At 45.1% G+C, this 288,358-nt stretch overlaps 3 protein-coding genes across 4 annotated transcripts in view; all 3 read right to left on the bottom strand.

Annotated features, from left to right (window-relative positions):
- Positions 1-17,832, bottom strand: part of PLEKHF1 (pleckstrin homology and FYVE domain containing 1) — a 21,342-nt gene extending 3,510 nt beyond the window's left edge. The window contains exons 1-2 of the mRNA XM_089663025.1: positions 17,693-17,832; positions 1-2,918 (exon numbers count right to left, since the gene is read on the bottom strand). The exon at positions 1-2,918 is cut by the window's left edge and continues 3,510 nt beyond it. Coding sequence (XP_089519151.1) covers positions 2,092-2,904 — 813 coding nt within the window. The 5' untranslated portion in view covers positions 2,905-2,918; positions 17,693-17,832 and the 3' untranslated portion in view covers positions 1-2,091. The remainder of the gene's footprint in view (positions 2,919-17,692) is intronic.
- Positions 17,833-42,003: 24,171 nt separating this feature from the next.
- POP4 (POP4 ribonuclease P/MRP subunit) lies at positions 42,004-71,466 on the bottom strand. Its single transcript, XM_089663024.1, has 7 exons — positions 71,309-71,466; positions 61,922-61,971; positions 58,724-58,944; positions 55,522-55,599; positions 51,876-51,937; positions 50,490-50,591; positions 42,004-45,471 (listed from the first exon to the last, which is right to left on the bottom strand). Exons 1-7 carry the CDS (start codon positions 71,313-71,315, stop codon positions 45,335-45,337), a joined length of 657 nt encoding a protein of 218 aa, XP_089519150.1. The 5' UTR covers positions 71,316-71,466; the 3' UTR covers positions 42,004-45,334.
- Positions 71,467-116,174: 44,708 nt separating this feature from the next.
- VSTM2B (V-set and transmembrane domain containing 2B) lies at positions 116,175-222,454 on the bottom strand. 2 transcript variants are annotated; one of them, XM_089663022.1, is made up of 6 exons: positions 221,940-222,454; positions 220,038-220,703; positions 218,967-219,151; positions 207,173-207,205; positions 191,378-191,753; positions 116,175-117,069 (listed from the first exon to the last, which is right to left on the bottom strand). In XM_089663022.1, the coding sequence occupies exons 2-6, from the start codon at positions 220,117-220,119 to the stop codon at positions 116,981-116,983; spliced, it is 765 nt and encodes a 254-aa protein (XP_089519148.1). In that variant the 5' UTR covers positions 220,120-220,703; positions 221,940-222,454; the 3' UTR covers positions 116,175-116,980. The 2 variants fall into 2 exon arrangements, with proteins under 2 accessions (XP_089519148.1, XP_089519149.1); XM_089663023.1 differs by lacking the exon at positions 221,940-222,454 and adding an exon at positions 221,676-221,873.
- Between the last annotated feature and the right edge of the window lie 65,904 nt (positions 222,455-288,358).

Here is a 288,358-nt window from a genome sequence, read left to right as displayed (position 1 = left end):
TGGGGCCGAGTGGGCTGAAGAGGGCATAGATGACAGCAGCATTAATTTTATTCCAACAGCTTACACTTAGATGGTGGGGCCCTCTCTAGTTTATTCATCCATGTTAGGTCTCAGCACTGTGCTTTCCTCCTATTCCTGTGCACCCTCTGTGTTTTTACATTACACATACCGCCCAACTTTTTGGAGATGGGAACAAGGGACGCCTATTAGCAAAAAGTATATTAGGCATAGGACACACCCCCTGCCACGCCCCCTTAACCACTTCAAGACCAGGCACTGTCACCCCCTTCCAGTCCAGGCCTCAGCTTTCAGCGCTATCACACTTTGAATGACAATTGCACGGTCATGCAACACCGTTTTTTTTAATTTTTAAGCATTTTTTTTGAGAGATAAAACATTATTTTGGTGGTATTTATTCACCACTGGGAGATCTATATCTATATCTAATGAAAGGCCAAAAAAAAAAAAAAAAAAAAAATTTGCAAATAAATAATCTTTCTTCATAAGTCTCGGCCAAAATGTATTCATCTTTTTAGTAAAAAAAAATAAAATTGTTTGTAACCAAAAATTATAATTTTTCATATTTTTTTTTTTATAGTATGATTTTTTTTTTTCTAACATTCTGTCACCCTAGCAGTACAGTGTTTTCTCCTCTCTGGCTGCATTCCTGCAGCTGTTGAAAAATACTGTGAGAGCTGTGATTGGTCACAGCTTGTTCCATGGTACAAGGCTGTTGTGAATGGCCCTGTACTATGCGACCTCTGAGGATTCACAGATTTCACACATAGTAAGCAATGATGTCAGGAAGTAATATCTTGCTTACTACTATTCATGTGATCACTGATTGCCCAATCACTGATCACATGACTTGTGTGAGGTCCCGTACAGTGATCTGTTCTCCGGACACAGCAGGCACTGATTGTGGTGCCATGCACTCCCAGGGAGCATGCACAGGCAATGGATGCTTTGGGGGGGGGGGGGGGGGGGGGGATGTCCACCCGCATCGGCAGCACTCCAGTCTGGTATGATTATTGACATGGGCAGAGTTTAAAGAATTATACCCCAAAAAAGTGATTAGTTAGACCCACAAGTGCATTTTTGTAACCACTACTTTTGCTTTATACTGGCTTTTTACATTTACAAATGCAGCAATTTAGTAACTGGATGAAAGGTTCAGCACTGGGAAACACTTTTTGAAAGAGAAAAAGTGCAGAGCAGAGCAAAATGAAGGACAAATGAGGAGGAAAGAGGGCCTTTGTTCCAAATCAGGGACAGTCCCTCAAAATCAGGGACAGTCCCTCAAAATCAGGGACAGTCCCTCAAAATCAGGGACAGTCCCTCAAAATCAGGGACAGTCCCTCAAAATCAGGGACAGTCCCTCAAAATCAGGGACAGTCCCTCAAAATCAGGGACAGTCCCTCAAAATCAGGGACAGTCCCTCAAAATCAGGGACAGTCCCTCAAAATCAGGGACAGTCCCTCAAAATCAGGGACAGTCCCTCAAAATCAGGGACAGTCCCTCAAAATCAGGGACAGTCCCTCAAAATCAGGGACAGTCCCTCAAAATCAGGGACAGTCCCTCAAAATCAGGGACAGTCCCTCAAAATCAGGGACAGTCCCTCAAAATCAGGGACAGTCCCTCAAAATCAGGGACAGTCCCTCAAAATCAGGGACAGTCGGAAGCTATGCATTAAAGATTAGAAGCCTGGCAGGCTACAAAATCGAGTCCCTGCAGGGAGGGAGCTGAATGACCTGAGCTGCAGAAATGAAGTTAAAAGTACATATGATGTAAACTTTGAGGATACAATTATACACGGTGCCTGCAGCTATAGAGATCAGTGAGGGCTTGTTTTAAAAGGTGATTGCTATAATAAAGAATATGCAAATATTTGAATGTCCACAACTCTACTTTATGAACAACCCAAGGAGATAGATATCTAAGGTCACCAGCTGAAGAGGTACTGGTCAAGTCTCACAGTCCAAGTTGTTCTCAAGGGAGTTAGGCAACACACTCCTAGTCTTTTTTGCTTAGGCCGTGGGTTTTTAGGTTTTAGTAATGCTGCACGTCCTTAATAAATATTATAAATCCCAATCAGGCATGAAAGGCCGACCACGATGAAGAGTAAAAGTCCTCATTTGAAAGAAAGTCACTGGTCTTTTCTTCATCGTTCTCACTGTCATCTTCACTCGAAGGATCAAACTCAGGGATCTCTCGGTCCAACTCAAGTGCCCTTCTTTTTTGTTCTTCTTCTTCAGCCAACTTTTCAGACATTAGTTTTCTGTGGCAGAGGTTACAAACTCTTAAAGGCTTGGAGGACAACTCTGGTATGACAAACCTATTTCTTGAGCAATCCTGACAAACAACAAAGCCACAATTGCGACAGTGATGCCTACGAGTTATAGTGGTGAACTTGGTGTGAGTACAACGCATACAGATGTCAGTGGCTCTGTCTGGTATCCACGGAGCTGCATGCTTTAAGGATGGTCGTCTCCCAGTCTTCTCCATCAACCGGCTGGAACACTCTTTGATGTGGCTGATCCACTCTTGTCTTTCAGTGAAGGAGGCTGCGCAAACCACAAAAGACTTTTTAGATGTTTTTAGCATCCACCGGTTCCTCATATCTTCGTTGTCAGGAAGTAACTCGGTGGTCACATCTTCTAGAGGGATTATGTGTTGGCAGCTGTACTTGACTTTGTTTATGACGATGGTTCCGTACACCAGAATGTCGTTAAAGAGGAAGAAGATCCTTGGCTTGGGTTTTTTCCGGCATTCTTTAGTCAGTATTCCTTCACCCACAAGGACTCTTCCTGGGAGGGCAAGAGGTTGGCCAGCTGAACCAAAACATGCCTCTACAGCCCCTATTCGCTGAGTGTTGATCTCTGTGTAGGCAAGGTGGTCCACCATGGCTCAGCAGCTACCTAGAAAACAGTGAAAGGAGCTTAGCAATTAATGAAATAAAATAAAGAACCATAACAGTAGAGTTCTAACCATTTATGGTGCAAGAGACACATGAAAAAGGAGTAACTTTGCATTCATTTGTGGGTGGTAAAAATAAATACTCTATCTAAAACAGCCTACGTTCGGTAGCTAGGAAGCGAGATGGCCCAGGTTAGGGAAGGAGCGGTTTTGTGCTCCTTTCTTTTTTTGGAACCAGACTACCCATTCCGTGAGATATATACACACACACACACACACACACACACACACACACACACACACACGGAGAAAGTCATGATGTTGTGATCCCATGGAGCTACAGAGAGGGACTTCTGTGAGCTGCAGTCCACCCAAAGCTAGCTGATACAGGAGAACGTTACATTATGGACAATGCCAGAGATGTACTAACATCTTGTTGAGGTATGCCTGGGCCAACTAGTTAGGGAATTCTCGCTCATGTTGGACTGTGTTGCATATCATTAAGTAAACGTTGCATCAACTGTTCCAAGCCTGGTCTGAAGTTACTCTAAAGGAGTGCATGATGGTTCCTGGCATATAAAAGAACTTGGATCAATAAAGTGCACTTGGGCTTTGAAGCAAGTCTTTTAAAAAAGGACAGTTAACTCAGCATCAGGAGTGGAAGTAGTAAGCAGTTGCCATGGGTAACAAAGGACTGGAGTAAAGTGCTTAGCAGCCTGTCATGAAGCATGGTATCTGGCAGAGGTGAAGGGTCCTCTGGTAGCGAGGGGGGTTGGTGTTCCAACTCCCTCGCCAGCAGTCGGTTCCCCAAAAGTATCGGGACCCAACCCACATTACGGAGACCCCTGGCCTAGCCGCATGGTACGGGAGAGTATAAAGAGTTACTGAAAGCATGCATGAGGTCCCTTCAGGTGCTCTGCAGAACCCCATTCTCTCACTGGAAGTGAGGTCAAGAGGGCATAGGCTCAGTGGTGTCCCTCCTAAAATCTACAGCAAGGTGTGTAGGGACAAGGGACAGCACACTCAGGAGGGTCTCTGTAGGTCACACAGCTACACACATTGTATGGTTCTTCTCCAGGTTGGAGTGCCATAATAAGGTCAATTTCACCTGAATGCGGCCCCGTCTGGTCCCGGGCATTGATGAGTGAGCTCACAAGTCAATAGTACTCCATGATCATGAGCCCACAACCAGGCGAGACCACCTCCTCACACCATCACATAGTTGGGGCAATTCAACCAGCTCGGAAGCCTCCAGTACAACAGCTACAATATGTAATCAGTTATCATAATTGCAAAAAATCCATACTTGTTTCAAAACCAACTACAATAGACTCACAGAGACAGGCAACCATAGGTAAAATCCTTATCTTCAAAATGCAAAAAGTGCTCTGGTCATTAAAGGGTCAGTCCACCCAAAACGCATATACAGTATTACTTATTGGATTGAAACCTTAAATAAGTTTGGTTGTTTTGGTCAATGGGTCCAATTTTTTTTTTTTTTTTTTTTTTTTTTTTAAAGTGTTCCAGTTATCCTTAGTTATCCCTCAAAAGTAAGCAAAAAAGAGCTCCAACTATAATATAGGGGTTATGGGGCCAACTAGTACTGTAGAGAGACCTCACACCGGGAGAACGGGGAGGGGGTCCAAGTCCTGGAAGAAAATTATTTTCCTTAAATAAATTATATAGAAAAATGGAAAGGCAGATGTACCATGATGTAATTATGTGGGGAGCCAAAAGAAGTTTCCTTCTTAATGGAATTATTTTTAGCCATTATGCAGAATAGAATAACAGACAGTCAAACTGTTGCCTCAAGTTTGGAGCTTTTAATGTCCATATAGACCAGGGTTTCTCCAGAGGTTGCCAGGGGTTCCTTAGGCAAAATTGCTCCTTTAGGCAAGTTCCCGCTGACACCAATGATCTTTTTATCAATCTGTAAGGGGAGAATTCTTCCCAATGACCTCAAGCGTAAGGAACAATCTTCCCACTGACCATCACACCAATATATCGTGAGTAGTAGATATAGTAATTTTTAGCAAGGGTTCCCTGCGACTGGAAAGATATTTCTAGGATTCCTCTGTGCTGAAGGTTGAGAAAATATTAAAGGGTCTACATCAGACTAACTGCCACTTCTCAGCAGTGGACAGATGTAACGAGGCTTGTAATGGAGTGTATTATACAAGATTTATATATCGCCAACAGTTTGCTCAGCGCTTTACAATATAATGGGAGCCAATACAGCAACAATACAAGAGGGATTTGAGGGCCCTGATCCTTGGAGCTTACAATCTAGGAGGGAGGGGCTAGTGGTACAAAAGGTAGTAACTGTGGGGGATGGAGTGGTTGGAAGAGTAGAAGATTCCAGTATTAGCTGAGGGCAGGATAGGCTTCCCTGAAGAGATAGGTTTTCAGAGATCGCCTAAAAGTGAGCAGAGCAGGCGATAGTCTGAGAAAATTGGGGTAGAGAGTTCCAGAGGATGGGGGAGGCTCTGGAGAAGTCCTGGAGATGAGCATGGGAGGAGACAAGGGAGCTAGAGAGTAGGAGGTCTTGCGAGGAGCGGAGAATACAGTTTGGGTGATCTTTAGAGACAAGATTGGTGATGTAATTTAGGCTGTGGAGTGTAGGCTTTTCAGGTCCCATGGACATCAGTGGGGTTTGAAAAACCGTTCGCAAATTTTTTTTTTTTTTTTAATAGTTCGGTGAGCGTTCCGCAAGTTAGTAACATGACTACCTAAAAAGTTCTAACCCTACTAACTACTCTAACTGGTACTAAAAGCAAAGGATTGGACTGGAGATACATAAAACTGCCACATGGTTAAAACAACAATGGAAACATGTCCAGATGTCAGCGATGGGAAAATCCCTTCTGCTGTCATTATGAGGTTTATGTGCAAGACACAGAACTCTGCAGAGGAGTTAAGATCTGGTAATTATATATCTGCAGACTAGTAAAAGATATGCTTTAGGGTAAAAGGAAGGATAAACTGTAAAAAAAGGAGTGAAAGGGGGGGTGGGGCACTAATAGAAGCAAGGACTGGCTGTCAAGACAGACTTTATATGGTAGGACTTCATTAAGAGAAATTTGTTTCCAGTTCAGTAAAAGTAGACCCACATTTGTTAAGAGGAGTTGAGCTGGCCATACTCCAGTAGAATTTCGTTTGAAGGTTTGCATAGACATTCGGAAAAATCGTTCAGAGCATTGGAGAGTATCATCATGGTCTCAGCACATTTCGTAAGAAAACACTCAACATTTTTGTTCAGTTGCCAAGCCAAGGTTTCAAATTCAAAGTTCCAATTTGAGAGAAACATGTGCATTTTAAAATAGTACTGTCTTCCCAAATGAAAACCACATTCGCAGTTTGAATTTTATTTGTTCAAGAACATTTTTCAATCCTTCTCCTTCGATTTCAATACAGTTGAAAATCACCGTCGATTTGACCCCATTAACTGTTAGAAAATAAGAAAATAGATCAAATGTCTCAAAAATTAAATTCTGCTGGTGCATGGCCAGCTGTGGAACCTCTTTTGGGAGTTTATGGCTGTCTGGGCCTCTGTTATGATGATTCAGTTTCACCATTTGCAATGTTGGCTTTTGTCAGTGAACAGATACAGTATCAAGGGAAATTTGTAAATTTGTGATTGGAGCAGGATTTGGTCCATCCTTCAATGGTCACACCTTCAACTAGGGTTCCTCCAAAGGAAGCTCCAGAGCCATCTGTTTAGGGAGAATTCCTCCTACTGACCCCCAACGCAAGGAGCATTCTTCCCCGCCGACCCCAACGCAAGGAGCATTCTTCCCCGCCGACCCCCAATCTAAAGAGCATTCTTCCCCGCCGACCCCCAACGCAAGGAGCATTCTTCCCCGCCGACCCCAACGCAAGGAGCATTCTTCCCCGCCGACCCCAACGCAAGGAGCATTCTTCCCCGCCGACCCCCAATCTAAAGAGCATTCTTCCCCGCCGACCCCCAATCTAAGGAGCATTCTTCCCCGCCGACCCCCAATCTAAGGAGCATTCTTCCCCGCCGACCCCCAATCTAAGGAGCATTCTTCCCCGCCGACCCCCAATCTAAGGAGCATTCTTCCCCGCCGACCCCCAATCTAAGGAGCATTCTTCCCCGCCGACCCCCAATCTAAGGAGCATTCTTCCCCGCCGACCCCCAATCTAAGGAGCATTCTTCCCCGCCGACCCCCAATCTAAGGAGCATTCTTCCCCGCCGACCCCCAATCTAAGGAGCATTCTTCCCCGCCGACCCCCAATCTAAGGAGCATTCTTCCCCGCCGACCCCCAATCTAAGGAGCATTCTTCCCCGCCGACCCCCAATCTAAGGAGCATTCTTCCCCGCCGACCCCCAATCTAAGGAGCATTCTTCCCCGCCGACCCCCAATCTAAGGAGCATGCTTGCCGCCGACCCCCAATCTAAGGAGCATGCTTGCCGCCGACCCCCAATCTAAGGAGCATGCTTGCCGCCGACCCCCAATCTAAGGAGCATGCTTGCCGCCGACCCCCAATCTAAGGAGCATGCTTGCCGCCGACCCCCAATCTAAGGAGCATGCTTGCCGCCGACCCCCAATCTAAGGAGCATGCTTGCCGCCGACCCCCAATCTAAGGAGCATGCTTGCCGCCGACCCCCAATCTAAGGAGCATGCTTGCCGCCGACCCCCAATCTAAGGAGCATGCTTGCCGCCGACCCCCAATCTAAGGAGCATGCTTGCCGCCGACCCCCAATCTAAGGAGCATGCTTGCCGCCGACCCCCAATCTAAGGAGCATGCTTGCCGCCGACCCCCAATCTAAGGAGCATGCTTGCCGCCGACCACCAATCTAAGGAGCATGCTTGCCGCCGACCCCCAATCTAAGGAGCATGCTTGCCGCCGACCCCCAATCTAAGGAGCATGCTTGCCGCCGACCCCCAATCTAAGGAGCATGCTTGCCGCCGACCCCCAATCTAAGGAGCATGCTTGCCGCCGACCCCCAATCTAAGGAGCATGCTTGCCGCCGACCCCCAATCTAAGGAGCATGCTTCCCGCCGACCCCCAATCTAAGGAGCATGCTCCCCACCGACCCTCAATCTAAGGAGCATGCTCCTCACCGACCCCCAATCGAAGGAACATTCTTCCTAAATTTAATAAGCATTAACTATTACTTGTTCTTAGCAGTTCAGGGCGGTTTTGATGCAGAATGTTATCGCTGGGTGTTGAATGGAAAGAATTACAGCAAAGTCCAAAGTTTAAAGGTGGGAATAAAACAACAAAGGAGAGTTTATACAACCAGCAGATTACATCAGACTATCACATGTGCTGAGTTTGTTGCAGGGCTTTCCTCTCACATGCCTCCAATAAACCTCAGTTGGTTACCTATCAATCTAATCCACCTTCACACCCCTTCTTCCTATCACAGCTTCTGGTTCCTTCGGAGAAACTCATTGATTCCTAGAAAAGTATCCTATTCCTTTATCAACCCTACACTATCTTTCCAACCCCTCCCCCAGTCAAAGCTTTCTCTATCTTCCCACCTGATTGAAGGATGGTGCCACACCATTGCTTTTGGAGTCTTAAAAAGTATTTTTACAAATACATGGAGATGACCTGGAACAAGACACCAATGTGTTTCAGGGGTTAAGAACAACCCTGATGAAGGAATAGAGTTTTGACCCCCGAAATGTGTTAGATTTCTTGTATAGTCTTCTATCGCATCCTATATTGGAATAAATTTGTATACAGCCTGTTCATTCATGGAGGTGGTGCTTCAATATTAGAACCATTTATCTGCATTACAAACCAAGGAAACTGTGGAAATGCTTTGGCGTGTAAAAGCCATCGAGAAAGAAGACACCATGTACACAGGCCACCGAGAAAAAGGACACCGTTCAAGGACCATCAAGAAAAAAAAAAAAAGGACACTGTATTTACAGACCACCAAGAAAAAAAAAAAAAAAAAAAAAAAAAAAAAAAAGGAAACCATGTTCACAAGCCACCGAGAAAAAAGACACAGTTTAAAGTGCCACCAAGAAAGAGAACACCGTATTCAAGGGCCACAGCGAAAGAGGACATAGGAGTTCAAGAGGACACCATGTTCACAGACCAACGAGATAGAGGACACCATATTCACAGACCAACGAGATAGAGGACACCATGTTCAATAGTACACCAAGTTCATAGACCACCCAGAAAGAGGACACCATATTCAAAAGCCACCGAGAAAGAGGACACTGCGTTCAAGAGGACACCAAGTTCATAGACCACTCAGAAAAAGGACACCGTATTCAAAGGCCGCCGAGAAAAAGGACACAGTGTTCACAAGCCACCGAGAAAAAAAAAGGGACACTGTTTAAGGACCACCCAAAAAGAGTACACCGTATTCAAAAGCCACCGAGAAAGAAGACACCGTGTTCAAGAGGACACCACGTTCATAGACCACCCAGAAAGAGGACACCGTATTCAAAAGCCACCGAGAAAGAGGACACCATGTTCATAGACCACCCAGAAAGAGGACACCGTATACAAAAGCCACCGAGAAAGAGGACACCGTGTTCAAGAGGACACCATGTTCATAGACCACTCAGACAGAGGACACCGTATTCAAAAGCCACCGAGAAAGAGGACACCATGTTCATAGACCACCCAGAAAGAGGACACCGTATTCAAAAGCCACCGAGAAAGAGGACACCGTATTCAAAAGCCACCGAGAAAGAGGACACCGTATTCAAAAGCCACCGAGAAAGAGGACACCGTGTTCAAGAGGACACCATGTTCATAGACCACTCAGACAGAGGACACCGTATTCAAAGGCCACCGAGAAAAAAAAAAAAAAAAAAAGACACCGTTTTAAGGACCACCCAGAAAGAGGACATCGTAGTCAAAGGACACCGAGAAAGAGGACACCATGTTCATAGACCAACAATAGAGGACACTGTTTAAGGACCACGCAACACCATTGGATAGTAAGACCAATTGGATGATTCCAGGGTTCCATCACTACCAGGGGCAGACTGACAACTCATGGGGCCCCCGGGCAATAGAGGATCATGGGGCCCCTGTATCCTTGCCCAAACTCAAAAAAGCCTATGAAAAAGGTACCAGGGACATCTCATGGGGCCCCCTACTGACCCCGGGCCCTCGGGCAGTGCCCAAGTTTCCAAATGGTCAGTCCGCCCCTGATCACTACCAATCCATTCCCTCAGATCTTCACATCCCATGTCAGTCTACTTCCTTCTCCTACCTCCATCCTCTTCCATCTACACATCTAGATGTATTATATCTACTAAACACTTTGAAGATGTTTTCCATGAACCACAAACAAGCCAAGCGTTCTTCAGTGGGACCACCTATGGTTTTGAACCGTGTAGATATGCTATACCGGTCATGAAAAGTGAAACAAAGTCTGGAAGAGACAGAATCACACCATATTATTCAAGCAGAAACTGGAGAAACTGGTATACCAGAGAATAAAGCTTGAAGGTTCTTCCTCTTCTATGTTCTGTAATATCTTAACTTTGTATCAGATCTATTTCTGAAGGTTAACTGCGTGTAGGCCAAGTAATGTGTACTTGTAGCAGTTTCATGTGATTTTTGCTTTTCTCTCCAGAAGGACGGCACCATCTTGATTCACCCTCCACTTACTGGAGTGAGATGCTGGTTGAAAGATAGCACAGTCAGGTAAATCCTGGTGCCTGTGTCATGTTCTTGAATGTGTTCACAAATGTTGAACACAGATCAGCCCTTATTACAGCCTCTTAACATCTGCCCGCAGTACGCGAATGATATCATAGTCCAGGCCTGGAGCTCAATGCTGGCTTTCTAATGGGGAGCTGGACTTAGCACTTCCAGCACTGTTTTGAGGTCCCTCTGTGGACTACAAAATACTCGCTCCCCTCCATTCTATGGAGAATTGAAGGAGGTGTTCTGTAGTCCTAAAACTAATTTCTTTTCTTCACTTTTTATTTTAAAACCCCATGTTTGAGCTGCGCTTTTTCCACCCCCTACCCCTTTAGCTGCAGAGGCAGCATCTGGGAGTGTACATATGCTGCAGTGTTAACTTTGCAGCAGGAATTCTACTGCCTCCCCCTCCTCGTTTCTTTCACCCACCGAATGTGACCCATTCAAGTGGATGAGGCCGCTTCCTGACCAGGCCATTTATGTCCTTTTTTCGCACAAATAGAGCTTTCTTTCAGTGGTATTTGATCGCCTGTACGGGTTTTATTTTTTTTGCGCTATAAACAAAAAACGACCGACAATTTTGAGAAAAAAAAAAATGTTTTGGACTTTTTGCTATTAAAAAGGTCCAGTAAAAAAAACAAGTTTCATCATAAATTTAGGCCAAAATGTATTCTGCTCCGTGTCTTCGCTAAAAAAAATCAAAAAAAAAAAAAATCCCAATATGTGTAAATTAATTGGTTTACGTGAAAGTTATAGCGTTTACAAATGGCCTGGTCAGGAAGAGGGGGAATCCTCTGGAAGGCAAGTGGTTAGAAAATGCTGTATTTATAAACAAAGTCCAGAGGGCAGCCTAGGCTTTGTTTACATACATGGCAGGCCAGTGCACTGCGGGTGTCACCTGACCTCATTCCATCCATGTCACTCATTCCAGAAAGGGGTCATCCCGGCTCCGTCAGGCCAATCCAGGCTCGCCGCCGCTACTCTAAACCTGCCACATCAGCGAGCTGCGTCCAGCTGCGTCTCGCTCCACGCCGCGCTCTCCATCCACCTACGACGTCATCGCATTCTTAGCGGAAATCTGGGAGCCTTGCCCGACCGCGAAACAAAACAAGAGAGTCCGCCTCTCCTCCAGACGGACGAACATCATTCCCCGTCTTCACAGAGATCGATCCTGAGCAGACAACTATTTATGGGCAACGCATGAAATAGAAAGAAGACGAATCCCAGAGCCGGCCAACAAATCCCCCCCCACCTAAAAAAAAAAAAAGAATATCCCCCCCCCATGAGAACCCCGTCAGACCAGTGGGCTCTGGATGTACTTAGAGAGGTCAGGTTATATCGGCGTATAAATCTGCTCCGGGCGCGTTGCCACCATTGTGATTAAAGGGAAACTCCGCAAATGCTGTAGCTAAACTCTACTTCTGGAAATGCCAGTTGCCTGGCTGTCCTGCCAATTTCATTGGCCACCTTCACTTTTCGGGGTGCATTCATTAACTGTGTTCCTGCCGCCCTATAGCAGATCTAATGCAGAGGTGCGCAAAATCATAATATATATAAAAAAATTAAAATTTTAATGAAAAAAAAATTATAATACAGGATTTATATAGCGCCAACAGTAATATATATATATATATATATATATATATATATATATATATATATATATATATATATATATACACACACACATACACACACACACACACACACACACACTTACTTATATTTCTGGGTGGGGGGGGCGCGCAAGGCACGCATGCGCCCTACCCAGGAGCGTACTGAGAACTCATGGGGCCCCCGGGCAATAGGGGATCATGGGGCCCATGTCCTCGCCCACACTCACAAAAGCCTATGAAAAAGGTACCATGGGTATCACATGGGGCCCCCCTACTGACCCCGTGCCCTCGAGCAGTGCCAGAGTTTCCAAATGGTCAGTCCGACCCTGGCCCTACCTGCGCCTCTATTTGCGGCTCCGGCTATCAACCATCAGGTCCCGGCCAGTGATTACTCGCCGGCACCCAGTGATAGAGGAGCTTTACCATCAGAGGGAGAAAACTGTATGTAAGCAATACAGATCTCTCCCCTGTCTGCTCCTGCACACTGCTTTGCATGGCTCTGCATAGCAGCATGTATACAGTGAAACACAGCACACAGTTAACCCTTTGATCTCCCCAGATGTTAACCCCATCTTGCCCAATGCCATTAGTACAGTGTCAGAGCTTTTTATTAGCACTGATCACTGTATTGGTTTCACTGCGGATGTCAGTGACACCAAGTCAGTCCCCCCCCAGTGTCAGAATGTCCTCCGCGGTCCTGCTATAAGCCGCTGATCGCTGCCATTACTAGTAAAAAAAAATTCCAGTATCTTTCCCGCCATTTGTAGATGCTATAACTTTCATGTAAACCAATTAATTTACACGTCTTGGGATTTTTCTTTAGCAAAGACACGGAGCAGAATACATTTTGGCCGAAATTTATGGCGAAATTTGATTTTTTACTGGACATGTTTAATAGCAAAAAGTCAAAAATATTGTTTTTCTCAAAATTGTCGGTCTTTTTTCAGTCACAGCGCAAAAAATAAAATAAAAAACAAACGCAGAGGCGATCAAATACCATTGAAAGAAAGCTCAATTCATGGGGAAAAAAAAAAAAAAAAAAAGGACATAAATTTAATTTGGGTGCAGTGCTGCATGACTGCGCAATTGTCAGTTAAAGTAACTCAGCGATGTAACGCAAAAAATGGCCTGGTCATGAAGGGGGGGGGGGGGGGGGTAAATCCTCTGGAGGGCAGAAAAACAAAAAAAAAAAATTTTTTTTGTAATAAAAAGGAAGAGCACACTCCTCACCCATTCGTACTCTAATGCAAACACACAACATAGGGTGTAAACACATGTAAACTGTATTTGCCGCACATGTGAAGTATCGCCATAAACACGCGAGCACAATCATTTTAGTCACACTTAACTCCACACTGATCACCTACAAGTGCCACCTACTGACACACTTTAGGTAATGCAGTTAGCGATCCCCAGGCATGTGCAGCTTTAAATCTTGACATGTTTGGTATCCATCTACTCGATGCAACCCCATCTTTTATATTTTAACAAAAAACAAAGAACAACTCCACACTTTTTTGGAAATTACCTTAAAAATCCCCTCAGCAATGAGATGTTTTCTGCAGGCAGTGGCCTGGAGACTAAAACGGCAGCTGTGACCATTTTTTTTTTTTTTTTTTTTTTTACTCAAACACACATTTGCAGGAAAAAAAACAGAACAAAACAAAACAAAAAAAAACACTAAGATGGATTTTAGTTCAAACAAACACAACACACTTTTTTTTTCTTTTGTTTTTGTTTGAACTAAAATCCATTTTAGTGTTTTTTTTTTCCTGCAAATGTGTGTTTGGGTAAAAAAAAAAAAAAAAAAAAAAAAAAAAAAAAAAAAAAAAAAAAAAAAAGCGTGACGGCCGCTGTTTTATTCTCCAGGGCCTCTGCCTGCAGAAAATGTCTCATTGCTGAGGGGATTTTTAGGTAATTTCCAGCAAAAAAAACAAAAAACACAAAAAGCGGATTTGCAACATGAATGTGAAAAATGAAAACAATGTCCCCAGGAGAGAAGCGGTTAAAGAGGCGTGGTCACTGTACTCCAGCCCTGATTGGGAAAAGTGACAGCGCAGGGAGCAGCAAGAAAACCCGCCGATTCAAATTCAGAATCCTGCCCTGTAATCCTCAAGGCAGAATAAAGAGGTGATCCTCAAAACAATTTTTTTTTTTTTTTTTTTTATGTGGTTTGTACCCGGTCATACCTGTGCAGGGGCGGACTGACAACTCATGGGGCCCCCGGGCAATAGGGGATCATGGGGCCCGTGTCCTTGCCCAAACTCAAAAAAGCCTATGAAAAAGGTACCAGGGGCATCTCATGGGGCCCCCTACTGACCCCGGGCCCTCGGGCAGTGCCCAGGTTTCCATGGTCAGTCGGCCCCTGGTCCTGTGCCATTTGCACATCAAATTCCCAACTAACGAATAAGAGTCACCGGTCACACTGCTGTGATTTAAAATCGTGCAATTCCTGAAGACTTCATTGCAACTTGTGACGATTTTCAACAATTTCTTGCGATTTCTATTATATTCTCTATATGTGAAATTGCAATAAACTGCAGAAAAAAGTCATGCGGCCTTAGAAATCGGACACGTTAAGACCTCGGTCACACCGGGCGCGACTTGCAAAATCGCACAGCAAGTTGCAGCCCATTGTCTGCAATGACAGCGGTCATATCCATGCGGTTCCAACTTGGTCAGAGTCGCACCGATTTCAAAGTAGCGCATGCACCACTTCAGGTGCGACTGGCATAGATGCCGCGTCTTGCAAGTCGCACCTCAAGTCGGAATATACCATCCGACTATGAAAACGTGACTTCACTGGAAGTTGCACGATTTCAAAGTTGGATTGGTGTGACCGGGGTGTAACATCAAGCCGCCTTTGAAATCATGCGACTTATGCCGGCCATAGACAGGTCGAAAATCGGCCGTTTTTTTTGAAAATAAAAAAAAAATAAAAAATGGGCCGATTTTTGCACAGTTAGTAATTTCGAGCAAGAAAAAAAAAAAAAAAAAAGAAAACACCCTAAAAAAAACCCAAAAAGCGGATTAGTGGGTTAATTGGTCGTCTGCTTTTCAGGGTTTTTGCACATTTTTTTTTTCTTTTTAATTGGGCATGTTTAATTTTGACGATCGGCCAATTTTTCCCAGCAATGATGGGCAAATTGGCCAATCGTTTTACCGAAAAAAAAAAAAAAAAAAAAAAAAAAAAAAAAAAAAAGAAAGAGAGGAGGAAAGAGAGAGAGGAGGAAAGAGAGAGAGGAGGAAAGAGAGAGAGGAGGAAAGAGAGAGAGGAGGAAAGAGAGAGAGGAGGAAAGAGAGAGAGGAGGAAAGAGAGAGAGGAGGAAAGAGAGAGAGGAGGAAAGAGAGAGAGGAGGAAAGAGAGAGAGGAGGAAAGAGAGAGAGGAGGAAAGAGAGAGAGGAGGAAAGAGAGGAGGAAAGAGAGGAGGAAAAGTCCAGTCCGCTATTGTGTTTTATATGAAAAGTCTTGCGGTTGCAACAAATGTATCCAAATAAAACCATCTGTATCCGAAATGGATACAAAATGGATACATTTGTTGCAACCGCAAGACTTTTCATATAGAATATAATAGCGGACTGGAATTCTTAGGGACAGAAGTAATTATGGGGTTAATGCCGGCCGTAGACGGGACGAAAATCGGCCGGTTTTTTTTACCGTTGGTGGTAACGTCGGCCAATCGAACAACCATTTTTTTTTTTAACCCGTCTATGGCCTGCTTTACAGTGAAGTTGATCAATTTCAAAGTAGAGGGACACGCTGATTTCAGGTGCAATTTGTAAGACACCCGACACAGATGTCTATAAAAAAAAGAAATTGGTGCAACTCAGACCAAGTCAGAACCGCACCGATATGACCGCTCTAATTGTGGACAATAGGGTGCGACTTGACATGCGATTTGCAAGTCGCAGAACAGGCAAATTGCAGGCGAATTTTCACCCAGTATGACCGGGGATTGGGGGGGGGGGGTGAAGACAGACTGGCGTTCACAATTAGATGCGATCTCAATTCGCACTGCCAGGACTGGGCACTGACTGTCGGTGTCTTAACACGTGTGATTTGCTGCGGCGCGATATCCAATTCTATTCCTTTCGTGACTTTCTGCCGTTTATTGCGATTTCACACACATAGAATAGAGCGGGAATCGCAAAGCAAAAAATCATTGAAAATCTTCTCAAGTCTTGAGAAATCGCACGATTTTACATCTCAGCGCTGTGACCGGTGACTTCATAACGTCAGAATCTGATCTCCTCATTTGTGGTTGTCAGTTGCAGAGAAATCGCACCGGACTGTCCGCACAGCACATGTTCCCAGGCAGTTGTGGGTCCAGATTCCCTCCAGGGACCGTCTACAGACACATTCTTCGCTCTTCCTGCCTTTGTACCGATTGCTTCGCTTTCCTCCCACCATTCACAGCGCACAGAAGACGGCTGATTGGCTGCCACCCAAAACCGAGCTCCAGCCGGGCCGGGGGGGGGGGGGGGGGGGGGGAAATCAGGAGCCGGGACAATTATTACCTGCAGCTCTACACAGCCTGGTAGACTCTGCTACTACAGAGCTGGAGATCTAAGGACAGCCATATACACAATACAATCAGATTGTACAATCTATGTCATATGAGGACACGCCCACACAACCCATTCCATGTATCCAATCACACAAGCTCTTATATTACATACATTTTGGTAGATCTAAGGGGATTGTATGCTTATATTGTACAGTGTATGGTCATAGGACATCATACCATCAGATTGTACAGTGTATGGTCATAGGACATCATACCATCAGATTGTACAGTGTATGGTCATAGGACATCATACCATCAGATTGTACAGTGTATGGTCATAGGACATCATACCATCAGATTGTACAGTGTATGGTCATAGGACATCATACCATCAGATTGTACAGTGTATGGTCATAGGACATCATACCATCAGATTGTACAATGTATGGTCATAGGACAGGAGTCTGCAAACTGCGGCCCTTTTCTTGCTTTTATCCGGCCCTCGGGGCATTATTTCATCCTCTGACACCAACAATGGGGTAAGACTCTCCACACAGAAACCAACCATGGGGCCCAATTCCTCCCAACCATGGGGCCCAATTCCTCCACTGACACCAAAGACCTTTTCTACTCCCACTGGCCACAGTCCGGCCTCCCTAAAGCCTGAAGGACAGGAGGCTGGCCCATTGTTTAGACGCTTGGGGCCCCTTACATAAGAGAGCATACAACCAGATTGTACAGTGTATGATCATAGGGATCAGACTGTACAGTGTACGGTCACAGGGGATCGTACAATCAGATTGTACAGTGTACGGTCACAGGGGATCGTACAATCAGATTGTACAGTGTACGGTCACAGGGGATCGTACAATCAGACTGTACAGTGTATGGTCACCTCCTCCAGATGATAGCAGAAAGGACACAATGACAACTTTCACTCTGTGAGCGGCGCTCCCGACGGTCGGTGAGCCGGAGGAAGGAGAGAGAAGGACGACTTACAGACGGTGGAAGGATCTCCTGTCGGTGACACGATGCCTGGATTCCCCGCGGATCCCACACAGACGATCGGAGGGGATCCGTGTCCGGGCGATGAGACGGCGATGATGGAGCACCCGGCCAGCACTGCCCTCCCCTTTGTACTGGAGGACCCATCACCTCCCCCCACCCCCCTACTGAAACTTCTCTCCTCCCCGCCCACTGCACTGATCTCCGCCCAACCTCCTGAAAACTTCTCTCCTCCCCGCCCACTGTCAAGAAACGGCCCCGCCCATCCTCCTGAAAACTTCTCTCCTCCCTGCCCACCGCAACGACCTCCCCCCACCCTCCTCCTGAAAACTTCTCTTCCACGCCCACTGTCAAGAGACGACCCCGCCCACCGCATAGACCTCCGCCCACCCTCCTCCTGAACACTTCTCTCGTCCACGCCCACTGTCAAGAGACGGCCCCGCCCACCGCACCGACCTCCGCCCACCCTCCTCCTGAAATCTTCTCTCTTCACCGCCTACTGTCAAAGACGGTCCCGCCCACACACCTAAAGACTTCTCTCCTCCCTGCCCCCTGTCAGGAGACGGTCCCGCCCACACTCCTAAAAACTTTTCTCCTTCCCGCCCACTGTCTGAGACGGCCCCGCCTACACTCCTCTCCTTCCCGCCCACTGTCAAGAAACGGCCCCGCCCATACCCCTACACACATCTCTCCTCTCCGCCCACTGTCAGGAGACGGCCCCGCCCACCGCACTGACCTCCACCCACACTCTTAAAAACTTCTCTCTTCCCCGCCTACTGTCAGGAGAAGGGCCCGCCCACACTCCCGGCTGGAAGAGATTTCAGCAAATCACGGAAGCCGGCGCGGAGCAGAATGGCCCGTCAGCGATCCCGTCTAGCGCTGGAGCCCGGATACATTTTTGATGCGTTTTACCGCGTTCCAGTGCAGTTCTGTGCAGGACAAATGCCGCCTGTGCGACTTTATTTTTTTCTGCATCCGGAACTGCGAGCGCTAATGTGAACTATGAGACTGACAACCATATCACCGACTTTCTGTGCGTTTTGGATGCAGGAAAACAGCAACTGAAACGCATGTCGTGTGAACTGGCCCTTAATTGCACCAAAAACGCACCGGAATAGACATGCCCTTAGTAAACTGAAGAAAAAAAGGGGGGGAATGAACTGGAATGCATAAAAAACGAACACATCAAAAACGCACCGTAATCCTTCAAAAACACGCAGAGCCAGTTCACACCATAGAAACACGGTTCTGGATGTGTAAATGCACAAGCAGAAAAGGCTCCAAAAGGCACAACAAGCAAAACAGGCTCCAAAACGCACAACGAGCAGAAAAGGCTCCAAAACGCGCAACGAGCATAAAAGGCTCCAAAACGCGCAACGAGCAAAAAAGGCTCCAAAACGCACAACGAGCAGAAAAGGCTCCAAAACACACAATGAGAAGAAATGGCTCTAAAATGCACAACGAGCAGAGCAGGCTCCAAAACACATGAGAAAACAGGCTCCAAAATGCACGAGCAAAACAGGCTCCAAAATGCACAACGAGCAGAAAATGACATGAACGGGTCTTATGGCGGGTGTGCAAATGTGCTGAAGGGCTCTGGTTGGCTGTCAGCCTTCCCATTCCCACACATGAGCAAAGACAGCATCTTTTTGTAACTTCCGCAATAGCCATCGTTGCCCATGCGCTGGGAAACGCATATGCATAGGGCAGGGGGGGGGATGCGAAGCCCCGCAGCACATCTGCGCACATGCAGAACCTAGGGGGCGGGATCATCAAGGGGGGCAAAAAAAATCTCTTCGATACAAAAAAAAAAGAATACAGGTGTATATCCGGCGGAGAGAGTGAGGGGGGGAGGGCAATATGAGACACACAGAGCGCGGCACGGGCTAACCCCCGCTCTCTTCTCATTGGCTGCTCCATCCTAGGACCCAGCAAACCACCCACAAGTCCAATACAAACCCTCAGGGGCATAGAGTGAGTGACAGCATGAAAACCTAAATCTTGCAGGAATGTCGATCTTTATTTGCAGCTGGTTGGAGGTCGAGGAAAGGACTGTCAGTGTGAACTCCCGAGTTGTTGTGCAACTGGAGGAGCTTATGGTGCAACTTTCAGATCCCTGCAGATAAGGCCGGGGAGGAATGGCGGTCACATGTCTGCTCTGTAGGGCTCCGCAGATTATGTAACAAATAGGACATGAGTACAGCACAGGCTCCGTGTCAGCACTGCGCAGCTTGTGGACGCAGAACCATCGGCGGTTCATCGCCTTTCCAACACGTCAGACCCGCCCCCAGCCAGTTCCGTCACTCGGCCATCTATCTTTCCATGAAACAAAGATTTCAAAAGTACACAGTACATTGGATACAAAGTGTCAGTGTAAGGCTGGCCATACACTATACAATTTTCTGTCCAATTTCTGCCCAATTTCCTTTAGCTTTACCTTCAACTATGTAGTGCAAGAGCCGGCCTGATTGGATACAATTGAAAGTGTTGTTTAGGTTTGACTGCCTATTATCTGGTTTTTGGTAAATCTAAACCAAAAATCTCAAGAAAGTTGGATAATCTATGGCCAACCTTATGCCGGCCATAGACGGGTCAAAAATCGGAAGATTTTTCTGCCGGAAAAAAAATTGGCCGATTTTCGCTCCGTTAGGTTAATTGGTCGGTCGTTTTTCTGGCTTTTTGCACATTTTTTTTATCAGGAATGTTGGAAAATTTGTGGCCGATTTTGACGATTGCCCGATTTTCCCGCCAATGATGGGCAAATCGGCTGATTGTTTTACCGATAAAAAATCTGTGCATGAGCCGTGACCTGCAAGAAGAAGAAGAAGAATTCCAGTCCGCTATTATATTTTATATGAAAAGTCTTGCGGTTGCAACAATATATCTATTTGTATCCGAATAAAAACATCTGTATCTGAAATGGATACAAATGGATACAAATAGATACAAATGGATACAATGTTGCAACCGCAAGACTTTTCCTGTCAAATATAATAGCGGAGCTCTCTGCAAGGGACAGAAGTAATTATGGGGTTAAATGCCGGCCGTAGATGGGACGAAAATCGGACGATTTTTTACCATTGGTGGTAACCAATCGAACGACCGATTTTTCGTTTTTTTTTTAAGAAAACGTCCGGTTTTCGACCCGTCTATGGCCTGCTTAACACACGACTCCAGAAAATGCTTTGCTCTCCATAAGGACGGCGCCATCTTTCCTCCGGCATCATCCAGGGCAGGGGCGGACTGACCATTTGGAAACTCGGGCACTGCCCGAGGGCCCGGGGTCAGTAGGGGGCCCCATGAGATGCCCCTGGTACATTTTTCATAGGCTTTTTTGAGTTTGGGCAAGGACACAGGGGCCCCATGATCCCCTATTGCCCGGGGGCCCCATGAGTTGTCAGTCCGCCCCTGATCCAGGGTTACCATTTACTTCCTGGACTGACATACAGTCCTGTGCGCACTTGTGTCTCCTTAACAATTCATTCATTTTTTTCTTTTATTGGGAATGATTTCCTATGGAGCTTTCAGTAATTTTTTTTATTTATTTTGAATTATTTATGGACTTATTTGCCATTTTTTTTCTCTCCCGTGTTGTATTTATGTTGAGGGAAGCCTCAGATGTGTTTTCTATGTATTATAAGTAATGCTGGTCCTTGTGGTCCCACTGAGCTATCTACAGCACCATTAGGCAGCCCTACACAGGCTTGAGAAAGGAGCTGGGCAGCACTGAAACATGTAGCCACGCCCCCTGATGTCCCCTCAGTTGTATTTATGCTGCAGGATACCCTAGATTTGTTTTTAATACATTATAAGTAATGCTGGTCCTAGTAGTCCCACTGCACTATATATAAAGTGCCATTAAGCAGTCTTAGACAGGTTTGAGAAAGGCGCAGGGCAGCACTGAAACGTAGCCACGCCTCCTGGATATCTCCCCCATTGTATTTATGTTGCGGGACACCCCAGATGTGTTTTTAAAACATTATAAGTAATGCTGGTCCTTGTAGTCCCGCTGCACTATGTACAGCACCATTAATCAGTCTTACACAGGCTTGAGAAAGACGCGGGGCAGCACTGAAACATGTAGCCACGCCCCCTGGATGGCATTTTCTGGTTCTCATCGTTTGTATAGATTTAGGATCATCTCATCCAGCTCATCCAGCCTCCACCCACAACGGGATTCATCGGAGAACTACAGATGCCGAGTGGGGACCCAAATGCTGCAGGATACCCTAGATTTGTTTTTAATACATTATAAGTAATGCTGGTCCTAGTAGTCCCACTGCACTATATATAAAGTGCCATTAAGCAGTCTTACACAGGTTTGAGAAAGGCGCAGGGCAGCACTGAAACGTAGCCACGCCCCCTGGATATCTCCCCCATTGTATATTTTTTGCGGGACACCCCAGATGTGTTTTTTATGCATTGTAAGTAATGCTGGTCCTTGTAGTCCCGCTGCACTATATATAAAGTGCCATTAATCAGTCTTACACAGGCTTGAGAAAGGAGCTGGGCAGCACTGAAACATGTAGCCACGCCCCCTGGATGGCATTTTCTGGTTCTCATCGTTTGTATAGATTTAGGATCATCTCATCCAGCTCATCCAGCCTGCACCCACAACGGGGCTCATCAGAGAACTACAGATGCCGAGTGGGGACCCAAAGCTTTAGCTAGGTTCACAATGATACAGGAGATGGTTATAGATTGCAGACAGGATACAAGAGATGGTCAGAGACTGCGAATATAACACAAGAGATGGTCAGAGACTGCGAATGTAACACAAGAGATGGTCAGAGACTGCGAATGTAACACAAGAGATGGTCAGAGACTGTGAATGTAACACAAGAGATGGTCAGAGACTGCGAATGTAACACAAGAGATGGTCAGAGACTGTGAATGTAACACAAGAGATGGTCAGAGACTGCGAATATAACATAAGAGATGGTCAGAGACTGCAGACGTGATACAAGAGATGGTCAGAGACTGTGAATGTAACACAAGAGATGGTCAGAGACTGCGAATGTAACACAAGAGATGGTCAGAGACTGCGAATATAACACAAGAGATGGTCAGAGACTGCAGACGTGATACAAGAGATGGTCAGAGACTGCAGACGTGATACAAGAGATGGTCAGAGACTGCGGACATGATACAGGAGATGGTTAGAGATTACAGACAGGATACAAGAGATGGTCAGAGACTGAAGACATGATACAAGAGATGGTCAGAGACTGCGGACATGATACAGGAGATGGTCAGAGAGTGCTGACATGATACAAGAGATGATCAGAGAGTTTTGACATGATATAAGACATGGTTAAAGACTGCGGACATGATACAAGAGATGGTCAGAGACTGCGGACATGATACAGGAGATGGTCAGAGATTGCCGACATGATACAAGAAATGGTCAGAGAATGCTGACATGATACAAGAGATGGTCAAAGAGTTTGGACATGATACAAGAGATGGTCAGAGACTGCGGACATGATACAAGAGATGGTCAGAGACTGCGGACATGATACAGGAGATGGTCAGAGACTGAAGACATGATACAAGAGATGGTCAGAGACTGCGGACATGATACAGGAGAAGGTCAGAGACTGCGGACATGATACAGGAGATGGTCAGAGAGTGCTGACATGATAGAAGAGATGGTCAGAGAGATTTGACATGATACAAGAGATGGTCAGAGACTGCGGACATAATACAAGAGATGGTCAGAGATTGCCGACATGATACAAGAAATGGTCAGAGAGTGCTGACATGATACAAGAGATGGTCAGAGAGTTTTGACATAAGACATGGTTAGAGACTGCAGACATGATACAAGAGATGGTCAGAGACTGCGGACATGATACAAGAGATGGTCAGAGACTGCGGACATGATACAGGAGATGGTCAGAGACTGAAGACATGATACAAGAGATGGTCGGAGACTGCGGACATGATACAGGAGATGGTCAGAGACTGCGGACATGATACAGGAAATGGTCAGAGAGCTGACATGATATAAGACATGGTTAGAGACTGCGGACATGATACAAGAGATGGATAGAGACTGCGGACATGATACAAGAGATGGTCAGAGACTGCAGACATGATACAGGAGATGGTCAGAGACTGCAGACATGATACAAGAGTTGGTCAGAGAGTACGGATATGATACAAGAGATGGTCAGAGACTGCGGACACGATACAGGAGATGGTCAGAGACTGCAGGTGGGATCCAAGAGATGGTCAGAGACAGCATACCTGATACAAGAAATGGTCAGAGACTGTGGACATGCTATTGGAGTTGTTGGAGACTGCGAATATACTTCAGGAGACAGTCATTGATTGGAGACATATTACATGAGTGCTATAAATCACTACTATTAAAGGGCAATGAAGAAACACAGATTAATGTCTGCAGGACAAAAAGTGCCAATGGCCCACAGGTTGGGCACCAGGTAGCTTAGCCACAGGGCTCTGAAAATCCCTTGACCTGGCTGGTAGCATGACAGCCAGGCATCTGGCATGATCATAAAGAGAGGTCAGCAGGGTTGGTCCACGGAGCTTGAACCCTGGGGTGAAGAACATGAAGCTACTACGTCTTCCTAGATAACCCATAGTGTTCTGGGAATCCTTTGTCCTTTATTAAATGTTCATTTATAAGATAAAAAGAAAACAGAAAATTGTAAAAGGAAATAAAAGTATACAAAGCAATCAGCATGAAAACATGAAAACATGAAATAAAATCAATCCAAAGCCACTATACTGCCTTCCTTCTGTAATTTACAAGAACAGAGATAAAAATAAATAAATGCGGGCCGAGCATTACCAAGGAACTGAACTGCCAAAGACAAAAGTGAACGGCTGTCCGGTTCATACCAACTACTGTAAAATCCCCTTTGAACTTCCTTTCACTTTTCTCTTTGATAATTCAATTCCTTGGTAATGCTCGGCGTGTTTTCATGCGAGTCGCCATATGAGGAAATGGTTGGCTTCCATGCAGATCAGAGGAAGGTGTTTCTCAAACATGCAGGTGATGAAATATTCCCCAATGTACTGTATGCAGGAAATTCTGAGAAGACACAAGGGTGTCATAGAAAAAAACCATGACAAGGAGTGGAAGATGAAATTCGAAGGAAAAGAAACGCTTACTCAGCCATTCACTGGAAGAAGATATTATTATTATTATTATTATTATTATAATACAGGATTTATATATTATTATTATTATTATACAGGATTTATATATTATTATTATTATTATTATTATACAGGATTTATATATTATTATTATTATACAGGATTTATATATTATTATTATTATTATCATACAGGATTTATATATTATTATTATTATTATACAGGATTTATATATTATTATTATTATTATCATACAGGATTTATATATTATTATTATTATTATTATTATACAGGATTTATATATTATTATTATTATTATACAGGATTTATATATTATTATTATTATTATTATCATAAAGGATTTATATATTATTATTATACAGGATTTATATATTATTATTATTATACAGGATTTATATATTATTATTATTATTATACAGGATTTATATATTATTATTATTATTATTATTATCATAAAGGATTTATATATTATTATTATTATTATTATTATACAGGATTTATATATTATTATTATTATCATACAGGATTTATATATTATTATTATTATTATTATTATACAGGATTTATATATTATTATTATTATTATTATACAGGATTTATATATTATTATTATTATTATACAGGATTTATATATTATTATTATTATTATTATCATAAAGGATTTATATATTATTATTATTATTATTATACAGGATTTATATATTATTATTATACAGGATTTATATATTATTATTATTATACAGGATTTATATATTATTATTATTATTATTATTATTATCATAAAGGATTTATATATTATTATTATTATTATTATTATACAGGATTTATATATTATTATTATTATTATACAGGATTTATATATTATTATTATTATTATTATTATACAGGATTTATATATTATTATTATACAGGATTTATATATTATTATTATTATTATTATTATACAGGATTTATATATTATTATTATTATTATTATACAGGATTTATATATTATTATTATTATACAGGATTTATATATTATTATTATTATTATACAGGATTTATAGCACCAACAGTTTGCTCAGCGCTTTACAAAATGAAGACAGACATGACAGTTACAATACAATTTGGTACAAGAGGAAACAGAGGGTCCTGGTCCTTAGAGCTTACAATCTAGGAAGGGTTGAGAGATACAAAAGGTGATAGCTGTGGGGGGGGGGGAGGAGGAGCTGATGGAGGAAAAAAAATTCAGTTTACAAGTTAGAAGCAGGATAGGCTTCTTTAAATAAAAAGGTCTTCAGGGATCGTCTAAAGGTAGATAGATTAGGAGACAGTCGGACAGATTGGGGTAGGAAGTTCCATAGGATGGAAGAAGCTCGGGAGAAGTCCTGGAAGCAAGCATTGGAGGAGGTGACACGGGACCTCGAGAGGAGAAGGTCTTGGAAGGATCGAAGAGAGCGATTTGGTTATTATTATTATACAGGATTCACAGTGAAGGAAATGCGTATTTGATCCCCTGCTGATTTTGAATGTTTGCCCCTCACAAAGAAATGAAAAAAAAAGCCACTAGAATTATTTCTACAGAAAAGAACATCGCCAGCTGCAAAGCTTGATACCAGGATGATGCGTGTAGCTGCAGCCCTCCAAACTTGGTGTGGCCTTCAGATGAGCACAACAACAGTGCGTAGAAAGCTTCATGGAATGGGTTTCCATGGCTGAGCAGCTGCATCCAAGCCTTACATCACCAAGTGCAATGCAAAGCATCGGATACCCTGGTGTAAAGCACGCCGCCACTGGACTCTAGAGCAATGGAGACGTGTTATCTGGAGTGACCAATTACACTTCTGTGTGGCAATCCGATGGACGTGTCTAGGTTGGCAGTTGCCAGGAGAACGGTACTTGTCTGACTGCATTGTGCCAAGTGTAAAGTTTGGTGGAGGGGGGATTATGGTGTGGGGATTGTTTTTCAAGGGTTGGACTTGGCCCCCTAGTTCCAGTGAAGGGAACTCTTAAGGTGACATTTTGGACAATTTCATGCTCCCAACTTTGTGGGAAGAGTTTGGGGATGGCCCCTTCCTGTTCCAACATGACTGCACACCAGTGCACAAAGCAAGGTCCATAAAGACATGGAGGAGCCAGTTTGGGGTGGAGGAACTTGACTGTCCTGCACAGAGTCCTGACCTCAACCCCATAGAACACCTTTGGGATGAATTAGAGCGGAGACTGCGAGCCAGGCCCCCTCCCCCGACATCAGTGCCTGACCTGACAAATGTGCTTCTGGAAGAATGGTCCAACCTTCCCATAGACACCCTCCTAAACCTTGTGGACGGCCTTCCCAGAAGAGTTGAAGCTGTTATAGCTGCAAAGGGCGGGGCCAACTCAATATTGAACCCTACGGCCTAAGACTGGGATGCCATTAAAGGTCATGTGTGTGGGAAGGGCGGGGCCAACTTAATATTGAACCCTACGGACTAAGACTGGGAGGCCATTAAAGGTCATGTGTGTGGGAAGGGCGGGGCCAACTTAATATTGAACCCTACGGACTAAGACTGGGAGGCCATTAAAGGTCATGTGTGTGGGAAGGGCGGGGCCAACTTAATATTGAACCCTACGGACTAAGACTGGGAGACCATTAGGGAGACCATTAAAGTTCATGTGTGTGGAAAGGGCGGGGCCAACTCAATATTGAACCCTACGGACTAAGACTGGGGGGCCATTAAAGGTCATGTGCGTGGAAAGGGTGGGGCCAACTCAATATTGAACCCTACAGACTAAGACTGGGAGGCCATTAAAGGTCATTTGTGAGGAAAGGCCGGCGGCCCAATACTTTTGGAAATATAGTGTATGTCTGATTAAGGTCACATAACACAGGGTGATTGCAGTCATTGGTGTATTTCAGAGGCGCGACACATAATTTATATTTCAGTGAAAAATAAATACCCGGGTGGTAGGATGTGGATTTTCAGGCCTGCCCTGAAGTCTCAGGGGGACCTTAGGTTCCTTTTTTCCCTGTCTGGAGGTCTTTCTTCCAGAGAGCCCTTAACCTTGTACCCGGTGGTCAGCTTCGGCTGACAAATTTGCTCTGATTCTAGGAGCCAGCGAAAAAAGTTAGGAGCCAGTTTTTTTTTTTGCTCAGTGTGGGTGGTCAGGAAACGTTTGGGTGACAAGCATTACGTGATACAATTTTCCGCACAGCAGTCACAGCAAAACCGCCCCATGTTTTAGGTGTAAATAATGGCACCTGAACCTGCGTTTTTGCGATCACAGCGATTGTGCTGCGATCCCAGAACGCCCAGGTGAGAAGTGAGCCGCCCTGGTTCACAAATATGCGATTCTGGATGCATTTTCGAACTCACAGTTTCGCATGACAGTCTAGATCAGTCTTTTTCAACCAGGGTGCCCAGGCACCTGGGGTGCTTTCAGGCTTCTTCAGGGGTGCCTTCAGGCTTCTTCAGGGGTGCCTTGCAAAAATGCCTAAAAATTGTCCAAAAACTGTGTACAAGCCAGCAGGTGGACCAATCCTGCTTTTAGTTACACAAAGCTGCAGGTTTTCATTATGAACTTTTATGACCTTCTAGCTGCTGGCATCCTGACAACCAATGACATCATCAGTTGATAAGGAGGAAGTCTGGTGCATGCGCATCAACCTTGTTTGCCCCTCCCCTGACCTCCACTGTCAGCACTGGGGTCATATTAGAAGAGTGAGGGAGAGACACACTGCAATACTAATCAATATGAGTGCAAAGGTGTATTTGCTTTGGAAGAATAAATCACCTCTAACGTTGGGTGTCCTACGTGTGTGGATGGGTGTAGAATAGTTTACATTTTAGAATGGGGTGCCTTGAGATTGGGGTGCCTTGAGATTGGGATGCCTTGAGATTATCCATCATTTTTAAAGGATGCCTTCACAGGAAAAAGGTTGGGAAATGCTTGTCTAGATAATATGTATTCCAATTGAGGTGCCTTACACAGATGGGATCCACATGCATTGCGTTTTGAGTGCCTTTATAAAAAGGGTCCTGTGTGAGTTTATAGCGGTCGGTTGCAAGTGATAGAGTATAGTGGCATGCGGAGACAAGTGTTCACATAGGCTTGCCATTGACAGGAGTTTTTACATTGAAGTCTATGGGAGGCGACCTTGCTTTGAAGTATATGGAAGGTGTTTTTGCATTGAAGTCTATGGGAGGCGAACTTGCTTTGCAGTCTATAGGAGGCAACCTTGCATTGAAGTCTATGGGAGGCGACCTTGCTTTGAAGTCTGTGGGAGGCAACCTTGCATTGAAGTCTATGGGAGGCGACCTTGCTTTGAAGTCTGTGGGAGGCAACCTTTCATTGAAGTCTATGGGAGGCGACCTTGCTTTGAAGTCTGTGGGAGGAGACTTTGCATTAAGGTCTGTGGCAGGTAACTTTGCATTGAGGCCTATGGGAGGCGACTTTGCATTGAGGTCTATGGAACGTGACATTGCATTATAGTCTATGGGAGGCAACCTTGCATTAAAATCTATGGGAGGCGACCTTGCATTGAAGTCTATGGGAGGTGACCTTGCTTTGAAGTCTGTGGGAGGAGACTTTGCATTAAGGTCTGTGGCAGGTAACTTTGCATTGAGGCCTATGGGAGGCGACTTTGCATTGAGGTCTATGGAACGTGACATTGCATTATAGTCTATGGGAGGCAACCTTGCATTAAAATCTATGGGAGGCGACCTTGCATTGAAGTCTATGGGAGGCGACCTTGCTTTGAAGTCTGTGGGAGGAGACTTTGCATTAATGTCTGTGGGAGGCGACTTTGCATTGAAGTCTGTGGGAGGCGACTTTGCATTAACGTCTGTGGGAGGCGACTTTGCATTGAGGTCTATGGGAGGCGACTTTGCATTAACGTCTGCGGGAGGCGACTTTGCATTGAGGTCTATGGGAGGCAACTTTGCACTGAAGTCTATGGGAAGAAGTGTGTAAACCCAGGGTGCAATTTCTAGTCACCATGACGACCTCTGTTTTGTCAAGCCCTGCTTTATAAGTAGCTGTAATAAATAAATAAATAAATACATGTTTTTCTGGCATGCCACCCCTGGGAGGAACCGGAGCTCCTTCTACTCCTTAGCCCCAGGCTAGACAAGGGCTGATTCTCATATCCATGTCTTGCATGTAGGAGAATGCAAGATAATTTATTAAAAAATGGTAGTTGCTTATAATACACAGTGCTTTAGCAAACTAATGTCATCCAGTTAGGATTTACATTTACTTTAAGGCAGCATTGAAACCCAAAAGTAAACATTTATTATATTCCAGCTTACCAATTCTTACATGTGATGGCTGCCTTTTTTTATTTTTGTATAATTCTATTTTCATCTGGTGATCCGGCCAGTAAGTCTGTTGTTTGTCAAAAGAACAAGCTCTCTTCCAGATATATTGTAAAGTGCTGAGCAAACTGTTGGCACTATATAAATCCTGTATAATAATAATATAGCAGTTTAAAGGGATGAGCCGAACCATTTACCACCTACAGGGGTGATTAAAATGATCAGAATTTGTTTAGTTATATAAACATTTGCACCGCCCCACAAACAAAAAACAGTTTGCTGTAACTGATTATAAAGTGTTAGTTGGAGTTTGGCTTCAATTCGTTAGTGTATCTAAATGTGCAAGTAGACATACCCCCCCCCCCCGAATGACAATGCTGCTGTCCAAAGGTGCCCCCTGTACTCCTTACTCCAGTGTGGGGGCGCTCTAATACAGGTGGTGTGTTACTGGCCCAGATCACCAGGTGAAAACAGAGAAAAGAAAGTCTGGAAAATGAAAACGAATGCATCTAATGATTGGTAAGCTGCAACATATCACAAATTTGGTTTTGGGTTGAATATCGCTTTTATTTTGATTTTTTTTTACACTAAAACAAAAATAGACTCTCTTCTCGTGTCAACATGTAAGCAGATCTCTGCAAAATGACTAAAATGAATGACAAACAAAAAAAAAACACAGAAAACTGAAAGGTTACAATGTTACCTACAAGTCATCCAGAATGGAATGCAGGCAGAATTGCAGCAACGCTGCCCTCTAATGGCCACAAACGCCTATGACGGCTACTTCTCAGGCTGTTAAAGTGGGGGGATCCGGAAATGCGTTTGGTGCAGAAACAGGTTACAACTACTGCAAGGGCACTAGTCAGCATTAAAGTGGATGCAAAGCTATTAATGAATTACATTTGATTTATGTATTATATCATGCCTTATATCATGCCTTTATTTTTTTTTTAAGCAAATAAACCCAAAACCAAACATTTGTTACGCGTTCCAATTCTTAGATGTGTTGACTGCATTAGTTTTCTTTCTCAGGCCTTCTTTCTTCTCTTTGTATCTGGTGATTCAGCCAGTAAGTCTGTTATTTTTAAAAAGAACAAGCTCTCCTGCAGATGTATCAGTTACAGAGATGAGAAAAACCATTTACCACTGGCAAGGGTGATCACAATGATCAACATTTGTGTAAAACCTTTATCCCAAAAGGAACAAAACTGTTGGCTGTAACTGATCATAAAGCATTAGATGGAGTTTGGCTTCGGTTTGTTAGTATATTTAAATCTGCTAGTCCATCTAACAACCTCCCCTACAAAGACTGACAATGCTGCTGTTCAAAAAGGTGCCCCCTGTGCTCCTTCCTCCAGAGTCGGGGCGCTCTAATACAGGAGGTGTGTTACTGGCATGATCACAAAGTGAAAACAGAAGGAACAAAACCAAAAAACGAATACTAATGCAGCCGCCACATCTAATGATTGGTAACCTGCAATGTATAAAATTTTTGGTTTTGAGTTTAAATATTCAAAATGGGATCCAAGTATATAGTAGTGATATAAAAAAACAAATGTTTTCAACACCTTATATAAATCCAAAAGATTTATATTGATTAACCTCCCTAGCGGTCTGATTATGTCAGTATTTCTGTGCTCAAAGTGGTACTTTTTTGCATGGAAATATGTATTTTTTTTATTGTAGGCCTGTAATTTTTAGGAATAACTCCCTGAAATCTGTCCGAACAAGAGTCTAGTAAACATCCCGGGTATGAAAAAATTTAAAACACGAAATCATAAATTATAATTTAATAATCATAAAAAATAATAATATAATAATAATAAATGTAATTCAATAATATAATCAAACCAAAAACACTGAAATGTGAAATATAGCGCCAAGTTCGCACATCGCTGAGCAAAGTCGCAGAATCGTTTTCAGTGTCTGATGAGGAATTTCCCCCACGAATCATTATCACTCAATTCTGCAAGTGGTTCTGATTTACTATCGCTGTTCTCTAGCCGGTCTAAAACCGCGTCTGACCTAAAGGGACGCTTTTTGGACGCCATGGACGTTTCTCAGTTTCCAGGCAGAAAGAACAGTAAAAATGCAGGCAGGGCGCCGGACAAAGCACTCGGGACAAAATGTATGTGAAATGGTTTGATACAGGAATGTTATACTGTGTGATTTTAGTGATTTTAGTGAATGTCACTTTTACAACTTTCAAATTTCCCGCCAGTTCTGTCCCCCGTACGTCCCGACGTCGCAGGGAACGGAACCCAGAAGACAGATGCCGGCATCGGCTGGAAGACATTGCCGGGGACACTGCAGGGGGGACATCGCGGGAGCGCAGGACAAGGTAAGTGAAGAAGAGATCCCGGAGCAACGCTGCAGTGTATTCCTGAGTGTAGCTCGGGGGGGTTACCGCTTGTGGTACTGAAACTTTACCCCGAGCTACACCCGGGAATACCGCCAGGGAGGTTAATAAAGTCAACGTTGTCATCAGAAACACATGTGACAGGTCCTCTTTATTGATGATGTTACCTTCAATTGGTAATAAGAAAAGGTAAAGCTATAGAATGGCGTCTGTGTACACTGCTCAATAAAATGAAAGGAATACTTTTTAATCAGAGTCTAGCATTAGGTCAATGACACTCCTGGGATATTGATCTGGTCAGGTAAGTAGCAGAGGGGGTTGTTATTCAGTTTCAGCTACTTTGGAGTTATTGAAATTAACAACAGGTGCACTAGATGGGCAACAATGAGACAACCCCCAAAACAGGAATGGTTTTGCAGGTGGAGGTCACTGACATTTTTTCCCTACTCATCTTTTCTGACTGTTTTTCACTTGTTTTGCATTTGGCTAGGGTCAGTGTCACTACTGGTAGCATGAGGCCATACCTGGACCCTACAGAGGTTGCACAGGCAGTCCAGCTCCTCCAGGATGGCACATCAATACGTACCATTGCCAGAAGGTTTGCTGTGTCTCCCAGCACAGTCTCAGGAACATGGAGGAGATTCCAGGAGACGGGCAGTTACTCTAGGAGGGCTGGACAGGGCCGTAGAAGTTCCTTAACCCATCAGCAGGACCAATATCTGCTCCTTTGTGCAAGGAGGAACAGGATGAGCCCTGCCAGAGCCCTACAAAATGACCTCCAGCAGGCCACTGGTGTGAATGTCTCTGACCAAACAATCAGAAACAGACTTCATGAGGGTGGCCTGAGGGCCCGACGTCCTCTAGTGGGCGCTGTGCTCACTGCTCGGCACCATAGAGCTGGATTGGCATTGGCCATTGAACACCAGAATTGGCAGGTCCACCACTGGCACCCTGTGCTTTTCACAGATGAGAGCAGGTTCACCCTGAGCACATGTGACAGACGTGAAAGGGTCTGGAGAAGCCGTGGAGAACGTTCTGCTGCCTGTAACATTGTTCACCATGACCGCTTTGGTGGTGGGTCAGTGATGGTCTGGGGAGGCATATCCATGGAGGGACACACAGACCTCTACAGGGTAGACAATGGCACCCTGACCGCCATTAGGTATCGGGATGAAATCCTTGGACCCATTGTAAGACCCTACGCTGGTGCAGTGGGTCCTGGGTTCCTCCTGGTGCAGTGGGTCCTAGGTTCCTCCTGGTGCACGACAATGCCCGGCCTCATGTGGGGGGAGTATGCAGGCAGTTCCTGAAGGATAAAGGAATTGATACCATTGAATGGGCAGCACAGCGGCTAAATGGTTATCACTTCTTCCAGGCAGCACCAGGGTCGTTGGCTCAAATCCCAGCCATGGCACCAACTGCCTGGAGTTTGCATGCTCTCCCTGTGCCTGCGTGGGTTTCCTCCAGGCACTCCAGTTTCCTCCCACACTCCAAGACATACTGGTAGGTTAACTGGTTCCTGTCTAAATTGTACCTAGTATGTGTATGTATGAATGTGAGTTAGGGATCTTGGATTGTACGCCCCTTGAGGGTTAGGGACTGATGTGAATGTACAATATATAAGTAAAGCGCTGTGTAAATTGACAGCACTATACAAGTACCTGAAAAAAATAAATGGCCCCCACACTCGCCTGACTTAAATCCAATAGAACCCCTCTGGGATGTCATGTTTTGATCCATCTGACACCGTCAGGTTGCAGCTCAGACTGTCCAGGAGCTCAGTGACACCCTGGTCCAGATCTGGGAGGAAATCCCCCAGGACACCATCTGTGGTCTCATTAGGACCCTCCCCCGACGTTGTCAGGCATGCATACAAGCACGTGGGGGCCATACAAACTGCTGAGGACCATTCTGATTTTCTGCAATTACATTTCAGCCTGCTGCATAATTTTTTCACTTTTCGGGGAATCTTTGAATTCAGTCCTCTGTAGATCGATCATTTTCATGGTCCTTACGTTCCTAACACATTACCCCGTCTTCCTTTCATTTTCCAGTGAGTTGTTTGGAGATGAGACTCTCACCCGGAACATGTTGTAATACAGAGCTGATGACACCGGCTGACTCCTTTCCCCACATCCTTACCAAAGAATCACAGAAATGTGTTTATGTTTACCTGGGTGACATGTGATTACAACACGGCCGCCTGTTGTACGTGCCTTCCCCCAGCTCCGACTATAGCATGACAACTGTCTTCCCTTAAAAGGAATAGAATGGCCTCTGGCCAATTATTTGGTGTTGAAGTGAAATTCCTCTCTAATCATACTTCTACCTAAAAATGTCCCCTCCCCCCTCCTTTCCACTTGCTTTGATTTTAACACACATTAAAGTGCCTCCTGCTTCAACATGCATTTTTGATGCTTCTGTGATGCTTTTAGAAGCTGTATAAGTGCCTGGTAGGCAAGTGGTTAATGAAGCTCGACAAATGCCCTGTGTGTATTGATATTCTATTTGTTTTAAAGGGGCCCCGAAGAACACTAGCTCATTGGTACTCCCAGGTCTGTAATACACCCAGCTCAGCAGATCACCAGCTAATTAAGAACCCTCATCCAGCCGATGCCCCACTCAGTAGTACCCCCAGCTCTGCTGATCCCCAATTCAGTAGTAACCCCCAGCTCTGCCGATCTCCCACTCAGTAGTAGCCTCCAACTCTGCTGATCTCCCACTCAGTAGTAACCCCCATCTCTGCCGATCTCCCACTTAGCAGAACCCCAAGCTCTGCTGAACACCCACTCAGTAGTAACCCCAACTTTGCGCTCAGCTCTGCAGAGCTACCGCTTGGTAGTAAACCCTAGCTCTGCTGATCCTCCACTCAGTAGCAACCCTCAACTCTGCTGATCCCCCGCTCAGTTGTTCCCCCAGCTCTGCTGATCTCCCTATCAGTAGAACTCCAATTTCTGTCGATTTCCCACTCAGTAGTAACCCCAAGCTCTGCTGATCTCCCACTTAGTAGAACACCCAGCTCTGCTGATCTCCCACTCAGTAGTAAGCCCCAGCTCTGCTGATCTCCCACTCAATAGTAACCCCCAGCTCTGCCGATCTCCCACTTAGCAGAACCCCAAGCTCTGCTGATCACCCACTCAGTAGTAACCCCAACTTTGCCCTCAGCTCTGCAGACCCACCGCTCAGTAGTAAACCCTAGCTATGCTGATCCTCCACTCAGTAGCAACCCTCAACTCTGCTGATCCCCCGCTCAGTTGTTCCCCCAGCTCTGCTGATCTCCCTCTCAGTAGAACCCCAATTTCTGCCGATTTCCCACTCAGTAGTAACCCCCAGCTCTGCTGATCTCCTACTTAGTAGAACACCCAGCTCTGCTGATCCCCCACTCAGTAGTAACCCCAACTTTGATGATCCCCCACTCAGTAACCCTCAGCTCTGCAGACCCACCGCTTGGTAGTAAACCCTAGCTCTGCTGATCCCCCACTCAGTAGCAACCCTCAGCTCTGCTGATCCCCCGCTCAGTAGTTCCCCCCAGCTCTGCTGATGTCCCTCTCAGTAGAACCCCAAGCTCTGTAAACCCTCAGTTCAATGCAATGGATTTTGGGTATATTTTTACATGCGTGGTCATTAAAGCCTAATAACCCCCCCTTCATTGCAATGTTATAGGGAACATCTAGAAATGTACTCTGTGTTCTAGCAGTACAAGAATTCCTAAGCAGTTGCAGGAACCTAGCCTCATAGCTGTATATCTGCAGTGTGAGATATAAGGCACTGCTAGTCTCAGATTTGGAGCAAGCTTTGGAGATGACAATACTGCACTGCTCACTGTTCTTGCCAGAGAGGAAGCTGCACCTGGGGACCAGCAGTGCAAAGATCTCCCCTGCTTCTGCTTCATTTATTCTATGGATCAGCTTCCTTCACCTCCCCTGCTGCTTTCTTAATACTGCTTTACCAGTTATCAGATCACTAGTCATTAAGAGGAAGCGCAGACATGAGGAAGGAAAGCCCTGCTCCTCTACCTCCCCAAGTGCCTTAAACTCTACAACTATATATCTTCACTGTCTTCAGAGATCTTCTAAAGCACTGCTGCCTCTGACTGCTAGTCTTACCAGATTTGGAGTCAGTACTATGCCGCTTGCTGTTCCCCTTGTTGGAGAGGAAGCTGTACCTGAGGACCTGCAGTGCAAGAATCTCCCTGCTTCTGCTTCATTCATTCTGTGGATTGGTGCTTTTGAATATTATTGGTTATTAGGGGGAAACTTTGACATGAGGGTGCAAAGCCTTGCTTATCTACAAGACAGCCACCTTGAGGCAGAGACGCAGAATAAGGCATGATACGTCAGTAATGGGGAAAGGATCAGCTGCAGGGAGACCGCACGCAACACTGCTGGCCAGTTCTTTGTATTCTGCATGTCTTTTTATGTTTGCACAGCTCCCATCATCCTCTTTAGGGGCCAAGAGATCTTTTTATGAGAGCCAATCAACTTGACAGAAGGAGTTTGGCAGTGTTATCTGAGGTTTTCCTCTTAGAACAGGTTCCCTTTATTTCCACCAGTACCGAAGGTTAATGATACTTAAAACATCAATTAAAGGTCTGCGGTGTTAATTAAACCCATTATTCTAATAGGAGGGTGATTAGAGGCGCTGCACTGGGATCATAGATCAGCGAAAGTTGTTTTAATTAGATGATGGCGCTACATGAGCATTACATTAGAAGCTGGCCCGGGATCTTACCACCTGACCTGGGTCTTAATTGAAAGATCGTTAATAAACATCAGGGAATCCCCATAAATACCGACACATAAATACCAATGGCATTTCCAGAAGTACAGCAAGTATAAAATCAATACGGTCTATATAGGCAATATTATGTAGCTGAAAGACCCTGACGCCAAATCATTACATGTGAACAACAGTCTTCCCATAGGATATACAGTATGTGCATTTACTGTATTTTATGCATGTTATTTACCTGTAAAAGCTTCCCTTGTGTAGACATCCAAAGCGCTGAGACTGGCTGCTGGGTGCCGCCATTTTGGAACTAATGACAGCAACACCAGCCCTTTGACATTTTTTGTGTGGCCCTAGTGGCCCCTGAAGACACTAATCTGTGTTTCCCTATTGCCCTGTTTTTGCATTGATTTCTAGCAGTCTAATTTAATGTGTCTCCAGGCTCTGACAGTCTCCTGAAGCATGTCCACAGTCTCCGACCATCTCTTGCATCATGTCTGCAGTCTCTGACCACATCCTGTATCAGGTCCACAGTCTCTGACCACATTCTGTATCATGTCCGCACTCTCTGACCATCTCTTGTATCACGTCCACAGTCTCTGACCCGGTCCTGAAGCATGTCCACAGTCTCTGACCATCTCTTGTATCATGTCTGCAGTCTCTGACCACATCCTGTATCAGGTCCACAGTCTCTGACCACATTCTGTATCATGTCCGCACTCTCTGACCATCTCTTGTATCACGTCCACAGTCTCTGACCCGGTCCTGAAGCATGTCCACAGTCTCTGACCATCTCTTGTATCATGTCTGCAGTCTCTGACCACGTCCTGTATCAGGTCCACAGTCTCTGACCACATTCTGTATCATGTCCGCACTCTCTGACCATCTCTTGTATCACGTCCACAGTCTCTGACCCGGTCCTGAAGCATGTCCACAGTCTCTGACCATCTCTTGTATCATGTTTGCAGTCTCTGACCAAGTCTTGTATCATGTCCGCAGTCTCTGACCACATTCTGTATCATGTCCGCAGTCTCTGACCATCTCTTGCATCACATCCACAGTATCTGATCCGGTGCTATAGCATGTCCACAGTCTCTGAACATCTCTTGTATCATGTCTGCAGTCTCTGACCACGTCCTGTATCAGGTCCACAGTCTCTGACCACATTCTGTATCATGTCCGCACTCTCTGACCATCTCTTGTATCACGTCCACAGTCTCTGACCCGGTCCTGAAGCATGTCCACAGTCTCTGACCATCTCTTGTATCATGTCTGCAGTCTCTGACCACGTCCTGTATCAGGTCCACAGTCTCTGACCACATTCTGTATCATGTCCGCACTCTCTGACCATCTCTTGTATCACGTCCACAGTCTCTGACCCGGTCCTGAAGCATGTCCACAGTCTCTGACCATCTCTTGTATCATGTCTGCAGTCTCTGACCAAGTCTTGTATCATGTCCGCAGTCTCTGACCACATTCTGTATCATGTCCGCAGTCTCTGACCATCTCTTGCATCACATCCACAGTATCTGATCCGGTGCTATAGCATGTCCACAGTCTCTGAACATCTCTTGTATCATGTCTGCAGTCTCTGACCACGTCCTGTATCAGGTCCACAGTCTCTGACCACATTCTGTATCATGTCCGCACTCTCTGACCATCTCTTGCATCACGTCCACAGTCTCTGACCCGGTCCTGAAGCATGTCCACAGTCTCTGACCATCTCTTGTATCATGTCTGCAGTCTCTGACCACGTCTTGTATCATGTCCACAGTCTCTGACCACATTCTTTACCATGTCCGCAGTCTCTGACCATCTCTTGTATCACGTCCACAGTCTCTGAACATCTCTTGTATCATGTCTGCAGTCCCTGACCACAACCTGTATCATGTCTGCAGTCTCTGACCATCTTATCATGTATGCAATCTCTGACCATCCTTTGTATCATTCCCATAGTCTTTGACTATATCTTATTGTGTGTCTGCTGTTTGACACTAAATATTCAAGAATTTTACTTGTGGCCCTTTGGTGATGTCAAGGGCTGCACTTGTGGCCCCCCCATAGCAAGAATGTTGACCACCACTGCTCTATAGTATTCCCTTTTGCTGTTTCCCTGGAAGTTGCATAAAAGTTTATGTAGGAAGGCAAGGGGAGGGGTGGAGGAACTGGACCAGCTCAGAGAGTAGTTAATCCCAGAAGAGGAGAGAGCCATGACATACAAGGAGGGAGGAGGTTGTGTTGGGGAAGTTACTCTTCCTGGAATCAAACAGGACATTTTTAATTTTATTTATTTCAGGTACTTATATAGCGCCAACAATTTACGCAGCGCTTTACAATTATATTGTACATTCACATCTGTCCCTCTCCTCAAGGGGCGTACAATCTAAGGTCCCTAACTCACATTCATACATACACATACTAGGGACAATTTAAACAGGAGCCAATTAACCTACCTTTGGAGTGTCGGAGGAAACCGGAGTAACTGGAGAAAACCCACACAGGCATAGTTAGAACATGCAAACTCCAGGCAGGTAGTGCCAATAACCCTGGTGCTGCCAGGTGGAGTTGCCAACTACATAGCCACTGTGCTGCCCATCACAAAATTACGTTTTTCTTTTAATCATTGAAATACTCCATATTCATGCCTCTGTTAAAGTTACTTTGTGGGTTCTTCTGGAACTTCCTAATTGCACCCCCATTACCATGCCAACCCTCCTTTGGCTCCCTTATAATCCCCGCCCAATGGCCCCGAGTCCGCTTGTGCATCATGGTCTACAAGTATGAGATTCCATGTGGTACTCTGCCTGTCTCATGTCACCCTTCCTGCCCTTGCTCCCAATCACCAATAACCATCTCTTTTTGCCAGGCCTAGACCAACCGCAGGTGTTTTCCTGGTGGGTCACTAATGGCTTTTCCTACGTCCACAAATTTCTAGCCTCCAGGTCCTTTCTCACATGGGCCCCGCTTAGGGAGACCCATGACATCCCTCAGTCGGAGTTCTTCCATTATCTTCAACTCCAGCATTGGCTCGCCTCATTACACAGAACTTCTGCATATCCATTCCAGAAAACAGCCTTTGCGCATACCTGCCAACACTACCCTGGGTCTCCAGGTCTTATTTCAGCCCTCTATGCTTCTCTGAATGGCGGCTCTTCTCATACTTCTCTCTTACATCACCCAATGGGAATGGGACTTGGCATTTCAGATAGACCTGAAGGACTAGATGAAAGTTTGGTCTTCTCTGGATAAATGCTCATTTAACACAGCTGCCTTGGAGGCGGCATACAAAGTGCTTTTCTGTTGGTACTGGGTCTCAGCTTGTACTGCCCATGCAAATCTACAGTGACTGCTGTTTTCAGGGTATTGGCCATCGAGGTGATGTTTTGCACACATGGTAGACATGCCCTAAATTGACCGGATTTTGGTCCTGTGTATTTGGCCTCCTCTTTATTCCACTTACCTAAACGTAGAGAGGCCAAGTTTGCCTTATTACATGGCCCCATATTGGGTTTGTTTGCTCATCAGCAGAAGCTGCTTCCTACCTATTTTTGTCAGCTACCAGAACGAATGCCCAAGCCTTAAAAAAAACATCGGTCCCCTTTCAGGGGGTGAGTGACCATATAACTGCACTGATGCTCAACGAACAGATGTCCAGCATACACAACGACTCCAAGGGTAAGTTTCTTAAAACCTGGGAACCATGGCTGACGTATGTCTTTCCTACTCTTCCTCAAGCCAGCTTGGGCCTACTCTGACAGGCAGTCCCGATGTTTCCGAGTCCTTGTCACCCAACTCCCCTCTGGTCTCTGGTCACCCTTCTTTCTCTCTCTGCCCTTCCTTTTACTATCTGCTTTATGGGAGGGCAATTCTTCCTCCCAGTCGCACCACCTTCTAGCTTAGTCCTTCTTATGCTATTGCTCAACTCTCTTACTCCCATGAATCTACATGACCTGTGGACAGTGTATTTGCATGGGTACTATGGAACCAGGGGATGCCCCGCTGTCGTGGTGGGGCTCTCCTGGCCCTCTGACCTTTGAGGTTCACAAGCTGTTTTGAGCGGTTGCTGCTGTGTGTGATGGGAGTCACTTTGGGTGGGGGGCCCATGGAACATAGCTCACTTTGGAGAGGTGGGAGAGCCCTGTCTCAGCTACCCATATCCCTCTTATGTGTAAGTCACCCTGTGCATGTTAGGGGTGCAGGGGGAAATGTCCTGATATTGTGTAGACATGTATCGGTGGGGGTTGTTCATTGTTTAATGCCATGTGGTTGTATCCCATTGCTCTATTATGTGTCTTGCTTGGGAGCAAACTATTATGGGATGTATGTGTTTGTGTATTGGCTTGGTGGCAGCCCTTCCCCCTGATGGGCCTGCCTGCTGATGTGTTTCTTGTTACTGGGTGTGTATCGCCCCGCCCTGTGTATATATCTTGTATCTGTGTTAAAATAAAGTAGTCTATTTCCTGATTTATTTCAAGACTGGTCTCGTCTAGTCTTGTATGGTCAGCGGTGGTGTCCGTGGATGGTGTTCGGACAGGGAAGCGGGAGTTTAACGGAAATACTCAAGTGCAGTCGGGATCCGGTTCAGTTACACTGTGTTATTCCTCGATTGACCTCCGCTGCCTCTTTCTCCATCTTTTCTCCTATGTAAACGAACTTCTATTGCAAATACCAATGCCAGCCCCTGCGTTGGCAGAACTGTTGCTTGTTTATTCTTTGTTAATATAGAACAAACATTATTAATAGAAATATTTCATATTAATATCCTGTAAATTCATAACACATTACTCGGGTTAAATACATGCTTTTGTTTCTTTTTATTTACATTTCTGGTGACAAAGTTACAAAATAAATTAAATGTTTCCATTTATAATACAGTTGCAAAAATGGTCACAATTTATTTTACAATTTCTATCTCCGCTTTAGGTTGGCGGATCTACCTACAATAATATAATACGCTACCCAGGGTTTCAATATTCCTAGTTGCTACCCGTGACCTCAGGAAACGGTGACCTTTCTCGGTCCATCTTTGACACCATGGCCATAAAGTGGACTGTCCGTACAAATATTTTATAGCTCTGCCAGCAGTGGAAGGGAGATTTCCCCACTGGAGTCAAGGAGAGCAATGAAGTTGTTGCAAGGAGTAAAAAGAAAAATGGGTTACCACATCAGGCATCTGCAGCCTTGGTACTCAACCAGGTCTGCTCTGTTTCAAGTCTTTCACAGAGCAAGTGTGTGGGTCAGATCTGACCCAGCTAAAAAAACAAAAAAACAAAACAAGTTTTCTAGGAGATCAACTATGAGCGATTCAGCCACCCTCAAGAGCATAGGGGCTAAACCAAAGATATAAGCAATGACAGGAGGGCACATCTTGAAATCCAATCAAAATTTTTTTAAGTTGTTCCAATAATAACAACTGTACACAGTAATATACTGTAGTGTCCCCTTGATCTCCCTTCCCTCCGTTTAACTATATCAAATTAGTGACAAAGGCAAAGTTACCCTTTAGAGCACGTGTTAAACACAAGGCCTGTGTGCCAATTCTGGCACTCACACCTCTCCTGCAGCTGCGGCACCCTCCTCGTCTCCTCCCTCACTCTAAGCAGTCATCAGCAGAGGAGGGCAGAACACCTCCTCCAGATCCTGTGCTTTTCCCTGCAGCTGCAGAGAGGCTCGTCTCTGCTCCCACCCCCCCCCCTATCAAATTAGTGACAAAGGCAAAGTTACCCTTTAGAGCACGTGTTAAACACAAGGCCTGTGCACCAAATCTGGCCCACTAAGCCATTTCATGCGGCCCTCACACTTCTCCTGCAGCTGCGGAACGCTCCTCGTCTCCTCCCTCACTCTCAGTAGTCATCAGCAGAGAGGAGGACAGAACACCTCCTCCAGATCCTGTGCTTTTCCCTTCAGCAGCAGAGAGGCTCGTCTCTGCTCCCCCCCCCCCCCCATCAAGTTATTGCAAAGGCAAAGTTACCCTTTAGAGCACGTATTAAACACAAGGCCTGCGTGCCAAATCTGGCCCACCAAGCTATTTCATGTGGTCCTCACACCTCTCCTGCACCACGCTCCTCATCCCCTCCCTCAGAGAGGAAGACAGAACACCTCCTCCAGATCCTGTGCTTTTCCCTGCAGCAGCAGAGAGGCTCGTCTCTGCTCCTCCCCTCCTATCAAATTGGTGACAAAGGCAAAGTTACCCTTTGGAACACGTATTAAACACAAGGCCTGCGTGCCAAATCTGGTCCACCAAGCCATTTCATGTGGCCCCCACGCCTTTCCTGCAGCATGCTCCCCATCCCCTCGCTCAGAGAGGAAGACAGAACACCTCCTCCAGGTCTTTTCCCTGCAGCTGCAGAGAGGCTCGTCTCACCCCCCCCCCTCCCTGTCTCAGCAGTAGAAAGAAGGACAGAACTCCTCTAGATCCTGCGCTTTTCAGTGCAGTCACAGCACCCCATCTCAGCCTCCCTTGTTCTCAGCATACTTCATACTCTGGCAGCTGACTCCAGTCCTCCTCTAGTCCTCCTCCAGACCCTGAACTTTTGGCTTCCCAGCTCTGCCCCCAGCTTTTTCCCAGCAACAGCATAAGGTAAGCAGGGTGCACTGTAATGAAAGGTAGGGTGGAGACTCTTGACTTCTGATGGTGGGGGAGCACTTGACATCTGATGTAAGGGGGGGTGGTGTGCTCTGGGCATCTAGACTTACAAATAAAACCGGCCCTTTTGAGGGCAACCAGAATGCTGATGCGGCCCACGATGAAACGGAGCTTGACATCCCTGATTTAGAGAGAACATCACTTTGCCTATTTATTGACAGTCTTTTGAAATCCCCCACACTTATACCCCCCTTCTCTGTACTCCCCCATAACGCCTTTGCCTTGGAGCCCTTGGGGAATACCTGTGGCTTCCAATATAAGGAAGCATGTGACCTCCTCTTCTTTCTCCCAGCAGGCAATGTTCTGGCTCCAGTGGCCAATCACCAGGTCCAAAAACTCCCATGGGGGGGATGCTGAAGTCGCCAACCCCCTGTAAGCGCAGACACCATCTTGCTTATACAAGCCTTGACTGCCAGGTCCAATGAGAGAACAAAGAGGTTGGAGAGTGCAGCAAAGATGAACATAAGTCGGTCTGTATTACCAGTTATATTATGGGTTAAACCATTCCGCGATTTCTCCTAGAGCACCGCCCCCATTGTCTGAAAATCATACAATATCCATCCTCCAACCCCATAAACACTGGAGACGGAAGAGGCGAATTAGAGACTTTAAATGTGCCAAAAAGAGGACGTGCATCTTAAAAAAAAAAAAAAAAAAATCAGTAAAAAAACTCCAACAACTTTATTATACAATTATTATAAAACATCATTAAAAGTAAAAAAAAATGAAAAGCGTTGATCCATCACGCATATACGGCAACTATTTTTTGTGATTTTAATGATGTTTTAATTGTACAATAAAAGTGGTTGGATTTTTTTTTACTGATTTTCTGGATACATGTCCTCTTTGTGGCACATATAAAGTCCCTAATTTACTTTTTCTTTCTCCAGCGTTTATGGGGTTGGAGCACATTTACTGTATAAGTGGGTGTCACTTTAGGAAGTAAACTCCATGCACATAAAAAAAAAATCCTATTTGAATAATTTCCATCCAGGAGTTAACTTCAAATTGCCCTGATTAAACCCCCTCCCCCTCCCGCAGTCAATTATGCCCCCCAGACCCTGGTGCGGCCTCCACATTACTTTTATGAAGTGTGCGCAGCCCTTTAAAATTTCCCCTCTTTGCAATCTCATTAGAAAACTGAAAATTCGAGCATTTCAAACATTTTAGGACATCGTAAAGCATGGCGGCGGTTTAATGGCACAGGATATTATGTGTCAGCTCCATGATATAAAAATGTTTTACTTTTTTGAGGTTGGGGGGGGGGGGGGGTTATTAGAGGACAGTTTCATCATCACTCAATCCCAGCAGCCCTTGAAGTTGTTGTAGCGGCAGCAATATACGTTATTACTTTCCCGTGACTTTCTGGTTTCCATCTAAGCCTTCCATGTTTCTCCATAAAAAAAAATAAATAAAATAGAATAAAAAAAAAAAAGTCCAGAATATCCGAATTTGATCTCGACTCCATAACCCGGTTACAGGTCTATGCTTCCTTTGGCTTTAAATTTTTTGGCCGACCTCTCGCTGGCTCTCATCTGAAGCTTACTCCCGTAGATGTACGTGATAAATCCGTCAATTTCCACACTGAAGACGCAGTTCAGCTTTGGAACAACTGTGTGGGGGGGAGGAAAAGGAAAAAAAAAAAAAAAGATAAAGTCGGAAGAGGTGTGTAAATTACAGGGAAGGAGACCCGAGTTAAACTGTCTTTGGAGAAATTGACTCGATCGTTCCGTGAAACGTCTCAGTTATGATTGTACTCAGGGTAACATTATGATGGCCTCCTGCTTTAGCGGTTTATAACGTTGATTTATTAGACGTGCGAATGTCAGTGACGGGGCTTTGCTGAAAATCTATCAGGAAAGAAGCTGGACCAAACTACCCAAATGTAAAGGTAAATGCAAAGTAGATTAAAGGGTCAGTCCAACAAAAAACAGACATTGAACTTTTTGGTAGGTGATCGATAATTTAAAAGGTTTAAAAGCGGATCTCTGCCTTTTGATATAATTTACATAGTTCGTGCCAGATTGGCCATGTCCCTCACTAACCTGTGAGGCCGCTGGATGTGCGACATAAACTGTATGTAGCTGAGGCTACGTGCAGCATAACGGAGCGTACTCCTGAAGACGCGCATGTGCACGAAACGCGTCGGGGGGCGCACTTGCTGACGTCATGCCGACGTTGTCGAAGGTCGGAACAGCGGCCATCTCGGTACTCCATTTTACCTTCATTCTTGGTACTCCATTTTACCTTCAGTGAATGAAAGGGTCAGTCCCACAAAAAACAGACATTGAACTTTTTGGTAGGTGATCGATAATTTAAAAGGTTTAAAAGTGGATCTCCGCCTTTTGATATAATTTACATAGTTCATTTGTGCCAGATTGGCCATGTCCCTCACTAACCTGTGAGGCCGCTGGATGTGCGACATAAACTGTATGTAGCTGCGGCTACGTACAGCATACCGGAGCGTACTCCTGAAGACGCGCATGTGCACGAAACGCGTCGGGGGGAGTCGCACTTGCTGACGTCATGCCGCCGTTGCCGAAGGTCGGAACAGCGGCCATCTCGGTACTCCATTTTACCTTAATTCTTGGTACTCTATTTTACCTTCAGTGAATGAAAGGGTCAGTCCAACAAAAAACAGACAGTGAACTTTTTGGTAGGTGATCGATAATTTAAAAGGTTTAAAAGTGGATCTCCGCCTTTTGATATACTTTACATAGTTTGTTTGTGCCAGACTGGCCATGTCCCTCACTAACCTGTGAGGCCGCTGGATGTGCGACATAAACTGTATGTAGCTGCGGCTACATGCAGCATAACGGAGCGTACTCCTAAAGATGCGCATGTGCACGAAACGCGTCGGGGGGAGCCACACTTGCCGACGTCATGTCGCCGTTGCCGAAGGCCGGAACGGCGGCCATCTCGGTACTCCATTTTACCTTCAGTGAATTAAAGGGTCAGTCCAACAAAAAAACAGACATTGGACTTTTTGGTAAGTGATCGATAATTTAAAAGGTTTAAAAAGTGGATCTCCGCCTTTTGATATACTTTACATAGTTTGTTTGTGCCAGACTGGCCATGTCCCTCACTAACCTGTGAGGCCGCTGGATGTGCGACATAAACTGTATGTAGCTGCGGCTACGTACAGCATACCGGAGCGTACTCCTGAAGACGCGCATGTGCACGAAACGCGTCGGGGGGAGTCGCACTTGCTGACGTCATGCCGCCGTTGCCGAAGGTCAGACAGCGGCCATCTTGGTACTCCTTTTTACCGTCATAGTTACTGGTTTCCACGTGGATTGTCTTTTATTCATTATTTAATAAAATACTACACTATACTACTTTTGGCTCCTGTGGTGGGCTATTCCACATAGGAGAGGGTCCTCCTGCATTTTTTGCCCTTGGCTGAGCATCCCTTGCAGAGGCTTCATTGCTGTTACCTGTACCCAGATGACATGTGCTAACATGCTGTTTACCAGTAGATGTCTAGTGAGTGTACATCTGACAGAGGTGGTGGATTCCCTATTGGATCACTTCACAATATTTCACCGTGATTGCCGTACTTATATCCTTACGGACAATTTATAGCACTTACTTCACTGATATTTTATGGACTTTGTATATTCTCACTTTTATGCTGCACTTTACTGTTTCACATTTATTGAACATTTTTTATATGCTGCACTTGACTGTTCCGCTGATCAATTGTTTTTTTTTCTTCGCTATATGTCAGATTTCTTTTCACTATATCATTCACTTATTTTAGCGCTGCACGTTCCATATATTTATCCATAAGGAGTTGTTACCTATACCTTGGTGCTAGCTGCTTTTATAGTTCCAGCGCTCGCCTACGCTTGTTATTTATACGTACAGCATACCGCACTGTGTTTCGGGAGAGAGCCAACACTTCCAGTCTCATTCCCGAAACACGGCAGAGTCCATCACAGTGGCGCTCAGCCATTCAGGAGTAGGCAATGTATTCTATTAATGAATACTAAGTTTTCTCTGATTGGCTGAGTCAAAGGATGTGACATCCTCAGCCTGCCTCTCTAATTCAGCCAATCAGAGGAAGCTCTGTATTCACTGATAGAATACATCGCTTACTCTGAATGGCTGATAGCCCAAGCCCACAACTGCATTTTTTACTGCTCAATCAGTCTAGTCCTAGGAAGATTGGACTTTGATATTTGGACAAAAGGTCTCCTAGCCATCTACTAAGATTTGAAACCTAGATAGTCCTCTTTTAACCCCTTGCCTACCGGGCACTTATACCCTCTTATTTACCAGGCCAATTTTCAGCTTTCAGCGCTGCCGCACTTTGATTGACAATTGCGCGGTCATGCAACATTGTACCCATATGAAATTTTGATCATTTTTTTCTCACAAATAGAGCTTTCTTTTGGTGGTATTTAATCGCCACTGGGCGCTTTACTTTTTGCGCTATAAATAAAAAAAACTGCAAAAAATTTGAAAAAAAAAAAAGTTTCTTTGTTTCTTTTATAAAATTTTTCAAACAGGTATTTTTTCTCCTTCACTGATGTGCGTTGATGAGGCAGCACTGATGGGCACTGATAGGCGGCACTGATAGGCGGCACTAAAGGGCACTGATAGGCAGTACTAATGAGGTGACACGGATAGGCGGCACTGATAGACAGCACTAATGAGGTGTCACGGATAGGCGGCACTAATATGCAGCACCGATAGGCGGCACTGATGGGTGACACTGATTATGGGTACTGATAGACGGCACTGACTGGCATCACTGCTGGGCACTGACTGGCGGCACTGACTGGCACAACCCCTGGGCACTGACTGGTGGCACTGACTGGCAGCACTGCTGGGCTGCACTGGTGGGTGGCACTGGTGGGCAGCACTGGTGGGCACAGGTGGGTGGCACTGGTGGGCACAGGTGGGTGGCACTGGTGGGCACAGGTGGGTGGCACTGCAGAGTGGCACAGGTGGGTGCACTGCTGGGCACGGGTGGGTGCACGGCTGGGCACACTGCTTGGCGGAACTTGCGGGTGGCACTGCTGGGCACCGATCATCAGTGCCCTGATGATCGGTGCCGATCCCCGCTCTGACAACTGCCGGTTCTCGGCAGTACTTTCCTCACGATCTGACAGCGTGAGGAAAGTGAAGCCGAGAACCGGCACTTGCATTTCCCTCTGATCAGCGTGTCATTGGACACCGCTGATCACGTGGTAAAAGGCCGCTGTGATTGGCCTTTTACCACATCACGTGATCAGCTGTGTCCGTAGGACACAGCGATCATGGAGATCGCAGGAGAGCGCGTTCTGGGAGGACGTCATATGACGTCCACTCAGAACTGGCCGGCCGCAGTGAAGCCGTCATTCGGCTATCTGCGGTCGGCAGCCAGTTAAAGACCCATGAGACTTAGGTTCGTACAACAAAAGAGCAATCCCCCTGAAGACGTCTACTAAAACGAAAATGCGTAGGGAAGGGCTATCGGATGTGACATCATCACGCACATACGTTCTTGCCAGAAGTTGGACTTGACAAGACTCTTTGCCGATCAGATGTTTGCTTTTTATTGCTGCCTATGCTGTTTCTTAACATGTGAATGCAAAATTTGTTTCAATAAACTGCTTGGTTTTAACTATATTACCCTATACCAGCTGTTTTTTTCTCTTCTTACTGCTGGGATTCCTATGATTTTATATGGAAACATGAGCTTTGGTGTGGGTGAAACCTGAGATTTGTACCCCTTTATGTGTTGTCAGAGCATTTATAACAAAATGGTCACTTATTTCTGGTACGAGTCTTGTGCATGTATAGTGTTGATCACTGATCGCTGGGTGTTTTCTGGATCAAGAGTCTCTATGAAAAATTCATGACGACGAAACGCGTCGGGTGGAGCTTCGGCGTGAGTCATCACGTTTTTGGAGGGATGGCGGCCATTTTCCTGGTTGGAAACTTGATTCAAATGCTGGTAACCATCCAAAACAATGTACGAGCAACTTGTAATTAAACAGGGTGATTTTATTACTTAAATACTACACTATGAGCGGCCTTTTTCTTTTATTCCTTATCTAAATATTGGATGGGAGTCTTCTTTTAGGACCATTTTCAGATCTTTAAAGGGAGGATTGATATCCATCTGGATGAGGATTGCTGGTTCCATGATCTACACATATTCATCTCCCATTTGAGTTGCCTATATTGACCGGTGTGTTTCGGTCAAAATTTCTGGTAAGAGGCTGAACCATTCGGGTGTCCTGGCGATGGTGGATCGCGAGAATTACATTTGGGACTTTTTAACTGGAACTTTTTCTGATTTATTGGAATTTATGTTTTTTTAATTAGTGTTTCAATTTTATTTATTTACCAATCTGTAGGATTAATTGGACCCTTTACTGGAAACATCCAAGCTCAATCAATTATCAGGATGTCCAGATATGTTTGGCCATACAGGCAGGTGTGATGATCAGGTGTCCACACACGTCAGGCCATATAATGTACATATAACAAAGGCCCAAAGTGATAGGAAAAGGACCTGGCTGTGTGCTCAGCTGACTGGAAGCAACTCTTCTCCCTGCCAGCAGCTAAAAAAATAAAAAAAAGCAACAAATCCTCCCTCTTGGCCTTCAGAAAGTGAATAAATACGATCCTCACCTTTCAGTTTATCTTCTTTTGTGATTATTTTGAACACATGTTTCGTCTCCTGTAAAATGATGCCTGTGAGGCCGACATAGGATGGACACTTTGATTTTGATACTAAAAAAAGAAAAGAAAAAGGAAACAAAAGTCTGAGATGATGCTATGGAAAAAACTTCCACAAAATGTAACATTTTCTAACAAACAATTGCACCCGCCATCAGGCACAGTTCACCCGGAACTGATATTTTAGTATTTGGTGGATGCTCGAGAGTTAAATCCGAAGTCCAGGTTTCCTGCCACTTGAAACTTTTTATTTTGGGCCAAGCTGGCCGAAATGAAGTATTTCCATAACTTAAGTGTTTCCAAAGCCTAAACATTTTTTACCTTAGCGACTTGCTAAACTAAAACAGGGCGGAGCTCTGTGCAAAATCACATATGTATACGCGATTTTGCATTTCTGGGTAGGGGGCGCGCGCCATCCTACCTTCGCTGTAATTGGCTCCTGTACGTGTCAATCACTGAGTCCCAGCCAGCAATTCATGGTGATTGGGTTAAGTAGAAGAAGGGGAGAATCAAAGAAGACAGGATCAAACATCCTTTTTTTACACAGAGGATTAACCCCTTAGGTTCCACAGTGAGTATAACCAGCATGCTTTGCTGCATCTACAGACTGATTGTACTGTTGGGGGTTTAGTAACACTTTAACAGATCTGCCTAATGCAAGACATAGACGGGTCAAAAACCAGCTGTTTAAAAAAAACAAAAAACGGTCGTTCAATTGGCTGACGTTACCACCAACGGTAAAAAAAACAAAACAAAACAACGGCCGATTTTCGTCCCGCCTACGGCCGGCATTTTTACTTCTGTCCCTTGCAGAGAGCTCCGCTATTATATTTTATACGAAAAGTCTTGCGGTTGCACCAATGTATCCATTTGTATCCATTTCGGATACAGATGTTTTTATTCGGATACAAATAGATACATTGTTGGAACCGCAAGACTTTTCATATAAAATATAATAGCGGACTGGAATTCTTCTTCTTCTTCTTGCAGGTCACGGCGCAGATTTTTCATCGGTAAAACAATCGGCTGGTTTGCCCATCATTGGCGGGAAAATTGGCCGATCATCATAATCGGCAGCGAATTTTCCAACTTAACCGATAAAAAAAAGTGCCAAAACCCGAAAAACGGCCAACCAATTAACCCACTAACGGTGCGAAAATCGGCCGATTTATTTTTCGGCTGATTTTCGACCCGTCTATGGCCTGCATTAGCTCCAGTGACTATGAAGGTGGCTAACATACAAATCAGATCATCTGCTAAGCCAGGAGGTTTAGGTAATGTACTTTGCACATATCTGTCTTTCTGTAATCACTGATAATTCCAGCACATTAGACGTACCCACAACCAGCGCTCCATGCATATCGGCCTTTAGAAGCCTATTCTGGATCATCTGTGGTTGCCTACACAAGAAAAGAAGTATAAACAGTGAGCTGGGATTAGAACTGTAACATAGTAAACACAAAGAATGAAGGCACAGAGACAGGAAGTAAATTCCTGCGGTCATATCTCCAGGAGGAGACTAAACATCATACTAGACAGCTTGCACCAGTTTTTACAAACGAGTCAAACTATCAAGAAAAATTTGTCCAACAGCACATACAATCTAAAGGCACCTACCTTCGCCCTCCCCGTCCATTTCACATCATTGCGCTCCTGCACAATTGGTCAATTATTTATTTTTTTTATAAATCAAAAAAATGCAGCGCAGTACTATAAACTCAAATACGGTGCTGAGTAAATCCAACGTGCATATGTGAATAGTGTGATCACACTACTGCATACACATATATGATGCTCCTGTGTCACCCCCTGTGTCTCCACCTCTGACACACAATTGCGCTCACCTTCAGGTTTGACCTGAATACTCAGGTCAAACTACGCCTTTCCCTTTACTCCTGATGAAGTCACGTGACGTAACGCGTAGGGTACGCCGATGACGTCAAGCCGTAAACCGGCAGTGCACATGCCGCCATTTTGGATAAGGGATCCATGCATTTTTATTCAACAAATATACTGTATAGTGAATCTCAGACCTGTAGGGGTTTATTTACTAAAGCTGGAGAGTCCAAAATCAGACTCCCTTCTGCATAGAAACCAATCAGCTTCCAGGTTTCATTGCCAAAGCTTCATTGAACAAGCTGAGGTTAGAAGCTGATTGGTTTCTATGCAGAAGGGAGTCTGATTTTGGACTCTCCAGCTTTAGTAAATAAACCCCGTAGTGTCCCAGGTGGATACTTTTAAATGTGAGTGTATTTTGATCAGTATTTTAATAAAGTTGGTTACATTTGGCTTTACTTCACTATATAGAGCATTTTTTTCATATGTCTGTGGAGCTGTTTGGAGATTTTAAGTGCTGACGGTGGTGAAGATCTCTGTACCAGCATACCCTCCCGGGTTAAAGGGAAAGGCGTAGTTTGAACTGTCTCTTCTTGGTTCTTGCAGCCGGCCCCCTGATGACATACGAAGGCACATTCATGTCATCAGAGGGTTGGCTGCAGGCAGCCCAGACAGCCAGTGGATCCACGGCAAAATGGCGTCTCGACGAGCGCGCATGCGCAGTTGCCTGTTCTTCGTGAAAATGACGGCGACTCAGTGCGCATGCGCGACTCGGGTTTCTCTATTTAGACAACTGGCGTCCGTCACACCGCTGTTAGCCTCCCCTCTGACGATGTTCCTTATCACGAAAGGCCTTAGGAGGAGCTGACAGCGTGTGATGCCTTCTGCCGTCGGGACCACGAGGAGGTCCGGCGGCCATTTTACTTGAGGTCTGTACAGCACGTTTTACTATTGAGTTTCTGGCTCTAGCCAGTATATTACCGACCTGCAAATTTACTTCATTAATACTGCAATAAAGTTTGGGAATACTACACTATTGGTACTTCCTCTCTTTGGCCCCAATTTGAGGGGCTACTAGATCAACATACACAGCCTTCACTGCATCCAGCATCCAGAGGAGGGAGCCCTTATCCAGACGGTTCATCCTGATCTTAAGGAAGTCCTCTGAGCCCAGCTGACCATTGCCTGATGACACCTTTCCTTGAGGGAAACTGCACCCGCTGTTATTGATCTACTAATGCGCATTTCCTATGCGCGGTCGGTGAGTGCGCATTTCTGTCATTCCCCTTTCACTAGCTTTTATGGAATATCTACAGCTGTGTCAGTACTCGGTTGGTACCACATAAGAATTGACATACCGCACAAACTTTTTTGAACAAACTTTTAGTTTGATGATTTAGCGCTGCACTTTATATATTTACAATTTGAAGGACGTGAGGTGGTTGTGATTTCCTCTAGTGCTTTAGCTGCTTGTCTACTTTATTTCTAATCATTTGAGGAGCGCTCGCTTCAATTTATTTATTTTTAAGCCAGTCTACGTAAAAAAGCTGCAGCGTACAACCAGGTGTGAGGTGGAGGATTGCAGCGAGGCAATGCTGGATTCACGGGACGTGCGAGTTTGTATTTTGAGGATAACCCAATAAACCAGGTAAAGGGGCAGATGATGGAGCAGGGGAGTGAGGTTCCTTTCTAGGCCCTGGTTAACAATATAAATCGTCGATGAATCACACCGCATTCCTAAGGGCTCAGTGCGGTGCAGTTTGAGCCCATTCCTTTTGAATGGGCTCAAATCGCAACACATCGTACCAAAGTAGTGCACCAATTTTAGAAACGCACTGCGACCATATCACATGAGCATTCTGTACCATGTGATCTGGTGTGGGAAAACATTAACATTGCACTGACACCCACTGCAGATCGCAAGGGCAGTGCGATTTGAATGTGGTGCGGGAAACACGCACAGATAGCGGGTTTCCTGCCCAGCATTAATGTGAATCGGGGCTAAAAGGGATCTATCTATCCATTCAGTTGTATCTGACCCTTGGCGATTGCATGGACCGTCACTCGCAAGCGACTTCTTCCATGAATTCTTTTAGCAATTATTTCACAAGGTAGGTTGCCAGGTCTTTCCCCAACCCCTACCATGCAGGAGATCCCGCATGGCCAGGGATGAAACTAGGACAATTATAGACAGAAGCCAATTAACCTACCAGCAAGTCTTTGGAGTGTGGGAGGAAACAGGAGTAGCCGGAGGAAACCCACGCGAACACAAGGAGAACATGCAAACTCCATGCAGGAGGCACCATGGTTGGGAATTGAACCCATGACCCAATTACTGTAAGGCAGAAGTGCTAACCACTAAGCCACTGTGCCACCCCGGCTAAAAGGGGACTGGACTAGTCACCAGTATTAGCTGGGGGTCTCAGTGCAGCTGATCTTTTTCCCCATTACTTAAAGTGGAACTGCACTGCATCTTGCTACTCCAAGAACCAGTTTATTCATTTTTAATATTCAAAACAAACTCCCCCATCCATCCAGGTCTCCATGCTTTATTTTGCTGAGAAATCATTTTGAAAAACACCCCGTGCCATTTCTGGCAGTGGCCATCTTGACTAAGGGCAGATGATTCATGTCTGATTTACTTCCTGGAATCCATCTGCCCTTAGCTCAGGCATAGGCTGAGCTGTGAACTCTCCCTCCCTTCCTGAAGAGTTTAACCTTAGAGGTGAACCTTCCTGAAGACTGCTGGGATGTATGGTGTCATTTGCCTAGGCATGGAAACCAGGAAGTAATTGAGAAATGTAAAAAAGTGATATACTTTCCTATCTATTTACTAATGCTAGCAGCATAAGGATTCAAATAGTCCATGTTGATTGAGAGAGTGAAGTTCTGCTTTAATTAAAACTCTTTATTCTGCATGATGTCCCTGTTTGGAGCCGGCCATCTTGGTAGAAGCAGGGCTTTGCTTCCTCATGTCAGAGAACAGCGAGCAGCACAGTAGTGACATCATCAAATCTCACTCCCACTCTGGTGACTAGCAGTCAAGAGGCAACAGGGTCTTAGACCTCACACAGCAGATGTACAGCTATGAGGCTACTCTCTCTCAGTCTGATACCTGCCGCGTAGGGAGAGAACCGTAGATACTCACGCGTCTGGCCTCAACCCGTTACACAAGTCTCGGATGTACTGTTTCCAAAGATCATGAAGAGGAAGAAACATGTCGTATCTGAAAATGAGGACAACAGCAGAAACAGCGACAGTCAGACATTCGGACTAGCAAAGCACACTTCATCATGATTTAACTTTTACTGTTCTGACCTTCATAAAGTAAAATCCGATTGGCTGCCGTGCGTTACCAGATATCACCGTTCCTCTCAGCATTCCTCTACGGGAATGTCAAAATGACTGAAGCGTGATCAACATGGGTGTGACGGGAGTCACTTTGGGTGGGGGGCCCATGGAACACAGCTCACTTTGGAGGGGTGGGGAGACCCCTGTCTCAGCTCCCCATACCCTATTATGTGTAAGTCACCCTGTGCCTGTTAGGGGTACAGGGTGATCTGTCCTAATATTGGGGTGGGGGGTTGTGGATTGTTTAATGCCATGTGGTTGCATCCCATTGTTCTATTGTGTGTCTTGCTTGGGAGCAAACTATTATGGGATGTGTTTATGTGTATTGGCTTGGGGGGTCTCCAGCAGCCTCCCCCTGATGGGACTGTCTGCTGGTGTGTCTTTTGTTACTAAAGGTAGATTGCCCCGCCCTGTGTCATTATGCAGGGAGGGGGGGATTGTTTCCTTGAATGTATATATCTTGTATCTGTGTCAAAATAAAGTAGTCTATTTCCTGGTTTACTTCAAGACTGGCGGCGTCTAGTCTTGTATGGTCTGCTGTGCTGTCTGTGGTCGGTGTTCGGACGGGGAAGCGGTCTTATAACGGAAGTACCCAAGTGCAGTCTGGAGTCGGTTCCCTTACAACGGGTTTCTGTGTTCCTCAACCAGTAGAGCCAGCATTCCTCGAATAATTTTAGCATGAACTTCCAAGAATGCCTTCCAGGTTTTTACTACTTTTTGGCCACCATTAGGGAAATTTCCCCTTATTTCCTGTTCTGGTGACAACGGTTTTACCAAACAGGAAGTGAGACAAAATCTGCAACGGGGACACAGACAGATAAAAACAAAATCGGAGTTCTAGCGTTCTTCTACTGATAAGAAAACCCCTCTCTCTGTGTTACTGTTGGAGATTTTCCTTTACTTCCTGTTTGTTGAAAACCATAGTCACTGAGGCAGTAACGCAGGCCATACATGGTTCGAATTCCTAACGATTTTCGTATGAAAATCAGACCTAAGAATAATCGGCCGATTTTCTCTGTTAGTGGGGCAATGGCATCGCCCGATTTTCGTGGTTCCTCCCCATTTTGTTTATCGGGCATGCTGGAAAATTCATGAAAAACAACCGATTTTCAAAATCATTGGTGGCACCACTGGATTACAGAACTAACAACGTTTCAATTTTCGGATGAAAAATCGTTCGGAATTCGAACCATGTATGGCCTGCATAAGTGAAGCAAAATTTCTCAAATAAAGGCCCTGATAGCAGCTAAAAAAAAAAAAACTGACACGATTTTAACCCTTATCCACCTTATACAAAAATAAAAGTTTTGGCTGGACATGCACTTTAAGGCTCGGTTCACATTGTTGTGACTTGAAAGTTGTGCGACTTACAGTGCAACTTTGCAGTGCGACTTGTTTGCAACTTTGATGTGATGCAACTTTGGCTTTGGTCAAAAACCCCCTGAAGTCAGATACCGTCAATCCTTGTGACTTTTGTCATTGCGTGTCTACGGCATTGCCTGTCTACGGCATTGCCTGTCTACGGCATTGCCTGTCTACGGCATTGCCTGTCTACGGCATTGCCTGTCTACGGCATTGCCTGTCTACGGCATTGCCTGTCTATGGCACTAAAGTTGCACCAAAGACTCAGAAAAGTACTGCAGGATCTTTTTTTTGAGCTGCATTGATTAAAAGAGAAGTGTGGGTTTGTTTTTTTCCCCAAATTATACTTACCTAGGTGGTTACCGATGCTGCATCTGTCCCCTGCCGGCTCGAAGTGTGAGAACTAAGTGATCACATGACCGCTGATCGCCGCATTCTCACCACCACCGCTCTGAGCAGAGAACGGCGACGGTCAGTCACCGCTGTCTGCTCTGCCCTCCCCTTGCACACTGGAGCGCTGGGCTGTGGAAGGGGGAAGGAGTGGCTGGCTCAGGCTCTCAGTGGCTTGCTGATAGGCTGAGCCACGTGCCGAGATCTGCTTTAGACTCTGGGGTGGATCCTGACTTAAAGTCGGGATCTTTCCCCAGCCTGGGCCGGCTGAGTGACGTCAGCCGACAGTGGGCTTCAGCCAGCTATCAGCTGAAAACGGGTCACAGGAGGCCAGAACGAACTTCACTCCTGTGATCCACAGAAGACGTAAAGCCAAAAGACCTGGAATGTATTTAGCTGATTAAACCGCTTTCCACCCACATACTGCATATGTGCGGAGACGAAGAAGGTGGGCTTTAAAGTGGTTGTAAACCTCAGACGTGAAATATGAACAAAGCATATCCTTCTATAGCAGGGGTCTCCAAACTATGGCCCTCCAGCTTCCCCCTCCCTCCCTCCTCAAAAGGTGCCAATTTTTAATGGGGAACGGGGGACAAAGGATTAAAGTGGAACTTCCCCTTGTGGGTGGAGCTCCGCTTTAAAAGGACACTGGGCCTGGGTGGGAAGGGATCGACTCATCTATAAATAGAAAATGGATTTCCCCAGTGCAGTGTAGTGAGTTTGGCACAGTGAAAGAACATGACCTCTCTCTAGTACAGTAATTCTCAACTAAGGTTCCATGAAACCCTAGGGTTCCTCCAGAGGCTGCTAGGGGTTCCTCCAGAGGCTGCTAGGGGTTCCTCCAGAGGCTGCTAGGGGTTCCTCCAGAGGCTGCTAGGGGTTCCTCCAGAGGCTTCTAGGGGTTCCTCCAGAGGCTGCTAGGGGTTCCTCCAGAGGCTGCTGCCTGACTCCTATCTGATGGTGCCTGCCTAGATCAAGGTCCATTTCCACTTGACAGAGCCAGTAGCATGACACCAATGGTCTTCAAAGCTGTGTGTAGTGGTGGCATTCTGACTACCACTGTTAGGGGGGAGCATTCTTCCTACTGGCCACCAATGTAAGAGGCATCTTCCCAATGACCCCCAATAGACTAATCTTAGCAGGGGTTCCCAGGGATTATTTTAAGGGTTTCTTTGGGTAAAACGCTTGAGAAAGTCTGCTTTAGTGCCCGTCACGGTGCTTGGGAACAGAGAGGGCAGCAGTCTCACCTCTGTTGGTCAGCTTTGATCTCGAACAGCCTCATTTCTCGGCGCTCCTTGGCGGTCAGTCCTTTGGCCTTGTTGTGTTTCCTCTTCTTCTTCTTGTGGACATGCTCCAGGATTACGGCCTTCCTCTGCAGCCACTCCTCCACCGACACCTTTTTCAGCTTCGGTATACAACGCTTTAGAAAGGCATTGACAAACGCAGCTGCTTTCCTTGAAGGCTGAATCTAGAAACAAACCAACAACAATTCTTCAAAAAAGTCTACAAACCAACCAAAACCAAATTTGTTTTGTACTTGTAGCATCTTTAAAGTCGTCGCAAACCTTCCCACCTGCATAGCACTGGAGGTTGTATGACCTGGAATAGGAAGTTGTCTTGTCCCTTTGGCGAATAGGGACAAGCTAGGTGAATGAATACATAGAGAAAACGATCACACATAGCATTACAAACTTCAGCCATGTGTGAGCTCATCATTACAATGTCATAGGGTCTTCTTATCACATCTCATAATGAGTCCAATTATAGCCACAGCTTTAGGCAAGTTCTGCCCTCCTCACATTTGACTTTTTTTTTTTTTTTAAGATTTTTTTATGAGAGTACTGGTCCACCCTCACAGGGCCCCACTCACACCTGAATGTAGCAGAAAAGTGTGTTCCCGCGTAGGGTTTTGTTTTTTTGGACCTGCATTGATCATGTCGTTTCATGGTGTCATTTCCTGCACTGTACACACAGCCTATAGTAGAGTATATCTTCCCATTCCTTTGGCAGGAATTTCTGTTTGTGTTCAAACATATGGTACAGCACTGCACAAGTTAATGCATGACCTCTTTCTGTAGTCTGAGAACTGACACTTCCTGTGACAAAACCAATACCCCACAATCCCAGGGTCTCTCAGACTAGTGCTGGTGCAGTTACAGTAATTAGATATGACAGCCAAAAAGCAGGCAGAGCGTTCACAGAGAGCTCACTGATGCAGCATTTGTGCTGTAACACAGAGCAGATGGCGACACATGCACTGGAAGTTGTATGACCTGGAACAGGAAGTTGTCTTGTCCCTTTGGCGAACAGGGACAAGCTAGGTGAATGAATACAAAGAACAAAGGTATACCGCTCAGGCAAGAAACCAGATCAATCTACAATAGGTGCAGGCTCTGGCTCGCCACCACACACGATGCAATAGGAAGAAGGGTCAGCCGCACACCGGAGGATAGATGAATGTAGTGTGTATTTATTGATCCATAGGACACACAAAACACCAGGACATGAATACAGGACCTGTTAACGCTTTTCACACGATCTCGTGCTTATTCATAAGGCATCATTTAAGCACGAGATCATGTGAAACGCGTTAACAGGTCCTGTATTCATGTCCTGGTGTTTTGTGTGTCCTATGGATGAATAAATACACACTATATTCATCTATCCTCCGGTGTGCGGCTGACCCTTCTTCCTATTGTAGGTGAATGAATACATAGACGAAATCAGACAATCGGCCATGGGACTACAAACTGCAGCCACATGTGAACTCATCATTACAAGGCAATAGGGTCTCGCAATCACCTTTCACCACGAGTCCAATCATATCCAAAACTTTAGGTAAGTCCCGCCCTCCTCACCTTTCACTTTTTTAAATGTTTTTCCTTTTAGATTTTTTTTATGAGGGTATTGGTCCACCCTAAGGCCCCATTCACTCCTTAGTGTAGCAGAAGTGCACGTTCCCGCTGGTGGGTTTTTTTTTTGCACGTTTTTAATGTGTTATGTACATTTTGCCTAGGGTTGCCCATTCACTTGAATGGGTGACAAACGTCCTAAAATAGCTCCCAAACCTTTTCCGTTGTAGAGCGTTGGGTGTTTTACAGTGAGCGTTTTGGCGCATTTGATCTCATGGCAAAATACACAACTGCTACCGTCGCTTGGGGTGCCATTAACAATTATTGGTACTGCAAACGCCATCCACAATTGCAGCACGTTTCCGAAATGTATGGTAAAAATGCACATTTTTGTGCATTTTGTCAAACATTTAGGAAATGTGCAGGTGTGAATGCAGTCATTATCACGTTGAAACTGATATGTCCTAAATAATATATACTTCATTAGCTTATCTACTACTATTTTATATGTTTACTACTTAAAAGAGATTTTTTTATATTTTTTTTTTTTTAAATCATACTCGCCTAGGTGGACGCAGCATTGACCCGATTCTGCATCTGTCTCCGACCAGCTCTAAGGGTGGGAACTGAGGGATCAAACACCGCTGATTGCTTAGTTCTCCCTGCTGATATGAGCAGAGAGCAGTGACTGTCAGCGCAGCCAACCCGTTCAGTGTGCTAACAGTGAAGCACACACTCCCCGCCACCTAGTAAAACACTCCCTACGTATAGTTAACCCTTTGATCACCTCTCATGTTAACCCCTTCCTGCCCAGTGTCATTAGTACAGTGTCAGTGCTTTTTTTGTTTAGCACTAATCACTGTATTGGCGTCACGGGGGATGTCAGTGACACCAGGTGAGTTCCCCCCCAGTGTCAAAATGTCCGTCGCAGTCCTGCTAAAAGTCTCTGATTGCCACCATTACTAGTAGAAAAAAAAAATCCCTGTATTTATACCGTCATTTGTAAATGCTATAACTTTCATGTAAACCAATTAATTTACATGTATTGGGATTTTTTTTGGCAAATACATGTCGCAGAATACATTTTGCCTAAATTTATGATTAAATTGATTTTTACATTTTTTACTGGACATGTTTAATAGTAAAAAAGTCCAAAATATTGTTTTTTTTCTCAAAATTGTCGGACTTTTTTTTCTTTTCTAGCGCGAAAAAAAAAAATGCACAGGAGATCAAATAACACCAAAAGAAAGCTCAATTAATGTGAAAAAAAGGACGTAAATGTAATCTGGGTGCAGCGTTGCATGACCGCACAATTGTCAGTTAAAGTAAAGCAGCACCGTAATGTAAAACAATTGCCTGGTCAGGAAGGGGGGGGAAATCCTCTGGAGGGTAAGTGGTTAAAGGGATAAAACATGGGAACATGTGTATGTATGCCAGAGCTATACTAAATGTTTTTTGCCCTTATAGACGTTTTAAATAAATGAATCTGCTCTTACAATATGCATACCGTAGCCCCACAATACACAAAATATAAACAAACTAGTTAAGAAAAAAAGGACAGTTCGGTTCTACAGAATATTACATAGGAATTACCTCCAAGCCAAGTTCTTTCGCCTCCTCGAAGGGTAATGTTTTGTAGACATCTGGGAGAGAGAAAGGGGAGAGGGAGAGAAGGAGGAGGGGGAGGGGGAGAAGGAGGGAGGGGGAGAAGGAGGGAGGGGGAGAAGGAGGGGGGGAGGGAGGGGGAGGGAGAGGGAGGGGGAGAAGGAGGGAGGGGGAGGGAGAGAAGGAGGGAGGGGGAGGGGAGAAGGAGGGAGGGGGAGGGAGAGAAGGAGGGAGGGGGAGGGGGAGAAGGAGGGAGGGAAAGGGAGAGAAGGAGGGAGAGAAGGAGGGAGGGGGAGGGAGAGAAGGAGGGAGGGGGAGGGGGAGAAGGAGGGAGGGGGAGGGGGAGAAGGAGGGAGGGGGGAGAAGGAGGGAGGGAGGGGGGAGAAGGAGGGAGGGAGAGGGAGAGAAGGAGGGAGGGAGAGGGAGAGAAGGAGGGAGGGAGAGGGAGAGAAGGAGGGAGGGAGAGGGAGAGAAGGAGGGAGGGAGAGGGAGAGAAGGAGGGAGGGAGAGAAGGAGGGAGGAGAGAAGGAGGGAGGGAGAGAAGGAGGGAGGAAGAAGGAGGGGGGAGAGGGAGAGAAGGAGGGAGGGAGAGGGAGAGAAGGAGGGAGGGAGAGGGAGAGAAGGAGGGAGAGAAGGAGGGAGGGAGAGGGAGAGAAGGAGGGAGGGAGAGAAGGAGAGGGAGAGAAGGAGGGAGGGAGAGAAGGAGAGGGAGAGAAGGAAGGAGGGAGAGAAGGAAGGAGGGAGAGGGGGAGAAGGAGGGAGGGGGAGGGGGAGAAGGAGGGAGGGGGAGAAGGAGGGAGAGGGAGAAGGAGGAGAGGGAGGGGGGAGAAGAGGGAGGGGGGAGAAGGAGGGAGGGGGGAGAAGGAGGGAGGGGGAGAAGGAGGAGGGGGGAGAAGGAGGGAGGGGGGAGAAGGAGGGGGAGGGGGAGAAGGAGGGAGGGGGAGGGGGAGAAGGAGGGAGGGGAGGGGGAGAAGGAGGGAGGGGAGGGGAGAAGGAGGGAGGGGGAGGGGAGGGGGAGAAGGAGGAGGGGAGAAGGAGGGAGGAGAGAAGGAGGGAGGGGAGAGGAGGGAGGAGAGAGAGGAGGGGAGGAGGAGGGAGGAGAGGGGGGGAGGTTGGTGGGTGGGAGGTTTGGTGGTGGTTGTGGGTAGGGGGGTGTGTTGGTGGTGGGTTGGAAGGAGGGAGGGAGAGGGAGAGAAGGAGAGAGAGGGAGAAGGTGTGGTGTGTTGGAGGTGGTGGAGTTGGAGGTGGAGGGTGGAGGGGGGGGGAGGGGGGGGGGTGTGGGGGGGGGGGGGGGGGAGTGGGGGTGGAGGGGTGTTGGATGTGGAGGATTGGGGATGGGGAATAATTTCAATGTCAGTTAAGGCTTTATAACATTTCAAAACTGTTTGAGTAAGTAATAGAAGATTTTAAAAACCTGTTTAAAATGGTGCTGGTACAGAGGGAGTGAGATTTTTTAGAACACAACTAACTTCTAATTCATGGAGTTCAAAGAAAACCTTTCCCCCCCATTACATAGCTTATATTATACCATATATAAAATAAAAAATATCACCGGGCCTTTGTGCTTCCCTATGCAATGCAGGCAGATCATGGCTAGTGGGAGGGGCTGGCAGGTTGCTGTACACAGCTTTCTGAAAACATCACACCACCCTTCCTCAGTACTCCTCTCAAGAGCCCTAATTCAAGTAGTGGGTTGGCTCTTGGGAGAAGTTCTGCAAATATTAAATAGGATACGTGGGTGTCAGTCACAAAACTCCCAGGTGGAGACAGAGATTATGGCAGGGAGACCTCACTGTTGGAGTGTCATATATATATGCTGCCAGGGCTGACCCAGACCAGCAAGCTTCACTTATAACTAAAATATTACTTTTGGGAGGACATAACCTTTAATATTTGTTTTTCTTTTCCCTACAACGTGACACGTCGGCGTTGTTATGGTGCTCGCAGAACCCCTGCCAGGAATTCCAATGGTGGTCGCAGAACACTGCCGGACTTCCAGAGTTCCCTGAAACAACGCTGTGCACATTCTATTACCAAAAAGGGTAGTTAAGTGCCTTGGAGGTGACTGGTCCTGTGCCTAATGCCAGCTATCCTTTGGTAAAACAGTTATTATACTTCCAGAATGCCTTCATGTTGCTCACCTAGACTAACCCAACTACTCTTTTGCCTTCTGCCTGCCCAAGACCTCCAGCCTGGACCAAACTACCATTTACCTGTCCATGACATTTGCCCCGGCTTGACTACTCGTTTGCTTATCGTGTGCCCATGACTTCAGTTGGGCCAGACTATTTTTTTGCCTGTTGCCTGACCAGGACGTCTGCCTGGCCTGACTACTCTCTTGCTTATCCCTTGACCTCTGTTTGGACTCAACTATTCTCTTGTCTGCCGTCTGCCCATGACCTTTGCTGGGCCTGACTACTCTCTTGCCTGCTGCATTCCCATGACTTCTGCCTGGCGTGACTACTCTCTTGCCTGTTCAAGACTTCAGCTGGCCTGACTACTCTCTTGCCTGTTGCCTGTCCAAGACTTCTGCCCGGCCTGACTACTCTCTTGCCTGTCCAAGACTTCTGCCCGGCCTGACTACTCTCTTGCCTGTTGCCTGTCCAAGACTTCTGCTGGCCTGACTACTCTCTTGCCTGTTGCCTGTCCAAGACTTCTGCTGGCCTGACTACTCTCTTGCCTGTTGCCTGTCCAAGACTTTGGCTGGCCTGACTACTCTCTTGCCTGTCCAAGACTTCTGCTGGCCTGACTACTCTCTTGCCTGTTGCCTGTCCAAGACTTCTGCCCGACCTGATTACTCTCTTGCCTATTTCCTGTCCAAGACTTCTGCCCGGCCTGATTACTCTCTTGCTTGCTGCATTCCTATGACTTCTGCCTGGCCTGTCTACTCTTTTGCCTGTTGCCTGCCCAAGACCTCTGCCTGGAACCAACCACTCTCTTGCCTGCCATCTACCCATGACCTCCGCCTGGACCCAACCACCCTTTTGAATGCCGCATGCCCATGACCTCAGCCCAGGCCTGACTACTGGCTTGCTTACCGCCTGCCCATGCCATGACCTCTGTTTGGACTCAACTACTCTCTTGCCTGCCCCCAGCTCATGACCTCTGCCTGGACCCAATTACTCATTCGTCTGTCACCTGCCCATGACCTCCGCCGGGCCTGACTACTCTCTTGCCTTTTGCCTGCCCTGACCTCTGTCTGGACCTGAATACCGTTTTGCCTGCTGCTTGCATACAACCTCCACCTGGACCCAACTACTTTCTATCTTGCCCATGACCTCTGCCTGGACCAGACTACTCTTCTACCCATTATTTCCTGTACAGTCCTCCACACCATACCCATTCTGTTCCAGCTACCCGCTTGCTGAGGCATTCCAAGACCACGAACATTTCCAACCCATCGTCACCATCAGGATCTCTGGTGAAGACCAGCTGAGCGGTCATTTAGACTCTGTATCAGCTGCCAGGGGGCGCCATGACAGGAGGCACTCCAAACCATGAGAGTGAAGCCAGTTTGAGAAGGTTCCTGGTTCTGATTTGTATATCCAACCCACCATTGCATATAAAGAATATATTATATTCCCCCAGTTTTCTTTTTTTTTTAACAATTTCTTACTTTTTTCTTTAAATCAGAGCTGTTCCATGTTTGCGCCTCCTAGACGGGATTCTGCAACCTTCCCTGCCACAGACTGAAGATTTAATGAAATGATGGGGTTTATGTATCAATCTACGGCACGCTACAAAGCTGCATATGCCCAGATTCCAGGGGGAGGATTTACGGCCCCACAAAAGCCGTTTATTGCGGTTTATTTTTACTGGGACTCGGGAAATTTATCAGCGACATTACAATTTGCTTTTTATTGCGCTCTTCAATAAAACAAGCAGTTTTTTTTTTCTTCTCTGTAACAAGTCTCTAAGCCGAGGACAATCGTTCTCTGCTCATTGTGGAGGGCGCTTTGCGTCACGTCTCTCTCCTTGGTTTTCCCTCGGCGTTTGACATAATTGTTTACTGCTCTGGCAGCTGGTACGTGCCGTCTGCCTCCATTTTCTCTTTTTAATCTGCTTTTCCTGTTTGAGGAAGCAGTAGAGAAAAGCCATCTCTGGGGTGGTAAAATAAAAGCTCCGGCCTTCCCTTCAGTGTCGCACAGTTGTACCGGCTCCTCTCCTGGACTTACTTTCACCGCACACTGTGAGCTTCTCACATTAGAAACTGCCCCATTTCCTGCCTGGGCGGGGATATCCAGCATCATCTAGCCCTTTCCTCCCAACCTGACTGTCCCTGGTCCACTCCTTATACAGTGGGGATCGAAAGTTTGGGCACCCCAGCTAAAAATTTGTATTAATGTGCATAAAGAAGCCAAGGAAAGATGGAAAAATCTCCAAAAGGCATCAAATTACAGATTAGACATTCTTATAATATGTCAACAAAAGTTAGATTTTATTTCCATCATTTACACTTTCAAAATAACAGAAAACAAAAAAATGGCGTCTGCAAAAGTTTGGGCCCCCTGCAGAGTTAATATCTTGTACTGCCCCCTTTGCCAAGCTGAGACCTGCCAGTGTCATGGATTGTTCTCAATCATCGTCTGGGAAGACCAAGTGATGTCAATCTCAAAGGTTTTAACCACTTCCTGACCGGCCGTTGTATATAAACGGCCGGACGGTGGCACTGCAGGGTCGAGTGGCCATCTATAAACGGCCTCCCCGCACCCTGCTTGTGCGCTCCCTCGGAGTGCGCAGCACCGCGATCCGGTGCCCGCTGTGTCCTCCGGACACAGTTAAACACCAATCATCAGACGGGACCTCTGTACGAGGTCCCGATCATCTGATCACTGATTGGCCAATCAGTGATCACATGCAAAGTAGTAAGCAAGATGTCACTTCTGACATCATTGCTTACTATGTGTGAAATCTGTGAATGATCACAGAGGTCACATGGTACAGGGCTATTCACAAAAGCCTTGTACCATGTGACAAACTGTGACCAATCACAGCTCACTCAGTTCTTCTCAATGAGTGCAAGAATGCACACAGAGAGAAAGAGAAATGATTGCTTTTACATCCTATATGGGTGTAAAAGCAATCAGTGTAAAAAAAAAAAAAAAAATCTTCATCACCCCTCACAAGCAGTACAGTGTCACCATGGTGACACTGTACTGCTAGGGTGACAGTATGTAAAAAAAAAATATAAAAATAAAAATATAAAAAAATAAAATAAAAATGTAAAAAAAAATGTTTAAAAATTATAATTTTTGCTTATAAACTAATTTGGATTTTTTTTTTTTTACTAAAAAGATAACGGAATAAATTTTGGCTAAGATTTATGATGAAATATTATTTATTTGCAAAATTTTATTAAAAAAACACTTTTTTTCAAAATTTTTGGACATTTCATTTACATAGCAAAAAAAATACAAATCCCAGTGGTGAATAAATACCACCAAAATAAAGCTTTATCTATCTCAAAAAAATGGTAAAAAATTCATTTGGGTACAGTGTTGCATGACCGCGCAATTGTCATTCAAAGTGTGATAGCGCTAAAAGCTGAAAATTGCCCTGGTCAGGAAGGAGGTAAAAGTGTCCGGACAGGAAGTGGTTAAATGCCCAGACTCATCTGACCTTGCCCCAACAATCAGCACCATGGGTTCTTCTAAGCAGTTGTCTAGAAAACTGAAACTGAAAATAGTTGATGCTCACAAAGCTGGAGAAGGCTATAAGAAGATAGCAAAGCGTTTTCAGATGTCAATATCCTCTGTTCGGAATGTAATTAAGAAATGGCAGTCATCAGGAACAGTGGAAGTTAAAGCAAGATCTGGAAGACCAAGAAAAATATCAGACAGAACAGCTCGCAGGATTGTGAGAAAAACAATTCAAAACCCACGTTTGACTGCACGATCCCTCCAGAAAGATCTGGCAGACACTGGAGTTGTGGTACACTATTCCACTATAAAGAGATACTTGTACAAATATGGTCTTCATGGAAGAGTCATCAGAAGAAAACCTCTTCTACGTCCTCACCACAAAAATCATCGTTTGAACTTTGCAAATGAACATATAGACAAGCCTGATGCATTTTGGAAACAAGTTCTGTGGACCGATGAGGTTAAAATTGAACTTTTTGGCCGGAATGAGCAAAGGTACGTTTGGAGAAGAAGGGGCACAGAATTTAATGAAAAGAACCTCTGTCCAACTGTTAAGCATGGGGTTGGATCAATCATGCTTTGGTGTTGTGTTGCAGCCAGTGGCACAGGGAACATCTCACGAGTAGAAGGAAAAATGGATTCAATAAAATTTCAGCAAATTTTGGATGGTAACTTGATGCCATCTGTGAAAAAGCTGAAGTTAAAGAGAGGATGGCTTCTACAAATGGATAATTATCCTAAACACACCTTGAAATCCACAGGGGATTACATCAAGAGGCGGAAACTGAAGGTTTTGCCATGGCCTTCACAATCTCCTGACCTCAACATAATTGAAAATCTTTGGATAGACCTTAGAAGAGCAGTGCGTGACAGACAGCCAAGAAATCTCAAAGAACTGGAAGACTTTTGTAAGGAAGAATGGGCAAAGATACCTCAAACAAGAATTGAAAGACTCTTGGCTGGCTACAAAAAGTGTTTACAAGCTGTGATACTTGCCAAAGGGGGCAGTACAAGATATTAACTCTGCAGGGTGCCCAAACTTTTGCAGACGCCATTTTTTTGTTTTCTGTTATTTTGAAAGTGTAAATGATGGAAATAAAATCTAACTTTTGTTGACATATTATAAGAATGTCTAATCTGTAATTTGATGCCTTTTGGAGATTTTTCCATCTTTCCTTGGCTTCTTTATGCACATTAATACAAATTTTTAGCTGGGGTGCCCAAACTTTCGATCTGTATCTACGGTTTTCATTTCTTTCAATTATGGAGGATCAGCATCACATGGGGGGGGGGACTTACCTAGGGTGGTCTGCATGCGAATACAGCCTGCCTAGGAATGCCCTTATATCAGTCTATGAAGGAATTTTTCATAACTGCATAACTCCTTGCTATGTACTACTCCCTGCTGACCCCGCTCTCCATGATCTGCCTGCATTGCCTAAAGAAGCACAGGGACCCAGTGATGTCTGGGTGTAAAATAAGATATGTAATTGAAAAGGTTTTATTCAAAGCTGAATTCCATGAATTCAGCAACTTTGCAAAAGACGAGTGTACGTGTCCAAGTAGATGCATGTCATCTCCAGGATTGATCCCTATTATTTCTATGTGACAGGTTTACAGGATACACTCTGGCTGTGAGAGGAGAGAGGCACACAGAGCAGCTATGCCCGCCACTCCCTTCTGCTGCCCATTCACAGAAGCCTTTGTATTTTGTGAATGAGTTTGCATAATACAAAGGCTTCTGAGAATGGGCAGAAAGAGGGGAAATACAGGCATAGCAGTTCCAGCAACTCTTCTCTTGAAGGAACTTAGCCCACAGTGAGCAGCATTGGAGCTCCGGATGTTATCTTCCTGGATCACAATAAACCTGACAGATGTGAATAATAGAGAGAAGTCTACAAGACGGCAGGCGCCTCGTTAGACTGAGCTCATGGCACGCCCGCACCTTTTACTAATATTTAAATAGGCTGTAAAGGGGATTAAAAAAGCCCTCGCTGACCTCTATAGATGCAGGCACTGAAGAGCCATTCATTCACAGTGGAAGCAGTGAAGCCATCCAGTTTGTTCCCTCAGCCACTCAGCACCCCCTGCTCCTCCTCCCAGCAATTTATCTCAGCACCCTCTGCTCCCCCTCCCAGCAACAGGAGCTCAGATACCTCCTCCCTGAAATAATTCAGTTCAACTCCATCCTCCTAGTGATGTCATACAAGAGGAGTCCCTGAAGTGCCCCTATTTGTCCCCCAATATAAGATGTGACTCCGGGGTTCCCCACTATACAAGATGTGTCCCTTGAATTGTGTCCCCTGGGGTCCCCCTTCCCATACAAATGTGTCCCTGGAAATGTGTCCCCCCCATACAAGATGTGTCCCTGGAAATGTGTCCCCCAAGGTCCCCCCCATACAAGATATGTCCCTGGAAATGTGTCCCCAGGGTTCCCCCCATACAAGATGTGTCCCTGGTAATGTGTCCCCCAGGGTTCCCCCCATACAAGATGTACCCCCCCATACAAAATGTGTCCCTGGAAATGTGTCCCCCCCCATACAAGATGTGTCCCTGGAGATGTATCCCCCCCCCCCCCCATACAAAATGTGTTCTTGGAAATGTGTCCCCTGGGCTCTCCCTCCCCATACAAGATGTGTCCCTGGAATGTGTTCCCCGGGGTCTCCCTCTCCATACAAGATGTGTCCCTGGAACGTGTTCCCCGGGGTCTCCCTCCCCATACAAGATGTGTCCATGGAATGTGTTCCCCGGGGTCTCCCTCCCCATACAAGATGTGTCCCTGGAATTGTGTCCCCCGGGGTCTCCCTCCCCATGCAAGATGTGTCCCTGGAATTGTGTCCCCCGGGGTCTCCCTCCCCATACAAGATGTGTCCCTGGAATTGTGTCCCCCGGGGTCTCCCTCCCCATACAAGATGTGTCCCTGGAAATGTGCTCCCCGGGGTCTCCCTCCCCATACAAGATGTGTCCCTGGAAATGTGCTCCCCGGAATCTCCCTCCCCATACAAGGCGTGTCCCTGGAAATGTGTTCCCCGGGGTCTCCCTCCCCATACAAGGCGTGTCCCTGGAAATGTGTTCCCCGGGGTCTCCCTCCCCATACAAGATGTGTCCCTGGAATTGTGTCCCCCGGGGTCTCCCTCCCCATACAAGATGTGTCCCTGGAAATGTGTTCCCCGGGGTCTCCCTCCCCATACAAGATGTGTCCCTGGAATTGTGTCCCCCGGGGTCTCCCTCCCCATGCAAGATGTGTCCCTGGAAATGTGTCCCCCGGGGTCTCCCTCCCCATACAAGATGTGTCCCTGGAAATGTGCTCCCCGGAATCTCCCTCCCCATACAAGGCGTGTCCCTGGAAATGTGTTCCCCGGGGTCCCCCCATACAAGATGTGTCCCTGGAAATGTGTTCCCCGGGGTCCCCCCATACAAGATGTGTCCCCGGAAATGACAGAACACCTTTAGTAAATAATTCCAGATATCTCTAAACTTCCATCTTGGTCAAAAGAAAAAAAAACAGTCTTCTGCAGCCATTTCTCCCAGCATTCCCCAGACCCCAGTGCATGCTGGGAGGAGTGACCCCAGGGAGTATTTTTGTGATATAGTTTCATTATTGATGGCGGACTCCCCCCTTCCTAAGGGTTGGAAGGTGTAATTCAGAGCAGCCTATTTCCTCTGATAGCTCTCAGCTTCCCCCTCCCCCCGTCTTCCCGGGGCTCTGTGGCATGCAGGTGACAACACTCACGCTCCATCTCTGCTCACGTGTGCCGACTGTCGCCACTTCCGGGTTCTTCCTGATGGCGTCACGCGTTGGGACGGTCCTTACCGGCTTCGGTGCCTCTAGCCGGAGTTGCCACGGAGACAGAAGTCCCTGAGAGGTTGCCAGGCAGGCGGAACATTCGTCACGTAACAGAGCTCTGAGCCGGCAGATCATGTGACAGCTGAGTTTCAAAGAGAACCTGTCACCAACCAATGAAACGTTTTTGTTTTAAATCAATAAATGAATATGTTTGTCATTTGCAACGTATTGTATTTGGTTCTGTTTTGGTTTATTTGTTTTATACTTTTTTAAAGGTAGGAGCAGATAAAGTGACCCTCCAGACCGTTCATTTCAAGGGGGAGGGGGATCTGTACTGGGTTAGGGGCTCTAAGGTGAGCCTTGTACTGGGGGGTATGAGCTTGGAGGGAGGGGCTATTTGTACTGGGAGGAGGGGGTAATGTTTGGTTGTAATCTCTACATTGTGCATTACATACTCCTGACCCCTGCGCTCTGTGCATTACGTACTCCTGACCCCTGTGTTCTGTGCATTACATACTCCTGACCCCTGCACTGTGTGCATTACATACTCCTGACCCCTGTGCATTACATACTCCTGACCCCTGCGCTCTGTGCATTACATACTCCTGACCCCTGCACTATGTGCTGTATGCACTCCTGACGCCTGTGCTCTGTGCATTACATACTCCTGACCCCTGCACTATGTGCTGTATGCACTCCTGATGCCTGTGCTCTGTGCATTACATACTCCTGACCCCTGTGCTCTGTGCATTACATACTCCTGACTCCTGCGCTCTGTGTATTACATACTCCTGACCCCTGCGCTCTGTGCATTAAATACTCCTGACCCCTGTGCTCTGTGTATTACATACTCCTGACCCCTGTGCTCTGTGCATTATGCACTCCTGACCGATGCACTCTGTGCATTACATACTCCTGACCCCTGTGCTCTGTGCATTATGCACTCCTGACCCCTGCGCTCTGTGTATTACATACTAATGACCCCTGTCCACTGTGTATTACATACTCCTGACCCCTGTGCTCTGTGTATTACATACTCCTGACCCCTGCGCTCTGTGCATTACATACTCCTGACCCCTGCGCTCTGTGCGTTACATACTCCTGACCCCTGCGCTCTGTGCATTAAGCACTCCTGACCCCTGTGCTCTGTGCATTACATACTCCTGACCCCTGAGCTCTGTGTATTACATACTCCTGACCCCTGCGCTCTGTGCATTACATACTCCTGATCCCTGCGCTCTGTGCATTACATACTCCTGATCCCTGCGCTCTGTGCATTACATACTCCTGTGCTATGTGCATTACATACTCCTGGCCCCTGCGTTCTGTGCACTATACACTCCTGAACCCTGAGCTCTCTGCATTAAGCACTCCTGACCCCTGAGCTATGTGCATTACATACTCCTGACCACTGCGCTCTGTGCATTACATACTCCTGACCCCTGCGCTCTGTGCATTACATACTCCTGTGCTATGTGCATTACATACTCCTGGCCCCTGCGTTCTGTGCACTATACACTCCTGAACCCTGAGCTCTGTGCATTAAGCACTCCTGACCCCTGTGCTCTGTGCATTACATACTCATGATCCTTCCGCTCTGTGCATTACATACTCCTGACCCCTGCGCTCTGTGCATTACATACTCCTGACCCCTGCAATGTGCTGTATGCACACCTGACCCCTGTCCTCTGTGCATTACATACTCCTGACCCCTGCACTATGTGCTGTATGCACTCCTGACCCCTGTTCTCTGTGCATTACATACTCCTGACCCCTGCACTCTGTGCATTATGCACTCCTGAACCTTGTGCTCTATGCATTGCATACTCCTCACCCCTGCGCTCTGTGCATTACATACTCCTGAATATCCCCTGTAGTCCCCCATGCAGCTGCTGAATATCCCCTGTAGTTCCCCCCTGTAGCAGCTAAATATCCCCTGTAGTCCCCCCCCCCCCTGTAGCAGCTAAATATCCCCTGTAGTCCCCCCCCCCCTGTAGCAGCTGAATATCCCCTGTAGTTCCCCTCTGTAGCATCTGAATATCCCCTATAGTTCTCCCCCTGAAGCAGCTGAATATCCCCTGTAGTTCCCCCTGCAGCAGCTGAATATCCCCTGTAGTTCCCCCCTGCAGCAGCTGAATATCCCCTGTAGTTCTCACCCCTGCAGCAGCTAAATATCCCCTGTAGTTCCCCCCTGCAGCAGCTAAATATCCCCTGTAGTTCCCCCCTGCAGCAGCTGAATATCCCCTGCAGTTCCCCCCTGCAGCAGCTGAAAGCTGGTGGAAGGGAAAGGCGATGAAGCCACATTTCAGCTGTTGCAGGGAGAGCCATATAGGGGATGGGTTCCTGTAATTTCCCCCCACGCCATGTTCACCCCCTCCTGTTGATCAGATTCCTCCTGCTGCCCGGGCTCCCCTGCTGAACTGATGGGGCCTGGGCCCAGCACATGAGGACTGGTGGTACCCCCTTTATCAGCTGCCATGAGTATATTGTACAACACCACCGCAGACGCTGCCGCTACCCATCCAGCCCGGGGGACCCGGCAGCAGCCATAGTTCCACTGGTGCGCATGTATAATTTATTTAGCAATTTCCTGATATCTTGGCCACGTACCCTCCCCCCACGAAGCACTTGACAAAAAAAAAAAAATGAAAAAAGCAATTTGACTCTTTCAGATAAAAATGGAGAAAAATCCTCTTTATTTATTTATTTTTGTCCTTGCTGGCGAGCGATTCCCCCAATGATAATGCCGTCACCGGATATTTCGGTCTTGGCTCGGCTTCCATACAGGAAAACAATAGAGACAATTTACTGCAGCTGAATCGTCTCCCGGGCCTTGGACCCGCCAGTGCTTTCCCCGTCCAGCTCTGCAATTACTTCCATCACCTTCCTTCGCGGCAGCGATATTCTGTTCTGACAAGGTGGGAGAGCCGGACGCCGATTTTCCGTGGAAATGAGGACCGTGGCAGTCCAGGGTGAACCGTGTGCGGAGGGGGAAACCTGCAAGAAACACTGAACATGGGAAGAAGAACTCAGCCTTTGCTGGACACTAATAATAGAAATGGGAACCTAAATGGCTCCTATATGGAGATGATGTGGAGACACTTATAACTGCAATCCAAAAATGTCAGTGCAGCTCCTCAGCAGAGAGGAGGAACATCTGTAATACTGTATAGAGGGCGCATCTAAGTGCAGCAAAATAACAAACTTACCTTAGTATGTGAAAAGATTGGCGCTTTAATTTTTTATTTATTTTTATTTATATTTTAATTTTTTTTGGGGGGGGGGGATTTTTGTTGACGCACAATGCTTAAACATTTGGGGGGTGGGAACGCTGTTTGGCATCTTTGCCCCAGGTACTAGAAGACCTTGTCCCTGCACTGCCTGTGTTCCGCGGTGTGATTAGTTTATATCCAATTACATTAGTGGGTTATTTTATTTCTTTTAATAAATTCATACATTTCCTGCACTTAGATGCGCCCTCTTATTTTAACTGTAATCCAAAAATTTGAGTGCCGATCCTCAGCAGAGAGAAGGAACATCTGTAATACTGTATAGAGGGCGCATCTAAGTGCAGCAAATTAACTAACTTACCTTAGGGGTATGTGAATAGATTGGTGCTTGAATTTTTATTTTTGTTTTTTTTTGGGGGGGGGGTTTTGTTGACGCACAATTCTTATACATTTGGGGGGTGAGAGCGCCGTTTGGCATCTTTGCCCCAGGTACTAGAAGACCTTGTCCCTGCACTGCCTGTGTTCCGCGGTGTGATTAGTTTATATCCAATTACATTAGTGGGTTATTTTATTTCTTTTAATAAATTCATACATTTCCTGCACTTAGATGCGCCCTCTTATTTTAACTGTAATCCAAAAATTTGAGTGCCGATCCTCAGCAGAGAGAAGGAACATCTGTAATACTGTATAGAGGGCGCATCTAAGTGCAGCAAATTAACTAACTTACCTTAGGGGTATGTGAATAGATTGGTGCTTGAATTTTTATTTTTGTTTTTTTTTGGGGGGGGGGGTTTTGTTGACGCACAATTCTTATACATTTGGGGGGTGAGAGCGCCGTTTGGCATCTTTGCCCCAGGTACTAGAAGACCTTGTCCCTGCACTGCCTGTGTTCCGCGGTGTGATTAGTTTATATCCAATTACATTAGTGGGTTATTTTATTTCTTTTAATAAATTCATACATTTCCTGCACTTAGATGCGCCCTCTTATTTTAACTGAAATCCAAAACTGATGCACAATTCTTATACATTTGGGCGGTGAGAGCGCCATTTGGCATCTTTACCCACGTTGCTAAAAGACCTTGTCCCTGCACTGCCTGTACTGCCTGGGTACTGTGGTGTGAAATAGTTTATATCCAATTACATTAGTGGGTTATTTTATTTCTTTTAATAAATGCATACATTTACTGCACTTAGATGTGCCCTCTTATTTAACTGAAATCCAAAATGTTAGTGCAGCTCCTCAGCAGATAGAAGGAACATCTGTAATACTGTATAGAGGGCACATCTAAGTGCAGCAAATTAACTAACTTACCTTAGGGGGTATGTGAAAAGATTGGTGCTTGAATTTATTTTTTGTTTTTGGGGGGGGGGGTGGGATTTTTGTTGATGCACAATTCTTATACATTTGGGGGTGGGAGCGCCGTTTGGCATCTTTGCCTCGGATGCTAGAATACCTTGTCCCTGCACTGCCTGGGTTCCGCGGTGTGATTAGTTTATATCCAATTATATGTACGTGGGTCATTTTCTTTATTTGAATAAATTCATACATTTGCTGCACTTAGATGCGCCCTCTTATTTTAACTGTAAACAAAAACTGTTATAGCACAACCCAGCCAGTAACCTCAAGAGTGGTGAGAGTGGTGAGAGCCTAGCTGTACAGTTCTCCTAATGTTCACAGACAGCTGGCTTCAACAGTCATTAATGCAGCTCGTCAGCAGATAGAAGGAATCTCTGTAATACCATATAGAGGGCGCATCTAAGTGCAGCAAATTAATTACATTGCATTAGGGGGCATTAAGGCATTGTTGCTGGGGTGTCCTGTTGTTCCTAGGTAAATCTATTGTTGCTGGGGGTCTCCTGTTGCTGGCAGGGGTTCTATTTTACTGATTTTCTTGATATCATTAACAAACTCCATACAAATTACTTATCAGCACAAAATAATCCATGGCTCTGTATGGGTGGAGAAGGGTAGGTGGGCGGAACCAAGGGACGGTGCTCACAGGTGGGTTGGGGGTGGAACTTAAGGATAGTGCTCAGAGGAGGGTAGGGGGGTGGAACCGAGGGATGGTGCTCAGATGTGGGTAGGGGGAGTAAGATACAAGGGACAGTGATCAGAGGCGGATGGAGGGTGGAACCAAGGGACAGTGCTTGCAGGTGGGTAGGGGGGTGCAACCAAGGGATGGTGCCCAGAGGTGAGTAGGGGGGGTGGAACCAAGGAACAGTGCTCAGAGGAGGGTAGGGGGGGTGGAACCAAGGGACGGTGCTCAGAGGTGGGTAGGGGGTGGAACCGAGGGATGGTGCTCAGAAGTGGGTAGGGGGTGGAACCAAGGGACGGTGCTCGGAGGTGGGTAGGGGGGTGGAACCAAGGGACGGTGCTCAGAGGTGGGTAGGGGATGGAACCAAGGAACAGTGCTCAGAGGTGGGTAGGGGGTGGAACCAAGGGATGGTGCTCAGAGGTGGGTAGGAGATGGAACCAAAGGACGATGCTCAGAGGTGGGTAGAGGGGTGGAACCAAGGGACAGTGCTCAGAGGTGGATAGAGGGGTGGAACCAAGGGACGGTGCTCAGAAATGGGTAGAGGGGTGGAACCAGGGGATGGTGCTCGGATGTGGGTAGGGGGAGTAAGATACAAGGGACAGTGATCAGAGGTGGATGGAGGGTGGAACCAAGGGACAGTGCTTGCAGGTGGGTAGGGGGGTGCAACCAAGGGATGGTGCCCAGAGGTGAGTAGGGGGGGTGGAACCAAGGAACAGTGCTCAGAGGAGGGTAGGGGGGTGGAACCAAGGGACGGTGCCCAGAGGTGAGTAGGGGGGGGGTGGAACCAAGGGATGGTGCTCAGAAGTGGGTAGGGGGTGGAACCAAGGGATGGTGCTCGGAGGTGGGTAGGGGGGTGGAACCAAGGGACGGTGCTCAGAGGTGGGTAGGGGCTGGAACCAAGGGATGGTGCTCAGTGGTGGGTAGGGGATGGAACCAAGGGATGGTGCTCAGAGGACGATAGGGGGTGTGGAACCAAGGGACGGTGCTCAGAGGTGGATAGAGGGGTGGAACCAAAGGACGGTGCTCGGAGGTGGGTAGGAGGGTAGGATACAAGGGGTGACTTGGAAGGGGGGAGTACCTGCACCTATTTTCTGTGCTATGCCTGCTGAAATCAACAGGGTGTATAATGCCGACCACACAGCAAAACACCATGGCATGTGTACACCCCCTGCTTCTGCAGCTAAAGAGGGAGCGGTTGAAGGGCGGTAAAAACACAGCTGAACTATAGGATTTTACCGTCCCTTAGCCACGAGTGTGAAGAAGCCCTAAACAATGTGAAAAGCCTCCCCAAATGTTCCAAACTCTTCTTCCGATCGTATTCTGTATCCCGGGACGCAGTGCGATGATTAGGTGGAATTTTCCGAGTTGGAGATCTCAGGGAGAGATCGTTGAGTTAACCTGTCGTGGATTTCATTAGGAGGTGACGGCGAGTGACACGGGACAATAAGTATGATGGATGGGACGGAATTCTTTTTTTTTTTGCATCTTGCCGGAAATAATGCGCTGACTGAATCGCTAGTGAATTAATTTTGTTATCTTTGGGTTTCGCAGAACAATTATGAAGATACCTCATTTATCACGGCAGCCAGATAAAAGCGTTGCAGGGAAAAGCTCATTTGCGGACGGCGGGGAGAGGTCAAACGTATTTAAGACTTTTTATTTTCCAATGTGTGAGTGCTAACCCGGGGAGAAGGGGGGGCGGCTGAGCTTTATGGGCTGAGACTGTGAGAAGAAACTGGAGGGGCGTTCACGTTCAGGCAGATTAACATTCTGAGGATTCGTCCCCAGAAAATTCGCTGATCTCAAGTGGACAGCTCAGGAACTTCTCAAGTGCCCCATAAGGACAAAGTGAAAACAGAATTCCAGAAATGTTAATTTATTAAAAATAAAAGACTGAAATATCACATGGGCAGAAGTATTCCGACCTTTTCCATCAACACTTGGAATTCAGCTCAGGTGCCTCTCATTTCTCTTGATCGTTGCTGAGATGTTTCTTCACCTTGATTGGAGACCACCTGTGGTACACTCAGTTGATTGGACATGATATGGAAAGGCCTGACAACTGACAATGCATACTGTATCAGAACAACAGCTATGAGGTTAAAGGAGCTGCCCTCAGAGCTCTGAGACAGGATTATGGCAAGGCGCAGATCTGATGCCTCTTCAGTATATAGCATCCTATCCTGGGGCTGATTATCCCTCGCAATGAGGGTACCTTGAAGATAGGAGGTAAAGGGCAGGTGGGAGCAGGGGTGGACTGACAACTCATGGGGCCCCTGGGCAATAGGGGATCATGGGGCCCCTGTGTCCTTGCCCAAACTCATAAAAGCCTATGAAAAAGGTACCAGGGGCATCTCATGGGGCCCCCTACTGACCCCAGGCTCTCGGGCAGTGCCGGAGTTTCCAAATGGTCAGTCTGCCCCTGGGTGGGAGTGATTCCTTCAACCACAATGTTTTGCAGATTTGATATATTTATGTCTGACTTATGTTTTTAGATACATCCATAATTATATGGGATATAGCCTTCAGGTTGGTTAATATCTATGACTACCAGGGGTGGACTGACAACTCATGGGGCCCCCGGGCAATAGGGGATCATGGGGCCCCTGTGTCCTTGCCCAAACTCAAAAAAGCCTATGAAAAAGGTACCAGAGGCATCTCATGGGGATCCTCGGGCAGTGCCCGAGTTTCCAAATGGTCAGTCCTCCCCTGATGACTACTGTATATTTTTGCCAACACACTTTGGTCCACCGCATGATCCTCACTGGTATTTAGTTATCCATCTGAGGTGCCGGGACCTCCCAGCGGTGGTTGTCACCTTGGATGACCACGTTGTCTCTGTCCTTCTTTTACCCTTCTGTTGGTGGTGTCAGTTATAATTTTGTGACCTTTATTACTATGATTTTTCTGCAATAAACTTTTGATTTTTTTTTTTTCTAGAAGCCGTGGATTGTCCTCATTGGAACCCCTTGACCAGAGGGATACCTTTCCCCTGTTTTCCTCCCCTTTTCTTATATCTGAGAAGGCTACAAAAAACTTTCTGCTGCACTGAAGGTCCCCCAGAGCCCAGTGGCCCCCATAATTCAAAATGGAAGATGTTTGGCACAACCAGGACTCTTCCAAGAGCTGGTAGCCGGCCAACCTGAGAAATGGGGGGAGAAGGACCTTAGTAAGAGAGGTGGCCAAGAACCTGATGGGCTCTCTGTCTGAGCTCCAGAGATCCTGTGTGGAGATGGGACAAAGTTCCAGAAGGACCACCATTACTGCAGCCCTCCACCGAGCTGGGCTTTATGGCAGAGTGGCTGGAAGGAAGCTTTTGCAAACTCCAAGCGGAGTGTTTTGCAATTGTGTCTAGCCACCCCGCCATAAAGCCCAGATCGGAGGAGGGCTGCAGTGATGGTGGCCCTTCTGGAACTTTGTCCCATCTCCACATAGGACCTCTGGAGCCCATCTCCTCTATCTCCCCTGGGTTCTTTTGGGGAGATCTCTGTGCTGAGTTCCCAGGTCTGTACACCTGCTGTGTCCATTATGAGGAGTTCCCACCATCCCTGTCCTGAGTTCCTGGGTCTGTACACCTCCTGTGCCCATTATGAGGGGTTCCCATCATCCCTGTGCTGAATTCCTGGGTCTGTACACCTGCTGTGCCCATTAGGAGGGCGTCCCACCATCTCTGTGCTGAAGTCCAGGGTCTGTACACCTGCTGTACCCATTATGAGGGCTTCCCACTATCCATGTGCTGAGTTTCCAGGTCTGCACACCTTCTATGCCCATTATGAGGGGTTCCCGCCATCCCTGTGCTGAGTTCCCGGGTCTTTATGCCTGCTGTGCCATTATGAGGGGTTCCCGCCATCCCTGTGCTGAGTTCCTGGGTCTTTATGCCTGCTGTGCCATTATGAGGGGTTCCCGCCATCCCTGTGCTGAGTTCCCGGGTCGGTACACCTACTGTGCCCACTATGAGGAGTTCCCACCATCCCTGTGCTGAGTTTTCAGGTCTGTACACCCGCTGTGCCCATAATGAGGAGTCCCCCCCCCCCCCCCCCCCATCCCTGTTCTGAGTTCCCGGGCCTGTACACCTTCCGTGCCCATTATGAGGGGTTCCCACCATCCCCGTGTTGAGTTCACAGGTCTGTACACCTGCTGTGCCCACTGAGGGGTTCCCACCATCCCTGTGCTGAGTTCCCAGCTCTGCACACCTGCTGTGCCCATTATGAGGGGTTCCCACCATCCCTGTGCTGAGTTCCCAGCTCTGTACACCTGCTGTTCCCATTATGAGGGTTCCCACCATCCCTGTGCTGAGTTCCTGGGTCTGTACACCTGCTGTCTCCATTATGAGGGGTTCCCACCATCCATGTGCTGAGTTCCTGGGTCTGTACACCTGCTGTGCCCATTATGAGGGGTTCCCACCATCCCTGTGCTGAGTTCCCGGGTCTGTACACCCGCTGTGCCCATTATGAGGGGTTCCCACCATCCCTGATGAATTCCTATTTGTTTTATATCACAGAGAATGTAATCAGAGAGGCTGGATCACGCCAAGGTGGGAGTCAGGAATCATGGCAGGAAGATCTCACGGCTGGAGGATCCAAGGCATTAAAGACGCCGGGCGCTGACTCAGCTCTCCGGGTGGATTGGCCCTTTAATCCGAGTCCATGTTATCTACAGCTGTTGCTTGCTGATTTCGGCATCGAAGATATTTATAGCTGTAAATCGCAGAGCCAGATGTCAATGTTCGTTCTCGCGGCCCATCACCAATGCAGACATATTATGACTAACACCTGTCAGATCCGCAGCCCGGGGCCAAATCTAGTGCAAGCCGATTAACCTGCCACCGGACTGGGGGAGGAAACTGGAGCATCTGGATAACCGACACAAACCCAGCGAGCACAGACCAATCCCATGACCTTGGTGAGAAGTGACGCCGGGACCCCTGCGCTGCAAGGTCACAATGCTAAACAGTGAAGCTGTGTGCCATAAAGTACCGCTCCCATGGAGTCCATACCAGGATGAGAAAACAATTGTATTGTCCTTCGTCCAGCAAATCTACATCGACCTTCATTCCGTGTATGGGCAAAAAACGAATGTTCTTTAAAGTGTTATTAAACCCCCAACAGTACAATCAGTCTGTAGATGCAGCAAAGCATGCTGGTTATACTCACTGTGGAACCTAAGGGGTTAATCCTCTGCATTGTGTAAAAACACTTTTGGATCCTGACTTCTCTGATCCCCCCCCTTCTTCCAGTGCCCCCCTCTTATCTCCTGATAAGACGTTTCATGTGGAGTCACTCTGCACATTCTCAGTTTGGTGTGTATTGCTAGAGAGGTTTTTTTTTTTTTTTGGGAGAGTGCATGTGATCAGCACAGGGCCAATCAGCACTGTCCAGAGAGAGGGTCAGGGGTTCTGCATCCTCCTACAGCAGAAGGAAAACTCCTCCTACAAGCTGTAAGCAGTGCTCAGCTGGACACTGATAGAAGTCACAAGACTGCTATATACTGCTGATGGGAAAAGGGATTTAGTAGTTTATATTTAGTAAAATAATTGCATTTCCATGTTGTGTGTACTGTGGAGGAGCGGATATAGTGAATGCGGGCTTCGGGGAGACCAGATATAGTAAATGAAGGGTCCGGGGAGAGCGGATATAGTGATTGCAGGGTCCGGGGAGAGCAGATTTAGTGAATGCAGGGTCCGGGGAGAGCGGATATAGTGAATGCAGGGTCCGGGGAGAGCGGATATAGTGAATGCAGGGTCCGGGGAGAGCAGCCATAGTGCATGCAGGGTCCGGGGAGAGCGGATATAGTGAATGCGGGGTCCGGGGAGAGCGGATCTAGTGAATGCAGGGAGAGGGGAGAGCGGATATAGTGAATGCGGGGTCCGGGTAGAGCAGATAAAGTGAATGCAGGGCCCGGGGAGAGCGGATATAGTGAATGCGGGGTCCGGGGAGAGCGGATATAGTGAATGCGGGGTCCGGGGAGAGCGGATATAGTGAATGCAGGGTCCGGGGAGAGCGGATATAGTGAATGCGGGGTCTGGGGAGAGCGGATATAGTGAATGCCGGGAGAGGGGAGAGTGGATATAGTGAATGCAGGGTCCGGGGAGAGCAGATAAAGTGAATGCCGGGTACGGGGAGAGCGGATATAGTGAATGCAGGGCCCGGGGAGAGCGGATATAGTGAATGCGGGGTCCGGGGAGAGCAGATATAGTGAATGCAGGGTCCGGGAGAATGGATATAGTGAATGCGGGGTCAGGGAAGACCGGATATAGTGAATGCAGGGTCCGGGGAGAGAGGATATAGTGAATGCGGGGTCCGGGGAGAGAGGATATAGTGAATGCGGGGTCCGGGGAGAGCGGATATAGTGAATGCGGGGTCCGGGGAGAGAGGATATAGTGAATGCGGGGTCCGGGGAGAGCGGATATAGTGAATGCGGGGTCCGGGGAGAGAGGATATAGTGAATGCGGGGTCCGGGGAGAGCGGATATAGTGAATGCGGGGTCCGGGGAGAGCGGATATAGTGAATGCGGGGTCCGGGGAGAGCGGATATAGTGAATGCGGGGTCCGGGGAGAGCGGATATAGTGAATGCGGGGTCCGGGGAGAGCGGATATAGTGAATGCGGGGTCCGGGGAGAGAGGATATAGTGAATGCGGGGTCCGGGGAGAGAGGATATAGTGAATGCGGGGTCCGGGGAGAGAGGATATAGTGAATGCGGGGTCCGGGGAGAGCGGATATAGTGAATGCGGGGTCCGGGGAGAGCGGATATAGTGAATGCGGGGTCCGGGGAGAGCGGATATAGTGAATGCAGGGTTCGGGGAGAGCGGATATAGTGAATGCAGGATCCGGGGAGAGCGGATATAGTGAATGCAGGGTCCGGGAAGAGCGGATATAGTGAATGTACATGAATGAAGTGAATGAATGTCCATAAAGCTGTTCATGTTGGATTGCAGTGGAGTGCAGCCAGAGCTTCTTTGGATATTACTTGGCATGCTGCACTTGACATAAATATGATATTTTCTGTGCTGACTCCTCCTTAGGCTGTACACCGTATATGGTGTACTGTAGTATACGCAGGCGAGGTCCTATATACAGTCGGTGTTGTTATGAGAACATCACACCAATACAAATCCAAGGAGAAGTTTCTGCATGCGTGTATGGACCTGATTTCCAGCAGAGGGCAGTCTAATACCAGCAGACATCTTGGCAGCGGAGGTGGGAGGAACATTGCACATCCTGCTCCTCGCAATGATTTTCTTTTATTTAAAATGATAAAAGCGAATAATCCTTGATGATAATTCGAATGTCTAATATCAGCTGCTTGTTGTGCAAGGCTGGCAGCATACTCCTTACTGCTCATTGGCTGTCAAGCGTTCCCTTTTACTTTTGTCACTTACCCAGACGGATAGCCTGAGATGGGGAGGACAACCTCTCCTACTTCTCCAGTCCAAGCACCCCTGGGTAAGAAGACAGGGAGCACAGGAATCCTCAGGTCCATCTAATATTACTATTTTATGAAGATTATTAATTCATAAAAACAATACTACATTTTGGCCACTAGAGGGAGCTGAGGACCACAGGAAAGCCCTGCGACCCTTAGCTCCACCTAGTGGCCTGTATCATTTTCTGAACCTCATTCATTCATAAAAAAAAATTGGTGTTTCTGGAAATGACTGCATTATGTCCACTAGATGGAGCTGAGGATCATAGAAAATAAACACTTAGTTCCCTATGATCATCAGCTGCATCTAGTGGCCGTAATGTGGTATTTCCCCAAACCACTCTAATTTTTTTATGAATGATTAACCTTTGAACTGTAGAGGAATAGCTGAGCTTCATAAGAAATGAGTATTTAGTTCTTTGGGATAATCAGCTCCATCTAGTGACTGTTACTATTTTATTAATATGTTAATAATTCTTTAAAAAAGTACAGCATTTTGGCCACTAGATGGAGCTGAGGATCATAAGAAAGCCCTAAAACCCTCAGCTCCATCTAGTGGGCTGTATCAGTTTATGAACCTCATTCATTCATAAAGAAAATGGGTGTTTCTGGCAATTACTGCAGTTTGGCCACTAGAGGGAGCTGAGGACCATAGGAAAGCCCCATGACCCTCAGCTCCATCTAGTGGCTTGTATCATTTTCTGAACCTCATTCATTCATAAAAAAAAATGGGTCTTTTTGGAAATGACTGCATTATGTCCACTAGATGAAGCTGAGGACCATAGGAAAGCCCCGTGACCCTCAGCTCCATCTAGTGGCTTGTATCATTTCATGAACCTCATTCATTCATAAAAAAATGGGTGTTTCTGGCAATTACTGCATTATGTCCACTAGATGGAAATTACCACATTTTGGCCACTAGATGTAGCTGGGCTTCATAGGAAATGAGTACTTTCCTGAACCACTCCAATTTTCTTATGACTTAATAACATTCAAAGAATAAGTATTTCTTTTTTAAAATCATAAGAACAATCTAGTGACCATTACTATATTATAAATATGGTATTAATTCATAAAAAGTACAACATTTTGGCCACTAGATGGCGCTGTAGATCATAGGAAAGCCTGGGACCCTCAGCTTCATTTAGTGGGCTGTATCAATTTATGAACCTTCTTCATTCCTAAAAAAAAAGTGGTTCGGGAAATTACCGCATTATGACCACTAGATGGAGCTGAGGATCATAGAATATAAATACCACTTTATTTTTTTATGAATGAATAAGGTTCGACCTGTAGAGGAAATAGAAGGAGAACATTCGATTTTGCCCCATTTGCACTGAGTGAATGTACCAGCAGTCCTTTAGATGTCCACTAGATGGAGCTGAGGATCATAGGAAATAAACACTTAGTTCCCTATGATCATCAGCTCCATCTAGTGGCCGTAATGTGGCATTTCCCCAAAACACTCTAATTTAAAAAAAAAATGAATACCATTCGACCTGTAGAGGAAATAGGAGGACATTCATTTTTGCCCCATTTGCACTGAGTGAATTTACCAGCAGTCCTTTACATGTCCACTAGATGGAGCTGAGGATCATAGGAAAGCCCCGTGACCCTCAGCTCCATCTAGTAGCTTGTATCATTTTATGAACCTCATTCATTCATAACAAAATGGGTGTTTCTGGCAATTTCTGCATTTTGGCCACTAGATGGAGCTGAGGATCATAGGAAAGCCCTGCGACCCTCAGCTCCATCTAGTGGGCTGTATCATTTTATGAACCTCATTTCTTCATAAAAAATGGGTGCTTCTGGAAATGTCCACTAGATGGAGCTGAGGATCATAGAAAATAAACACTTAGTTCCCTATGATCATCAGCTCCATCTAGTGGCCATAATGTGGCATTTCCCCAAACCACTATAAGTTTTAAAAAAATGAATAAAGTTCGACCTGTAGAGGAAATAGGAGAACATTAGATTTTGCCTCATTTGCACTGAGTGAATGTACCAGCAGTCCTTTACATGTCCAGTAGATGGCGCTGAGGATTATAGAAAATAAACACTTCCCTATGATCATCAGCTCCATCTAGTGGCCGTAATGTGGCATATCCCGAAACCACTCTAATTTAAAAAAAAAAATAATAACGTTCGACCTGTAGAGGAAATAGAAGGAGGACATTCATTTTTGCCCCATTTGCACTAAGTGAATTTACCAGCAGTCCTTTACATGTCCACTAGATGGAGCTGAGGATCATAGGAAAGCCCGGTGACCCTCAGCTCCATCTAGTGGGCTGTATCATTTTATGAACCTCATTCCTTCATAAAAAATGGGTGCTTCTGAAAATGTCCACTAGATGGAGCTGAGGATCATAGAAAATAAACACTTAGTTCCCTATGATCATCAGCTCCATCTAGTGGCCATAATGTGGCATTTCCCCAAACCACTATAAGTTTTAAAAAAATGAATAAAGTTCGACCTGTAGAGGAAATAATGGAACATTAGATTTTGCCTCATTTGCACTGAGTGAATGTACCAGCAGTCCTTTACATGTCCAGTAGATGGAGCTGAGGATCATAGGAAATAAACACTAAGTTCCCTATGATCATCAGCTCCATCTAGTGGCCGTAATGTAGCATTTCCACAAACCACTCTAATTTTTAAAAAAATGAATAACATTCGACCTGTAGAGGAAATCGAAGAACATTCGATTTTGCTCTTTTTGCACAAAGAATGAATTTCTATGCAAATTTTTCATAACTAGACCCCTTAGTTGTTGTCCGTGAGGACCGAGCATGTACCTATGTAATACAATGATGGAAATATGGAACAGCAGACGTGCAATAATGGGAGTGTGGCATCGAACAGCGAATGGACAGTGGCTACGTGCTGTGTATTCATATGTGGCTTGGCTTGTAGCGGGATGTGGGGCCGGGTACGGATCTTTGTGTGAGATTGTAGCGGGCTCTGCCATTACCAAGCTGTAGAAGGTTACTGGCGGCTGACGACGCGGCGGAGATGAAAGTATCGCTGTTTCACAATGCGGCATCAGAAACCCCGCGACACGGAAGGTGACGGGGGGTGGGGGTGGGGGAGAGGCAGCCGGCACAGACATTGTCTTGATGTCTTTCCAGTGTCAGGCTCTGGAGCTCTCGCTTTCATTTACACCGAGGCCTTTAGCACTGCGCCGGCACTTTGATGTTTTTTTGATGCGCTTTCTGGTATTTACAGAAAATATCACATTATAAGGAAAAAAAAGAAAAAAACCATCAGACGTGTAATACATGAAAATCAAACCCACAGCTGTGTGAGCGGGGAAGCATACATAGAGATCACAGAAGGGGTGAAACGCGTACCGGTGCTGGAGGCAGGGATGGGACAAGGGGTGGGCAGGAGGGGCGGCTGCCCTGGGGCACTGTGGTGTCATGTGGAGTGGGGGCAGGGACGAAGAGGAATTTGGAGGGCGGCAGGGGGTAAGATATGTAAGGAGTGGTGATTTAGGAGCAGGGGCTCCTAAACCACCACTCCTGACCATTTGGAAACTCCGGCACTGCCCGAGGGTCGGGGTCAGTAGGTGGCCCCATGAGATGCCCCTGGTACCTTTTTTATAGGCTTTTTTGAGTTTGGGCAAAGACACAGGGGCCCCATGATCCCCTATTGCCCCGTGGGCCCCATAAGTTGTCAGTCTGCCCCTGTTTAGGAGGATTTGTGTTAGGAAGGGGGATGGGGGAAGAGGATTTGTGCTAGGAGGGGGGGATTTGGGCTAGAAGATTTGATACGGTAGAGGGGAGAGGGGAAATGTACTAGGAGGGGAAATGTTTGTTTGGGGGGGATCTGTGCTAGCAGAGTTGATTGAGGGGTATTTTTGGTAGGAGGGGAAATTTGAGTGGGGATTTGGGGGGGGGATTTGTGCTGGTTGGGGGGATCAGAGTGGGGGGGGGGGAGCGGATGTGTACTCAGAGGGGAAATTTGAGGGGTACAGAAGATGTGCTAGGAGGGGTGATTTTTTTTTTTGTGAGGGCATCATTTGCGCTCGGAGGATTTTGGGGGATAGGGGGCAAAGATTTGGGCTGGAAGGGGGATTTGGAGCGTGGTGGGGATGTGTATTCAGAGGGGAAATTTGAGGGGTAGAGAAGTTGTGCTAGGAGGGGAGATTTTTTTTGCGGGGGTGTCATATGTGCTCGGGGGATTTGGGGGAGTGGGGGTAAAAATTTGTGTTGTAAGGCGAGATTTCATCAGCGGGGTGAATTTGTACTGGGAGGAGGGGGGATTTATACTTTAGGGGGTAAGCATGCAGATTACTGCTCAATTTTTTTTTTTTGGGGGGTGGGGGACTTTTGCTGACACAAGAAGCTCATACATGGGGGGAGGAAATTTGTGCAGGGAGGGGAGATTTGGAGTGGGGGTGGGGGCGGATGTGTACTCAGAGAGGAAATTTGAAGGGTAGAGGAGTTGTGCTAGGAGGGGTGATTTCTTTTTTTTGGTGGGGGTGTGATTTGTGCTGGGTTGGATTTATGGCATAGGGGCCAAATATTTGTACTGTAAGGGGGGATTTCAGCAGGGGGGTGAATTTTTACTGGGAGGAGGGGGGATTTATACTTAGGGGGTAAGCATGCAGATTACTGCTCAGGGGGGACTTTTTTCTTGGGGGGGTTTGTGGTGGGGCATATGAGGAGAGAGAGGATTTGAGCTGGGGATATGGGGGGGGGGCAAAGGCTTGTGCTGGGAGGAGGGAATTCAGTAGGGGGACATATTTCTACTAGGAGGAGGGGGAATGTATGCTTAGGAGGCAAGCATGCAGGCTAGTGATCGATTTTTTTTTTTTTTTTTTGGGGGGGATTTTTATTGACACATAATGCTTATATATCTGGGGGGGGGGTGCAATTTGGGAAGTTCACGCTGGGCTCTAGATAACCTTGTCCCAACACTGGTAGGGGGCGCCATTAGATTTCAACTGTTGCTTTGCCCTGCATAGGCAAAGTTCAGGTTTGCTTTAAGGGCTTGTTTTTCACAAACGGTTGAGCCACACCCCCCCCCCCCCAACCGCTCAACCTTTAGGCAGCGACCAAATTATACCCCCTGTTTCTTTTGGTGGGTGTAGTGCCCACTGAACGCAACCTATTCAAGTGAATAGGGCCACTAAGCAAGCAGCCCACAGTGTGGGGTTCAAGCAGGCGGTAAAGGGGCGATACAAGACCTTCTCACTGCCTGTCAAATGCTCTCCGAAGATCGCTTGTCAGAGACCAAAGCAAGTGTGAATGAGCCCTAAATACAGAAATTAAAAGAATTTATTTAAACCCAGTGTCGTCCCAAGGCAGTTGCGGGGTGCGGCCCGCACTGGGTGACACCGACCGCACGGGGTGACACTGGACCCGCTCCACAAAAAGGTACGTTGTAAAGGAAGCCGACGATCCCCGCAGGATGGATCGGATCTGCGGATTGAGCATAATGGATCGGAGTCCGATCCATTATGCTCAATCCGCAGATCTGATCCATCCTGCGGGGATCGTCGGAGGGGGTGTCACCAAGTGTTATTGCACCGAGTGACACCAGCCCTAGGGACGCCTCTGTTTAAACCCGTTATGCACACTGAGGAGAAATGCGTTGGAGTCAGCGCAGGAGGTGACATTAGGGGGGTTTATGGTGGTTTTTAGGGGGCAATGGGCTTTAAATGGCTGCTGAGGGACTTGTTCTGACGCCACAAACAGCTCCTTTTTTTCACAATTTATTAAAAAAGACAAACGGAGAAAAAACTCGACACAGAAAAAGTACAATACAATGTTTTCAAGTGTAGGAAGCCTGCCTTAATGTGACACTAAACAGTGAAGAGTTCATTGTTCAGATTCATTCACGTAAATTATAAATATCATGGAATTGTATTTTTTTTTTCCTCGGACCCTGCAATCATCATATCCACTCTCCCCAGACCCTGCATTCACTATATCCGCTCTCCCCAGACCCTGCATTCACTATATCCGCTCTCCCCAGACCCTGCATTCACTATATCCGCTCTCCCTGTACCCTGCATTCACTATATCTGGTCTCCCCGGACCCCGCATTCACTATATCCGCTCTCCCTGTACCCTGCATTCACTATATCCGGTCTCCCCAGACCCCGCATTCACTATATCCGCTCTCCCCGGATCCTGCATTCACTATATCCGCTCTCCCCGGACCCTGCATTCACTATATCCGCTCTCCCTGGACCCTGCATTCACTATATCCGCTCTCCCCGGACCCTGCATTCACTATATCCGGTCTCCCCGGACCCTGCATTCACTATATCCGCTCTCCCTGGACCCTGCATTCACTATATCCGCTCTCCCCGGACCCCGCATTCACTATATCCGGTCTCCCCGGACCCTGCATTCACTATATCTGGTCTCCCCGGACCCCGCATTCACTATATCCGCTCTCCCCGGACCCTGCATTCACTATATCCGCTCTCCCCGGACCCCGCATTCACTATATCCGGTCTCCCAGGACCCCGCATTCACTATATCCGCTCTCCCCGGACCCTGCATTCACTATATCCGCTCTCCCCGGACCCCGCATTCACTATATCCGCTCTCCCCGGACCCTGCATTCACTACATCCGCTCTCCCTGTACCCTGCATTCACTATATCCGCTCTCCCCGGACCCCGTATTCACTATATCCGCTCTCCCCGGACCCTGCATTCACTATATCCACTCTCCCCGGACCCCACATTCACTATATCCGCTCTCCCCGGACCCCGCATTCACTATATCCGGTCTCCCCGGACCCTGCATTCACTATATCCGCTCTCCCCGGACCCTGCATTCACTATATCCGGTCTCCCCAGACCCCGCATTCACTATATCCGGTCTCCCCGGACCCCGCATTCACTATATCCGCTCTCCCTGGACCCTGCATTCACTATATCCGCTCTCCCCGGACCCTGCATTCACTATATCCGGTCTCCCCGGACCCCGCATTCACTATATCCGGTCTCCCCGGACCCTGCATTCACTATATCCGCTCTCCCCGGACCCTGCATTCACTATATCCTCTCTCCCCAGACCCTGCATTCACTATATCCGCTCTCCCTGGACCCTGCATTCACTATATCCGCTCTCCCTGGACCCTGCATTTACTATATCTGGTCTCCTACAGACAGTACAATGCAATGCAATTATTTTAGTAAATATAAACTGCTAAATCCCTTTTCTCATCAGCAGTATATAGCAGTCTTGTGACTTCTATCGGTGTCCGGATGAGCACTGCTTACAGCTTGTAGAAGGAGTTTTCATTCTGCTCTAGGAGGATGCAGAACCCCTGACCTCTGTCTGGACAGTGCTGATTGGCCCTGTGCTGATCACATGCACTCTCCCAAGAAAAAAAAAAATCTAACAATACACTCCAAAATACCATATCAGATATATGGTCTCCACACCATATATCTTATCAGGAGATAAGAGGGGGACAGTAGAAGAAGGGGAGGATCAGAGAAGACAGGATCAAACATCCTTTTTACACAATGCAGAGGATTAACCCCTTAGGTTCCCCAGTGAGTATAACAAGCATGCTTTCCTGCATCTACAGACTGATTTTACTGCTGTGGGTTTAGTAACACTATAAGTCGAAAAAAGTCGATCTTGCATAAGCCACATTTTTGCATCAGTGACATTTTTAAAATTTTTCCAGTGGCAAAATCAGTCAGGTTCACAATCCATTTTGCCAATGCTTAATCCACTCATCCCTAATCCTGATTGGCTCTCAGTTAAACACTGGTAGGATTACACTTCGCCCCGCCAGCACAGCAGCCACAAGCATCATTACCCTAGGTCAGGGGCGGACTGACCATTTGGATACTTGGGCACTGCCCGAGGGCCCGGGGTCTGTAGGGGGCCCCATGAAATGCCCCTGGTACCTTTTTTATAGGTTTTTTTGAGTGTGGGCAAGGACACAGGGGCCCCATGAGTAGTCATTCCGCCCCTGCCCAAGGTACACCTATGCAGTTTGTGTTTGATGCGTTTCCGCTTTCCGTTTTTGCACATGCATTTTTACCTAGTTTTTTAGCCTTTTTTTGTCTACTTTATTTTTTTTTCTTGTTGCTAGGCAGATTTAAAACGCAAAACGCACTACATGCTTTTCTGCAGCGCTTCCATTGAAGTCTATTGAACCAAAAACACAACTTTTTGCTTTAAAAAAAAGTCCCCGACCCTTTTCCAAAAAACGCAGCGGGTGAAAACGCAAAGAGGTGAACGAGCCCCATAGGAAATCATTTTAAATGGACTGTAGTGCGTTTCTGCAAAGCGCTGCGGAAAACGCTTAGGTGTGAACTTGGGGTTAATGAGGTTTGAGTCCAGCGTCTAGAATTCCTCAGCGCCCGGCGGATGGAGTTGACATTTCAAATATGTTGCTAATAATAAAAAATGTCGCCCTCTCCTAAGCGTCTCCTCGGAGAAGTTCCCGTGCCTACGCACGCCGCGGAAGAAGCGGTCTGTTGTGTCACTTCATTTGCATATCACGAAGCCGGGGCTCCCTGATGAACCAATCAAGGTGATCTCATTAAGGAACGCCACCGCGAGAGGGACGAGGACGGGCCGCAGCACGCTCTAAATGGCTTATTGTTTAAGGCTGCGCTAATGTCTGCGTGAGGCCTGCTGTGCGCAGTGTGACGCGCTGGATGGAATCAACACTTCATACGGGATAATGGCGCTAAGAGGGGAACCTCCTACTTTTACTGCACTCTGGGGACGAATCCCAACTTTTTATTTCCTTTTTTTTTTTCTTTTTAGCAATCTCCGTCTCTGTTTCATCGTCTCGCTTTGAAGAGAACGCCACAGATTTGCTGGAAGTGGTGCGACAGTTAAAAAAAAGAACGACAAAAAGCGCGATGTGCATCTATGAAGCACCTGAACTGAACAGCTTGTAATAAACAACTTTCCGCGAGCAAAAAAATGTAAAAAATATATTAAAGGGTTTAGTCCCTGGAATTTGTTGGCACATATACAAGGATTCGTATATTAGGTCCCGGATTTTCCAGGCTGGATCTGTATCTTGGGCCACTTTTCTGAATTTACAGAGCCAGTCCAACATTTTGGACCACTGTTCTGAATTTACTGGGACAGAACCGCATCTGGGCCCACTGTTCCCAATTTACAGGGACAGTCCCACATCTTGGCCTACTGTTCTGGTTTTACAGGGACAGTCCCTCATCTTGGACCTTTGCTCTGAATTTTGTGGGACAGTCCAGCATCTTGGCCCGCTGTTCCCCAATTTACAGGGACAGTCCCACATCTTGGACCTTTGTTCCCAATTTACAGGAACAGTCCACATCTTGGCCCACTGTTCTCAATTTACAGGGACAGTCCCTCATCTTGGCCCACTGTTCCCAATTTACAGGGACAGTCCCACATCTTGGCCCACTGTTCTCAATTTACAGGGACAGTCCCTCATCCTGGACCTTTGTTCTGAATTTTGTGGGGCAGTCCGGCATCTTGGCCCGCTGTTCCCCAATTTACAGGGACAGTCCCACATCTTGGACCGTTGTTCTCAATTTACAGGGAAGTCCGGCATCTTGGCCCACTGTTCTCAATTTACAGGGACAGTCCCTCATCTTGGCCCACTGTTCCCAATTTACAGGGACAGTCCCACATCTTGGCCCACTGTTCTCATTTACAGGGACAGTCCCTCATCTTGGACCTTTGTTCTGAATTTTGTGGGGCAGTCCGGCATCTTGGCCCGCTGTTCCCCAATTTACAGGGACAGTCCCACATCTTGGACCTTTGTTCTCAATTTACAGGGAAAGTCCGGCATCTTGGCCCACTGTTCTCAATTTACAGGGACAGTCCCCTCATCTTGGCCCACTGTTCCCAATTTACAGGGACAGTCCACATCTTGGCCCACTGTTCTCAATTTACAGGGACAGTCCCCCATCTTGGACCTTTGTTCTGAATTTTGTGGGGCAGTCCGGCATCTTGGCCCGCTGTTCCCCAATTTACAGGGACAGTCCCACATCTTGGACCTCTGTTATCAATTTACAGGGAAAGTCCGGCATCTTGGCCCACTGTTCTCAATTTACAGGGACAGTCCGGCATCTTGGACCACTGTTCTCAATTTACAGGGACAGTCCCACATCTTGGACCATTGTTCTGAATTTTGTGGGACAGTACTGCATCTCGGCCCACTGTTCTCAGATTTACTGGGACAGCCCAACATCTTGGCCCACTGTTCTCAGATTTGCAGGGACAGTCTGGAATGTTGGTCCACTGTTCTGGTTTTACAGGGACAGTCCCGCATCTTGAACCATTGTTCCAAATTTTGTGGGACAGTCCTGCATCTTGGCCCACTGTTCTCAGATTTACCAGAACAGTCCGACATCTTGGCCCACTGTCTCAGATTTACAGGGACAGTCCCATATCTTGGCCCACTGTTCTGAATTTACAGGGGCAGTCCAGCATCTTGTCCCACTGTTCTTAATTTACAGGGACGGTCCCACATCTTGGCCCATTGTTCTCAATTTATCAAGACAATCTGACATCCTGGCCCACTATTCTGAATTTACAGGGACAGTCCCTCACTTTAGACCATTGTTACGAATTTTGTGGGACAGCCTCATAATTACCCCCCCCCCCCACCACCACCACCTTGGACAACTGAGCCAATAAAATAGTAAAACAGAAGATTGACGGCTTGGATGTCTGTCTGTCTGCCACCATCGGTGGATTGGTGATTGGATCCAGCTACAAGGCAGATCACCAGCAGGATGTCCAGGAGGGCCCATGAGACCCAGCAGCTCCTGGAAGCCCTTCTTCCTTTGAGGTTCCCCTTGACATTAGGCACACCAGGAGCTGGTGCCCCATAGGCACCAGACAGAATATTCCCAGAATACAGCCTGGTCCTCCAACCTCGGAGGAGAGGGGGAGTCCCCAGACCGGGCCAGCATTACATGTGTTAACAACCATTACAGTTTGTTTGGGTTTTTTTTAGCATTGATTTGTGAAGTGGAAAGTCGGCTCTTTCTGTAGCCTGGCCTCGCTTATTGGTTACAGTAAAATAGGACAGGAAGATTTATCGTCTCCAGAGGTAAATATTGAGCCACAAGGAGGACCTGCCAATATTTTCATTGCAACAATACAATTTGTGCTCTGCTGATCCATCATTAACTCTCCCCAGAGTGGATTTCCTGAATGCCAAGACGGCGGCGTTAACCGATTCACGGCAAAAGGGGGGCGGCGAGATGCCTGGCTGGCTCGGGGACGATGACACATTTCACCACCATGCGGGGATATGGACGGTCCTACCAGAATACCAAGGAGTGAAAACTATGGAAAGGTTGTCCTAAGGTTCTCTGTGATGGAACAGACCAACCATAAATTGCAACAAATACAAAATAAATGATAACATGTATTGGGTATATTATTTGTTATATTTATTACTATGTATACATTTGTAATAAATACTGTATATATTTTATAAACAGTGTGTGTATATATATCTATCTGTCCATTCAGTTGTATCTGACCCTTGGCGATTGCATGGACCGTCACTCGTAAGTGACTTCTTTCATGAATAATCTTAGCAATTATTTTACAGGGTAGGTTGCCAGGTCTTTCCCCAACCCCCACCATGCAGGAGATCCCGCATGGCCAGGGATGAAACTAGGACAATTTAGACAGGAGCCAATTAACCTTCCAGCATGTCTTTGGAGTGTGGGAGGAAACTGGAGTACCCTGAGGAAACCCAAACGAACACAGGGAGAACATGCAAACTCCACGCAGGAGGCACCATGGGTGGGAACTGAACCCATGACCCAATTACTGCAAGGCAGAAGTGCTAACCACTAAGCTACTTTGAGATATATATCTATATATATACATATATCCAAAACCGAGTTTCTTGTCTTCCCCCCAGCCTGCACACCACCCCCCATTGACTTCTCCATCATGTCCAACAACGCCACCATCAAACCCACCCTGCAGGACAGAGTACTTGGTGTCATTCTGGACTCCAACCTATCTTTTCAGCCCCAAGTCCAATCTTTAACAAACTCGTGCAGACTCCACCTCCGCAACATCACCAAAATCCGCACGTTCCTAACCCCAGAAACCACTAAACAGCTCATCCACTCCCTCATCATATCACGACTCGACTACTGCAACTCCCTCCTCACTGGCCTGCCTCGCTGCTGGCTATCCCCGCTTCAGTCCATCCTGAATACGGCTGCCAGACTCATTCACCTTTCCAATCGCTCCATCTCCGCCACCCCCCTCTGCCAATCCCTCCACTGGCTTCCGATTGCGCAACGGATCAAATTCAAAATCCTAATGTTGACATACAAAGCCGTCCACCATACTGCCCCGAACTACATCACTGACCTAATATCCAAGTACCGCCCAACACGCACACCACGCTCCTCACAAGACCTCCTTCTCTCTAGTTCCCTGGTCTCCTCCTCCTATGCCCGCCTCCAGGACTTCTCCAGGGTGTCACCCATCCTCTGGAACTCCCTGCCCCAATCCATCAGATTATCACCTACTCTCCTCTCCTTTAGGCGCACCCTGAAAACCCATCTCTTCAGGGAAGCCTACCCCACCCCCTGCTAACTTGCCGACCTCCTCCACTCTTCCTACCACTCCATCCCCCACAGCTATCTCCTCCTGTGCCACCATCCCCTCCCTCCTAGATTGTAAGCTCCAAAGAGCAGGGCCCTCGATCCCCTCATGTATCACATTGTTGTTGTTCTGTCACATGTTCTGTCCCCCTTTGTAATGTACAGCGCTGAGCGAACTATTGGCGCTTCATAAATACTGTATAATAATAATAATAATATATATATATCTCAAAGTGGCTTAGTGGTTAGCACTTCTTCCTTGCAGTATATGGGTCATGGGTTCAGTTCCCAACCATGGCGCTTACAATCTAGGAGAACAAATATATATATATTTGTTCTCCTAGATTGTAAGCTCCCAGGATCAGGGCCCTCCTATCCCTCTTGTATTGAACTGTATTGTTGCTGTATTGTCTCCCGTTATATTGTAAAGCGCTGAGCAAACTGTTGGCGCCATAAATCCTGTATAATAATAATAATAATATATATAAAATATAAAAAATGCAGAGGTGATCAAATACCACCGAAAGAAAGCTCTATATGTGGGAAAAAAGGGCATAAATTTAATTTGGATGCAGCGTTGCATGACCGCACAATTTTCAGTTAAAGTAACGCTGTGCCGTATCGCAACAAATGGCCCGGTCAGGAAGGGGGGTAAATCCTCTGGAGGGCGAGTGAATAATAATTTGTATAAAATCCACGGTGTTTAGCTAACAAAATCTAATTGAGTTAGGACTTCCATCTGCTTTCAACCACGGCACGCAGCGGAATCTGCGAAAGGGGGCGGGGCCTGGGGCACCCAGCTAAGTCGAGACTCATGGAAAGGGATGAAGAGAGAGGCGATTAAATATAAATAGGAATGGAGAATTCATTGTAGGAATGTTAGAAATGCGGGAAAGGTGAGCTGGAGCTTTGATTACGAGGGACTATCAGAGCGAGCCAAGAGGCGTCTTTTTTCCATTTTTAAAGCGCTCCGCTCCCATACACGGGGCCCCGGATAATGCTGTGGTTGTGTGTACTCAGCATTGCTAATTGATGAGAAGATAGAAGACATAATGATCGCCGATTGCAGCTTTGTAGCCCCCGGCCAGGATTAACCTTTCAGGAGTCCTCCTTCACCGGAGCGCCAGCCGTTCCCCGCTCATTAACTATTGATCAAAGCAAACTTTTATACCATATTATTATTCATTTGCCGAGCTCATCAACCTGCGCTAAAAGACGCACGCCGCCCTCTACTTGCTGCGCCTCGCGGTTGGGTTTCCAGCAGCCTGTGTGAAACATCTTTATGTAAAACCGATTTTTGCAAATGTGCTTTGCAGGTACTGAGCGAGTCCTCCTTAAAGCTGAACTCCACCTTTAATATCTCTTTAACCCCTTCAATCCCGGGCACGTTCACCCCCTGCCTGCCCAGGTAAATTTCCAGCGTTTGGCGCTGTCACACTTTGAATGACTATTGTGCTGTACCCATATGAGGCAGCACACGGGCTAAATGGTTAGCACTTCTGCCTGGCAGTACTGGTGTCGCTGGTTCGAATCCCAGCACCACCTGCCTGGCGTTTGCATGTTCTCCCTGTGACTGTGTGGGTGTTCCCTGGTTTCCTCCCACACTCCAAAGCCATGCCGGTAGGTTAATTGGCTCTTGTCTAAATTGTCCCCCCTACTATGTATGAGTTAGGGACCTTAGATTGTATGCCCCTTGAGGGTTAGGGACCTTAGATTGTACGCCCCTTGAGGGTTAGGGACCTTAGATTGTACGCCCCTTGAGGGTTAGGGACCTTAGATTGTACGCCCCTTGAGGGTTAGGGACTGATGTGAATGTACAATATATATGTAAAGTGCTGCGTATATTGACAGCGCTATAGAAGTACCTGAAATAAATATGACATTTTTATCACTTTTTTGAGACATAAAGAGCTTTCTTTTGGGGGTATTTGTTCAACACTGGGTTTTTTTTCTTTTTTGGCGTAACAAATTTAGCACTACCCCCTTAGGAGTTGCTGAGTATTTGGGTCCCCCTAGAGTCCTACTATAGTCCACAGCCAGGCAACACACATTTTTCACAGACTTGCATCCTGGAGTCAGTAACCAGTCCTTATACTTTGGATTTTATTAGGGGAATTTCAGCTTTGATTTGGTAAGGGGTGTATGCAGGGGCTGACTGACCATTTGGAAACTCGGGAACTGCCCGAGAGCCCATGAGATGCCCCTGGTACCTTTTTCATAGGCTTTTTTTGAGTTTGGGCAAGGACACAGGGGCCCCATGATCCCCTATTGCCCAGGAGCCCCATGAGTTGTTAGTCTGCCCCTGGGTGTATGGGATGCCCAATGGAACCGAGAAACCAAGGACAACTTCCTGGAACTATACTCTACAGAAAAACAATCTTTTTTGGAGAGCTAGCCAGCGTCTCCTGTAGTACCACCCCAGACCCCAGATAAATCCTCTTCTTTACTCAGCTGTGAGAAGGAATCCCTTTCCAGGGGAGTCATTGCCTGTCACTTTAAGAAATAAGCCAGTCCCAGGAGGTGGCTAATCTGGTTTCCCACTAGAGTGCCTCCTTTCCCTATCTGGCCCAGGGGGTGCAGGCTTACTCACTCAGTCCTTCTCCTGTGCGGATGGTGGCCGCTACCAGGCCTTCTAGCTGGGCCGCTTCTTCCTGCTACATAGGTGGTCCTCGCTCTAGGGGCCAGTGAAATTCTGAGCTTTCTTCCTTCCAAGCTCCACTACCCATGGGTGAACCCCACTGCATTTGGACCCCCTCCCAGGCTCCGGCATTCAGCCTCACACTTCTCTGTCTTCCACCCAAACTCACCTGCTGCTGAGCAGGCTCTCTCACTTTTAAGGGTTGTCCTGGCCCCTTGCCAAGCCACTGTTGGGGATTGGTCAGAATCCCTGAAAAGTGCAGATCAGCCACTCCTCAGATCCACCCACTTCTCCTAGACCTTTCTCTGAAGTTCTAGAGCAGGGGGAAATTCCAGAGGGCCGGTCTGCAGAGCCTCTCAGCTTTGACCATAGTTTGACCTCTGCTAGCTATCGCACCCAGGCTGCTGCTCAGCCCTCCTCACTAATAATTGGAGTCTAGCTCCCCCTAGCTGACTAGGAGGGTGCTACACAAACAAAAACACACCACTTTTTTTTAAAGTTTTTCTTAGTTTATATTATAACATTTTGCAAATAAGTAATTTTTCTCTTTTAGTGATGTGCGCTCATGAGGCTGCACTGATGGGCACTGATGAGGCGACACTGATGGACACTGATAGGCTGCACTGATTAGGTGGCAATGATGGGCACTGATGAAACTGCACTGATGAGCACCAAGAAGGCAGCACTGACGAGGCGGCACTGATGGGCACTGATGAAACTGCACTGATGAGCACCAAGGAGGCAGCACTTATAATCAGCGCTGATGGGCACTGATAGGTGGCACAGGTGGGCACTGATAACCAACATTGATGGGCACTGATAGCCAGCACTGATAGCCAGCACTGATGGGCACTGGTAGAAAGCACTGATGGGAACTGATCGGCAGCACTGATGGGGCTGCACTGATCATCAGGGCACTGATGATCAGTGCCCTGATTATCAGCGTAAATGTCCCGTGTGAATTGCAGGTCACCAGCTCTCCTCTCCTCACCGTGTGACAGCACGTGAGGAAAGGAATGCCGATAACCAGCACGTCTGTTTACAACATGATCAGCTGTGATTGTACACAGCTGATCACATGGTGAAGGGCCACTCTGATTGGCCCTTTACCATGATCTGTGATCAGCTGTGTCTGAAGGACACAACAATCACAGATCGCGCCAGGTAGAAATTCTGCATAAAGCCCTACAGATCAGGCTGTGCACAGTCCACATGTGCTTTTCTGCTTCACTGCAACAAGGAAACAGGAATCTTTACTCACTGAAAAAGACATAGAGTATACCATTGATGCAGCTACAAACATATATACACTGCCATCTACTGGTTGATGAATATATCTCTACTGAATACTGATGTAGTTGTTGCACAAAATACATGAACATTGCATTAAAACAAGTATACAGTGCTGTGTTCAGGCAGTGGGATGGGGACTTTCCACCTCAGGTCCGGAACAAAAATTGTGTCGTGCTGAGAGCCACTCATTAATTCACGGAAAGCTTTGTATTCCATGAACGAATGCAAAATCCCTCTGATTGGCTAGAGCGGAGAGCGAATGACAGTACAAACTCCACCTCAGCTTTCATTCAGCTATTTATTTATAGAATACAAAGCTTCCTGTGAATGGATAAGCGGCGCCCAACTCTACTTGATTCTGTTCTGAGAGTGTGACCAGGAGTACCTGTCCCACCGCCGGAACACAGCGCTGTATACTGTATGTAGTTGAGATTACATACAGTTAATCATAGACGGGGTGTACTGGGTGCGCCTGGGCACACCTTCATCTGGGGGAACCAATCTGTATTTTCCTCCTGCAGCAGCTGAATGCCAGCTTCTCCTCCTCTCCATCTGGATGGCATTGAACTGTCACAGAAGGAAAATCCAGGGGATAGGAGAAGTATTCATACCCCCTGAAATTTTCCACATTTTGTCATGTTACAACCAAAAACTTAAATGTATTTTTTGGGGGATTTGATGTGATAGAGCGACACAAAGTGGCACATGATTGTGAACTGGAAGGAAAATGATAAATAGTTTTACATTTTTTTTTACAAATAAATCTGTAAAAAGTGTGGAGTATATTTGTATTCAGCCCCCCCCCCCCCCCCGGAGTCAGTACTTTGCAGGGCCAATGTTCACTGCAATTCCAGCTGCAAGCCTTTATGGGGATGTCTCTACCAGCTTTGCACATCTAGAGAGTAACCCCCCCCCCTCCTCTCCTGTCCCGCTGGCTGCTGATCATTTCAGGATGGAGAGTGGGGAAGGGGCTGGTACATATGTCATTTACTAGCCCCTTCCTTTTCTGCATGAACACAGTGAGTGATGGTTACTGATCACTCACTGTGCTAATTCATAACGGAAGCATAGTAAACTGTGTTTATTATGCATCAGTTTGTGACCGAACAGGAGACTGCTTAGCACAGAGCACCATTCATTCACTTTCCAGTGCAGCTGAGGCTGCAGGGAAAAGGACTGGGGAAGCTCTGTCCTTGATCTCTTTCTCTGTCTCAAAAGTGAGACATTAGATGTCTGTTTGGACCCCTGATATTTCACAAAAGCTCCCCATCAGGGCTTCTAAAAAAACTGTAAAAATATAATATTGTAACAAATAATTTGAAAAAATGGAAAAAATAATAAAGAATAAAAAATAATGAAAAAAACTGCTGACACGGTCCTCTGCCCTACTAACATGTCCACTGCTCTGCTGACTGACACCATCCATTGTGCTACTGACACCATCTACTGTGCTACTGACACCATCTACTGCTCTACTGACTGACACCATCCACTGTCCTACTGACACCATCTACTGCTCTACTGACTGACACCATTCACTGTCCTACTGACACCATCTACTGTGCTACTGACACCATCTACTGTGCTACTGACACCATCTACTGCTCTACTGACTGACACCATCCACTGTCCTACTGACACCATCTACTGCTCTACTGACTGACACCATCCACTGTCCTACTGACACCATCTACTGCTCTACTGACTGACACCATTCACTGTCCTACTGACACCATCTACTGTGCTACTGACACCATCTACTGCTCTACTGACTGACACCATCCACTGTCCTACTGACACCATCTACTGCTCTACTGACTGACACCATCCACTGTCCTACTGACACCATCTACTGTGCTACTGACACCATCTACTGCTCTACTCACTGACATCATCCACTGTCCTACTGACACCATCTACTGCTCTACTGACTGACACCATCCACTGTCCTACTGACACCATCTACTGCTCTACTGACTGACACCATTCACTGTCCTACTGACACCATCTACTGTGCTACTGACACCATCTACTGCTCTACTGACTGACACCATTCACTGTCCTACTGACACCATCTACTGTGCTACTGACACCATCTACTGTGCTACTGACTGACACCATCCACTGTGCTACTGACACCATCTACTGTGCTACTGACACCATCTGACACCATCTACTGCTCTACTCACTGACATCATCCACTGTGCTACTGAGACCATCCATGTTTTAATACATTTTAATATGTTTGTTTACATTTATTTCTAAGAGTGTGTGTGTTTATATATATCTACACTATATTGCCAAAGGTATTGGTCGGCTGGCCTTTCCACACACATGACCTTTAATGGCCCCCCAGTCTTAGTCCGTAGGGGTCAATATTGAGTTGGCCCCGCCCCTTTGCAGCTATAACAGCTTCAACTCTTCTGGGAAGGCCGTCCACAAGGTTTAGGAGGGTGTCTATGGGAAGGTTGGACCATTCTTCCAGAAGCACATTTGTCAGGTCAGGCACTGATGTCGGGGGAGGGGGCCTGGCTCACAGTCTCCGCTCTAATTCATCCCAAAGGTGTTCTATGGGGTTGAGGTCAGGACTCTGTGCAGGACAGTCAAGTTCCTCCACCCCAAACTGGCTCCTCCATGTCTTTATGGACCTTGCTTTGTGCACTGGTGTGCAGTCATGTTGGACCAGGAAGGGACCATCCCCAAACTCCTCCCACAAAGTTGGGAGCATGATATGGTCCAAAATGTCACCTTAAGGGTTCCCTTCACTGGAACTAGGGGGCCAAGCCCAACCCCTGAAAAACAACCCCACACCATAATCCCCCCTCCACCAAACTTTATACTTGGCACAATGCAGTCAGGCAAGTACTGTTCTCCTGGCCACCGCCAAACCCAGACACGTCCATTGGATTGCCAGACAGAAGAGCGTGATTGGTCACTCCAGAGAACACGCCTCTTCTGCTCTAGAGTCCAGTGGCGGCGTGCTTTACACCACAGCATCCGACGCTTGGTGATGTAAGGCTTGGATGCAGCTGCTCGGCCATGGAAACCCACATCCAGGTAACAACTAATAGAAATAATGAAGGTAATTAATATGATCTGGTGTAGGCAGGTGCAGTTAGCCTTCCCATCTGTAGATGGCCTTGTGCCATTATGGCATTGATGGGAAGTCTTATTGGTCCTTCAGAGCTTCCATAGAGTGTCTTCAGAGAGGAGAGCAGCCTGATTGGACACTGAACTCTCGTGAGACTTGGACACAGTGAGGGAACTTTCGAAATAGGGTCCCCACATCATCTTGGTATGCCTCTGGTGAGTATGTAGTAGGGAAAGGAACATAGGGACAGGCTTCAGATGAGGAAAGTGTCCATGTCACTAGACAGGAGCGTGGGCACCCAGAAAAGGACACATTCATGTAAATCTGGTGCCTGTGGTTGTGTTCACAAAGGTCTGACACAGATCAGCCCCTGCTGTGGACTTTCACTATGTGACTTGTTACAAAGTTACAGTGTTGCAGTGATCACTGGGGGGAGAGGTGACTGAGGAAATGCTCCCTCCAGCCTGCAGCAGACTGATGACATCATCTCAGCCTAGGCACTGGAGCCTGGGGACGGCTATAAAAGGTGGGGCTCTATTCACGCAAATTTTGTAACAGGTCCACTTTCATCAGACCGCAGATTCTGATCTGACTGATCTCCAATGAAACACGTTCAGACACCTCCACTTGTCTCCATGATGATCCGGTTCTTCAAAACTGTGACTTAAGTAAAAAAACGATTATGTATATTTTCACTTTAATATTACCGAATGACGAGAAGAAGACAAAGAGAGCCGCCGCGCCGCTGATAAACCGCCGCGCTTCTAATGAAAACAAATCATCGAGCTGCAGGCCGGGGAGTCGCTGCTGACTAATTTTATCCCTGCCATTCAGAGATATTACAGAGTGAGTGACATGGTGGGTGCCCGCCGCAGCCTGCTATAAATACGCCGGGAACGCGCCGAGGTGCTGATGCTGACACCTATTACAAATCTGCTTCACTCCTAATTGGTCTATTTTTCCCCAGAGCCCATACAAGCTGCCATTGTTATAGATTGTATCATCCCGCTCCTAATGATGACGGGAAAAGCTCCGAACGCAATTATTACATTCCTCGCTCGCTGGATTAGGTAGGCTGGAAGGGCAACTTCAAGAGCACCTGTCACTTCAGCAGGGGACACCGCGCAAAACGCTCACTGAGGTTGGCGAGAAAAACCTGCGAGTCATGCGGATTTTTCCCAGCGTACAATTTTCTCCTGTTTTGGGTGTTTGTATATTTTGTTACATTAGAATTCTGTGGCGTATGTTCCACCTTTGCATGTCCGTAGTCTTTTGTGTGTATGTATGTGTGTGTGTATATATATATATGTATATATAAATACTATGTCTATATGTATGTGTGTGTATATATATATATATATATATATTATAAATAAATAATATTTTTTCAATTATTTACTTATTTATATAATTATACAGTGTGTGTGTGTGTGTATATATATATATATATATATATATATATATATATATATATATATATATACACTGTGTATAAATATTAAAAAATTATATATATATACACACACACAGTTGCAAGAAAAAGTATGTGAACCCCTTGGGATTACGTGGAGTTTTGCATGAATTGGGCATCAAATCTGCTCTGAACGTCATCTAAGTCACAACAATAGAAGAACACAGTCTGCTGAACATAATACTACACAAACATTAGATGTTGCCATGGTTTAATTGCACATAACATGTAAACATTCACAGTGCAGGGAGGAAAAAGTATGTGAACCTTTGGACTTAATAACTGGTTGACCCTCCTTTGGCAGCAATAACCTCAACCAAACGTTTCCTGTAGTTGCAGATCAGACCTGCACAATGATCTGGAGTCATTTTGGACCACTCCTCTTCACAAAACTGTTTCAGTGTAGCAATATTCTTGGGATGTCTGGTGTGAATCGCTCTCTTAAGGTCATGCCACAGCATTTCAATCGGATTGAGGTCAGGACTCTGACTGGGCCACTCCAGAAGGCGTATTCTGTGCTGTTGCAGCTATTGTTTTGTAGCAGTGACATCATCGCTATGCTGTATATAGCCTGTGCAGAGAGCCGAGCTGTGGGAGGGACCCAGCAGGCTCCACCCACTACAGAAAACTACAGGAGGGGGCAGAGACAAGACCAGCCACCCTGCACAAGAAAAGTGAGCAGAGTTGTGGGAGTGGGCCAACAGGCTCCACCCACCACAGAAAGCTACAGGAGGGGGTGGAGACAAGACCAGCCACCCTGCACAAGAAAAGTGAGCAGAGCTGTGGGAGTGGCCCAGCAAGCTTCACCCACTACAGAAAACTACAGAAGGAGGTGGAGACAAGACCAGCCACCCTGCACAAGGAAAGTGAGCAGAGCTGTGGGAGTGGCCGAGCAAGCTCCACCCACTACAGAAAACTACAGAAGGAGGTGGAGACAAGACCAGCCACCCTGCACAAGGAAAGTGAGCAGAGCTGTGGGAGTGGCCGAGCAAGCTCCACCCACTACAGAAAACTACAGAAGGAGGTGGAGACAAGACCAGCCACCCTGCACAAGAAAAGTGAGCAGAGTTGTGGGAGTTGGCCAGCAGGCTCCACCCACCACAGAAAACTACAGGAGGGAGCGGAGAGAAGACCAGTCACCCTGCACAAGGAAAGTGAGCAGAGCTGTGGGAGGGACACAGCAGGCTCCACCCACTACATAAAAAAACTACAGGAGGGGGCGAAGACAAGACCGGTCACTCTGCACAAGGAAAGTGAGCAGAGCTGTGGGAGGGATCCAGCAGGCTCCACCCACTACAGAAAACTACAGGAGGGGGCAGAGACAAGACCGGTCACCTGCACAAGAAAAGTGAGCAGAGCTGTGGGTGTGGCCCAGCAGACTCCACCCACTACAGGAGGGGGTGGAGACCAGACCAGGCTCCCTGCACAACAAGAGAAAGCAGCAGTGAGTGGTCTTTATTCCAGCAAGTCTCACATGGGATGATTGCACAGATCTGGAAATACACAAAGCTCACCGAGATTGAAAACACACATGATGGATGGAATGAGACAATATTTGCTGATCCTGGCGCTGAGATGCTGCAAAGTGGATAAGCCTCCTACCTGAAAAAAACGAACATCCACCATAATATTAAATCCTCACAGCTCCTCCAGTTGAGCCGCGCTTTGTTATGCTTTTATTTAAATGGAAAATTGGATTGTTCTCGGCGCGGCGTACACAAACATGCCGGGGATTTTAATTATTGCCTAGAAACAAGACCCGAGTTTTGAAAGCAGAGTTGCCCGGAGAGAACTCTTATTATCCACTTCTTTGAAAGTAATATAATTACGTTGTCAGGACCGAGCAATTCTTCACAATAGATTGAGTCGGCGAGCGGCTCGGCGAGGCTTATGAAATGCCGCGTCATGCTCTCAGCCTGCCTTCGCCGTCTTCCCTTCTCCATTGAAATCATTACCATCCACCTGTATCTGCAGAAATTTCATTTGGCTTTGTGGTTTCCTCACAAGCCGAACTGATTTATGGCCGAACCTCAGGCATATGTAAAAAAAAGAACGCCGTTTAATGCCGTGATTAAAAAGCCGTACATTTTATTTTATAAGCAACTAATGTAAGTAGCTGAATTGGTCTTAATGCACGACTCTTGTATTCCGCGGCACAGCGGCACTCAGACGGGGAGCAGGAGGGGCTGTACTTTGAGCCAATTAGGCTCTGCCAGCTGCACAAGGAAGAAGATATCAGGAGAGGAAGGATGACCTCATCAGCCTGTAGGGAGGGGCAGTTAGCTGCTTTGTCACTAGGTGGCTCTGTACCAGAATAGTGTCTGGTAGGCAGGTTCAGTTAGCTGCTTTGCCACTAGGGGGCTCTGTACCAGAATAGTGTCTGGTAGGGAGGTGCAGTTAGCTGCTTTGCCACTAGGGGGCTCTGTACCAGAATAGTGTCTGGTAGGCAGGTGCAGTTAGCCGCTTTGTCACTAGGTGGCTCTGTACCAGAATAGTGTCTGGTAGGCAGGTGCAGTTAGCTGCTTTGTCACTAGGTGGCTCTGTACCAGAATAGTGTCTGGTAGGCAGGTGCAGTTAGCTGCTTTGCCACTAGGGGGCTCTGTACCAGAATAGTGTCTGGTAGGCAGGTGCAGTTAGCCGCTTTGTCACTAGGTGGCTCTGTACCAGAATAGTGTCTGGTAGGCAGGTGCAGTTAGCCGCTTTGTCACTAGGAGGCTGTGTACCAGAATAGTGTCTGGTAGGCAGGTGCAGTTAGCCGCTTTGTCACTAGGTGGCTCTGTACCAGAATAGTGTCTGGTAGGCAGGTGCAGTTAGCCGCTTTGTCACTAGGAGGCTGTGTACCAGAATAGTGTCTGGTAGGCAGGTGCAGTTAGCTGCTTTGCCACTAGGGGGCTCTGTACCAGAATAGTGTCTGGTAGGCAGGTGCAGTTAGCCGCTTTGCCACTAGGTGGCTGTGTACCAGAATAGTGTCTGGTAGGCAGGTGCAGTTAGCCGCTTTGTCACTAGGTGGCTCTGTACCAGAATAGTGTCTGGTAGGCAGGTGCAGTTAGCCGCTTTGTCACTAGGTGGCTCTGTACCAGAATAGTGTCTGGTAGGCAGGTGCAGTTAGCCGCTTTGTCACTAGGTGGCTCTGTACCAGAATAGTGTCTGGTAGGCAGGTGCAGTTAGCTAGTTTGTCACTAAGTGACACTGTAGCAGAATAATGATTGGTACAGCAGGTAGTGACACCAGGTGTTAGGCCCCTTTTAGATAGCGCCCTCACACAGTGATGTCAGGGGTGAAGCAGCACCCACATGCAGCCTAGGTAGGGAGGAGCACACACACACGTAGGGTACAGTAGCTTAACACCCCACACCTATGAGGATGTATCCAGCACATGTAGGCCCTAGACAGGGTAGAAGGCCAGGTGGGGTGGACCTGTACACAGGTAGAGCTGGCTGTAGTCTTTCTGTCCCTTATGGAGGTGGGGGCTTAGGGCGGATTGCACAAGACATTTTAGGCCAGGCTGGAGATCCCTGTGTGAGGCTTCTTCCCTGGAGGGATGCCAGGAGAGATGTTTCTATGGAGGAGGTGACTCCAGAGAGCACAGTCCTGTGAGTACCTATGACCCTCGGCAGAGGAGAGCCTGTAGGGAGTTGGCATATGAAGTGCTACGTGTGCTTTCACCTGTGACTACTGCGGACCGTCCACTAAATGTGATCGACTGTGTAATGTCAAGTGACTCCAGAATGCACTCGTGATGTGACTGCAATGCCATTTCCTGAATACGACCAGTAAAGTGCAGCAAAGTTTCTTTACATGTGCACATTCCTTTCGTGGGTCTATGACCGGGATTGCTGTATGGAGGCTTTTGGCAAGCAGCATGGCACAAGATGGCGAAGGGCCCCACCTCAGCATGAGAGACAGTGTTCTAGTAGGGCTGGAATGGGGGTAGGGACTTGTGCTTTGTTGCCAAAACCAGCCAACCACAGATCCCCTCTAACAATGCTACTGCTGCTCCTGTATTGTCCAATCACAGACTTGGCACGGGGAGGTGACCATGCTGTAAGAAAAGAAAATGTAAGTGATCCTTGTAAGGAGTCCAACCCTTTTCCTATTTAAAAAAGGAAAAAAAAATGACGGGTGTTGGAATACAACGCTCATGTATTATGTGCAACATCTACTGTACATCAGTATTCAGGAGAGATATATTCTTCAGCCAGTAGATGGCAGTGTTTATAAGTTTGTAGCTGCATTTATGACCATACTTTGTCTTCTTCCTGCATAAAGTTCCTGTTTCCTGTTAGCAGAGAAGCAGCAGATAAACACATGTGGACTGTGCACTGTCTGTTCGGTAGGGGTATAGACAGAATCACTCACAACAGTGCATTCTATCCTTTAGGGCTCATATAAACTTGCTCTGTTCTTTCTGCCACCAAGTGAGCCACCACGGATGAGGCACTTGACACTCCCCTTGGATCCAACATGTTTCCTCCTGGACACCAGTTTTAACACTTGAAAGACTTCAACACCATGCTGCAACCTCAGCCACTTAAATGGGTTGCATTTGGTGGTTGTACTGCTGCGTAGCACTGTAGTAGCAACTTTGGGAATACCAGGAAAGCTCCGGACATGGATTTGAGGAGACCTCATAAAACAGGGGTCTCCAAACTTCTCAAACAAAGGGCCAGTATACGGTCCTTTAGACTTTAGGAGAGCTGGATTAGGGCCAGGATAGAAAATGTCCTTGCACCAGCATCAGTGAGAACAAACATGGCCTCAGGGTTGATGGTCAGTAGGAGCCCCTTTATTGGTGTCAGTGGGAAGAATACACCATCCTTGGTTTTAATGGAAGAAGTGCTGCCCCATTGTTGGTCTCAGTGGGAGGAATAGTGCCCTAACCCACATGGAAGAAAAATATATTTGAAATATATTTAAAAAAATACTCTTCCCAAATATATTGCCATATATTTGAAATGCTACAATTTTGGCTACATTCCATATATTTAAAAAAATAAATAAAAAAAAATATATATATATTGAAATGTGTTTTTATTACAAAATATATGAAAAATATTTAAAAAAATACATTTCAAAAATACATTTCAAATATACTGTATGTCTTTAAAACTACACACACAGTATATATACACACACACACATATATATATATATATACACACACACACACACACACACACATATATATATATATACACACACTGCATGTTGGAATGCGTTTTTATTACAAAATATATGAAAAACATTGTAAAAAATAATTGAAAATATACTGTATGTCTTTAAAACTACAAATCTACATTTTTGGAATGCATTTACAAATATATGTAAAAATATGTGTTAAAATGACTTTTTTATAAGTTAAAAAAAAAAAAATCTGAAGAATATATTTAAAAAAATATTTTTAGAAATGTATTTTTTTTAAATATATTCTTCAGATTTTTTTTAACATATAAAAAAGTCATTTTAACACATATTTTTACATATATTTGTAAATGCATTCCAAAAATGTAGATTTGCAGTTTTAAAGACATACAGTATACTTGAAATGTATTTTTTACAATGTTTTTCATATATTTTGTAATAAAAACATATTCCAACATGCAGTGTGTATATATATATATATATATATATGTGTGTGTGTGTGTATATATATATATGTGTGTGTATATATATATATGTGTGTGTGTGTACTGTGTGTGTGTATGTGTAAATATATATGTGTGTATACTGTGTGTGTGTATGTGTATATATATATGCGTGTGTGTATACTGTGTGTGTGTGTATGTATGTATGTATAGGTGTGTATATATATATATATATAAATATTGAATACGGCCAAAATTGTAGCATTTCAAATATATGGCAATATATTTGGGAAGATTATTTTTAAAATGTATTTCAAATATATTTTTCTTCCATATGGGAAGGGCCGGATAAAGGGTAGCAAAGGGCCATATCTGCGCAGTTTGGAGACCCCTGTCATAGAACATTACTTTAGAAAAAATGGATGAAATAAATGAAAGTTTGGAATTCTTTGCCATCTGTAGGTAACAGTGAATCCGCGACCTGGATAACCTTCTTGTTTTCACATCAGAACTTCGCGCTCTTGTTTCAGATACTGTTAAATGTCTCCTCAATTACATCGGCACACTTTCTTCTTCTCTCTTGCCACTAATTTTTGCCGCCTGCTGTGTTCCTCCTGGTGGATTGTAATTCACTTACACTGAACGGAGTGTCTGTGTTTTCTAAATTCTCAGGTATTGCTGTCTAAAAATACTCACTGTCGAACCTGCTGTGCTTTGCTGTGCCGGGTCTCTTAGAGCCGAGCCGTACGCTGTGCGAGATGATTGGCTGCCATATTGAAAGGCTTGCGTATGGGACTCACGCTGATTCTACTTTTATAAACGTAAAGTCATCTAAAGCTAAAACTTTTTGCTCTTAGATGGAACCAGGGCCAGGCCAATGGGTAGGTAGAAGGGAAAATCTTGTAAACTCTATTGCTAAAGTAGCTTGGAGTTCAGGTGAGGATGGGGGTATGGGGCGCATTTTGGCATTGGGTGCAAAAGAACCTTGTCCCCACTCATGTAGGAAGGGAGGGGGGCGCACTTAGGCCTTGGGTGTTGAAGGACCTTGCCCCCGCTCATGTAGGGAGAGATGGGGGCGCACTTAGGCCCTGGGTGTTGAAGGACCTTTCCCCACTCGTTTAGGAGGGGGGCACACTTAGGCCATGGAAGTTGAAGGACCTTTCCCCCACTCATGCAGGGAGAGAGGGGGGCGCACTTAGGCCATGGGTGTTGAAGGACCTTTCCCCACTCGTTTAGGAGGGGAGGGGGGCGCACTTAGGCCATGAACATTGAAAGACCTTGCCCCCGCACATGTAGGGAGAGAGGGGGGTGCACTTAGGCCATGGGTGTTGAAGGACCTTTCCCCACTCATTTAGGAGGGGGGCGCACTTAGGCCATGAAAGTTGAAGGACCTTTCCCCCACTCATGTAGGGAGAGAGTGGGGCGCACTTAGGCCTTGGGTGTTGAAGGACCTTTCCCCACTTGTTTAGGAGGTGAGGGGGGTGTACTTAGGCCTTGGGTGTTGAAGGACCTTGCCCACACTCATGTAGGAAGGGAGGGGGGCGCACTTAGGCCATGGGAGTTGAAGGACCTTTCCCCACTCGCTTAGGAGGGGGGCGCACTTAGGCCATGGAAGTTGAAGGACCTTGCCCCCGCACATGTAGGGAGAGAGGGGGGCGCACTTAGGCCGTGGGTGTTGAAGGACCTTTCCCCACTCGTTTAGGAGGGGGGTGCACTTAGGCCATGGAAGTTGAAGGACCTTGCCCCCACTCATGTAGGGAGAGAGTGGGGCACACTTAGGCCTTGGGTGTTGAAGGACCTTTCCCCACTTGTTTAGGAGGTGAGGGGGGTGCACTTAGGCCTTGGGTGTTGAAGGACCTTGCCCCCACTCATGTAGGAAGGGAGGGGGGCGCACTTAAGCCTTGGGTGTTGAAGGACCTTGTCCCACTCGTTTAAGAGGGGAGGGGGGTGCACTTAGGCCATGGAAGTTGAAGGAGCTTGTCCCCACTCATGTAGGAGGGGAAGGGGGTGCATTTTGGCTATGGGTGCTAAAGAACCTTGACCTCACTCCTGCAGGATGAGGAGGGGGCGCACTTTGGCCTTGGGTGCTGAAGGAACTTGTCTGTGTTCATGGAGGTTGGGAGGGGGTGCATTTTGGCCTCGGGTGTTAAAGGACCTTGTCTCTGTACATGTAGGGGAAAGAATGGGGCACACTTTGGCTTTGTGTGCTAAAAGACTTTGTCCCTGGCCAAATAGGAGGTGAGGAGGGAGCACTTTGGCTTTGGGTGCTAAAGGACCTTGTCCCTGCTCATGTAGGATTGGGAGGGGGTACAAAACAACCTTGTTCCTGCTCATGTATGAAGGGGACAGGGCACACTTTGGCCTTAGTTGCTAAATGACCTTGTACCACTCATGTAGGAACAGAGGAGGGTCCACTTTTTTGCCCTGGGTGCTAGGGCACCTTGTCTCCACTCATGTAGGAGAGAAGGGGGCACACTTTGGCCTTGGGTGCTATAGGACATTGTCCTCACCTGTGTAGTACAGGAGGGGAGGTGCACTCTAGCCTTGGGTGCTAAAGGACCTTGTCCCTGCTCATGTAGGAGGGGTGGGAGTGCACATTGGTCTTGGGCGCTAAAGAACCTTTTCCTCACCAATTTAGTAGAGGAGGGGGCACACTCTGCTCTTGGGTGGTAAAGGACCTTGTCCCTGCTCACGAAGTAGAGGCAGGGGGCACACTTTCATCTTGGGTGCTAATGGACCTTGTCCCTTCTTATGTAGCACATATGAACAGGTCCCATAGAATAATGGCATTCATCTTGTCATGCATTGTCATGTGAAAGCCAGATGTGAAAACCAAAGTGAAAGCCAGATGTGAACGGAGGACAGCATAAATCTCATTAATCTTGTTTTTCTGATAGTATTACCACTGTGATAAAGTATGCATAGAATTAGATAAGGGTACGCAACTAATTATTCATTTTCCATGTGAAACAAATACAATGTTATGGCATGATAAATATACACAAATGTACTACAGAAATGGTCAGTGCCAGTTCATGTCCCACTGTGTATACCTCTGAAATTTGTTACACTAAAGGCTTTTGGTTCCAGATTTTCAAGCTAAGCCTTGGTTGAATGTTACCCTCCTGTCTAGTAAGAGCACCTCAGTTCTCACTGGGGGTGTTGATCCTCTGGTCCCTTGCTGCACTCAGGGGTCCCTACCTCCAACTCATCACCACAGTAGTGACATAAAGATAGAAGGGATGCCCTAGTCACATGTTACACCTCTAGCTAACGAGAGGGTGTCAATTGCCAGTAAGGGTTCTCATATTGGGCAAGGGTTGGGAAGTGAATTGGTCTTCGTCATGACATTGGTGTGGTCAATGCACCAATCTTCTAAATGTCTTCTTCAAAGGCCTCAGTGTCCACTAAGGTCTTTCTCAATGGATAAGGGTATGGTGAGTGGATGGGTCTTTGTCATGAAGTTTGTGTGGTCAATCCACCAATCTGCTAAAAGTCTTCTTCAAAAGCCTCAATGGCTATTAAGGTCTCTCTCATTGGATAAGGGTATCATGAGTGGATGGGTCTTCCTCATGAAGTTGGTGATGTCAATCTGCTAAAGTCTTCTTCAAAGGCCTCGGTGGCCAGTAAGGTCTCTCTCATTGGACAAGGGTATGATGAGTGGATAGGTCTTTGTTAAAAGGTTGGTGTAGCCAATCTACCAAACTGCTAAAGTCTTTGTCAAAGGCCTCAGTGGCCAGTAAGGTCTCTCTCTTTGGATAAAGGTATGGTGAGTGGATGGGTCTTCGTCATGAAGTTTGTGTGGTCAATCCAACAATCTACTGAAAGTCTTCTTTAAAAGCCTCAATGACTAGTAAGGTCTCTCTCATTGGACAAGGGTATGGTGAGTGGATGGGTCTTCATCATGACGTTTGTGTTGTCAATCCAATAATCTGCTAAAAGTCTTCTTCAAAAGCCTCAATGGCTAGTAAGGTCTGTCTCACTGGACAAGGGTATGATGAGTGGATAGGTGTTTGTTAAAAGGTTGCTGTAGTCAATCCACCAATCTGCTAAAGTCTTTCTCAAAGGCCTCAGTGGCTAGTAAGGTCTCTCTCATTGGACAAGGGTATGATGAGTGGATGGGTCTTCATCATGAAGTTTGTGTTGTCAATCCAATAATTTGCTAAAAGTCTTCTTCAAAAGCTTCAATGGCTAGTAAGGTCTCTCTCATTGGACAGGGGTATGATAAGTGGATAGGTAATATAGGGTTGGTGTGGTCAATCCTCCAATCTGCTAAAGTCTTCAACAAAGGCCCTGATCCTCATCTGCTCTGGTCCCTTGCTGGTGCACCTGGCTCCTCTCTCCTGCCTTGTGCTCCCACAGCAGGCCACTTGCTCTCACTAGATCGAGGTTGGACTCAGGTAAGTATTAGGGGGGCTGCACAAGAAGGTTTTTCACGTTCAATCATAAAATGCATGAAGGTAAAAAACCTTCAACCTTTAGAACCACTTTAATTTTTGCTGCAGCCACAAAGCATAGCATCACAACAGCAGCATGTGCACAACCCTGTGACCCTAGATTATTGGTTGGGGATCCCTGTTCAGGCTGTTGTTGTCCAGTAGGATGGATGCCATTGAAATAGTGAGAGTGCAGGCTTAGGTTGGGTTCGTCCAGACTCACTGCCTGCAAGCAAGATGAGAGGAGGTTTCCCAACTGCCTCTCACCTCACCTGGGTGTAGACAGGTAAAAGCAGCTCAGTCCATCAAGGCCACACCCACAATGAATTTCACCTCACCCCCGAGGCTTAATCATGGAGGTCATGACCAAGCCCTGGAGCAGGGGGAAACGCGTTGGAGGCATGGCCTTGATGGACTGAGCTGAGGCTGGTTTTACCTGTCTACAAGACCGGGTGTGGTGTGCGGTAGTCAGGAAACCTCTTCACATCTTGCTTGCTTGTGCACAACAATGTCCAGCTCAGGGGCGGACTGACCATTTGGAAACTCAGGCACTGCCCAAGGGCCCGGGGTTATTAGAAGACCCCATGAGATGCCCCTGATACCTTTTTCATAGGCTTTTTTGAGTTTGGGCAAGGACACAGGGGCCCCATGATCCCCTATTGCCTGGGGGCCCCATGAGTTGGTCCAGCTGTTGTTGCAACTTAAGGGGGGTGGTCGTGGGTGGCTGCAAAACAATGGCTCATCCGCCTATTTTTACTGCTGCCCATGTGAACGAGCCCTTTCACAATTACAAATGTGTTTTCTGTTTCATTTTATCCTGTTGTAAGCGAATATTAATACAATTTTGGACTTTTAGACCTTTTGTTTGGCGCTTTCATTAGACTGTTTATATGTGAATTTCATTTCTCCCAACTTTAATCACAGCTCCGAAATATTATCTTACCACTCCAGCTGACGCCGAACTTTTTGCGCTCATCAAATATACGCAAGCAACGTTTATCAGGATCATCTGGAAAATAAAATCTCGCTAATCTTATTTCAAAACTCTTTTATTCAACTGTTATTCAGCATTATACAATACAGGTTTTTGTTTTGTTATAAACAAGTTTGTCTTACCTTGATTCCAACCTTTATTTAAAAATAAATATTATCGACGGTGAGCAATGATGAGTCTGATCTGCCTTCGAAGGAGAAAAAAAAAGAAAAAACAAAAAAAAAAAAAAAAGAGAAAACCAAAATGTACGGACATGAAATAATTTAATACAAAAAAAAAAAGAAAAAAGAAAGAAACAAAATGAACCCAAACACATACCCTACTTAAAAATATTTCTTTTTTTTTCATGAGAAGGTTTCTAAACGCAATAAATTTACAGATTGTCATAAAAATAATTGCTCAAAAGTTCGTGCAAAAAGAACAACGATCGCCATCTTGGGAAGGAAATGCCTGATGATTACTGTTTTTTTTTTTTTTTTTTTTTCCGTTGATAAATGCGCGCAGCAAGGCGTCAACCAGACTTTTTTGTGTATGATTTTTAAATTCCTCTTTTTTTTTTTTTTAACTAGATGCATTACTCGGGTGGTTTCCTTTTTTCACTTTCGTGTAAGTACTCCAAAAATACATGTTTTTTTTTATTTTTTGTAAATTTTTATTTTTTTGTATTTAATATTCGTCGTGAAGAGTTTGCCATGCTTCTTTCAGTCTTTTTTTTTTTTTTTCCTGTCCTTTCGTAAATTTGCAGCTTTCGTAAAGAAGAAAGGGGGAGGGAGAAAGGGGAGGTTTTGGATAAGTTCCTGTGGGCTGTTTGGTTGGTTGAGAGGAATGACTCACAAAATGGTCCATCAGTGGTTGAACAGCAAAAACAAAAGCTGATGAAATATCAACAGCAGCATGTAAAGCATGGGATCGCTGGCCACGCTGGGTCCTGTGCCTGCAAGAGAACAGAAACATGGCATTATAAAAGACACACAGTAACCCCTTCATGGCCACGGCCAAAACAAATCTGATGTGTTAGTAAACCTCAAAGAATAGGTGCAGGAACTCCTTGTCTCCGCCTCTACCAACCTCTGAGCGCCATTTCTTGGTTCCCCCCCTACCCACCTTCCAGTATTGTCCCTTTAAAAGAATACAGAACTAAGTATCAATTTGTGGTGCTGAGTAAAATCACATTGAATTTGTTAATGAAAACAAGAAAAACAGTAAATAGATCCCCTGCAGCAACAATAGACCCCACCAGCAGCAACAATAGATCACGTGCAGCAACAATAGACCCCACCAGCAGAAACAATAGATACCTGTCAGCAACAATGAACCGCCCACAAAAAACACCCCCTCCTTCAGCAACAACAGGACCCTGACAGCAACAATCGATCTCCCCGCATCAATGGACCTTCCAGCAGCAATCAACAATAGGCCCCTCCATCAACAGTAGATCCCTCCCAGCAAGAATTGAACCCCCAGGCCCACCCTAGCCTCTACGAATCTCTGAGCACCATTCCTTGGTTCCAGGCCCTACCCACCTTCCAGTATTGTCCCTTTGAAAGAATACAGAACTAAGTATCAATTTGTGGTGCTGAGTAAAATTACATTGAATTTGTTAATGAAAACAAGAAAAGCAGTAAAATAGATCCCCTGGAGCAACAATAGACCCCCATGCAGCAACAATAGATCCCCATCAGCAACAATGGACCACCCACAAAAACACCCCATCCTCCAGCAACAACAGACCCCCCAACAGCAACAATAGATCTCCCTGCAGCACAAGTATCAATGGACCTTCCAGCAGCAATCAACAGTAGATCCCTCCTAGCAAGAATTGAACCCCCAGGCCCACCCCCAGCCTCTACCAACCTCTGAGCACCATTCCCTTGGTTCCATCACCTACCCACCTTCCAGTATTGTCCGTTTGAAAGAATACAGGACAAAATATAATTTTATGGTGCTGATTAAAATGATATTAAATTTGTTAATGAAAACAAGAAAATCAGTAAAATAGATCCCCTGCAGCAACAATAGACCAACTGCAGTTAAAATAGATCCTCGTCAGCAACAATGGACCACCCAAAAAAATCACCCCCTCCTCCAGCACCAACAGACCCCCGACAGCAACAATGGATCTCCCAGCAGAACAAGCATCAATGGACCTTCCAGCAGCGATCAACCATAGACCCCTCCATCAACAGTAGATCCCTCCCAGCAACAATTGAACCCCCAGGCCCACCCCCGGCAATAATAGATTCCACAGCAGAAACAACAGACCTCCCCAAAAGCAATAGACACCCAGCAGAAATAGATCCCATCCAGCAGCAATAGATCCTCCTGCAGCCAGAATCAATAGACCCTGCAGCACACTCCAGCACCCCTTGCCGCTACATACAGTTGGTGTTGGAGGTGCTGGAACTGCGTTCCCCCGCGTTGTGTATTCAGGTGAATTTTATCTTGTTTTTTCCATGACAAGTTGGGCTTTGGTGGTAAATGGTGATGGATATCTCCTAAATTTTTTTTATTATCAAAGGAAAACTGGCCCAAAGTGGTAAAAAAATACTGTCCCCAGCATAGTACACCGCCATCATATGACTGCTGTGACGGTGATCAGAGATACAGACTGGTGACAGTATTTTTTTACTACTTTGGGACAGTTTTCCTTTGATAAAAAAATGTAGGAGTATGTATAAAAAATGTATTTAATTTCTTAATTTTCCCAAAAATTGGGACAAAAAAATGACAACTTAAAAAAACTCTCCATGCCTCTTACTAAATTCCTGTCTACATTCCAAAAAAAGGGGACATTTGGGGGGTATTTGTAGTGTCCTGGCATTTTATGAGCCCCAAGAAACGGTCCTCAGTACATCAGGACTGATCAATTTTCAAATACTGAATATCGCTGATCATCACCATTAGAAGTATAAAAAAATTCATATATATATATCATAGTTTGTAGACGTTAGAACTTTCACATAAAACAATTACACTTGGAATTTTTTTTTTTTAGCAAAGACATGTAGCAGAATACATTTTGGCCAAAATTTATGAAGAAATTAGATTTGATTAGCAATGTTATTTCTAACAGAAAGGAATATGAATATATATACTGTATATATATATATGTGTGTGTATGTATATAATTTATTTTATGTACTTATATAGCGCCGTCAATTTACGCAGCGCTTTACATATATATTGTACATTCACATCAGTCCCTAACCCTCAAGGGGTGTACAATCTAAGGTCCCTAACCCTCAAGGGGAGTACAATCTAAGGTCCCTAACTCACATTCATACATACACAATAGGGACAATTTAGACAGGAGCCAATTATCCTACCAGCATGTCTTTGGAGCGTGGGAGGATACTGGAATACTTGAAGAAGACCCACGCAGGCACAGGGAGAACATGCAAACTCCGGGTAGGTGGTGCTGTGGTTGGGATTTGAACCAACGACCCTAGTACTGCCAGGAGGAAGTGCTAACCATTTAGGTGTCCGTTTGTGAACCAGCGGTAATAGATCGCTGCTCAGTTCTCCGGCATTCTCGGAGAACACAGTTCTCCTGTGAATGCAGTTTATGAAGCAGTTCTCCGAACGAAGGGAGAACGGTCTCCAAACGCTGGAGAACGGTCTGCAAACTCTGAAAAACGGCTCATTTTACTATAATCTCACGAGATTACAGTAAAAGATCAGTTTACTAAGCAGAGGTAAACTATCTCTGCTTAGTTTTCGGTCCCTCTGATTCTCCAGCTCTGGGCTGGAGAATCTGGAGGGAGAACACAGATCTCCAGAGAAGGGCTGACATGATCTCCTGAGTGTCATAAACTGTGAATGACCAGAGAATAGCTGAGATCTGTTGAATCTGTTAAACCTTAGCCACTGTGCTGCCACCAGTGGTGATCAAATACCACCAAAAGAAAGCTCTATTTGTGTGAAAAAAGTGATATACATTTAATTTGGGTACAGTGTTGCATGACCGCGCAAATGCCAGTTAAAGTAGCGCAGTGCTGAATAGCAAAAAATGGCCTGGTCATTGAGGAGGTAAAACCTTCTGGAGATCAAGTGGTTAAAATCCTACCTGACCTTGATCAAACCTTGATCTCATTCTTTTTTTTCCTTTATTTTTGTATTATTAATATTTTATTTTGCTCACACTTTTGTTTGCATACATTGTTCTCCCCTGACAAGGAGAGAAAGATACAATGTATTGTTTAATGTATCCTGTATGTATATGATGTATTTTACAATGTATCCTGTATGTGTATAACGTATCCTGTATGTCTACAATGTATTATATAATGGATCATGTATGTAAACAATGTATTATGTAATGTATCCTGTGTGTAAACAATATATTATATAATGTATCCTGTATGTAAACAATGTTTTATGTAATGTATCCTGTGTGTAAACAATATATTATATAATGTATCCTGTATGTAAACAATGTTTTATGTAATGTATCCTGTGTGTAAACAATATATTATATAATGTATCCTATATATATATATATATATATATATATATATATATATATAAAATGTATTCTGTATGTATATAAGGTACCCTGTATGTCTGCAATATATTTTGTAATGTATCCTGTATGTATACAATGTATTATATAATGTATCCTGAATGTAAACAATGTATTATTATATAATATACCCTGTATGTATACAATGTATTATATAATGTACCCTGTATGTATACAATGTATTATATAATGTATCCTGTATGTATACAATGTATTATATAATGTATCCTGTATGTATACAATGTATTATATAATGTACCCTGTATGTATACAATGTATTATATAATGTACCCTGTATGTATTCAATGTATTATGTAATGTAGCCTGTATGTGTACAATGTATTATATAATGGATCCTGTATGTAAATAATGTATTATATAATGTATCCTGTATGTATACAATGTATTATATAATGTACCCTGTATGTATTCAATGTATTATGTAATGTATCCTGTATGTGTACAATGTGTTATATAATGTACCCTGTATGTGTTCAATGTATTATATAATGGATCCTGTATGTATACAATGTATTATATAATGTACCCTGTATGTATACAATGTATTATATAATGTGTCCTGTATGTATACAATGTATTATATAATGTATCCTGTATGTATACAATGTATTATGTAATGTATCCTGTATGTATACAATGTATTATATAATGTACCCTGTATGTATACAATGTATTATGTAATGTATCCTGTATGTATACAATGTATTATATAATGGATCCTGTATGTATACAATGTATTATATAATGTACCCTGTATGTATACAATGTATTATATAATGTACCCTGTATGTATTCAATGTATTATGTAATGTAGCCTGTATGTGTACAATGTGTTATATGATGGATCACCTACAATGTACCATCACAGCGAGTGCTGGTGGGGGGACGCATGTGTCCACCCGAAACCCCGGAAGTAGGCAGTAACATACCCATACCCTACCTTTCCTACAGTGGCCGCCTGTCCGCAGTACATTGCAGACATGCAGTCACAAAGAAGTTAATAATAAAAGATGGAAAAATGATTAAAAATCATGAAAAAATTACATTTACAAATTTCTAAAAAATGAAAACCTAATGATACTGTTTCTGTATATTGTGACATATCAGAACTTGATGTAGGCCTGTAAAGTTACTGATGAAAGGTCCACTATAAATTTAGCTTTGTCATTTTATGAAAGGCAGGTTAGTATTCCACCTAGTGGCTAGAAATGGTAAATATGAAACCTTCACCTGCATATTCGCCTGAACAAAAATAAAACAAATTTGCAGCGTTTGTTGGCTTTGAACACAATAACTACAGTATATACAAAACCTTACACATTCCTAAAGACATGTTGTTATTTTATGCATCATGGAGAGCACATTCCTGTATTCTACTGAACTTTATAAATCAGCAAAACATACGTTTCGATTCCCGCAACTCCAGGATCCAATTTTTCTGCAGAATAAAGGTAAATAACGGGGCTGTGAGCACATAACTGATACCTGTGGCAGCATTTGGCTTCCTATACATTAGTCATAGCAGTTCCAACATATTGTGTGTGCAGATGTAATTTCAATTTGTGCACTCAGGCAGGTCATGTGTACTGGCTTGCAGCCGCACATTACATTCAATTACTCTTTTGCACATGTTCCCTTATAGAAAGCTGCACACACGGCACGGCGAAATTACCGAGCTGAGCCTCGTAATGAGAAGTAAACATGTCACCATTCCCATCGCTATTTGCTTAGCTGTAGAATTGCAAATAAGGTCTGATCAGACGCCTGCGAGCGCGGGCCCTGGGAGGGAGGCTGGGAAATAGGTAGAAGGGGAAGAGGCCCTGCCACTGGTAGCTGCAAGATGATGATGGGAGCTAATGAATACCCGCCTGCCAGTCTTCTGATATACTCACAGAGATCCGTCAACCATCACCCACCTCATTATCTGGAGGGATGAGAATTGGAGGCACTCGTGGCAAAAATGATAATGTAAACTGTATCGAAAGTCAAAATCTATTTTTTTTTTTTTTAGTATGGCAGGCATTATTCCTCACTGTATAGAGTTCTTTAAGTGGTTGTAAACTTCAGACATGAAGTATGAACAATGCATATCCCTCTATAGTGTGTACTTGTCTCAGTCCAGAGCACTAGGCATAATTTCTGTATGCTGCATCCTTCCTCTGCTGTCAGCATGAGTCACTTCTGAGACGTTTTCCTGACACCAAGAGAAAAAAGGTGACAGGGGAGGGAGCTGTCAATCACAGCAAGAGAGCCAATGAAAAGAAAGAGAGGGTGGGACCGCAGCTCCATGTGTGAATGGACACACAAAGCAGCGGGTGCCCCCACAGCAAGCAGCTTGAGTTCTTATAGAGTTCTTTAAGTGGTTGTAAACTTCAGACATGAAGTATGAACAATGCATATCCCTCTATAGTGTGTACTTGTCTCAGTCCAGAGCACTAGGCATAATTTCTGTATGCTGCATCCTTCCTCTGCTGTCAGCATGAGTCACTTCTGAGATGTTTTCCTGACACCAAGAGAAAAAAGGTGACAGGGGAGGGAGCTGTCAATCACAGCAAGAGAGCCAATGAAAAGAAAGAGAGGGTGGGGCCGCAGCTCCATGTGTGAATGGACACACAAAGCAGCGGGTGCCCCCATAGCAAGCTGCTTGCTGTGGGGGCACCCGACAGGAGGGAGGGGCCAGGAGAGCCTTCGGGGGGCCCTGAAAACAGAATCCAGGCTGCTCTGTGCAAACCCACTGGACACATTAGGTAAGTGAAGACATTATGCCTTTAAAATCACTTTAATGGTGCGTTTAATGGGCTTTAAATGCCATGAGGATTACAGAAGCTCTTTTTAATGACCCCAGACCTGTTCTTGTACTAAACACGCCCTCTAAATAAGCAAAAAATGTAGGGGCCATAGAGGCAGTTTTTTTTCCCCCCAGCATCGCATTGGGCAAAATTGAACTTCTGCTTTGGAAAAATGTTGCTGACAGCAAAATCAGTAAATTGGCAAAATCAGTTTGGTGGAAATCCCTCTGCTCTTTGTTTTCTATATGTCTCAATCAGCAAACAGACCAATAAACAGCGAAAGCTAATAAATGTAACAAGGTAAAGAATTAAAAAAAAACAAAAAACAAATCCCTTAGGGGTCCTCCAGATGGCGCTCTTGCTCCCTCTATAAAGCTGCAATAAAGTGAATTACTGCGGCTGTCACGCATGATTGGACAGATCCTTATATGTGGAAATAGACATCTGCTATACAGAGGCTTCCATTCCTCTATTACAATGTACACAGTTATTATACATGAAATAAATAGATATATGTATCTTCTGTACAATCCACAGGCTGGAAAGGCCTCATTACAATGTATGAGAAGGAGAATACCAAAAGTCAGATTTGTTGTTATTCTTTATAAAGAGAATTATTAAAAGATTATTATATTGTAAAGCGCTGAGCAAACTGTTGGCACTATATAAATCCTGTATTATAATAATAAAAATAATAATTGGAGGGACACAGCGCTTTTTTTCAGTGGGAATGTGGGGGAACGCAGTTCCAGCACCTCCAGAAATGAATGTATGTAATAGCAAGGGGGATCTGTTGTTTCTGGAGGAGATCTATTTTTGTGGGGGTGTCTATTGCTGCTGGGGAGGTCTGTTGTTGCTACTGTGGGATCCATCATTGCTGGGGTGGGCCTTTTTTTTCTGGGGGGGGTCAATTGTTGCTGGGAGGGATCTACTGTTGAGGGAGGGGTCTATTGTTGTTCACTGCTGGAGGGTCCATTGATGTTGGCTGCGGGGAGATCTGTTTTTGCTGTTGAGGTCTGTTGTTGCTGGAGTGTGTGTGTGTGTGTGGGGGGGTGTATTTTGTTGTGGGTGGTCCATTGTTGCCGTGGGATCTATTGTTGCTTTAGGATGGGGCGTATATTATTGTGGGTGGTCCATTGTTGCTGTGGGGATCTATTGTTGCTGGAGGAGTGAGGTAGTTTGTTGTGGGTGGTCCATTGTTGCTGTGGGGATCTATTATTGCTGGAGGAGGGAGGTATTTTGTTGTGGGTGGTCCATTGTTACTGGGGGGATCTATTGTGCCTGCAGGAGGGGGTATATTATTGTGGGTGGTCCATTGTTGCTGTGCGGATCTATTGTTGCTGGATGAGTGAGGTATTTTGTTGTGGGTGGTCCATTGTTGCTGTGGGGATCTATTATTGCTGGAGGAGGAAGGTATTTTGTTGTGGGTGGTCCGTTGTTGCTGGGGGGATCTATTGTGCCTGCAGGGGGGGTATATTATTGTGGGTGGTCCATTGTTGCTGTGGGGATCTATTGTTGCTGGATGAGTGAGGTATTTTGTTGTGGGTGGTCCATTGTTGCTGTGGGGATCTATTATTGCTGGAGGAGGAAGGTATTTTGTTATGGGTGGTCCGTTGTTGCTGGGGGGATCTATTGTGCCTGCAGGAGGGGTATATTATTGTGGGTGGTCCATTGTTGCTGTGGGGATCTATTGTTGCTGGATGAGTGAGGTATTTTGTTGTGGGTGGTCCATTGTTACTGGGGGGATCTATTGTGCCTGCAGGAGGGGCTATATTATTGTGGGTGGTCCATTGTTGCTGCGGGGATCTATTGTTGCTGGATGAGTGAGGTATTTTGTTGTGGGTGGTCCATTGTTGCTGTGGGGATCTATTATTGCTGGAGGAGGAAGGTATTTTGTTGTGGGTGGTCCGTTGTTGCTGGGGGGATCTATTGTTGCTGGAGGAGGGAGGTATTTTGTTGTGGGCGGTCCGTTGTTGCTGGGGGGGATCTATTGTTGCTGGGAGGCTCCATTTCACTGCTTTTCTTGTTATCATTAACAAATTCAATATAACTTTACTTAGCACCACAAAATGATACTTGGTTCTGTATTCTTTTAAAGGAACAGTACGGGGGGATGGGTAGGGTGGTGGAACGAAGGAATGGTGCTCAGAGGTGCCCATCCAACCCCGCATGCACGCACGCGCCCTTCAGCCATGCCCATCTGTGGTCCTAGGGCCGACATGGTGGGTTCCGGCAGGAGAGGAGAGTGGACACACATCTGCTCTTCTCCCCTTCTTGCTGTGGCCTGGAAACTGAGACGTCATGATGTCACTTTTGGTTCACCGCTGTCACTGTCAACATTGCAATACATCCAGTGGAGCCCAGCGGAGACATGCAGGGTCTAATCCAGCCTTTCTCAACCAGGGTGCCCTGGCTCCCTGGGGTGCCTTGGCAAAATGTTCAAAAATTGCCCAAAACTTGCATACAAGCCAGCGGGTGGACAAGCCTGCCTTTTAGTTACACAAAGTCACAGGTTTTCATTGTGCACCATTACGACCTTTTAGCCGCCGGCGTCCTGACAACCAATGACATCATCAGTTGATAAGGAGGTTGTCAGCTGCCTGCACAGCATCCTAGTCGGACCCTTCCCCGCCCCTCTCCATCAGTGCTGGGGTCACATTAGCTCAGTGATGGAGAAAAACTGAGGGAGAAGAGAAACATGGGAATACTAGCCGGTACCAGTGTGCAGAAGTGTATTTGCTTTGGAAGAATAAATCCCCTCTAATGTTGGGTGTCCTACATGTGTGGATGTTGCTGCGTTATATAAAAGTATTAGAATAGTTTTTCACATTTTACAATGGGGTGCCTCAGGACTGTCCATAACTTTAAAAGGGTCAAAAATATATATATTTTTTATATATATATTTTTTTTCAAAATTGTCGTTATTTTTTTGTTTATAGCACAAAAAATAAAACATGCAGAAGTGATCAAATATGACCACACAATTGTCAGTCAATGTAACACAGCGCCGTGCCGCAAAAAATGGCCTGGTCAGGAAGGGGGGGGGGGGGGGGATCCTCTGGGGGGGGCGAGGAGTTATGGAATATATTTAAAGCTGTAATAAACCCAAAAACAAACAAGTATTACATTGCAGCTTACCAATTCTTAGTTGTGATGGCTGCATTCGTTTTCTTTTTTTAAAGCTTTTTTTTAGGCTTTCTTTTATTTTCACTTGGTGATCCAGCCAATAAGTCTGTTGTTTTTCAACAGAACAAGCTCTCCTGCAAATGTAGCAGTTAGAGGGTTCAGGCATACCATTTACCACTGACAGGGGTGCTTTCAATTATCTGATTTTATTTTTTCATGTAAAACCTTTATCCCAAAAAGGAAAGACTGTTACTGCAACTGCGTAAAAGTGTGAGCTGGAGTTGGGCTTCACTTTGTTAGTGCATTTAAATCTGGCAAGTCAATCCAACACTCCCCCCCCCTCCCCCCCAAGACTGACAATGCTGCTGTCCAAAGGTGCCCCCTGTGCTCCTTCATGCAGAGTGAAGGTGCTCTAATACAGGAGGTGTGTTACTGGCCGGATCTCCAGGTGAAAACAGAGACTGAAAAGCCTAGAAAAAGGAAAACAAATGCAGCCACCATATCTAATGACTGATAAGCTGCGATCTATCATGCTTTTGGTTTTAATACCGCCTTCAGTATTTCATCTCTTTCTTTTCTTTTAGGTACTTATATAGCGCCATCAATGTATGCAGTGCTTTACATATATATTGTACATCCACATCAGTCCCTAACCCTCAAGGGGCGTACAATCTAAGGTCCCTAACCCTCAAGGGGCGTACAATCTAAGGTCCCTAACCCTCAAGGGGCGTACAATCTAAGGTCCCTAACCCTCAAGGGGCGTACAATCTAAGGTCCCTAACCCTCAAGGGGCGTACAATCTAAGGTCCCTAACCCTCAAGGGGCGTACAATCTAAGGTCCCTAACTCACATTCATACATACACATACTAGGGACAATTTAGACAGGAGCCAATTATCCTACCAGCATGTCTTTGGAGTGCAGGAGGAAACCGGAGTACCCAGAGGAAACCCACGCAGGAACAGAGAGAACATGCAAACTCCAGGCAGGTGGTGCCGTGGTTGAGATTCGAACCAACGACCTGAGTTCTGCCTGGCAGAATTGTTAACCATTTAGCCACTGTGCTGCCCACAATCTCTGCTCTTCCTTGTGTCTTCTGTTTTCTCATTGGTCAATGAATGAGTTTTCATGAAAGAGTGAGCTGGGGTCAGACCTGTGCTTCCCTCCCTTCTTCTCTTTGGTATCAAAATAGCTCCCAGTACCTGAAACATGTCACCTTGGTAGCATTGTACAATGGAGCGGAGCCTTTTACTTCTCAGTGCATAACCTCCCACATCATTGCATGGGAAGATGATATGAAGAGAGGCCACACACAGCTACTCTAGCCGTTTTTGATCAATTTTAGGATTTTTAAGGGATAAATAAACAGAAAGGAGTATTTTTTTTAATTGAAATACTGGACCCAGCATTGCGGATCGTCTATGGGCCAGGGGCGGACTGACAACTCATGGGGCCCCCGGGCAATAAGAGATCATGGGGCCCCTGTGTCCTTGCCCAAACTCAAAAAAGCCTATGAAAAAGGTACCAGGGGCATCTCATGGGGCCCCCTACTGACCCGGGCCCTCGGGCAGTGCCCAAGTTTCCAAATGGTCAGTCCGCCCCTGCTATGGACACATCGAAGATAAGTAATAGTGGGGTCAGCCAAGGAGTAGACAAAAGAGGAGGCCATTACTTCGGCAAGAGTGGTAGGACCTCCAACCTATGCTGCCAAGGTAGTTCACAGCTCACGGGGGAAATTGGGCTTCACTTTGTTAGGCTGGCCATACATTATACAATTTTCTTGAGAATTTTGCTTTAGATTTATCAAAAATCATATAATAGGAGGTCAAACCTAACAACACTTTCAATTCTATCCAATTAGGCAGGCCCTTGTACTACATCTATCTATCCAGTTGTATCCGACCCTTGGCGATTGCATGGACCGGCACTTGTAAGCAACTTTTTCCATAAATTCTCTTAGCAATTATTTTAGAGTGCAGGTTGCCAGGTCTTTCCCCAACCCCCACCATGCAGGAGATCCCACATGGCCAGGGATGAAACTAGGACAATTTTTTTTTAGACAGGAGCCAATTAACCTACCAGCATGTCTTTGGAGTGTGGGGGGAAACTGGTGTACCCAGAGGAAACCCATGCAAGCACAGGTAGAACATGCAAACTCCATGCAGGAGGCACCATGATTGGCAATTGAACCCATCACCCATTTACTGCAAGGCAGATGTGCTAACCACTAAGCCACAGTGCCATCCTTGTACTATATAGTCGAAGGTAAATCTAAAGGAAATTGGACAGAAAATTGTATGGTGCATGGCCAGCCTTATGTAGGCCATAGACGGTTTTAAAAAAAAAATGAAAAATCGGTCGTTCAATAGGCCGGTGTTACCACCAATGGTAAAAAAAAATCGGCCGATTTTCGTCCCGTCTACAGCCGGCATTTAATTACTTCTGTCCCTGCAGAGAGCTCCGCTATTATATTTGACATGAAAAAGTATTGCGGTTGCAACAAAGTATCCATTTGTATCCATTTGTATCCATTTGTATCCATTTGTATCCATTTCGGATACAGATGTTTTTATTCGGATACAAATAGATACATTGTTGCAACCGCAAGACTTTTTCATGTCAAATATAATAGCGGAGCTCTCTGCAGGGACAGAAGTAATTAAATGCCGGCTGTAGACGGGACGAAAATCGGACGATTTTTTTTTACCATTGGTGGTAACACCGGCCTATTGAACGACCGATTTTTCATTTTTTTTTAAAACCGTTTTTATTCGGATACAAATAGATACATTGTTGCAACCGCAATACTTTTCATGTCAAATATAATAGCGGACTGGAATTCTTCTTCTTTTTCTTCTTCTTCTTCTTTCTCTTCTCCTCCTTTTCTTCTTCTTTTTCTTCTTCTTTTTCTTCACCTTCTCCTTCTTCTTTTTCTTCTCCTTCTTTTTCTTCTTCTTTTTTCTTCTTCTTCTTTTCTTCTCCTTTTCTTTTTCTTCTTCTCCTTCTTTTTCTTCTCCTTCTTTTTCTTCTCCTTCTTTTCTTCTTCTTACTCTTCTTCTTTTTCTTCTTCTTCTTCTTTTTTTTGCAGGTCATGGCTCATGCACAGATTTTTTATCGGTAAAAAGATCAGCCAATTTGCCAATCATTGCCGTGAAAATCGGCCGACCGGCAAAATCGGACAATTTTTTCCAACTTTACCAATAAAAAAAATGTACCAAAATCCAGAAAAATGGCCAACCAATTAACCCATTAACAGTGCGAAAATCGGCCAATTTTTTTTTCGGCCGAAAAATCGGACGATTTTCAACCCATCTATGGCCTGCCTTAGTGTATTTAAATCCGGCAAAACCTAAGATCCGTTTTTTTTCAATAAAAGTGGAGTTGTCCTTTAAGTTAAAATTTGGGCGATCCTCACCCGCCCTATCCCCCGTCTGGTGACAGCGCGTTCGATGCCTTTGTTCTTTGTTCTGATCTTGAGAGACGACATTTTTAATTCCTCCTTCTCGAGAGCATTTATAAAACTATTATCATCAGACGGAAAAGTTTAACTTTTTTTTCCTCCTGGAAGAGAAGGAGAGCCGATAAATTATTTTCAAAGGCTTGACAATATATTCGTTATCAGCCGGGGCCCCGAGAAGCCACCTGACTGTCAGCGGCTTGATGTATCGTTTCGGCAGAAATGTCATCACTCGTCCAAAACTCGGCGCTCGGAGCAGAAGGGACACTTGAGCAGAAGGGCAGCCGTGACACTGACGAATACGGGAGACTCTTATATCCGAGCCAGCCTTGATTAGCTCTGTATTGTAAGGGAGGTTGTCGTGGGGGAATACAATCGCAGCTTGGGTTTGAAATATGTTTTTGACAGCTCGGTTTGATAATTCTCCAGACTAGCGGCAGTATATTAAAGAGAATGTTTACCCTTTCTATTTCATTCTTAGCTATATACGTAAAAGGATCAGCCTAAAGCAGTCAAAAATAATAATAATTTAAAAAAAAAAGAATAGCACAAAAAGATCAAATAAAAAAAGGGTTTTTTTTTGCAGCTGTTCCAAGCAGTATTGCTTTTCCACCGCTAGATGTCCTCAGTCTTGACAGCCTGCAATATTCATCCCTCTTACTCTGAGCCCAGAAGGTCTTGGATCTGCAGTCAGCGGTACTTTTTTTTCCCACCACTAGATGTCTTCATTCTTGACAGCCTGTATTGTTTAACCCACTTCCCCTTTGTCAAGGCAGTCTTGGACGTGCCCCTAGCTGTACTTCGTTTCCTCCACTAGATGTCCTCAGTATTGACAACCTGTATTATTCAACCTGCTTCCTCTGTGCCCAGGAGGTCTTGGACCTGCCCCCAGAAGTACTCTGTTTCTGCTAATAGATGTTCTTGCTCTTGGCAGCCAGCATTATTCAACCCTCTTCCCCTTAGCCAAGGCAGTCTTGGACCTTCCCCTAGCAGTATCTCTTTTCTTCAACTAGATGTCCTCAGTCTTGGCAGCATGCATTATTCAACCCACTTCTTCTGAGCCCAGGAGGTCTTGGACCTGCCCCCAGAAGTACTCTGTTTCTGCTAATAGATGTTCTTGCTCTTGGCAGCCAGCATTATTCAACCCACTTCCCCTTAGCCAAGGCAGTCTTGGACTTGCCCCTAGCTGTACTTCTCCACTAGATGTCCTCAGTCTTGACAACCTGTGTTATTCAACCCGCTTCCTCTGAGCCCAGGAGGTCTTGGACCTGCCCCCAGAAGTACTTAGTTTCTGCTACTAGATGTTCTTGCTCTTGGCAGCCTGCATTATTCAACCCACTTCCCCTTTGCCAAGGCTATCTTGGACTTGCCCCTAGCTGTACTTCTTTTCCTCCACTAGATGTCCTCAGTCTTGACAACCTCCATTATTCAACCCACTTCCTCTGAGCCCAGGAGGTCTTGGACCTGCCCCCAGAAGTACTCCATTTCTGCTACTAGATGTTCTTGCTCTTGACAGCCAGCATTATTCAACTCACTTCCCCTTAGCCAAGGCAGTCTTGGACCTGCCCCTAGCTGTACTTCTCCTCCACTAGATGTCCTCAGTCTTGACAACGTGTGTTATTCAAGCCGCTTCCTCTGAGCCCAGGAGGTCTTGGACCTGCCCCCAGAAGTACTCTGTTTCTGCTACTAGATGTTCTTGCTCTTGGCAGCCAGCATTATTCAACCCACTTCCCCTTAGCCAAGGCAGTCTTGGACCTGCCCCTAGCTGTACTTCTTTTCCTCCACTAGATGTCCTCAGTCTTGACAACCTCCATTATTCAACCCACTTCCTCTGAGCCCAGGAGGTCTTGGACCTGCCCCCAGAAGTACTCCATTTCTGCTACTAGATGTTCTTGCTCTTGACAGCCAGCATTATTCAACTCACTTCCCCTTATCCAAGGCAGTCTTGGACCTGCCCCTAGCTGTACTTCTCCTCCACTAGATGTCCTTAGTCTTGACAACCTGCATTATTCAACCCACTTCCTCTGAGCCCCGGTGGCTTTGGACCTGTGCCCAGAAGTACTTCTTTTCTGCCACTAGATGTCCTCACTCTTGACAGCCTGCATTGTTCCACCCACTAACTTTGACCCAAGTGGTCTTGGACCCCCCCTCCCCCCACAGTAATTCTTTCCACCACTAGATGTCCTCTAAATAAATAATTTGTGCTAGTAAATGTGTGTAAAAAGAAATCATCAAATCATAAGTCCAGAAAAAAATATATATATGCCAATACCACAAAAAAATAAAAAAACTTTTAAGTGCAAAAAACTTTTGTGCAAAAAAAGTGTCTAAATATGAAAAATTTTCACCAAAAAACCTTGATAATATAATGGCAGATCATCCATAAATATATCTCGAGTGCTTGGCATTTCCCCCCATGGATACGTTTGAAGGTGGTCCTTTATCTATTGGAGAAGTGGATTTTCGATTAACTACAAAGTTTTTCATCCTGTTATTTCGATCGATGAGGATCGGTGTGTTGCAGAGTTTCCGTTTCTGAAGATATATTTATGGATGATCTGCCATTATATTATCAAGGTTTTTTGGTGAAAATTTTTCATATTTAGACACTTTTTTTGCACAAAAGTTTTTTGCACTTAAAAGTTTTTTTATTTTTTTTGTGGTATTGGCATATATATATTTTTTTCTGGACTTATGATTTGATGATTTCTTTTTATACACATTTACTAGCGCAAATTATTTATTTATTGGTACACTTTATATATGGTGATTTTTTGCAGCTGGTACACTATTAGTAAGTTATATAATTTTGACCATAGGCGCTATTATTAATTTTTCTTATTACTAGATGTCCTCTGTCTTCCTCTGAGCCCAGGAGGACGACCGCACGGGGTGACACCGGACCCGCTCCAAGAAAAGGTAAGTTGTAAAGCAAGCCGACGATCCCCACAGAATGGATCTGATCCATCCTGCTGGGATTGTTCGGCTTTCTTTACAACTTACCTTTTCTTGGAGCGGGTTCGGGTGTAGCGGCAAGATGTGTCTCCCATGTAGATATGTCCCCCCTGAAGCAACTGCGCATATCCCGGTTTCAGGCACGATCAATCGATGATAGCAGTAGTTCTATCATCGACTGATCGTGCCTGAAACCGGGACATGCGCAGTTGCTTCAGGGGGGACATCTACATGGGAGACACATCTTGCCACTACACCGGTGTCACCCCGTATAGGTTGCATGCAACCTATACAGGGTGACACTGGACCCGCTCCAAGAAAAGGTAAGTTGTAAAGAAAGCCAATGATCCCCGCAGGATGGATCAGATTCAACCTGTGGGGATCGTCAGCTTGCTTTACAACTTACCTTTTTGTGGAGCAGGTCCGGTGTCAGGGCCGCACCCACCGCACCTGCCTCTGGATGCCCCTGTTCAGGCCTTAGTGGACAAGCTTTTAGGTGCAGTGTTTGGGCCTTAGTGTCCAAACTTCTGGGCATAGAGCTGAGGCCATAGTGACCAACCTCCTAGGATGCAGTCCTCAGGCCTTAGTGGCCAACCTCCTAGGATGCAGTCCTCAGGCCTTAGTGGCCAACCTCCTAGGATGCAGTCCTCAGGCCTTAGTGGCCAACCTCCTAGGATGCAGTCCTCAGGCCTTAGTGGCCAAACATCTAGGATGCAGTCCTCAGGCCTTAGTGGCCAAACATCTAGGATGCAGTCCTCAGGCCTTAGTGGCCAACCTCCTAGGATGCAGTCCTCAGGCCTTAGTGGCCAAACATCTAGCTGCAGTACTTGGCCCACTTGTCATATGAAGGAGGGGAGAAGGTCATTAACCATACTTGAGCTTCAACATAGGAATTAGACTCTGTCCTCCTGTGTGTGGCAAAGGTGAAAGAAAGCTAATATAAAGACAGATTTAGCTAGTTATGCTAGCTGCGTGTAAAAAAACCCAAACAAAACAAAACTGCTTTTACGTGGTGTGAAATTTACACCTGTCTGGAGTTCCCCTTTAATTGATGATGGGTTAATAATACTTCACAAATTCTATGCTACTGTCATTCTAGCCATTGTTCTGGTTAGCACAATTGAAGCCATTGGTGTAACATATATAAATTCCCTAGCAGATGGATCCAGAACTGAACAACAGACTCTTCCCACTTACACTTGTTCCCATTGCACAATAGGCTTTTGTGTCTAGCCTTTGGCTCCCTTACCTACCATTTGTTACTTGCTGACTGTAAAGGGCAAGCTTGTCATGATGCTACATAATTAGGGTAGGGAATGTGTTCTTCAGAATATCACAGACTTGTGCATTTCAGAATAGTGACTCAATGGTGTAAGACAGTGGTCTCTAAACTGTGGACCAACAATGGGGCATTTCTCCCACTGAGAGTAAAGATGAAACACTTCCTCCTATTGACACCAAAGATGGGGCACTATCCCTCCTGCTGATACCAATGATAGGGCACTATTCCTCCCAATGACACCAATGATGGGGCACTTTTCCTCTGACTGATACCAACGATGGGGCACTATTTCTCCCATTGACACCAATGATGGGGCACTATTCCTCCCACTGATACCAATGATAGGGCACTATTCCTCCCAATGACACCAATGATGGGGCACTTTTCCTCTGACTGATACCAATGATGGGGCACTATTTCTCCCATTGACACCAATGATGGGGCACTATTCCTCCCACTGATACCAATTATGGGACACTGTTCCTCTCAATGACACCTAATGATGGGACACTATTCCTCCCACTGATACCAATGATGGGGCACTATTCCTCCCTCTGATACCAGTTATGGTACACTATTCCTCTCAATGACACCAACGATGGGGCACTATTCCTCCCTCTGATACCAGTTATGGTACACTATTCCTCTCAATGACACCAACGATGGGGCACTATTCCTCCCACTGACACCCAATGATGGGGCACTATTCCTCCCACTGACATCAATAATGGGGCACTATTCCTCCCACTGATCCCAATGATGGGGCACAATTTCTCCTTCTACTGACCACAGGTGCTATGTAATTTTTTTATTTCCACTGACCACCAAGTCTGAGACATTGTTTACTCCCACTGATGCTAGGACATTTTCTATTCCCACTAGCTACGATCCAGCCCTCCAAAAGTCTGGAGGACAGTAAACTGGCCCTTTGTTTAGAAACTTTAAAGACCCCTGGAATAGGAATAAAGGCTCAAGCAGTTAAAGTAAAGTTATGTCAAGGAAACCCCAAGTGTGATAGGGTATGGAGCATGGTGTTGCGCTTTGGTAACCAGAATGTGGGTTGTGAGTCTACAGCAGTCTGTAGACTTTGAATACTTCTATTGGCAGATAGTGATGTGCAGGGGCTGACTGACAACTCATGGGGCCCCCGGGCAATAGGGGATCATGGGGCCCCTGTGTCCTTGCCCAAACTCAAAAAAGCCTATGAAAAAGGTACCAGGGGCATCTAATGGGGCCCCCCACTGACCCCGGGCCCTCGGGCAGTGCCCGAGTTTCCAAATGGTCAGTCCGCCCATGGTGATGTAATAATGAATGGAGAGCCTTCTGGGAAAACATGGACTGGAGGGGTGGTGGCTAAAGATCCTCTACAGCAACAGTTCCCAACCTCAGTTCTCAAGTACCTCCAACAGATCATGATTTCAGAATTTTCTTCAACCTGAACAGGTGCTTTCAATCAATTGTTACCTAGTTAGGTTTGATGCTTTCTTTTTTTAGATAGAGGCCTGATCCTTCCTTTTTTTGGTAGATTAGAGGCAGAGTAGCAACCTGGGATGAGTCAGCCTGGGAGTGAGAAAGGAGTTCACCTCAGGACAGGCTGGGAGGTTCTACAGGTCAGGGCTTCTGGATCCCTTCAACCTTTCCAGAGAACTTTTTGATAAGGGAAGGAAGCCCAGATTTGCATGTTTGAGGGACCTTGGCCATTCCCCTGGCAGAAGGTTGGGCATGGTGACCTGGGCAATTGTCAAATATCACAGAGCCTGGGGAGGAGAAAGGGAATTGAGTGGAAGATGGATTGAGAGAAGGCTGGAGTGTGGAGCCTGGTTGCTGGATGCGATCTCCACTGCCTTAAAATTAGAAATTCTGAAGGACCCTCTGCACACTGGCATATACCCTTTCAAGCAGACTATGCAATAATATATTATTTAGTTCACACATATTGCAATACATGCTTAAGCTGGCCAACTGCGTCAAAGTAATCCCTCTATGGCCAGACCTACTCTGCTCTGCCTTTGCAAATGCTACTGTGGACACAATGCTAACATAGGGGAAACGACACAATGGGGGAAAGCTACAAGGTTCAGGTCTGGCTACTGACCCAACAATACAATAAACAACAGATTCCTGTGCTCAAATCCCAACAGCTAGTGCATGCATTTATCCACTGCCTTACTTTTCCTAGGGAAGACATCCTGAAAAGCAGAGTAGGAACCAGCCCAGCAGAAGGTCTGAAAGCAGCTACCAACCCATCTTGCTGACAGGACATTGTGAGTACTCATAGAACTCTAGGGCCGGATAACCCTTTAGGGTTAGAGGGTGGTCAACCCTTAGAGGGTGGTCAGGGTCAATACCCAACTAGACTTCACCTGCGACTTCTTAACTACAAGCTCTTGGGACCCCCTTGCTCAGGGATACCCTCAGCACAGCTGGGTGAAGAGGAGGATTCATCCGGGGTCTAAGGAGGTACACCAGAAAAGGACAGTGCTTTACTTTTTTTGCAAGTTCACCCTTCTTATACATTGTTGCTAAGAAGTTCACCCTTCAGTTCTACAGTTCCTTGGGTATCGCATATACCCCTAGTCCCCATTCAAGTTGTTAACCCCTTAAAAAAAACAGCTAAAAACTTGCTCAAGGACTGTTTTACTGACTCTGGAAATACAAATGTGGAAAATGCCTGTTGCCTGGCCATGCACAGATTAGGGGGGCCCAAACTAAATCCACATATGGTTCAGAGATCTGAGAAATTGTCAGATGGTTAAATCTTAAAAAAAAAAATCTGAAATCTCCAGCTTGACTAGTTTTTACTTCCCTCGAAACAGCTATGTTTGTTTATTACATACACATGCTGAGCTATCATATCTGAGCAGACTGACCCTTTAAGTAGTGTTGTTGTTGGGTATAGAAGTAAGATTTGGATTATGCTGAGCAGTTAATTCCCTTCAAGATGTGGCCAAACATGATCCTCATCCACGGGGAGAGCCGCGTGCTTCTCATATAATGTCTAATCAACGATATTTTGATCCGCTGATTGGCCTGTATCTCAGGAATTCTCAGTTCAATGCAATCAGGGCTGCAGTGTGCGTGTATGGAGGGTGCAAATTATCTGGTGCATTGGTGGCCTTGCTGCAATCAAATGACTTGGGGCAGCTGCACAAACAATGCTAATCAGACCTGACTAAAGCAGAATCTAATCAAATATGCTATCAGTCCGAAAAAGAAAGCATGCTGGGAATGGATATGTTTAAGTTGACCACCATAAGTCCCCCCATGTCCCCATTATTTTTTTAAATATTCATCCTAAGCAATGCACGGCAGCGGAAAATGATCTTTTGATTCATCCATGCAAAAACTTTTCTACAGTTCCTAAAAGCAGATCTCTTTAGGTCTCTAAATATAACCAATTACCAAGTTTCTGTAGCTGGGAGGGCTAATTAACTATGTGACCTCCTAAATCAGCAGCTCAGAATAATTGGTTGAAGTGCCCACCCTTCCTTAAACTGTATTCCCGGGAAAAAAAACTGCTTACTTCTCTGCAATATAAACACATACACTATATTGCCAAAATTATTGGGCCGGCCCTCCATATCATGTGATTCAGGTGTTCCAATCCCCTCCATGGACACAGGTGTATACAATCAAGCCCTTAGGCATGCAGACTGCTTCTACAAACATTGGTGAAAGAATGGGTCGCTCTCAGGAGCTCAGTGACTCCAAGCGTGGTCCCGTGATAAGTGGCCACCTGTGCAATAAGTCCATCCGTGACATTTCCTGGCTACTAAATATTCCACGCTCAACTGTTAGTGGGATTATAACAAAGTGGAAGCAACTGGGAACAACAGCAACTCAGCCACCAAGTGGTAGGCCACGTCACATGACAGGGCGGGGTCAGCGCATGCTGAAGCGCACAGTGCGCAGAAGTCGCCAACTGTCTGCAGAGTCAATAGCTAAAGACCTCCAAACTTGGTGTGGCCTTCAGATGAGCCCAACAACAGTGCGTAGAGAGCTTCATGGAATGAGTTTTCATGGCCGAGCAACTGCATCCAAGCCCACCATCACCAAGTGCAATGCAAAGCGTCAGATGCAGTGGTGAAAAGCACTCTAGAGCAGTGGAGGCATGTTCTCTGGAGTGACTAATCATGCTTCTCTGTCTGGCAATCCGATGGCCGTGTCTGGGTTTGGCGGTTGCCAGGAGAATAGTACTTGCCTGACTGCATTGTGACAAGTGTAGAGTTTGGTGGGGGGGGGGATTATGGTGTGGGGTTGTTTTTCAGGGGTTGGGCTTGGCCCCCTAGTTCCAGTGAAGGGAACTCTTAAAAGGCATCAGCATACCAAGACATTTTGGACAATTTCATGCTCCCAACTTTGTGGGAAGAGTTTGGGGATGGCCCCTCCCTGTTCCAACATGACTGCGCACCAGTGCACAAAGCAAAGTCCATAAAGACATGGAGGAGCCAGTTTGGGGTGGAGGAACTTGACTGGCCTGCACAGAGTCCTGACCTCAACCCCATAGAACACCTTTGGGATGAATTAGAGCGGAGACTGTGTGCCAGGCCTCCTCCCCCGACATCAGTGCCTGACCTGACAAATGTGCTTCTGGAAGAATGGACCAGCCTTCCCATAGACACCCTCCTAAACCTTGTGGACGGCCTTCCCAGAAGAGTTGAAGCTGTTATAGCTGAAAAGGGCGGGGCCAACTCAATATTGAACCCTACGGACTAAGACTGGGAGGCCATTAAAGTTCATGTGTGTGGAAAGGCTGGCCGACCAATACTTTTGGCAATATAGTGTATACTCATGTTTTGATTCTATTAAATTCCTTGCCACCGCCTCCCGCTGGCCTTTTTAGAAGATCTGTACTTTGGTACTCTGGTAGGCAGTCCTCTGATCAATCACTGTGATTGACTGTCACAGTGGTCTCATGATCGGGAGCCCGTCCTCAGGATAGTACACTAACTCACGTTAAACTACATTGATCTACGTATATCACAGTGTTCAGTCAATGACAAACAGAAAACCTCTTACACTTAGGGGTGGGCTCAAAGGTAACAATTGGCTACATTCCCATCCTGCCTTTTTTGGATAACTTTCACCTTGCTACCCTCAAAGGACTAGGGAAGTTTGAGAACACTGTAACCATAAAGCAAAACAGAGGGCGCCCTGGCCTAGTGCATTGTCCTTATACCTGATTTTATTTGTGTAAAATTGGTATTATACTCACAAAAGACGAAGATATCAAAAGCTCATCATATAAAAACAGCACCATCCAGTCCACAGCTCATCACATCCCATAGCAGGATCAATGGACATTCAACAGGCTAACGCGTTTCGAGGACTTTCCTCTTCCTCAGAGCTAACACAAATGTTTCCTGTACCCTCTCTCAAATATTGTGGTGTCATGTCTGCATGTCACATGAGGGTCGTCTGTAACCCGCCCTATAGATGGGAACTAGCCACTTATGTCTCACAATAAACAAACTCATTTACTATGTATACTATGAATAGTACTGCTTGTGCTCAGCTAAAATACATAAAACATACAACCTCTTAAAGCGTGTCCCAAGTTCCACATGTACAGGTCCCACACACCCTCCAAGAAAGGGGAGTATTTAATATTAGGTCTTTGTGAATGGTTATTGTTATAAATGTTCATCTCCATAAATCAGAATATCATCAAAAAGTCAATTTATTTCAGTAATTCCATTCAAAAAGTGAAACTCATATACAGTTGTGACCAAAATTATTCAACCCCCAATGCTGTAAAGGGGTTTAGGGACTATAGTGTACATTTGGAATTGTATTCAGAATCAAATCCTACAAGGACGTTGTAACTACCCAAATGCAACTAAAATGACATCAATTGTTTATGTAATACAGTAGTAAATGGTTCTTATGTGGTTTCTTCATTGCCACAATTATTCAACCCCTTAAAGACTACCACTCTGAAGAACAGAGGTTCATACAGGTGCTTTCCATCAGGTATTGAAAACACCTGTGGATGTCACCGAGCAGCAATCAAGCATAATAAGCACCAATTAGGCAGCTTTAAAATGACTGTGATACTCAGCTCCTTCTAGACATTTACTGGTGTGGTTACAAACATGGTGAAGGCAAGAGAATGGTCCAGGAAGACAAGAGAAGAGGTGATTTCTCTTCACAGGAAGGGCAATGGCTATAAGAAGATTGCAAAGATGTTAAACATACCAAGAGACACCTTAGGAAGCATCATTCGCAAATTCAAGGCAAAGGGCACTGTTGAAACGCTACCTGGTCGTGGCAGAAAGAAGATGCTGACTTCGACTGCTGTGCGCTACCTGAAGCGTAGAGTGGAGAGAAGTCCCCGTGTGACTGCTGAGGAACTGAGAAAAGATTTGTCAGATGTGGGTACAGAAGTTTCAGCCCAGACAATAAGACGCACACTGCGTAATGAAGGCCTCCGTGCCAGAACTCCCAGGCGTACCCCCTTGCTGTCTCCAAAGAATAAGAAGAGTCGACTGCAGTATGCCAAAAGCCATGTGGACAAACCACAAAAGTTGTGGGATAGTGTTCTGTGGACTGATGAAACAAAATTAGAACTGTTTGGGCCCATGGATCAACGCTATGTTTGGAGGAGGAAGAACAAGGCCTATGATGAAAAGAACACCTTGCCTACTGTGAAGCATGGTGGAGGGTCAATCATGCTTTGGGGCTGTTTTGCTTCTGCAGGTACAGGGAAGCTTCAGCGTGTGCAAGGTACCATGAATTCTCTTCAGTACCAGGAGATATTGGATGGAAACGTGATGCAGTCCGTCACACACCTGAGGCTTGGGAGACGTTGGACCTTTCAACAGGACAATGATCCCAAGCATACCTCCAAGTCCACTAGAGCATGGTTGCAGAGGAAAGGCTGGAACATTTTGGAGTGGCCATCGCAGTCACCAGACTTAAATCCGATTGAGAACCTCTGGTGGGACTTAAAGAAAGCAGTTGCAGTGCGCAAGCCTAAGAATGTGACTGAACTGGAGGCCTTTGCCCATGAAGAATGGGCGAAGATACCCGTAGATCGCTGCAAGACACTTGTGTCAAGCTATGCTTCACGTTTAAAAGCTGTTATAACTGTAAAAGGATGCTGTACTAAGTACTAAGATTGAATGTCACTTGGGGGTTGAATAAAACTGATAATGCTGTGAGCACAGAAAAGACATTTGTGGTTATTTCATTATAACTGTTATGTTATATTTGTCTGACCTACAAGTGCCTCTTTAATGTAAATGTAAGCAAGATGACTGAATGATCAAAAGCAATGTCAAACTGGCCAAAACACTCAATTTCAGTGGGGGTTGAATAATTTTGGTCACAACTGTATTATATAGATTTATGACACACACAGCGATATATTTTAAGCATTTCTTTCTTTTAATTTGGATGATTATGGCTTACAGCTAGTGAAAACCCCAAATTCAGTATCTCAGAAAATCAGAATACTGTGAAAAAGTTCAATATTGTTGACCAGGGGTGGACTGACAACTCATGGGGCCCCCAGGCAATAATGGGCACCTGTGTCCTTGCCCACACTCAAACCACACCCAAAAAAAGCCTATGAAAGGTACCAGGGACATCTCATGGGGCCCCCTACTGACCCCAGGCCCTCGGTCAGTGCCCGAGTGACCAAATGGTCAGTTCGCCCCTGTTGTAGACTCCTGGTGTTACACTCTAATTAGCTAATTAACTCCAAACACCTGTAAAGGTTTCCTGAGCCTTTAAATGGTCTCTCAGTCTGGTTCAGTAGGTTACCCAATCATGGTGGAGACTGACTTGACAGTTGTCCAGAAGACAGTCCATGACACCCTGCACAAGGAGGGTAAGTCACAAAAGGTCATTGCTAAAGAATCTGGCTGTCCACAGAGTGCTGTACCCACGTATATTCATGGACAGTTAAGTGGAAGGAGAAAGTGTGGCAGAAAAAGGTGCACAATCAAGAGGGATAACTGCAGCCTTGAGAGGACTGTGAAGCAAAGGCCATTCCAGAATTTCGTGGACATTCACATGGAGTGGACTATGGCTGGTGTCAGTGCTTCAAGAGTCACCACACACAGACGTCTCCAGGACATGGGCTACAACTGTTGCATTCGTTGTGTCAAGCCGCTCATGAACCAGAGGCAACGTCAGAAGCATCTTACCTGGGCTAAAGAGAAAAAGGACTGGACTGTTGCTCAGTGGTCCAGAGTAAATTTTACATTTCATTTGGAAGTTAAGGTCCCAGAATCTGGAGGAAGAGTGGAGAGGCACAGAATCCAAGTTGCATGAGGTCCAGTGAGAAGTTTCCACAGTCTGTGTTGGTTTGGGGAGCCATGTCATCTGCTGGTGTTGGTCCACTGTGTTTTATCAAGTCCAAAGTCAGCGCAGCTCTCTACCAGGAGATTTTGGAGCACTTCATGCTTCCCTCTGCTGACCAGCTTTATGGGAATGCTGACTTCATTTTCCAGCAGGACTTGGCACCTCCCACACTGCCAGAAGTAGCAATCCCTGGTTTAATGATCATGGCATCACTGTGCTTGATTGGCCAGCAAACTTGCTTGACCTAAACCCTATAGAGAATCTGTGGGGTATTGTCAAGAGGAAGATGAGAGACACCAGACCCAACAATGCAGATGAGCTGAAGGCTTCTATCACAGCAACCTGGGCTTCCATAACACCACAGTAGTGCCACAGGCTGATTGCCTTCATGCCACGCCGCATGCAGTATGCATGTAATTCATGCAAAAGGAGCCCCCGACCAAGTATTTAGTGCATTCTATACCGTACACAGGGGCAGACTGAGCATTCGAGCACTCGGCCACTGCTTGAGGGCCCTCAAGCTCAATAAAGTACACGGCCCCATAGTAAAATACAATACTGTACTATAAAATACAGTATCCCACAATAAAGTACAATACCCTGAAATAAAGAACAGCATCCAATAGTAAGGTACAATACCCTACAGTAAATTACAGTACCCCATAGCAATGTACAATAATCTATAAAAAAGTACAGTATCCTAAATTAAAGTGCAGTGCCTTACAATAAAGAAAATACCCTATAATAAATACCCTATAGTAAAGTACAATATTCCTCAATAAAGTACACTGCCCTATAGTAAAATACAATACTGTAGTATAAAATACAGTATCCCACAATAAAGTACAATACCCTGAAAGAAAGAACAGCATCCAATAGTAAGATACAACATCCTACAATTAAGAGCAGTACCCCATAGCAATGTACAAAAATCTATAAAAAAAGTACAGTATCCTAACTTAAATTGCAGTGCCTTACAATAAAGAAAAGTACCTTATAGTAAAGTACAATCCTCTATAGTAAAATACAGTATCCAATGTCAAAGTGCAACATCCTATAATAAAGTGCAATACCCCATAGTAAAATACAATTCCATACAATAAAAACAGTACCCCAGAGTAAGGTATAATAATCTCTAATAAAGTAAAGTACAATGTTCAAAACACAAAGCATAAAGAGGAAGCAAGGAATTTTTAAGGCGTTCAAAAATCCCAGGAACAACATGAATAAAATATTTTTATTGCATACAAAGGGTAAAATCCAATCTGATAAAAACAAGTATCATGGTGTATGTCACTAATACTGTACCTCCTAGACAACATCCATTGTTACCCTCTACTAACAGAGCAGGCCTCCTATTACACTGTTCAACAGGTAAAAAGTTTTGGGCATAAAATTAGCTAATCTTACATAATTTTGGGGTGCTGAAAACGAAAATGACCCTAAAAAATGTTGATTGGCTCTAGTTTCCATGATATATTCACCCATCTAATGATGTAAGCCATTCAAAATTATGATGCAACTTCAGCCGCATATTGCGCAATTGATACTGGTGACCAATAGAAAATTGCATGTATACTGAGATGATGCAATATTAGCCTTTAATTGCATCACTTCACTGCATAAAAGCTGCAGTATCTGTAGCTGATTGTAGTTGGACAGCGTCTTTACATTTCGTTTTATGCTTATATAGGCTACTCAGTAATGCCTCGAACTTGTGTGAATGAAGCAGATAATTTCTGCTATATCTGCGGTGAAATAACTTTTATCTCACAAAAAAGGAGGATAACAGGAATGATTAAGAAAGCCTACAACTTGTATTTTGGCTGCAAGATAGGAGACCAGGACAAGAGCTGGGCACCACATATATGCTGCAATTCTTGTGGGACGGCACTGGAGCAATGGTTGAATGGAAAAAAGGCATCTATGCCTTTCGCTGTGCCAATGATTTGGAGAGTCTCTAAAAATGTCTCTAAAAATTCTCTAAAAACATGTCTCTAAAAATTCATTTTCTACATTCGCATCTGGATTTTTTCCCACCAAACTGTGGAGCAGTGAGTGATGAACACGGAGAGCGCTTCCATCAAGACATTGCAGCTATGGAAAGAAGATATCAAGGTAAATGGAGCCCATCAATGCTTGCTGACTATTGCTGGACAGTTGTAAGAGATAGCCCTTTCCTCGAATACAAGAGAAAAGCCAAGAGAAGCAAAACCGACACAAACTGAAGACAAAACTAATGAGAATCCTAAGTATTAAAATGATTCAACTTAGCTTATGGCTATAATTTTTCTTGGTAACCCTATGCAATATATTATGACATTTAGGCTTTGTTATGTAGTCAATATCACTTGCTTTATATTTGTGGAAAGACATCTATCTATATAATTATTGTGCATTATGTAGTCATTATGCCTATAGTAGAAAACTTTCCGTTTACAGAAAAACTAGAGCCAATTGACAAATTTCATTGTTATATTTGAACTCAGAATGTGAAATTCATTAAGAAATGGATCCTTTTGTTTCCAAAACTGGCAAAAAATAAAAATTTGTTGAACAGTGTTATAGGTATAAACCAGTATCTATATATGTGAGATCATACACAAGTTGTAAAAATTCCGAAATCAAAACAGTCTTCCTTCATAGAAGGTTCTGAAACTTTGTAATATGCAGAGGAATATCCAGAGGTCCCAATGCGTTTCACAGTCTGCTGCTTCCTCAGGAAACCCTGGGATACTAAGGGGTATGTACAGTAATTATTAGTATACAATAATATAAGTGAAAGATCCATAAAGACCATGAGATCAAATAGTTCCATACATAGTGAAGTATTTCTAAAAACTGTGCTACTCTGTAACCAGAAATGGCCAATAACCTCCCACAAAACTGCAGTATAATGTATGGAAAATGGAGCAAAAAAAAAAAACACCCCAACTTGTTAAAAACAAAAAACAAATTCAATGCCCCTAAAAAGTACAATACTCTATACCAGGGTTTTCAAACTTTCTAAACAAAGGGGCAGTTTACTGTGTTTCAGACTTTAGAGAGGCTGGAATGTGCTCAATGGGGGTAAACAATACCCCATCTTTGGTATTAGGAAGAATAGTGCCCCATCGTTGGTGTCAGTGTGAGGACTTATGCTCCATCGTTGCTGTCAGTTTGAGGAATTATGCCCCAACATTGGTGTCAGTGGGAGGAATCATACCCCATCGTTGGTGTTAGTGTGAGGACTTATGCTCCATCGTTGCTGCCAGTTTGAGGCATTATGCCCCAACATTGGTGTCAGTGGGAGGAATCATACCCCATTGTTGGTGTTAATAGCAGGATTTATGCCCCATTGTTGGTATCGGTAGCAAGAATAAAACCTCAAGGGCTGGATAAAGGTAAGCCAAGGGCCGCAGTTTGGAGACCACTGCTCTAGAAATAAAGAACAGTATCCAACATCAAAGTACAATACTCTATAATAAAGAACAGTATCCAACAGCAAGGTACTATACTCTATGATAAAGAACAGTATCCAACAGCAAGGTACTATATAATAAAGAACAGTATCCAACAGCAAGGTACAATACTCTATAATAAAGAACAGTATCCAACAGCAAGGTACTATACTCTATAATAAAGAACAGTATCCAACAGCAAGGTACTATACTCTATAATAAAGAACAGTATCCAACAGTAAGGTACTATACTCTATAATAAAGAACAGTATCCAACAGTAAGGTACAATACTCTATAATAAAGAACAGTATCCAACAGTAAGGTACTATACTCTATAATAAAGAACAGTATCCAACAGCAAGGTACTATACTCTATAATAAAGAACAGTATCCAACAGCAAGGTACTATACTCTATAATAAAGAACAGTATCCAACAGCAAGGTACAATACTCTATAATAAAGAACAGTATCCAACAGCAATGTACTATACTCTATGATAAAGAACAGTATCCAACAGCAAGGTACTATACTCTATAGTAAAGAACAGTATCCAACAGTAAGGTACAATACTCTATAATAAAGAACAGTATCCAACAGCAAGGTACAATACTCTATAATAAAGAACAGTATCCAACAGCAAGGTACTATACTCTATGATAAAGAACAGTATCCAACAGCAAGGTACTATACTCTATAGTAAAGAACAGTATCCAACAGCAAGGTACAATACTCTATAATAAAGAACAGTATCCAACAGAAAGGTACTATACTCTATAATAAAGAACAGTATCCAACAGCAAGGTACAATACTCTATAATAAAGAACAGTATCCAACAGCAAGGTACTATACTCTATAACAAAGTTGAGTACCCCATAGTAAAATATGATATTCTGCAATAAGGAACAGTACCCCATAGTAAAGTGCAATACTCCATAATAACGTACAGTGTCCAATAGTAAACTACAATAACCTATAATAAATAATAATATCCAGTAGTAAAGTACAATGCCCCCTAGTAAATTAGAGTACAGAATAGTAGGGTTGTCCATAAACTGGAGACTTTCTTCCAATTTTGAGCACTTTCTTGACTATGAGCTCTTTACTGGTGTGATAGGCAGAGATCCTGATAGGATTCTACAATGTCTTGAGCAATCTCCCTATCTCTTCTATGGACTAAAGTACTTCATGTGCACCTCTGTCAGCACCAAATGAGTATTGTGGCAGGTCCAAAGGCAGTAGCAAGTCATTGAAAGATAGACTGATGCCTTCTTGATCTTCCTTCTCAGGGATACATCTGTCCATGACCAGCTTCAGCCAAACAACCAATCGGAATGGCCATCGTATTGGGTAATCCTGTATACCTGGATGAGTATTAGCAGATGACTGGCAAATGTAGAAGACAAGTAATTCTAATAGCTTAGCCATTAATAATGTATATCTATTTTACGTTATTTCTCAGCAGAATGACTTCATGGATTCCAAGTTTGCCAGGAGCGTCTGGGAGCCAAGCTGATGTAGTCATCGGCCAATTCAGAGTCTTCCTACTCCCAACAGAACATTTGGCACCGCAGAACTCTAGCTAACACACTGCTGCCTCGCTCCCGGACAAACAGAGGAGTGTGCTGACAAATAAACTTACTCTGTTGGCAAAGCTTTTATATGACGTCAACTTCTGGCCACCAATCTGCATTCCTGCCAAAGGCCTTTGTGAAAAACAAAGATAAACATATTACTGTATGCAACTGAGGCAGAGAGAACGAGTCTGGAAGACTAACTCCACTGAAAACAGAAATGTCCCTTTCCATGGGTCGAACCACCTGTTGACTTCAGTGGTCAGTAGTTTTTGCCTTTCCCCTTCTCAAAAGCCATAACAAAGATGTCACTATCCCGCAGGTGACCTCCAGAATAATTTGTGTATCCCATCTCTAAGTCCATGATGAGAGTAATGACACCGTAATTTCTCTTTTTTGCCATGACAGCTGGGCGGAACTGGGAACTTGTCCAGTGAAATCCATGAGAGGTTTTGGTTTAATCTAGTGACCTGGACAGCCATTTCCATTATAGCCTCACAACTGGATTTGTAACTTGGAAACACTAAGAAATGTTCTAAAAAAACAAGTTCCCAGATGGACAAGAACTGAGTGAAGAACTATGGTTTATCATCAAGATGTACAGCATATAAAAGGCAAGGGTTACTTGTCCCAAAAGGTTCAGATTCTAGCTAAAATATACTTTTGTGCAGAGGCCAAATTGTCCAGGTTAGGTGGACAGTCCTGGGTGGGATCAACTAATAAACTGGATGTAATTTGGGCATGCCCACCAGAGTCTGGGCAGTACCAACCTATAAAGTGGGCATTGTTTGGTTGTGCTCACCCAGAAAGTAGGCAGGTGAAATGCATTCCGTGGGCTGGTTAACAATGTCCAGGTATTCAGAACCATCATTGTTGTAAGTGTGCTTTTGACTGGACTGACCCATTAAAGTAGACCTCACCACAACTGTTCTGGTTCAAGTACCGCTTTATACATTGACATAACTCCTTTAGACCTCGGTCCATCTGGCCAGTATGGTCACCTGTTGAATAAGTTCCCTCCACAGACAGTTCAGCTCTCCAATAGGACATGGCAGTTTAATCCACGTTTTACTTGACAACATAGAATACATGGATGTTCACCGGTAAAATTAAAGTATAAATGGACAATGATCTTCTACACCTTGTGCCAACTATGAAGGCTGGAAACTAACTAAGGGAACATGAAGAAGAAGAGAAGGGTCTACCCTACAGGTCCAACTAATCCAAACATGTAGGCAAACTGGATAGTACCAGTTCAGAATAAAGTAATAAATTGTAGATATACTGGATTACCATTTGATGTTAGTACAAAGATATTTATATATTACACAATGAATTCAATGCAAAGGTGATGAATACATGGTAAGTGATAACTGTATCTAGGGAGCAAATGGCCAATGAACACAGTCAGACATGCGCATGTGGAAACAAATACCTCCTGCGCTCAGAGACCCAGACCAGAAGTGGGCGGATGGAAGAATATATGAACGTTCGTCCAATAACTGATCAAAGGTTGTGCAGCTCTAACACAAGGCTGGGGAAGCCCGATAAAAACTGTAGAGAAGAACAAAAACAAAAGCGCACCAACCTTGCACATTACCTCACTAAGCAAAGGGTGAATTTATTGAATTAAGATATATACTCACAAAAGTGGAAATAATTAACCACTTCCTGTCCAGCCCATGTACATAAACGGCCAGACGGTGGCAGTGCAGGGGTGGGTTGCCATTCATTAAAGGCGCCCGCATTTTCAGGTTGTGCATGCACCCTGGGAGCGCGTGGCACTCGATCTGGTGCCCACTGTGTCCTCCGAACACAGAGGAACACCGATTATCGTACAGGACCTCTGTGCGAGATCCCGATCATGTGATCACTGATTGGCCAATCAGTGATCACAAGGATAGCAGTAAGCAAGATGTCACTTCTGACATCATTGCTTACTACGTGTGAAATCTGTGAATGATCACAGAGATCACATGGTACAAGGCTATTCACAACAGCCTTGTACCATGTGACAAGCTGTGACCAATCACAGCTCTCACAGTATTTCTCAGTGGCTGCAGGAATGCAGCTAGAGAGAAGGAGAAATGATTTATTTTACAGCCTTTATGGATATAAAAGCAATCAGTGTAAAAAAACAAAAACAAAATCTTCATCACCCCCCACAATTAGTACAGTGTCACTACAGTGACACTGGACTGCTAGGTTGGCAGTATGTTAAAAAACATAAATAATAATTAAAAAAAAGAAAATAAAAATGTACATTTTTTTTTTGAAATGATAATTTTTGGTTATAAACTAATTTGGGTTATTATTTTTTTTTACTAAAAAGATAACTGACTACATTTTGGCCAAGATTTATAAAGAAAGATTATTTATTTGCAAACATTTATAAGAAAAACACTTTTTTTTAAATTTGTGGACTTTTTCATTAATATAGCAAAAAAAAAAAAAAATCCCAGTGGTGAAAAAATACCACCAAAATAAAGTTTTATCTGTCTCAAAAAAATGCTAAAAAATTCATATGGGTACAGTGTTGCATGACCGCGCAATTGTCATTCAAAGTGTGATAGCGATGAAAGCTGAAAATTGGCCTGGGCAGGAAGGGGGTGAAAGTGTCCGGACTGGAAGGGGGTGAAAGTATCCGGACTGGAAGGGGGGGAAAGTGTCCGGACTGGAAGGGGGTGAAAGTGTCCGGACTGGAAGGGGGTGAAAGTTTCCGGACTGGAAGGGGGGGAAAGTGTCCGGACTGGAAGGGGGGGAAAGTGTCCGGACTGGAAGGGGGGTGAAAGTGTCCGGACTGGAAGGGGGTGAAAGTGTCCGGACTGGAAGGGGGTGAAAGTGTCCGGACTGGAAGGGGGGGAAAGTGTCCGGACTGGAAGGGGGGTGAAAGTGTCCGGACTGGAAGGGGGGGAAAGTGTCCGGACAGGAAGGGGGTGAAAGTGTCCGGACTGGAAGGGGGAGAAAGTGTCCGGACTGGAAGGGGGGGAAAGTGTCCGGACTGGAAGGGAGGGAAAGTGTCCGTACTGGAAGGGGGGGGAAGTGTCCGGACTGGAAGGGGGGGAAAGTGTCCGGACTGGAAGGGGGTGAAAGTGTCCGGACTGGAAGGGGGGGAAAGTGTCCGGACAGGAAGGGGGTGAAAGTGTCCGGACTGGAAGGGGGAGAAAGTGTCCGGACTGGAAGGGGGGGAAAGTGTCCGGACTGGAAGGGAGGGAAAGTGTCCGTACTGGAAAGGGGGGGAAGTGTCCGGACTGGAAGGGGGGGAAAGTGTCCGGACTGGAAGGGGGGGAAAGTGTCCGGACTGGAAGGGGGGGAAAGTGTCCGGACTGGAAGGGGGGGGAAAGTGTCCGGACTGGAAGGGGGGGAAGTGTCCGGACTGGAAGGGGGGGAAAGTGTCCGGACTGGAAGGGGGGGAAAGTGTCCAGACTGGAAGGGGGGGAAAGTGTCCGGACTGGAAGGGGGGGAAGTGTCCGGACTGGAAGGGGGGGAAAGTGTCCGGACTGGAAGGAGGGGAAAGTGTCCGGACTGGAAGGGGGTGAAAGTGTCCGGACTGGAAGGGGGGGGAAAGTGTCCGGACTGGAAGGGGGGGAAGTGTCCGGACTGGAAGGGGGGGAAAGTGTCCGGACTGGAAGGGGGGGAAGTGTCCGGACTGGAAGGGGGTGAAAGTGTCCGGACTGGAAGGGGGTGAAAGTGTCCGGACTGGAAGGGGGTGAAAGTGTCCGGACTGGAAGGGGGTGAAAGTGTCCGGACTGGAAGGGGGGGAAAGTGTCCGGACTGGAAGGAGGGAAAGTGTCCGGACTGGAAGGGGGTGAAAGTGTCCGGACTGGAAGACATCAAAGCACTGGAAATAGAAAACGCGTGCAAATCCCATGGAGAGGGGAGACTCTCAGGGTGAAGCTGACGCATTTTGAAGGGAGATCCCTACTTCCTCAGATCTTGATGGGATTCGCACGTGTCTCCTATTCCAGTGCTTTGATGTTGGATTTTTTTATGCCTTAATTATTGCAGCTTTTGTGTGTATATATCGTAATTCAATAAATTCACCTTTTACTTACTGAGGTAATGCGCAAGATTGCGCTTTTGTTTTTGTTCTTCTTTACAGACATGCAATTTTACCTGGGGTTGATCATTTGAAAAAAAACCAAAAAAACGCCCTTTTTTGAATAATATTTACACATCAAGACTGAAAGAAAAGAAAGATTCGCTTACAGCGTAAAATAAAACATCACTTCCTCTGCGCATTTCACACCCGCTGTCCTCTGCTGCAATATAAACAGATTTGTTTTTCATTACCAAAAACAAGTTCAAACTATTTGTTCACAAATCACCAATCAGCGGTAGCCAGCTTTGTCCGCCGTTCTCTAAATGTAACATAAAAAAAAAAAAAAAAACATAAAAAAGAAAAAAAAAACATCAATTGCCGAATTCAGCCTCGGCTTGCGGCGGAGAGTCTACGGGCGTACAAAGTGAACGCTAAGTACATCTGACAAGTGGGAACAAATGCGTCCTTGAAATCAGCATAATCTTTTTTCCTTTTGTTTACTTGATGGGTGAATTAATAAAATATTACGAAATTATCCAGGCCCCGGTGCCCTCGCCGAGACTGCAGCGAATGCGTAACACCAGCGCAGACGACCGACTGATTTATGCTCCATTAGAGTTTAAAGACATCTGACGAGGAAGCGGGGAACCATTAAATCTACTGTATCTACTGATTTTTTTCCCCCTTGTCTTGTTTGTGCTGACCCTACAAATAGTGGAAAACAACCAGCTCAACGACTCTCATAGGATCTGTTCTGTAGCCTCTGGGCTTTGGCCGCAGACAGTTCTGGTTTATTTAAGGTGGACCTTCCACCGTGCCAAGGGTTGCCTATTTACCTTGCCTTCCTACCTCATTATAAATCACTGCAAAAAAGTACCCGTGGGGTCAAATTCATGTAGAGAGAGGAGGTTGCCTAAGTTAAGCCTGTGGTGACCTTTTTTTGCCAACCCTTCCCAGTTGACACCACCCTAATCTCCATCATTCCTCCCCATTTTTGCTGTCTCCCCCCCACTTTGCTGGCACAGCAACCAATGACACTGTGGCCCAACTGCCAGCGTCCTAACAACCAATAACACTGTGCATCTATGCATCATTGGTTGCTGCCAAGTGTTCTCAATTTACCCCATTGGTGGCAAACCCATGATTAGGCAATATACTCTGCTTTTTTCCCCATGGGTGTCATAATTGGTCGCTGGCATGCAGGGGCCTGGGCCGTATAATGCCGTTGGTTGGTATAGTGCAGGCACCTGAGGTGGAACATTACTGAAATGCAGTGAGGATGGAGCATCCGGTATGGACACTCCAGCTTCAGTGCTGCCCTCTGTTAAGCCTGAGGCCATGGCCCCCCTTCCCTGTTGAAAACACCTCAATCTCATCCATTTTTGATGCTTTCCCCTTTTGGTTGCTAGGATGCAGGCACAGTAACCGATGACACTGTGGCCTGGCTGTCAGCATCCTAGCAACCAAGGACACTGTGCAACCGTGCATCATTGGTTGCTGCCAAGTGTCCTCACTTCACCTCATTGGTGGCACACCATGGATTAGGCAATATACTCTGCTTTTTTCCCCATGCGTGGCATAATTGGTCGCTGGCACACAGGGGGCTCGGCCGTATAGCGCCGTTGGTTGGTATGGTGTAGGCACCTGAGGTGGAACATTACTGAGTTGCAGTGAGGATGGAGCATCTGGTATGGACACTCCAGCTTCAGTGCTGCCCTCTGTCAAGTTAAGCCTGAGGTCATGGTCCCCCTTCCCTGTTGACAACATCCCAATCTCATCCATTTTTGATGCTTTCCCCTTTTGGTTGCTAGGCTGCTGGCACAGTAACCGATGACACTGTGCCCTGGCTGCCAGCATCCTAGCAACCAATGATACAGTGCAGCTATGCATCATTGATTGCTGCCAAGTGTCCTCACTTCACCCCATGGGTGGCATAATTGGTCGCTGGCACACAGGGGGCTTGGCCGTATAGCGCTGTTGGTTGGTATAGTGCAGGCACCTGAGGTGGAACATTACTGAGTTGCAGTGAGGATGGAGCATCCGGCATGGACACTCCACCTTCATTGTTGCCCCCTGTCAAGTTAAGCCTGAAGCCATCGTTCCCCTTCCCTGTTGACAACACCACAATCTCATTCATTTTTGTTGTCCTCCCCTTTTGGTTGCTAGGCTGCTGGCATAGTAACCGATGACACTGTGGTCTGGCTGCCAGCGTCTTAAAAACCAATAACACTGTGCAGCTATGCATGATTGGTTGCTGCCAAGTGTCCTCACTTTACCTCATGGGTGGCATAGTTGGTCGCTGGCACACAGGGGGCTGGGCCGTATAGTGCTGTTGGTTGGTATGGTGTAGGCACCTGAGGTGGAACATTACTGAGTTGCAGTGAGGATGGAGCATCCGGTATGGACACTCCAGCTTCAGTGCTGCACTCTGTCAAGTTAGGCCTGAGGCCATCGCCCCCTTTCCTGTTGACAACACCCCAATCTCATCCATTTTTGATGCCCTCTCCTTTTGGTTGCTAGGATGCTGGCACAGTAACCGATGACACTGTGGCCTGGCTGCTAGCATCCTAGCAACCAATGACACTGTGCAGCTATTCATCATTGGTTGCTGCCAAGTGTTCTCAATTTACCCCATTGGTGGCACACCCATGATTAGGCAATATACTCCACTATACACCTGCAGTGCCTAGGCGAGGGTGACATCATCCTCCAACTGGCCAGAACTCAGAGAAAAAGGAGTAGACCTAATCTCTCAAGAAGATAATTCTGAATTGTGCTTATTTAAGTTCCCTCCCTGCCTCTTCCTAAAGCATTGCATAAAAGAACCTGCGGGGGGTAAAAAGAGTTAGTTGGAGGAGCGTGCCTAAATTACATTTTCTTGCTACCCCTTCCCACTCGACACCACCACAATTTACCTTATTCCTCCCCATTTTTGCTGTCACCCCACTTTGCTGGCACAGCAACCAATGACACTGTGGCCCAGCTGCCAGCGTCCTAGCAACCAGTAACACTGTGCATCATTGGTTGCTGGCATGCATGTGGCTCGGCCATATAGTGCCATTGGTTGTTAGTGGTGGGTGCCTGCACCAAGAAAACAATTGGTAACACACTACACCGACAAGGATTGAAATCCTGCAGTGCCCGCAAGGTCACTCTGCTCAGGAAAGCACATGTCCAAGCCCGTCTGAAGTCTGCCACTGAACATCTGAATGATGCCGAGGAGGACTGGTGGAAAGTGTTGTGGTCAGATGAGACCAAAATCAAGCTCTTTGGCATCAACTCAACTCGCCGTGTTTGGAGGAGGAGGAATGCTGCCTATGACCCCAAGAACACCATCCCAACTGTGAAACATGGTGGTGGAAACATTCTGCTTTGGGGGTGTTTTTCTGCTAAGGGGACAGGACAACTGCACCGCATCAAAGGGACAATGGATGGGGCAATGTACCATCAAATCTTGGGTGAGAACCTTCTTCCCTCAGCCAGGGCATTGAAAATGGGTCATGGATGGGTGTTCCAGCATTACAATGACCCAAAACAAACGGCCAAGGCAACAAAGGAGCGGCTCAAGAAGAAGCGCATTAAGGTCCTGGAGTGGCCTAGCCAGTCTTCAGACCTTAATCCAATTGAAAATCTGTGGAGGGAGCTGAAAGTTCGAGTTGCCAAACGTCAGCCACCAAACCTTAATGACTTGGAGAGGATCTGCCAAGAGGAGTGGACCAAAATCCCTCCTGAGATGTGTGCGAACCTGGGGGCCGAATACAGGAAACGTCTGACCTCTGCGATTGCCAACATGGGATTTGCCACCAAGTACTAAGTCATGTTTTGTGAAGGGGATCAAATACTTATTTCCCTCATGAACATGCAGATCAGTCATCATTTGTTAGACGCATTTCTGCTGAATTTTTTGTTGTATTCTGTCTCTCAGTGTTACAATACACCGAACATTCGATTTTTAGACCGATCATTTCTTTGTGAGGGGCGAACATTCAACATCAGCAGGGGAGCAAATACACATTTCCTTCACTGTAACCATCTTCCAAAATTCAAATTTCGAATAGAATAAATTCGAATTCGAATGCCAATTTGAATTTGGTCAAATTGAATTCGAACAGAATTGAGTTGAATTTGAAAACGAAACAAAATGAAACAAATTCCGAAAACAAATTAAACAAATTAAATAAATTTAACTAAATGAAATTGTTTAAATAATAATTCCAAACAAAACATATTTTTTTCGTTCTGCACATGTGTATCGGAAGTCCATGGTACAGGGTGACAACGCAAGAGCCCATGCTGCAAAGCATTTGGAAAAGACAGCAGTGGGGGTCAGAGAGTGGGCGGAGCTGGAAACCGGGAATATTACCTATTTTTAGCTTTAAATTAGGAACCCTTCAACATAAAGGTGAGAGAAATAATGGCAGCTTATGTATTGCAGCTGATTGTAAAAACAGCCTATTTAGCTAACCAGCCAATGATATTCTTCCTTTACATTTCTCCCTTGCGGTAGAAAACTGACAGCAGCTATCTGATTGGTCTGTTGGAACAATGTGCACACTTCGTTTCAGTGTATGGTACTCACATACGAAATGTCAACCCGTTGGATCCAATGTATCCTGAAAACTTATTTTAGGTCTAAGCAGATTTGCCGAAGGAGATATTTTGGAAAAGCTTTGTCTGCATCATATAAATTACACGTTATGTATCTGCATGCAATAGAGAATGTACCATCTGTGTAGTCTTGAATAAGAAAAAATGAAGGGCGTGCAGACGGTAATTAAAATGCTTCCACAATTGTGTATTTTTGGTTAGACTCACAATTAATCAACAGCCATTGACCATAGCTTGGTGCGGAGCAACCCCGGGAGAAGAGACAATCAATGACATTGAGGAGGCAGTGCAACTGGGCTTAAAGTGGACCCATCAGATACACTATATTGCCAAAAGTATTGGGCCCGCCCTCCCAATCATGTGATTCAGGTGTTCCAATCCACTCAATGGCCACAGGTGTATACAATCAAGCCCCTAGGCATGCAGACGGCTTCTACAAACATTGGTGAAAGAATGGGTCGCTCTCAGGAGCTCAGTGACTCCAAGCGTGGTCCTGTGATAGGTGGTCACCTGTGCAATAAGTCCATCCGTGACATTTCCTAGCTACTAAATATTCCACGCTCAACTATTAGTGGGATTATAACAAAGTGGAAGCAACTGGGAACAACAGCAACTCAGCCACCAAGTGGTAGGCCACGTCACATGACAGGGCGGGGTCAATGCATGCTGAAGCGCACAGTGCGCAGAAGTCGCCAACTGTCTGCAGAGTCAATAGCTAAAGAACTCCAAACTTGGTGTGGCCTTCAGATGAGCCCAACAACAGTGTGTAGAGCGCTTCATGGAATGGGTTTCCATGGCTGAGCAGCTGCATCCAAGCCTTCCATGACCAAGTGCAATGCAAAGCGTCGGATGCCGTGGTGTAAAGAACGCCGCCACTGGACTCTAGAGCAGTGGAGACGTGTTCTCTGGAGTGACCAATCATGCTTCTCTGTCTGGCAATCTGATGGACGTGTCTGGGTTTGGCTCTTGCCAGGAGAACAGTACTTGTCTGACAGCATTGTGCCAAGTGTAAAGTTTGGTGAAGGGGGGATTATGGTGTGGGATTGTTTTTCAGGGGTTGGGCTTGGCCCCCTAGTTCCAGTGAAGGGAACTCTTAAGGCATCAGCATACCAAGACATTTTGGAAAATTTCATGCTCCCAACTTTGTGGGAAGAGTTTGGGGATGGCACCTTCTTGTTCCAACATGACTGCCCACCAGTGCACAAAGCAAGGTCCATAAAGACATGGAGGAGCCAGTTTGGGGTGGAGGAACTTGACTGTCCTGCACAGAGTCCTGACCTCAACCCCATAGAACACCTTTGGGATGAATTAGAGTGGAGACTGCGATCCAGGCCCCCTCCCCATCAGTGCCTGACCTGACAAATGTGCTTCTGGAAGAATGGTCCAACCTTCCCATAGACACCCTCCTAAACCTTGTGGACGGCCTTCCCAGAAGAGTTGAAGCTGTTATAGCTGCAAAAGGGCGGGGCCAACTCAATGTTGAACCCTACGGACTACGACTGGGAGGCCATTAAAGGTCATGTGTGTGGAAAGGCAGGTGGCCCAATACTTGGGAAATATAGTGTATGTTTTGTATGTAAAGTGCAGAATACTAATGAATGTGTAACATTTGCAGTTATTTATTATTTCTCCGAGAGATTACAGTACTACTAGTAATGGCAGCGACTTATAGTGGGAATGCGGCGGGCACTCTTCTGACACTGGGGGGGGGACTGACTTGGCGTCACTAACATCCCCAGTGACACCAATACAGTGATCAGTGCTAATAAAAAGCACTGATACTGTACTAATGGCACTGGGCAGGAAGGGGTTAACATCCGGGCAATCAAAGGGTTAACTGTGTGCTGTTTCACTATGTTGGCTGTGAGTGTGTTTTACTGTAAGCAGTAGCTGACAGGGGAGAGATCTGTGTTGTTTATGCACAGGTCTCTCCCCTGTCGGAGATACTCGGCAACCACCGGGTGCTGGTGACCCGGTGATTGACAGCCGAGGCTGGCAGCGCGGGTAGGGCCCCCTACCTGGAACTGCAAAATCACGTATTTATACGTGATTTACCGCCCTGTAGCAGTATTTCTGTAAAATAACCCCTTTGTGTGCACCAAACGGCTTTACAAACCCAGATATTGCCTTGTAAAAGTAGCAGTGACATCATCACTGTGCTGTATATTGCCTGTGCAGGGAGCAGAGCTGTGGGAGGGACCCAGCAGGCTCCACCCACTACTGAAAACTACAGGAGGGGGTGGAGACAAGAACAGTCACCCTGCACATGGAAAGTGAGCAGAGCTCACCCTCCACTGCTGGTTGTGAGCAAGCCCTTGGCGTCCTCACTTACAATGTACATTGTACGTGATGACATCACAGCTGCAAATGCTAAAGAGAAGAGGCTTTGGGGGGCCAATTGAATTTAAGGAGGAGCTGACAAGAGCATGGGATACGGTAAGTAAAATTGCTTTTTCGTGCCTCCCAATGGTCTCGGATTCTGTGGGACTGTCCCGGATTTTGATACAAATCCTGCAGATCTCATCACTGCCTATTCTGCACAGCGGTGTGGGGCAGCAGAAATGGCAGCTCACATCAATTACTCAGCACCGCTCAGCTGTTCAGTAATTGTATTCTGTCATTCTAACTTGTAACCATTCAGAAGTTCTGCAGCCAACCAGATGGTTTTGATACTGTCATGTGACAGCATCAGTTGCTTCCCGATTGGCTGCAGTTGCAGAACGTCTGAATGAATATAAGTTAGAATGGCAGGGTACAAGTACTAAGCAGCCGACTGACTGCTGATTCATTGATTCCTGGAAAACGCTGCATACTTTCTCCGTCTGGGGTGTCCTTAATTCTTAAGTCACAAAGTCGCGAAAAATGCTTTTTACTGGTACCCTAGGCCAGGAGTCGCCAAACTTTTGAAACAAAGAGCCATTTACTGTCCTTCAAACATTAGGGGAGCCGGATTGTGGCCAGTGGGAGTAGAAAATGCCCTGGCATCGTTGGGAGTAGACAATACCCTAGGCTTGGTGGTCAGTGGGAGGAACAGTGCCCCATCGTTGGTGTCAGTGGGATAATTAGCTCCCCATTTCAGGTGTCAGTGGGAAGAACAGTGCCCCATCGCTGGTGTCAGTGGGAGGAACAGTGCCCTGTTGCTGGTGTCAGTGGGAGCAACAGTGCCCCGTCACTGGGATCAGTAGGAGGAACAGTGCCCCGTCGCTGAGGTCAGTGAGAGGAACAGTGCTCCGTTGTTGGGGTCAGTAGGAGGAACAGTGCCCCGTCGTTTGGATCAATTGGAGGAATAGTGCCCCATCTTTGGGGTCAGTGGGAGGAATAGTGCCCCATCGTTGGGGTCAGTGGGAGGAATAGTGCCCCATCTTTGGGGTCAGTGGGAGGAATAGTGCCCCATCATTGGTGTCAGTGGGAGGAAATGTGCCCCATTGTTGGTGTCAGTGGGAGGAATAGCGTCCCATCATTGGTATCAGTGGGAGGAATAGTGCCCCATCATTGGTATCAGTGGGAGGAATAATGCCCCATTATTGGTGTCAGTGGGAGGAATAGTGCCCCATCATTGGTATTGGTGGGAGGAATAGTGTCCCATCATTGTTGTCAGTGGGAGGAATAGTGTCCAATCATTGGTATCAGTGGGGGGAATAGTGTCCCATCATTGGTGTCAGTGGGAGGAATAGTGCCCCATCATTGGTATCAGTGGGAGGAATAATGCCCCATTATTGGTGTCAGTGGGAGGAATAATGCCCCATTATTGGTGTCAGTGGGAGGAATAGTGCCCCATCATTGGTATCAGTGGGAGGAATAGTGCCCCATCATTGGTATTGGTGGGAGGAATAGTGTCCCATCATTGGTGCCAGTGGGAGGAATAGTGCTCCATCATTGGTATCAGTGGGAGGAATAGTGCCTCATCATTGGTATCAGTGGGAGGAATACTGCCCCATCGTTGGTTTCAGCGGGAAGAATAGCGTCCCATCGTTGGTGTCAATGGAAGGAATAGTGCTTTCTATCAGTGGAAGGAAAAGTGCCCCAAGGGCTGGATAAAAGCAAGCAAAGGGTCACATCCAGCCCACGGGCCGCAGTTTGGAGACCCCTGCCCTAGGCAAAAACAAGCATTTAACCCTTCTACTAGGGATGGGATAGGAAAGGGAGGTTCAATGCAAAGGTAGCTTTTCTCATTTCCATAAGTCATTTATGATTTTGGCCAGAGTTCCATTTTACCACATGTGGGTAACTTTCTTCAATCAAAGAAAGATCAAGGAAACCTGTACTGATAGAATAAGAAAGGTGTCACTGCTGAGAAGGTGCCATCCCCCGCCACGGGCCAAAATCTTCAACATTTATGATCTAAAGAGTGCATACGAGAACAAAAAGCCGAAACAGATAAAGAGCCTCTTTATAGCAGATCCAGATTTTTTTTTTTTATTAAATTGTATTTTTTTTTAATACAAAACTGCAGCCGTCGTCTGACATGCACAGTCTCTGTTCATTGCGGTGAGACGGCTGGTATTGGGCAGTCTTCGCCCCGCAGGAAACCGCTGGGTTAGCGAATTATGGATGACAGGAGAAACGTGCTCCATTGCAGAGTAAGCTGATTTCTCACACCTTGCTCCTATTATGCCAAACTTTTCAAAATCCATTTTTCCAGAACAGAACTCAAAGTCACGCAGCGGGGAAGACGTCAGACAATGAAATAGAATGGAATTTTGAACAGAGATATTCTTGGTGTGATGTAGGAGGGTGTGAAGACGGAGGTCGGAGGAGGTAACGAACGCCGCAAAGGAATGACGGAATGATACCTTGAGGAAAATGAGTTATCCTCCAATTGTTCAGATGGAGGCTTCACGTGGTTGACACTGGAGATGAGAGAATGTCTGAAAAGTTTCATCAGATGTAGTTCAGCTGAACTTTTTGAAATGTCTAGAATATTGAAGAGAGATAATTGTTGTGTGATGTTGGATGGTGTGAAGATGTGGGTTGAAAGAGGCAATGTAACTCAGAAGCCACCACAAAGGGTTGACAGAAAGATATATTGGTGTAAATGAGTTATCCTCAAAATGTTCAGTTGAAGGCTTCTTGTGGTTGCTGCTACAGATGAGCGAATGTCTGAAAAGTTTGATCAGTTGTGGTTTGGCTGAACTTTTTGATATGCCTGTTATATTAAAGAAAGATATTCGTTGAGTGATGAGAGATGATGTGAAGACAGAGGTGGGAAGAAGCAACGACACTCAGATGTGGCCACATAGGAATGACGGAATAATACGTTAAGGGAAATGAGCTAACCTCCAATTGTTCAGTTGGAGGCTTCATTTGGTTGTTCCTATAGTTGAGAGGATGTCTGAAAAGTTTGATGAACTGTAGTTCAGCTGAACTTTTTGAAATGTCTAAAACAGTGGTTTCCAAACTGTGGCCCTTTGCTTGCCTTTATCGGACCCTTGAAACATTATTCCTTCCACTGACACCAAAAATGGAGCATGATTCATGACACTGGCACCAACATTAGACACTATTTCTCCCATTAACACCAACTATTTCTCCTCCTAATGCCAAAAAATCGAGCACTGTCGACTCCCTCTGGGTACAGTCCAGCCCCCTTAAAGTCTGAAGGGCAGTAAACTGACTCTTTCTTCAGAAAGTTTGGAGACCCCTGGTCTAGAATATTGAAGAGAGATAAATGTTGTGTGATGTAGGGCAGTATGAAGATGGAGGTCAGAAGAGGCAATGTCACTCAGATGCCACCATAAAGGATTCACTGAATGATATATTGAGGTCAACACGTTATTCTCAAATTGTTCAGTTGGAGGCTTTACGTGGTCTGCACTAGAGATAAACGAATGTCTGAAAAGTTTAAAACAGCTGTAGCTCAGCTGAACTTTTTGAAATGTCTAGAATATTGAAGAAACATAATTGATGTGTGATGTAAGATGGTGTGAAGATGTAGGTTGAAAGAGGAAATGTCACTCAGATGCCACCATAGGGGGTTGACAGAAAGATATATTGGGGTAAATGAGTTCTCCTCAAATTGTTCAGTTGGAGGCTTCTTGTGGTTGGCGCTACAGATGACCGAATGTCTGAAAAGTTTGATCAGTTGTGGTTTGGCTGAACTTTTTCATATGTCTGTTATACTAAAGAGAGATATTCGAATGTGTTATGTGAGATGGTGTGAAGACAGAAGTCGAAAGAAGCAACGATACTCATGTGGCCACATAGGAATGATGGAATAATACACTGAGGGAAATGAGTTAACCTCTAATTGTCCAGTTGGAGGCTTCACGTGGTTGACCCTAAAGTTGAGCGGATGTCTAAAAAGTTTGATGAACTGTAGCTAAGCTGAACTTTTTGAAATGTCTAGAATATTGAAGAGAGATAATTGTGTGATATAGAGCGGTGTGAAGATGGAGGTTGGAAGAGGCAATGTTATTCAGGTGGCATCATAAATGATATTTTGGAGTCAACAAATTATCCTCAAATTGTTAAGCTGTTGGCTTCACGTGGTTTGTACTAGAGATAAGCGAATGTCTGAAAAGTTTAAAACAGCTGTAGTTTAGCTGAACTTTTTTAAATGTCTACAATATTGAAAATGTATAATTGTTGTGTGATATAGGGCATGAAGATGTAGGCTGGAAGATGCCACCACAAAGGATTGATGGAAGGATCCATTTGGATAAACGAGTTGGAGGCTTCTTGTGGTTGGCACTAGATATCAGTTAATGTCTGAAACGTTTGATCATTTGGCTGAACTTTTTTAAATGTCTGTTATATTGAAGAGAGATATTCATGGTGTAATATAGGATGGTGTGAAGACAGGAGTCAAAAGGATGCAATGACACTCAGATGCTGCCACAAAGGAATGATGGAATGATATGTTGGGTGAAATTAGTTACCCTCAAATTGCTCAGTTGTAGGTTTCACTTGCTTGCTGCTACAATTACTGTAAATGAATGTCTGAAAAGTTTGACCAGTTGTTGTTCGGCTGTACTTAAAATTTTTTTGTATCTTACAAAATTTGGAATTTTCAAACAGGAATTGTTGCTCAATGGGAATCGCAACTAGGCTTCATAAAATGTGTATTGCAGATCAGCAAATGATGCAAGAATGATTCGGGAAGCTCCTGATAGCCTTGTCCCACAAGATGATGAGGCCAACACAGAGTCTGAGCAACTTCCCTTTAAAAATTGTTACCAGGGATAGAAGGGTTGGACATGGTGGCACTGGCAGTCAAGCCCAAGCATTAGTAGATGGAAAGATAAGCAGAACAGCCTTTGGTCCCTTTCTCCCTGAAGCTTTTTAGAAAACTACTCCCTCACATCCAACAACGCCACCATCAAACCCGCCCTGCAGGCCAGAGTACTTGGTGTCATTCTGGACTCCAACCTATCCTTCCAGCCCCAAGTCCAATCTTTAACAAACTCATGCAGACTCCACCTCCGCAACATCGCCAAAATCCGCATGTTCCTAACCCCAGAAACCACTAAACAGCTCATCCACTCCCTCATCATATCACGACTCGACTACTGCAACTCCCTCCTCACTGGCCTGCCTCGCCGCTGGCTATCCCCGCTTCAGTCCATCCTGAATACGGCTGCCAGACTCATTCACCTTTCCAACCGCTCCATCTCCGCCACCCCCCTCTGCCAATCCCTCCACTGGCTTCCAATTGCCCAACGGATCAAATTCAAAATCCTAACACTGACGTACAAAGCCGTCCACCATACTGCCCCGTACTACATCACTGACCTAATATCCAAGTACCACCAACACGCACACTCCGCTCCTCACAAGACCTCCTGCTCTCTAGTTCCCTGGTCTCCCCCTCCCATGCCCGCCTCCAGGACTTCTCCAGGGTGTCACCCATCCTCTGGAACTCCCTGCCCCAACCCATCAGATTATCACCTACTCTCCTATCCTTTAGGCACACCCTGAAAACCCATCTCTTCAGGGAAGCCTATCCCACCCCCTGCTAACTTGCCGACCTCCTCCACTCTTCCTACCACTCCATCCCCCACAGCTATCTCCTCCTGTACCACCATCCCCCCCCTCCTAGACTGTAAGCTGGAAAGAGCAGGGCCCTCGATCCCCTCATGTTTTGCATTGTATTGGTATTGTTCTGTCACATGTTCTGTCCCCCTTTGTAATGTACAGCGCTGAGCGAACTATTGGCGCTTTATAAATACTGTATAATAATAATAATAATTACTAATCTGCCAAAAATATCACCAAAACTGAGATTCTGCTTGGGACTAGAAATAAGTTTGGGTTTGGTTCATACCCATGTTTGACCAAACCCAGAAGGCAGTTGTAAATACTGGGCCAATACGCTGCAACTGGGACATTCCCGGGACAAAGGAGTGAAGAGTCTAGTGACATCATTAACCTAATATGACCACATTTCTGCATCAGGTCAAGGTCTTTGGACATATTAGGTCAGTGATGTCAGGAGCATCCCCACCCCTTTGTGCTGTTTAGCTGCAGGGTGAGTAAAGTCCCAGGCTGCAGCTTAGACCAGGAATGACAGTTTTCTTCTTTGTTTTGCTGAATCCAAGTTTGGACGTAATTCAAGCTCATCTCTTTTCGGGACCCTAATTTGTGCTGGCAAGACCAGATTTCTATTACTGGAGCTTGTAATTAGGCACCCTACATTAAGTTGGAACGAAACTGAGAGTTGTCATTTCTGCAAAATTGAGAGATTTCTGCAAACGTTCCCCGTTGTTTTCATTAATGCTAACAGAAAGGTCTGTGGTGGGTTCTGAGGGTGCAATGGCCTTTTACTGCCACCAGCAGCGTTTGAACAACTGACTTTTGGCTGTCAGATAGAAGCAATCCAGTGGCTGTGCAGTTGCCAAAACACTTTCACACACCCCCTTATGTGTCGGTCCTCCCTGCCCGTGCCCTTGCCATGTTTCTCAGGCTCCAAGCACCCATCGACAGACCTAGGACTGGCATGGCAGGTGCCGTTGGGTAGAGGAGATCAGCAAATGTCTGTTCGCCGATCTCCCCTCCCTGCTAATAACCCAGAAGCCGGAGGCGTAGCTAGGATATTTTGCGCCGGGGGGGACGAACGGCCACCTCATCACACCCCCCCAGCTTCATATGGACCCTGTAGACACCCCCCCATCCTGATCACATTGCCCCCCCCTTTCATCCATGGCACTACTCTCCCGGCTCGGCTCCCCCCTTGTCCCCTCCGGCATATGCCCGGCTCACTGCCCTCCTCTCCGCTCCTCTCCCGGCCGGCTCCTCTCTCCTCTCATAACTCACTGTGGATGGCAGACGTATCAGATGACACGTCTACTGCAGCCACTGCAGTGATCTTGTGACCTCATTTTGGCGCTCCTGTACCTTGGAGCCCGGGTACATATGTACCCCCCTGCCCCCCCCCCCCCCCCCAGCTACGCCTCTGCCAGAAGCTACATGTAAAAGTCACTTCCAGGTATTGGTGTCACTGACCCCATGATCTACACTTCATTAACTTCAATGGAGGACAGATGAGACATTAGAGGTCTTTTAGATCCCTGATGTCTCATTAAAGGGAATCATCAAAAATCAAAAATAATCATCAAAAAATACATCACATAGAGGACTTTTTTTGGTCTATGCGATAATAAAAATGTTAAAAAATTAAAGTTACACTCAAGCACTTAAAATTCCCCTCCAAGAATCCCCACCCCCTACATGCACATACGCACAAAAGTGAATGCATGCATTGGGGGCACCTACTCACAAAAACATCAATTGCGCTACACATTGTACATATCGCTGCATGCGTCAAAGTGAGAGCAATAATACTAGGCCCATTATTCATGGTTAACTCTTAACTGATGACCTGTAAGGGGATTTAAAGCATCGTCCATGGAAAGTATAGGGTACCAAAGTTTGTCACTGTTCACGGGCGCACACAATTTTAAGGCTTGACATGTTTGGTATCCATTTACTCAGCACAACGTCATCTTTTATATTTTACCAAAAAAAGTGGGTAACATATTATGTGGCCTAAAATTAAAGCGGAGCTCCACCCAAAAGGGGAAGTTCCACTTTAAGGACTGCTCCCCCGCTCCCCATTAAGGATTGGCACCTTTAGGGAGCGAGGGGGTAGGGAAGCGGGTACCAGAATGTGACAGGTACCCGCTCCCACTTACGGTCGGATTGCCTAGGTGATCGGAAGTGGAAGGTGTCCTCCCTTCCTGTAGTCTTTTGGGACACGTGACAGGTCCCAGAAGACTACAGGACCATTCACGAAACGCAGTGCTACTCGCGCATGCGCAGTGGGTACCCGGCTGTGAAGCCGCAAGCTATCACAGCCGGGTGCCCACACTGAAGATGCCGGCCTCCTGGAATACAGGATGGCCGGTGAAATGGGCTACGGGGGACACACCACAGGACCGAGGGACAGGTAAGTGGCTGTTTTTGTAGCTGCTGACTTTTATTTTTTGATAGGTTGAGTGGAACTCTGCTTTAACTATAGTGTGTTTTTTACAAAAATTCTGCATTTCATAAGCCATAGTGCTAATATCGTCTGATATACAAAATTGGAACTACTTTTTTTTTTTCCCTAGGGTGTCTGCTTTCAGAAAATATATAGTATTTCGAGGGGTTTTCGTAATCTTCAGGCTTAAAAAGACTTTTTTAAACGTGCAAAAAAAATTTGTAAAAATGGCTCTGGCGGCGAAAGGGTCACATGGTTTCTTAGGGTTACGGAAGCTCTTTCCAACCATCCTGGGACTGTTCTTGCGCTGAATAAATGCGCATGCAGATTTTCCGGACAAATGGCTATCCAATTTTTTTTTTATAAATAGACCCCAAAGTGTTAGTGTTAACATTAGGAATTAGGGCTAAGGTTAAAGCACTTTATTTTATCCATCGGAGATACAGTAGGGAGGGGTTAAAAGTCATGAGTTCTAAGGCAATGGCTCATCTTGGTATTTACAAAACAGATGCGGGTGAGAATCTGCAATGAAGTTATAAAATCCTTACAACAGTGGATAAGATCCTCTATATAAATGACCGGGAGCGGATTGCATACAGCTTCACTTTAAAAGAAAGATGGTTGCAGAGAGAAGGGGGACAGAGAGATTTGGCTCTGGATGAGACACAGTTGGGAGCTAGGATAATACCATTAACATTCTGTGTTATTACAGGATCGCCATGACACAAGGACTGAGCTAGGAAGCAAATGAAGGCATTTTTCATCTGTTTTGAAAGAAAGGCAATCCTCGGTGAAATCACAGCATTGTTATCGAGGGAAATCACTGCTGACGCTAATGCTGTTGATGGGCACTCTGTTATTACACCGCCCACTCTAACTCCATAGAACGCCATGCCACGGTATCATTAACCAGACAGAATCGTCTGTACAGCAATGGAAGTAGCAGAGCGTAGCTGATGAAGGGCAGGACCATAATGCTTTTCTTCACCAGCTTGTCCTGAAATGTGTTCCTTAACTGATGACGGCCAGGGAGGCCAACTCCATGTTTAAAGGAAATCCGAGACGAATGCACAGGCTGCATTTGCTGACCACTGTTTGGGGTTCACCATCTCTATTTGTCCAGGAAATCATTGTTACTGGGACAGAAAGTGATGGGATAGCAAAACTATGTAAACAGGCCAGATAGGATACACCATATTATTCCTGTAGGCCATTGCCACTGTGACAGAAAGTGATGGGAAATCCAAAGAACGGAGAATTGACAGATGAGATGCACCATATTATTCCTGTAGGCCATTGCCACTGTGACAGAAAGTGATGGGAAATCCAAAGAACGGAGAATTGACAGATGAGATGCACCATATTATTCCTGTAGGCCATTGCCACTGGGACAGAAAGTGATGGGAAATCCAAAGAACGGAGAATTGACAGATGAGATGCACCATATTATTCCTGTAGGCCATTGCCACTGGGACAGAAAGTGATGGGAAATCGAAAGAACGGAGAATTGACAGATGAGATGCACCATATTAGTTCTGGAGACCATTGCCGCTGGGACAGGCAGTGATGGTAAATCCAAAGAATGAAGATGGGTCAGATAGGATACATCATAATATTTCTGGAAATCATTGCTACCAGGACATAAAGTGATGGGAAATTCAAAGAATGAAGATAGGTCCATTGAGATACACCATATTATTTATGGAGATCATCGTTTTCAGGACAGAGAATTGTCAGATGAGATGCACCATATTATTCCTGGAGACTATTGCCACCAGGACAGAACGTAATGGGAAACCCAAAGAAAAGAGAATTGACAGATGAGATGTACCGTATTAGTCCTGGAGACCATTGCCACTGGGACATGGAGTGATGGTAAATCCAAAGAATGATGATGGGTCCAGGGGTGGACTGACAACTCATGGGGCCCCTGTGTCCTTGCCCAAACTCAAAAAGCCTATGAAAAAGGTACCAGGGGCATCTCATGGGGCCCCCTACTGACCCCGGGCCCTCGTGCAGTGCCCGAGTTTCCAAATGGTCAGTCCGCCCCTGGATGGGTCAGATAGGATACACCATATTATTTCTGTAAATCATTGCTACCAGGACATAAAGTGATGGGAAATTCAAAGAATAAAGATGGGTCAGATAGGATACACCATATTATTTCTGGAAATCATTGTTTTCATAACAGAAAGTGATGGGAAATCTAAAGAACGGAGAATTGTCGGATGAGATGCACCATATTATTCCTGGAGACTATTGCCACCAGGAGAGAACATAGCGGGAAACCCAAAGAACAGAGAATTGAAAGATGAGATGTACCATATTAGTCATGGAGACCATTGCAACTGGGAAATGTAGTGATGGCAAATCCAAAGAATGAAGATGGGTCAGATAAGATCATTTCCAGAGATCATGTTATCAGGACAGAAAGTGATGGGAAATCCAAAGAACAGAGAACTGTCAGATGAGATGCACCATATTATTCTTGGAGACTATTGCCACCAGGACAGAACGTGATGGGAAACCTAAAGAACGGAGAATTGTCAGATAAGATGCACTATATTAGTCCTGGAGACCATTGCCATCAGGATAGAAAATGATGAGAAATCCAAAGAACAGAGAAGGGTCAGATAAGATGCACCATATTAGTTGTGCAGACCAAGTGATAAATTAAATTCACCATATGAGTCCTAAGGATCATTGCCATCAGGACAGAATGTGAAGGGAAACCCAAAGAACGGAGAATTGTCAGATGAGATGCACCATATTAGTCCGAGAGACCATTGCCATCAAGATAGAAAGTGATGAGAAATCCAAAGTACAGAGAACGGTCAGATAAGATACACCATATTAGTTGTGGAGACCAAGGGTCAAATTAAATTCATCATTATGAGTCCTAACGATCATTGCCATCAGGACAGGAAGAGATGGGAAACCCAAAGAATGTATAATTGTTAGATATGATGCACCATATTATTCCTGGAGGCCATTGCCACCAGGCCAGAAAGTGATATCCAAAGAACAGAGAAGGGTCAGATAAGATGCACCATGTTAGCCATAGAGACCATTACCACTGAGATAGAAAGTGGTGGGAAATCCAAAGAATGAAGCATTGTCAAATGTGGTGCACCATATTAGTCCTCGAGACCATTGCCATCAGGACAGAATGTGATGAGAAAACCAAAGAATGGAGAAGAGTCAGAGGACATTAACCAAATTAGTCATGGAGACCATTGCCACCAGAACACAAAGGGAAAAGAGAAAACCAAAGAACAGAGAGTGGTCACAATTGATGCACCATATTAGTCCTGGAGACCACTGCCACTGGGACAGAAAGTGATGGGAAATCCAAAGAACTGAAAATTGTTAGATGAGATGCACCATATTAGTCCTGGAGACCATTGCCACCAGAACCGGAAGTGAGGAGAAATCCAAAGAATGGAGAAGGGTCAGATGAGGTTCACCATACCAGTCCTGGAGACCATTGTAATCAGGACAGAAAGTGATTGAAAATCCAAAGAACTGAGAATTGTCAGGTGAGATGCACCATATTAGTCCTGGAGACCATTGCCACTGGGACAGAAAGGGATGGGAAATCCCAAGGATGAGAAAAGTTAGATGAGATTCACCATTTTAGTCCTGTAGACTATTGCCACTGGGACAGGAAGTGATAGGAAAGCCAAAGAATTGTCTGATGAGATGCACCATATTAGTCCTGGATGAGATTTCTCATATTTCCCCCTCACTTCTGTTTTTTTTGAACAAGCAGTGCACACTAGTTGCAGTCCTGGGCATTGTTCTGTGCACACTACTCATCTCATAGTCCATAGTCCATCTCAGGAGTGGGAAAGAGACGGTGACTACGTTCCTACACACAGTGGGACCATGGAGAAAAAACATAGCCACCCTCCAACAGGAAGTCAGATCACAGTAGCAAACAAAGTGGAACTTGGAGAACCAGAGGAGGCTGAGAGAGACAGAAGGGACTTTTTGGAGTTAAGAATATTTTCTTGAATATAATTTTTTTTGCCAAATTTTAGTGTCACTTTAATGTAACTAACCTAACCCTTAACCTAATTCCTAATAATAAACGATTGTCTCAGACTTTGTCTAATATATTTATTTCCTATGATCGTCAGTTCCATCTAGTGGTCATAATGAGTATTTTCCTGATTGAGGTATTTCAGGAAAATACCACATTATGGCCACAAGATGGAGATGACCATCATTGGGAATAAACATACTAGATGTAATATGGGGATTTTTGGTGATTTTTTTTTTAATGAACCCTTTCCACAGCATATTTACGGTACCTCCCCGAGGCAGGAAAAGTATTGTAGCTCATCAAGATCCTGGTGCTGAAAACTATTGATCTATTTACAATACATAACAATGCCTATCAGGGAAATGGGGAATTTTAATAAAGTGGTTAAAACGGGGACCAATGGCGGGCCAGGACCAACAAGGGTCGGGCCAGGGTTCTTCCCAAAAATTTCCAAAAACCGACGCTTCAAATGTGGTGCTCTACGGACAGAGAGTAAAATCGTTGTTCGTTTTTTTTTAAGTTCGACCTCCATTCCAGAGACTTTTACGCCATATAAATGATTGGCACTTTTTTTTCTCTAAATATAGTAACACCTTTTTTCATCATCAATCACCTAAATCTTATTTGTCAAATGGAAATGTAAGGCAGTCATTTATCCAGTCTGGGTTTGTACAGAGGACTAAGGCGTCTTTATGTTGGTTTAAGCTCCCGGGAAGGTGGAAATGGCACCAGATCTATTATTTGTCATCCGAAATCTGACATATCCTGGCCTACTTAGCCGTGCCATGGAGTCAGAGCTTTACAGGTCGCTGTTGTGCTGGGGGGCATTTTGCAATGTTACATGACCCCTGGTGACACATATTCCTGTAAGAGATTGCTACATTGTACGAGGTGATACAATATTTATTACAGAATGACTGTGGTCTAAATTAACTGATTTCCCGCCATCGTATAACAAAAATACTGCTACAGGGCGGCAGGGCTGCGCAAAATCACGTATATATATTACGTATATACAGTTGTGTTCAAAATAATAGCAGTGTGTTGAAAAAAGTGAATAAAGCTGAAAATCCTTCTAATAGCTTTTATTTCCATCCACACAAATGCATTGGGAACACGACACATTCTATTCCAAATCACAACATGAAGAAAAATACATCACATTTGTGTTGTTCCTCTAAAACAATGGAAGAAAAGTGAATATTAGACGGTTCAAAAAAATCGCAGTGTTTGTATTCTTCTTTACAAACTCAAACATTCACTATATAAACTGAGAAATGTTTGAAGATTTTGCTTTCCTTTGAATGACTTCATGAATATTTGGTTGTAGTCGCACTGTTTGTGAGAACTGCTGTACATCTGTGTTGCATGGAGTCCCCCAACTTCTGGCCCCTGTGATCAGGTATTCCAGCCCAGGATGATTGGACCACATTCCACAGTTCTCTATTTCTTGGTTTTGCCTCAGAAACTGCATTTTTGATGTAACCCCACAAGTTTTCTATTGGATTAAGATCCGGGGATTGGGCTGGCCACTCCATAACGTCAATCTTGTTGGTCTGGAACCAAGATGTCGCACGTTTACTGGTGTGTTTGGGGTCGTTGTCTTGTTGGAACACCCATTTCAAGGGCATTTCCTCTTCAGCATAAGGCAGCATGACCTCTTCAAGTATTCTGATGTATTCAGACTGATCCATGATCCCTGGTATGTGATAAATAGGCCCAACACCGTAGTATGAGAAACATCCCCATATCATGATGCTTGCACCACCATGCTTCACTGTCTTTACAGTGTACTGTGGCTTGAATTCAGTGTTTGGGGTCATCTGACAAACTGTCTCCGCCCACTAGACCCAAAAAGAACAATCTTACTTCCATCAGTCCACAAAATGTTGCGCCATTTCTCTTTAGGCCGGTCAATGTGCTCTTTGGCAGATTGTAACCTCTTCAGCATGTCTTTTTCCAACAGTGGGACTTTGCGGGGACTTCTTGCAGATAGCTTGGCTTCACATAGGCGTCTTCTAATTGTAACAGTCCTCACAGGGAACGTCACACCTTCTGTCATCTTCCTGGAGCTGATTGTTGGCTGAGTCCGCGCCATTTTGGCTATTCTTCTATCCATTCCAATGGTAGTTTTTCGCTTTCTTCCACGTCTTTCAGGTTTTGGTTGCCATTTTAAAGCATTTGCCATCATTTTAGCTGAGCAGCCGATCATTTTCTGCACTTCTTTATATGTTTTCCCCTCTCCAATCAACTTTTTAATCAAGGTACGCTGTTCTTCTGAACGACCCATTTTCCTCAGAATTTCAGAGAGAAATGCACTGTAACCAGCATGTACAACATTTGCTGCCTTCCTTCCTTAAATAAGGGCAATAATTGCCACCTGGTTTTCAAAGAATGAATGACCTCACTAATAGAACTCCACACTGCTATTATTTTGAACACGCCCCTTTCAATGAGTGATTCAATGACACAGAATCAGCGGCATGCATGTCATGACTGTTGGGTCTGTTGGATTTCTATGACTCTACTACACCTGCTAGGAAATTATTTGCCATGTAGAAATATCATTTCCACCAAAAACAGTGAATGATCCAGTTAGTGATGTCTGACTGCTATTATTTTGAACACAACTGTATATCCCATTTGACCCGTTTATTGTATGTGTATATATACGTAATTTCTTCGGGTAGGGGGCTCACCCTACCCTTGCCACCATTGGCGGCCTCAGCTGTCAATCACCGGGTCCCGGTCATTGATTCCCCGCTGGCACCCAGCAATCGCCGAGCATCACTGACGGGGGAGAGACCTGTATGTAAATAACAACAATGGAGGTTGATCTAAAAAAAAACGATTTTCCTCTCTGTAGAGCACAACAGTTGAAGCGTTGGTTTTTTCTAATTTTTGGGAAGAACCCTGGCCTGACCTTTGTCTCTGTTGAACCCCATTGGTCCCCGTTTTAACCAATTTATTAAAATTCCCCATTTCCCTGATAGGCATTGTCTTGTATTGTAAATGGATCAATAGTTTTCAGCACCAGGATGTTGATGAGCTACAAATACTTTTCCTGCCTCGGGGAGGTAAATATGCTGTGGAAAGGGTTCATTAATAAAAAAATCACCAAAAAATCCCCATATTGCATCTAGTATGTTTATTCCCAATGATGGTCATCTCCATCTAGTGGCCATAATGTGGTATTTTCCTGAAATACCTCAATCAGGAAAATACTGCATTATGACCACTAGATGGAAGTGACGATAATAGGAAATAAATATATTAGACAAAGTCTGAGGCAATCCTTTATTATTAGGAATTAGGTTAGGGGTTAGGTTAGTTAAATTAAAGTGACACTAAAAGTTGGCTAAAAAAATTATATTCAAGTAAATATTCTTAACAGATCTCTTCCCTGTCAGCTCCTGCACACTGCTTTGTATATCTCTGCATAGCAGAGCCATACAAAGCAATGTGCTGACACAGTAAAACAGCACACAGTTAACCCTTTGATCGCCCAGATGTTAACCCCTTCCAGCCCAGTGTCATTAGTACAGTGTCAGTGCTTTTTATTATTGGTGTCACTGGGGATGTCAGTGACAGTTAGGCTAGGTTCACACCTATGCAGTTTGCGTTTGACCCGTTTCTGCATTGCGTTCTGCATTTTTGTACCTGTGTTTTTTTGTTTTTTTCTCTTGTTGCTAGGCAGATTTAAAAAAACATCAAAAACATGGCAAAAACGCATTAAAAACGCAGCAAAAACGCACTACATGCTTTTCTGCAGTGTTTCTACTGAAGCCTTTTTCTCTCGTTGCTAGGCAGATTTAAAACACAGCAAAAACGCTGAAAAAACGCATTAAAAATGCAGCAAAAGCACACTACATGCTTTTCTGCAGTGTTTCCACTGAAGCCTATGAAACCAGAAATGCAACTTTTTGCGTTCAAAAAAGACCTGGCCCTTTCCAAAAAACGCACTGGGTGAAAACGCGGAGATGTGAACGTGTCCCATAGGAAATCACGTTTAACCTCTTGGCGTGGGCTGCACGTCTGGGCCTAGACGCCGAGCGGCCGCACATTTGCGTGCAATTAAAAAAAAAATATGTGCTGAGAGCGCGCGCCCTGCATGCTCCCAACACACATGTCTGGTACTCATGGAAAGGTCCTGATCTCCTCTTTTGATCGGGACCTCTCCCGCTCATGTGACCGCCATGACGGCATGTCACGGCGGTCACATGACCCTAAACCCCGCCCCGCCTCCCGGCTTCTGAAACCCTTAAAGGGCCGGGAGGCGCCGGAGCCAAGGGGTTAATGGACTGTAGTGCATTTCTGAAAAAGGCAAAACGCTGCAGAAAAGCTTAGGTGTGAACGTAGGGCTAGTCAGTTCCCCCCAGTGTCAGAATGCCTGCCGCAGTCCTGCCATAAGTCGCCGCTCACCACCATTACTGGTATAAAAAAAATAAAAAATTCCTGTATCTATACCGCCACTTACAGACGCTATAACTTTCACGTAAACCAATTTACAAGGTGATACAATTGTCTGAATGAAGCGCATGTGACTGCGGTAAAGGGAAACCCTTCCAATGTAATGTCATCTCAGAAAGAGTAGTTGATGCTTGGAATAAACGTCCAGCAGAGGTAGTGAGCCAGTCCACAGTAAATGGCTTCACACATACTTGGGACAAGCATAGATCTATACTAAGACAAAAAAAAGTTAACAAAACAACCCCCCCTCAAAAACAAACAAACAAAAAGAACAATAAAACGACAACAAAAAAAGGGCAGGCTCCATGGACCACTCGGTCTTTTGCTGCGGTCACTTTTCTATTTTTTTTATGTTTTGTTTTTTTCATTTATACAGACGAGACGCTCATTTTGTACCAGAGGCAAATTTCAAATGTCTGCACAGAGCTTGAGAATAAATATTAGGCATCCCCTGCAACTCTCTGCACATAGCTAGATGCTAAGCAAGCAGTAGACAGGACTGGATAGCAGCGGGCAGAGTCTCTTATCAAAGCAAGGGTCAGGACAGGCAGCAATCAGTAGCATATCCATTATCCAGGCCAGGGTCAGGGTAGGTTACGATTAGTAGCATTTCAGTTAGGCAGGCAAAGGTCAGAGCAGGTGGTGATCATGAGCGTTTTGGTTATCAAGGCAAGGGTCAGGACAGGGAGTGACCAGTAGTATTCATTATCCAGGCATGAGTCAGGGCGTATCTGTTGTCAGGGCAAGTAGCAATCAGTAGGGTATCAGTTATCCAGGAAAAGTAAGAAAAGTTGGCAATCAGTAGTGTATCCTTTATCCAGGCAAGGGTAAAGGCAGGCAGCAATCAGTAGTGTATCCTTTATCCAGGCAAGGGTAAAGGCAGGCAGCAATCAGTAGTGTATCCTTTATCCAGGCAAGGGTAAAGGCAGGCAGCAATCAGTAGTGTATCCTTTATCCAGGCAAGGGTAGAGCAGGTAGCAATCAGTAAGGTTTCCATTATCCAGGCAAGGGTAACAGCAGGCAGCAATTGGTAGCATATCTGTTATTCAGCTTAGGGTAAAGGCATGTAGCAATCAGCAATCCATTATCCAAGCAAGGGTCAGGGCAGGCAGCAATCAGTATCATATACTTTATCCAGGCAACATTACGGGCAGGCAGCAATTAATAGCATATCATTCTCCAGGAAAGTTTCAGGGCAGGCAGCGATCGGTAACGTATCTGTTTACCAGATAAGGGTCAGGTCAGATGGTAATCAGTAGGGAATTCCTTATCCAGATAGGGGTCAAGGCAGGCAGCGATCAGTATCGTATGCTTCGTCCAGGCAAGGTTATTGGCAAGCAGCAATTAATAGCATATTGTTCTCCAAGAAAGGTTCAGGGCAGGCAGCGATTAGTAACGTATCTGCTTACCAGATAAGGGTCAGGGCAGATGGAAATCAGTAAGGTATTCCTTATCCAGATACTGGTTAGGGCAGGCAGCGATCAGTATCATATGCTTCATCCAGGCATGGTTATAGGCAAGCAGCAATTAAAAGCATATCTTTCTCCAAGAAAGGTTCAGGGCAGGCAGTGATCAGTAACGTGTCTGTCTATCAGATTACGATGAGGGCAGATGACAATCAGTAGGGTATTCCTTATCCAGATAGGGGTCAAGGCAGGCAGCGATCAGTATCATATGCTTTATCCAGGCAAGGTTATGGGAAGGCAGCAGTTAATAGCATATCGTTCTCCAGGAAAGGTTCAGCGTAGGCAGTGATCAATAACGTGTCTGTCTATCAGATTACGATGAGGGCAGATGGCAATCAGTAGGGTATTCCTTATCCAGATAGGGGTCAAGGCAGGCAGCGATCAGTATCATACGCTTTATCCAGGCAAGGTTATGGACAGGCAGCAGTTAATAGCATATCGTTCTCCAGGAAAGGTTCAGGGCAGGCAGCGATCAGTAACGTATCTGTTTACTAGATAAAGGTCAGGGCAGATGGCAATCAGTATGGCATTCCTTATCCAGATAGGGGTCAGGGCAGGCAGCGATCAGTATCATATGCTTTACCCAGGCAAGGTTATGGGCAAGCAGCAGTTAATAGCATATCTTTCTCCAGGCAAGGTTATGGGCAGGCAGTGACCGTAGTGTGTTTTTTTACCAGAGAGGGGTCAGGGCGGGTGGTCATCAGTAGGATATCTGTTATGCAGGCAGGGGTAGGCAGCATTCAGTGGAGTAATCTGAATCCAGGGAAGGGTTAGGACAGGTGGGTATCAGTAGAATAATCTGTGTCCAGGCAAGAATCAGGCAAAGGAGTCAGTGGCAAGGCGAGGCCAGGAACAGGAGCCATGAGTGCTATCACAATACCACAGTGCCGCCAACCAATGGAGAGAGAGGAAGCAACATAGATAAACCGACCTGCTGCCAAATATATAAGGCGCCAACTGAGGGGAGTGCATCTACCAGCCAGTGGGAGAGGGGGGGCTACCAGCAGTATAGGGACATTCCAGCTGGGGAAGGGATAGTGAACCAGGGCTGATACCAATTAAAAAAAAAAATTCTAAAAAACCCTGACCTTTGACCCTGACCTTGACCCAGACACTAACCCTGGCACTGACGTAGATCAAACCTTGATCTAGGTATTTTTTCTTTATTTTTTATTTTATATTTTAATATGTATTTATTTACTGTATATTTTTTTTTTTGTTACAAAGTTTTTTTCTCTCTATGCAAGGAGAGAGAGCGATACAATGTATCTCTCTACTCCATTCAGAGAGAAAAAAAAACAAGGGGGGTGGGTCTCACTGTGACAGATCACTGTGATAGCCAATCAGAGGCTATCAGAGCGATCATGTGACCTGGAATCGGGAGTCCCAGGTCACGATCGTTAGAATGGGACCCGGGGCTCTCAGTGACACCCCGGTCTTTGTGCTGGGAGTGTGCTGTGCGGCGCGCTCCCAGCACAAAGACGGGTACGCAAATATGAGACCCCACGAAAAAAAGCCCAGTTCTGTGAGGCCGCATATTTGTGTTATGCCGGCGCCAAGGGGTTAATCTGCCCAGCAACAAGTTGGGAACAAAAACGCATCAAAAACGCATGCGCAAAAATGCAAAACGCACTGCAAAAACGGATCGAATGCAAACTGCATAAGTGTGACCCTAACTATGCAGCAAACAGATTTCAGTTACAATTGCGCAGCTCTAATGCCGCCATCGCTCCGGTTTGCGTTTGGAGCCATTAAGCCGTTTCTATCCCATTGTCTTAGACCTCCTTAGGCTTCATATTTCACATTCTAGGTCAGGCCGCTGATATTTCATGTTTTGTAAATTGCATGCAAATGCACAGAGAATGATCCCGGCGATGCGTCTCCGCTCGCTCAGCGTTGATGAATCGGCCGCGTTGCCACAATCTGTGTTTCAGGGATCATTAGAGAGCGGCTGCGGACTGTTCTTGTTCCGGTGCCAGCTTCCTGCGACCTTGAGTGAGTCGCTCTATCACCGCCTGCCCTTTGGCGGCGGCCCAGGAGACTGAATTACGCACGGGATAATGCGCTCTGCCATTATGTGGGCAGAGAAATATTACTGCCTCCTAATTATTTTCACGCCGAAGAAAGAAAAAAATATATTCTAAGCCGTCACCTGCTCTCTTGTGGTCTAGAGATGTAACTTTCTACAGATTCAGCCCGGAGTTCACACTGACGCGGCGCGGAATTCTCAGCGTTTTCTGTGCGAATTCCACACCGCATCAGAATCGCACCCGTTCATGCGAACCGCTGCGGGTGTGTATGATAACAACACCCCGGAATTGGTTCACAAAACGCAGTGCGATGTGCAGAATTGGATCGCATAGGTGTGAATACCCAGGAATGCATCAGAAACGCTTCAAAAACGCGCATGCAAAAATGCATCGAAATTACATTTCTGAACTGGATCTAAGGTTCAATTCACACCATAGAAACGCAGTTCCGTATGCGTTTCTTTATGCGCATTTTTGATGCATACCTGTGCGTTTTGATTCATTTTTGATGTGTTCTGGTTGATTCCCCCCCCTCTCTTTTTCTTCAACTTACATAAGTACACGCATGTTCCAGTGCATTTAGGGGCAAACTGGTGCGTTTTGGTGCAATCTGGTGCGTTTTAGTGCATTCTGGTGTGTCTGTTATGCATTTTACTGCGTTCCAGTACAGTTCTGTGCAGGAAAAATGCAGCCTGTGCTACTTTTTTTTCTGCATCTGGAACGCACTGGAACTGCAAGCACTGATGTGCACTATAACATTGACAACCATATCACCTACTTTCTATGTGTTTTGGATGCAGAAAAAAAACACACTGAAACGCATGGAGTGTGAATTGGCCCTAAAGGACTCTTGAGGAGTACTGAGGCAGGGGGCTGTGATGTTTTCTGAAAGTTATGTACAGCACCCTGCCGACCCCTCCCACCAGCCATGATCTGCCTTTATTGCGTAGAGAATTACAGGTAAGGCCTAAGAAAAAAAAATGGTAGAGTTTCCATATTAGAGAAATGACATCACAACTGGGTGGAGGGTCATTCCCTCGGGTGGGGGGGTATTCCCTCGGGTGGGGGGGCATTCCCTCGGGTGGGGGGGGCATTCCCTCCCTATAATCCTGTCCTATAACCAGTCCCACAATCCCAACTGAAAAAAAAATCCGGATCCATTTTATTTCCTAAACACACTGCTGACATTCTCCTTTAAGCCCGGGTTCACACTAATGCGGTGGTAGTCGCAGCGGTCTCTGGGCCGGTTCACACTAGATGTGTTGCAGTTGCTTTTTTTCTGCATCCAAAACGCACAGAAAGTCGGTGATATGGTGGTCAGTGTCATCGTTCACATCAGTGCTTGCAGTTCCAGTGCGTTCCGGATGCAGAAAAAAAGTAGAATAGGCTGCATTTTTTTCTGCACAGGGCTGTACTGGAACGCAGTAAAACGCACCAAAAATGCACTGTTCCTATTTAAATTTCAGAAAAAGAGATGGGGAAAAGATTAACTGGAATGCATAAAAAAACGCATCAAAAAAGCATCAAAACTGCACTAGGATGTGCGAAAAATGCATCGAAAACACGCATGCATAAATGCATCTGGACTGCATTTCTATAGTGTGAACTGGCCCTCTGTGCAATTTCCACACCGCATCATAATCGCACCTCATCCCTACGAACCACCACGGGTGTGTATTTTAAGTTAACAACACCCTGAAATCAGTTCGCAAAATGCGGTGCGATGTGTAGAATCGGATCGCATAGGTGTGCACACCCATGCGATCCGATTTTGCTGTGGACTAACCCCTGGTTCACATATCCGCGTTCCTGCGGTCCGCGTTTTGCTTGGGCACGAGCACCCATTCATTTGAATGGACTCCCGGGACACGGGACACGCAGGGAAGTCACTGCACTTCTTCTGAAAACGCAGCCCGCATGGGAACCTCGGTTCTCAGTACGGTTGCATTTTCCAGTGCGGGCGGCGTGCCATTAGAAGTATTGACACCCGCCCGCGGGTCTGCATTCCACTGTGTGGGTGGTGCAGCTGCATGGATATTGATATGTGAACCTAGCCTGAAAAAGGGTCCACCACTTTTTTTGGTGCGGATGCGGTGCGATCTGAGCCATACAAAATGCACGCCTCAAATCGCACTGCCCAGAAGTCACATGTGATGTGCACAAGAATGCGGTGCGGCCCCTGTGCGAATCATGTGTGATGTGCCGCACCGCGTCAGTGTGAACCCACACAGAAATTGCATGTGATTTGCACAGGAATGCGGTGCGGTCCCTGTATGAATCACGTGCGATGCGCAGCACCGCATCAGTGTGAACCCGCACAAAAATCGCACCTGATTTGGACAGGAATGCGGTGCGGTTCTTATGTGAATCACATGCGATGTGCCGCACCACATCAGTGTGAATCCGCACAGAAATTGCATGTGATTTGCACAGGAATGCGGTGCGGTCCCTGTAAGAATCACGTGCGATGCGGTGCACCGCATCAGTGTGAACCCGCACAAAAATCGCATGTGATTTGCACAGGAATGTGGTGCGGTCCCTGTATGAATCACGTGCGCTGCGCTGCACCGCAGCAGTGTGAACCTGCACAGAAACTGCATGTGATTTGCACAGGAATGTGGTGCGGTCCCTGTGTGAATCGTGTGCGATGTGCCGTACCGCATCAGTGTGAATCCGCACAGGAATCACATGTGATTTGCACAGGAATGTGGTGCGGTCCCTGTAAGATTCGTGTGTGATGTGCCGCACCGCACCAGTGTGAATCCACACAGAAATCGCATGTGATTTGCACAGGAATGCGATACGGTCCCTGTGTGAATCAAGTGCGATATGCCGCACCACATCAGTGTGAACCCACACAGAAATTGCATGCGATTTGCACAGGAAAGCGGTGCGGTCCCTGTATGAATCACATGCGATGTGCTGCACTGCATCAGTGTGAACCCGCACACAAATCGCATGTGATTTGCACAGGAATGCGGTGCGGTCCCTGTATGAATCACGTGCGATGTGCCGCACCACATCAGTGTGAACTCGGGCTGAATGTCTGTTCCGTACGTCCGCTGTATCGCTACTATTAGTCAGGTCGTGTTTCATGAGAGCGAACACAAAGCAGCCGGCGGCGAGGAGGCTTTTGCGCCTCTGGCGTTTTCATCTCATCACCTCTGGCTGCTGGGAGGCTCCCGCGGCGAGGCGAGAGGCAATAGACACTGTTTGCGATATCAATTATTAATTGCGAATACCGTCTGGCCGCACTTTGTACCCTGGCGGAAGGCCATGGCGGCTGGGGGATTCGACGGCGGCGGCGGCGCTCTGGATGGTTAAAATTCAAATAGGCAGAAAGTGAATTTGCTGAAAAAGTCAGAATGTCAGATGGTAAGCGGTGAGAGGAGGTGAAGGTGGAGAGGAGGTGAAGGTGGGTAGGAGGTGAAGGTGGGGAGGAGGTGAAGGTGGCGAGGAGCTGAAGGTGGCGAGGAGGTGAAGGTGGGGAGGAGCTGAAAGGGGGCGAGGAGCTGAAGGTGGGGAGGAGGTGAAGGTGGGGAGAAGCTGAAGGTGGGGAGGAGGTGAAGGTGGGAAGAAGCTGAAGGTGGGGAGGAGGTGAAGGTAGGGAGGAGGTGAAGGTGGTGAGGAGGTGAAGATGGGGAGGAGGTGAAGGTGGCGAGGAGGTGAAGGTGGGGAGGAGGTGAAGGTGGGGAGGAGGTGAAGGAGGAGGTGAAGGTGGGGAGGAGGTGAAGGTGGGGAGGAGGTGAAGGAGGAGGTGAAGGTGGGGAGGAGGTGAAGGTGGGGAGGAGGTGAAGGTATATCAATTATTAATTGCGAATACCATCTGGCCGCACTTTGTACCCTGACGGGAGGCCATGGCGGCCGGAGGGATTCGACGGCAGCGGCGGCGGCGCTCCGGATGGTTAAAATTCAAATAGGCAGAAAGTGAATTTGCTGAAAAAGTCAGAATGTCAGATGGTAAGCGGTGAGAGGAGGTGAAGGTGGGGAGGAGCTGAAGGTGGCGAGGAGGTGAAGGTGGGGAGGAGGTGAAGGTGGGGAGGAGCTGAAGGTGGGGAGGAGGTGAAGGTGGCGAGGAGGTGAAGGTGGCGAGGAGGTGAAGGTGGCGAGGAGGTGAAGGTGGGGAGGAGGTGAAGGTGGCGAGGAGGTGAAGGTGGGGAGGAGGTGAAAGTGGCGAGCAGGTGAAGGTGGCGAGGAGGTGAAGGTGGGGAGGAGGTGAAGGTGGTGAGGAGGTGAGGGAGGCGAGGAGGTGAAGGTGGGGAGGAGGTGAAGGTGGCGAGGAGGTGAAGGTGAGGAGGAGGTGAAGGTGGCGAGGAGGTGAAGGTGGGGAGGAGGTGAAGGTGGCGAGGAGGTGAATGTGGGGAGGAGCTGAAGGTGGCGAGGAGGTGAAGGTGGGGAGGAGGTGAAGGTGGCGAGGAGGTGAATGTGGGGAGGAGCTGAAGGTGGCGAGGAGGTGAAGGTGGCGAGGAGGTGAAGGTGGCGAGGAGGTGAGGGTGGGGAGGAGGTGAAGGTGGGGAGGAGGTGAAGGTTGCGAGGAAGTGAAGGTGGGGAGGAGGTGAAGGAGGGGAGGAGGTGAAGGTGGCGAGGAGGTGAAGGGGGGGAGGAGGTGAAGGTGGCGAGCAGGTGAAGGTGGCGAGGAGGTGAAGGAGGGGAGGAGGTGAAGGAGGGGAGGAGGTGAAGGTGGCGAGCAGGTGAAGGTGGCGAGCAGGTGAAGGTGGCGAGGAGGTGAAGGAGGGGAGGAGGTGAAGGTGGGGAGGAGGTGAAGGTGGCGAGGAGGTTTTTGAAACATTTGAAACAGAACCGCAGTCAGCAGAGGCAGAGAGTACAGGAATTTCTCATGACAAGATTTCTGGCAGGATCAACAGGTTTTGTGCCCATTTTAAGCAAATATAACAAAATCTTTTCAATCGTATATGTAGCAGACCAAACAAGAGAGTTCAAATATGCGTTACATAGGCCATTCCCCTACATAGAAGCTGTTAAAAACAATCCTCACCATACGAAAAACAAAAATCGATCGATCAATCACAGATTCTATCACCTTCAAACACTCAAACACAACATAGGAGGCATGTGCAGACCTGACAGGCAGTCCAATGTCCTACTGAAGGAGCGCACGTGGCAGGCTGACAACACCGATGCTAATTGCCAGGCTTTGGCTTAGCGTTGTCATCTCACAACAGGAAGTGCTGCGATTGGCAGGATCTCTGGGTGAGAAACTTTGCAGCAAGCAGATTCACCAAAAAATGTGAAACACCAAAAAACAGATTTTAAGCTGACATAGCCTTTTATTATACAGAATTTCAGCTCTGGTGATGGTCAAAGATTTGTATGTATTCATTCACATTTTTATCCTTTACTCTGTGCTCCTGCGTGAATAAATGTCTAAAGAACAGAAAAGAGCGCCACAGATCTAATGCCGGTCCCGTAAATCTTTATTGCACATGACAAGAATTCAGAAGAAAAGGCCAAAGCGTTCCAGGGGCCCAAAACTCCCTCCATCAGGGCTTTGAAGATAGTTACATAGTTAGTCTGGATGAAAAAAGACAAAAGTCCATCCAAAAAAAAAAGTTAGAATCCTACACCCACAGAAGACAAAAACCCAGCAAAGCATGATCCAATTTGCTCCTGCAGGGGAAAAAACTCCTTCCTGATCCCCCGAGAGGCAATCGGATATTCCCTGGATCAACTTTACCTATAAATGTTATATCCAGTTATATTCTGTGTATCCAAGAAAGGATCCAGGACTTTCCTACAGCAATCCACTGAGCTGGCCACAACCAACTCTTGAGGGAGTCTATTCCACATTCTCACAGCTCTTACTGTGAAGAAACCTTTCCGTGTTTGGAGATTACATCTCTTTTCCTCCAGATGTAAAGAGCACCCCCTTGTCCTCTGTGATGACCTCAGGGGGGATAACTCTACACCGAGTTCACTATATGAACCACTGATGTATTTATACATGGAGATCATACCCCCCTTATGTATTATACATGGAGATCATATCCCCCCTTATGTATTATACATGGAGATCATATCCCCCCCTTATGTATTATACATGGAGATCATATCCCCCTTATGTATTATACATGGAGATCATATCCCCCCTTATGTATTATACATGGAGATCATATCCCCCCTTATGTATTATATATGGAGATCGTATCCCCCCTTATGTATTATATATGGAGATCATATCCCCCCTTATGTATTATACATGGAGATCATATCCCCCCTTATGTATTATATATGGAGATCGTATCCCCCCTTATGTATTATACATGGAGATCGTATCCCCCCTTATGTATTATACATGGTGATCGTATCCCCCCTTATGTATTATACATGGAGATCGTATCCCCCCTTATGTATTATACATGGAGATCATACCCCCCTTATGTATTATACATGGAGATCATATCCCCCCTTATGTATTATACATGGAGATCATACCCCCCTTATGTATTATACATGGAGATCATATCCCCCCTTATGTATTATACATGGAGATCATATCCCCCCTTATGTATTATACATGGTGATCGTATCCCCCTTATGTATTATACATGGTGATCATATCCCCCCTTATGTATTATATATGGAGATCATATCCCCCTTATGTATTATACATGGTGATCATATCCCCCCTTATGTATTATACATGGAGATCATATCCCCCTTATGTATTATACATGGAGATCATACCCCCCTTATGTATTATACATGGAGATCATATCCCCCCCTTATGTATTATACTTGGAGATCATATCCCCCCTTATGTATTATACATGGTGATCATATCCCCCTTATGTATTATACATGGAGATCATATCCCCCCCTTATGTATTATACATGGAGATCATATCCCCCCTTATGTATTATACATGGTGATCGTATCCCCCTTATGTATTATACACGGTGATCGTATCCCCCCTTATGTCTTATACATGGTGATCATACCCCCCTTATATATTATACATGGAGATCATATCCCCCCTTATGTATTATACATGGAGATCATATCCCCCCCCTTATGTATTATACATGGAGATCATATCCCCCCTTATGTATTATACATGGAGATCATATCCCCCCTTATGTATTATACATGGAGATCATATCCACCTTATGTATTATACATGGTGATCATACCCCCCTTATGTATTATACATGGAGATCATATCCCCCCTTATGTATTATACATGGTGATCATATCCCCCCTTATGTATTATACATGGAGATCATATCCCCCTTATGTATTATACATGGTGATCATATCCCCCCTAATGTATTATACATGGAGATCATATCCCCCCTTATGTATTATACATGGAGATCATATCCTCCCTTATGTATTATACATGGAGATCATATCCCCCCTTATGTATTATACATGGAGATCATATCCCCCTTATGTATTATATATGGAGATCATATCCCCCCCTTATGTATTATACATGGTGATCATATCCCCCTTATGTATTATATATGGAGATCATATCCCCCCTTATGTATTATACATAGAGATCATATCCCCCTTATGTATTATACATGGAGATCATATCCCCCTTATGTATTATACATGGAGATCATATCCCCCTTATGTATTATACATGGAGATCATATCCCCCTTATGTATTATACATGGAGATCATATCCCCCTTATGTATTATACATGGAGATCATATCCCCCCCCTTATGTATTATACATGGAGATCATATCCCCCCTTATGTATTATACATGGAGATCATATCCCCCCTTATGTATTATACATGGAGATCATATCCACCTTATGTATTATACATGGTGATCATACCCCCCTTATGTATTATACATGGAGATCATATCCCCCCTTATGTATTATACATGGTGATCATATCCCCCCTTATGTATTATACATGGAGATCATATCCCCCTTATGTATTATACATGGTGATCATATCCCCCCTAATGTATTATACATGGAGATCATATCCCCCCTTATGTATTATACATGGTGATCATATCCCCCCTTATGTATTATACATGGAGATCATATCCCCCCTTATGTATTATACATGGAGATCATATCCCCCTTATGTATTATATATGGAGATCATATCCCCCCCTTATGTATTATACATGGTGATCATATCCCCCTTATGTATTATATATGGAGATCATATCCCCCCTTATGTATTATACATAGAGATCATATCCCCCTTATGTATTATACACGGAGATCATATCCCCCTTATGTATTATACATGGAGATCATATCCCCCTTATGTATTATACATGGAGATCATATCCCCCTTATGTATTATACATGGAGATCATATCCCCCTTATGTATTATACATGGAGATCATATCCTCCCTTATGTATTATACATGGTGATCATATCCCCCCTTATGTATTATACATGGAGATCATATCCCCCTTATGTATTATACATGGAGATCATATCCCCCCTTACGTATTATACATGGAGATCATATCCCCCCCTTATGTATTATACATGGAGATCATACCCCCCCCCTTATGTATTATTCATGGTGATCATATTCCCCCTTAATCTCCTCTTCTCAAGAGGCAGTAAAAGAAGAGAATGCTGGACATCAAAATGTAAAATAAAAGAATATAAAGTGTAAACAAATGTATAATTAAAAATTATAAACAAATGTAAAAAAAAATATAAAATGCAAACAAATGTATAATAAAATATAAAGTGTAAACAAATATATAAAAAAAAATAAAGTATCAACAAATGAATATAAAAAAGAATATAAAGTGTAAACAAACATAAAAAAAGGAATATAAAGTGTAAACAAATATATAAGAAAAGACTATAAAGTGCAAACGAATATATATAAGAAAAGAATATAAATTGTAAACAAATGTATAAAAAATTAAAATAAAGTGTAAACAAATGTATATAAAAAATAATATAAAGTGTAAACAAATGTATAATTAAAGCCTAAAAAGTGTAAACAAATGTATTAAAAAAAAGAATATAAAGTCTAAACAAATGTATAGTTAAAGAATATTAAGTTGAAAATAAAATGTAAAATTCAAGAGTATAGTTATGTGCCAAGATCTACAGAAAAATTGACACCACCCTACATGACCGGGTTCCAAAATATACTAAAATTTGTCAGCCCTGGATAGGTCCATTCCTGCCCATAGACTTGACTCGACGTTGCCTGACCATTAGTGGCGTACTCATACCTTTCATCGCTATCAGTAGTCCTCCCACTACGACTAAGCACCTGGGAACCCCTCCCCCCTTCATCTCTCCTCCCCCTTCCTATCTACTACCCCACCCTCCTCTCTCACTTTTGTATTACTATGCAAGGGATAGATTATTCTTCACATCGGTGACACCAATGCTGGTGACACCAATGGCTTACAATCTGCTGAAATAATGTATCCTGCCTGGCTCAGCTCATGTGCCCTTAGCCTATTGTATACAGTTGATGCTTGGAGCTGTGTATCCCATTATTCTGTAATGTTGATGGTAAAACTTGAGTAAAAATTTATGAACAGAAAAAAAAATTATAATGTAAAAGAAAGCGTGAAACAATAAAATAAAATGTCAAATAAAAAAACTTGAATAAACCTTTTTTGAACCAAAAAAAAAAAAAGAATATACATGGTAAAACAAAGTGTAAAATAACATGTCAAATAAAATGACAAATGAAAAAAACTTGAATAAAAATTTCTGAATCGAAAATAAAAGAATATACATGGGAAAACAAAGTGTAAAGAAAAAACTTGAATATAAATTACTGAACAGAAAATAAAACATTATACAGTGTAAAATAAAATGTAAAATAATATGGAAGATAAAATATCAAATAAAAAAACTTGAATAAAAATTTCTGAACAGAAAATAGAAGAAAATACATTGTAAAACAAAGTGTAAAATAATATGCAAAATAAATTGGAAAATAAATTGTAAAGTAAAATGTAGTCCACTAAGTCTAGTGAATCTTTACTGCATATGACAAAAATTTAGAAGAAAAAATATACAATAAAAAAATATAAACTGTAAAATAAAATGTAAAAAAAAAGTTAAATAAAGTGTAAAATAAAATGTACATTAAAATGTAAAATAAAGAAGTATAAAGCGTAAAATAATATGTCAAATAAATGTAAAAAAGGTGTAATGTGTAAAATAAAATGTAAAATAAGGTGTAAAATAAAACGTTAAAGAATATAAAGCGTAAAATCAAAATTAAAATGAAAACTAAAGTGTAAAATTAAATGTAAAATAAGGTGTGATATAAAATGTAAAGTTAAAGAATATAAAGCATAAAATAAAATGTAAAATAAGGTGTAAAATAAAATGTAAAGTTAGAGAATGTAAAGCGTAAAATGTAAAATAAAGTGCAAAGTAAAATGTAGTCCAGTGAATCTTTTCTGCAGATGACAAGGGTTCAGAAGACAAAGCCACTGCATTTCGGGAGTTCAAGACTCCCTTCATCAGGCGTTAGATACAAGCACTAATGGCAATACTGAGAACACTGGACAACAAAATATACAACAAAAGGATATAAAGTGTAAAATAAAATGCAAAATAAAAGTAAAATAAATGAATACAAAGTGTGAAATAAATGTAAAATAAAAGGAGATGTAGTGTAAAATAAAATGTAAAATAGAGGAATATGAATTGGAACATAAAATGTAAAATAAATGCTAACAAATGATAAAAAGTATAACATAAAATGTAAGATAGATGTAAAATAAAAGTATATAAAGTGTAAAATAAAATGTAAAATAAAGTGTAAAATAAAATGTAAAATAAGGTGTATAATAAAATGCAAAGTTAAAGAATATAAAGCATAAAATAAAATGTAAAATAAGGTGTGACATAAAATATAAAGTTAAAGAATATAAACCATAAAATAAAATGTAAAATAAAATGTAAAATAACATGTAAAGTTAGAGAATATAAAGCGTAAAGTGTAAAATAAAGTGCAAAGTAAAATGTAGTCCAGTGAATCTTTACTGCAGATCACAAGGGTTCAAAAGACAAAGCCACTACATTTTGGTGGTTCAACACTCCCTTCATCAGGAGTTAGATGGCAATACTGAGAATACTGGACAACAAAATATACCATAAAAGGATATAAAGTGTAAAATAAAATGCAAAATAAAAGTAAAATAAAAGAATATAAAGTGTGAAATAAATGTAAAATAAAAGGATATGTAGTGTAAAATAGAGGAATATGAATTGTAACATAAAATGTAAAATAAATGCTAATAAATGATAAAAAGTATAAAATAAAATGTAAGATACATGAAAAATAAAAGTATATAAAGTGTAAAATAGAATGTAAAATAAGGTGTGAAATAAAATGTAAAGTTAAAGAATATAAAGCGTAAAATCAAAATCAAAATGTAAAATAAAGTGTAAAATAAAATGTAAAATAAGGTGTGAAATAAAATGTAAAGTTAAAGAATATAAAGCATAAAATTGAAAGTTAGAGAATATAAAGCGTAAAATGTAAAATAAAGTGCAAAGTAAAATGTAGTCCAGTGAATCTTTACTGCACATGACAAGGGTTCAAAAGACAAATCCACTGCATTTCGGGGGTTCAACACTCCCTTCATCAGGAATTAGATGCTGGCAGTAATGACAATACTGAGAATACTGGACAACAAAATATACAATAAAAGGATATAAAGTGTGAAATAAAATGCAAAATAAAAGTATATGTACTGTAAAATAAAATGTAAAATAGAGGAACATGAATTGTAACATAAAATGTAAAATAAATGCTAACAAATGATAAAAAGTATAAAATAAAATGTAAAATAAATGCTAACAAATGATGAAAAGTATAAAATAAAATGTAAAATAAAAGTATATAAAGTGTAAAATATGATGTGAAATAAAATGTAAGATAAAAGTCAAGATCTGATTCAGGTCACCTCATCAGCACATTTTATGTTCTTTTTATGTCACATTTTGTTGTCCGTTGTTCTTCTGATCCCTGACATTGGGGGAGTTTTGAGCCCCTGAATCACATCGGGGTTGATTTAGAGAGAATACAAAATCTGGAGCAGCTCTGCTTAACAACCAATCAGCTTCCAGCTTTTATTGTCAAAGCTTAATTGAACAAGCTGAAGTGAGAAGCTGATTGGCCGCCATGCACAGCTGCTCCAGATTTTGCACTCTCCAGTTTTAGTAAATCAACCCCATTGTCTTCTCCTGACTATTTGCACCTTCTGCACCTGCATTATTAGATCTGTGGTGCTCCCGTCCTTGAAGTACCCCCCTCCCCGATGTTTCCCCGGATGACAGAGCTTCCTCTAAAATCCTGAACCCATATTGTCCCACCGACATGCCATTTGTAGAACTTTATAGAGATTTCTGACTTGTAACAATATACAGAATATATAATCAAAAAATAATATAAAATCAAAAATAAAATATAAAATAATAAAAAATCAGACTATACAGTGTAACATTATATCAAGTCACGAGGAGAGGCTGCAGCAGTGGCTGATCTGTGTCAAACATTTAGAAATGTAACATTGTGTCCTTCATCTTGGAAAATGTTTTTCTAATATTAAACAAAAAAATAAAAAAAATAATTTTTTTTATGCAATGAATAATTTTGTCGACCGACAACGCTGAGCGACCAAAACCTCTCGGTGGTCACTAGGTGGCAGCGCAGGTCAGCGGATGTCTTACCTGATCCATGTTGCTGCCGCAGGATGGCTGCCTTTCCGGGAGCAGGGGAAGCCGAGGAAGATGCGGCGGTGGCTTGCGATGGCGCCGGGCGCTCCCCTGGAGGGTTGGGGCGTTTGTTCCCGGGCTCTGGGGTGGCCCTGTTGCCGGGGTTATTCCTGCGGGGCCCGCTGCTCTGGATGTGGGAGACGGCCTCGGCGGCCTGCATGTCGGGCGGAGAGTAGCGGGCTATGACCCTCAGCATGGCCTGGGCTTTGTGTTCCTGAGTCTCATCGTCTCCATAATCCGACACCCGGCACTCGTACACCCCCTCGTCCTGCTTCCGGACGTTGGAGAGCCGCAGGCGGTGCGAGATGTCGTTGCCTTGTACCCGGACCGTCTGAAAGGACAAAAATCACAGAAATATTCAAAGACACAACTTTTTTTTTTGGATAAAAATTTTATTTCACTTCCTGTTTCGGTGACAACTGTAACATTTTGGATTTTTACAGAGACAAAGGGGGTCACAGAGAACAACTTTCCCCCAGCAGGGGTGCAGACAGCTATCAAAACCTCGGGATACATGCATAGGGGGCGCTAGATCTCCTATTGGTCAAATCCAGGATTGTGAATGGTCATCTCATTGACTTTAACCCCTCCCTCCCAAAACAATCCCACCTGGAAGAAAAATATATTTGAAATATATTTTTAAAATATTCTTCCCAAATATATTGCCGTATATTTGAAATGCTACAATTTTGGCCGTATTCAATGTATTTTAATAAATTTATATATAAGATATTTTTCATATATTTTGTAATAAAAACGCAACATGCAGTGTATATATATATATATAATAAAATGGTCAGTCCGCCCTGGACGGTATATACAGTTTCCGGGAAAACGTCGTCTGGTAAGCACAAGCTCGGTCGCCATGGCCAACTGACTGAAAGAGACAAAAGGACATTGCGCAGGATTGTGACCCGGAATAAGAAAACAACTGCTGCAAAAGTGACTGCAGAGCTCAATCTCAGTCTTCCAAAAACTGCGCAGAGGGAACCCCACAAGAAAAACATTCCCGGGCGAGCTGCAATTGCCAAACCACTAGTGACGGATATTAATGCTCAGAAGAGGAGAGAGTGGTGCAATACCCATAAATGGTGGACTACCGATCGATGGAAGACGCTAATATGGTCCAATGATTCGAGCTTCACACTGTTCCCAACCACCAGATATGTTTAGGTGTGGCAAACACCGACCCCAGCTTCCAACCAGGACTGTCTTGTGCCAACGGTAAAGCATGGTGATGGCGCCATATGTTTGGGCACCCATATGTTGGTATTCTGCAGGTCCCATCAGGGGTGGACTGACAACTCATGGGGCCCCCGGGCAATAGGGGATCATGGGGCCCCTGTGTCCTTGCCCAAACTCAAAAAAGCCTATGAAAAAGGTACCAGGGGCATCTCATGGGGCCCCCTACTGACCCCGGGCCCTCGAGTTTCCAAATTGTCAGTCCGCCCCTGGGTCCCATCATCACCTTCAAAGGTAGAGTCACGGCCAGCGAATGACTACAAATTTTGGCCGGCCATCTACACCCCATGGTGCAGACATTGTTTCCAGAAGACAGCACCATTTACCAAGATGATAATTCTCTGATTCGTACAGATGGTTTTGTCAAATCGTGGTTTTATGGGCGTGCAGATGAAGTCTTGCACCTCCCCTGAGTGCCGCAGTCATCGAACCCCCATATCATAGAGCCACTACGGTCAATTTTGGAGAACAAGGTTTGCGTTCGTTTTCCTCCTCCGGCATCTCTGCGAGAACTGGAACAATCTTTGCATTAAGAGTGGTATCAGGTTCCATTATTCACCATCCAAGACTTAAATTTGCCAATTTCCAGGAGAATTCAGGCCGTCTTGGATGCCAAAGGCGGTCCAACACCCTATTATTTAACAATTTTGTGCTTTTACCTGGTGTTTACAGAATTCTGAATTCTGTCCAACCCCTGTGTGTATGTATGTATGTGTATATATATATATACTGTATATCTCAATAGATAAAAATAAGTGAGCGCACTACATGTAGCAGCTAAGCACAGTAGGTAACCAGATAAAACCTAAAAATCAAAGATAAAATAACGTAGTGTGGCGCTAAAAATAATACATATGATAAATTGCCTTTATGATAACGATAATAAAATTATTTAAAGTTCATGGGTATATGATCAAAAAATCGGAATGCTCAAAAGTAACAATCGTGTTCTGGAGGTGACTACTTCAGAGGTATTCTGGTGCTCGTGCAGATAGAAATAATAAAATTGCGCACTCACCAGATGCACAATTTTAATGTGCATATATATATGGGTATAGATGTCTTCTTAATGGGATCAGGGTAGAGCAGATGAAAAGTAATCCTCCCTCTGAAGGGTAGATGTCACAGCGGGTGATTCCAGGGTTTAGAGTTGATCCAAGACAGCCAGAGGTCCCTTACAGGGTATGGTGGATGCAGTATCCTGGGTAGACAGGAGATCCCCTCTTTGGGTACTGATATGGACCTTAGATGGGCTTCCAGGACACTTTCTATCTCTGGATCATGATCTTCTACGATCTCTGCTGTGTGATCTTTCCCTTCTATGATCTCTGTCACGCTCCCGACTTCGGGATCAGCAGTCATCTCTTTTAGATCTCTTATCAGGTGGTGAGCGGCTTTTTGAGGTGCTGCCAGATCGGCCACGTGATTATGAGCGTTTTCGGTAATATCTAGGCTCCCGGCCCATATATACATACACATACTCACTGGCCACTTTATTAGGTCCACCTTGCTAGTGCCAAGAAAGCATCCCCCACACCATTACACCACCACCAGCCTGAACCATTTATACAAGGCAGGATGGATCCACCACACCATGACACCACCACCAGCCTTAACCATTTATACAAGGCAGGATGGATCCACCACACCATGACACCACCACCAGCCTTAACCATTGATACAAGGCAGGATGGATCCACCACACCATGACACCACCACCAGCCTGAACCATTGATACAAGGCAGGATGGATCCACCACACCATGACACCACCACCAGCCTGAACCATTGATACAAGGCAGGATGGATCCACCACACCATGACACCACCACCACCAGCTTGAACCGTTGATACAAGGCAGGATGGATCCACCCAGGGGCGGACTGACAACTCATGGGGCCCCCGGGCAATAGGGGATCATGGGGCCCCTGTGTCCTTGCCCAAACTCAAAAAAGCCTATGAAAAAGGTACCAGGGGCATCTCATGGGGCCCTCGACTGACCCCGGGCCCTCGGGCAGTGTCCGAGTTTCCAAAAGGTCAGTCCGTCCCTGGATCCACCACACCAAGACACCACCACCACCACCACCAGCCTGAACCGTTGATACAAGGTGAGATGGATCCACCACACCATTACACCACCACCACCACCAGCCTGAACCGTTGATACAAGGCAGGATGGATCCACCACACCATGACACCACCATCAGCCTGAACCATTTATACAAGGCCGGATGGATCCACCACACCATGACACCACCACCAGCCTGAACCATTGATACAAGGCAGGATGAATTCACCACACCATGACACCACCATCAGCCTGAACCATTTATACAAGGCCGGATGGATCCACCACACCATGACACCACCACCACCACCAGCCTGAACCATTGATACAAGGCAGGATGAATTCACCACACCATGACACCACCACCACCAGCCTGAACTGTTGATAAAAGGCGAGATGGATCCATGCTTCCATGCTGTCTACACCAAATTCTGACCCTACCATCTGAATGTCACAGCAACCAGTCTGCCCATTCTCCTCTGACCTCTGACCTCAACAAGGCATTTTCCTCCACACAACTGCCGCTCACTGGATATTTTATCTTTTTCGGACCATTCTCCGTAAACCCTAGAGATGGTTGTGTGTGAAAATCCCAGTAGATCAGCAGTTTTTGAAATACTTAGACCAACCCGTCTGGCACCAACAACTGTGCCACGTTCAAAGTCACTTAAATCCCCTTTCTTCCCCATCCTGATGCTTGGTTTGAACTTCAGCAAGTCGTCTTCACCACCTCTAGATGCCTAAATGCTTTGAGTTGCTGCCATGTGATTGGCTGATTAGCAATTTGTGTTACCAAGCAATTGAATAGGTGTACCTAATAAAGTGGCCGGTGAGTGATGTATATATCTATATATCCCCAAGATTGTAAGCCCTAACGGGCAGGGCCCTCTGTTTCCTCTTGTACCAAATTGTATTGTAACTGTGATGTCTACATTCATTTTGTAAAGCGCTGCGCAAACTGTTGGAGCTATAAAAAATCCTGTATGATAATAATTATAATTAATATATATATATAGAGTTGTGTTCAAAATAATAGCAGTGTGTTGAAAAAAGTGAATAAAGCTGAAAATCCTTCTAATAGCTTTTATTTCCATCCACACAAATGCATTGGGAACACGACACATTCTATTCCAAATCAAAACATGAAGAAAAATACATCAAATTTGTGTTGTTCCTCTAAAAAATTGAAGAAAAGTGAATATTAGACGGTTCAAAAAAATCGCAGTGTTTGTATTCTTCTTTACAAACTCAAACATTCACTATATAAACTGAGAAATGTTTGAAGGTTTTGCTTTCCTTTGAATGACTTCATGAATATTTGGTTGTAGTCGCACTGTTTCTGAGAACTGCTGTACATCTGTGTTGCATGGAGTCCCCCAACTTCTGGCCCCTGTGATCAGGTATTCCAGCCCAGGATGATTGGACCACATTCCACAGTTCTTCTCTATTTCTTGGTTTTGCCTCAGAAACGGCATTTTTGATGTCACCCCACAAGTTTTCTATTGGATGAAAATCCGGGGATTGGGCCGGCCACTCCATAACGTCCATCTTGTTGGTCTGGAACCAAGATGTTGCACGTTTACTGGTGTGTTTGGGGTCGTTGTCTTGTTGGAACACCCATTTCAAGGGCATTTCCTCTTCAGCATAAGGCAGCATGACCTCTTCAAGTATTCTGATGGATTCAAACTGATCCATGATCCCTGGTATGCGATAAATAGGCCCAACACCGTAGTATGAGAAACATCCCCATATCATGATGCTTGCACCACCATGCTTCACTGTCTTCACAGTGTACTGTGGCTTGAATTCAGTGTTTGGGGGTCGTCTGACAAACTGTCTCCGCCCACTAGACCCAAAAAGAACAATCTTACTTTCATCAGTCCACAAAATGTTGCGCCATTTCTCTTTAGGCCGGTCAATGTGCTCTTTGGCAGATTGTAACCACTTCAGCACGTCTTTTTCCCAACAGTGGGACTTTGCGGGGACTTCTTGCAGATAGCTTGGCTTCACATCGGCGTCTTCTAATTGTAACAGTCCTCACAGGGAACGTCACACCTTCTGTCATCTTCCTGGAGCTGATTGTTGGCTGAGTCCGCCCCATTTTGGCTATTCTTCTATCCATTCCAATGGTAGTTTTTCGCTTTCTTCCACGTCTTTCAGGTTTTGGTTGCCATTTTAAAGCATTTGCCATCATTTTAGCTGAGCAGCCGATCATTTTCTGCACTTCTTTATATGTTTTCCCCTCTCCAATCAACTTTTTAATCAAGGTACCCTGTTCTTCTGAACAATGTCTGGAACGACCCATTTTCCTCAGAATTTCAGAGAGAAATGCACTGTAACCAGCATGTGCACCATTTGCTGCCTTCCTTCCTTAAATAAGGGCAATAATTGCCACCTGTTTTTCAAAGAATGAATGACCTCACTAATAGAACTCCACACTGCTATTATTTTGAACACGCCCCTTTCAATGAGTGATTCAATGACACAGAATCAGCAGCATGCATGTCATGACTGTTGGGTCTGTTGGATTTCTATTACTCTACTACACCTGCTAGGAAATGATTTGCCATGTAGAAATATCATTTCTACCAAAAACAGTGATTGATCCGGTTAGTGATGTCTGACGGCTATTATTTTGAACACAACTGTATATGTAAGCCCTAACGAGCAGGGTCCCCTGTTTCCTCTTGTACCAAATTGTATTGTAACTTTTACGTCTATCTTCATTTTGTAAAGAGCTGAGCAAACTGTTGGCGCTATATAAATCCTGTATAATAATAATAATAATAATAATTTATATATATATATATATATATATATATACACTAAATACTAAAATAAGTACTAAATACTAAAAATAAAAAGAACTAAATAAATTGGACTGCTTCTGCTATGCCGTCTCTTTGGCTAATGCATAGTGCTCTTGGAATCCTTTGTCAACAATATTTATTTGTAAAAGAAATAATAATAAAACGGTTATATAATATGATATCATTTGATACAGATAAAATATATGGACGACATACATGAAAACAAATAAAAGCGCCCAAAAAATTTTAAGGCAGTGGTCATCACAGCAGCAGATGTCAGATATCAGGTGGCCTCTCAGCTCCGTCACCCAGCTCCAGAGTTGACTTTGTACAAAATGAGCGAAGCTAAATAAATGGGAACGTGACGCTTATAATACATCATCCTGAGTGTGTGAAGAATACCCAGACCGCTGTACTATCATATACTAATCTTAGACTAGTTCTCTTTAGACTGGCGGCATGTGTTCACCTTGAAGGGGGCTGAAGGGCAGCGACTGATGAAGGAAGGCAGGAAGATCTGCCTATTTTTAGCCTTCCATCCTCATTTGGAGGCACACGTCTGAAGCGAGCGCCATGAATAGGCCTGATTTTATTACATTTAAATGTCATTACTGAGCTACCTGCAACACAGATAATCAAATGTGCCCCCGCCACCGATCTGCGCTGTCACCGGGTCACAGTCATTACCTGCGCCTGTGACTCCAGTGCTCAACCTCTGCACAGCATCTTCCTGCCGCTGATTACAAGAGGGGCCCGCCGTATAATCACACCACCTCTGTACGTCTTTATAAAGACATTAGACTTGCTGGAATAAAATCACACGTACGTCACCCGAGCAATGGCTGCATTAAGGGGCACTAAAAACAGAACGTTCGATCTAAAGTGTAGGGAAAGCTAAATCTGACCTCTGGCCCAGGGGCGGACTGACAACTCATGGGGCCGCCGGGCAATAGGGGATCATGGGGCCCCTGTGTCCTTGCCCAAACTCAAAAAAGCCTATGAAAAAGGTACCAGGGACATCTCATGGGGCCCCCTACTGACCCCGGGCACTCGGGCAGTGTCACCCTCAGTATTTGTCCTGGTGACTACTGTCAATCTGAAACTTTAGAGTTGTCACCAGAACAAGAAGCGACACTTGTTCCAATGACGACTATCCAGGGGCGGACTGACAACTCATGGGGCCCCTGGGCAATAGGGGATCATGGGGCCCCTGTGTCCTTGCCCAAACTCAAAAAAGCCTATGAAAAAGGTACCAGGGGCATCTCATGGGGCCTCCTACTGACCCGGGCCCTCAGGCAGTGCCCGAGTTTCCAAATGGTCAGTCCGCCCCCGGGACTAAAATTTTAATCAATTTTTTCTGCTTTAAGAACGTTCATTCAATTTTCGAATTATTATTGGAGTGAAATCAGCGTTCGTTTTGTGCTGCAGTGATGAGAAAATTTGAGGGAGAAGGACACAGAGGCCCCATGATCCCCTATTGCCTGGGGGCCCCATGAGTTGTCAGTCCGCCCCTGGATAGTCGTCATTGGAACAAGTGTCGCTTCTTGTTCTGGTGACAACTCTAAATTTTCAGATTGACAGTAGTCACCAGGACAAATAAAGAGGGTGACTTTCCCCAGCGGGGACGCAGACAGCAATTCAAATGTATTAGAGATTCTAATATTTCTCTGCTTAATCTAAACAAACGTTTGGGCTAGACTTACATTTTCAAAATGAACATAAAAAACTATAATAAAAAAAAGCATAAAAAACTCCACAATCCCTGTTTTACAACCAGGATCCTTCAGGGGGCGCTGTGTATTAGGAAAGTGACACGTAGCAGAAGCGGTAATAAATGATCCTTTGGACCGCTTCACCAATTTACCAATCAAATCAGTCAGTGTGAAGCGTCGCTGGTTCTTCTATGTGTCAACCGGCTCCATAGATGACATTCGGGATGAAGGGAACGCCAGCCCTCCACCCTTCCACTAATATATAAATGCAAATCATCATCAATAATGTAGAACCTCCCAGGGAGACATCTGTGGTGGTGATATGAATGGATAGGTTAGCTGAGGAGTGGGGGACGGGGGGGGACTTAGTAATGAAATAATTGCTGAAAGAAACATTGTATCTTAATGTTTCTAGCTGGAAGACATAACAAAGGTCAGATCTGATCCGAGCGACCTCCATTCTCTTCAATATTTAATGAAAGAGTCATCAGAGGAAGGCCTGATCCTGAAGGAGAGCTCTCATCGTTATGATGTATTTTTTAGATGAGTGAGTGAGATTGGCCTGAAGGATATTACCGATGTGTGATAATGTGTGTGTACAGCTTGTAGTGATCTGTGTACCCAGGGGGCGCCGTACCGGCTCAGTACATAGACAGCTCTTGTGTAGTAGTTCTGTACAATGGTGGAGCCTTGCTGGTCCAAGATGGACTACATAGAGGAGCCGGGAGCAGGACTAACCTACGACCTTTACTAGAACAAGTTCTCCGAAACATCAGGCTTCATAGGGATCCGTCAATGACTACAATCCGCTCTCCTCATCCATCTATCCAACTATCTATCTACATATTATCATTATTATCTATCTATCTATCTATCTATCTATCTATCTATTATCTATCTATCTATTATCTATCTATCTATCTATCTATCTATCTATCTATCTATCTATCATCTATCCATCTATCTATCCATCCATCTATCTATTCATCTATCTATCCATCTATCTATCTATCCATCTATCCATCTATCTATCCATCTATCTATCCATCTATCCATCTATCCATCCATCTATCCATCCATCCATCCATCCATCTATCCATCTATCCATCCATCTATCCATCCATCTATCTATCTATCTATCTATCTATCTATCTATCCATCCATCTATCCATCCATCTATCTATCTATCTATCTATCTATCTATCTATCTATCTATCTATCTATCTATCTATCTATCTATCTATCTATCATCTATCCATCTATCTCTCAGATAGGTTCCCGCTGACACCATTGATATTTTTAGCTATCTGTAAGGAGGAACATTCTTCCCACCGACTATCACACCAGTGTGTCGTGAGCTGTAGATACAGTCATTTTTAGCAGGGGTTCCCTGAGGCCAAAACGTTATTTCAAGGGTTCCTCTGTGTTGAAAAGGTTGAAAAAGTTTGATCTACAGTATCTATCTCTCAAACTATCTATCTATCTATCTATCTATCTATCTATCTATCTATCTATCTATCTAATTATCGATCTATATTTATACACTGCTCAAAAAAATGAACGGAACACTTTGTAATCCGAGTCTAGCATCAAGGCAATGACACTCCTGGGATATGGATCTGGTCAGGTAAGTAGCAGAGGGGGTTGTTCTTCAGTTTCAGCTGCTTTGGTGTTAATGAAATTAACAACAGGTGCACTAGATGGACAACAATGAGACGACCCCCAAAACAAAAATGGTTTTACAGGTGGAGGTCACTGACATTTTTTTCCCTACTCATCTTTTCTGACTGTTTTCCACTAGTTTTGCATTTGTCTAGGGTCAGTGTCACTACTGGTAGCATGAGGCCATACCTGGACCCTACAGAGGTTGCACAGGCAGTCCAACTCCTCCAGGATGGTACATCAATACGTGCCATTGCCAGGAGGAGATTCCAGGAGACAGGCAGTTACTCTAGGAGAGCTGGACAGGGCCGTAGAAGGTCCTTTACCCATCAGCAGGACCGGTATCTGCTCCTTTGTGCAAGGAGGAACAGGATGAGCCCTGCCAGAGCCCTACAAAATGACCTCCAGCAGGCCACTGGTGTGAATGTCTCTGACCAAACAATCAGAAACAGACATCATGAGGGTGACCTGAGGGCCCGACATCCTCTAGTGGGCCCTGTGCTCACTGCCCGGCACCATAGAGCTGGATTGGCATTGGCCATTGAACACCAGAATTGGCAGGTCCCCCCACTGGCACCCTGTGCTTTTCACAGATGAGAGCAGGTTCCCCCTGAGTACATGTGACAGACGTGAAAGGGTCTGGAGCATCCATGGAGAACGTTCTGCTGCCTGTAACATGGTTCAGCATGACCGTTTTGGTGGTGGGTCAGTGATGGTCTGGGGACGCATATCCATGGAGGGACACACAGACCTCTACAGGCTAGACAATGGCACCCTGACCACCATTAGGTATCGGGATGAAATCCTTGGACCCATTGTCAGACCCTACGCTGGTGCAGTGGGTCCTGGGTTCCTCCTGGTGCAGTGGGTCCTGGGTTCCTCCTGGTGCAGTGGGTCCTAGGTTCCTCCTGGTGCACGACAATGCCTGGCCTCATGTGGGGAGAGTATGCAGGCAGTTCCTGGAGGATGAAGGAATTGATACCATTGAATGGCCCCCCACACTCGCCTGACCTAAATCCAATAGAACACCTCTGGGATGTCATGTTTCGGTCCATCCGATGCCACCAGGTTGCACCGCAGACTGTCCAGGAGCTCAGTGATGTCCTGGTCCAGATCTGGGAGGAAATCCCCCAGGACACCATCCGTGGTCTCATTAGGAGCCTCCCCCGACGTTGTCAGGCATGCATACAAGCACGTGGGGGCCATTCAAACTATTGAGGACCATTCTGAGTTGCTGCAATGACATTTCAGCTAAATTGACTCAACTGCTGCATCATTTTCTCACTTTGATTTTTGGGGTGTCCTTTGTAGGTCGATCATTTCCATCAAACGATGGGGCATCCTTACATTCCTAACACATCACCCCGACCATATCAGTCTAGAGATCCGGCAGAAGATTTGTCCCTATTGAGATCTGATGGGTTTTCAAAGTGATCCTTTCATTTTTTTGAGCCATGTATATATCTTATTTAATTGATTATCTAACTCTCCAACTATATCTATCTATCTATCTATCTATCTATCTATCTATTATCTATCTATCTATCTATCTATCTATCTATCTATCTATCATCTATCTATCTATCCATCTATCCATCTATCTATCTTTCTATCTATCTCTCCAAATCCCCCCATGACCTTTTCATAATGGATAGATCCACAATGATATAATATAAATGATGGCACAAAGCTCAGTATGTATATCTGTATATAATTCATTTTTCATCATCCTCCCAAAAACCTCCCAATCTATACAGTACAATCCAAAATATCTATATCTACAGTACATAGCAGGTGCTCTTAAAAAAAAAAAAGAAAAAAGACTGCTTTAAAAAAAAACAAATTCAGCTCCCATTGTTAATCTTGTGAAATTGGCAGTTGCCTGCTGGTTCTGGTGATCCCCTGACTTCACATTCTGATTCATAGATCTGTACCATTGATCAGTACCATAGATCAGTACCACAGAAACATACCATAAATCTGTACCATAGATCCACACCATATATCTATACCATATATTCGTACATTAGGTCCATACCATAGATCTGTACCATGGGCCTGGACCATAGATCCATACCATAGATCAGTATCATATACCTATACCATATATTCGTACATTAGGTCCATACCATAGATCTGTACCATGGGCCTGGACCATAGATCCATACCATAGATCAGTATCATATACCTATACCATATATTCGTACATTAGGTCCATACCATAGATCTGTACCATGGGCCTGGACCATAGATCCATACCATAGATCAGTATCATATACCTATACCATATATTCGTACTATAGGTACATACCATAGATTTGTACTATAGGTTCATACCATAGATCTGTACCATAGATCTGTAGCATAGACTCGTACCATAGATCCATACCATAGATCTAGAGTGATTTAGACAGTGGTGAAGTCAGAGATGTTAAGGCATGCAGAAGCAAGGCACCAGCAACGATATGATATATTACAGGTTTCTTTTATAGTGGACCATTCAGTGACTTTATAAGCCTGCACAGATCACTTCCTCCCACAATATACTGCAATTGTATCATTAGAAAAGTTCCGCCTTTTATCATTACAAGCCGACTTTGCCTAGGCTCACATGATGTCATCAGTCTGCTGCAGGTAGGAGGAAACATTTGCTCAGTCTCCCCTCCCCCAGTGATCAATCTGTACACTGTGAGGGGCTGCAGCAGGGTCTGCTCTGTGTCAGACATTTGTGAACACCAAGAACTACACAGGCACCAGAATTTACACGACTGTGTCATCTCTGACACAGAGAATCAGCCTCTTTACCAGGGAGCTGAAAGCCACAGAAGGAAGCCGAGGTTGTAATGCAGCTGAATGGCCTGCCAGACACGCTCCTCGCATTCACCTGCACTGTTCCGCCTTCAGGATAAAAATGGCCTTTTTCTCCTTTTCTTGTTTTATTGCTCAACAATCTCCAGCCAAAAAAAAAAAAATTCACCGGAGCGCAGAGATCCTTCATTTCACACATGAGGAGGATGGAGTGAAGGATTTATGGCGAGTCCTCGAGTTTTATTACCTCTCTGTCCATTGCAGCAAGAAACGTTCACTGCAATATTGCAACACACACACAGGATCCGCCTCCAACCTACACCCTCCACCCTGCGCCCTCCACCCTGCGCCCTCCAACCTGCGCCCTCCACCCTGCGCCCTCCAACCTGCGCCCTCCACCCTGCGCCCTCCACCCTGCACCCTCCACCCTGCACCGTCCACCCTGCACCTTCCACCCTGCGCCCTCCAACCTTCGCCCTCCACCCTGCGCCCTCCAACCTGCACCCTCCAACCTGCACCCTCCACCCTGCACCCTCCACCCTGCACCCTCCACCCTGCACCTTCCACCCTGCGCCCTCCAACCTTCGCCCTCCACCCTGCGCCCTCCAACCTGCACCTTCCACCCTGCGCCCTCCAACCTTCGCCCTCCACCCTGCGCCCTCCAACCTGCACCCTCCACCCTGCGCCCTCCAACCTGCACCCTCCGCCCTTCAGCCTGCACCCTCCAACCTTCGCCCTCCACCCTGCGCCCTCCAACCTGCACCTTCCACCCTGCGCCCTCCAACCTTTGCCCTCCACCCTGCGCCCTCCAACCTGCACCTTCCACCCTGCGCCCTCCAAACTTCGCCCTCCACCCTGCGCCCTCCAACCTGCACCTTCCACCCTGCACCCTCCAACCTTCGCCCTCCACCCTGCGCCCTCCAACCTGCACCCTCCACCCTGCGCCCTCCAACCTGTACCCTCCGCCCTTCAGCCTGCACCCTCCAACCTTCGCCCTCCACCCTGCGCCCTCCAACCTGCACATTCCACCCTTTGCCCTCCAACCTTTGCCCTCCACCCTGCGCCCTCCAACCTGCACCTTCCACCCTGCGCCCTCCAACCTGCGCCCTTCAGCCTGCACCCTCCAACCTGCGCTCTCCAACCTGCGCCCTCCACCCTGCGCCCTCCAACCTGCGCCCTCCACCCTGCGCCCTTCAACATTCGCCCTCCAACCTGCGCCCTCCAACCTGCACCCTCCAACCTGCACCCTCCAACCTGCACCCTCCAACCTGTGCCCTCCACCCTGCGCCCTCCAACCTGCGCCCTCCAACCTGCACCCTCCAACCTGCACCCTTCGCCCTCCAACCTTCGCCCTCCAACCTGCACCCTCCAACCTTCGCCCTCCAACTTGCACCCTCCAACCTGCACCCTCCAACCTGCAATCTCCAACCTGCGCCCTCCAACTTGCGCCCTCCAACCTGCAATCTCCAACCTGCGCCCTCCAACCTGCGCCCTCCAACCTGCACCCTCCAACTTTTGCCCTCCAACCTGCGCCCTCCAACCTGCGCCCTCCACCCTCCAACCTGCATCCTCCAACCTTCGCCCTCCAACCTGCAATCTCCAACCGGCGCCCTCCAACCTGCGCCCTCCAACCTGCGCCCTCCAACCTTCGCCCTCCAACCTTCCCCCTCCAACCTTCCCCCTCCACCCTGCACCCTCCAACCTGCACGCTCCAACCTGCACCCTCCAACCTTTGCCCTCCACCCTGCACCCTCCAACCTGCACCCAGCCCAGCCCAGCCCAGCCATAAATCCCTAGTAATGGCATTTCCTCGCCAGACAATGAGAGCTGGATTAAAGGGTCAGTCCACCCAAAACTGGCATTTCACTGCTGAGTTCCTGGGTCTGTACGTCCGCTGTGCCCATTATGAGAAGTTCCCACTATCCCTGCGCTGCATTCCCAGGTCTGTACACCCGCTGTGCCCATTATGAGGGTCTTCCACCATCCCTGTGCTCAGTTCCCCACTCTGTACACCCGCTATGCCGATTATGAGGGATCACCACCATCCCTGTGCTGAGTTCCTGGGTCTGTACACCCGCTGTGCCCATTGTGAGGGGTCTCCACCATTCTTGTGCTGAGTCCCCAGATCTGTACACCCGCTGTTCCCATTATGAGGGGTTTCCACCATCCCTGTGCTGAGTTCCCGGGTCTGTACACCTGCTGCGCCCATTATGAGGAGTTTCCACCATCCCTACATCCTAGTACATATAACAACGCTACGATCACTTTAAAGATGAATTCCAGCTATGAACATTGTTGAAAGTCCACGCTTGCCCGACTTGGCCAAAGTTAGGATACATATTCCATACCTGGCTGATCCCCGTGGACGTGGAGAATCAGCGTAGTAGCCATTGCTACTACAGTGACTTGGCTGGTCCAAGCTTGACCAATGTAACTATGCAAAAAAAAAAGTCATGCCCCAAATTCAACTCTGACCATCCAATCAGGGGCAGGCAAAAATCCTGTTTCTTTAGCACATAAATGGATATTCATTGTATTCACTGCTTCACTCAATTTGCTAACCCAGCCTTTCTCAACCAGAGTGCCTAGGCACCCCGGGGAGCCTTGAGGCTTCTTCAGGGGTGCCTTGAGGTTTCTTCAGGGGTGCCTTGAGGCTTCCTCAGGGGTGCCTTGACGTTTCTTCAGGGAAGCCTTGAGGCTTCTTCAGGGAAGCCTTGAGGCTTCTTCAGGGATGCCTTGAGGTTTCTTAATGGGTGTCTTGCAGGGATGCCTTGAGGTTTCTTCAGGGGTGCCTTGAGGCTTCTATAGGGGTGCCTTGAGGCTTCTTTAGGGATGCCTTGAGGTTTCTTCAGGGATGCCTTGAGGCTTCTTCAGGGGTGCCTTGAGGCTTCTTCAGGGGTGCCTTGAGGTTTCTTCAGGGGTGCCTTGAGGCTTCTTCAGGGGTACCTTGGCTAAATGTCTAAAAATTGCCCCCAACGTGTTGAGGGTGTCAGATTCTTTGCTGAGTATTGACTGATCTTCAGGTATGGGTATAATTTGGCTACTTTTAGAGTCATACTAATTATCATCAAGTGCCCAGCGCTGCCATTAACCTCCTCAACCCCAACCTGCATGAGACCCCCTCCTCCCCCCCTCATGCTATTAAATATAGGCTGTCTCTGGCTTTTATTGCCAGCCATTGTGCTGAGATTGCCTCTGGCAGGCCGAGAGGTCAAAAGACGATTTAACCCCTTGAGCAGCCGGCAAGTTACCAAGCAGCCATTGGCTGTCCTCACTCCAGCCTTGGCATAAAAGCCTTTTAGAACTCCAGGGCTGTCATCTGCACCGTAGGAGATGATCGCACACACGGTGAACATCATCATAATGGCTAGTTGCTATTTATCACGACAAGCATTAGATACATTCTGAAATGGCTTTTGAATAAAAAAACAATTTTGAGAAGAACTTACGCTGATTTTTGTCCCATCCCTATTCGCGATGACCTGGAAACAAGACAGAAAAGGAAGATTATTATGGTTTCAGGACTGAGTTGGTCTTTAAAGTGTTACTAAACCCACAACAGTACAATCAGTCTGTAGATGCAGTAAAGAATGTTTGTTATACTCACTGTGGAACCTAAGGGGTTAATCCTCAGCATTGTGTTAAAAGGCTGTTTGATCCTGTCTTCTCTGATCCTCACCTTCTTCTACTGTCCCCAATTCATCTGCCGATAGTACAGAGCAGGGGCGGACTGACCATTTGGAAACTCGGGAGGGCCCAGGGTAAGTAGGGGGCCCCATGAGATGCCCCTGGTACCTTTTTCATAGGCTTTTTTGAGCTTGGGCAAGGACACAGGGGCCCTATGATCCCTTATTGCCCGGGGGCCCCATGAGTTGTCAGTCCGCCTCTGGTACAGAGCTCTAAGAGTCATTCTGCACATGCTCAGTTTAGAGTGCATTGCAAGAGAGTTTTTTTTTTCTACGGGAGAGTGCATGTGATCAGCACAGGACCAATCAGCGCTGTCCAGACAGAGGGTCAGGGGTTATGCAGCCTTATAGGACAATCAGGGGAGAATGAAAACTCCTCCTAAAAGATTAACCAGTGTTCAGCTGGACACTGATAGAAGTCACAAAACTGCTGATGATAAAAGGTATGTAGCAGTATATATTTACTAAAATAATTGCATTTCCATGTTGTGTGTACTGTAGGAGACCAGATATAGTGAATGCAGGGTCCAAGGAGAGCGGATATAGTGAATGCAGGGTCCGGGGAGACCAGATATAGTGAATGCAGGGTCCGGGGACAGCGGATATACTGAATGCGGGGTCCAGGGAGACCGGATATAGTGAATGCAGGGTCCGGGGAGAGCGGATATAGTGAATGCAGGGTCCGGGGAGAGCGGATATAGTGAATGCAGGGTCCGGGGAGAGCGGATATAGTGAATGCAGGGTGCGGGGAGAGCAGATATAGTGACTGCAGGGTCCGGGGAGAGCGGATATAGTGAATGCAGGGTCAGAGGAGACCGGATATAGTGAATGCAGGGTCCGGGGAGAGCGGATATAGTGAATGCAGGATCCGGGGAGAGAGGATATAGTGAATGCAGGGTCCGGGGAGACCGGATCTAGTGAATGCAGGGTCCAGGGAGACCAGATATAGTGAATGCATGGTCCAAGGAGACCAGGTCTAGTGAATGCAGGGTTCTGGGTTTAGTAACACTTTATTATTAAAATTGTAAATTGTAGGCTTGCAGCTATTAAAAATCTGCAAACCCCAACAAGGAGATTAGGTAACTAGTTTCCTAGGTGTCTGTGAAGGTTCTCATTTTTCCAGGTCTTGGTACATCTGGTAGTAGGTGGTTACATTCAAGTGCACTTGTTCAGTAATGCTGAAGCGGATATAGTGAATGCAGGGTGCGGGGAGAGCAGATATAGTGAATGCATGGTCCTGGGAGAGCGGATATAGTGAATGCAGCATCTGGGAAGACTGGATATAGTGAATGCGGGGTCCGGGGACAGCGGATATAGTGAATGCAGGGTCGGGGAGAGCGGATATAGTGAATGCAGGGTCGGGGGAGAGCGGATATAGTGACAGCAAAGTCCAGGCAGATCAGATATAGTGAATGCAGGGTCCGGGGAGACCAGATATAGTGAATGCAGGGTCCGGGGAGACCAGATATATTGAATGTGGGGTCCGGGGAGAGCAAATATAGTGAATGCAGGGTCCGGGAAGAGCGGATATGTGAATGCAGGGTCCGGGGAGATCGGATCTAGTGAATGCAGGGTCCAGGGAGACAAGATATAGTGAATGCAGGGTCCGGGGAGGCCAGATATAGTGAATGCAGGGTCCGGGGAGGCCAGATATAGTGAATACAGGGTCCAAGGAGACCAGGTCTAAAGAATGCAGGGTCCGGGGAGACCAGATATAGTGAATGCAGGGTCCGGGGAGACCAGATATAGTGAATGCAGGGTCCTGGGTTTAGTAACACTTTAATATTAAAATTGTAAATTGTATGCTTGCAGCTATTAAAAATCTGCAAACCCCAACAAGGAGATTAGGTAACTAGTTTCCTAGTTTCCTAGGTGTCTGTGAAGGTTCTCATTTATCCAGGTCTTGGTACATCTGGTAGTAGGTGGTCACATTTAAGTGTACTTGTTCAGTAATGCTGAAGACATTTTGTATCTTGTCCAAGCCACTTCTGAACTTGTTCTGTAATGTTGAAGACATTTTGTAATATGTCCAAACCAGTCCTTCAGTTCTAAGAAGAAGTGGCTTGGACAAGCTACAATACATCTTCAACATTACAGAACAAGTCCAGAAGTGGCTTGGACAAGATACAAAATGTCTTCAACATTACAGAACAAGTGAACAATGTGACCAACTACTACTAGATACCTTTCAAGGTGCATATTAGAAATTTGCCTGTACCTATTATGACATGACATAACCCTTGTTCTTCTTGAAGGTGTAGAATAGAAAGTTCCATCAAGTCCAAACCAACAAAAAACACAGGTATTGCTGAGATTTGTGCTCTTCAATTGCTGTGGTGCCATGCTGGATTTTCTTGGGATACTTCAAATAATCAACAATTGAACATTGATGGGACGTTTAGTACAAGGCCATGGTGGGAGATGTAGATCTGAGGTTGCCCAGCATGTGTCTTGGACATTTCTGAAGAGCCTGAAGCTCTAGAAAGTCCACGTCAACCATATGCTGGAGTTTTTCATCAGCTGAGTCTACAGGTTGTCTATGTTTGTCTTCTGTGTGTTCTGTTCTACAGGTTGTTCTGTTCTACTAGTCTACAGGTTGTCTATGTTTGTCTTCTGTGTGTTCTGTTCTACAGGTTGTTCTGTTCTACTAGTCTACAGGTTGTCTATGTTTGTCTTCTGTTCGCATCTGCAAGAGGAGCTTCACATTGCAGTAAGCTCATCCCAAGGAAATATTCAGTACACTAGAACATGTGGTTCCTCAAGAGCTGTAGGAGTTTATGAGAACATGTAATTCTCTAAACTTCAAGTCTATTCTTCTCATTTGGTTTCCCATGTGCTGTGTTCACTCATTCTGCATCCCTGCTATATCTAGAGCAGCCTTTCTCAACCTTTTCAACACAGAAGAACTCTTGAAATATCTCAGGGAACCTCTGCTAAAAATTACTATATCTCTAACTTATGATACATTAGTGTGATGGCCAGTGGGAAGAATACTTCTTACATTTGCAGTTATTGGGAAGAATTACCCCCTTACCAGGGGCGGACTGACCATTTGGAAACTAGTGCACTGCCCGAGGGCCCAGGGTCAGTAGGGGGCCCCATGAAATGCCCCTGGTACCTTTTTCATAGGCTTTTTTGAGTTTGGGCAAGGACACAGGGGTCCCATGATCCCCTATTGCCAGGGGGCCCCATGAGTTGTCAGTCTGCCCCTGCCCCTTACAGATAGCTAACAATATCAATGGTGTCAGTGGGCACTTAAGAGGCAGACATTGCTCATTGCTCAAGGAACCCTAAGGAACCCTTAGCAACCCCTGAAGGAACCCTAGTTGAGAAACCCTGCTATATTAAATATCTGAGGTTTACAACCACTTTAACACAGCTCTGTAATCATTATTACATCATTCAGTGCAAGCCGTGTAAGGCTAGGTTCACATGGGCAGAGGGCTGTGGTAGAAAACAGGTGTTTGCTTCATGGTAGCTACACCCACATCTGTAGTATAACGTACTGAACGGGGCAATGCAGACTAGTGTGTTCATGTCATGCCTGTTGTGGCCTCCCTAGTGGTCTGATTATGTCAGTATTTCTGTGCTCAAAGCGGTACATTTTTTTTACATGGAAATATTTTATTGTCGGCCTGTAAATTTTAGGAATAACTCACTGAAATCTGTCCAAACAAGAGTCTAGTAAACATCCCGGGGATGATAAAATTTGAAACATGAAATCATAAATTATAATTTAATAAATAATACTAAAAAATAATAATACAATAATAAATGTAATTCAATAATTTAATCAAACCAAAAACACTGAAATGTGAAATAGAGCGCCAAGTTCGCACATCGCTGAGCAAAGTCGCAGAATCGTTTTCAGTGTCTGATGATGAATTTCCCCCACGAATCATTATCACTCAATTCTGCAAGTGGTTCTGATTTACTATCGCTGTTCTCTAGCCGGTCTAAAACCGCGTCTGACCTAAAGGGACGCTTTTTGGACGCCATGGACGTTTCTCAGTTTCCAGGCAGAAAGAACAGTAAAAATGCAGGCAGGGGACAGGACAGAGCACTCGGGACAAAATGTATGTGAAATGGTTTGATACAGGAATGTTATACTATGTGATTTTAGTGAATTTAGTGAATGTCACTTTTTCACATTTTTTAATTTCCGGCCAGTTCTGCCCCCGTATGTCCCGACATCGCAGGGAACGGAACCCGGAAGACAGATGCCGGCATCGGCCGGAGGACATTACAGGGGACACTGCAGGGGGGACATCGCGGGAGCGCAGGACAAGGTAAGTGCAGAACAGATCCTGGAACAACGCTGCAGTGTATTCCTGAGTGTAGCTCGGGGGCATTACCGCTTGTGGTGCTGAAACTTTACCCCGAGCTACACTCGGGAATACCGCCAGGGAGGTTAATTCGCCTTGTTGCTTTGGGCAATATACCTGCCAGATGTGTCCATCAAAGTCAATGGGACCATGCCACGACCATGTGCCAACCACGGCTATGATGGTTGCAGCATGCCATTTCAAGGTGAAAATCCTCCTCTGGATAAAAAAACAGGCATTGAAGAAGGTAGCAGTATTGTCCTCTGAATGCCCTCACACCAATTCTACACAACGCTTGCCTGCCAACCATGTGGAACAAGTCTAAGAGCTTTAATTTGACTTGTTATTAGCCCCTTACAGTCCCTTTACAAAGAATCTCAGACTGGGAGCAGCAAAAGCAGCACAAGGAGCCAGTAAGTTGTTATGCAGTGCTCATGGGCTAGCTAGAAACATGCTGATAGGAGGAGAGAGCAGAGTGAAAGAGAGATGAGCTCATCCAAGGTTTCACAGCTAGGGTTGCTAGAGGTTCTTTGGGCAATGAGCAATTTCTGCCTCTCAGATAAGCCCCTTAAGATCTATTTAGCTATCTGTAAGGGGGTAATTCTTCCCGATGACCACAAATGTAAGCAGGGGAGTATTTACCACAAGGCAAACAAGGCACTTGCCTATGGCGGTATTTTTCATGGGGGCAGCACATCCCCCCAGAAGAAGGGATGGAAGAAGGGACACGCACACCATGGGGAACAGGTGAGTTCCGAGAGAGGCTGCGGGCTGCTTGATGCTGTATGCAGAGCCGACTCTTGTTCCCAGGGATGTCCGGAGCTGTGAAGATGGGTGTCTTTCTCTCTATTGCTCGGGGGGGGGGGGTAGTGGAAGGTTCTCCGTTGTTGGTCTGTGTCAGGCTCTCTCTGCGGGAGGGGGGGGGGGGGGGGGGGGTGTTGGTCATGTCTGTGAGGCAGATGATTTTTGTGTTGCCTAGGGCAGCACAACACCTAAAGACACCACTGAATGTAAAGAGCATTCTTCCCACTGACCATCATGCTAATGTATCATGAGTTATAGATATAGTAATTAGTAGCAGGGGTTCCCTGTGACCTGAAGGTTATTACTGGAAAGGATGAGAAAGGCTGCTCTATAGTGTGTACTTGTCTCAATTAAGAACACTAAGTGTCATTTCTGTCTGCTGCTTTGTTCCTCTACCATTAGCATGAATCACTTCTGACAAGTTTTCCTGACACCAAGGGAAAAATGGTGACAGGGGAGGGACCTCCAGCAGACTGACAACCTCAGCTCTGTTCCTGTGTGCTGTGTGGAGGGGGGGGTGTGTCCCTTCTCTCCAATCAGCTCTCAGAGCTCTCCTGTAAACCTCAGACATGAAATATGAACAAAGAATATCCCTCTATAGTGTGTACTTGTCTCGGTCCACACCATCACACCAATGTATCATGAGCTGTAGATACAGTAATTTTTAGCAGGGGTTCCCTGTGACTGGAAAATTATTTCAAGGGTTCCTCTGTGCTACAAAGGTTGAAAAAGGGTGCTCTATAGTGTGTGCTTGTCTCAGTCCAGATCACTAAGTGTAATTTCTGCTGCTGCCTTCTTTTTCTGCTATCAGCTCACTTCTGACAAGTTTTCTTGACACCAAGAGATAAAAAGGTGACAGGGGAGGGAGCTCCAGTGCACAGCCTGTGATTGACAGTCTCAGATCTGTTCCTGTGTGCTACAAGAGAGAGGCTGTGTACCTTCCCTCCAATCAGCTCTCAGAGCTCTCCTCACTGAGCTCTACACTGTGTAATTTCTGCTGTATACATTCTGTACTTTGAAGGGCTGTAGACAGGGGCGGACTGACCATTTGGAAACTCGGGCACTGCCCGAGGGCCCGGGGTCAGTAGGGGGCCCATGAGATGCCCCTGGTACCTTTTTCATAGGCTTTTTTGAGTTTGGGCAAGGACACAGGGGCCCCATGATCCCCTATTGCCCGGAGGCCCCATGAGTTGTCAGTCCGCCCCTGGCTGTAGAGAAGAGAAGGCTGCAGATAAACCAGTACAACTTATGTAGGAGAATTTGTTTCATCACTTCACTGGGTATATGAAAGGTTCTAGAACCGCTTTAAATTGTGTCTTCTACATCCACCTGGAGTTCAGCTCTAACCAGCGTCTGGGACTTACAGCGTTTTGTAGACGCGGGCCACAGTGTGCTATAACAAGACTGCCCGGTGCCAGATTGGGACAGGGAACAAAACATATATGTGAAGCCTGTGGCGTGCCTCGAGAAATCCTCAAACACATAAATGGGCCAACTTGTCATAACAGTAATCACTGTATTGAAAGAGTGAATCGAGCTCCGCATCCCAGGGTGCACGTCTGCCAGAGAGGTGTTTACAAATACAAGTAGCGGGAATAAATATCAACGCACAGCCGCACCGTCTCCAAGCCGTCCGCCCACACAGCTCAAAAAATTATATATGACTTGGTACTCCAAGAGGAAAGGGTTTCACCTTTCTTCGATATTGTCTTCTGATTCCATCCATCCTGAGCACAACGTCTAGTAGAGGAGAGGGGCAGACGTTGGCTCAGGCTCTATCTGACCGCGCTAGGATCTCCTAATAAAGATTGCGATTGTGTGGGTGACAAAGACGCGGAGAAATGAGAGCGTCAATAGAACACTGGAGAGCTGGAAGATTCTACAGTGCTGGGGAAAATGAGGAATGTGTCTACAGGATGTGCAAATGCATGAATGAGAGGGGAAAAAAATAACTGCAAGAGCTTACAATCTACAAGGGAGGAAAGAAATGTGAATGACTGCCGGAGAAAGCCATTGAAGGACATGGAGAGAGAAGAGGAGGAAGAGTGGAGGAGAGCAAAGAGAGAGGGGAGAGAGATGTGGAGGAGAAAAGAAGGATGGAGGAGATGGAGGGGAGAGAATGAAAGAGAAATAAGATGAGGAGAGACCTAGAGAAAAAGAAAGGGATGAAGGGAGGTGAATGGAGGGGGGAGAATGAAAGGAGGGAGAGAAACATAGAGGAGATGGAGAGGGATGGGGGAAATGGAGAGGGATGAAGAAGATGGAGAGGGATGGAGGGGGAGAGAATAAAAGAGAAATAAGAGGAGGAGAGGAGAGACCTAGAGGAAAAGAAAGGGATGGAGGGAGGAGAATGAAAGGAGGGAGAGAGACATAGAGGAGATGGAGGAGGTGGAGAGGGATGGGGGAGATGGAGAAGGATGGATGAGATGAGAGGGGGGGGTGTGAATGGAGGGGAGAAAAAGAAAGGAGGGAGAGACATAGAGGAGATGGAAGAGATGGAGATAGACGGAGGAGATGGAGAGGGATGGAGGGGAGAGAATGAAAAAGAAATAAGATGAGGAGAGACCTAGAGATAAAGAAAGAGATGGAGGGAGGTGAATGGAGGGGGGAGAATTAAAGGAGGGAGAGAAACATAGAAGAGATGGGGGAGATGGAGAGGGATGGAGGGGATGAGAGGGATGGAAGGGGAGAGAATGAAAGATAAATAAGAGAAGGAGAGACTTAGAGGAAAAAAAAATGGATGGGGGGGGGGGGGGTGAATGGAAGGGGGGGGGGGGTGAAAGGAGGGAGAGACATAGAGGAGATGGAAGAGGTGGAGATAAATGGAGGAGATGGAGAGGATGGAGGGGAGAGAATGAAAGAGAAATAAGAGGAGGAGAGACCTAGGGAAAAAAAAAGGATGGAGGGGGGAGAATGAAAGAAGGGAGAGAGACATAGAGGAGATGGAGGAGGTGGAGAGAGATGGGGGAGATGGAGAGGGATGGAGGAGATGAGAGGGATGGAGGAGATGGAGGGAAGAGAATGAAAGAGAAATAAAAGGAGAGACCTAGAGGAAAAAAATGGAGGGGGTGGGGGAAATGAAAGGAGGGAGAGACATAGATTAGATGGAAGAGGTGGAGATAGATGGAGGAGATGGAGAGGATGGAGGGGAGAGAACAAAAAATAAATAATATGAGGAGAGGGGAGACCTAGAGGAAAAGAAAGGGATGGAGGGGGGTGTATGGAGGGGGGAGAATGAAAGGAGGGAGAGGAACATAGAGGAGATGGAGAGAAGGAGAGACATAGAGGGATTTGTGGGGGGGGGGGGGGGGGGGGGTGAAAGAGCAAAGAGGGAAATGGAGAGGGAGGGAGAGAGACACAGAAGAGATGGGGGAGATGAGGGGGATGGAGGGGGGAGAATGATAGAGAAAAGAGTGCAGAAAGAGAGAAGGAGGGATATAGAGGAGAAGAGAGCAGATGGGGGGGGGGGAGTTGTTGGGAAGAGGGAAGATATGAAGGGAGGGAGAAAGACAGAGGACAAAAAAAGTGAATGAGGAGCATAAAAGAGAAAAGAGGAAAGAAGGAGAGGGAGGAGACATGGAAGAGAAGAGAAGAATGGAGGAGATGGTCAGGGAAAATGAACGAGAAGAGAGGTAAGAAGAGAGGTATTAGAGTGAGAGGGACATAGAGGAGAAAAGAGGAATGGAGGGGAGAAAATGAAAGAAAAAAGAGGGAAGAAGAGGAGGGATGGAGAGGGACATAGCGGAGAAGAAAGGAATGGAGGGAGAAGAATGAAAGAGTAAAGAGGGAGAGAAAGGGAAGAAGGAGAGGGAGGGAGAGGGACATAAATGAGAAGAGAGGGATGGAAGAGCTGGAAGGGGGATTAAGAAAGAGAAAGAGGGAAGAAGGAGAGGGAGGAAGAGAGACATGGAGGAGAAAAGAGGGAGACTATGAGTAGACACAGAAAAGAAGAGATAGATGGAAATAGAAGGGAGGAGAGGAAGGAGTGCACGAAAAACAGAGAATCCTAGTGGAGAAGAGAGGGATGGAAGAGAAGTAGGGGGAAGAAGGAAACAGAAAATAGGGAGTAATGGAAAGGGGGTGGTGAGGGGGGTAAAGAAAGCTAGAGAGAGGTATTAGGAGGAAGGGAAAAATGGAGTATGGTAAAGAATGGGGTTAAAAAAGAGGAAAAGAGAGGAAAGGGAGAATGAAATAGAGGGGTTTGCAGAGAGAGGAAGGATAGATAAGTAGGGGGGGGGGGGCGACAAAAATAAGTGGTTCAAGGAGGACAGATGAGATACAGTCTGTGTGTGATAAGGGGGTAAGAAGATGGGGGTGATAAAGAGAGAGGAGAGGGGGTGAGTCAATAGAGATTGGGGGCAATACTGAAAAAGACAGGAAGGGTAGGGAGCTAGAGATGGGGGGAGGATTATGGGGGGGGGGGGTATGAAGAGGGGCAGAGATAGGAGAGGATGGAGAAGGGGAGGGCAGACATGAAATGTAGAAGTAGCAGGGAAGGAAGAATGAACAGGCAGTGAGAAGATTTGTGGCTGTGCCCGTGGTATGACAGAGATGGATCAGAATGTTCATTAGGAGTGAGGAAGCCTGGGGAACATATTTCAAACTTCATATTAACATGTATATTAATTAGTCCATTCACTCTCTGCTGGCAAGATAATGTTCAGGGGATTATTATGGAACTGACAGGCCACCACTGGATTCCCAGAATTACACTGAAAATCATGTAATGTACAATATAGTAATATGTGTATGGATTATATATATATATACTGTATGTGCAGCAGCAGCTGCTGAAATTACTTGGCCAGCTGATCCTTCTGGGAAGACGAGCCAAATTACATAAACTTGAATTATTGCCGTGGCGGAGTACTGTCCCGTATTAAAAAGGGGTCAATTGACTTCCATCTCCAAAATAGCAAATTGTCCATTTACAGCGAGGGAAGCTCAGCGGAGCGACTCATCCTGTGCGATGGATTTTGGCAGCCGGGGGGGAGGGAGCAGAGGAAAGCCGCTGTGCTCATGCGGCTGCCCTGCCTGGCATCCATTGAGCTCAGTAATCCTGCTTGTCAATATCTATTTACGTCTATTTAAATAACTAATTGCAAAACTGGGAGGCTGGCCTAGGGAAGTATGGGGGAAGAATTTATGGAATTGATTTAGATTTTAAGAATGGGGGCAGGGGGGGATATAGAGGACATACAATGTATACTCTACTTTAACATGAGAATAACATGTAGCATGCCGAGATCTCCACCAACCAGCTGACCGATCGACTGACCAACCAACCAGCCAACCAACCAACCAACCAACCAACCAACCAGTCACCCAACCCACCAACCAACCAGCCACCCAACCAACCAACCAACCAACCAACAAACCAACAAACCAACCAGCCAGCCAACCAACCAACCAGCCAACCAACCAACCAACCAACAAACCAACCAGCCAACCAGCCACCCAACCAACCGACCAGTCACAATTAGCTCCTCAGTGATCCAACGTTATAATTGGTTGCCCTGCACATCACATTATCCTCCCTGTTTGCCTGATCCAGGTAATGTGAACTAATAAAAACTAAAATTTGATTGGTTGCTGAGGGATGCTACATTCTGTTGGTTGTTGGACTCAAATCTTCTATCAAGCTAAACCAATCTCCAAATCTGTTCATAGCAGCCAATCAGCAATTAGCTTCATGACTCTAACTGGCAAAAGCTGAAATCCCATTGGCTGATTACAGGCTTAGGTACATCATTACTGCTCTGTGCATGGTCTGAACTTCAATTTTTAGGGGGGTTTAAGGCAACCCTGTCCCTACATTCCAGGAGGACTAAAACATTTTGATTGTGATTACTGTTACCAAGCAGCATTTGTGTTAAAGCACATAGCAGCCAATCAACAATTCGTACTGTGGCCCTACTTGGTGAAAGCTGAAATCCCATTGGCTGCTGTGGGATTGCTGTCCTTGGTACATCACCACTGCTCTTTGCACAGTCTCTTCAATGCAACCTCCTCCCTCCACTCCAAGAGAACCAAAATTGTTTGATGTCTGTTACAAGGCAATATTTAATTTACGATAACCCATAACCACCAATCAACAATCAGCTTTGTGGTCCTAACTGGTGAAAGCTGAAACCCTATTGGCTTGTGGTTTACTGTCTTTGGCACATCACCACTGCTCTTTTCACGGCCTCATTAGAGCCTCAATTTATGGGGAGATTTAATGCAAACCCCCTCCCTCCATTCCGGGAGGACTAAAACCTTTTGATTGTGTCCTGATGTCTGCTGGTGACTCATTGCTAAGTTTGAACTCAATTGCTATTGGCTAAGCACAAGAGTGGCCATGAGCGGCCGATAGAATGCAGGGGCGCCTGTCAATCAAGCATCTCACTGTACATAGCATAACGTTTCATGGACACAGTAGTCATTACCTTGCTTCTGCTCCCGGGGGCGGTCATAGCTAGTTCCAATGTTGTCTCCCTGGTCGCCTCTTTGAGGTACCACCATTGGATCTCCAAAGAAAAGGACGTGGATCCACTGGCCCGAAAAGCACAAGGCATCTCTATATCCTCTCCCTCCCTCACTGTCACATCTTTGGGGACTTCAGTAAACGTCGCTGAGAGTGGGAGATAGAATTACATGGTGGTGGTTAACAGCACAGATTAATAGACAAGATTAGACCGCTCTGCCTTAATCTGATCAGGTTTTACCCCTGGGTCTGCAGCGTTTGGTTAAATTAGACTCTAGTGGATTAAAAAGTCAAGCAATGGCATCCTACTCCATTGGTCTATAGAAGATAATATTCCTGCCTAAGATAGGAGCAAATACCCCTTCTTAATATTGGGACCCTCAGAAAGTACCAAAATTGGGTTCTCCATTCCCACTGCTGCCAACCTGCCATAAGAACCTCATTTAAAAAAAACAAACACTTTTTAGATCAAAGAGTCTCCATTGCATACACAATTTGAAGCCACACACCACTATGAAGGTACCTCCACCAACATGGTCCTACTCTATCGGTCATAGGCACATTGCACCATTTGTTTTAAACACATCACTCTAAGAATACAACCCCGTCTGTCCATGCAAGCAAGCATTAAACACCGATCTATCCCCAAAAACTGTGCTTGTCTGCCTAAGGAACCTCCCTCTAAATCCCAAATATTCTACCAGTAGCCACCTCTCTCCTTCTCCATCTATCATCTTTGGAATATAACCAGTGCTCATGTATACATTTCAAGCAGATTTTACCGCACGCTTCCTGTGCAGATGTTATATTGTTCTCTACGTTGCTCAAAACTCTCATTTGAAATTCTAATTCTTTCCTCCTAATGCAAAGAGAGAGAGAGATTTAAATCTGCACCTGTAATGCCGAATGCCCCTAAAAATGCTGCAGGACCCGACAAAGGAACGGGGGAGATCTGGGGGGCGATTACATCAGAACACACTGACTGGAAACATCTTGTAAGGTCTATATTAGACAATGTAGTGTTGGTACTTACCGTGTACACTAAATAGAAGAGGGGAATTCAGCATCAAGTAACAAAGGGCACTAAATAAACCTTGTTTTTCCATCTCATACATGTCAGTTTATGGCAAAAAAAAAAAATAAAAAGAGCAAACAGGCGAATTTCACAGGTGAATTCCAGGAGCCAACTAGGAGAATTTCAATCCCATGGTCAAGGTGGAGAAAATGCAGAAGGTGCAGATAGAGGTAAAGGTAATATTCCCCCCACCTTTACGAAATGCAGATCACCCCCAATGTGATCCCTTTTTAGAAAACCAGTTATAACATCCACATTGAAGCTGGTAGGGTCTCCTTCTACATCAGCTTGGGATCCCCGAGCGAGAACCCAATCCTAAAAAAAAAAATCTCCAAATTTCTAGATTTGTTTTTTTTTTTTTTGGTTGGCTATCCAAAAGCCCGAAGGACAAGATGCACCATCGAAAAACCCATTTCAAGATTGAGCCTTGCAGTACAGAAGACCTACTGAGTCAACAAGCGGGCTTCATGTCACTCCACATCAGTGAATCAGTCGATCTCTTGCTGTTTTTTTTTTTTTTGACCAGGATCTTTCCTTGTAGAGAAAGAGGTGATATTTTGGTTTATCCGATATACCCTCCTACACCTTCTCCTGCTTGGGTCCCGGGCGACAAAATGGGCAGACCTGAAATCAAACCAAAGTAATTTTTTTTTTTTTTTTTTTGCAATCCACAAAAAAAAAAAGATAAATCCACAAGGACGATCAACCTAAAGAAACGACATTCTGAAAGATTTCAGGATTTCATCCAGCTTGGAAAAAACAGGCAACCCCCCCCTTCAACCGATGATCTACAAGTCATTGGGGCTTCTTTTAAATAATCAAAGTGAGCTTAAAACGAGCCTCCACTTTATGAACCAAAAAAAGAAACAGGAAAAAAAAAATGCTCATCTGTGCCCAGTTCATGTGTCTTCTCGGTCCCCCACTTCATTGGGAGAAGGAGGAGGGGAGGGATTGAGAGGGCACGTATGTTTAACCCCTGCAGGGCCAGACTTTAACAAGATCCCCACCATCCACCTCTTGGTTTGAAGATGGTATAATGCAGGTCAATCCACAACCCCTCTCTTCCTTTTTTTAAAAGGGAGGGGGGCACTATAGAGACTATTATGCAATCCTTTAGATGACATGGGGCTCCTAAATCAATGCACGGGTTGAATGCATTTCAGGCAACAATGGGGGGATTACAAAAAAAATAAAAAATAAAAGCCTTTCTTTTCGAGTCTACGAAACCCAACTAATGGCTTTGTTGGGAGGCAACAAAAGCACATCACCCTGCAAGCAAGTGCGTGTCGTTTAAAAGTGATTGCATTGAAACAAAAATCATTGGCTCGCTTAGCCCTTTGATGGGGGGGGGGGAGGGGGCTATTTTCAAAACAGAACCCCCCCTTAAAAGAAAAAAATGAGATGCAACATAAATAAGCTCCCTTCTTTACATTTGCAAAATGCGACAGAGACTACTTCATGATTTTTTTTTTGGGGGGGGGGGGGGTGCAAAGAGGCTCTTATTGCACATGCAACCTGTGTGCTGATCTCACCGGTACCCTGCTAGGTTGCAACATGAAGCAAAAAAATAGGCGAAAGTTCTACGCGGTAACCTACCTGTACGAATAATACAGGCGATAATTAGGTCCCGGTCTGACGGCAGTGGAATAATGAAGTTGGGAAGGGGTCTACTCATCGTATTGGCTATGACTTCATTTTTGCACCCCCAAAGCCTGCTGCACTGAATCGGGGGGCTTGAAGGAGAGATTTTCTGCAGCTGGCTCAAGACAACGATAAGGACAGGTGGAGGATTTTTTTTTTTGGGGGGGTGGGCAGGTACCCTTAGAAGTGTGTCAGCAGCAGACAGAAGAGATTGCTCACCTTTCAGCTCTGCCATGCAGTCTGAAGATAGACCAGGATTGCATTGGTGTCTGCGAGAGAGGAGAGGCTCCAAGATTTGCAGGGGACGACAGGGGCCGGGGCTAGCATCCTTCCAGGTCCAGTCTGCTGGCAGGGCTGCTTTTATTTGTTCTATTTCAGGAAGACGGTGGCTTGCAGTCGCAGCTTCCCTCCTTTCTGCAAAGTTAGCAGTCAGCGCTGTAGCCAGCTTTCCCCTCTACACCCCTCCCCTGCCCTATGCAGTGAGATGGAACAGGCTTGCTGGATGGCGCTGGAGCCAGCAGTAATGGGGGGGTAAGGGGGGGATAGCAGATCAACCTGTTCCTCTGTAGAGTTTACATGGCCTGATCATTGAACTCAATACACAAGGCTTCCTACACGGGGTCCCCCCTCTTTCTGTCCCTGGATTTGGATTTTGGGCTCTTCAGTGGATGCAGAGTCACAGAGAGGATGCTACAGACAGCACAGCAGATGCTGATGCTGGAGGAGGATGCAGGCAGAGTCTCTCTGTGGCAGATAGGGGGCGCACTGCTACCAAGTATTCACAGGCTGGCTTGCTGCTGGATTTGGAGACAAGGCTGCCAACATGTTAAAATAATCAGGGACGTTGCTGCAGAGCTCAGACGGTCTGCTTGGGTTAGTCGCTTCTTGCATCGTCACAGAGGGCCCTGTAAGCTGCAATCCCAAAATTGCATTATTCACTGAACTGGATCAGACAAATGCAAGCCTAAAACGGTGTAAGGGCTGCTTTTGGATGCCTACCAGTGCAGGGACAAGGTCCTTCAGCACACAAGGTGAAAGGTCAAATTGCACCCCCAACATGAACTGCAAACTACAGAGGACTCTATAAGAGGGCTGCTTTTGCATGCCTACCAGTGCAGGGACAAGGTCCTTTAGCACACAGGGTGAAAGGCCAAATTGCACCCCCAACATGAACTGAAAACTATAGAGGACTCTATAAGAGGGCTGCTTCTGCATGCCTACCAGTGCAGGGACAAGGTCCTTTAGCACACAAGGTGAAAGGCCAAATTGCACCCCCAACATGAACTGCAAACTACAGAGGACTCTATAAGAGGGTTGCTTTTGCATGCCTACCAGTGGAGGGACAAGGTCCTTTAGCACACAAGGTGAAAGGCCAAATTGCACCCCCAACATGAACTGAAAACTATAGAGGACTCTATAAGAGGGCTGCTTCTGCATGCCTACCAGTGCAGGGACAAGGTCCTTTAGCACACAAGGTAAAAGGCCAAGCTGCACCCCCTACATGAACTGCAAACTATAGATGAGTCTATAAGAGGGCTGCTTCTGCATGCCTACCAATGCAATGACAAGGTCCTTTAGCACACAAGGTGAAAGGCCAAACTGTACCCCCTACATGAACTGCAAACTACAGAGGACTCTATAAGAGGGCTACTTCTGCATGCCTACCAGTGCAGGGACAAGGTCCTTTAACACACAAGGTGAAAGGCCAAACTGCACCCCCTACATGAACTGCAAACTACAGAGGACTCTATAAGAGGGCTGCTTCTGCATGCCTACCAGTGCAGGGACAAGGTCCTTTAGCACACAAGGTGAAAGGCCAAATTGCACCCCCAACATGAACTGCAAACTACAGAGGACTCCATATATTGCAATCCCATCACTTCATTATCCACACAACCGGATCAAAAAAATGTGACCCTAAAGTGCACTAAAATGTGCCATGGCTGCTTTTGCATGGCTACCAGTGCAAGGGCAAGGTCCGTCAGCACTCAAGGTAAAATGACCAAAGTGCTCCCCTACATGAATTGCAAACTACAGAGGACTCATGCCTACCAGTAAAGGTAAAATGCGAGCTTGTGGTGGAGGAACTTGACTGGCCTGCACAGAGTCCTGACCTCAACCCCATAGAACACCTTTGGGATGAATTAGAGCGGAGACTGCGAGCCAGGCCTCCTCCCCCGATATCAGTGCCTGACCTGACAAATGTGCTTCTGGAAGAATGGTCCAACCTTCCCATAGACACCCTCCTAAACCTTGTGGACGGCCTTCCCAGAAGAGGTGAAGCTGTTATAGCTGCAAAGGGCGGGGCCAACTCAATATTGAACCCTACGGACTAAGACTGGGGGGCCATGGAAAGGCAGGCGGCCCAATACTTCTGGCAATATAATGTATATAGACGCATACTCTGATGTGTAGAAATACTTCCTGTATGAACTGTTTTGATTCATCATGTATATAGTATTAATATAGTGTTTGTTTTTTTATTTATATTTAGTGCATATACCCTCAGTGCCCTGAAGAAGCTATTTACATGCGAAACGCATTGACGTGTCTGGATGTGGACAAGCACGCCTGCGCATTTAATTGTATATATCTCTACATTGCGCATTTTTTGAATAGGCTAGCTGACATGCCAGTCCAGTAGATGGTATTTTGTATACTTCGGTTTTTATATGTATATGTCAAACTTTATGTTCTTAAATTGTTCTTAATAAAGTAGTGAGTTATTCACTAGGTGCGCAAAAAGACCTCAGCTTTTAGTCAGTCTGCAAGGCTGAAGGTCAAGGTCATTCTGCACCTGCACCACCGCCGCTACCTAAACTTTGTTTATGTTTACTTCTCCCCCAAGCAAGTAATTTGCTGGGCAGCGGCGGTGGCACCAAATAATTTTGACCTTTGGTCATGCTAAATAATTGCAAGCCAAAGTCATTCTAGACCTGAATGCCGCCACTGCCTACAATTTGTTTATGTTTACTTCTCCCAGTCGACCCTGAATGAGCCCGTTACGGTCAGGGGTCAGGCTAAGAGACTAGTGGCTATAGCAGTAGAGAGGCCATCAGGGTAAGTACAGAGACAGGTCACCCTGGCAGACCAAGCGGGCTCACCCAAGGTGCGCGGTCTAAGCACTAACCGTTGTTCACAGGTAAACAAACCAAAGATTGGTAACAAGTGGATGCAGATTGGGACCAAGCAGAAGCGTAGTTGAGGAACAAGTCAAAGATTGGTAACAAATGGTTTCAGGTTGGAATGAAGCAGAAATGTAGTCGAGGAACATGCCAAAGGTTGGTAGCAAGTGGTTGCAGGTTGGGGTCAAGTGGAAGTGTCGTCGAGGAACAAAGCAAAAGTTGGTAACAAGTGGTTGCAAGTTGGGGACAAGCGGAAGCGTAGTTGAGGAACAAGCCAAAGGTCAGAAACAAGTGGTTGCAGGTTGAGATCAAGCAAAAGCATAGTCAAGGAACAAGCCAAAGGTCAGTAACAAGTGGTTACAGTTTGGTGTCAAGTGGAAGTGTAGTCGAGGAACAAGCCAAAGGTCAGTAACAAGTGGTTACAGTTTGGTGTCAAGTGGAAGTGTAGTCGAGGAACAAGCCAAAGGTCAGTAACAAGTGGTTGCAGGTTGGGATCAAGCTGAAACATAGTCGAGGAACAAGCCAAAGGTCGGTAACAAGTGGTTGCAGGTTGGGATCAAGCAAAAACGTAGTTGAGGAAGAAGCCAAAGGTCAGTAACAAGTGGTTGTAGGTTGGGATCAAGCTGAAACATAGTCGAGGAACAAGCCAAAGGTCGGTAACAAGTGGTTGCAGGTTGGGATCAAGCGGAAACATAGTCGAGGAACAAGCCAAAGGTTGGTAAAAAGTGGTTGCAGGTTGGGAACAAGCCGAAGGGTAGTTGAGGAACAAGCCAACAGGCAGTAACAAGTGGTTGCACGTTGGGAACAAGCAGAAGCATAGTCAAGAAACAAACCAAAGGTTGGTAACAAGTGCTAGCGGAGATACGGACGAGATGACAAAAGTGAGGTATTGGCTGGAGAGAGCACAATAATCTGGCAAACAGAAAGTGCACAAGCATGGCTTAAACAGGAAGTTCATGGAAGGAGTAAAGAGTCTAAGGTTAATGAGAAGCAAGGTACAAGGCAAGATTATCTATTCTAAGGCATCAGAGCGGGAGCTGTCCACCATCTCAGGTAGATCAGCGAGAAGAGTTACTGCAAGATTTAGCAGAGGTCTAGGGTTCAAATCCAGGTCCTGACAAAGTCATTTATTAGGCAGAGGCGATGTCACGAAATCTGGAAGACCTTGGCCTTCAGTCATTCTGCGCCTGTCTTTACTTTGTTTACAGGTACATCTCCCCCTGGCCCTGAATAAGTATTTCACTAAGCAGTGGCAGTTGTGCAGGCGCATAATGACCTTGGCCTTTAGTCACTCTAAATGTTTGAAGGCTAAGGTCATTCTGTGCCTGCACTACAGCCGCTGCCTACGCATTGTTTAGTTTTACATGTTTCCTGGCCCTGAAGGAGTCATTCATTGGTCAGCAGTGGCTCCTCAGGAGTGAGCAAACCTTGACTTTCAGTCTATCTACACCTGTGCCACCACCTTGTGAATGACTTATTCAGGGCCAGCAGGGTAATATAAACAAAAAGATACTGGGCAGCAGTGGCGGCACAGGACAATGTCCAGTTACGTGTTATGCATGGGTCATCCATCACTAGGCAGCAGCACAGGAGCAGAATGACCTCAACTTTTATTCATTCTGAATGGCTGAAGGTCGATAGTCATCCTGCACCTGCACCACCACAGCTGCCTACACTTTCTGTTTGTTTACATCTCCCCCTTGCCCTGAATAAGTCATTCACTCTCCACCGGTGATGGTGCAGAGGCATAATGATCTCGGCCTTTAGTCATTCTAAACCACTGACGGCCGAGGTCATTCGGCACCTGCGGTGCCGCCGCTGCCCCCGATTTGTTTATGTTTACAAATTCCCTTAGGGTCCTTTCACACGGGCATTCCGTTTTTATTTCTTCAGTTCAGTCGCGGTTTTTCAAAGAAAAAAACAGATGAGTTTACATCCATTTTTTCATACGTTTACATCCGTTTTTTCATCTGTTTTTTTTCATCCATTTTTCATGTTTTTTCATCTTTTTTTCATCAGTTTACATTGGTTTACATCCATTTACATCCATTTTCATCCATTTACATCAGTTTTCAGTCCATTTACATCCACTGACATCCGTTCCGTTTTTTTTTTGGCGGAAGAAGAATAGGGTTTTCTTCCGTTCAACAAAAACGGATGTTAACGGATGCGGACATTAACGGATGTAAAAAGATGTTCATCCGCCCATAGAAATACATGGGGTCCATTTTTCATCTGTAAACGGACAGATGAAAAACGGACATACGGAACGCCCGTGTGAAAGGGGCCTTAGATGAACCAATCACTAGGCAGCGGTGGTGGTGCAGGAGTAGATTCACCTTCAGTCACTACCATTCAGTGCCACCACCTATTGAAGGACTCATTCAGAGCCCACCAGGCCGCAGCGGCAGCAGCACTGTGCAATTTCCAGCTATGCAGGTAAGTGTGCGTATTTGTTTACATGCGTACCACATAAAATACCGTTGAAATCAGGATCCGGATGCAGATTTTACTGCTTTAGATTTAAGCAGCTCAATGCTACGGGGGGAATACTGACCCCAATGCAGATGTATTCACAGCCCTATAACAAGAGAAATATTAGGCGCACTAAGAAGAACAAAAACACATGTAAACTGTGATGGCTGATATATTAACCACACAAGTAAAGTCCTTAACCCCTCGCCTACAGGGCACTTACACCCCCTTCCTGCCCAGGCCAATTTTCAGCTTTCAGCGCTGTTGCACTTTGAAAGCCAATTGCGCGGTCATGCAACACTGTACCCATATGAAATTTTTATCATTTTTTTATGGTATTTAATGACCTCTGGGTTTTTTATTTTTTGCAAACCAAACCAAAAACAACTGAAAATTTTGAAAAAAAAGTTTTTTCTTAATGTGTTATAAAATTTTGTAAATAAGTGATTTTTCTCCTTCACTGATGTGCGCTAATGAGGCTGCAGTGATGGGCACTGATACGCTGCACTGATGGGCACTGATAGGCGGCACTGATGAGGAGGCACTGCTAGGTGGCACTGATGGGCATTGACAGGTATCACTGATGGGCACTGAAAGGCAGAACTCATATATGGCACTGATAGGCAGCACTGATAGGTGGCATGGGTAGGCAGCACTGACTGGCACTGATAGACAACACTGACTGGCACTGTTAGGTGGCACTGACTGGTACTGTTAAGCTGCACTGATAGGTGGCACTGACTGGCACTGATAGGTGGCACTGATTGGCAGCACTGATAGGTGGCACTGACTGGCACTGACTGGCAGCACTGATAGGTGGCACTGACTGGCATTGATAGGTGGCACTGAAAGGCAGCTCAGATGGGCATTGATATGCACTGGTAGGCACTGATATGTGGCATTGATGTGGCACTGATGGGCACTGGCAGGTGGCATTGATGGGCACTGACAGGTGGCATTGATGGACACTGACAGGTGGCACTGATGGGGCTACACTGATCATCAGGGCACACTGATCATCAGTGCCCTAATGATGAGCGTAGATGTCCCCTCTGAGTAATGCTGATTACCGGCTCTCCTCTCCTCATGAGCTGTCAGCGTGAGGAGAGGACTGCCGATAACCGGCATTTTCTTATTTACATGCGATCAGCTGATCACATGACAGAGCCAACGTCATTGGCTTTTTCCATTGATCGGTCCCAGGGACACAGCTCAGCACCGATGATGTCATATGATGTCCTCCCAGAGCGAGAGAACCGCCTTGCGCCCATCATTACCTTATATGGTGGGCGGGAGGCGGTTAAAGTCCAAAGATGGTGAAGGAAAATTCCAACAATGCTTGACTCAGTGGCAGCCAATTCAAAAAGAGCTAGAAGAGACTTTGTGAACCATAAAAGAAAGAGAAGCAGCGCTATCTAAGAGGAGTCAATATAAGTAATATTGCTGCACTCACATGGCGCTGCTTCTCTCTCTTTTACAGTCCACGGGGCCTATAGCCTACAATACAGCTGCCTTCAGATCCATAGAGACCTTCTTCCAGTACGGATCTCAGTGCTCACGTGCATGAGCCTAACGGTGCAGATCTGTTTTTAGCATGTGGTTCACACACCTCAACATTCATATATAAAAGCACTTCATGTTCATTTTATAAAGGTTCCTATCCTCCAAAACCCCATAAGCACCATGTGTATATAAATATGATCAGCACATCACAAAACAGTACATGTTCCTGTACAATTGAAGATATTTCATACAATCCATAAAGAGGTGATCCCCAATGTCATATGTAGCAGAATACAACGTAACAATGTATAGAAACAAACGTGACAAGAGCAGAATACAACATGAGGAGAAGCTACGCAGAGTGCAAAGTTACATAGAAATATCCTCAAAACAACCAAATGAAGTGTATTGTCGACACCCCTTGTAAAAAAAAAAGAGGAGAGAACCTTGAAAACTGTATGAAACATTTTCAAATATAAAAGAACATTGCTGCAGTATAGCCGGTATATATTGTTGATGAGTAAAAAAGATTATTTTCGCTATGTTTACCTATTAGTATTGTGATGAGCAGCCTCCTACACACACACACACACATATATATATATATGTCCTAGATTTCTCTACCTTTTAATGAGCAGCCTGATATATATACAGTATTTATATGTTCTGTGGGGTGTAGATCATACAATATACACCTCACAACAAATACAGAATTATGACAATAAGGCTAGGTTCACACACAGACAGCTTCTAAAAAGCGATCTGCAGTGGATTCGCTTTTCAGAAGGTGGTTAAGCAGTCGCTGTCAGGCTTTCAGAAGGCCGAACTGTGATTTCTAAAAATGGGCATAATGAGCTGCCCTCACGGTTGTGGCATGGCTCTGTTGATTTGTCTTTGCAACGTTTGTCAGGTGGTGCTTTTTTGTCTCTTTTTGCCAAACGGTGATTTTTAATGGGACTAACAAACCGCAACCATGAGACAAGCAGTTGTGGCGTGACCGCATCAATTTGAATGGGTGAGTTTGACGGGCACTGCCACCTGTCAGCTCAACATACAGCATCATACGTCCCATGGCCGTGATACAATGCCTTGTGGCTAAGTACAGCCTCATTCAGCTCTAGGGGAGCTTTTAGGTGGGTGGTCAGGGGCCTATACATTCAGTATACTTTATATATATATAGATATTCTTTTAAATGCTGTATATATATATATACTGTATATTTATATATAGATATATTTATAGATTTTTTCAATTATATTATCTATCTATTATCTATCTATCTATCTATCTATCTATCTATCTATCTATTATCTATCTATCTATCTATCTATCTATCTATCTATCTATCTATCTATTATCTATCTATCTATCTATCTATCTATCTATCTATCTATCTATCTATTATCTATCTATCTATCTATCTATCTATCTATCTATCTATCTATCTATTATCTATCTATCTATCTATCTATCTATCTATCTATCTATCTATCTATCTATCTATCTATCTATCTATCTCTCTCTATCTATCTATCTATCCTCTATATCCTATCTATCTATCTATCTATCTATCTATCTATCTATCTATCTATCTATCTATCTATCTATCTATCCTCTATATCCTATCTATCTATCTACTCTCTCTCTCTCTCTCTCTCTCTCCTACCAATTTCATACCCTTAAAATTGCCATTTTTCCCTTGTCATGGCTAGTGATGTATTTTGCTTTTTTACTGCCCTAGGCAAGACTAAAATCAAGCACCCCCTCATCGAAATTTGTCCCACCCCTTCCTGTTTTAAATCCACCCCTAAGGACAGGACAAAAGGGGGGCAGCATGATGGGGGGGAGTGGGACAGATAGGGGAGCAGCAGGACATGTGAGCGGTAGCATCAGTCCTCTAAGCTCTTACCTGCCCAGCAGCGGCTCCTCCAGATGGTGTCAGGATCTGGTGCCGGGAGCAGTAGGTGACTCTGTGTTCCATCTCCACCAGAATCTCCAGCGACAGCTGCAACAAAGAACGGGCGGACTCCTCCACCCACCCTGACCTCATCCTCTTCTTCCTCCACATGCCCTCCGCTGGCACCCCCTGGCCTCACCCACCCCACACAGCCTGGCACACACTGCAGATCCTTACTGGTGCCCAACCGCTCCACTCCGTCCTCCTCCGCAACCAGTCCCCCTACCTGTGTGTCGGCTGTCCTCCCCCAATGGCGGCCCTTCCGCTCACACCCTTGTGTGTCCTTTCTGCCTGGGGGCAGCGCTTCGCAGTAGATATGCCCCTGGTCAGGAGTGTATTCTGTACCACAAGGCATTTGCCTAGGGCGGCATTATTTAGGGGGCAGCACTGCCCCCTGGAAGGAGGGACATATACGGCATGGGGACCAGGTAGGATCTGAGAGAGGCTTCGGGCTGCTTGATGGTGCATGCAGAGCCCAACTGTTGTTCCTGGGGATGTCCAGAGCTGTGAAGGTGCATGTCTTTCTCTGTGTCGCCAATGTGGGGGGGTGTTAGTGGAAGGTTCTCTCGTTTGGGGGGGGTGGTGTCTGGTGTTGGTCACTGTCAGGCTCTGTCCGCAGGGGGGGGGTGTCTGGTGTTGGTCACTGTCAGGATCTCTTCGTGGGGGAGGAGGAGTGTCTGATTTATGTGTTGCCTAGGGCAGCACAAATCCTAAATACACCACTGCCCCGGTCATGGCTCACTATCAGGAGCAGACTGACAACTCATGGGGCCCCCGGGCAATAGGGGATCATGGGGCCCCTGCGTCCACACCCACACTCAAACCACACTCAAAAAAGCCTATGAAAGGTACCAGGGGCATCTCATGGGGCCCCCTACTGACCCCTGAATGGTCAGTCCACCCCTGCTCACTATCACATACCAATGTAGATGCGGATGGTTTTGCACTCACCTGACCAAACACAGGAATATCTTTACTCTTGGTTTTATTTCCTTCAGCTGTGACCATTTGAGTCATCACAATCCTTTCTGTTTTCACCGTGGTCTGCTGAAAACTGGCCTTGAACCTTTTTCTGATTCAGGGACCCTGCGATAAGTATAACAAAGACTAATGGGGCTCCCCCAGGACTTTTGACAGACGGGGTGCCTGGGAAGAGAACTGTCACTTCCAGGAATGTTGAATGAAACGATGGGCTGTCCTGGACGTGAGTGATGCTGGATTTCTCTATTTTATCATCTGTAATACATCTTTAACCAAGCTAAGGAAATTCCTGCATCACTACCCCCTCAGGAGCCGCTTGGTAATTCGGGTTCTCTATTCTGCACCTCGGCTCATAGAACAACCTCAGCCCCTCTGACACACCTTGTTGAGTGAAAGTTACTGCAAATGCTGTACTTACAAGAACGCGAGTCTAGATACCTGTAACTGTGAATTAGCAGCAGGAAATCGACACAAGACTATTGTCTTAAATAATATCCATGTACAGGCGTACCGCGGTTTACGAATTTAATGCGCTCTGCGGGACATTTTGTATTGCGAAAAATTCGGAAACCGAAACACGACTTCCCATAGGAATGCACTGAAAACCAATTAATCCGTTCCGGAGGTCAGAAAAAAGTAAACAAATGTCTAATCTGTTCAAAACTCTTTATAAAGTGCACTTTAAAGGCATAAATACTGTACAGGGACATGATTAAAAACTAATTCATAAATGCATTAAAAACCAATTCATCCATTTCGGAGGTAAAAAAAAAGTAAAAAAAAGTCATATCTGTTCAAAACTCTTTATATAGTGCAATTTAAAGGCATAAATACTGTACAGGGACATGATAAAAAAAAAAAAATTCGTAAATGCATTGAAAACCAATTAATCCATTCGGAGGTCAAAAAAAAGTTGAAAAAAAAGTCATTTCTGTTCAAAACTCTTTCTAAAGTGCACTTTAAAGGCATAAATACTGTACAGGGACATGATAAAAAAAAAATTGTAAATGCATTGAAAACCAATTAATCCATTTCGGAGGTCAGAATAAAGTTGAAAAAAAAAGTCATATCTGTTCAAAACTCTTTATAAAGTGCACTTTAAAGGCATAAATACTGTACAGGGACATGATTAAAAATTAATCCGTAATTGCATTGAAAACCAACTAATCCATTCCAGAGGTAAAAAAAAAGTAAAAAAAAAGTCTTTTATCTGTTCAAAACTCTTTATAAAGTGAATTGAAATATATAATCTTTCTAAAGTGCACTTTAAAGGCATAAATACTCTACAGGGACACGATTAAAAAAATTAGGAAATGCATTGAAAACCAATTAATCCGTTTCGGAGGTCAGAAAAAAGTAAAAAAAAAGTCATATCTGTTCAAAACTCTTTATATAGTGCACTTTACAGGCATAAATACTGTACAGGGACATGATTAAAAATTAATCCGTAAATGCATTGAAAACCAATTAATCCATTCCGGAGGTCAGAAAAAAGTAAAAAAAAAAAAGTCTTTTATCTGTTCAAAACTCTTTCTAAAGTGCACTTTAAAGGCATAAATACTGTACAGGGACATGATTAAAAAAAAATTCGTAAATGCATTGAAAACCAATTAATCCATTTTGGAGGTCAGAAAAAAGTAAAAAAAAGTCATATCTGTTCAAAACTCTTCATAAAGTGCACTTTAAAGGCATAAATACTGTACAGGGACATGATAAAAAAAAATTTGTAAATGCATTGAAAACCAATTAATCCACTTCGGAGGTCAGAAAAAAGTTTAAAAAAAAGTCATATCTGTTCAAAACTCTTTATATAGTGCACTTTAAAGGCATAAACACTGTAAAGGGACATGATTAAAAAAATTAGTAAATGCATTGAAAACCAATTAATCCATTTCGGAGGTCAGAAAAAAGTAAAAAAAAAGTCATATCTGTTCAAAACTCTTTATATAGTGCACTTTAAATGCATAAATACTGTACAGGGACATGATTAAAAATTAATCCGTAAATGCATTGATAACCAATAATCCATTCCGGAGGTCAGAAAAAAGTAAAAAAAAAAGTCTTTTATCTGTTGAAAACTCTTTCTAAAGTGCACATTAAAGGCATAAATACTGTACAGGGACAGGATTAAAAATTAATTTGTAAATGCATTGAAAACCAATTAATCCATTCCGGAGGTCAGAAAAAAGTAAATAAAAAAGTCTTTTATCTGTTCAAAACTCTTTCTAAAGTGCACATTAAAGGCATAAATACTTTACAGGGACATGATTAAAAAAAAATTGTAAATGCATTGAAAACCAATAATCCATTCGTATTGCGAAAACAATTTGTAAACCGAGCCATTATTTTCAATGGATTTTCATTTGGAAAAAGAAAACTATGTTAACCGAGGCGTTCGTCAAGCAAGGTACGCCTGTATTGGTACACGTTAGAGTAAAATCTGCTAGACAGTATAATCACTATGCCCAGGTAACTTATAGTAGGATGCTGTACTACTAGACTGGAATCAACACATAAATCAGCAATAAATGGCGCATATAACTGCAATGCGAATACAAATATAACTTGTCTCAGGGGCGGACTGACCATTCGAGCACTCGGGCGCTGCCCGAGGACCCGGGGTCAGTAGTGGGCCCCATGAAAGGCCCCTGGTACCTTTTATAAGCTTTTTTGGGTGTGCTTTGAGTGTGGGCAAGGAAACAGGGGCCCCATGATCCCCTATTGCCCGGGGGCCCCATGAGTTGTCAGTGCGCCCTTGACTAGTCTAGAGAATGGATAGAATATGGTGCAATTTCCCCTGGGAGGTATCTCTCACCGTAAGCAATAGATGAAAATCTCTGTGCAGCAGTCATAGAGGGCTGTCCTTAGTCCTAACTCTTCAGCCGGCTAGCGTTGGGGACCAGTTTTACCATTGGTGACATGAGGATAGTCCCAGTCAAGCCTGCAGAAAGCAATATGGCTACTAGATGGCTGTATGGTTAGTTCCTAAAGGACTTAGTCTCTCCAGCAGCACATAGTCAATGCCCACAGCAGCAGCTCACCAGTCCCGATAATAATGCAGCTCACCGTTGGGTCACACACAGCGATTAGTCCAGTCTGTGCAGCAGTCATAAAGGGCAGTCAACATTGACAATTTTTCATCCTTATGCTGCTAGCATTAATATATAGATAGGAAAGTCTATCATATTTATTTATTTTACATTTTTATGCATTTATTCAGTTACTTCCTGGTTTCTGGCCTATGCCAAAATGATGAAATACAACCCGGCAGTCTTCTGGAGGGGAGGAGGGGTTTTCTTAGCTAAGCACAACTCTCCTGCTTCTTTGTGCCTGAACTAAGGGCAGATGGATTTCAGGAAGTCAATGCTGCATGAATCACCAGCACTTACTCAAGATGGCCACAGCCAGAAATTCTAGAATGTTTTTTTTTTAAAGTGATTTCTCTGCAAAATAATGCATTGAGGTGTGGATAGATGGATGAGTTTGCTTTGAATATTAAAAATCAAATAAATAGCATTTGTGCTTTGTGGTGCTCGGATGCAGTGTAGTTCCGCTTTAATAACAACAACAAAAATAATAAATAATAACTAGAAAAGCTACAATTTCTGGGGAAATTGTGTGAAGTGTTCTTGCCTCCACCAGTAGTCTACAACTGGAGTGGGCGGAGTAACTGGGGGTGTGGCTTGTCACTCTGCTGCCTGCTCACACACCTGGGTTCCTATGGCAACTCACTGTACAGCAAGGGCAGAGAAGAGCAGTTAAAAACAAACTGCTCCAACTTGCTCACTTCACTGGTGGTTGCCATCTTCAAATGGTTGTAGTTTACAAATTATAAATCCTACACCGAAGAGCTTTATATTGTGAGAATCACAAGACCCAGACATACATTTTGATGCATAGTATGTCTCTGAAATAATAAAAATGAAGGCACAGTCGCAGTTTAGATATTGCCCTTCAAATTTGAGGTGGCTAGAGTGGAGTTTCAATGAATGTCAATGGGCGGCGTGAGTTGCAAACAAATGGTCATATTGTGAAAACTATCAGGACTATGGCTTAGCCGTGGACATGTTTAGTGGCAGCAGGGATAGCTGAACGTTTTGATATACAATTTGTGTAGGTGGGCTCAAAAATGAGGGAGTGATGGCAGTTTAGAGATCATGTCCTGATTTTTCAGCTCACACTCTAGCTTTTGTCAGCTCCCACTCTAGTTTTGAACATTCCGTCATTCATTCCTATGGGGACAATTTCACCACAAAAATGCCGATATTTTGTGAACCATTCGGCGAAACGTTCCACAAAGTAATAGCACACCAATCGGGAACAATCCGCACGTTTCGGTATATTACTGTCCAGGGGCGGACTGACAACTCATGGGGCCCCCGGGCAATAGGGGATCATGGGTCCTCTGTGTCTTTGCCCAAACTCAAAAAAGCCTATGAAAAAGGTACCAGGGGCATCTCATGGGGCCCCCTACTGACCCCTGGCCCTCGGGTCAGTCATATCTGTTCAAAACTCTTCATAAAGTGCACTTTAAAGGCATAAATACTGTACAGGGACATGATAAAAAAAAATTTGTAAATGCATTGAAAACCAATTAATCCGTTTCGGAGGTCAGAAAAAAGTAAAAAAAAAGTCATATCTGTTCAAAACTCTTTATATAGTGCACTTTAAAGGCATAAACACTGTAAAGGGACATGATTAAAAAAATTAGTAAATGCATTGAAAACCAATTAATCCGTTTCGGAGGTCAGAAAAAAGTAAAAAAAAAGTCATATCTGTTCAAAACTCTTTATATAGTGCACTTTAAAGGCATAAATACTGTACAGGGACATGATTAAAAATTAATCCGTAAATGCATTGAAAACCAATTAATCCATTCCGGAGGTCAGAAAAAAGTAAAAAAAAAAAAGTCTTTTATCTGTTCAAAACTCTTTCTAAAGTGCACTTTAAAGGCATAAATACTGTACAGGGACATGATTAAAAAAAAATTCGTAAATGCATTGAAAACCAATTAATCCATTTTGGAGGTCAGAAAAAAGTAAAAAAAAGTCTAGATACCTGTAACTGTGAATTAGCAGCAGGAAATCGACACAAGACTATTGTCTTAAATAATATCCATGTACAGGCGTACCACGGTTTATGAATTTAATGCGCTCTGCAGGACATTTTGTATTGCGAAAAATTCGGAAACCGAAACACGACTTCCCATAGGAATGCACTGAAAACCAATTAATCCGTTCCGGAGGTCAGAAAAAAGTAAACAAATGTCTAATCTGTTCAAAACTCTTTATAAAGTGCACTTTAAAGGCATAAATACTGTACAGGGACATGATTAAAAACTAATTCATAATTGCATTGAAAACCAATTCATCCATTTCGGAGGTAAAAAAAAAGTAAAAAACAGTCATATCTGTTCAAAACTCTTTATATAGTGCAATTTAAAGGCATAAATACTGTACAGGGACATGATAAAAAAAAAAAAAAATTCGTAAATGCATTGAAAACCAATTAATCCATTTCGGAGGTAAAAAAAAAGTTGAAAAAAAAGTCATTTCTGTTCAAAACTCTTTCTAAAGTGCACTTTAAAGGCATAAATACTGTACAGGGACATGATAAAAAAAAATTTGTAAATGCATTGAAAACCAATTAATCCATTTCGGAGGTCAGAATAAAGTTGAAAAAAAAAGTCATATCTGTTCAAAACTCTTTATAAAGTGCACTTTAAAGGCATAAATACTGTACAGGGACATGATTAAAAATTAATCCGTAATTGCATTGAAAACCAACTAATCCATTCCAGAGGTAAAAAAAAAGTAAAAAAAAAGTCTTTTATCTGTTCAAAACTCTTTATAAAGTGAATTGAAATATATAATCTTTCTAAAGTGCACTTTAAAGGCATAAATACTCTACAGGGACACGATTAAAAAAATTAGGAAATGCATTGAAAACCAATTAATCCGTTTCGGAGGTCAGAAAAAAGTAAAAAAAAAGTCATATCTGTTCAAAACTCTTTATATAGTGCACTTTACAGGCATAAATACTGTACAGGGACATGATTAAAAATTAATCCGTAAATGCATTGAAAACCAATTAATCCATTCCGGAGGTCAGAAAAAAGTAAAAAAAAAAAAGTCTTTTATCTGTTCAAAACTCTTTCTAAAGTGCACTTTAAAGGCATAAATACTGTACAGGGACATGATTAAAAAAAAATTCGTAAATGCATTGAAAACCAATTAATCCATTTTGGAGGTCAGAAAAAAGTAAAAAAAAGTCATATCTGTTCAAAACTCTTCATAAAGTGCACTTTAAAGGCATAAATACTGTACAGGGACATGATAAAAAAAAATTTGTAAATGCATTGAAAACCAATTAATCCACTTCGGAGGTCAGAAAAAAGTTTAAAAAAAAGTCATATCTGTTCAAAACTCTTTATATAGTGCACTTTAAAGGCATAAACACTGTAAAGGGACATGATTAAAAAAATTAGTAAATGCATTGAAAACCAATTAATCCATTTCGGAGGTCAGAAAAAAGTAAAAAAAAAGTCATATCTGTTCAAAACTCTTTATATAGTGCACTTTAAATGCATAAATACTGTACAGGGACATGATTAAAAATTAATCCGTAAATGCATTGATAACCAATAATCCATTCCGGAGGTCAGAAAAAAGTAAAAAAAAAAGTCTTTTATCTGTTGAAAACTCTTTCTAAAGTGCACATTAAAGGCATAAATACTGTACAGGGACAGGATTAAAAATTAATTTGTAAATGCATTGAAAACCAATTAATCCATTCCGGAGGTCAGAAAAAAGTAAATAAAAAAGTCTTTTATCTGTTCAAAACTCTTTCTAAAGTGCACATTAAAGGCATAAATACTTTACAGGGACATGATTAAAAAAAAATTGTAAATGCATTGAAAACCAATAATCCAAACTATCAGGACTATGGCTTATCCGTGGACATGTTTAGTGGCAGCAGGGATAGCTGAACGTTTTGATATAAGATTTGTGTAGGTGGGCTTGAAATTGAGGGAGTGATGGCAGTTTAGAGATCATGTCCTGATTTTTCAGCTCACACTCTAGCTTTTGTCAGCTCCCACTCTAGTTTTGAACATTCCGTCATTCATTCCTATGGGGACAATTTCACCACAAAATGCCGATATTTTGTGAACCATTCGGCGAAATGTTCCACAAAGTAATAGCACACCAATCGGGAACAATCCGCACGTTTCGGTATATTACTATCCAGGGGCGGACTGACAACTCATGGGGCCCCCGGGCAATAGGGGATCATGGGGCCCCTGTGTCCTTGCCAAAACTCAAAAAAGCCTATGAAAAAGATACCAGGGGCATCTCATGGGGCCCCCTACTGACCCCGGGCCCTCGGGCAGTGCCCGAGTTTCAATATCGTCAGTCCGCCCCTGTTACTGTCTATGTAGTGTAAAAACTGTGGGAGGAGTTAGGGTGGTAAATTTGGCTATAATAATAATATATATGTGAGATAACAGGAAGTGGTTGTCATGCAAGAACACTTAATAATTGTGACAACCACAATAATATTATTAACAACAACAGCAACAATAATAAAAATAATAATTATTATCATAATAATAACAACAACAATGATAATATTACAAATAACAAAAAATTTATACAGAATATTAAAAATGTCAAAATAATAATAATAATATTTATTAATAACAATAATCATAACAACAACAATGACGAAAATAATAATAATACTAAAAACCACAACAATATTAATGATAATAGTAGCAATAATAATTATAATATTAATAACAACGAAAATGATAATTAATTATAATGATAACAAAAATGATAATAGAGATATTAATAATAGTAATAATAATTACAATAATAACAATAATAATAGCATCAAAAATATTATTAATAATAGTCATAATAAAAATAATAATAACAGCCACTTCTATAATAGTAACAACGTATTTACTAATATGAAGACAGGCCACTGCTCTCTGTTTGGCGTGCTGGGGAGCGCGGTGTAGATCCGCTGCCATAAGGGACCTGTATGTCGAAGCGGCAGCTCGCCTGCACTCACCCATTGTGTCACAGCAGCAGGAATAATTCAGCATTTGGAGAGACTCCAGCTCTAATGTGTATTTAGTCAGCAGTTTTGGTATTTCTAGATGCGCACCTGCTGACGAGCCTTAAAGCAAACCTGCCCTGACAGAAATATGGAAAGAGCGCGGCTGGCGTCATTCTCCGATAACCAGAGCTGACTGTTGCTGATCTAATGGCCTCGACGGGGACAACTCACAAATTTCATGATTATTTTTGTGTCAAAATTGTAAAAATAAATACAGTATTGGTCCTGTCTCTGTATTTTTCCAAATGAGATGAATATTTAAAAGGTAACCATTTTTTGGTTTCGGGTTAGTAGAATAGGTTGGTATTGCTGTTTGCGCTATTGTTGGTAAGATTCATTCTTTCTGTTTGTCCTAGTGACGGTTGTCACCCGGACAAAAGATTGATGGGAAATCTAAAAAAAATCTGAAGAATATATTTTAAAAATATATATTTTTAAAAATATATTTTTTCAAAATATATTCTTCAGATATTTATTGACATATAAAAAAGTAATTTTAACACATATTTTTACATATATTTGTAAATGCATTCCAAAAATGTAGATTTGTATTTTTAAAGGCATACAGTATATTTGAAATGTATTTTTAAAAATATATTTCATATATTTTGTAATAAAAACGCATTTCAACATGCAGTATATATATATATATTGAAATATATTGAATATGGCCAAAATTGTAGCATTTCAAATATATGTCAATATATTTGGGAAGATTATTTTAAAATATATTTCAAATATATTTTTCTTCCATATGGGCTGTTGTGGTGACAATTGTTTAAGGGGAGTTCTTCCTCACTTTGGAGAGATTTCTGATTTCACTTTCTGTTTTTTCTTTGTGACAAAAATGAAAACGTAATCATCCCACTGAGACATAGGCAACACCTGACTGGAGTTCTAACCATTCCTTACTCCATAGAAAATTAAAAGTGTAGCACTTTTCCTCTATGGGTAGTGAGAAATGTGGATGGGAGGCGCACAGGTGAGCTGTGGATGGGAGGTGCAGAGGTGAGCTGTGGACAGGTGGGTGCAGAGGTGAGCTGTGGACAGGTGGGTGCAGAGGTGAGCTGTGGACAGGTGGGTGCAGAGGTGAGCTGTGGATGGGAGGTGCAGAGGTGAGCTGTGGACAGGTGGGTGCAGAGGTGAGCTGTGGATGGGAGGTGCAGAGGTGAGCTGTGGACAGGTGGGTGCAGAGGTGAGCTGTGGATGGGAGGTGCAGAGGTGAGCTGTGGATGGGAGGTGCAGAGGTGAGCTGTGGACAGGTGGGTGCAGAGGTGAGCTGTGGATTTGAGGTGCACAGGTGAGCTGAGGACAGGAGGGGGCAGAGGTGAGCTCTGGATGGGAGGTGCACAGGTGAGCTGAGGACAGGAGGGGGCAGAGGTGAACTGTGGATGGGAGGTGCACAGGTGGGTTGTGGACATGGGGGCAGAGGTCAGCTGTAAATGAGGTGCAGAGGTGGGCTGTGGAAGGGGATAGGAAGGGGGGGGGGGTGTTAGAGGTGAGCTGTGAAGAGGGATGGGAAGGACGGGGGGTTGCAGAGGTAAGCTGTGAATGGGAGGTGCAGAGCTGAGCTGTGGACAGGAGAGGGCATAAGTGAGATGTGCATGGGGGGGGTGCAGAGGTGAACTGTGGAGGGGGATGGAAATGCGGGGTGGGGGAGTGGCAGAGGTGAGCTGTGGATAGGAGGTGCAGAGGTGAGCTGTGGAGTGGGATAGGAAGGGGGGTGGAGACAGAGCTGAGCTGTGACTGAAAGGTGCAGGGCTGAGCTTTGGACAGGAGTGGGCTATGGATGAAAGGTGCAGAGGTGAGCTGTGGAGGTTGATGGGAAAGGGGGGGGGGGGGCAGAGGTGAGCTGTGAATGGGAGGTGCAGAGCTGAGCTGTGGACAGGAGGGGGCAGAGATGAGATATGGATGGGATGTGCAGAGGTGAGCTGTGGAGGGGGATGGGAATGGGGAGTCGGGGGGGGGGGGGTGGCACACATGAGCTGTGGGTGGGAGGTGCAGAGGTGAGCTGTGTATGGGAGTTGCAGAGGTATGCTGAGGACAGGTGGGGGCAGAGGTGAGCTGTGGATGGGAGGTGCAGAGCTGAGCTGTGGACAGGAGAGGGCAGAAGTGAGCTGTGGGCAGGAGGTGAGAGAGGGCAGAGCTGTGGATGACAGGCTATCAATAATCTCAGGATGGATGCCTGGCTTACTGTGAGGCACAGCAATGATCTGGCACAAGTCAGTTGACAGAGTGACACTTTTCTATAGTTCATTTACTCAACACACTTTCTGTAGGGAGGGTTAGGGGGAGCAGAAATTGATAGTGGACCTTTAAAAGTAACCTTCCAATTGTAATTGGTCCATTGAAAGCAACCTAGTAAATGCCCTTTCAGAGCAGCTAATAATTGGTCCTTGACCCTATGGCAGCATTCAGAGACCGCTTTATGTGTTCAACAATGAGGTCTCCACTTGCTGAAACTTCTCCAAAGCCCTCTATTAGACTATTCAGACTTCTCTGAAGATGCTCCATACTGGTAGCCATCTTCCATCTTTTACTACGGAAGACGGATGTCTGTATAGAGCAACCTAGGGAAGGCCTACTATGAAAAATGGATACTTGTATGGAGCATCTTAAAGAAGGCCTGCTATGGAAGAAGGTCCCATACAGGTGGTCATCTTCCATAGCAGGTCTTTCCTATGATGCTGCATACAGGTGGCCATTTCCATGGTAGGCCTTTCTTAGGTTACTCTATACTAGTAGCCATCTTCTGTTGCAGGCCTTCCCTAAGATGCTCCATACAGCTTGCTATTTTCCATAGCAAGCCTTTCCTAAATCGTTCCATACAGGTGGCCACCTCACATAACAGGCCTTCAGTAAAATGTTCAATACAGGTAGCCATCTTCTGTACCAGGCCTTCCCTAGGCTTCTCCAGACAAGTAGCCATCTTTCATAGCAGGCCTTCCCTAAGATGCTCCATACAGGTGACCATTTGATATTGTAGGCCTTCCCTAGGCTTCTTCATACTTGTAGCCATCTTCTGTACCAGGCCTTCCCTAGGCTTCTCCATACAGGTAGCCTTCTTTCATAGCAGGCCTTCCCTAAGATGCTCCATATAGGTGTCTATTTGATATTGTAGGCCTTCCTTAGGCTTCTCCGTACAGGTAGCCAGCTTTCATAGCAGGCCTTCCCTAAGATGCTCCATACAGGGGTCCATTTGATATTGTAGGCCTTCCCTAGGCTTCTCCGTACAGGTAGCCATCTTTCATAGCAGGCCTTCCCTAAGATTCTCCATACAGGTGGCCATTTAATATTGTAGGCCTTCCCTAGGCTTCTCCATACAGGTAGCCATCTTTCATAGCAGGCCTTCCCTAAGCTGCTCCATACAGGTGTCCATTTGATATTGTAGGCCTTCCCTAGGCTTCTCCGTACAGGTAGCCATCTTTCATAGCAGCCCTTCCCTAAGATTCTCCACACAGGTGGCCATTTAATATTGTAGGCCTTCCCTAGGCTTCTCCGTACAGGTAGCCATCTTTCATAGCAGACCTTCCCTAAGATGCTCCATACAGGTGGCCATTTAATATTGTAGGCCTTCCCTAGGCTTCTCTGTACAGGTAGCCATCTTCTGTACCAGGCCTTCCCTAGGCTTCTCCATACAGGTAGCCATCTTTCATAGCAGGCCTTCCCTAAGATGCTCCAAACAGGTGGCCATTTGATATTGTAGGCCTTCCCTAGGCTTCTCCATACAGATAGCCATCTTTCATAGCAGGTCTTTCGTATGTTGCTCCATACAGGAGGCTGTAAGTCATACATTGCTCCCTCTCACACTAGAGACAACCCAACAGCAGAAAGCAGAAATAATCAAAAGGTCCTGAGAATCGGAGAAAGTCAGCGAGCAGAGAAAATACAAACAAAGCTCAGGCTGGCTACAGCCTAGCAACAAACACACTAATTGTAGCTCCAGCTGGAGGCAGAGTCCCTACAAAAGACACAACTACAGAAACATGTTATTAAAAGCCTTGTAAAGCACAATTTATTTTCGGAACCGTTTTTACCTGGAGCTGCGATGACTCCTTCTCCTGCTCCTCCTTGGCAGACATCAGAGAACATTACCATTGTGCCGGCCTGATTTTTAGAAGCAGAAAGCACCATCTTTGTGAAATGACATGAACATGAAAAACTCCAGAAAAATCAATGATGGAAGATTCATGCTGAAAATTCAGCGGACTGCTGCAAGAAGACACGTTATATGTGCACTGCAGGGCGCCACAACACGCAGATGTGAGCACTACATGCATGATGGTATGCTGGGCTGACCAAAAGGTGGCTATGTGTATGCATATGTGCATGTATGTGTGTGTATCTCTGTGTGTGTGTGTATATGTGTGTATATATGTGTGCATTTATGTGTGCGTGTATGTTTGTGTGCATGTATGTGTGCTGTATGTACTCTATGTGTGTATGTATGTATGTGTGTATGTTTGTGTGTATGTTTGTGTGTATGTGTGTGTATGTTTGTATGTGTGTGATTTTTCATGTGCTCAGCTTTTTAAGGAACACGTGCATAGCTGTTAATTTGTCTCCTTTCTCTCTCTCTCCTGTCTGTCCTTCTCTCTATCTATTCATCTCTTCCATTTATCTTCATCTCTCTTTCTATATTCTGCTCCTGCCTTCCTTTATCTATCTATCTCTCTATCAATCCATCTATCTATCCTTCACTTTTCTCGCTGTCTCTTCTTTCTTTTTTCTTTCTCTTCTCTTTCTCTCTCTTCCAGCTTTCTCTCCTCTCTTTCCTCTCCTCTCTTCCTTTCCTTCCCTCTCCTCTCCTCTTCTTCTCTCTCTTTCTTCCTCCTCTTTCTCTCATTTCTATTTCTCTATCCTCTCTCTCTTTCTTCTCTTTTTGTCGGTGTGAGAAGATTATTATCCCATGTGTGTCTGAGTCATGAAGATAGAATAACAGCTACTTTACTGTCTTTCTCTTCTCTCACCCCAGCTCTCTCTCTCTCTTTTCTTTCTTTCTCTTTCACTTCTCTATGTTCTCTTTCTTTCTTTTTCCTATCTCTCTCTTTTTCTTTTCTTTCTCTTCACATTCTCTCTCTCTGTCTTCTCTCTCTATCTTCTGTTCCTCCATCTCTCTTCCTTCTCTTTCTCTCTCTGTCTTCTCTCTTCATTCTCTCTCTTCTTTTCCTCCACCCCCCCCTCTCTCTCTTCTCTTCCTTCTCTCTCTGTCTTCTCTCTCTCTCACTCCCCCTACCCCCTCTCTCTCTCCTGTTCCTCCATCTCTCTTCCTTCTCTCTCCGTCTTCTCTCTCTCTTCCTTCTCTCTCCCTGTCTTCTCTCTCTATCTTCTGTTCCTCCATCTCTCTTCCTTCTCTCTCTGTCTTCTCTCTCTCTCCTGTTCCCCCATCTCTCTTCCCTCTCTCCCCCCCCCTCTCTCCATTTTGTTACTCCACCCCCTCTCTCTTCTGCTCCCCTCTCTTCCTTCTCTCTCTCTTCTGTTCCTCTCTTCCATCTCTTCTTTTCCGCTCTCTCTCTTCCTTCTCTCTCTCTCTTCCTTCTCTCTCTCTTCTGTTCCCCCATCTCTCTTTCCTCTCTCTCTCTCTTCTCTTCCTTCTCTCTCTGTCTCCCCCCCCTCTCTCTCTCTTTACTCCATCTCTCTTCCTTCTCTCTCTTTCTCTCTCTTCTGTTCCTCTCTCTCTTCCTTCTCTCTCTCTTCCTTCTCTCTCTCTGTCTTCTCTCTCTCTCCTGTTCTCTCTCCCTCTTCCTTCTCTCTCTGTCTTCTCTCTCTCCTGTTCTCTCTCCCTCTTCCTTGTCTCTCTGTCTTCCCTCTCTCTCTTCTGTTCCTCTCTCTTCCCTCTCTCACTTCTGTTCCTCTCTCTCTATCTTCCTCCTCTCTCTGTATTCTCTCTCTCCTGTTCCTCTCTCTTCCTTCTCTCTCTCTTCTGTTCACCCCCCCCTCCCCCTCTCCTGTTCCTCTCTCTCTTCCTTCTCTCTCTCGTCCTTCTCTCTCTCTCTTCTGTTCCTCCATCTCATTTCCTTCTTTCTTTCTCTCGTCTGTTCCTCTCTCTCCCTGTCTTCTCTCTCTCTTCTGTTCCTCTCTCTGTCTTCTCTCTCTCTCTTCTGTTCCTCCATCTCATTTCCTTCTCTCTCTCTCTTCTGTTCCTCCATCTCATTTCCTTCTCTCTCTCTCTTCTCTCTCTCTTCTGTTCCTCCATCTCATTTCCTTCTCTCTCTCTTCTCTCTCTCTTCTGTTCCTCCATCTCTCTTTCTTCTCTCTCTCTTCTGTTCCTCCATCTCATTTCCTTCTCTCTCTCTCTCTCTCTCTCCCCTGTTCCTCTCTCTCCCTGTCTTCTCTCTCTCTCTCTCTCTCTCTCTCTCTCTCTCTCTCTCTCTCTCTTCTGTTCCTGTCTCTGTCCTCTCTCTCTTCTGTTCCTCCATCTAATTTCCTTCTCTCTCTCTCTGTCTTCTCTCTCTCTTCTGCTCCTCTCTCGCTCTTCCTTCTCCCTCTCTCTTCTCTCTGTCTCTCTTTGTTGGAGTGAGAAGCCTATTATTCCATGTACAGTATGGCTGAGTCTTGCTGACAGTATGACAGATGTCGGCGGTGCGCAGGGTGACAGGTTAATGTAATAGGTAAGTGCAGCTACATTCATAAACCCCGGCTCAGCGTAACCTAATTAATCCCATTAGAGGAAGAGAAGATGAATACAAAAAGTGCATTTCTGTCCTGGAAGAGTCCGGTGATTCTTCCTGGATCGGCGGTGCTGACCTGGGCCCCCAGGGGCCCCTCGGACGGTCCATGTTTTATAAGGAGATCTTTTTATACTCTCTCTTTCTATATATACAGTATATATTGTTGTATGTATATGTTTATAAAATCATCCCTCCTCTGTCCACGTCAGGGTGGAGCGGACAATGAGATCAGGACTCGCTGGTTTCCAGTGCTGGTTGTTTCTTCTCTACTAAACGGAACTTTGTTCACTACAGAGATGGATCCAAATGAATCCTCGCTACATCAACGGACGCAACGAATAAAAAATAATACAATTGTGACACAAGTCATATTGTAATTGAATGTTATTAAAATTGACCTTTCCTTTCCAATCTGCAGCTGCTGTAATTTTCTGTAAAATAAAATTCAATATGGCAGGGGTCTCCAAACTGCGGCCCAGGGGCTGGACACTCCCCATTGCTTGCTTTTTTCTGGCTTTTGGAACATTATTCTCCCCACAGTCAGCAATGGTGGGCCAGTGACACCGACAAAGGGACACTATTATTACCAATGACACTAAAGATGAGGCACTATTTTATCCACTGATACCAATGATGGGGCACTATTCCTCCCACTGACACCAATGATGGGGTACTATTCCTCCCACTGATACCAATGATGGGGCACTATTCCTCCCACTGACACCAATGATGGGGTACTATTCCTCCCACTGATACCAATGATGGGGCACTATTCCTCCCACTGACACCAATGATGGGGCACTATTCCTCCCACTGATACCAATGATGGGGCACTATTCCTCCCACCGACACCAATGGTGGGGCACTATTCCTCCCACTGATACCAATGATGGGGCACTTTTCCTCCCACTGATACCAATGATGGGGCACTTTTCCTCCCACTGATGCCAATGATGGGACACTATTCCTCCCACTGACACCAATGAAGGGGCACTATTCCTCCCACTGATACCAATGATGGGGCACTATTCCTCCCACTGACACCAATGATGGGGCACTATTCCTTCCACTGACACCAATGATGGGGCACTATTCCTCCCACTGATACCAATGATGGGGCACTATTCCTCCCACTGACACCAATGAAGGGGCACTATTCCTCCCACTGATACCAATGATGGGGCACTATTCCTCCCACTGACACCAATGATGGGGCACTATTCCTTCCACTGACACCAATGATGGGGCACTATTCCTCACACTGATACCAATGATGGGGCACTATTCCTCCCACTGACACCAATGATGTGGCATTATTTCTTCGACTGACACCAAGGATGGGGCACTATTCCTCCTACTGACACCAATGATGAGGCACTAATCCCCAGTAGTATATAACATTCTTGTAATCTCTATCAGTGTCCAGCAGAGCACTGCTTACAGTTTGTAGGAGGAGTTTTCCTTCTCTCCTGATTATCCTATGAAGCTGCAGGAACCCTCTGTCTGGACAGCACTGATTGGCCCTGTGCTGATCACATGTACCCTCCCAAGAAAAAAAAAAAAACTCTCTAGCAATACAAACCAAACTGAGCATGTGCAGCTGGCCCCCAAGGCTCTGTTCTATCAGCAGATGGATTGGGGCCAAGTAGAAGAAGAAGGGGAGGATCAGAGAAGACAGGATCAAACAGCCTTTTTACACAATGTGGAGGATTAACCCCTTAGGTTCCAAAGTGAGTAAAACAAGCACGCTTTACTGCATATAGAAGGGGAGGATCAGAGAAGACAGGATCAAACAGCCTTTTTACACAATGCAGAGGATTAACCCCTTAGGTCCCACAGTGAGTTTAACAAGCATGCTTTACTGCATATAGAAGGGGAGGATCAGAGAAGACAGGATCAAACAGCCTTTTTACACAATGTGGAGGATTAACCCCTTAGGTTCCAAAGTGAGTAAAACAAGCACGCTTTACTGCATATAGAAGGGGAGGATCAGAGAAGACAGGATCAAACAGCCTTTTTACACAATGCAGAGGATTAACCCCTTAGGTCCCACAGTGAGTTTAACAAGCATGCTTTACTGCATATAGAAGGGGAGGATCAGAGAAGACAGGATCAAACAGCCTTTTTACACAATGCAGAGAATGAAACCCTTAGGTTCCACAGTGAGTATAACAAGCACGCTTTACTTCATATAGAAGGGGAGGATCAGAGAAGACAGGATCAAACAGCCTTTTTACACAATGCAGAGGATTAACCCCTTAGGTTCCTCAGTGAGTATAACAAGCATGCTTTACTGCATATAGAAGGGGAGGATCAGAGAAGACAGGATCAAACAGCCTTTTTACACAATGCAGAGGATTAACCCCTTAGGTTCCTCAGTGAGTATAACAAGCACACTTTACCGCATCTACAGACTGATTGTTCTGTTGTAGGATTAGTAACACTTTAACCCCTTGGAAATAAAATCACTGAAATCAATGACTTCCATATTATCAGCAGCCCTGTAGCTGGCAGATCCCTCTGCGGCTCTGACTGCTTCTACTGCATGGCTGCTGAAGCAGAGCAGCCCGGCAGCAGAGACACTGACTGGGCATTTTGGTAGGATGTTCTGGGGAGGGAAGTTTGAACCCCCCTGACCCCCACCCTTATCTACGCCCCTGATACTTGCGATCGGGTGCTTCCGATCATGTGACCAAGGTGACAGTCGATCGCAGCAGCCACATGATCGGAACCCCCGCCTCAGTATTTAGATCCCATTAAAGGGCCGGGAGGTAATGTCAAGAAGGGGTTAATAACTAGCTGCGCAAGTATGGTGCTGCATAAAAAGTTGCAACAGTCACCGTCCAGGACCTCTGCTTTTGGAAACGTTATCATTGTTTAGTGCGGTTCAAGTGTTTTTTTTTGTAGCATAAAATGCTGAATTTTAGAGAAGTGTCGACACCCCCATTGCCAACTGCCAGGTCCAGGAGCTGCGTGGGGGAAGATCAGTGGGCAGGTTGGGCACCAGGGTGGTTGTGCACATTTACTGACAGTGAGTGATTCACCACCAGGGAATGTTTGGTGAATGTCACATTCCCTACTCCTACAGACAGTGGCGTCCAGAGGCAGGTACAGGGGGGGGGGGAGGTGCGCACCTACCGAACGGGGTGACACCGGACCTGCTCAACGAAAAGGTAAGTTGTAAAGAAAGCCGACGATCCCCGCAGGATGGATCGGATCTGCGGATTGGGGAGCATAATGGATCAAACTCTGATCAATTATGCTCAATACGCAGATCCGAACCATCCTATAGGGATCGTTGGCATGCAACCTACAGTCAGGTCCATAAATATTGGGACATCGACACAATTCTAACATTTTTGGCTCTATACACCACCACAATGGATTTGAAATGAAACAAACAAGATGTGCTTTAACTGCAGACTGTCAGCTTTAATTTGAGGGTATTTACATCCAAATCAGGTGAACGGTGTAGGAATTACAACAGTTTGCATATGTGCCTCCCACTTGTTAAGGGACCAAAAGTAATGGGACAGAATAATAATCATAAATCAAACTTTCACTTTTTAATACTTGGTTGCAAATCCTTTGCAGTCAATTACAGCCTGAAGTCTGGAACGCATAGACATCCCCAGACGCTGGGTTTCATCCCTGGTGATGCTCTGCCAGGCCTCTACTGCAACTGTCTTCAGTTCCTGCTTGTTCTTGGGGCATTTTCCCTTCAGTTTTGTCTTCAGCAAGTGAAATGCTCAATCGGATTCAGGTCAGGTGATTGACTTGGCCATTGCATAACATTCCACTTCTTTCCCTTAAAAAACTCTTTGGTTGCTTTTGCAGTCTGCTTTGGGTCATTGTCCATCTGCACTGTGAAGCGTCCAATGAGTTGTGAAGCATTTGGCTGAATATGAGCCGATAATATTGCCCGGAACACTTCAGAATTCATCCGGCTGCTTCTGTCAGCAGTCACATCATCAATAAATACAAGAGAAGCAGTTCCATTGGCAGCCATACATGCCCACGCCATGACACTACCACCACCATGATCACTGATGAGGTGGTATGCTGAGGACCATGAGCAGTTCCTTCTCCATACTCTTCTCTTCCCATCACTCTGGTACAAGTTGATGTCGGTCTCATCTGTCCATAGGATGTTGTTCCAGAACTGTGAAGGCTTTTTTACATGTCGTTTGGCAAACTCTAATCTGGCCTTCCTGTTTTTGAGGCTCACCAATGGTTTCCATCTTGTGGTGAACCCTCTGTATTCACTCTAGTGAAGTCTTCTCTTGATTGGTGACTTTGACACACATACACCTACCTCCTGGAGAGTGTTCTTGATCTGGCCAGCTGTTGTGAAGGGTGTTTTCTTCACCAGGGAAAGAATTCTTCGCTCATCCACCACAGTTGTTTTCCGTGGTCTTCCGTGTCTTTTGGTGTTGCTGAGCTCACCAGTGAGTTCCTTCTTTTTAAGAATGTTCCAAACAGTTGTTTTGGCCACGCCTAATGTTTTTGCTATCTCTCTAATGGGTTTGTTTTGTTTTTTTCAGCCTAATGATGGCTTGCTTCACTGATAGTGACAGCTCTTTGGATCTCATCTTGAGAGTTGACAGCAACAGATTCCAAATGCAAATAGCACACTTGAAATGAACTCTGGACCTTTTATCTGCTCATTGTAATTGGGATAATGAAGGAATGGAACAGCTGAGAAGCCAATTGTCCCATTATTTTTGGTCCCTTAACAAGTGGGAGGCACATATGTAAACTGTTGTAATTCCTACACCGTTCACCTGATTTGGATGTAAATACCCTCAGATTAAAGCTGACAGTCTGCAGTTAAAGCACATCTTGTTTGTTTCATTTCAAATCCATTGTGGTGGTGTATAGAGCCAAAATGTTAGAATTGTGTCGATGTCCCAATATTTATGGACCTGACTGTATACGGGGTGACACCGGACCCGCTCCACGAAAAGGTAAGTTGTAAAGAAAGCCGGCGATCCCCGCAGGATCGGCTTTCTTTACAAATTACCTTTTCGTGGAGCGGGTCCGGTGTCACCCCGTATAGGTTGCATGCCAACGATGGATCGGATCGGATCTGCAGATTGGTGAGCATAATGGATCGGACTCCGATCCATTATGCTCAATACGCAGATCCGATTCATCCTGCGGGGATCATCGGCATGCAACCTATACGGGATGACACCGGACCCGCTCCACGAAAAGGTAAGTTGTAAAGAAAGCCGACGATCCCCGCAGGATGGATCAGATTTGTGGATTGGAGAGCATAATGGATCGGAGTCTGATCAATTATGCTCAATCGGCAGATCCGATCCATCCTGCGGGGATCGTCGGCATGCAACCTACATGGGGTGACACCGGACCCGCTCCACAAAAAAGTAAGTTGTAAAGCAAGCTGGTGATCCCCGCAGGATGGATCAGATCTGCAGATTGGGGAGCATAATGGATCGAACTCCGATCAGTTATGCTCAATCTGCAGATCCGATCCATCCTGCGGGGATCGTCGGCTTTCTTTACAACTTACCTTTTCGTGGAGCGGGTCTGATGTCACCTTGTATAGGTTGCATGCCGATGATGGATCGGATCGGATTTGCAGATTGGTGAGCATAATGGATCGGACTCCGATCCATTATGCTCAATACGCAGATCCGATCCATCCTGCGGGGATCGTCGGCATGCAACCTATATGGGGTGACACCGGACCCGCTCCACGAAAAGGTAAGTTGTAAAGGTACCATGAAGACCATGAATGCGGCATCTCCGGGAAGACGGGTGGCCCCAGGGCTCAGGAATTAATAGGCCTTGTGGTCCCCAGGTGAGTCAGGAGACAAATTGGATGTCTGCCGGTTCACAAGCCGGTCCTCAGGCACAGAATGAAAAATCTAAGAGTGGCGTCTCGCGGGACGGACGCGGCGATGATGAGAAAGGAGTGACTGATTAATCTAATGTGGATGGAGGAGTGGGGAGGGGGGAGCATGGGTCGGGGGATCCTCGCACGGTCGGAGCTCGGGGATAGTTTTGTTCATTGACGTGAGACGACATCTACAAATAGTCATTAAAATTTCCTTTTTTTTTTTTTTTTAAACTGAGTTTTAAAGCTGAACTCAGCAAATGTCTACAAAGAACAGGCACGTGTATTCGCACTTGGTGTCTGTTTATATAAAATTTGTTGGACGCGCGTCATGCACATTCACCCAGCCAGCTCATGTTCTACCCGTATTCTGCTTAAAATGTAGACTTACTATGATCATCAGCTCCATCTAGTGGCTGTAATGCGGTATTTTCCTGATTGGGGTATTTTAGGAAAAAAAATATTGCATTCTGGTCACTAGATGGAGCTGTTGATTATAGCCAATGAACATAGTAAAATTGGGTCAGAATTCGTGATGAATGGGCACATTTTTGTGACATTCGGCCAATAATTAAAATAAATTAAAAAAAAATAAATACAAATAAAAATAAATTAAAAATAAAAATAAAATAAATAAAATAAAATAAATACAAATAAAAACAAAATAAAATAAATAAAAATAAAATAAAATAAATAAAAATAGACTCCTAGATGTGTTTTGTGTATTTCTTCCAGTAATCCGATGCTGGAGCCTCCTGTAATAAGGACCTGTCCTGGTTATTGGTCGCGTTGGATCTTTTTTGTGACCACTTCTTCCGCTAAATTTACCGGACTTACATCATTTCTGTGGCCCTCTCATTTTCTGTGGCCCTCTCTTTAGACATGACAGGTGCCTTCAAAATGCAGATATAAAGCTTAGGTTGGCCATACACGGGTCGAAATTTGACCGATTTTTTGTCAGAAAATCAAAAACGTTGTTTGCTCGGTAATCCAATAGTGCCATCAATGATTTTGAAAATCGTCCGACCGAGTCATAAAGTTCACCCCATATAACAGGTGAAACCTCTGTTCCTTCCGGACCTAAGAATAATCAGACGATTTTCGCTCTGTTAGTGGGTCAATGGCACCGGCCGATTTTCTTGGTTCCTCCCCTTTTCGGTGATCGGGCATGTTGGAAAATTTGTGAAAAGCGATCGATTTTCGACTCAATGATGGTCAAATCGTACGATCTTTTTTCCAAAAAGAATATGAGCCGTGACCTATAAGGAACAGAAGTTTTGTCTGTTATATGGGGTGAACTTCATGACTCGGTCGGCCGATTTTCAAAATCATTGATGGCACCAATGGATTACCGAGTGAACAACGTTTTCGATTTTCGGATGAAATATGGTTTGGAATTCGAACCATGTATGGCCTGCATTAACACGGGTCGAAACTCGACTGATTTTTCATCCAAAAATCGGACCTAAGAATAATCGGTCTATTTTTGCTCTGTTAGTGCGTCAATGACACTGGCCGATTTTCATGGTTCCTCCCCTTCAGTGATCGGGCATGTTGGAAAATTTGTGAAAAACGACCGATTTTCGACTCAATGATGATCAAATTGTATGATCGTTTTCCGAAAAGAATAGGCGCATGAGCCGTGACCTGGAAGGAACAGAACTTTCGCCTGTTATATGGGGTGAACTTTATGACTTAGTCGGCCGATTTTCGAAATCATTGATGGCACCAACGGATTACCAAGCGAACGACGTTTTCGATTTTTGGACTAAAAATCTTGCGGAATTCGAACCATGTATGGCCTGCATTAAGGCCGGCCATACATGCGTCGAAATTCGACCGATTATTTGTCCGAAAATCAGAACTAAGAATAATCGGGTGATTTTCTCTCTGTTAGTGGGTCAATGGCACTGGCCGATTTTCGTGGTTTATCCCCTTTTCGGTGATTTGCATGTTGGAAAATTTGTGAAAAACGACTGATTTTCGACTCAATGATGGCCAAATCGTACGATCGTTTTTCCGGAAAAAAAAATGCGCATGAGCCGTGACCTGGAAAGAACAGACGTTTCGCCTGTTATATGGGGTGAACTTTATGACTCGATTTTTTAAATCATTGATGGCGCGATTGGATTACCGAGCGAATGACGTTTTCGATTTTCGGACAAAAAATCGCTCGGAATTCAAACCATGTATGGCCTGCATTAGTTTTCCTTTTTAGGGTCCAGCTCCTTCAATACACTTAGCAGTCTATTTACTGAAATCCATTGCTGTGCGAATCTCATAGTATTCACATAGCCATTACAAATAATCAGTGTCTTTTTTCTAATATGTGTATCTCCTTTGATCATCAGCTCCATCCAGTGGACATAATATGAGCAGAAAAAAGTTAATTTTTTATGGGACTATTTTTAAAACATTTTTTTCATGTAATTTCTGTACATGTTTATTATATGTTATCTAATAGGTATGTATATTTTTTGCATATTATTTCAGCTTGTTTGTATTTAAGATCCCGGATCCTGATGAAGCGAGGGATCTCACGAAACGCGCCGATCTTTACATCATGATCTTACACATATTAATATTAGTGGGCTGAATAAATATATATTTGGGTATTGTAAACCATCTTATGCTGATTTTTGAAATGTTTTTAATCTTTACGTTACCAATATGATGTAATAAAGTTGATCCTTTTTATTTTGCTATTGGAGGTATATTAAAAGTCCCATAAAAATTGTACTTTTTTCTGTTTTGATTGGGATGATACCTCCAGCGGCATTAGATTCATAAACATGTCCCCACATAAAGTTTTGTTCTAGTGGACCTAATGGAGTATTATCTTGAAATACCTCAAATAGGAAAATACCACATTATGGCCACCAGATGGAGCTATGGATCCTAGGAAATAAACATGTTGGACAAAATATGTGGATTATTTGTGATGGCTGTGAGAATGCTTGTGACATTTGTATAATGAATGTTTTATAAATATGTTATGTTTTATTGTTGAGCAATAAAAAAAAAACTGAAAAGGATCCCTCCCTAGGTTGGAGGTGTAATTGGAATACAAAACCTGATAAAGGCAACCGAAAAAGAAAAAGAAAAAGGAAAACCAAACAGTAATAGCCAGACTTCAAAAATCAAGATTGGGGATATAGAGATATAGGGAGGGGTTTTAATATTCTAACAAAAAAAAATCACACATTTTTTTGATGATAAAAAACATTTTATACAAAGTTTTTTGAAAGAATATATATATCTCCTAGATTGTAAGCTCCCAGGATCAGGCCCTCCTATCCCTCTTGTATTGAACTGTATTGTTGCTGTATTGTCTCCCTTTATTTTGTAAAGCGCTGAGCAAACTGTTGACTATATAAATCCTGTATAATAATAATAATTAATATTTATATATATATATATATATATATATATATATATATATATATATATATATTATAGTCTTACTATAAAATATTTTACTGTTTTCACTAATTTTTAGATAATAATCTCTCTCTCTCTCTCTCTCTCTCTCTCTATATATATATATACTGAACTGTATACAGTATATATCAACTTTCTATATAATAGAGGTCCTTCCCTGCCTAAACCCAAAATTTGGCTATAGCTCCGCCTGTATGTATAGTGAAAAAAAAATTATATATATATTTTATATACAGTCTTACTATCAAATTTTTTAGTTTTTATCTTTTTTTACTGTCTTACTGTTTGTACTATTATATATATATTATAGCCTTACTATCAAATTTTTTACTGTTTTCACAAATTTTTAGATAATAATCTCTCTCTCTCTCTATATATATATATGTACTGACCTGTATACAGAATATATCAACTTTCTATATAATAGAGGTCCTTCCCTGCCTAAACCCAAAAGTTGTCTATAGCTCCACCTATGTATGTATAGGAAAAAAAAAAAAAAAAAAAAAAAAAAAAAATATATATATATATATATATATCTTTTTATATGTTAAAAAAACTAATATATATATATATATATATATATATACTGTATATACATATATACTGTATATATGTTTATATATATATATATTTAAAAAAAATAATATTCAATTTGATATTTTATTCAATACACATATATGTTTATATATATATATTCAAAAAAATTATATTCAATTTAAAATTTTACATAAATTTCATTTTTTTTTTAGGAAAGCGCAAGAGATGCAACAAAGTCAAGGGACCTTCCCCTCTTATACACATGTCCCCATTAGAAGATTTGTTTTTTTGTTCTGGCGACAATGCTGAAATTTTGAGTTTTGCCCTCTTTCTGTTTTCATGAAAAAAAAAATACAACCTCTAAATAAATATTAAGATGAAATAAAAACGTAGATCATTTCATCTAAGCAGCTCACTGCGCAAAATTGAGATTTTCCGCTTGGCAAACTTTTGCCAACGGTGAAAATGGTAGTGGCACCAGCTGTGATCTTCTGCTGCTGTAGCCTATCTGCTTCAAGGTTCAACTTGTTCTGAGATGTTATTCTGCATACCTTAGTGCCATTGAAGGACAATGGCACCCAAATGAGCATTGGTAGTTTTGCAGTGATAGCCATGCAATCTGGAATGCGATTCTGCCCCTGGTTTAAAATTGGAAAGTGTGAATGGAGCCTTAAGCATGTTTAGATGAGTATTTACGCGTTTTGGTGCACCAAGCTGGTTTTTTTGGCAAAGTTCTCCTCTCCTGATCACGCTGGCTTCGGGATTTTTTTCTGCCTCAAAGTGCATGTGGACACCTATGTGTGAAGGAGGCTAAAATAGAGGTGCGTTTAGAGGCAAATGTGAAGGGGGGCTTCTGATGTGATGGGGAGACCTCTGATGTGACAGGGAACTTTTGATATTAAGGGGGTTTCTGATGTGATGGGGGACCTCTGATATGAAGGGGGGCCTCTGATGTGATGGTGAACCTCTGATGTGAAGGGGGTCTTCCGATGTGATGAGAGGACCTCTGATGTGACGGGGAACTTTTGATATGAAGGGGGTTTCTGATGTGATGGGGGACCTCTGATATGATGGGGGGCCTCTATTGTGAGGGGCAAACCTCTGATATGAAGGGGGGCTTCTCATGTGTTGGGGGTCTCTGATATGAAGGGGAGCCTCTCATGTGATGGGGGACTCTGATATGAGGGGAGCCTCTCATGTGATGGGGGGCTCTGATATGAAGGGGGGCCTCTGATGTGATTGATGGGGCTCTGATATGAAGGGGAGCCTATGATGTGATGGGGGCTCTGATATGAAGGGGGGCCTCTATTTTCAGGGGGGAACCTCTGATATGAAGGGGGGCCTCTGATGTGATGGGGAACCTCTGATGTGAAGGGGGGCTTCCGATGTGATGGGAGGACCTCTGATGTGACGGGAAACCTTTGATATGAAGGGGGTTTCTGATGTGATTGGGGGGGCTCTGATATTAAAGGCGGCCTCTGATGTGATGAGGAGCTCTGAAATGAAGGGAGGCCTCTATTGTGAGGTGGAACCTCTGATATCAAGGGGGGGCCTCTGATGCGATGGGGAGTTCTGATATGAAGGAGGGCCTCTGATGTGATTGAGGGGCTCTGATATGAAGGGAGGCCTCTAATGTGATGGAGGTCTTTGATATGAGGGGGCCCTCTGATGTGAAGCCTCATGTTGAGTCAGGAGGAGTTGAAGCCTTTCAACGCCTCCCATTCAAGTCTATGGTGATGCTCAGGGCTGCTGTTAGAAACCACGGGGCCCCATACAGACAACCTGATAGGGCCCCCTAAAAAAAAAACAAAAAAAGAACAAAAAACACAGTTTACTATGCTTCAGTTATGAATGAACACAGTGAGTGATCAGTGCCGATCACTCAATTGTGTTCATTTAGGAAAGGAAGGGGCTGGTTAATGTGACATATTTATCAGACCCTTCCCCCACTCTCCATCCTAAAGGGTCCCATTATAGGAGAGGAGAAGAGGACAGCCGGCATTGTTGGGGCCCAGGCATCAGGGTGAATCAGATGTGTACAGGGAGGGTGATCGGCATGGTGGGTGAGGGGCAATTACTGGAACCGATCCCGTATATGGCTTTCTCTGCATCAGCTGAACAATAGCTGGAGGGAGAGGAGAAGAAGCCGGCTTTCAGATGCTGCAGAGAGCCATACAGGGGATTGGTTCCAGTAATTTCCCCCCCACCATGCCAGTCACCCTCTCTGCCCACATCTAATTCATCCAGCTGCCTGGGCCCCCCTGCTGGTCTGGGCCCCGTACAGGAAGACTGGTGGTACCAGCCCTGGTGACGCTCTTGGAAGGTGTTTGCAGGGCATTAATACCATTAGAGTTTATTATAGACGTTTGTAGTGCGGTTTTAACGCTTGTAAAACGCCTATAAAACACCTCAAAACCGCGCATAGTACGTTTGGGGAGTGTGTTTAACATTTGTAGTACACCCATACTAAAGCTCATCAAATGCCTGTCCAACGCTTTTGGAAGAGTTAGAAATTTAGTTCAATGAGAACAAGCCCTAAGAGTATTTATGGAGCAAAAGGCTCAAAATTCCACGCAGTTTTTAGTCCCTGCGCGTCGATCGCCTTGCGCCGTACCAATCCATTATGGAAGGTTTGTACCGACTTGAATGGGAGATGAAACAATATAATTACAAAACGAAGGACAATGTTTAAAAAGCAAATGTTTCCATAGAGACTGAGCGCGATTATGTCCGAGACCTTCGTGGAGCTCGTGTGGGAAATTGCTCGCCATTAACATGAAAAGAACTTCATATTTATTTACTGTACAATACAAGAGGACTTGTGAGAAGACAACATGTGGTGCCGAGATCGGTGCGCCCTGGCGTTAACTGAAACAAAGGGAGCTGGAAATGTCGGGCAGATAAAGAGTGAAAACTGAAGGCTGGGGGCAGCTTGCATGCCGCCTCTCTTGGATCAGCATCTTGAGTTGCCATGGTGCCGGTGGGCTGGCTGCCAACACCATAGAAGTGAATGGCACCGTGCGTCCTGCCCAAGACTGTCATTGGTTGTTCGGTGCTGGTAACTGGCCCACCTGCACCATGGCAACAATGATCCAGGGCAAACTGGGTCCTGTGCTTATGGCACCCCAGTGGAGAAACTCTGTTCAAATCAATCTTCACTCTATCCAAAACTGGAAAAAAAAAAGTTATACCTTAAAGCAGGGGTCCTCAACCCCCAGGCCGCGGACTGGTGTCAGTCCGCGGTCTACTAGGGGATGGACCTTGCAGTGGGGGTGGTTGTTGGTGGACAGAAGGCGCCAGAACAGCCTGCACTGCCACCATCCGACCACCAGTTGGATTCTGCTTCCCTTCTCCCAGCACCACTACTCCCTTCCCTCTCTGTGGTCATGAAGAAGAAGGCCATGAAAAAACTTGGTAAGGCGTGTCAAGGTGTTGTCGGGCAAACTGGGTCCTGTGCTTATGGCACCCCAGTGGAGAAACACTGTTCAAATCGCTCTCCACTCTATCCAAAACTGGAAAAAAAAAAGTTATATGTTGGTGGAGAGAGGGCGCCAAAACAGCCTGCACTGCCACCCTCCGACCACCAGTGGGCTCCTGCTTCCCTTCTCCCAGCACCACTACTCCCCTCCCTCTCTGTGCTCATGAAGAAGGAGAAGGCCATGAAAAAACTTGGTGAGGCGTATCAAGGAGTTGTTGGGCAAACTGGGTCCTGTGCTTATGGCACCCCAGTGGAGAAACACTGTTCAAAGCGCTCTCCACTCTATCCAAAACTGGAAAAAAAAAGTTATACCTTAAAGCAGGGGTCCTCAACCCCCAGGCTGCAGACTGGTGCCGGTCCATGGTCTACTAGGGGATGGGCGTTGCAGCAAGGGGTGATTGTTGGTGGACAGAGGGTGCCAGAACAGCCTGCACTGCCACCCTCTGACCACCAGTGGGCTCCTGCTTCCCTTCTCCCAGCACCACTACTCCCTTCCCACTCTGTGGTCATGAAGAAGGAGAAGGCCATGAAAAAACTTGGTGAGGCGTGTCAAGGTGTTGTCGGGCATATTGTAACTGGGCTTTTTTGTGGCATTGAAAAAGGCTTCACTCTGGGAACTCCACCATGCAGCTCAAATATCGTCATATTGTGCTCCTTAATACCAACCACACAATCTTTTTCCAGAGCAGCCTGTATTTCTACTGAGGTTACCTGTGGGTTTTTTTTTTGTGTCCCAAACAATTCTGGTAGTTTTGGCTGCAATCTTTCTTGGTCTACCTGACCTTGGCTTGGTATCAAGAGATCCCTGAATTTCCCACTTCTCAATAGGTGATAGAACAGTACTGACTAGGGTTGCCACCTCATCCCTTTAAACCAGAAAACACATATTAATGACTTAGGTTCTGTGGCTGATTAAGGTGGTAATTAAACTCACTTGGTGCCTTATCTGCATTAAATTAGCCTCAGAACCTGTGTCATTAATATGTGTTCAGGTTTAAAGGGATGCGGTAGCAACTCTAGTACTGGCTGGCATATTCAAGGCTTTGGATATCTTTTTATATCCTTTTCCATCTTCATAAAGTTCCATTTTTACACAGGTCTTTTGACAGTTCCTTTCTGCTCCCTATGGCTCAGTATCTAGCCTGCTCAGTGCATACACGAGAGCTAAAAAGCTCAGACTATTTATACACAGACACTAATTACAATTTAAAAAGCCATAGATGTGCAAAATTAACTTTTAATTGCCCTTTTTTTTGTATGTCAATGTTTTTATTAATTTATAAACAGTTAAAGACAGGAGCAACAAAACACGCCCATGCAGGGGCTATCAATTGCACATAAAACAAAATAAAAAAAACAGTGCTCTACACCAACAGAGCAAAAGGTGCGCCCAGGCAGGGGCTATCAAGTGCATATAAATGACAAAAACATTGATATAACATCAACAGTAACTCAACACCAAAAACAAACAGAAATAGAAAAGGAAAGAGGAGTATAAAAGTAAAATGTTAACAAGACCAAGAGCAGGGGTCCGAGAATGCCAATACCGAGCAACATCACATCCCCAGACTTCCCGGGGGAGCATGGGAAAGGCATATTGCAACCATGGCTCCCATATTTTCAAGAATTTCCATTGGGAGTCGTTACAAATACTCAACATCTGTTCATTGAGCATCATAGTGGTCATACGGTCCCGCATGCCCTGAAGAGGACCAAATGGGCTCTTCCAGGCCTGAGCAATTGTTCTAGTGGCCGACAAAAACAAATAGGAAGCCAAATTCTGCTGGTGAGCCAAGAGGTATGGGACAATGAAGCAAAGCGTACCGAGCATCCCGGCGTATGGAGAGATGGAGCAAAGTCAAAAGGAGGCCAAACACACGAAACCAAAAATGAAGGCATGACCACCAGATATGGAATACATCTCCACGATGGCCACAACCCCGAAAGCATCGATCACTGCAGGCAGGGTTTGCCTGGGCCAAACAAGCCCAACACCAATGAAATAATACCTTGTATGCCGCCTCTAGCGTGGTTTTATTAAAAGAACATTTAGCTATAAGCGACCAGGCCCTACTCCAGTCCTCCAGATCCATGACTGCCCCCAGCGACATATGAGTGAGAAGTATTCGTCATGCGTCTGTTGGCAAAGCAGTTCAAAGGTAGATTTCTGGTACGGGAAAGTGGAAGTGCCCTGAAGTGAGGTCAGCCAATGCCGCAATTGAAGGTAACAAAAAAATTCCGCCGGAGGGACATCCCGTGACTCCTGAAGAGAATTCCAAGTGGGGAAGGGCTGAGAAGTCAAAAAGTGTCGCACCTGCGAAAAACCATTGGCCACCCACCAAGAAAACGCCCTTGGTTGATCTAAACCCGGTGGGAAGAGGGTTGTTAATAATTGGGAGCAAAGGTAGGAAAGGTGACATCAGGCCACTGGAGTAACATACCGAGTCCCACACTTGTAAGCCATGGAGCAAAATCGGACTCAGTGCCATAGGGCGTAGGGCAGGGGGAAGCCATAGAAGCGTCGATGTAGCAATAGGGGCACAACTAAGTAGTTCCAGCAGGACCCAGTGAGGAACGTCTGAGGAAGCGTGAAACATAGACAGCGGGCAATCTGGCTCTCCTGATAATACTTAGGCACCCCAAGACCACCCTGGAGTCTATGAACAAAAAGCATATTTCTAGAGACTATGGGACTCTTATCGGCCCAGATAAAACGCATAATCTTCGCCTGGATCAACCGAAGGAAATGAGGATTAATTGCCCTTTTAACCCATGTGTGTCACCTTGTGTGTCTGTACCAAGGCCAAACATTCCAGGGGAGGGAAACTTTTGATCTGGGTGATTTCTGTTATCATTATAATTTAAAAAGGAGCCAAACAACTATGTGATAATAAATGGCTTCATATGATCACAAATTAATATTATCCCTAAATAAAAGACAGTTTGTTGGCATGATGAGACATTTTCAACATCAATGCCAAAATGTCACAATTTCTGCCAGAGTATGCAAATGTTTGAGCACAATTTTGTGTGTGTGTATATATATATTTATTTGAAGATCCTTAGCTATTGACTCTGCAGACAGTTGGCGACTTCTGCGCACTGTGCGCTTCAGCATACGCTGACCCCGCTCTGTCATGTGACATGGCCTACCACTTGGTGGCTGAGTGGCTGTTGTTCCCAGTTGCTTCCACTTTGTTATAATCCCACTAACAGTTGAGCGTGGAATATTTAGTAGCCGGGAAATGTCACGGATGGACTTATTGCACAGGTGACCACCTATCACGGGACCACGCTTGGAGTCACTGAGCTCCTGAGAGCGACCCATTCTTTCACCAATGTTTGTAGAAGCAGTCTGCATGTCTAGGGGCTTGATTTTATACACCTGTGGCCATGGAGGTGATTGGAACACCTGAATCACATGATTTGGAGGGCGGGCCCAATACTTTTGGCAATATAGTTTGTGTATATACTGTATATATATATATATATATGATAAAAAGCATAAAAACTAAAAATATCTTTAGTGAAAGTATCTTATATAATCATGATCTTCTCTTCACTCCTAATGCCTGACATTGCCGATGTACTAGATGATTGTGATGTGGGCCATCATGCTATATACTATATGGGCAATAATCTCTGGAAATGTGCCCATCACACCTATATGATCTTGTTGGACATCTGATCTGACGGACTAATTCAGCCACCACATCTAAGAACTGATAAGCTGCAATATAATAAATGTTTGTTTTTGATTTGAGCTTTATACTTATCGACACATAAAAACACACATTAAAAAACACTCCAAAAACACTTGAAGAAGCTGAAGTGCGATTCTAGCCCTAAAGTTGCACTCCTCTTCATACTGTATTATCTTCCTTCAGTAATTTCTTTTTTACTTTTAAATATTTGGCTGCATATTATGATTCATTATAGTATAATCCCCCAACGCAATGTTACCGTCGTCAGCATACATTCTATATAGAATAATGGACGTATTTAGCTCACTGGAGTATTACGTACCCGGGAACCCCCTCCCCAAGAAAAGGAAAGAAATACATATTAGCGTTATCTTTCTTAGAACACCCACTATATAATTGAAGTAAAAAGCATGTCATTATTTTATGGCGAAGCATAAAACCGTTTCTAGCGAGCGGGGTAAGACGTATAAATCATCGCTTTTCAGCTGCGGCAATATGTGTAACAGCCCTTGTGGTAAACAATATTGTGAATGCAAACAATATTAAAACTCTTTAATCTTACATTCCCGGTACAAATCAGCTTTCTACCTTGCATAAAACACAGCGGGGTTTATGCATTGAAGTAAGAGGCTTTTTTTTTTTGGGCGCTTTTTATATTTATATATTTTTCTCTTTTGTTATTCAAGTGTTGAAACTGAAGTAAGGATTATACCAAACAAAACTTGCTGAAAATACTCCACACACATGGATTCCGTTTTTTCTTAGAGAATTGCAGAAGAAATGTTGGGCGTTAAAGTGTTTCAATGGGGGGCACCTTGAGGGAACGTGTGCAAAGTAATAACCATGTCATGTTTACCTGCTCTGTGCAATGGTTTTGCCCAGAGCATTCCTAAATCTCCTCTTCTGGGGTCTTCCAGTCGACGCTCCTGGCTCCTCTGCTCTTCCGAGTGCCCCCATAGCAAGCGACTTGCTATGGGGCACTTGGAAAAGGAGGAGGAGCCAGGCACTATGTGAGCCCAATCCAAAACCAGGATTTGTACTTCTATTGACACACAGTGCAGCTCGGTCCCGCCCCCTACTCCCTCCTCACAGGATTTGATTGACAGCAGCAGGAGACAATGCCTCCCACTGCTACCTCCATGTCCAGTGAGGAGAGAGAGCGAGAGAGAGAGAGAGAGAGAGAGAGAGAGAGAGAGAGAGAGAGAGAGAGCAGCGCTGGATATGGATCGGGTTAAAGTAAGTATTTAGGAGGGCTAAAGGGGGGGGGGGGAGCTGATCAAAGAAGGTTTTTTACCTTAATGCAGAGAAAGCCTTTACAACCTCTTTAAATGCTTGTTATGTCTAGGCAGGGCCGGGACAAGGGTTGGGCAGGAGGGACATCCACCCTGCATGCAGAGAAGCAGGGGGTTCTACAGCATGTATTAACTTTGGGGGAGGAGGAGGCACATTTCTGGATCCTTGCCCTGGGCACTGGGCGGCCTTGTCACAGTACTGGTCTAGGGATACAGGAACAGGCATCGCTACTTACCCTAACCTTAGTTCTGGCCATCTCCTTCACTGCCATCTTCTCCCCAAAGCTTCAGTCCCTCTACGTCATCATGTACTGTACATTGCAGGGCTATTCACCCTGCATTGTATATAAAGGGGAAAACATGCAACCATGACCATGAGTGGCTTAAAGAGAAAGCAGTGGGCAGTAGTGTAGCATGGACTGCACCAAGGCAAGTATTGCTCCCCCTAACGTGGACCATTAGCACTCCCTGTGTCCCTTCCATCAGAATATACTGTATACACTATACTGCCAAAAGTATTGGGGCGCCGGCCTTTACACTCACATGAAATTAGGCATCCCAGTCTTAGTCCGTAGGGTTCAATATTGAGTTGGCCCCGCCCTTTGCAGCTATAACAGCTTCAACTCTTCTGGGAAGGCCGTCCACAAGGTTTAGGAGGGTGTCTATGGGAAGGTTGGACCATTGTTCCAGAAGCACATTTGTCAGGTCAGGCACTGATGTCGGGGGAGGAGGCCTGGCTCGCAGTCTCCGCTCTAATTCATCCCAAAGGTGTTCTATGGGGTTGAGGTCAGGACTCTGTGCAGGACAGTCAAGTTCCTCCACCCCAAACTGCCTCCTCCATGTCTTTATGGACCTTGCTTTGTGCACTGGTGCGCAGTCATGTTGGAACAGGAAGGGGCCATCCCCAAACTCTTCCCACAAAGCTGGGAACATGAAATTGTCCAAAATGTCTTGGTATGCTGACACATTAGGAGTTCCCTTCACTGGAATTAAAGGGCTAAGCCTAACTCCTGAGAAACAACCCCACACCATAATCCCCCCTCCACCAAACTTTACACTTGGCACAATTGCAGTCAGGCAAGTACCGTTCTCCTGGCAACTGCCAAACCAAAACACGTCCATTAGATTGCCAGACAGACAAGCGTGATTGGTCACTCCAGAGAACACTGCTCTAGAGTCCAGTGGCAACATGCTTTACGCCACGACATCTGACGCTTTGCATTGCACTTGGTGATGTAAGACTTAAATGTAGCTGCTCGGCCATGGAAACCCATAACATGAAGCTCTCTATGCACTGTTGCTGTGCTAATCTGAAGGCCACATGAAGTTTGAAGATCCTTAGCTATTGACTCTGCAGACCGTTGACGACTTCTGCGCACTGACCCCGGGTGGCCTGGGTGCAGCAGACCAAGGGGGCAGAGAATGAATGTAGGGCAGTACAACCATTAATTTTGGAGGTTCAGTGGGTGCATTGGACACCCTGGCTGCCGTTGTGCTACATGCTGGGTGTCAGATGCGCTCCCATGACCTTAATGAGGGGTGGGCTCCCTCAGGTTCACCTGCCCTTGTTTCTATCCATTTAAATGCATGTGCCTCCATTGTGAGGACTCTCTAGATTTATAGAGTTAGGACCACAGATACTCAGGGTGCCGTGATGTGGCTCTGTGGCTTATGTATGTATTTGCATGTGTGCAAACTAAACCCCTGTTTTTAAACGCATGTTCTTAGACAGGTTAACTTGGTTTTTGATAGTTGGCTAACTGGCTGGCAATTTGAACTGGCTTTCTTATCCCCCTCTTTTGATAAGTTATACTTATCCATGTTCCTTGCCGACAATAGCCATTATTAGACTGGAGTAGGCTGGCAAGTTGAACAAGTTTTTACTTTGTGACGCCTTCCATGTTCACTGTTCAAAAAGCCAGTTATAGACCTGGGTAGGTGACCAGTTTTTTCTTAGTACAACCAGGGGCAGAGTGACCATTCGGGCACTCGGGAATTGCCTGAGGGCCTGGGGTCAGTAGGGGGCCCCATGAGATGCCCCTAGTACCTTTCATAGGCTTTTTTGGGTGTGGTTTGCGAGTGGGGGTGAGGACACAGGGGCCTCATGATCCTCTATTGCCCGTGGGCCCCATGAGTTGTCAGTCTGCCCCTGGGTACAACCTTTCTAAAACATGCATTAGCAGTGGGGGAGAGGACGCAGTTCCACAATGTAGCCCTGTGCACTGGATGAACCTGTCCCAGTACTGCTCAGAATAAGGTGCCTAATTCTCCTCATTCCACCACCCTTAGTCATAATGAGCATTTAGCCCTTGCAGTGCCCCATTGCAAGATTAGATTTTTTTTTTCAATTCTTGGCGTTAGGCTTTACCAGTATTGGGATCTCTGCAGAGAGAGCATAGCCCAAGTTTGACCCTGTTGGAACCCTCTTACGGTCCTCTTGAGTAGTTATTGAATTTGTAAGCGCTAAATTACCTAATGCCTTCCATCATCATCCCCCATCCATCAGCTGCACCTCATACCAGAACACCGCCGATGTATTCTCATTGTTATTTTTCCCCCAGAGCGTTAAACATCATATCTAACCGGAAAACAAACCATCGAAATAACAGCTGCTTCCAGCTCGGCTGCTTTTACAAATGTCAGTGACTTAACATCCAACCCCGTTGTGTTAACCTGATCTTTTTTTTTTTTTTTCTCTTCTTTGCGACAAGAATTGGTCCGTCATCAAACAAACAAACGAAACACATCGGAGCCGCAGCCTATCCGTTTCCCAAAAGAAGCAGCAAAGGTCACGCCGGCAATGAGTTCAAAGGGCCTTGCATGGTTTTCAATATACACAATTACTTTCCCATTTCCTGACTTCAAGTCTAGAGCGGTCTCAAAGCAATTTCAGGCAAGGAGAGGCACAAACACAACTAGGAGCCGTTGATTGGTTATGTTTTGGCATAATAAGGCTGAAAGTCATTTCGGTGGGCAACGGCATCTCGATAAGTGAACGCGAAGGAGAGGGGTCACGGGGGCCTCGACAAAAAGGAAATACAAACACTGCTTCACCGGAGGGGTCAAGAATTACCGAGACTCTTTCGTTATTTGCTTATGGAGGAAATGATGTGTTTGCATGCAAGCTCCTCTCGAAAATTTTCCTGCTATGTGAAGATGAACAAAACTGTAATGCCATCTGACCTTGAAAAGCAAACATAGTCTGCTGCTTTTCCGAAAATTTTGACCGATTCCTTTTTTGATTGGACGAGAATTCTCAATCACATGTGGCATATGGCGAAGATTTGAAAGGCGCGACCTTTAATATTTGCAGTAACTATACCCAATACTTAGAGAACAATAGTAGACTCAACGTCTTCTGCTCAGTGCAAAACTGAGGCAGGATCATTATTAAAAGACAGATGTGCTATGGGAATTTAATGTCTCCAGCTGACTTCAGATCTTGCAAAGAAGTTGTTCTCTATGTAAACTCAACTCTAGAAGCCGTGTCCAAAAATTGGCAGGTAGAGGGCATGGGACACTCACCAGTATTGCTTGTGGCCTGCCTGTTGACTTTTCCCCATTATAGACTTGCCAAGCCTTGTTCTACACCATGTTTCTGTATGCAGGCAGCTACTTTGGTAGAGGCAGGTCTTTGCTTCCTCATGTCAGAGCCTCCAGCAAGGGCTAAATATACCTTATTTTGCAATATGTCTCCCTGTGGAGGTGACCATTTTGGTAGAGACAGGCCTTTGCTTCCTCAGGTCAGAGCCTCCAGCAAGGGCTAACCATGCTTTTTCTGCATTATGTCTTGGTGTGGAGGTGGCCATTTTGGTAGAGACAGGTCTTTGCTTCCTCAGGTCAGAGCCTCCAACAAGGGCTAACCATGCCTTGTTCTATACTATGTCTTGGTGTGGAAGTGGCCATTTTGGTAGAGATAGGCCTTAGATTCCTCAGGACAGAGCCTACAACAAAGGGCTAACCATGCCTTGTTCTACACTATGTCTTAGTGTGGAAGAGGCCATTTTGGTACAAATAGGCCTTTGCTTCCTCAGAACAAAGACTCCAACAAGGGCTAACCATGCCTTGTTCTGCACTATGTCTTGCTGTGGATGTGGCCATTTTAGTAGAGACAGGCCTTTGCTTCCTCAGGTCAGAGCCTCTAGCACGGGCTAACCATGCCTTGTTCTGCACTATGTTTCCATGTGGAGGTGGCCATTTTGGTAAAGGCAGGCCTTTGCTTCCTCATGTTAGATCCACCAGCAAGGATTAAAGTGGTTTCAAAGCTTTTTTTATCTTAATGCATACCATGCTCAGATATTAGCATAGCCCCCTCATCCTCCTTACATTTACCTGAGCTCTCATTCGATCCAGGTGCTGTGCCTATCTGTAGCGGCTCTTCCTACTTTCACAGGCTTTGCTGGGGCTCCAGGAGCCATTGGCTCTGACTGCTGTCAGTCAAATCCTGTGACAAGGTAGCAGGGGGTAGGGCCAAGCTGCATAGTCTGTGCCTATGGATGCAAGCGTGGCTCTGGATTGAGCCCGCAGGTGTTCTACAATAGGAAGCTGCTTCCTATGGTGGCAAACCGAGAAAAGGAGGAGCCATTAACCCCTGGGGGGGGACCCCAGAAGAGGAGGATGGGGGCCGCTCTGTGCAATAGAAAAGCAGGTAAGTGTAACATGTTTATTATAAAAAAATATATATATACTTTACAACCACTTTAACCATACTTTGTTCTGCATGGTGTCTCTGTATATAAGTGACCATTTTGGTAGAAGCAAAACGATGTTACAGGCAGCAGAACGTTCTCCACGGCTTCTCCAGACCCTTTCACGTCTGTTACATGTGCTCAGGGGGAACCTGCTCTCATCTGTGAGAAGCACAGGGCGCCAGTGGTGGACCTGCCAATTCTAGTGTTCAATGGAAAATGCCAATCCAGCTCTATGGTGCCGGGCAGTGAGCACAGGACCCACTAGAGGACGTCGGGCCCTCAGGACACCCTCATGAAGTCTGTTTCTGATTGTTTGATCAGAGACATTCACACCAGTGGCCTGCTGGAGGTCATTTTGTAGGGCTCTGGCAGGGCTCATTCTGTTCCTCCTTGCACAAAGGAGCAGATAGCGGTCCTGCTGATGGGTTAAGGACCTTCTACGGCCCTGTCCAGCCCTCCTAGAGGAACTGCCTGTCTCCTGGAATCTCCTCCATGCTGATCGCTGCCATTAAAAAAATAAAAATCCCAGTATATATACTTCCATTTGTAGACACTAGAACTTTCATGTAAACCAATTAATATACAAGTATTGGAATTTTTTTTTTAGCAAAGACATGTTGCAGAATACATTTTGGCCTAAATTTATGAAGAAATTAGATTTTTTTTAATTTGTTTTATCGAAAATATTTTATAGCAAAAAGTCAAAAATATTGTTTTTCTTTTTCAAAATTGTCGGTCTTTTTTTGTTTATAGCGCAAAATATAAAAACTGCAGAGGTGATCAAGTACCACCAAAAGAAAGCTCTATTTGTGAGAAAAAAAAGACAAACAAATGTCATTTATGTACAGAGTTACATGACAGCGCAATTGTCAGCTAAAGTATCGCAAAAAAATGGCCTGGTCAGGAATGGGAGTAAATCCTCTGGAGGGCAAGGGGTTAATGGTTTATTGGTGTATAGGGGAACTGGATTAAAAAAAAAAAGTGAACTTAGCCTTTAAAGCGGAGTTCCACTCACCCTGTCAAAAAATAAAGGTCAGCAGCTACAAAAACTGTAGCTGCTGACTTTTTAAAAACAACCACTTACCTGTCCCTTGGTCCCGTGGTGTGTCCCCCGCAGCCCGTTTCACCAGCCGTCCTGGAGGCTGGCATCTTCAGTGTGGGCACCCGGCTGTGACAGCTTGCAGCTTCACAGCCGGGTACCCTCTGCGCTTGAGCGAGTAGCGCTGCGCTTCATGAATGGTCCTGTAGTCTTCTGGGACCTGTCACAGTTCCCAAAAGACTACAGAGACGGAGGACACCTTCCGTTTCCGATCGCCTAGGCGATTGGACCGGAAGTGGGAGCTGGTACCTGTCAAATTCGGGTACCCGCTCCCCCCCACCCCCCAAAGGTGCCAATTCTTAATGGGGAGCGGGGGAGCAGTCCCTAAAGTGGAACTTCCCCTTTAGGGTGGAGCTCTGCTTTAAGTTCGAACTGCTGCAAGGAAGCGTGTTCAGCCATTAGGCAGAAAACTTGAACTGGCACACATTGGATCCCAGGCCGGGGCAGACTGACCATTTAGGAACACGGGCACTGCCCGAGGGCCTGGGGTCAGTAGGGGGCCCAGTGAGATGCCCCTGGTACCTTTTATAGGCTTTTTTGGGTGTGGTGTGAGTGTGGGTGAGGACACAGGGGCCCCATGATTTCCTATTGCTCAGGGGGCTCCATGAGTTCACAGTCCTTAAAGCGGAACCTCCCCTTTTTAAGTTCAAACTGCTGCAAGGAAGCGTGTCTAGCCATTAGGCAGAAACCTTGAACTGGCACACGGTGGATCCCAGGCACTCAGGCACTACCCGAGGGCCCAGGGTCAGAGGGGGCCCAGTGAGATGCCCCTGGTACCTTTCATAGGCTTTTTTGGGTGTGGTTTTGAGTGTGAATGAGGACATAGGGTCCCATGATCCACTATTCTCCAGGGGCCCCATGAGTTGTCAGTCCGCTCCTGGTTGGTGCCCCTGTAATCAGTGGAGCAGGGATTCATTGGTTAGAGCTGCTCAGTGTCTCACAGGCTGCTGCTCTGATTACTTCCCACCAGGGGCAGACTGACAACTCATGGGGCCCCTGAGCAATAAGAGATTATGGGACCCCTGTGTCCTTGCCCAAACTCAAAAAAGCATATGAAAAAGGTACCAGGGGCATCTCATGGGGCCCCCTACTGACCCCGGGCCCTCGGGCAGTGCCCGAGTTTCCAAATGGTCAGTCCGCCCCTGCTTCCCACTGTATTCTAGAGGATTCTAGACTTATAATGGGAGGAAGAACAGAGTAAGCAGCCTGAATATTTATGGGACTCCAGGGGAGGTGTGCCCAGTAGGTGGTTGGAAAGCCCATAAATAGCCTGAAGCCTGAGTGCACAGTTCCTGGGTCCAGTCATGATGGTGGAGACCCCTGAGCAGGGGGCTCTGCCCCTGGGGCAGAATACTAGGAGCCCTTAGGAAGACAATGAGGTCTCAGCTAGACTTAGCTGGTGAGCCTATTCACAAGCTTAAGTCCTGGAGTCAAGTCGGGTCTGGAGAAGTTTACTGGAGAGAGCCAGGAGGAAGTTGGTGGGAAAGAGTCCAGCTGTCCTGTCAGGGCTCCAGGGTATGACCGGAGGTATGTGAACTGACGCAGGGAAACGCAGGCTTCAGATAAGTTATAAACAATATAATTTATTAAAGACTAACAATACAAACATAAACGCAGTGCAATACTAAAACATAACACAGTGCAAACGAACCAAACCAAACCACCCACAGATAACAGTACATACAATGCAAGCGTCGTCAGGCAGGCCGGGTCAATAACAATCGGGCAGGTAGGTACAGGGGGTCAGGCAGAGAATGGTCGGGGTCACAAGCCAGGGATAAAACAGGAGAAGTCAGCAGAGGTCCGGATCAGGCAGGGTCAGCAACGAATCAGACAGAGACAGGGACAGGAACAGGAATGCAGGAACAAGATACAGGGCCCAGGAAAACCACACACCAAGGCAGAGACTGCAGGTCTGGCCATCCCTTAAATACACCTGCATAATCAACTTCAGGTGTTTGGCTGGCTGCGGGGTTGAGTCTCTGATTGCTGGGAGCACCCGCTGGCCAGCCCTGGTACTGCAGCCCACAAGGAAGGTGAGTCCCACCATTACTGGCAACTCCATTCCTGACAGTACCCCCCCCCCTCAAGGAGCGGCCTCAGGACACTCCAAACAGTCCTAGCTGGGCAAAATGTTCCACTGCCCGGGTCTGGTAACTGGCGGGATATCAAAGACTGGCACATCGGGCAGGACTCCGGGCAGCGGCACACCTGGCAGGACTCCGGGCAGCGGCACACCTGGCAGGACTCCGGGCAGGACTCCGGGCAGAGGCACATCGGGCAGGACTCCGGGCAGAGGCACATCGGGCAGGACTCCGGGCAGAGGCACATCGGGCTGGACTCCGGGCAGAGGCACATCGGGCTGGACTCTGGGCAGAGGCACATCGGGCTGGACTCTGGGCAGAGGCACATCGGGCTGGACTCCGGGCAGAGGCACATCGGGCTGGACTCCGGGCAGAGGCACATCGGGCAGGACTCCGGGCAGCGACACATCGGGCAGGACTCCGGGCAGAGGCACATCGAGCTGGACTCCGGGCAGAGGCACATCGAGCTGGACACCGGATCACCAGGCGGAGCAGCAGGCACCGGGCCACCAGGCGGAGCAGCAGGCACCGGGCCACCAGGCGGAAAAGCAGGCACCGGGCCACCAGGAGGGGCGACAGGTACCGGGCCACCAGGAGGGGCAACAGGCATCGGGCCGCCAGGAGGGCCGACAGGCATCGGGCCCCCAGGAGGGGCAGCGGGCCCCCAGGTGGAGCGGCGGGCGCCGGGCCCACAGGAGTGGCGACAGGCATCGGGCCCCCAGGCGGAGCAACAGGCATCGGGCCCCCAGGCAGAGCGACAGGTGCCGGGTCCCCAGGCTGGGCGGCAGGCGCCGGGCCCTCAGGAGGGGCAACAGGCATCTGGCCCCCCGGCAGAGCGACAGGCATCGGGCCCCCAGGCGGAGCGACAGGCATCGGGCCCCCAGGCGGGGCGGCAGGCACCGGGCCCCCAGGTGGGGCGGCAGGCACTGGGCCCCCAGGCGGGGTGGCGGGCACCGGGCCCCCAGGCGGAGCGGCGGAGCGGCGGGCACCGGGTCATCAGGCACGACAACGGGCATCGGGTCACCAGGCATCAGGTCATTTGGCTCGCCAGCGGGCACCGCGTCATCTGGCAAGGCAGTGGGCACCGAGTCACCAGGCACGACAGTGGCTTCCGAGTCAACTGGCATGACCACGGGCACTGGGTCAGACATTGGATCGTCTGGCTCGACAGCGGGCATCGGGTCACCAGGCATCAGGTCATTTAGCTCGACAGCGGGCACCGTGTCATCTGGCAAGGCAGTGGGCACCGAGTCACCAGGCACGACAGTGGGCTCTGAGTCAATTGGCATGACAGCGGGCACCGTGTCATCAGGTACCGGATCGTCTGGATCGACAGCGGTCATCAAGTCAACTGGCCTAATGGAATCATCAGGCTGGATCAGTTCATCAGGCTGGGTGGAGGCATCAGGCTGGGTAGAGGCATCAGGCTGGGTAGAGGCATCAGGCTGGGTGGAGGCATCAGGCTGGGGAGATGCAACAGGCTGGGGAGAGGCATCAGGCTGAATTGTGGGCGCCGAGGCACCAGGCTGCACCACGGAAGGCAGGTTCTCAGATGGGAGGTTGACCGGTTTGGATACTGGCAGGATGGTATTGGTTGGAAAGAACTTTCGCCTTTTCCTGGTTTTAGTTACCGGAGCACTGTAAGTAAGCGCAGGTTTGTAAACGGATGGAGCAGCTGGAGACAGAGAAGAGCTGGAGGATGGAACAGGGGAGGGAACAGTTGCTACAGAGGGCTTCTTTACAGGGTTACAGGCAGGATAGGTGCAGCGAGTGGGAACAGGGTACTGACATGCGGTAGATAGCAGGGTATACTGGGCTGTAACTGGAGGTGCTGTTGGGAATGCAGGAATAGAGCTTTGAAGAAATAGATTAGAAGCAGGACTGGGTTTTTGCAAGCTGACTGAGGCTGGGTGCAACAAGTCTGTCCATGTCTGCAGTATGGGTTGAACAAAGCTGAGCTTACACAAAGCCTGTCTGACCAAAGACTGCACTGTGTTTATACAATCTCTGAACATGCAGAATAACGCTCCAGAAAGTAATCCACATCATCCTCTAATAACCATACCAGGGATTCTACCTGGTTGGCACTAAATGGGGGCAAAAATTCATCCCTGCATTCGGGGGTACCAGATGAAACCAACTCAGCACAAACCTGAATCAATGGCTGCACCTCAGAGAACTCTGTGCCCTGATCTACTAGGCAATGAGCGATCCGTATACATTCTAGCAGTTCATCCCGGGGATACTCCTTCAGAGTTTGATAAGCATACTCTCTGTCATCAAACACTAGCAGAGATAAATACACAACCTCATCAAGATTCATCCTTCCCATCAACAAACCAAGATGGCTTCCCTGTGCAGCCACTTCTGGTCAGGATTGGCCTTGGTGTAATGTCAGAGCTCCAGGGTATGACCAGAGGTGTGTGAACTGACGCAGGGAAACGCAGACTTCAGATAAGTTATAAACAATATAATTTATTAAAGACTAACAATACAAACATAAACGCAGTGCAATACTAAAACATAACACAGTGCAAACGAACCAAACCAAACCACCCACAGATAACAGTACATACAATGCAAGCGTCGTCAGGCAGGCCGGGTCAATAACAATCGGGCAGGTAGGTACAGGGAGTCAGGCAGAGAATGGTCGGGGTCACAAGCCAGGGATAAAACAGGAGAAGTCAGCAGAGGTCCGGATCAGGCAGGGTCAGCAACGAATCAGACAGAGACAGGGACAGGAACAGGAATGCAGGAACAAGATACAGGGCCCAGGAAAACCACACACCAAGGCAGAGACTGCAGGTCTGGCCATCCCTTAAATACACCTGCATAATCAACTTCAGGTGTTTGGCTGGCTGCAGGGTTGAGTCTCTGATTGCTGGGAGCACCCGCTGGCCAGCCCTGGTACTGCAGCCCACAAGGCAGGTGAGTCCCACCATTACTGGCAAGTCCATTCCTGACATGTCCTATGGTGGTGTGAGTCTATATCCCCCTAACTGGGAAAAGCTTGAAAGTGCTGGAAGGTCAGTGACTGTGTGTGGGCGAGGACACAGGGGCCCCATGATTTCCTATTGCCCGGGGGGGCCCCATGAGTAGTCAGTCCGCCCCTGATCCCAGGACAGCTATTTTGGGACAGAAGCACAAAGGTAAAAGGTTCTACTTGCAAACTTGCTTGACTTGGATCTATTAAAGGAACTAATGCGTTCAAAGGGAACTAAACTCCACTTAATCTATAATTATAGATAAATGCCTCCGGTCTGATCCCTTTTCGAGTTTTACTACCTGCCTTATATTGTGCAATTAAAGGTCATGGCGTCATCCACATGAAAGGTGCCATCTCTAATTAGGTTTGCAACGTCGCTGAAATAATTGTCTCAGCTCATTGTTGTTGGAGAAATTGTGACAATGTAATGGCTTCCATGTATATCATAATTATGCGGAGAAAGGAATAGGAGACGGTTTGCAGGCGAAGTCGTTATCGGGAGGAAAAAATGCTTTTTAGTTATTCCTGCATTTGTCATTGTTTTCTAGTTTGTTTGTTTGGAGATGTCATTCTGTGCATTGTGGTTATTCTCCAGGAAAGCCAGACAATCGCTAATTAGTTTATCAAGCCGCGCAATTCTAATAAAGAGAAGAATGCAGATCAACACAAAGACAGAAAATATAAAAAGACAAAGACACAAATAAATGAATAAGTAATGCCAGGCGATACATAGAAAACGAGGTAAGAAACTTTGCTGGATAATTAAAGGTTGAGGATGTTGGGGGGGGGGACTCACTTCCACGATTTAGGGCAGATGTCAACACTTTTCGCCAGTAAAATTGAAAAACAAGACAGAAATAGTGCAAAAGATGCACACGGACACCAAAACAATTTTGAAAATGTATTTGAAATAATTGAGCCAGCCAAAAGTATTAAAACTAAAACTAAAATTGAAATATATTGCAGCTTACCGATCATTAGATGTGGCGGCTGCATTCATTTTCTTTTTTTTAACTTTTTTTCCCCCTCTGTTTTCACCTGGTGATCCAGACTGCAGAGGCGTAGCTGGGAGGGGCAGGGGGGTACATATGTACCCAGGCGCCAAGGTACAGGGGCGCCAAAATGAGGTCACAAGATCACTGCAGCGGCTGCATCAGACGTGTCATCTGATATGTCTGCCATCCACAGTGAGTTATGAGAGGAGAGAGGAGCCGGCCGGGAGAGGAGCGGAGAGGAGGGCAGTGAGCCGGGCATGTGCCGGAGGGGACAAGGGGAGAGCTGAGCCAGGTGAGTAGTGCCATGGATGAAAGGGGGGGGGGAATGTGATCGGGACGGGGGGGGTGTCTACAGGGCTACAGGGACCATATGAAGCGGGGACGGGGGGGGTGGGTGTGTGTCATGAGGTGGCTGTTCATCCCCGGGCGCAAAATATCCTAGCTACGCCTCTGCCAGACTGCAAGTCTGTTGTTTTTCAAAAGAACAAGCGCTTCATATGGACTGATCGAGGGGTGCTGGGGTGGGCTATGCCCCCCAGATATCAGTTGTGCCCAGGGCTTTTTTTTCTCAGAGAATAGGTGCAGGAACTCCCTCCCCGGCTGGACTCACAAATTAAAATAAAGGAAAGAAAACCTAAAAAAAGAAAATGAATGCAGCCATCACATCTAAACTGCAATATATGATGCATGGCCATGCATTGTGCCGTATTGCAATGCATGTCTATTGACAAGTGTATTGCGTCTCCATTCAAAAAAGGAACGATACTGCAATGTCTGCAACATGGATTACCACAACATGAACATGTACAGTGAATGAAATGCGTATTTCCTCCTCTACTGATGCTGAATGTTCGCCCCTCACAAAGAAACGATCGGTCTAAAAATCGAATGTTCGGTTATTGTAACACTGAGAGACAGAATACAACAACAAATTCAGCAGAAATGCGTCTAACAAATGATGACTGATCTGCATGTTCATGAGGGAAATAAGGATTTGATCCCCTTCACAAAACATGACTTAGTACTTGGTGGCAAATCCCTTGTTGGCAATCACAGAGGTCAGACGTTTCCTGTAGTTGGCCATCAGGTTCGCACACATCTCGGGAGGGATTTTGGCCCACTCCTCTTGGCAGATCCTCTCCAAGTCATTAAGGTTTGGTGGCTGACGTTTGGCAACTCGAACTTTCAGCTCCCTCCACAGATTTTCAATCGGATTAAAGTCTGGAGACTGGCTAGGCCACTCCAGGACCTTAATGTGCTTCTTCTTGAGCCGCTCCTTTGTTGCCTTGGCCGTGTGTTTTGGGTCATTGTCATGCTGGAACACCCATCCACGACCCATTTTCAATGCCCTGGCTGAGGGAAGAAGGTTCTCACCCAAGATTTGAGGGTACATTGCCCCATCCATCGTTCCTTTGATGCGGTGCAGTTGTCCTGTCCCCTTAGCAGAAAAACACTCCCAAAGCAGAATGTTTCCACCATCATGTTTTACAGTTGGGATGGTGTTCGGGGTCATAGGCAGCATTCCTCCTCCTCCAAACACAGCGAGTTGAGTTGAAGCCAAAGAGCTGGATTTTGGTCTCATCTGACCACAACACTTCCCACCAGTCCTCCTCTGCATCATTCAGATGTTCAGTGGCAGACTTCAGACAGGCCTGGACATGTGCTTTTTTGAGCAGAGGGACCTTGTGGGCACTGCAGGATTTCAGTCCTTGTCGGCGTAGTGTGTTACCAATTGTTTTCTTGGTGACTGTGGTCCCAGCTGCCTGGAGATCATTGACAAGATCCTCACGTGTAGTTCTGGGATGATGCCTCACTGTTCTCATGATCATTGACACTCCACGAGGTGAGATCTTGCATGGTGCACCAGACCTAGGGAGACTGACACTTGTTTTGTGTTTCTTCCATTTGTGAATGATTGCACCAACTGTTGTCACCTTCTCATCAAGCTGCTTGGCCATAGTTTGGTAGCCCAGTCCAGCCTTGTGTAGGTCTACCATCTTGTCCCTGACATCCTTGGACAGCTCTTCGGTCTTTGCCATGGTGGAGAGTTTGGAATCTGATGGTTTGATTGCTCCTGTGGACAGGTGTCTTTTATACAGGTCACACAATGAGATTAGCAGCACTCCCTTTAAGAGACTGCTTCTAATCTCAGCTTGTTACCTGTATGACAGACACCTGGTAGCCAGAAATCCTGCTGAATGATAGCGGATCAAATCCTTCTTTCCCTCATGAACATGCAAATCAGTCATCATTTGTTAGACGCATTTCTGCTGAATTTGTTGTTGCTATTCTGTCTCTCAGTGTTACAATACACCGAACATTCGATTTTTAGACTAATCATTTCTTTGTGAGGGGCAAACATTCACCATCAGCAGGGGATCAAATACGCATTTCCTTCACTATATGTGCAATAGCAACTGTCCCATGGATTCATTCATATTGTACACAGAGTACATCCCATCATCCCATCAGTATAATCCAACTAAAGAAGTGATTCAAAGGTCTTCCCTGAGTTAGGCAGCTGGGTGTCAATGCACCAAAATGTCCAAAAAATGTCAGACACCCCACAAAATCTGTAATGTAATGCCTTGCAACATACAGTATTATGGTTCATTGTGCCATGCTGATATGGAGCCACCATTGCATGCAGGGACTAGAGTTGTGTCTCCCTACACTGTGCACAGCAATAGAAACACACAGTCCCATAGCCTAGAATGGCCAAGTATGTGGAAAGGTTGATGAACTATTCATGTACTTTCTAAATATATTGCATTTTTGATCATTGTTCCTGAGATGATGTGTAAATTTAGTCTGCGGTGTCTTTTGCACTATTTCTGACTTGTTTTTCAAGCAGCTGAATTAGCAGTTGAAACACATACTGTACATATCGACTAAACCTAACAAAGTGATGCACACAGATGTAACAAACAGCAGGGGTGAAGGCAGGAGGTATGGTACCCCTCGGGCCATTACAAGGAGGATGATGACAATTCCATAGATAGTGCCAGGAAACAAGGTCGTAAGACAGAACAGACAGATGAGTTGGGGGTCAGATTGATGTATTTTTCTTCTGAATACAAGACAGGCAATGAAACAAGAAATTGTATTACTTAAATACGGGTCCGGAAGTGATTGCACAGTGTCTGTAATAACCGCTTTCTTGGTAGGATACACCCAGATGTTATATGCTCATGTGGTAGTATGGCAGGAGCTGGAAGCTAGGTTCTTTTCCATTTGAATTCCCTCTTTTCCTTCCCTTCTTTGTCTCATCCTTTCCTTTCCTTTCCCCTTCCTTTCCTTTCCTTTCCTTTCCCCTTCCTTTCCTTTCCCCTTCCTTTCCTTTCCTTTCCCCTTCCTTTCCTTCCTTTCCCCTTCCTTTCCTTTCCTTTCCCCTTCCTTTCCTTTCCCCTTCCTTTCCTTTCCTTTCCCCTTCCTTTCCTTTCCCCTTCCTTTCCTTTCCTTTCCTCTTTCCTTTCCTTTCCTCTCCTTTCCTTTCCTTTCCTTTCCTCTTTCCTTTCCTTTACTTTCCCCTTCCTTTCCTTTCCTGTCCTTTCCCCTTTCTTTTCCCTTTCCGTTCCCTTTCCTTTACTTTCCTTTCCTCTTTCCTTTCCCTTATTTGCTTCAATTCCCCCTCCCCCGCCTTCTTTCTGTCCTTCCACCTTTCCTTTCCCTTTCCCCCTCTTTTCTTCCCATTATGTTTCCATTGCTTTTTACTTTCCTTTCTCTTTTTCCTTCCTTCCTTTTCTCATTGGCTTAATTTTTCTTTCTTCCTTTCTATTCCTCTCCTTCAATCCTTTCCTCTATTTGTATTTCCACAATCTCTTCCTTCTAGGATCGGATTCTGATTGTAAATATTAATATTCTCATGTATGTATTAATTTTATTATATTCAGCTGATATTTTCGGAATTCCCCTCTTGCCTACATAGAATGTTTTATGACAATACTGACCCAACCCCACAGCCTGGCACAGAAGGTGCTTGCACTTCATTTGACACAATGAAGTCTGGTGAGGACCTTGCGTTGTCCTAATTGCACTGTGTTGTGATTAATAGAATTGATTGGGAATCATTAAGAAGTATTCATTAGGAGAGGCTCAATCAGCCATGCTCAATAATCATCTCTATAGAAGAAGTGGAGAGGACACTTGGAAGGAAAGTTGGTGTTGGCCCAGAGTCAGTTCTTATGTAACTTCAGCACCTTGGAGAGCGGATCTGGAAACAGCTGTGATCTCACAAAGTCTTGCAGATTTTTTGAAAAATTAATTCTAGCTGTTAACTCCAAAAACTTCACATATAGACAAGTATTTATATATATATATATATATATATATATATATATATAAATACTTGTCTATATGTGACGTTTTTGGAGTTAAAAGCTAGAATTAATTTTTTCAAAAAATATGCCCTGCCAGCAGTGATCTATGTCCTCTGCCCTGCCACTGGTGACCCCTATCCTCTGCCCTGCCAGCAGTGACCCCTGTCGTCTGCCCTGCCAGAGATGACCTCTGTCCTCTGCCCTGCCAGCATTGACCCCTGTCCTCTGCCCTGCCAGCGATGACCCCTGTCCTCTGCCCTGCCAGCGGTGACCCCTGTCCTCTGCCCTGTCAGCAGTGACCCCTGTCCTCTGCCCTGCCAGCAGTGACCCCTGTCCTCAGCCCTGCCAGCATTGACTCCTGTCCTCAGCCCTGCCAGCATTGACCCCTGTCCTCTGCCCTGCCAGCAGTGACCCCTGTCCTCAGCCCTGCCAGCATTGACTCCTGTCCTCAGCCCTGCCAGCATTGACCCCTGTCCTCTGCCCTGTCAGCAGTGACCCCTGTCCTCTGCCCTGCCAGCAGTGACCCCTGTCCTCAGCCCTGCCAGCATTGACTCCTGTCCTCAGCCCTGCCAGCATTGACCCCTGTCCTCTGCCCTGCCAGCAGTGACCCCTGTCCTCAGCCCTGCCAGCAGTGACCCCTGTCCTCTTCCCTGCCAGCAGTGACCCCTGTCCTCTTCCCTGCCAGCAGTGACCCCTGTCCTCTTCCCTGCCAGCAGTGACCCCTGTCCTCAGCCCTGCCAGCAGTGACCCCTGTCCTCAGCCCTGCCAGCAGTGACCCCTGTCCTCTTCCCTACCAGCAGTGACCCCTGTCCTCTTCCCTGCCAGCAGTGACCCCTGTCCTCTTCCCTGCCAGCAGTGAACCCTGTCCTCAGCCCTGCCAGCAGTGACCCCTGTCCTCAGCCCTGCCAGCAGTGACCCCTGTCCTCAGCCCTGCCAGCAGTGACCCCTGTCCTCAGCCCTGCCAGCAGTGACCCCTGTCCTCTTCCCTGCCAGCAGTGACCCCTGTCCTCAGCCCTGCCAGCAGTGACTCCTGTCCTCAGCCCTGCCAGCAGTGACCCCTGTCCTCAGCCCTGCCAGCAGTGACCCCTGCCCTCTTCCCTGCCAGCAGTGACCCCTGTCCTCAGCCCTGCCAGCAGTGACCCCTGTCCTCTTCCCTGCCAGCAGTGACCCCTGTCCTCAGCCCTGCCAGCAGTGACCCCTCTCCTCTGCCCAGCTGACCTCTAATTCTCTGCCCCCCTGACATTTTTTACTGCACCCCCACATCAGACAAGCTATGTCCATCCCTGGTTGGGGACAAATCCAGCTACCATCTTGATGTTATCCATACAGCAGGTGGAGGGCACATAGAGCATTTATAACATGGTGAGTGAATCTTGAGGACTTACTTATTAGTTTGTAATTTGGTACGTAACGGTAACACATTCTTATTATTAAATAAAACTCTTTGAAATCAAGTCATTCTTTTTGAAAGACACTGTATCCTGTATACATATATTGTGAACAACACTGTATCCTGTATACATATATTGTGAACGGCACTGTATCCTGTATACATATATTGTGAACGGCACTGTATCCTGTATACATATATTGTGAACGACACTGTATCCTGTATACATATATTGTGAACGGCACTGTATCCTGTATACATATATTGTGAACGACACTGTATCCTGTATACATATATTGTGAACGGCACTGTATCCTGTATACATATATTGTGAACGACACTGTATCCTGTATACATATATTGTGAAAGACACTGTATCCTGTATACATATATTGTGAAAGACACTGTATCCTGTATACATATATTGTGAAAGACACTGTATCCTGTATACATATATTGTGAAAGACACTGTATCCTGTATACATATATTGTGAACAGCACTGTAACCTGTATACATATATTGTAAACGACACTGTATCCTGTATACATATATTGTGAACGACACTGTATCCTGTATACATATATTGTGAACAGCACTGTATCCTGTATACATATATTGTGAACAGCACTGTATCCTGTATACATATATTGTGAAAGACACTGTATCCTGTATACATATATTGTGAATGACACTGTATCCTGTATACATATATTGTGAACGACACTGTATCCTGTATACATATATTGTGAAAGACACTGTATCCTGTATACATATATTGTGAACAGCACTGTATCCTGTATACATATATTGTGAACGACACTGTATCCTGTATACATATATTGTGAACGACACTGTATCCTGTATACATATATTGTGAAAGACACTGTATCCTGTATACATATATTGTGAAAGACACTGTATCCTGTATACATATATTGTGAACAGCACTGTAACCTGTATACATATATTGTAAACGACACTGTATCCTGTATACATATATTGTGAACGACACTGTATCCTGTATACATATATTGTGAACAGCACTGTATCCTGTATACATATATTGTGAAAGACACTGTATCCTGTATACATATATTGTGAACAGCACTGTATCCTGTATACATATATTGTGAACAGCACTGTATCCTGTATACATATATTGTGAACAGCACTGTATCCTGTATACATATATTGTGAAAGACACTGTATCCTGTATACATATATTGTGAACGACACTGTATCCTGTATACATATATTGTGAACGACACTGTATCCTGTATACATATATTGTGAACGACACTGTATCCTGTATACATATATTGTGAACAGCACTGTATCCTGTATACATATATTGTGAACGACACTGTATCCTGTATACATATATTGTGAACAGCACTGTATCCTGTATACATAAATTGTGAAAGACCCTGTATCCTGTATACATATATTGTGAAAGACACTGTATCCTGTATACATATATTGTGAACAGCACTGTATCCTGTATACATATATTGTGAACAGCACTGTATCCTGTATACATATATTGTGAATGACACTGTATCCTGTATACATATATTGTGAAAGACCCTGTATCCTGTATACATATATTGTGAATGACACTGTATCCTGTATACATATATTGTGAAAGACCCTGTATCCTGTATACATATATTGTGAAAGACACTGTATCCTGTATACATATATTGTGAAAGACACTGTATCCTGTATACATATATTGTGAATGACACTGTATCCTGTATACATATATTGTGAAAGACCCTGTATCCTGTATACATATATACTATTATTTAAATGACATTTTAGTATTGATATGAAACATCCTATTAAACATAAAAGGTTCAGTTTTTTTTTTATTCTGTCTCAGGTGGTAGGCTTTTGGAGCGATCGGTGGAATGCTGGGTGAAATCACGGACATATTCTCTATTCTCTCTCCAGATTATAACATACCAGACTTCTTCTGTAATAGAACAGTAGGGACCACTAATGTTACCCAGAGAGGCCAATCAGATAATAGTCTGACGGTAGAATTCTGACCGGCTGGTGTGATGAGGAATTCCATTTTCACGTTGCTTCTGTAGTGGAAATAAAACCGGATTAACGTTCTGATTTTGATTACTTTATCCCTTTAAATCTCAGAAGTGAACAAAGATGAGCAGGGGTCCTTTCACAGAGGAAGATGTGCAGGCGCTCGGGAGGCTGCGCAGTAAATGATGGCAACCGTGGATTAGATAACTGATTTACTGGGGAGGTCCAGACCGATGATCAGTTTTTATTCATCATTTCATATTTATGTACAAGGTATATCATATACATATATTTAAGTGTGGCTTCTAAAAAAAAAATCAGTTTAGGAAGAGTGGGGTAGGGTTAGATCCTCTGGCAATGAGCACAGGAAATCATCTGCTCACTGGATTTCTGGCAGGATCAATGGCTAATTTTTTTTTGCACTTACTGAACATACAAAAAGGCATTTAATGGTATATTTAACAGGCCAAATGGGAGGAAATAAGAGTGCTTCATTATTAGGGTTCCTTTTTTTTATTTCTCATACTGTCCCTTTAAGGGTTGCGTAGGATGCCTAGATGAGTTCTCGATTCTTGCGCGGCGCCGTCTCTTCCGTATAATTTGTCTCGCTCCATGTTTCAGCAAAAGAATCATTTCCTTCCCTCCCGCGGACCCGTCAACGGCGGAGCCCACATAGAGATCTGATTGTGCTTAGCTAGAGGTCAGTGTATTTGGTGACACAGATAATCCTATCACAGTGGTGACATTATGGAGACAATAAGCTCTCCCTCGGTATTAATGCTCGCTATGAATTATCTCCAAAGGTGTATTTCCCAGCTAATTACTTTGGTAGGGGTGCCAGACTTACAATAAGTCTATTTTAATTAGCCGGCAAAAAAGAACGCAATAAGTGCTGACTTGATTCCTTACCTGCTCAGCGGGAGCTGATAATCACCAAACTTATACCAACGCTTCTATTTATTTATTGCGGGTATTTACAGTATAGAGCGCCAACAATTTACATAATGTATGTTCATATCAGTCCCTCCTATTTATTTATTGCGGGTATTTATAGTATAGAGCGCCAACAATTTACATAATGTATGTCCATATCAGTCCCTCCTATTTATTTATTGCGGGTATTTACAGTATAGAGCGCCAACAATTTACATACTGTATGTCCATATCAGTCCCTCCTATTTATTTATTGCGGGTATTTACAGTATAGAGCGCCAACAATTTACATACTGTACGTTCACATCAGTCCCTTCTATTGTATTGTATTCTATTGTCTATATTGTAGGGATTTACAGTGTATAGCCCTCAAAATGTACATACTATACATTCGCATCAGTCCCTCCTATACTTTTATTTATTTATTGCAGGTATTTTCAGTATATAGCACCAACTATTCACATGCTACACATTTAGATCAGTCCCTTATATACACTATTTATTGCGGGTATTTACAGTATAGAGCGCCAACAATTTACATACTGTATCTTCATATCAGTCCCTCCTATTTATTTATTGCGGGTATTTACAGTATAGAGCGCCAACAATTTACATACTGTATGTTCATATCAGTCCCTCCTATTTATTTATTGCGGGTATTTACAGTATAGAGCGCCAACAATTTACATACTGTATCTTCATATCGGTCCCTCCTATTTATTTATTGCGGGTATTTACAGTATAGAGCGCCAACAATTTACATACTGTATGTTCATATCAGTCCCTCCTATTTATTTATTGTGGGTATTTACAGTATAGAGCGCCAACAATTTACATACTGTACATTCACATCAGTCCCTCCTATTTATTTATTGTAGGCATTTACAGTGTATAGCCCTCAAAATGTACATACTATACATTCTCATCAGTCCCTCCTATACTTTTATTTATTTATTGCAGGTATTTTCAGTATATACTGTAGCACCAACTATTCACATGCTATACTTTTACATCAGTCCCTTCTATACTCTAATTATTGCAGGTATTTACAGTATAGAGCGCCTACAATTTACATACTGTACATTCACATCAGTCCCTCCTATTTATATATTGTAGGCATTTACAGTATATAGCCCCCAAAATGTACATATTGTACATTCACATCACTCCCTCATATATTTTTTTTAATTTATTGCAGGTATTTTTGGTATATATCACTAACAATTCACATACTATACATTCACATCAGTTCCTCCTATACTTTTATTTATTTACTGCAGGTATTTTCGGTATATAGCACCAACTATTCACATACTATACATTCACATCAGTCCCTCCTATACTTTTATTTATTTATTGCAGGTATTTTCAGTAGAAAGCACCAACAATTCAAACAATATACATTCACATCAGTCCCTCCTATACTTTTATTTATTTATTGCAGGTATTTTCAGTATATAGCACCAACTATTCACATGCTATACTTTTACATCAGTCCCTTCTATACTCTAATTATTGCAGGTATTTACAGTATAGAGCGCCTACAATTTACATACTGTACATTCACATCAGTCCCTCCTATTTATATATTGTAGGCATTTACAGTATATAGCCCCCAAAATGTACATATTGTACATTCACATCACTCCCTCATATATATTTTTTTTAATTTATTGCAGGTATTTTTGGTATATATCACTAACAATTCACATACTATACATTCACATCAGTTCCTCCTATACTTTTATTTATTTATTGCAGGTATTTTCAGTAGAAAGCACCAACAATTCAAACAATATACATTCACATCAGTCCCTCCTATACTTTTATTTATTTATTGCAGGTATTTTCAGTAGAAAGCACCAACAATTCAAACAATATACATTCACATCAGTCCCTCCTATTCTTGTATTTATTTATTGCAGGTATTTTCAGTATATGGCACCAACTATTCACATGCTATACATTTACATCATTTCCTTCTATACTCTAATTATTGCAGGTATTTACAGTATAGAGCGCCTACAATTTACATACTGTACATTCACATCAGTCCCTCATATATATTTTTTTTTATTTATTGCAGGTATTTTCAGTATATATCACTAACAATTCACACAATATACATTCACATCAGTCCCTCCTATACTTTTATTTATTTATTGCAGGTATTTTCGGTATATAGCACCAACTATTCACATACTGTGCTATATATTTATATCATTCCCTTCTATAATCTATTTATTGCAGGTGTTTACAGTAAATAGCACACACATTTACATATTGTACATTCACATCGGTCCCTCCTGTACTCATATTTAGTTATTGCAGTTATTTACAGTATATAGTTCCAACAATTTATATACTGTAAATTCTCATCAGTCCTTTCTATATTTCTATGTATTTATTGCAGCAATTTTACAGTATATAACACCAACAATTTACATACTGTACATTTTTAATGAGTCCCTCATTTATTTCAGTTATTTACAGTATATAGCCCCAAAAATGTACATACCGTGCATTCACATCAGTCCTTGATATACTTTTAAAATGTATTGCAGGTATTTACTGTATATAGCACCAACAATTTACATACCATACATTCACGTTAGTCCCTCCTATTCTTTTATTTATTTATTGCAAGTATTTACAGTATAGAGCCCAAACAATTTACATACTGTATGTTCACATCAATCCCTCCTATACTCTTATTTATTGCAGGTGTTTACAGTATATAGCACAAAAATTTACATATTGTCCATTCACATCGGTGCCTCCTGTACTCATATTTATTTATTGCAGTTATTTACAGTATATAGTTTCAACAACTTATATACTGTACATTCTCATCAGTCCTTTTTATATTTTCATTTATTGCATCAATTTACAGTATATAGCGCCAACAATTTAATTATTGTACATTTATATTAGTCCCT

Source organism: Staurois parvus, unplaced genomic scaffold (genome assembly GCF_062004578.1).
Source record: "Staurois parvus isolate SC_StPar_1 unplaced genomic scaffold, SC_StPar_1.0 ptg001614l, whole genome shotgun sequence".
In the NCBI taxonomy this organism is placed as follows: domain Eukaryota; kingdom Metazoa; phylum Chordata; class Amphibia; order Anura; family Ranidae; genus Staurois; species Staurois parvus.
Note: the sequence above shows the minus strand (reverse complement) of the source record. Positions and strands in the feature narration are given on the sequence as shown.

Excerpts from the sequence above, each read along its gene's own strand:
- POP4 (XM_089663024.1), bottom strand. Across the intron at positions 50,592-51,875 it reads GCATGGAGCGCTGGTTGTGG|TATCAAAATCAAAGTGTCCA; the intron begins GTACGTCTAATG and ends TTCTTTTTTTAG. Across the intron at positions 45,472-50,489 it reads AAAAGAAGATAAACTGAAAG|TTGTTCCAAAGCTGAACTGC; the intron begins GTGAGGATCGTA and ends CCCCCCACACAG.
- VSTM2B (XM_089663022.1), bottom strand. The coding sequence starts at position 220,119 with ATGTATGAGATGGAAAAACAAGGTTTATTTAGTGCCCTTTGTTACTTG. Across the intron at positions 219,152-220,037 it reads TCTTCTATTTAGTGTACACG|CGACGTTTACTGAAGTCCCC; the intron begins GTAAGTACCAAC and ends TCCCACTCTCAG. Across the intron at positions 117,070-191,377 it reads GCGGCAGCAACATGGATCAG|GCACAGGACCCAGCGTGGCC; the intron begins GTAAGACATCCG and ends GTTCTCTTGCAG.